Source organism: Schistocerca cancellata, chromosome 1 (assembly GCF_023864275.1).
Source record: "Schistocerca cancellata isolate TAMUIC-IGC-003103 chromosome 1, iqSchCanc2.1, whole genome shotgun sequence".
Classification (NCBI taxonomy): domain Eukaryota; kingdom Metazoa; phylum Arthropoda; class Insecta; order Orthoptera; family Acrididae; genus Schistocerca; species Schistocerca cancellata.
This window is the reverse complement of record NC_064626.1, coordinates 14,591,482-14,879,839: the sequence shown is the minus strand read 5'-3', so window position 1 is coordinate 14,879,839 and position 288,358 is coordinate 14,591,482. Positions and strand designations below refer to the sequence as shown.

The following is a 288,358-nucleotide window of genomic DNA, read 5'->3' as shown; positions in this document are numbered from 1 at the left end:
ATGCCTCCGCACACAGATATGTCCATTATGATGCTCTACCCAGAACTGGGATTTATATGGAATCAGTCCTGCTTTCACTGGCTTCAAATCCATTTCCTGACTCAAGGTACGTGTCTTGGCTCCAAACAAACAACGTATACGTCCTCTCAGGCACTAGTCGCGCAGGGCTGCCGAGATCCTGCGTGTCGTTGAGCTTTGTCTTCCTGAACACATCGATTCGGTATTCGAATGGCAATCGTCGCATCCCAGTCAAAGCGAGCAGCAACATCGGACGATATACCACAATATCGACAGACCACTCTACTGCCATTGTCGGATTTTGACAAGTGTTGGCAGACGTTTCACCACCCAACACGGGTCATAACACGGTCGCCTCACAAACAAGCAGCATTCAAAAGCCCTCTGCGTTACTTTTCCGTAAGTACGGCATGTAAATGGCGTTACTAGTATCTTCTTTGTGCGGTTTCACTGCAATGGTCATCACCTGCATATTCAAGCAAGTAATAAGCGTCGTGCCACTTGGTCGTTTTTTAAATGATGTCATCTTGATTTCAGCTGTTGGTGTTTTATTTTACGATTGAAATGTCGGCAGTAATTCATTTTTTATCATCTACAAAACATGATAGAACGTAATGATAACAATGTAATGTAGGATTAACATTATGTACAACCGGTTCTGTAGTTTGTCGACATTCATATACGTACAAGCTTTCGACATACACATTTACCTTAGACAGAGATAACAACATAATATGCGTATCAAACAACTACTCAGCAACACTGGTCAGTATTCTATTTCATATATTTGAAATGGTTCAAATGGCTCTGAGCACTATGGGACTTAACTTCTGAGGTCATCAGTCCCCTAGAGCTTAGAACTACTTAAACCTAACTAACCTAAGGACATCACACACATCCACGCCCTAGGCACGATTCGAACCTGCGACCGTAGGGGTCGCGTGGTTCCAGACTGTAGCGCCTAGAACCGCTCGGCCGGCTCGGCCGGCTCATATATTTCAGTGGACTGTAAATATATCAGAACGTGTTCACATTACAAGTGCTCATTTGTAATACATTACAGTAAATGTCTACAACAATCAAGAAAATGTTTATTTTTCAAGTCTGCTTGCTCATTAAGTTTTTACTGTGCCTTTTCTTTAAAAGTGCTACAAATTTCAATTTCTTCTAGAGCGTCCTTTAATCTCACTTTCTCCACTTTATGTAGTGCGTTTAAAGATTTATCCTTGTTGCTGGTGTCATACTTGTAGTTTCGTAGATGTACACCAAATGAACATTTACAGTTTGCGTGGTCTCTGAATCTAGTGCAGAACATCTATCCCTACTTGTTCGTGCCGAAGCCCATTCGTACGTTACTTTTACCAAAATTATCAGCTGTTCTGTTTGATATGACACCATAATAAGGTAAAGCAACGTATTTCATTTGGAATATTGACTAGTATCGCCATGGAGGTAAATAAAAAAGAAGGGAGGTGACACTACAGACTTACGCTGTACGTTGTTTTGAAGCTAGAGTGGGCGGGGCCTGCCGCCATTTTAGGTAGCCCAGAACATTAGCAGACTATCGCTTACGACTGCTTCTTGTTCATTAATTCTGTCGTGTGTGCGCAAGAACTGTTTTAAATACTAAAAATTATAGAGATTACGTGAATAACACTGTGTCAGAAAGTCAATTTCGAACATTTTTCTGTTCTTGAATGCGTAATTGCTTTAGTAGTACAACAGATTTGTCCTTTTAATGTGTTTTTTGTTGATATATTGGTCCGCCTCGATAGCTGAGTGGTCAGTGAGACGGACTGTCATGCCAAGGGACCCGGGTTCGATACCCGGCTGGGTAGGACATTTTCTCGGCCCAGTGACTGGGTGTTGTATTGTCTTCATCATCTGACCCCCTTCAACACGCAAGTCGCTGAAGTGGCGTCAACTGAAAAAGACTTGCACCAGGCGACCGGTCTACCCTTCGGGAGGCCTTAGCCACACGACATTACATTTCTTACATATTTCGAATAACCAAGAAGAGAAGGTTATAATGTGAAAAGGATGCTTTCGTAAGCCATGTAATTCCACTTTATCTGCATCGATAGCAAATGAAGCTGGAACTACAAAAACAGTGCTTCTTTACTTACTGATACTGCTTCTTGTTGGTTAAATTTCCATCTTTCAGCTCGTATGCACAACATTTTTAATGTTTACATCTGCAGAAAACGTACCTACGACTTCTTGGTTAGCCTATAAACGTGTACAGTGAGAAAAGAAGCAAGACATGCAATCTTATCTTGTGCATCTCAACAAAGTGAACGATTATTAAAATGTACACCCGTACACGACGCAAGCCGGCCTTTTATTATGAAACAACTACGGCCGCACGCGACAAAATCACCCAACACTGTCGAATCTGGGCAGGGGCTCGTCAGAGTGACGTCACGGGGAGGTATCAAATGTTCAAATGTGTGTGAATTCCTAAGCGACCAAACTGCTGAGGTCATCGGTCCCTAGACTTACACCCTACTCAAACTAACTCATGCTATGAACAACACATAAACACACACACACACACACACACACACACACACACACACACACACACACACACACACATGCCCGAGGGAGGACTCGAACCTCCGTCGAGAGGGCCGGCGCAATCCGTTACATGGCGCCAGAAACCGCACGGCCACCCCGCGCGGCAAGGAGGTATCACCACTGTGAACTATGGAAGTATGAGTGCGGTGAACCTAAAGTTTTGGGGTAGTTAATATGGTGGACATCGGCTTCAAGTTTGTGACATAGTGACACTTCCCTTCTTGTTCTTCCCTAGTTGTTCTCTGATGTGCATATCACGTTGTTATCTGTATGTTAAAAGCTTGTAGGTAGATGAAAGAAAACTACAAAGACGATTGTGCACACAGTTAATCGCACTTTACATTGTTCTCATTATGTTGCGTTATGTTTTGTAGATGCATGAAAATAGATTAATGTCGAAACTGCAATCTTAAAATAAAATACTAACCACTGAAAACAAGATAACATTATTTAAAAATTTATAGAAGAAAGTATTCGTATGTTTGTTACGTGTGGACTTCTTGGTCTCGCAGGTATTATGGTGAGCAATCTATTACCTGTAGAGTAGCAGATTTCTCGAGTACCCTCCACGCTGGAATTAGGGAAATGGCCACTGACAGAGGCAGTATTCGAGGCCCCGTGTGGTTTAGAACACTTTCCGAAAATCACGCTGACTGTTGCGCAATGGCGTGTGGCAGTCGGAGCGCGTGGCCCGGGCGTCGTTTCGTTCGGGGCGCAGTTTCGTCACGGGCGGAAAAAAAAAGAGGAAGATCAAATGAAAAGGGGAAGATGGAGGACGGTTGGGAGAGCCAAAGAAGAAGAGGAGTGAGAAACGCTGAAATGACAGGGAGGCTCTCCTCACTGAATGCAACACTGTAGTTTCAGATTTCTTCTCCACTCCAGAGGACCGTACTACAATGCTGAGAAAGAGGGTCTGAATGCCAATTGCGAAAATGTTGGTAAAATTTACAGCCGTGATGCCAACGGTGAACAAATGTAGAAATTTATGACTGGAGAAAGGTGCCTGTCAATCCGCTATTTCATCACACTATGAAGAAAGAGTAAGTCTTGCCGTTTATTGTTAAATATGGCGACGATAGCATCTTGCGGATTCGTCTACATCGTGCTGACAGTTCCTGTGGCCGCTGCTAGCTGCGAGGGGTCCTGCAGCAAACTTAAGCTCCTACTTTCGTATCTCAGAGCATCTCTGACACAAAGTTCTCTCAGTTAACGTGCTGTGCTCCGTATCGAAAAGTAGGCGACATAAAGATATCATTTTGACGGAGTGGTGGAGTGACGGAGCACTTCACAGCAGCGAAAGCAGCGGGCTTTTGTTTTTAATTAAGTCGCTCATCTACAGGTACAGCGATGGTCAAAGTTTTAATAATTTTATTTTATTTTTGTTATAAAATATGTAGTTCAACCATTCACTGCGACAAAATTGCGCCCGGTGTTTATGTTGTTTTACGTTTTTAATATAATCAAGATGAACCAAACCATCAAAAAAATTTATTGTGAAAAAGACGCAATTTCATGCAACGGAAAAAATATTTAGTGTAAAAATTTGCGTTTTTGATGTATATTGTTTCTGTTAAACTGATATGTGAATTAGCAATAGCTGTGTGCTTTTAGTGCTATTGCTGCTAGCTATTAATTGGCATAATTGTTTCTGACAGTGTGGACTGTAAGGTTTCACTACTTTCCCTTTTGGTCAGTAGCGAGATGCTTGTAAAAGGAGTGGCACATGTGTATGCTCTTTTAACCAATGACTGTGGCGTGTTGTTTCACGTCGCCACCCACACCCACCCACCCACACACACACACACACACACACACACACACATATATATATATATATATATATATATATATATATATCCCCGCTAAATTAAAAACTTACATGCGTCTCGTGTAAAGGGAAAAGTTTCATTGCTTTTTACGGTTTATACATAATCCACTTTTAAATTACTATATAATTGTTGTGACTTGGCAAGACAGCCAAGTCACTATGCGAGGATGCCGAAAGGCACGCGTTAAGCTCACGCAGACTGGCGTGAGCTCTGGAACATTACAATGTAATTAATATAGCAAATAAAGTACGTAGGTGAAGTAATACTTAACTTTATTCCATAATTGGTGAACATCGCTCTTGTTGATACATTATATAATCTCAATATAAACTGGTAATGGCGCCTTGCTAGGTCGTAGCAAATGACGTAGCTGAAGGCTATGCTAACTATCGTCTCGGCAAATGAGAGCGTAGTTGTCAGTGTAGCATCGCTAGCAAAGTCGGCTGTACAACTGGGGCGAGTGCTAGGACGTCTCGCTAGACCTGCCGTGTGGCGGCGCTCGGTCTGCAATCACTGACAGTGGCGACACGCGGGTCCGACGTATACTAGCGGACCGCGGCCGATTTAAAGGCTACCACCTGGCAAGTGTGGTGTCTGGCGGTGACACCACGATAATGTTTCCCATTTTTCATTTTAAATGTAAATCACTAATTCATATTGTGAACAGCAGAGAAGGGCAAGCGGCCCCGCGTTCTTCTCCCCGTCAAAAGATGGCAGTACTTTTCCCGCTCTGGTTTACCACTTTGCTTCCTCGGTCGCGTCCGATACTCCGTGCTGTGCCCTCGCTGGCAGCACACCGCGCCCTGTACTCGTCCACCGCGGCGCTCGGAATCGCAACACCAGGTGTGAGTGTCCTGGTATTCTTTGCGTATTTCCTTACTCACGCAGTCGTATGAAGTACAGTCTGGTGTCACTTTGGCATTGACTTAGGTTTTACAGCACGACCGGTGGTTTTTTAAATTTGAAAAAAATTAAATTTTTTATGCAATCTTTCTTTCGTTTAATCCGCAGTTGCGGATGTTCCTCCGACAGGATTGTCTGTAGTTGATTATACTTACTTAACCTTTTCCTCGTCGCAATTCGAACAAAACTGGCTGGTTTTGACCGTTTTGACTGAGTTGGTTGATTTGGTATTAGAAGTCTGGTGATTTCTTGTCGGGACAGATATAAAAAAATTAGTCTTGTCTAAAATTCTCTTTTGCTTAATTAATGTATTCAAATGCATAATATTAACAGTTGTGGGTGAGAGAAGGGTAAGAAAGAGGGTTAAAGAAAATAATGAGGAAAGACTGCCAGAGAGGGGCAGAGAGTGGTGGTGGGGGGAAGGGGGATGGGGGAATGGGGGGGGAGCATTGCATGTATTGCAGTCCCTGGAGTTTCCCTTGTCTGAACTTGTGATGAGAGTCCCGTTGTTTTTAAGTTTGTTCCTTTTTTCTGAAGTTTTTCTTCTTCAGTTTTTGTTCCACCATAAGAGGAATACTAAAACAAAACCTTAAAATTTCTAGAAGACAACAGCATAACAAAGCTAACCAGTGACCCAACACAAAAATACCAGAAAAATACACAGACATTTATAAAAAAATCTCACACATATTCACAAAACAGAAAGTGAAATGGCTAAAACAAAAGAACCTCAAGACACCTACACCGAACAGCCTACTAAAGTTCCACAAGCAGGACACTCCGATACGTCTGGTGGTAAGCCTCAGAAGTGCACCCAAGTATCACCTAGACAAAGAAATACACACGTACTTGCAGAAATATTGTGTATACACAAACAACAGAAGCATATACAACCCCAAAGAGCTGATACAGAAAATCAAAGATATCAACACAACCACAACAGCCATACTCATATCATTCGACATCACATATATGCACACGAATATCCCCACCACTGAAACCATCAACAATTAGAACAGCAGAATGTCATTCCTAAACCGAACATAAAAAAAATAGTTCTAAAACTAAGCAACAAGTTTTACTTACAATAGGATGGATTTCCTATGGGGTCACCACTCAGTGGACTCCTAGCCAACATCTTCCTCATTGAAAACAATACATTCGAAGCAATAGTAAAACCGAAACAATACAGGACAGTGTATTGATGTCGCTATGTAGATGTCATCGTATGTCTTCTAGATGAAACACCCAGTTGCATCCAGAAATTCCACAATGATATAAACTCAGTTCACCCCAACATAAACTTCACACACAAACAGAAAATGACAAAATGTTAAATTTCCTTGACCTCACTATACACAGAGACAACGACCAACACCAGCTCTCAGGATTCGGGAAAGTCACCACCACCATCACAGCATTACACAAATACTCTAACATCCGACTGTGCACAAACTAGCCAGTTTCCAGTATATCCTACACAGACTGAACAAAACTCCACTCAGTGAAGACAAATAGAAAAATGAAATACGGACAAATAGGTATAGAGAATGTATATGATGCCAACATTATAGAGAAACTGAATAACAATTTTTTTTTAAAAAAAGGAAGGGGTCACTTGCACACAAAAACAAACAATCTGTCACCAGATACACATAACGTAAACATATACGAAGTAAACATAGAGAAAACACGCATAAACAAAGAACACCCATAACAACAAACGAATAGTACACTCTCATTTACAATAACAAAACGGACGGAACAATGCAGAGTGGCGTGACACATACTTTGTCCCACTACTGCCAGTGTCCGCTGGAGTACACGCCAGGAGGGTGGTTACTTGCTCCGCGCCCTGCCATGCTTGTGACTACTGTAGGCAAAATACACTGAAGCACCAAAGAAACTGGTATAGGCAAGCGTATTCAAATACCGAGATATGTAAACAGGCAGAATGCGGCCCTACAGTCGGCAACGCCTATATAAGACAGCAAGTGTGTGACTCAGTTGTCAGATGGGTTACTGCTTCTACAATGACAGGTTATCAAGATTTAAGTAAGTTGGAATTTGATGTTACAGTCGGCAAACGAGCGATGGGACACAGCGTCTTCGAGCTAGTGATGAAGTGAGTATTTTCCCGTATGACCATTTCATGAGTTTACCTTGAATTGCTGCCAGATTTGCTACAAACTGACTTCACGAACACTGTCTGGGTTGACACACTTCCACCGGACACCAAACTCCCCAGACATGAACATTATTGAGCATATCTCGGATGACTTGCAACGCGCTGTTCAGAAGAGATCTCCAGCCCTTCGTATTTTTACGGCTTTTCCCACGAGCACTACTTGTCACGTTATTCGAGTCCATGCCACGTCGTGTTGCGGCACTTCTGCGTGCTCGCGGGGGTCCTACACGACATCAGGCAGGTGTACCAGTTTCTTTGGCTCTTCAGTGTAGTTCTGTGACTGTAGCGCCCCAGGCGCTGGGGTTCGGGATGCTAGTGCTACAAGTTACCGTGGAGCTACCCACAGTTTGTTGTGTCGGCGTGGGAGTCACCTGCTGCTATATTTATTTACAAGCTGTGTAAGCTGGCCATTGTTGTAAGGCAGACATGGACGCCTGTTAGTTCAGTAACCAATCTGTCTTGGCTGTATTTCTGTGTAGCAACCATACTTTGAACCTTTCTTTTATTTCCGTCATTGCTTCTTCGACACTCGAATCGCGGTTGTTGTTCCCTCTTGGTTCTTGTACGTATTGTTTACTATGCGTCTGTCGCTATAGCTTACTCCCGTTGTTGTCGGACCTTCACGCTTTTCACATGTCCACAAAGCCTATGAACATTTCTTTATGTTTCTTACGTTTAGCTTCCATTATCAATTGTATCAGAATACCTCTCTCGTGCCCTTAAGAATCCGAAAACCAAAGTGATCGTCATCTAACAGATCCTCAAGTTTCTTTTCCGTTCTTCCATGTATTATTCATGTCAGGAAATTTGCTGCATGAGACGTTAAGCTGACTGTGCGATAGTTCTCTCACTTATCTCCCCTTACTATCTTCGGGACTGTGTGAATGAAACTTTTCCTGATATTTTTCTGCACTAGTAAACGTTTTAACTTATAACATGGTCATCGAATACATGTAACGCATATTATGTAGAATGCCTCTTAAAATGTAAGAGATGGCCTAATGGTCGTAATCTTCCCAAGTTAAGTAAACCAGTAAAGAAATAAAATTAAATAAATACGTACTCTAAACTTCTTGGCAGGTTAAAACTGTGTGGCGGACCAAGTTCGAGTCTCAATCCAACACAAAGTTTTAATCTGCCAGAAAGTTTCATATCAGCACACACTCTGCTGCAGAGTGGAAATCTGAAGTACGTACTCCTCAAGGCACAGTTCATGGCTGAGGGTCCTGTGTGCCACTCCTAGCCACGCGCTTTCCTGTTCTACTCGCCAGTGCCTCTGTGTCCTTACCATTCTTACGTGAGATAAACTTCTGAATCAGTAGATTTGATCTGCAGTCTGTCGCAAATGCTGGTAATGATTCAATAGCGTTTCATGAAATGGCCTTTCCCCTCTCCCCCCCCCCCACCCCCCACCCCCCCACGCACACACACAGACATACTCTCAGGAACTCGCACCTGACCTCGGAATTTCCCGCACTCCTCTCGTGCTGATATAGCGATACGCTTCTAATGGATTCCAAATACGAGCGAAATTCGGAAGGTAAGTTCCGACTGTTCACGAAAAGGAAACTATTGCGAAAACCAAAAAGTTTTATTTGCAACAGTCAGCTATACCTTACACTTACCTCTCTGCCTAGTCGCCGCTGCGACTTAGACATTTGTCATAGCGTTGTACCAATTTTTCTACACCTTTGTCATAGAAGACACACGCGTTTGCTTTCCATCAATTTTCTACGCTCGTCTACAGCTCATTGTCTGCCCCAGAATGTTGTCTTCATAGCCAGCGATTCATGTGAACAGATGTGGAATTCAGGACGAACCAGTTATGGGCTGTGTTGTGGGTGATTAAACACTTTCTGTCGAAAAGGCTGCTGGAACATCTTCATTGTCCCTCCAGAATTCGATCGAGAGTTGTCATGGAGAACGGAACGCATGACAGCTATGTTATGTGGGCTCCATGACATCAGGCGAAATCTCTCACCAGGCCCTCGTGTTTGGCGAGAGACACTATCTTCTAGGCATCTTTAGGTGCTCACTGTGCGCTGGGAACTGAAAAGAGCGACGTGCCGCGATCGATGGGTATACTAGAGACACTGTTCAACACAGCTGTACAAAACTTCGTCGGATTTTCACAGTTGTTTCCATTTCGCGGCGATCGGAGCTTACTTTCTGAATAGCCCCCCTACATGGACTGCATTCAAGAATGGGTTGCACAAGTGTTCCGCACGCGCTCTCCCTTATAGACACGCTAAACTATTTCAGAAATCTACAATAAACCATAGCTGGTGTTCATTCCATTTCACGTCGTATCCTATGTTACACGTGGATATTTAGTCCACGTGAAGCAACATACCATTAACACTGTACTCTAACATTCCTAGAACATTTATCCTACCGCGTATTTGAGAACCCACTTCCTTGGACCTTTGCTAAAGGTATAGAGTGTTGTACAGTGTAGAACGCTTGAATGAAAGTAGCGAAGATAGGCCAAGGAATCTATGACAAAGGGTTTCTGTCCGGTAGAACAATGTAAGGTACGAGGGTGAGTCAAATGTAAACCTTAAATTTGTAATTACAAATCGAAATTTCGCGCCGTTATCGTGTAAGTTGGTGAGCGTGCTACAAACAGCGTGCAGAATGGCCTGTAGGTGGCAGCATAGTGCAGATGCACACATACCGTCGCATTATCAGTATAAAGATGGCGGCCCACTTGCGACTTGCATCAGGGAGGAACAGCATTCTGTTATTCGATTTTTGCGTAGTGACGGTGTGAAACCTATTGAAATTCATCCACGAATGAAGGTTCAGTACGGTGATGCATGTTTGTCACAGCAGCAAGTCTACGAATGGAGTAGGAAGTTCGCGAATGGTGTGACTTCAGTGGATGCTCCTCGTCCAAGTCAGGCACAACGAGTTGTGACTCCACAGAACATTGCAGCAGTTGAAGCTACAATGATGGAAAACCACCGAGTGACACTGAATGACATTGCAGCATGTTTACAGATTAGTCATGGGTCAGCACACCACATTGTGCATGATGTGCTCCAGTTTCACAAAGTGTCTGCAAGATGGGTGCCACGGCAGCTGACTCCTGAAATGAGAGAACGACGTGTCGATGCTTGTGAAGAACTTCTTCGGCACTTTGAACGGGAAGGCGATGGCTTCCTTGCAAGAATTGTTACTGGGGACGAAACATGGGTTCACTCCCACCAACCAGAAACGAAGAGAGCGAGCGAGGAATGGCGCCATTCCTCATCACCAAAGCCAAAGCAGTTTCGAACAGAACCATCAGCAGGGAAGGTTATGCTGACTCTCTTTTGGGACGAAAAAGGCGTCTTTTGAAGCATTACATGCCTAGAGGGACCACTGTCACCACTGCATCGTACACAGATCTCCTAAATATCATCTGCGGCCTGCAATCAAATCAAAGCGACGTGGATTGCTGTCAGCAGGTTTCCTTTTGCAACATGACAATGCAAGGCCCCACACTGCCCGTACAACAGTTACAACAATCACAGAACTGCATTTTGAGTGTCTTCCTCATCAGCCATACTCACCAGACCTTGCCCCAGGTGATTTCCATATGTTTGGAATACGCAAAGGCGCAATGGGTGGAAAGAAGTTCCGTTCTGATCAAGAGGTACGCCACGCGGTGCATGAGTGGCTGCGTGAACTACCAAAAGAATTTTTTACTAAAGGAATTTATGCACTTTGTAAGTGCTGGAGGACTTGTATTGAGCGTGGGGGAGATTATGTTGAAAAGTGATACAGCTTTGTACCACTTCTGCACTATAAATAATATTTGAAAAAAATATTTAAGATTTTCATTTGACTCACCGTCGTATAATGCGAAGACATAAATACACTGGAACGAAAAACGCTGGTAAGCAACGGTCCTACACAAATGATACAGCAGTGTTTGGGGTCATGATTGCTTCAAAGTGCTTGGTTCGCGTAATAAAGATGTTTTGTGACAACTCTCATCATTGTATCCAAACACCGAATGACAGCTCAAAGTTATCTGAAGCAGATAAATGTCTCAAGCAAATAAATACTGAGTGTCCATTTCTGTTCACTCTCGCAATGTATCAGGTAGTAAAATCTGTGAGGACGATTGTAATGTTTGAAGCCTTTCTATTTGTAGTTGTTTGGCAGTTGTGGCAGAAACAAAGGCCGTTTTAGAGTAACATAATCAGATCGTTTGGCCCAGCCGGGTAGCCGCTCGGTCTTGGGCGTCTTGCCACGGTCCGTGCCGCTTCCTCCGTCGGAGGTTCGAGTCCTCACTCGGGCATGGGTGTGTGTGTCGTCCTTGTCGTAAGTTAGATTCAGTAGTGTGTAAGCTTAGGGACCGATGACCTCAGCAGTTTGGTCCCCTAAGACCTTACCACAAATTTCCAAATTTTCAGATCGTTTGAATTAAAACTAGCAAATCCGAAATATTAGGAAAGGTCATCTACATATAAATAATACGCTATAGTATCTTTTAGTTGATAACTTCGCTTAAGTCGATTTGAAACTTCGAACAGTTTGGAGATACTAGAAGCGTCATATCGCAGAAAAACACCTAAGACTTGAAGCGTTGTAGATCGAGCAGCTGTCACATTTTGCCAAAGGGTCCAACTACGCTGGGGAAAGAGAAAATGAAGATGATGAACATACATTGTATGCCTGTCCTTTCTTGCGATCTAATGATAGGTACCAATTAAATCGGAAAATAAGTTATCGAAATTATAAATCAATAGGCGAGAACGAATAAAATCAGAAACGAAATGAATAAGAAATATCCTGATGCGGATGTAGTAGCTTTTTTAGTTTGCTGCTAAAATTTCCTGTCTGAGAGGACGTGGTTGCATCTTTAACATTATCTTCACCGTCATACTGCAACTGATCTATAAATGAGATACAGCTCAAAGTTCTTACACACAATTAGGGTCATTAGTCAAAGCATTTCCCCAAAAATCATTGAGGTATTTATTATTTTTTGGTACTGACAACAATATTTATAATAGTATACAAAACGGAACACTGTTTCACTGCGGTACCATTTTCTTTCGAACCACTGACTACACATCTTGGAAAAAGAGTCAGAGTGTAGACAACATTCACATAAGTGTTTTATGCCTCCAATTTCCTTCCCTGATGTTGATCTCTGAAAAAGACAAGTAATTTATTTTACTACAACAAAAATATTTAAAAATGTAACTATAATATCACCAACCTCATCACCAAGTTATAAATTTTTCAGGAAGTAGCAGGCAAGAGAGGTAGAGGAGGTCATTCTAAATATCTGTACCAATTTTTGTGAGTTTAATTTCAGTCATTTAGGAGAAAAGTGTACCTGAATGTAGAAAATTCAAGTTTTCGGTAAATCGCGAAAGAAGATGTACAGGTTTATTACCTTACCACTATGCTCGTTTAGAACATTCCAGCTGCATACTCTAATTGTATTCCTGTTTCCCTATCCTCCATACTCTTTCTCTTCATTCTTTTCTTTATCTTTGACTCCTTGGTAGCAGATTCTGCAGCTGTCTCTGCTTCGGTTACCCGCCGCTTATCAATAGCAGTTAGAACTGAAGCCATATTCCTTCCCATCTGGATGTTCAATTTCTTCATAACATTGATCCTTGAAATTGTACCATCATTGAATGTTATTATTACATCCATTACACCAATCTTCAGCACGGTCAGCCCAACAAATACAGTTTTGGGTATTCTCTCCCATATGCAGCTGTTGAAGCTTTCATTTGCATTCTGAGAGACACCATGCGTACATTTCCTAAGTAGACTTTTATTTGCCAGATCCCTATATATAGGCCTAATTGCCTCCCTTACAGCAAGTGGTAAGGAACGCTTGTGGTTATATTGTATGCCTGTAGCATTGCTCAACCAGTACTTGCACCACGAATCTTCCCCTTTTGGACACGAACCATGCTGTAGAGTTTCATCTGTTGACACTCTGAGAACCCGTGTTGCCCAAACAGTTCGTCTCATGTTCTCCAAATCTCCTACGTTTCTCCTTATTGCTAGTCCATAATATTGACTCCAAGGATCAATTTCACTTTTTGTAAGACGACCTGGACCGCCTGTGTGTTTTCCGTCGGACAGTTTTTTCCACTGAAGTCTTTACATAATTTTCACAGACGATCTCCCATTCTTTTTTGTACATGCCCAACACATTTAAGCTTTTCTATCAGAGTGTCCCCATATGGTCTGTCGTTACCAAGAGTAGTGTGTTCTTTACAGTCTCCATCCCCAAGAAGGTAGCCTACATACCTCACATCACGACTGACCTCTGATCATATAAGTGTTTGGAACTCCTTTCGTTTCCATGTTTCCACTTACGCCATCAAAGTTCTTTACACAAACATGGGTGCCAATAAATTTACTTGAACAACCCTGGCAGTGCATTGTTAGACATCCATAATCTAGTATTCAGAGAAGTATGACCTCTCTTATGCCAAGATCTATCAAATGCTGCTACAATGTCTCTATTCTCAGACAACACTTCTGCTTCTTCTGCTGCTCTTTTCATTGAATGTTCACTTACACCACATAAAGCATTATGTATTAATTTATTGTATCTGTCAAACTTCAGAGGAGGTGTAGGCAAATCCATTACTGCACAAAAAGTCTGAGCAGCTCTCCTTCCCCTTCCAATACATCGCATTGCATAAGCTGAATATTGACACTGTCGACGTCATAGTATCACTGTGCATCTTACGCGAGTTACGGGCAATCACTAACCGGCTTGAAAGACCCTTCTTTGCTGAAACGTCCTCAGAAACGTCAATACTACCTTCACAATTCCAGTACTTACATTTCACAGCACTCTTAGAAAGTCTCCACAATATATTTAAGTTCACAATAGCATTTCCGTCGTTACTGCTGCTTGTTCTTATTACATTCAGAAAGCGAAAGTTTGTCTGGAAGCACTGCCTGTAGACACAGTCTCCGTGGGCGTCTTTTGAAGCAACTGATGTGTATTATTCCGTTGTTTGGAATTGGTTGCCGCGAAACTTTCGTTTGGGGCTAAATTTATTTACTCTCGGGATTTGTAGCACAGGAAACACATACACAGAAACAAAACAACACACAATAACTACAAAACCACACATGTATGACAATTCGAAATCATATATTCTCAGATCTTTGTTAACATTCGACTCATAGCCTTTTAGACACGCCTGTACTTCCGTTCTGGGAGTCAGTGCCTTCTAGAATACACCTGTGTTAACGATCCGTAACTAATGACGAAAAAAACGGAAGAAAAAAATAATGCATCACGTATTCTGTCGTACTTGAGACTAATGGATGGGCGTGGCCCCTGTGCAACATTACGTTCAACCAACGAACGGAAAATGTTAATGCCCATAAACTACACATTTTTGAAATCAGCATGAAATGCTCTTTTCTATAGACCAAGAAATTTTTTTTCAAATTTCTTGTCATTTTCACGAGTATGTCCCCTTGACAATATTTCTTCCCATATGCGGAAGGTATCTCCAGAAAAATGGGGTTTATTTCTTAAGACATCTGTTGCAAGTGGCCAGTGGGTAGTTTTTACATAGACCACAGTGTGACAAACGCTTCTGAACAATTTCGGAAATTGTAATGAAAGAGTTTCCACGATAGTTAAAAAGCACAAAAATACTTTCGTCCGTGCTTTGAAATTATCTGCATTTACTCACGTTCTGAATATTTACCTCTTAGGTCACTCTTGGACAAATACGTGTATCTTTTAGGAAAATAAATATAGCATAAAGTTTATCTTGAAAATTTAGTCAATACCTACATTAGAAACAGCCTTTCTGTGGAAAAAATGCGGAATGTATGATCAACTTTTCATTAGTAAACGTTACATTATCTCAGAAGTTTGTGAGATCTTTTCTGTCTCATTGATAGTTTATTTGCAGTTATGGCTATCAGTTGTCATTTAAGAGTGGCCTAAGCAAATGACAATCCATTTGTGATTAAAAAATAATTTCTCTCTTTTGTAATCACTATTACGATCTGATGATCACAAGGATAATTTGGCTTCTTTCGATGATTATTGATCTGACGAAGCTATCCGTTTGTGAACATACGTATCAAAGTGAAAAACTGTGGAAAATGTGACATTTTTGTCGAAGCGAAGATAAAAATGGTGACTGACAGAAAAGTTTCGAAGGTGTTTGTTTGTTGACAGAATCACAAGGTATCTCGCAGGAGAAACCTATCAAGAGCCAGCAATCACTCATACCGCTCATTCTCAGTGTGATCTCAAACTCGCCGCTGTGTGCTAAACCAAGTGATTTGTGTAAAATGTCTTATGATTGTGCCTGTAGATAACACTTTATTTTGGTTCTACTTTAAATTCGAAGTAAAAATATTTTGCTGTTTTTTTTTCAAATAAATCGAGATTTCTGAACGTAGTGAAGTGTATTTTTTTATTTATTTAAGAAACGTAGGATTTTTCTCCTAAGCAGTTAAGTCCTTCCAGAGACTACAATCTTTATTTTTATGTATTTTACTGTAAACATATCTGTATTTTTTTTAATAAAAGTGACAATGTGCTTCTCTAATTCACGATCGAACCAATAAAAATAGCACGTTTCTCTGGCGGCTGACAGTTATCGTGCTATAACCGTACCACCACATCTTTTTTCATGAAATACCGCGATACAAAGATACGTGCTGCTAACTGTGCATAGCCAAAGTATTACTGAAAGCAACACTGCCAGATAAAATGCACTAAAACTCCTAGTGTGATGTAATAGCTACAGACAGTGCTGTTTTTCTCGGGGAACGCTGGGGGATGCGTGCCCCTAAACTTGTTCGTCGACAAAGTAATTTTTTTACGATGATGAGAACTTGGAAGAGTGCTAAAGATTTATTTCACGGACGTAAATTTTTTATTTCATTTTTTCGTGTTGGTAATTGCGATACGATCGATACCAGTGCAGTTTTTCGTGGGAAAAGAGATGTCATTGACTGTTTCCAGCATTTCGAAGTTGTGGCAGCCGTTATCGACAACTGAATCGCTGGTAGCCAGTTCGACAGGCGTGTAGTGCCCTCGCCCGCTAATAGTGGGCGATGGTAGTGCTAAACGGCGGATATGAGTACACGCTCAAAGCCGAGCTACCGACAGGCGTCTCTGCCGTCCCGCTACCATGATCCTTCGCGATTCATTGCCATCTTTGTTTTGTTCATCTACATCTACATCTACATTTATACTCCGCAAGTCACCCAACGGTGTGTGGCGGAGGGCACTTTACGTGCCACTGTCATTACCTCCCTTTCCTGTTCCAGTCGCGTATGGTTCGCGGAAGAACGACTGTCTGAAAGCCTCCGTGCGCGCTCTAATCTCTCTAATTTTACATTCGTGATCTCCTCGGGAGGTATAAGTAGGGGGAAGCAATATATTCGATACCTCATCCAGAAACGCACCCTCTCGAAACCTGGCGAGCAAGCTACACCGCGATGCAGAGCGCCTCTCTTGCAGAGTCTGCCATTTGAGTTTGTTAAACATCTCCGTAACGCTATCACGGTTACCAAATAACCCTGTGACGAAACGCGCCGCTCTTCTTTGGATCTTCTCTATCTCCTCCGTCAACCCGATCTGGTACGGATCCCACACTGATGAGCAATACTCAAGTATAGGTCGAACGAGTGTTTTGTAAGCCACCTCCTTTGTTGATGGACTACATTTTCTAAGGACTCTCCCAATGAATCTCAACCTGGTAACCGCCTTACCAACAATTAATTTTATATGATCATTCCACTTCAAATCGTTCCGCACGCATACTCCCAGATATTTTACAGAAGTTGTTCTTTATTCGTTTGCGTTTCCCGTTCCGTTTGCTGTTTCATTTAAGGTGTATCATAGGTCAGCTGAAGTGTACGGTACCACTTTCTTTTTATTGTTCAGGGGTTGATGGGAATCTCATGCTTCATTTGAGGTGATGTAAACTGAAGTGTTCGATACTACATTCTCTTGTATGTTTGGGTGTTTCTCGGTATTGCCTGCTTCATTTGAGCTGTAAAGTAAACTGAAGAGTTCGATACCATTTTTTTATAGTTCGATTTGTTGATGACGTCATGGCTAAAAGCAGACAGGTGGTATCCCATGCTTCAGTTATAAGTAATTTTCGCTGGATTATATCCAGCCGGCCGGTGTGGTCGAGCAGTTCTGGGCGCTTCAGTATGGAACCGTGTGACCGCTACGGTCGCAGGTTCGAATCCTGCCTCGGGCATGGATGTTTGTGGTGTCCTTAGGTTAGTTCGGTTTAAGTAGTTCTAACTTCTAGGGGACTGATGACCTCAGATGTTAAGTCCCATAGTGCTCAGAACCATATGATGATATCCAAAGTCGGAGTACCCTGAAAGTTTTTTTTTTTAGAAAAAATGTACTGGCTACAGAAAACCAGTGTTGCTTAAGAGAAACATTGTCAGTTAAAGTGATAAAAGGTGAAATCTCTTTTGTTCGCCTCTCTGTTAAAAGAGTAGTTTTCCGTTCGTAGCAGCAGTGTTTTTCGATGTTAAATGCAGCGCCAAACAAATGCTCGTGCGAACATTATTGAAAAGGAACACGGTGAAGCCTTATCTTGAGAACATTCCTCCTGAGTGCTACAATAAGGATTTGTCTGCAGAGCAGTTTGTGCGAGTACGCCCCGTCGCTCTCCTTAAGTGAACTAATTCGGCAACTCGCGGGGGGAGATTAAGAGGCCCTTTGCCCGCCTCCATCAGCGCATCCGCCTCCCGTCTCTGTCGACTCTCTGTCCCGCTCGCACAATCGATAGTCGCGCGTGTCGGCTGCGATCGCTCGCTTTCCCCTCAGCTTGACGGAGGGCGCCCTCCAAGTCGGAAACCCATTCTGGCGACATTACCTGGCGGCGCCGCTACCCCGGCACGCAGAAACGGAAGAACTTAATGGAATAAGAGTGCCAGGGGGCAGGGGCAGGGGCGCGCGTGGCGTGCCGAAGAAGCCAGACATGCGAGCCCCCCACCTCAGGTCGTCCCGGTTTCTGCAGGGGGGAAAACAAACGTCTTGCCGTGTGGGCGGCAGCCACAGGCGACGTATGGGAACAACGCGAGGCAGTAACGTGGCTCAACACGACACAGTAATGTAAGTAACATTGCTGACTTCGTGAAGGGAAATGCTCCAGGCGATCTTCTAAGAAATTATACTCTTGTCGATGGTATGACACTACAACACCGCCAGTCTATTGATCACATCACCCTTTTTAATGTATTACAGGAATACGATGTGGATAGTAAAACAATTTACTTAATTGAACAGCCCTTAACAAATATCACATTCAATACAAAATACATGGATGAAATCTCCGAATAAAAATAGGAATTAGCCAATACATAGTTCCGTGTAGTCAGTGCGTATACAACTTCCCCACTAGAGCGCGCCCCGCTAAGCACAACAGCGCAGACGCAGCACTCGTCCGTCTCCACACTACGAGATGTCTCTGCCTTAGAGACGGACCAAATTTTGCTTCTGCCAATCCACGTATTAATATGTAACACAGCCAATGAGATTACTGCTAACGTAGAACCTTTTCCCCTCGTCGATCCCACTCGTGCAGTGATACCTGAACGCGCGAGGTATTATAATGAGTGTACAGACCTCCAATTACTCAGTCTGCATTTGTCTGCACCAGTCTGTACCATTCTGCATTAGTCTGTACCACTCTATAGTCAAGTTTCAGTCTGCGCCTAATAAGATTACCATATTCCTGTACATAGCCATGAAGAGCAATGTGTAGACACTTTGTCAAGTATCAGAGATATGTGAGAATAAGATTAACGTACCAAGACCAAAGGAACTTCAGATTGTCAATTGTAAATAGCATCCAGAATCAAGTTAAGTAATTTGTATGATTTTTATTATTTTAATAAACGTGTGTGAAAATTAATCAAGTTCTGTTTAAAGTTGGTCACTGTCAATCTGCTACTCTAAGCGTGCAAGTGGCATTTCTATCGTCTGACCTAACGGCAGAAGATAAACACACCATGGTAAGACCACGAGACATATTTCTGACACTCGCCTACTTCGTTAGAGCGACAAGTCAAATAATCTGATGGTATGTCTACCGAAGGTCTTACAGTACGCACACCACAGCCAAAGTGATGGATTTTCTCCACTCCTTTTCAAACTGTTGCTAAATGTTGTCAAAATTTGGGCGAAATAAATAGCTGCAATAAGTACACGAGTGAATATCAAATGACATGCCTCACCTTTGTTTATGAACTAGTATTAATTATCAGGACTGCCACTGACGCCGGACTCACGCTCTAGGAAAGTTTCACGAAATCGTTATCAAAACGGCTTGCAAATCTCTCACGAAACAACCCAGTACATTCACTCCGAGCCGATGTGGGATCGCTGATGAGGAGGTATGGCAACATCGAACAGACTACACTGAGGTGTCAAAAGCCGTGGGATACCGATATGAACACACACAGGTGGCGGTAATACCGCCAACACGAGGTATACAAGACCAGTGCATTGTCGAAGCTGTCACTTGTGCTCAGGTGATTTACGTGAAAAGCTGTCTGACGCACGACGAAAATTAACAGATTTTGAATGCGGCACAGTAGCCCACGATTCCCTAAGTTGTGAATGCTAATAGACAAGCAGGAATGCTTGAAAGACCCGCAGAAGTCAATATGGGAGTACGACGAACGTATGCGTTAGGATAGTGCGGCGACATTTGGCGTTAATGGGCAGTGGACGACCGACGCGAGTTCTAACAGGACGACATCGCCTGCAGCGCCTCTCGTGGGCTCGTGACCGTATCGGTTGGACCCTAGACGGCTGGAAAACCGTGGCCTGGTGGGATGACTGCCGATTTCAGTTGGTAAGAGCAGATGGCAGGGTTGCAGCGTGGTGCGGACCCCTCGAAGCCATTGAACAGGTTTGTAAACGAGGCGCTGTCCAAGCTGGTGGTTGCTCCATAATGGTGTGAACTGTGTTAACGTGGAATGAACTGGATGCTCTTGTCGAACTGAACTGATGACTGACTGGAAATGGTTATGTTCGTCAGCCATTCATGGACTTAATGTTGACAAACAACGATGGGACTTTTATGCGTGACAATGCATCATGTCGCTGGGCCACAGTTGTCCACGATTGCTTTGAACAACATTCTAGACAATTCGAGTGACTGATTTGGCCACCCAGATCGCTCGACATGAGTCTCATCGAACACTTGTCGGACATAATTGAGAGATCATTTCATGCAGAATATCCTGTACCGCCAACACTTTCGCAATTATGGATGGATATTGAGGCAACGTGGCTCAGTATGTCTTCAGAAAACTTGTAACGACTTGTTGAGTCCCTGCCACATCCAGCTGCTGCCCTCCAGAGGGCGAAGGAAGGTCGGACGCGATACCAGCAGCTATCCAGTGACTTTTGTCACCTCAGTTTAAACACTACAGGCGATGTTACCGGCAATTCTGGGAATGATAGGCTGATAAGCACAAACTGCATAAAGTCCAGTCAATCGACTGGAAATTGTCCTTAACAAAATCCCTGTTCACCAAGTCCGAACTTGGGCACTACCAGACTGCCGTTCTCCTTGAACTACTGTACACGGCTGGCGCATCGTCATTAAGCATCAGTCTCAACAACTTCTAGAAAAGGGAACTATAAATATTGAAAGAAATATCGGACTGCAGATCCAACAAGTCATATGGAAGGCCAAAAATTCAGAACTGTTTTATTTCCATTGTACAGAAGAGACGTCTGTAATACTAGACTGGACGACTCACAATTAAACATGGAAATTTTACACATCATTGAACAGGACCTGAGTAACTAAATTTCTTGTTCGTATTCAGTGTTGTTACCAGGCCTGGTAGGGTAATTAAGGATCGTGAATAGCTTCAGATGTTTAGTGTTTACTGCGGAGGACACGGAGATGCGGCGTGCTCGTTGTCAGTGTTCCAGCACCTGACAGACTCTGAAGAGCGGTATTGTAGCCCTCAGTTTGGGCGGCTGGTCGAATCGTGCAATATCCAGATTTGTGGGGCATTCGGATGTGAAGTGGCCAGATGAGAGGGCAGCCAGACACCTCGTCAAAGGTTCTGTTCGACCTCGTCTGACCACTACGTGGGGGAGTCGCGGTATTGTGCACCAAGCAAGTAATGGACTCCCCCCAACATTGTGCACTGAAAGTTTAATTATAAAAAATTATTGTTGTGGCAACAGACATACGGAAATGTGTAAAGCTGACAAAATTATCGTTATCTGTACCTTTTCTCTAAAAATTGCTAGGCTATCTAGTGAAACTTTATTATCGTTGAAACTTCCTGGCAGATTAAAACTGTGTGCCGGAACGAGACTCGAACTCGGGATCTTTGCCTTTCGCGGGCAAGTGCTCTACCAACTGAGCTACCCAAGCACGACTCACGCCCCGTCCTCACGCCTTTACTTCTGCCAGTATCTCGTCTCCTACCTTCCAAACTTTACAGAAGCTCTCCTGCGAAACTTGCAGAACTAGCACTCCTGAAAGAAAGGATATTGCGGAGACATGGCTTAGCCACAGCCTGTGGGGATGTTTCCAGAATGAGATTTTCACTCTGCAGCGGAGTGTGCGCTGATATGAAACTTCCTGGCAGATTAAAACTGTGTGCCGGACCGACACTCTAGCTCGGAACCTTGAATAATGAAAGTTAAACATGGACGATAAACAGTGTAGACAAGAAGAGAATAGAAGCTTTAGAAATGTGGTGCTACAGAAGAATGCTGAAGATTAGAGAGAATCGGGGAGAAGAGGAGTTTGTGGCACAACTTTACTAGGAGGAAGATAGGGCATGTTCTGAGGCATCAAGGGATCACCAATTTAGTACTGGGGGGAAGCGTGAAAGGTAAAAATCGTAGGGGGAGACCAAGAGATGATTACACTAAGCAGATTCAGAAGGATGTAGGCTGCAGTAGTTATTTGGGGATAAAGAGGCTTGCACAGGATAGAGTAGCATGGAGAGCTGCATCAAACCAGTCTCTGCACTGAAGACCACAACTACAAAAATTGTGAAACATTATCAACAATATGTTCGCAAATTGACAAATTGTACTCAGACCTTTCTTTATTAGCAAAAGCTTTAATTGTTCCACAGTGTCTTTAATCTATAATCACGTATCAGGTCACAACAAAGATATGAATATTACTTTCGATGTATGTATACACAAAACAGACAAAATCCCTCCAGTGTGCAAGCAACAACTATGCACAGCTAAAAAGCAAATCCTCGATTATTACGAAAATATCCTCTGGAGCCAGTAGCACAGTCAAGGCAGGCTGCAACCTCTCCTAACGTGTGGCTTCTCTCCACTCCAAGCTACGTCCGACTACTCTCAACAACTGTTCGCTCACAACCACTCGCGATAATATCTCCGACTCAGAGTTAGTGTATGCGCGTGACAGCTAGCAGAATCAATGGAAGATATTAACGACCTACTTTCAACACCACTTGTCAGAAATTGGCAATGTGGCCGTGTGTTACCTCACATGGTACAGTATCCTCATGCCATTTTCTAACAGAACAATGTATGTGCACACATGACACGTGTCTGTATGAACTGTTCGTGTGATGTTGAGCTTGCCCTGTGACCAGAAAGATCCCCAGATGCATCCCCGATAGAACATGATGAGATCAGCTGGGATGTCAACTGTGCCCCAGTGCCAGAGTCCAGGGTATGAAGAAACAGTTACAACAGATATTTAGGACAGGACAGCTTGGATCAGGGCATGATACAACGGCTTGACATCTCCCCCCCCCCCCCCACAGCAGTAGGGCTACAGGGGTACAAGCCCATTTTGTTTCTGTGGGTTGCCTATATCAGGGGCAGGTAAGCACTTGGGGGCAAACCTATTATTCTCCTTTGAATGACAGGTACTTTATCTATTATTCCCCTTTAGTTGACAGGTACTTAACCTATTGTTCTGTTAGGTGCTTTTCATTGTCACCCCCATTTCCTTTTGATTGACAGGCACTTAACCTATTGTCCCCTCCCACACCCTCTCCCCCTCCCCCAACCTCCTGCCCCCTCGCTGCTATAGGTATACTTTCAGGTCTGAATTATGGGAATAGGCCCCACTCTCACTCTTATCAGTTTGATTGACTACTTAATTAAATTGATTAATTAATTAACTTCTCTAGTGGGAAAGTGCCATGCCCCCTGCAATGCCCCTCCTGGTAGGAAGTTCAAATTACATCAGAACAATGCAACCTCTACTAACCTAAGAAAATGACAGGAGCCGGCCGTTGTGGCCGAGCGGTTCTAGGCACTACAGTCTGGAACCGTGCGACTGCTATGGTCGCATGTTCGAATCCTGCTTCGGGCATGGATGTGTGTGATGTCCTTAGGTTAGTTAGGTTTAAGTAGTTGTAAGTTCTAGGGGACTGATCACCTCAGAAGTTAAGTCCCATAGTGCTCAAGCCATTTGAACCATTTTGAAAATGGCAGGAAGATAGGTCACTTGGGCTACCTCCCCTAACCTAAGTCACCCAACTGTCACCTCTTCCTAGGGAGTGGCGGCAAGAGGACTCAGCCTGTGCTGGATATAAGTCTTTATTTTGTATGCACTATTTATTTAATTAGAGGCAGTACAACCATCCAGTGTGTTCGCCATGAGGTCCAGATTCCAACTGACCTAGTACACAGTACTTCTGCCAGGGGGCACTGTTATTTGTTGCGTGACACAATCCAAGATGGCTGGGAAAATGGTGGGAAACAATGTGGTCGGCATGTACTCCAGACTCCAACTGAGCTAGTAGACAGTAACGCCACCAGAGGCCGCTGCCATCCCTTCCATTATGTAATTCAAGATGGCGGTCTGGTGGTGGAGAGGAAGGGTTTCATAACAGGAAATTCGAGGGTGTATTGTTTATTTATAAAAAAATCAGCTTGTGGGGATTGGATTTATCTTGCTCATCATTCTCTGCCATTTGGAAACATGTAGGTCTTGTCAGAAGTAATTACATGCAGCAAACATGTTGCATAACCTAATGTTTCACATTGTACTCTCGGTGTCTTAACCTAATGTTTGGCCTTTGTCAGCATTTAACCTATTGTTCTGTTAAGTGGTTTTCCATGTCACCCCCATTTCCTTAAACTATTCCATCACCTTTCATACCAAATTAAGTAATTAGTTATGTCCTCCCACAATTTTCTGGTACACTTTTCGAATTTCTCATGCTTTTGTACGCCATTTCTCGTGCATTCTTCTTTGTCACCCAGCCCCTTTAAACTTTGGTACAACATTTTACATAAAAATTATGCAAATTAACAAAGTGTTCTGCACTTAAGCTGCTGTTCTGTTCCATGTCACCCATTCACAATCTCGCCCCTTATCTATTGTACCGCTAACACCACGTTGATATAAAAAAATTAATGCAAATTAATTAAATCTATATTTCTCGCACGTAGGGGGTGTTTTTTTTTTAAATCTGCGGCTTCCTATTCGTTGGTGAAATTGACAGAATACAGTTTAAACAAAAGATCATTACTAAAAAACACATCCCACCTTACAATGGCCGACTCTGCCGCCGCCCATGCTGCAGCTGCCGCCGCTGCCACTGCCCTCGGCCCTGACCACATGCCTGCCGCAGCCACCACAGCATCGCTCTGGCGTCCATTGACCCCCTCACTCAGGTTAGAGGGTTTGCGCTGCAGCAACCAGGCTGCTCGCAGTGGCCCGATTCTGCAGTGTCTCCTCCACCGTCACATCCTTGCCGATCACGTGTGGTATAGCACACACCCTGTTCACGTTACCACAGAACTCCAAGTCACACTCACACCGATCCCATACACGAAATGCCTCTGGGCAGCACGTGTGTTTACTGTTGCTGATGTTATACCTATGGATACTGAAATCACAGACTGCGCTATAGAAATCTGTTCCAGAATAGCACAAACTGCTTTCTCCCTAGCGACCCTAACGGGACATACGAGGTGCATCCAGCTGTGCTTACCTGACGCATTGCCGCCGAACATCCCTGTGGCCACTTACCATCTAAAAGGTTCTCAGTGTTATCTGACATCACATGGCTCTGTAAAATAAGAGCCAAGTCGCCCTCTCGGAAATTGTATATGGTCCCAGAAATAGTTAGTTAACACTCGCTTTCTTGATGCCGAATGCATTCTTCCTCGAGGTCCTAATGTGGCAATCCGTCCATCAAGTGTTACCCTTGCTGCTTTCAACATATACAAACATTCACACTGTCTAAAGCCTGTGCACGCTTGCGAAAACACCGTTAATCATGAAAGCATTTTTGTTGTTTGGAAAGAGAGCACTCTCTAAGCACAGATGGGGACGATTCAGAACAATTACGCTAACAGAATGTGAAGCACTGTCATACAGAAGAGAAAAAAAATGCACGGAATTTTCAGTATCGTACAGCTACAGTCTGGAGATGTCCTAATGCCACAGTGACAGATGAGTGATGGCATCCCCACCAGAGATGGATGGTCTGCTTCATCCTATCTTTGTACACTTGCTTCCTCAGAATTTTCCATACATACCTTGCTCCCCCATCTTGTTCAAATCACAAATGATGTATTGTGAAAGAATAGAGCATTATGTTTGTAATTTGTACAGATCACCATATTACACTGGCAATTAAACCATGCCACCTGCCCAGCATGTTGTCAAATACACAAAGACTCTTACCCAATTACACTGCTCTCCTACTGAGGACAGGAGCTTGAATATCAGAGCGTGAAACCAATCTCCAACCCAGCAATATATCACCACATACCATCTCGATGTAGTAAACATACAAAATCGCCCCTTTTATATCATTTGTACATATACGACAAGGACAGATAGCATCGTATACATTCCTCACAGCACTAGAGATCACCCTGTGAGGTCGGCAGTCATTCACTCCCAGCTGGTGTCTAGAGCTCCCTCAGCAGACCAAAGTCACTCTAAGAACTGTTCTACAATTTGAGTCGTATTGTGGTGCATATCCAAACTGGATACAGATACTACAGTCCGAACCAGATCTGCATCCATTCACATCTATCAGCCCAACATGCTATCATCATTATTCTGTTCCATCGAAGAAAGAAAAATTACAAACTATAAAAGCTCCACTAACTTCATGCAATATAGAACTCACCTGGGCACCGTTGTTCATGCAGTGATGCATAAGTGCGCATGGGTCCAACACAGAGAGAGAGAGAGAGAGTTGTTGCGATGCTTCCCAGAATAGCATTCCTCCTAGCAGCCTAGCAGTTCTAATGGGATACCCCATCCATCATTGAATTTACCTGTCAAACTGCTGCTGTTGTCAGTGCAGGACAATCCTATTAAATATACAGCTTTTGATCCAGTGCAGAGGCCAGTTTAAAGTTCCATCACCTGTACTGTAGGAGGATGATCATATTCCATGGACTATACTGTAAATCGTAAGAGACGCTCGCTGTGACCCTGTCTCATTGTTTGAAACATTGTTTTTTTCTGCTGCAACATGCTTTGTACACTGCCACGACTTCGAGGTCTGTGTCAGGTTCTATACTGACATTAAGACGTTCTGAGGGGTTTGCTGCAGCCCTAACCCTCTAGCCTCAGTGAGGGGGTCAATGGACGTCAGAGCGATGCTGTGGTGGCTGCGGCCAGTGTGGGTTGAGGGCCGGGGGCAGCTGCAGCAGGTGCGGTGAAGACAGTGGCGATGTCAGGCATCAAGTGGTGGGATGTGGTTTTTATTAGTGATCTTGTGTTTAAACTGTATTCCATCGATTTCATGACCAACAGTATGCTGCAAATTAAAAAAAAAAACTACCCCATACATATGAAAACATATATTTCATTAACTTGAATAATTTTTTTATATCAATGTGGCGTTAGCGGTACAATAGTTAAGGGGAAGGTGTGTCTGAGAGGGTGACATGAAGCAGAACAGCAGTTTTCGTGCAGAACACCATGTTAATTTGCATAATTTTTATGTAAAACCCAGTACAATAGTTAAAAGGGGCGCGTGACAAAAAAGAATGTGCCAGGAATGGCGTTCAAAAGCATGTGAAAGACAAAGGGTCAAACATTAGGTTAAGACACCAAGAGACATTAGTTTATGCATCATGTTTGCTCCATGTAATTACTTCTTACAAGACCTACATGTTTACAAACAGCAGAGAATGATGGGCAAGAGAAATCCAACTCCCACAAGCTAATTTTTTTTTTAGAAATAAACAATACACACTTGAATTTCCTGTGATGAAACCCTTCCTCTACACCATCAGACTGCCATCTTGGATTATATCATGGAAGGGATGAGAGTGCCCTCTGGTGGTGCTACTGTGTACTAGTTCAGTTGGATTCTCGAGCCCATGGCGACCACACTGTTTCCCACCATTTTGCCAGCTATCTTGGATTAAGTCATGTCACAGATGACAGTATCCTCTGGTGGCAGTACTGTGTACTAGGGCAGTTGGAGTCCATAGTTCATACATCATGGCAAACACACTGGATGATGGTACTGCATCTAATTGTTTAAATAAATAGTGCACACAAAATAAAGACTTATGTCCAGCATAGACCGACTCCTCTTCCCGCCAATCCCTAGGAAGAGGGGGCGGTCATGTGACTTAGGTTAGTGGAGGTAGCCCAAGTAACCTGCCGGCCAGAGTGGCCGAACAGTTCTGGGCACTTCAGTCTGGAACTGCTCAACCGATACTGTCGCAGGTTTGAATACTGCCTCAGGAATGAATGTGTGTGATGTCTTTAGGTTGGTTAGGTTTAAGTAGTTATAAGTTCTAGGGGACTGATGACCTCAGATGTTAAGTCCCATGGTGCTCAGAGCCATTTGAACCAAGTGGCCTATCTTCCCACCATTTTCTTAGGTTAGTAGAGGTTGCATAGACATGATGGAATTTGAACTTGCCACCAGGTGTGGCGTGACAGGGGGTGTGGCACTTTCTCACCAGAGATGTTAATTAATTGATCAGTTAATCAATCAAATTGATCAGTTAATCAATCAAATTGATAAGAGTGAGAGGGAGCCTATCCCAGTAACTCAGTACCTGTAGCAGCGAGGGGGGAGGGGGTTGGGAGAGAAGGAGGGGTGGGGTGTGGGGACAGGTTTAGCGCCTGTCAATCAAAAGTAAATGGTGGTGACATGGAAAAGCACTTAACAGAACAATATGTTAAGTACCTGTCAATCAAAGGAGAACAATGGGTTAAGTACCTGTCAACCAAAGGAGTATAAGTGGTTTGCCCCTGAGTGCATACCTGCTCCTGATGTAGGCATCCTGCACTAACAAAATGGGGTTGCACCTCTGTAGCCCTATTCATCCCTTCCCCCCCTCTCCCCCCCCCCCCCCCCTACAGCCGAATCAGTGGATGCATGGTCGTACTGATGTGTGAGCCATTACTGCCCAGTTCTTTGTAAATTTGGCTCGATTTTGCATGAGGTTTTATTTCGTGTCTCCAGCCCTTCTGGGCGTTTCATATTTCTTGACAAGTAGTACGCATGCAAACAGTACATCCATATAATACATTGGTGTTGTCCAAAGATATTTTTAAGCCATAAGCTCGGATTATTGAGTGAGTCCTATTCATTATATTTAGTGGGCATATTCAGTTTCGACACTGGACTTACAAACAAGAGAAACCTTAAGAACATCTCAATACGAACTGAGTGATTTTCATCCACTTTGTTGTGTGTGTTTATGGATGTGCGTGTGTGTGTGTGTGTGTGTGTGTGTGTGTGTGTGTGTATTTGTGCAGAAAATGGGCATGGAATTTAACGCACACCTCAGAATGTATAGGAACTGATTACTTTGTTTGTCTGTGATACCAATGAAAAAAGAAACTGGAATCTTAAGCTCAAGCCACACAGGTACACAGTGATAACCTCGTTATTACTCACACTGCTTACCGGCGACGTTTAGCAGTTAATCAGAGTGGATGTCGTTGTAACTCTACGTGTTCAAAAATGTGTGTGAAATCTTATGGGACTTAACTGCTAAGGTCATCAGTCCCTAAGCTTACACACTACTTAACCTAAATTATCCTAAGGACAAACACACACGCCCATGCCCGAGGGAGGACTCGAACCTCCGCCGGGACCAGCCGCACAGTCCATGACTGCAGCGCCTAAGACCGCTCGGCTAATCCCGCGCGGCTAACACTACGTGTATTTTTAACGAATTTATGGAGCAGTATTCTTGCAAACCGCCACATTACCAGCGTTTGTATGGTTACGCAATTTTGAATTCTTCTGCCTAACAGGTCCTCCCAACCACTTGCGGTGTGACTTCGAGAGCTAGTAGCCGTGTCACACGTCAGACGAGTAATTTTTTTATAAGGAATCTGTTACACTACCGAATTTCATCGGTACCGTGATCTACGCAAATCTCTTACAGTGTACTCCTCTTTCTTAACTGAGGCAGCACAAAGCGTAACATAAACGCAGAGCATCCTTACAACCTCTAAAATTGAGGTCGTTAGGTAAATTCTTGTGTCAGTAGTTACAAAAACGAAAACGAAAAGGTACGTTATATTGTCCAATTCGTTAAATTGTAAGTAGGCTGATTATATGTTTGTATGTTGGCTGCACTGTAGACTGTACTACTATCGCTGACAGTGCTATGTGCCCTCGGTAAGAGACTCTGTGGTCGGACGGACCAGCAGTTAGCGAGCGATCGGCTGTCGTCCTTCGTGGAGACTCAGTATTGGTTGGACATGCATTGTAAAAGGAGGATGGATGTAGTTCGTAATGTTTGGGTAGTGGAATTATTGACGACAATATAATTTTGGAAATGGATGTCACATGAGTAAGGTAAAATCTGAATACATTGTTTGCTCTTCAACAGATTCTTTCTTTTGCTACCCGTATGTCTCCCATTAGTTAGAGGCTATAGTAGTTAGAATCTTTTTATTTAGCTGACTATAGTTGCTGCTTGCTGTAATTGCTGTAGTTCATGTTACGAATATTTTGTGTAAGGTAAGTGATTTATAAAAAAAATGGTTCAAATGGCTGTGAGCACTATGGGACTTAACTTCTGAGGTCATCAGTCCTCTAGAACTTAGAACTACTTAAACCTAACCAACCTAAGGACACCACACACATACATGCCCGAGGCAGGATTCGAACCTGCGACCGTAGCGGTCGCGCGGTTCTAGACTGTAGACTAGAATCGCTCGGCCACCCCGGCCGGCTGAGTTATAAAAGTATGGGTTGCTGTTAGGATTTCTTCCAATTCAGGACCATTCTTTTGTCTTAATTATTTGAAGTCATGTTGTCATTGTAGAGCAGTCAGATTGCGTTGGGTTTGTATATTGTGGCTAATAAATGAATAGGTTAAGTCTGAGTTGTCTTTGTAAGGGAGCCGGCCACGGTGGCCGTGCGGTTCTGGCGCTGCAGTCCGGAACCGCAGGACTGCTACGGTCGCAGGTTCGAATCCTGCCTCGAGCATGGGTGTGTGTAATGTCCTTAGGTTAGTTAGGTTTAAGTAGTTCTAAGTTCTAGGGGACTTATGACCTAAGATGTTGAGTCCCATACTGCTCAGAGCAATTTTTTTTGTAAGGGAGAATTCTGTAGGACAGTGTTTGAAATGATAGAGATAAGTGAACACGAAGAAGTATCAATACCAACAGGGTCGATTATGACTATCTTATGTGCCAATTTTAAATTTAATTTTTAGGAACAATTTTCATAAGGTATTTGTCTGGGGTGTTGCTTTATACGGAAGTGAAACAAGTGAAGTGGTACAGATAGAAACAAGGAGAAAAGGAATTATGCAACAGCTTGACTAAGAGAATGGATGGACTGATAGGACACATTCTGGGGATCAAGGAATTGTGAACTTGGTTATGCAGGGGAGCGTCGAAAGTGAAACTGTAAGCGTGAATATAATAAGCAGGTTAAGTTGAATGCAGGTTGCTGTATTTATGGACAGAGCTTTGCATAGGATTTACTAGCGTTGTGAGCTGAATCAAATCAGCGTTTGGACTGAAAGACACAACACCACCACCGACAACAATGACAACAACCGTAGGTGAATGCAAGGTATAGGTCGGAAATTAAAGTCTAGAGTGAAAGAACGTCATTCATAAGATTCGGTGTTGATATTTACAGCCGGCCGTTGTGGCCGAGCGATTCTAAGCGCTTCAGTCCGGAACCGCAGGACTGCTACGGTCGCAGGTTCGAATCCTGCCTCGGGCATGGATGTGTGTGCTGTCCTTAGGTTAGTTCGGTTAAAATAGTTCTAAGTCTAGGGGACTGATGACCTCAGATGTTAAGTCCCATAGTGCTCAGCGCCATTTGAACCATTTTTTGATATTTACAACCTTTGTGAAACAAGTCTGGTTGCATGGAATAAACAGTCTGATAAGCAAATGATGTGAACTGAGCCTGAGCCGAATAGAGACGAAAGTACTGAGGGGCAGCAGAAATGAGGCTAATATCAAATTTAGCATTAAAATCTAAGGCAACGTAAGAAATGAAGTGAAGGACACCTGCTACAGTGGAAGCAAAATAACATCGTGACCGTCGATCCAAGGAACATAATTATAAAAGCAGACCAGCACGGTCAAAGGGGGCATTCCTCACTACAAGAAACTTACTAGAGTAGAAAATAGTATTGACTTCCGGAAGAATAAGAGACTGGACACTCTCCAATAACATTAATGCGGATGCCTGTTAGAAGCCTGAATAATAGCGTTTTGCATCGCAGACCGCTGCGAGATGTGCAGGAAGAGGGTCAGTGACCTTAAGGATGTCGCCAACAGGGAGTGGAGCCATCTCGACTCCAGCGCCACTGCCAGCTGCTTCAGGTTTCTCGGTTGGGGATCCGTGGCGCGAACAGCACGACCGAGGTGGTGTCCCACAGATGCTCCAATGGTTTTTAATCTGGGGAGTTTGGTGCCCAGGTAACTGGTGCTCATCCAACCACGGACGCCCACTGCAAGCTCTGTGACACGTTGCGTTGTCCTGCTGGTAGATGCCATCGTGCTGAGGAAAAACAAACTGCATGAACGTGGTCCCCAACAATAAGTGCGTACTTGTGTTGATCCAGTGTGCCTTCCATAACACAATGAGTGTCGTCTGGCCCTCACCCTTCCAGCGATTGTTGAAGCGTGTTTGTTTTGAGACGTTCCAACCGTAAACGCCAATGGTCATTTGTCCGAAGGGGTATCAAACTTTATTCATCTGAAAAGGCGGCGTGTCGCCATTCAGTGTGCGTCCTGTTGCGATATTGGGCAGCAGATTCCAGCCTTCGTCGCCTGTGAACAGCAGTCAGCATGGGTGCCTTAAACCTAGTGTCTGCTGCAGAGGGCCGGCCATACGTAGCAACGTTCGCTGAACGGTAATTGAAGAGACACTGTCGATAGCCCCTTGGTTTATCTGGGCGGTCAGCTGCTCAACAGTTGTAAGTCTGTTCGCCTGCACACATCTCCGCAACCACCGTTCTGCCCTGTGGTATACGGCGCGTGCTACACCACAGCTGCTTCGCGCCAGTTTTGGGTAGTAGCATTTCGCTATGCACGGTATACTTTGATTACGGTGGCATGCGAACAGTTTACAAACTCAGCATTTTCCGAAATGCTTCGACCCTTGACCCCAAAGCGAATGATTATTTCCCTTTGGACGTCAGATAAATCGCTACGACAACGTCCCCCCCTCCCCTCCCCCCCCCCATCCGGACAGGGTTTATATACTCTCCAATGCCGTCCGTGAGTGAGTGATTAGTACTCTCTGACGACAGACAAAGGCAGTGATCCAGGAAGGTGGGAAAGGCAGATAAGAAGGAATGAAACGGCTTTCGATATCATTTTTGGAAAGGATGCCAAAAATTAAGTGAATAATAAGAAACTGGGTAGTTAATAGCACATTTGCGAGGAAATGAATGTTTGATAAACTGACGAGAAGAAGGGAAGTGATGAGAGAATATTCGTTAACAGGGAATGATCTCGATGGTATAAAAGAGACCTGAAGAGGACATAAGTTGTAGCGGAAACAGAGATTAAAACAAACAAACAAATAATAATAATAATTGAGGAGGTTGGACGTCATGGAGAGGAAATCGTGGTGGAACCACAAGACTGATAACAAAATAAAAAATCTATAGTTAAAAGATGGGTCCGGGCATTCCTGATTACTACCACACACAAAGTACTACGCAAACACAGTGAGAAAGTGGGAAGGCAGCATAGTACTTTTGTAACTGGAACTGAAGTTAGAGCGACACAGACCCAATCATACACGGCAGAGAGGAACTGCATTCTTTGTCACGTCCTGATATGCATTGAGACGGACTGCGTTTTCTGGATACAGAAGCATGCTATCGTATATTATTAATCTCATCACAGATGACAGTAACTTATCTCTTATTGGAGAAAGGATAACTATTTGTTTCGAAAAGGAATTAGCACTATCCTTGTTGGAAGTATTTTACATCTTAAGTAACATTTGAATCAGTTTTCCGTTATACTTGAGTACGACAAACGGGTCAGGCGCGGACCTTATTATTTGCGAGTACATAATGGAAACTGTTGTAACGTGTTGACTCGAAAGAGTATCATTTAATACAAGAGTGATCAAGAAACTCTGGTTCCACCGTCAATCTGTAAATTCAACGGAGTAGCAGAGTGAGTTGGAGAGGTTCAGGGACTGGACGCACTTTCGAGAGGAACGTGGTTCAAATCCCCGCCATAAATCGCATAAGGTGAATTGCGCTGGTAGATAAAAGCACACAGCTCTGTGTGTCCCACTATAGCCTTTTATACAGCACCTATCAGAGATACTGGTACAAATTCATCCTCTCCCCAAATAAAGGAAAGGTGTCCATAGGTAAACAGTACGACCCAAGCCCCTTAATTTTTGAGTTGTTAATGAAACTGCATTTTACAAAATTTTCAAGTCGTAAACTTTCTTCTATACCTGAACGCACTCGTTGTATCATGGACACTTGCCATCTTTGGACGACGTCAAACGGTTTCGCAAGTTTCCACGACACGCCGATGGCGGGTCTCTGCATTGGAAATCTCTTTTGTATAGAACGTATTGCTTTCATATAAAAAAACATAAAATTTACTTGTCTATATCGCACATCTATAAAATGACATTACCAGAATCGATTGCTCAAGCTGCTACCTTCAGATAATTAAAATAGCGTTACAGTGAGTAACTCGTCACATGTAGTATTGTAACGATATTTTAATGATCTGAAGATGACTGCTTGAGCAATAGAAACTGATCAAATCGTTTAATAAATCTGCGATGTAGACAAATAAATTTTACACTGCAACCTAGCAGAGTACGCGGCGTTGCCCAGGTGTGCATTTATTCCAGTCTTCTGTTAGTCCATCTTCTCCTTTCTGCTCTGTACAGCTCATTCTCTCCTCGTGTGCTGTCCATCTTCTCTTACCCTTCTCCCTGTACTGCTGCTTCTCCTCTCTCTCTATCTCTCTCTCTCTCTCTCTCTCTCTCTCTCTCTCTCTCTCTCTCTCTCTTGCCATCTGCATCTCGCTCCCTCTCTCTGACCATCTGCTCCTTCCCCTCCCCTCCCCGTCAATCTATCAATCACCTCCTTCCTGCCTCAAAGTCGATCTCCCCTTCCCCCCTCTAAGTTCATCTCTCATTGCCTTCCCTAATTTCATCTCCTCATTCCTCCTAAGTCCTCCTCCCCTTCTTTGCCCATATCTTCTCCCCACTCTCTTTCCTCACCTCCCCTCTCTCTGTCCGTCTCAACCTCTTCCACTTCTCTGTCCAATTTTTCCTCCCCCTGTCTCTGTCCACCTCCTGCCCCCCCCCCCCCCTCTATGTCCATCTTGTCCTTCCTCCAGTCTGTCCATCTCCTCCTCCACATCTTCTCTCACGATCACCGGCCTATCATCCCCACCACATGAGCAGCCTGGTGGTCGCCACCCCCACAGTATTTCTTTCCCGATGTAACATGTGTACCGAATTCGGGCGAAATCGATCCATTGATTTAGGAGAAGCTTTTTTCCGAAACTTTGCCAAAGTACGGGTATGTCACATGTATTTCACATACATTTAACATACGTCACAATTACCTGTATCTGCATCCGTAGCGAATTTCGCCCGGCAGTTTAGTTTTCACGCAACCCATTGTTTACCACGTCATATCTCCTGAATTATCTGTCGCGTATTGATATAATTTTGTAGGTACATTCCGTGGTACATTTCAGTATTGCTTCAAACATTTATTGCGAATAGAGTTTGTAGTAAAGACGTAATAAATTTAAACCCCATACAAGACGCGGCCATTTTTCCGCGTATCTCAGTTTTTATGAATTCATATCTGATGAAGTATGTGTTGGGCACCCATGTAATTTTGCAGGTGCATTAAATGGTATTTATGAATATTGTATGCCCAATGGGTCGTGTATCAATTTATTAGTAAAGAAGTACTGAATTAAAACGTCATACCTGATACGGCAGTTGGCTGCATGAACAGCGAAAATGCAGTAAGCGATAAATTTTTTTCCCCTTAGTAATTTTGTGTGGGTTGTCAGCGAGAAAAAGGTTCGTAAAGATTTGAAATTATTTGTAAAGTTAGTTGCAGTTCACTAAGTACTCTCATTCTCAAATAACGGACGAACCAAGTCTTGAGTATTCGCGCGTGGTGAGCTAAACATGTGTTTCATCTGCACCCCACCACTTTGATAAGTACGTGGTTCTTACGCCCACAGTGATTCTTTCCGGACAGTAAGTCATATGTGTACAAGGTTTGTTGAAATCGGTCATGTGATTTAGGAGCAGTTGTGGAACATATATACATACATTTTTATAATATACAACTGGCCATTAAAATTGCTGCACCACGAAGATGATTTGCTACAGACGCTAAATTTAACCGACAGGAAGAAGATGCTGTGATATGCAAATGATTAGATTTTCAGAGCATTCGCACAAGGTTGGCGCCGGTGGCGACACCTACAACTTGCTGACACGAGGAAAGTTTCCAACCGATTTCTCATACACAAACAGCAGCTGACCAGCGTTGCCTGGTGAAACGTCGTTGCGATGCCTCGTGTAAGGAGGAGAAATGCGTACCGTCACGTTTCCGACTTTGATAAAGGTCGCATTGTAGCCCATCGCGATTGCGGTTTATCGTATCGCGACATTGCTGCTCTCGTTGGTCGAGATCCCATGACTGTTAGCAGAATATGGAATCGGTGGGTTCAGGAGGGTAATACGGAACGCCGTGCTGGATCCCAACGGCCTCGTATCACTAGCAGTCGAGATGACGGGCATCTTATCCGCACGGCTGTAACGGATCGTGCAGCCACGTCTCGATCCCTGAGTCAAAAGATGGGGACGTTTGCAAGACAACAACCATCTGTACGAACAGTTCGACGATGTTTGCAGCAGCATGGACTATCAGCTCGGAGACCATGGCTGCGGTTACCCTTGACGCTGCATCACCGACAGGAGCGCCTGGGATGGTGTACTCAACGAAGAACCTGGGTGCACGAATGGCAGAACGTCATTTTTTCGGATGAATCCAGGTTCTGTTTACAGCATCATGATGGTCGCATCCGTGTTTGGCGACATCGCGGTGTAGGCACAATGGAAGCGTGTTTTCGTCATCGTCATACTGGCGTATCACCCGGCGTGATGGTATGGGGTGCCATTGGCTACACGTCTCGGTCACCTCTTGTTTTCATTGGCGGTACTTTGAACAGTGGACTTTACATTTCAGATGTGTTACGACCCGTGGCTCTACCGTTTATTCGATGCCTGCGAAACCCTACATTTCAGTAGGATAATGCACGACCGCATGTTGCAGGTCCTGTACGGGCATTTATGGATACAGAAAATGTTCGACTGCTGCCCTGGCCATCGTGGTCGTGCGGTAGCATTCTCGCTTCCTACACCAGGGTTCCCGGGTTCGATTCCCGCCGGGGTTAGAGATTTTCCCTGCCTCGTGATGGCTGGGTGTTGTGTGATGTCCTTAGGTTAGTTAGGTTTAAGTAGTTTTAAGTTCTAGGGGACGGATGACCATAGATGTTAAGTCCCATAGTGCTCAGAGCCATTTGAACCATTTTTTTTTCCCTGGCCAGCACATTCTCCAGATCTCTCACCAATTGAAAACGTCTGGTCAATGGTGGCCGAGCAACTGGCTCGTCACAATACACCAGTCACTACTCTTGGTGAACTGTGGTATCGTGTTGAAGCTGCATGGGCAGATGTACCTGTACACGCCATCCAAGCTCTGTTTGAGACAGTGCCCAGGCGTCTCAAGGCCGTTATTACGGCCAGAGATGGTTGTTCTGAGTACTGATTTCTCAGGATCTATGCACCCAAATTGCGTGAAAATGTAATCACATGTCACTTCTAGCATAATATATTTGTCCAATGAATACCCGTTTGTTATTTGCATTTCTACTTGGTGTAGCAATTTTAATGGCCAGTAGTGTACGTGTGGATAAATATCACGTATTCCATACTCCTGATGATGTTAAGTCTTACGTACTGTTTTAGATGGCCCACAGATAATGCCTAAAGTCAGTGAAACGTCCAGATCATGGAACTACTGATACCCTGTTATGGTGCAACATGACATGACTGAAAATTGCCCGGGGCCGATTATGCATAAACTATGTGCTGCCCCCTATTTGTGGGCCGCACCCTCTTCCAAGTGTGAGTAATGTCTTCGTATATAGCATCTACAACGTATGCAGGGCAGCTGGGGACATGTTAGAAAGTAATGTACAATTCTAGTCCACTTATTAACCTTAGACTTCCGCTGGTGACCACTCATGAAAGTTGTGGTAGTAAACTGAGAAAGTTGTAGAATATTCTGTCTCAAAAACGATTTTCGGTTGTATGTTTATGTGAACTTTCTTCCTTTTTTAGTACGGAATTCGCTCCCAAAACGTATACACGGTATCCCTCCTAAGAGTGGCCAGGGGCATTTTCTCTGGTGTTTCGGCAGACACTTGCGTTTTCGTTTTTGCAACGTCGAACTGCACTCCGTCCGAACAAATACAGCCCATCACGTCTTTCATGTGATGCCCAGCATCGACAGTAACCGTAGCTTTTTGTTTTACAAACAAAGTGATTTTTAAACCGGAATTTGACGTGCTCACTCGACAGAGCACTACCAGGTTGGTCTAGTGCGACATTCGTTTACCGATACGTATTAACAGGGACAGTAGAACGCGGAGAATTACCACACTGGGCAGCGCCCTCGCCCACGCCGCAGAAGCGCGTTGCCCAATGTGGTAATTCTCCGCGTTTTACTGTCCCTGTTAATACGTATCGGTAAACGAATGTCGCACTAGACCAACCTGGTAGTGCTCTGTCGAGTGAGCGCGTCAAATTCCGGTTTAAAAATCACTTTGTTTGTAAAACAAAAAGCTACGGTTACTGTCGATGCTGGGCTTCACATGAAAGACGTGATGGGCTGTATTTGTTCGGACGGAGTGCAGTTCCACGTTGCAAAAACGAAAATGCAAATATCTGCCGAAACACCAGAGAAAATGCCCCTGACCACTCTTAGGAGGGATACCGTATATAGACAGTTCCGATACCTTCTTCTGATAACCATTTAGACCATGCGAGCATTTTTGCGTGGTCTCAACAGCACAATCTTCAGTTTAAAAGTCGACATTTTTACGCTAGTTTCATGTTTACGTCACTGTGATGCAGCTGCCGTGAGAGCAGTGTCAGGTCCGTTTTAAACTATTCAAGCGTCAGTAGATTTTGCGATGCTTTGGAATTAGCCTATTAGAACAGCAAAGTGTATACCTTTAGCAAGGAGACGAGGGAGCGTCTTGGAAATCCATGGGAACTGAGCGGAAGAAAAGTATGACCAACAAAACAGCTTCTCAATTTTTCTTCAGATATTGAGCCGTCACTCCACCGACGCCGAGGAACAGAAGGATCACGCAAACTCTTGACGCGAATTTCTTGCCGCAGAACACGCTAGAATGCCGACTGCATTCTTTCGCACGCTCGCTCTACTCAATATACGTAAGACGTAAGGAGGCAACGGCAGATAACTGGAGCAAATTGCAGCGAGGCCTGTAGGAGTCTACCGTCCTCTGTGGAGGACGTTGGCAGTGGACGCTCAGCATAGCTGAATGTAACGTATTGCGCGAAAGCATTAGGGTGGACCTCATGACATATATTAGTCGACCACACTATTATTGTACATGAGAGTAAAGACGCTTCGATTGGTTTATTGTAAGTTTTTATCGTGATATTTAACAGGACACTCTGGGCCACGTGATAGTATATGCACAGCTGCCATTCAGAGTGTGGTGCGTTTTCCTTAGCCGCTAACGTACTTTGCTACTGTAACTACGGCACGCGTTTGCGATAACGCCCACGCGAGGCCGAGTACAATAATATCGTGGTCGACTAATACTAATGTGGAGTACTTCAACTAAACCCGTTATGGTACACAAAAGTAAGTGTTTGGCAACATGCTGAGCATTGTCCGTAACAGTACAGGAATAGGACAAATTCGAAAGAACTTGCAAATTACGACTGTGATTAAGCAGACGTAGGGGACTGCTGTCTGGTCTGAAGTACGGTGGTACTGCCAGCGCCCTGTAATCTTTACGGAAGCCGCGAAGCCTGAGGCAGAATGCAGAACGTGGTAGAGGGTCACACACGGAGGACCGCAGCGAAAAACTCCTGACAGAAATACACGCCGAGACTACAAATATTCTTTCGAGACACTGCACACCGAAAAGTGGTATTCATTTGAGAGCAAGAAAAGCTCGTAAATGTTCCAGTTTTCGAATCGAAATAAGAAAAGCGCCATTTGGCCAATGACTGCTTTTAGCATAAAATCGACTTCTTTTTCTGGTGCCTTTTTCGTGCATCGGGGCAGGGTCGGCGTTTTTGTTTATCTGTCTGACATGGTTACTTCAAGGGGTGACCGGGTGCCCTCCACAATGCCACCCCACTACCCCGGAACGAATATGTATGCCGCCAACTGTCTGCCTGTAGGATTATTCATGTGGAAGCGAGCGAAACTTTCCTAAATGTTTGCAAACCGTGTAAGTTAGGCGGGAGTTGGGTACCGCCTGTTATCCACCTAGTGGGATGTGGGAAACCGCCTAAAAACCGCATCAGGCTGGCCGGCACAACGACCCTCGTCGTTAATGCGCCGGGCGGATTCTATATGGGGCCGGCTCACCTCCCCGTCCCGGAAACGGCGTTTTAACACGCACGGCTATCCTGGCGGCTACTTTTAGTGTAAAATAATAAGGAGGATGTGCAGCAGGGAAAGGTGTTTATTGTTGCTAGGAAATTTGTTTTACAATTTACATTATGCAGCCGCAGAAAGGAAACATCGTCTGTTTTCTTTTTAACTTATGATCTAAAGCAAAGAAGAAAAAAGGCGATTTAGTCTTACTTTCATTCCGTTGTTAACGATGAAATTAAAAATAGTAAACAAACTGAATTTTCGAAGACAGAGATAATGCCATTGGCATACCATTCAATTCACATAAATACTGAATTTTGTTCACTTGTCTTTCAACTCAAATTTTTAAAAAATTAAAGCCAACAAGGTAATAGTAGAACACAAAAAGGGAAGGAGAGCGACGGAGGGCAATGAAAGGATGTGGGAGACCCGCGACTCTATTACACCACTGGCGATCAGTCATTCGAAACACTTGAGACCCACCCATAGTTCAGGTGTTTAGTTTACCATCATCTGAAAATTGTCAAACACACAACTCTCACGCATACACTTATCTTGTGGTCGTTGCTTATCCAGGGTTGCAGGTTCACTGTACCGTTATGCAGTATATTAGACGCTACCTTAAGTTTATAAATAACAAACAAAAATTACGTGCAATATTTGTTTATTATTGTTCGGTACGAGAACAATAACACGAGAACGACGCGATGAATTATCCCGCTGCCTCATTGTTGCAACCTTCGCCATAGACAAAACCAATAGAGTGCCGTCATGGAAACATGAACGTTGTAGCTGCGAAACTGTCTGCTGGCTACACCCGTCCACGTCGTGTCTCGCCCATCACCTCAACTGCTTCCGTTCTGGAGGTTTGTGACGTCATTTCCACGGTGTTAACAAGGCGTACGTGAGAATTACGATGTGTCTTAGGAATCTAATAAAGTTTCATGTAATTTTAAGTTATGTTGATGACGAATTTTACAGTGCATCCAAATAACATTTAGAGCCCCTCGCGAATTCCCAGTCCTTTTCGCATCCAAATCTTGTTTCTAATAATTTGACCCAGTTGAAAGTGGAGTGGACGGGCTAAAATATCACGAAAACACAATTCACTATAATAACACCAAAATAAAAATCAATTAGAATGTTATCTTTCGTTTGACCAGAGCTTTATGAAACTGAAATTTGATTTCATCCAGGTAAAGTATTACGAGAGTTATCGAAGCTTCGTTATCGATGTTTTGATTAATTAATTTGAAAGATATCAGAGTGAGCCGTTCCGTTAGCTGTATTGGACTGTATCTAGCCTTCACGTACTTAGCTACGCCTCCGTTGGTTGGTACGCCGTGCTTTCGATTCTGGGGAGAGGGATGAACACATGAGTGTTTCACGGGACAGCCACAGCGGCAACTTAATAGGCGAATGTTCCCATTTCTCAATTTATGAATTACATTTCTTGCACATACACTGATCAGCCAGAAGATTATAACCACGTGACTAATAGCCGCGGATAACGGCGGCGACGTATCGTGGCGTGAAAACAAGGAGACCTTGGTTGGTCGCTGGAGGGAGTTAGCACAGAATCTGCACACACGAGTCACCTGATTCCCGTAAATTTCGGGGAGTTCGATGTGCTCTGGCGCCACGTTCAGTCACATCCCATGTTAGTCGATCGGGTTCAGATCTGGCGAGCTTGGGGCCAGCAAATCAATTGGCACTCGCCACTGTGTTCCCCGAATAACTCCATCACACTCCTGGCCTCGGGACATGGCGCATTATCTTGCTGAAAAATGCCACTGCTCTCGGGAAACATGATCGTTATGATGGGGTGTACGTGGTCTGCAACCAATGTACGCAACTCCTTGACCGTCATGGTGCCTTGCACGAGCTCCACTGGACCCATCGATGCCACGTGAATGTTCCCCAGAGCGTAATGGAGCCGCCGCCAGCTTGTCGCCGTCCCGCAGTGCAGTTGTCCTGGAGCTGTTGCCCTGGAAGAAGACGGACTCGCGCCCTCCCATCGGCGTGATGAAGAAGGTATCGGGATTCGTCAGACCACGCAACGCTCTGCCACATCGCAACGTCCAGTGCCGATGGTCACGTGCCCATTTCGGTCCTAGTTACCGATGTTGTGGTGTTAACATTGACGCATGCATGAGTCGTCGACTGCGGAGGCCCATCGTTGCGAGTGTTCGGTGCATTGTGTGTTCAGACACAGTTGTACTCTGCCCAGCACTAAAGTCTGATGTTAGTACCGCCACAGTTCGTCGCCTGTCCTGTTTTACCAGTCTGCCCAGCCTGCGATGTCTGACATACGTAATGAGGGGTGACCGCCCAACCCCACGACGTCTGGACTTCGTTTCACCTCGGTTTCGCCACGTGTTGATAACACTCACCACAGCACTCCTCGAATGTCCGACAAATCGTGCAGTTTCCGAAATGCTCGCGCCGAGGCTCCGGGCCATCACAGTCTGCCCTCGGTCAAACTCAGATAGATGCTCGCCTTCCCCATTCCACAAGCGGACAGCACACCTGCTGGTACTATATGCACTGTGCGTATGTCTGACTAGCAGTCATTCCTCGCCAGGTGACGCTGTTATCACCTCGACGGATTTATATCGATAGTAGGTCGGTGCTCATAATGTCCTAGCGGAACAGTGTGTGGTGTCACCGCCAGACACCACACTTGCTAGGTGGTAGCCTTTAAATCGGCCGCGGTCCGTTAGCATACGACGGACCCGCGTGTCGCCACTGTCAGTGATTGCAGACCGAGCGCCGCAACACGGCAGGTCTAGAGAGACGTCTTAGCACTCGCCCCAGTTGTACAGCCGACTTTGCTAGCGAAGCTACACTGACAAATACGCTCTCATTTGCCGAGACGATAGTTAGCATAGCCTTCAGCTACGTCATTTGCTACGACCTAGCAAGGCGCCATTACCTGTTTATATTGAGATTGTTATCAATGTACCGCCTAGAGCGATGTTCTCCAATTATGGATTAAAGTTAAGTATTACATCAACTACGTACTTTTATTTGCTACTATAATTCCCAGACCTCACGCCAGCCTGCGTGAGCTTTAACGCGTGCATTTCGGCCTCCTCTAGCAACACGGTGTTGGCTCATCTGCCAACACATCACAGTGCATACCTATACTATGTGTATATATTGTCCTATGTTTCGTTCTCCAGTTTCTTTATTACCTTTCTGCATTGAATTTATGTGTTTCCATTTTCCATTCCTTGACTCGTCTGTTACAGAGAGAGTGTGGATGCCTGCGTGTGGTGCTCCCATGTAGTTTGGTGCTTGGGCAGTGAGTCTTTTTGAGTGACAGTGCCCGTTTAGTCGACTTATGTGTGGAGACTAAGTAGCATCTGCTGGGCCAAAGAGACGTTATGGGAGACTGGTGAGCGGCTGGTGTACACCTTGCTACAGGTGGCTGGAACGCCTTTTTCGCGTGGAGAAACACTGTTCGCTGGGTCATCGGGAAGTGAAGTTGTCTGCTCATGTCATCTATTGTTACGTAAATTTAGATAGTCGGGATATGTAAGGATTTGGTCGAGGTTGCGATGTTAATACGTTTCTCAGCAGTAAAGCCATGATAAATCGTACTGGAGTATCTATTCCTGTTAGGGAGTGCGATTATGCTTATTAACGTTTTAGTTCTTGTTGATTATAGAGTGCCTTGTGCAGTCTATGTCTCAATTTACTTAGTGTGAATCCTGTATTTGTGAATGCGTTGTGCGTGCGTTCTTCGTACATACTCGTGCGCGTTTGTGTGTGCGTGTGTGTTTGTCGTGTTAGAACATTTTTTCCATGTTTCAATTTTAAATTTATTTCGTGAGTTCGATGTTTGTGTTGGTTAGGTAAATCAGCCCAGCTGCCTTTCCACCACGTGAAGAGGCTTCAGCTCAATGTTGTTATTCATTTAAGTATGCTATCCAACTTGAATACTGAACAGTATGAGGATCTGCTTTCATCTTATATATTTCTGCATTTTCCCCTACCTCGGAAATGCAGAATTTCTACGCGAGCTGATCAGTAAATCTAACGTTTATCTGGGCCATTATGGGTCAATCTGGTGTATAAAATTTATACTTACTTGCTTTTCTTTCTGTGTGTGTATTGTCAGATGAATGTACGTGTGCTTGTAAATGAGACGAATCCTTCTTTATACCAAACCGTGTTTGAGAAACGGTCATTGAAACATTTATTGTCTTCTACAAGGAGAATCAAACATTTCTGTGATGATGATTATTATTGTTAGTAACTGAAGTACTTGTGATTTTATTCGTGAATAAATGTAAATGGTTTTAAAATCGTGTTCTTTACATCCAACTGGCTTCCTCAGAGCTATCTGATTTGACTATTTGGTTTCTTAATGTTTTCGCTTCTGTTAATACGAAAGTTTTATTCCGAGTGTGATCGGATGCTAATCAGAAAGATTATACCCCGGTAATTCAGTGTAATCTAATTGATTTAATTAGTAATCATCTCATAAATTTAACTGATTGAGAGTTACTACGTACAAACCAGCAATAGCCTCCTTTTCAATCTGACCATTACAACCGCTCTTTGAATTAAGAACACTATTATCAGGCTTCGCTTCATATATGGGAGACGTGATCGATAATATCGGTAATGGTTAACAGCATTAAAAAGGTTTCAATTAAAATTATCGATACATAATATCTCATCAGAATGACGCCAGCAGCAAAGTAGCACTTCAGATATATCAAAGAGGGTTCAACGCTGCTACTTTTGTTTCTAAATCCTACTGTATGAACCGTGCGCGGGTGTTGTTAGCTCTTTTGTCTTGTTTTCTGCACTCTAAATAAGTCTACGTAGCTGCGGCGTGTGACTCAGCGGGAATTTCCGTGTTATATTCTACGGAAGGGATCAGGGCACTTTTGTGAAATTGCGAGAAAATTGATTATAGTCAACTCATACGGGACAGATTTTTTCCATACGGTCACGGACTCAGAATATCTGAGGAATTGTGTGCGCAAGAAAAGGTAACGCGCAGTATAAAATTCTATTAACTGATAACAGGATGTGTAGACTATACGAAAAGACGTTAAACTGAATATAAGAACGGAACTAGACACTTAGCTTTATGAAAATAAGTGACTGTATCGACGTATAGTAATGCACCATAGTCCTTGCTATAATATCGTTGAGTGACGGTCTATAAAAATCACGGACATTTTAGTTGCCGTAATTGCTGAGAGTAGTTGTAGGATCCACCCCCTTTTTCCCTCTGTACAAAACGCAATCATTCATGACCATTTAATTTTTAGTGAATGTTAATAATAGAAAAAACTAAAGTGATTTCGATAATTACCTGTAATTAGTAACTAATAAACAACACCCAAAGACATTGTTATCTATCGTGTCTTCGGTAACGCAGCAACAAATGAAGGGTGATCGACTGAGCAAAAAGGTAACATTAATTATCATGAAAACCTGAAATTAAGTCGCCATTATAGTGAAGCATATACACTAGATAACATCATAAACATCATACGTCACAGAAGTCGACGGCAGCAGATCGAAGGAAAGCAGCTACAACTGCCGCCCAACGTGGAACTCGACTTATTAATTAAATGATCATAAATGATTGCGTTTTGTATATTACTCTCAGCAATTACGGCAACTAAAATGTCCGTAATTTTTATAGATAGTCACCCGATGATGATATAGCAAGGACTATGGTCCATTACTATGTCGATACAGTCATCCAGACTTCGTACGCGTTTATTTTCACAAAGCTAAGTGTCCAGTTCCGTTCTTATATTCAATTTAACGTCCTTTCGTATAGTCTACAGATCCTGTTATCAGTTAAAAGAATTTAATACTGAGCGCTACTTTTCCTCGCGCACAAAATTCCTCAGATATTCTGTCCGTGACCTTACGGCAAAAGTTCGTCCCGTATAAATTAACTATAGTCAATTTTCTTGCAATTTAACAAAAGTGCCCTGATCCCTTCCGCAGCATATCACACGGAAATTCCCGCTAAGTCACACGCCGCAGCTACGTAGACTTATTCAGAGTGCAGAAAACAAGACAAGAGAACTAACAATACCCGCGCACAGTTTATACAGTAGGATTTAGAAACAAAAATAGCCGCGTTAAACCCTCTTTGATTTCCCTGAAGTGCTTCTTTGCAGCGGGCGTTACTCGGATTAGAGATTATATATCGATAATGTTAATTGAAACCTTTTTAATGCTGTTAACTATTATCGATATTATCGATCACCTCTCCCCTATATGAAAAGAAGCCTGATAATATTGTTCTTAATTAAAAGAGTGGTTATACCATCGACTGGTATGTACTGTGTAACTGAATCACGAGTAGGTATCTGCCGTTCGCCTAAATAAACCGGCAACCGCCCAGACACTGAAGTATCGCGGGTTTGCATATATACAAGGTGTTGCCTCACCGGACTGCGTCGATTACAAGAAGTACGACAGACGGCAAGACAAGCGCCGGCGGGGGTCCTCCGTGACACGAACTATTTCCTTCGCCGTGTCACGTGTGTGGAACTGGATCGGCACGAATTCCTGCGTGCCCCGGCTATATAGGGCGGCGGAAGCCAACACGTTGGTAGTTCGGTTCACCGTAGCCCTGGGCCAGTTCATGCTCTGACTCTTAGCAGCCCATCAGAGCCCCGTTGGAAGCCAGTGCAGCGGGACTTACGACTTTCCAGCGATATCCCGAGATGTACCTGTCTGCCAACTACACCGAAAGCTCAACCTCTTTCGTTAGGGATTGTCAGTTCACAGTCTTCACGTTCCACCACGTTTATTCACTGTGTGTTCCAGGCGTATGCCTATTACTGTCTGAGAAGTTGTATTATTTTTTACGCAGAAAAGTTTTCCTTTGTTATTAAATCTTTCTACTGTGATCGTAGTAAACGCTTGTTCTTGTTTACCTGTGTCTTATTATTTCTTATCAAGCATCTCCCCGTGGGAGACAAAGCAGGTATCATTCAAGTAAGTATTGAAAAGTCGTCTTTTAAGTGAAACTAATTACCTGAATCGATATATTTTGACCTCGTGCTTCTATTTAAATGCACCAACTGCCCCAAAAGGCTTTTCGGAAAAGGTATCAAAAATAAGACGAGCGGTGTTCGGAACCAAGCTTTAAGCTTTAGTTCATGGGAGCCACACCCCAGCAGAGTCATGGATTGATTTATTCTCGAAATTTCGAAATGGTAAGTTACAAGAAGTCCCGAAGCTTAAAGTGTAACATCCCGATGACATCTAAATCGTTAGAGGCGGAGCATAAGCTCGGAATGTTTCAAGGGTGGGCAAGGAAGTCGGCCGTGCCCTTTCAGAGGAACCATCCTGGCGGCTTCCTGCAGCCGTTTAGGGAAATTAAGCGAAAACTAAATTTCCATGTCCTGACGTATATTTCAACCGTCGACCTACCGAAGGCGCGTCTAGTGTGCTAACTACTGCGCCATCTCGCTCGGTGTTACAAGAAGTGTGAAAATGTACACACGTACGCGTAAATGTCGCAATGTGACCATGGAGGGTAAACTAGAGAAACAGGAGGTCGTCCACAGCTTCACTGGCAGGTGTTCTACATCTACATCTACATCTACATCCATATTCCGCAAGCCACCTGACGGTGTGTGGCGGAGGGTAATGCTCGAATAGAACAGCAGTTAGAGGATGTGCTATCAGACGTACTCCCGCTAACTTACAAAGATGAGTTGCACAGTATAAATATAGATGTATATTTATGTATATACTGAGGTGAAAAAAGCAATGGGATAGCGATATGTACATATGCAGATGGCGGCAACATCACGTACAGAAAGCATAAAAGGGCAGTGCATTGGCGGGGCTGTCATTTTTATTCAAGTGATTCATCTGAAAAGATTAGCGCCGGCCGTCGTGGCCGAGCGGTTCTAGGCGCTACAGTCTGGAACCGCGTGACCGCTACGGTCGCAGGTTCGAATCCCGCCTCGGGCATAGATGTGTGTGATGTCCTTAGGTTAGTTAGGTTTAAGTAGTTCTAAGTTCTAGGGGACTGATGACCTTAAAAGTTATGTCCCATAGTGCTCAGAGCCATTTGAACCATTTTGAAAAGATTTCCGTCTTGACTATGGCCGAAAGATGGGAATTAACAGACTTCGAATGCGGAGTGGTAATTGCACGTAGTCGCATGGGACATTTGCTAAATCATTAGGGAATTCAATATTCCGAGATCCACAGTGTGAGGAGTGCGCCGAGAATACTAAATTTCAGACACTACCTCTCACAACGGAAAAGACAGTGGCCGACAGCTTCGCCTTAAGGACCGAGAGCAGCGGCGTTTGCTAACAGACAGGCGATAATGTTTGAAGTAACCGGAGAAATCAATGTTGGACGTATGACGAACTTATCCGTCAGGACAGTGCGGCGAAATTTGCTGTTAGTCGGCTATGGCAGCAGACGACCGACGCGAATGCCTTTGGTGAAGGGACGACGTCGCCTGCACCGCTCCTCTCGGCATTGTGACCATATCAATTGGACCGTAGACTGCTGGAAAACCGTGGCCTGATCAGACGAGTCCCGATTTCAGTTCCTAAGAGCTGGTGGTAGACTTCGAGTGTGGCGCACGTCCCACGAAGTCATGGAAACAAATTGTCAACAAGGCACTGTTCAAGTTGTTGGTAGCTCCGTAATGGTGTGGGCTGTTTTACATGGAATGGACTGGGTCCTATGGATATTCGCCTACTTGGAGAGCGTTTGCTGCCACTCATGGATGTCATGTTCCCATGCAACGACGCAATGACAATGCGGCATGTCCTCAGGCCGCGAATGATTTGAAGAACATTCTGCACACTTCGGGAGAAAGGTTTGGTCACCCAAATCGTTCGACATGAATACCATTGAACATTTATGGGACGTAATCGAGATGTCAGTTCGTGCACAAAATCTTGTACCGGCAACACTTTCACAATGATGTATAGCTATACAAGCAGCATGATTCTATATTTCTTCAGGGGTCTTCCAACAATTTGTTGAATCTATGCTCCGTCGAGTCGCAGCAATACACCGGGCAAAAAAAGGTCCGATATGATATTAGGAGGTATTCCACGATTTGCGTCAGCTCGGTGTAGATGAACGAGTAAAACATGGTCACAGGATGTCGGTGCATTACATTTACCGTGGCAGGTAAAGAAGGCTAGCAGGCACAAATTTTATGGTGTCTTACTCTCTTCTCGCCCTCGAAAACGACCATTTTCCCTAAAATTTAACTGATATTAATGTAATAATTCTCTTAATTTCTGTAAACTGTGGCGGCATTTCATAGGTTACCACATAAGCAAATTTGTATCTGAGGTTCTAATATTCATATTGTGAAAAGCGTTATGCAGTACTGACACAACAAAGTGTGATTGCCGACTGAAAATCAGATATTTCTACAGAATAGTTTTCTGATACTTCGTGACACAGACCAATAGAGTAATTTTTGTGAAATAATTTTGTTTTCCTTACCGTGATACTGTTATTTATTATGTGAAACACAGACTGTAGTTAATGGTTGTGATATAGAAAGAGCGAAGGCGAGAATGGTAGTGTGAGAGAAAGAGAGGGACTCAGTGTCAGTCGAACATGGTTGACAGTGACAGAACTGTTAGGTAGAGTGAAGGAAGACAGTGGAAATGGGTGAGAGCCAGTGATAATAAGAGACATAGTCTATGTCAACGACAACGAGGAAGAGAGAGGTAGTCAAAGTGAGAAGAGACATCAGCCAAGGCGAGGAACGAATGTGATAGTGGCAGTAAGAGACTAAGACGGAACAGTGGCAGTGAGAGGAGACAGTAGTAGTAGAAACTGTGCTGTGAGACAGGAGACACTGACATTTGGTGTTCATTTCTAAAACCTAATAAATATTGGTAGCAGCCCGTGCACACTATTTTTGGAATTGTTAAGCGCTAAGATTTGACTAATGAGTGGTTGTGCTCGTATTTCAGACAGTATCTACAATGTTTGTGTTTACACCGACTTTCTTGTTTTTCTGCGGTGACTTTTGCATCTGACGTCTTATTTTTTGCCGCAGTCCTGTTCGATGATCGTGCGTCACAATCATTCAACACACACTATTGTCGGCGTCATTTCGCGGACCATGTTTTTCCTCTTTCTCTGTATGCGGTATAAATCTTCGATGCGGTGCCCCTTGAAACACCAAATACTTTGGCTTCCTCGGTTGCGGGATCAACTACCATACGAACACCAACAATTTGCCCACCTTCGAGTTCACTTAGCTCCCACATAATGCACTCACCACTACGCAGAACACAGTTCTGACCACGACTGACGCTTGAGACGTATTGAAGAGGTAGCCTCCGTGGTGACAACAACAGTGCAACCTGCGGCCTCGGCTAGAATCTGCACTTATAATGTTCGACGATGCGCTTCTCGCGGTTTTTCCATAGTTTGGCCCAGGCTCCGTGTATCTCGCGCTTCTGCCGAAGAACTGCTACGGCGCCTGCTGTGTGGTAAGATTCTCTGGGTCCTCCCCCATTATCACCTTGATCTACTCTCTTCGCTTGGTATCTTGTCTCAGTTTCATCGTACCGAGCTATCGTTTCAACGCATGTCCCCCATGTCGTTTATCTTTGTGTGACGTCAGCGAAGGCTGCCCTCGGCCATTTACTTTTGCTTAATTCTAATTTCAGAATACATCAATATTTTTGTTACCGCTTATTAGAAGTACTGCTTGTTAGAATTGCGTTACCTTGACTCCTTTTCCCAGTATCCAAGAGATCAGGGATTCCCTGCAGACAGGAACGTCGCCGACGACTTACATGGTCGAACACTCGACAGGTGACCAAATTACGGTCGTGAAGACCTGTTCACCCGCAAACTGGGGCAAGCTCGTTTCATTACCACCGCCTCGAATTGCAAGAGCTGTGGAAGACAGCGGTGTGAGCTAGCCATAGCTCCGTTAAGAACGTAGTGACCGACCATAGTCTAAAACTGGCCATACTAAGGAACACGAGAACACCAAAATACTTAGGTAATGCTGCTCCTTCTGCAACTGCGTAATTGAAGAGGCCATCTGAACTGGGCTGCAAGATGGTCTAATTAATAAAGATAGCGGCCTACAACTCAGTTACGCGTGCAACCCTGCACTGAACCTGAGAAGAAAGAGGAGTTCCCGGATGGTGGTATGCGCGCGGATAGCGAGCGGAACGGGGTGTTGGTGGGGGAAGCGGCCAGCACACATACGACGCCGGAGAATCATTAATCAGGGAACACCTGAAGATGGCAACAGGTCTGTTTGCCGAAACATCGTGGAGGAACTACAACGTCACCCGGCCTCACACCCGAGAATTTTATGAATTACAAATACGTTGGGAAAACATCAGATCGCACAGTATAAGTAACCGTAATTTTGTAGTTTTCATTTTATTTATTCTTGACAAAAGCATCAAAGTTGAGTATGTGAGATACATACATGTTGTTGTTGTGGTCTTCAGTCCAGAGACTGGTTTGATGCAGCTCTCCATGCTACTCTATGCTGTGCAAGCCTCTTCATCTCCAAGTAACTGCTGCAACCTACATCCTTCTGAATCTGCTTACTGCATTCACCTATTGGTCTCCCTCTTCGATTTTTAACCCCACGCTTCCCTCCAGTACTAAACTGTTGATCCCTTGATGTCCCAGAATGTGTTCTGCCAACCGATCTCTCCTTCTAGTCGGCTTGTGCCACAAATTTCTTTTCTCCTCAGTTCTAGTCAGTACTTCTTCATTAGTTACATGATATACCCATCTAATCTTCAGCATTCTTCTCTAGCACCACATTTCAAAAGCTTCTCTTTTCTTGCCTAAACTGTTCATCGTTCATTTTGCACTTCCTTACATGACTATACACTCCATACAAATACTTTCAGAAAATACTTCCTGACACTTAAATCTATACCCGATGTTAACAAATTCTTCTTCTTCAGACACGCTTCTCTTGGCATCGCCAGTCTACATTTCATATCCTCTCTACTTCGACCATAATCAGCTACTTTGCTGTCCAAATAGCAAAACTCGTCTACTATTTTGTCTCATTTCCTAATCTAATTCCCTCAGTATTGCCTGATTTCATTCGACTACTTTCCATTATCCTCGTTTTGCTTTTGTTGATGTTCATCTTATATTCTCCTTTCAGGATACTCCATTTCGTTCAACTGCTCTTCCAACTCCTATGCTGTCTCTGACAGAATTACAACGTCATCGGCAAACATAAAGCACTTACAAAGTAAATGCTAATTTAAAAATTCAAGACTGCGGTACATCTTGTGGAACATAGCCCACCTTGGTGGAGTTTGCTGAGCTCCACAGTCACGGTCACTTTGTAAGTGATGTTGAGTTTCAATTTGAAGAATATCTTAACGAAAAGTTGTAAAAGGAGAAGTAAAGACAAAGACGACAATGTAAGCAACGTTAGCACAGTATTTGTCAATCACTATGGCTTCAGAGCTTGCAGACAGCAGGTCTTCAACGATGCATCTTGCAAGACATAGTCTACACTGGTGTAAGTGCTCTGTATGTTGTTGAACTTCGCACTAACAAAGAGTTGACGATCTAGAACAACCTCACTTCTGCAAATTGTCGTTAGAAGTTGCAACCGATGTTCTGAGACCGTTCAGAGTTTTCCACACAGGTCATACTTATGTGAAACCGACTGTAGATTTTCCGGTGGTGTTGTCCCATGGTGTTCAGAACTCATCTTCCACATATGTAATCGAGAACAGATTTGTTAACCAGTGCTATGTATTGACTTGAAGAAACTTTTCCAGATGGCATTCTTGTAGGAAGAGAACTGTGACCGTATAATGGGCGTTTATGGGGAACAGACAGCTTATACTTGTCTCTGCATGTACCTACCTCACGCATCATGTGTGGAGGCGCAATCCCAGGTAAATGGTGTCCATCCCACGGAATGGGTTGTACACATGCAGTAACACGTCCCGACAGTTCATTGAGAGGTGTATCTACTCGAATAGCATCGAAGGAATTGTATCCAACCGGGCTAGCGTATTCAGCTGCTACACGACACAAAGTTAGCTGGTTTTACCACGTGTTTATTTCGTCGCTTTCTTGTCCGACCGTTTGGTACAAATTTTACAATTGATTTTCAACTACCTGGTCAGTTAGAGATTTGAAATTTTAAACGTAGCCCAAAAATGGATGATAGTACAATAGGTAGGGGTCACAGTCGGGGTGAAAAAGATTGGTAGCGCAAGTTTGCTTTGCATGACCAAGATGTTATGCAGGTAGTATCAGAATGCAATTGAGGGGGTATATGTGCGATGAGCACAGCTGAGTAGTGAGAGGGTAGGAGGAGGACATGGCTAGAGAGAGGAGGTAGGATAAAATGGACAGGACGAAGGGGGAGCAGGAGATGGACGGATCGACGGAAGGAAGAAGAAGAGAGAGAAAGGGAGGAGAAGAGGCGACAGAGAAGGATATGGATCGAGAGAGAGAGGTGTGGAAGTGGGCACAGAGAGTGGGAGGAGAAAATTAAGAGAGAGAGGGGGAAGGAGCAGATAGACAGAGAGAGAGAGAGGCAGATAGAAGAGGAAGGAGGCGATGGACAAAGAGAGAGGGGGGGGGCGAGGAGGAGATGGGTTAAGTGTGGGAGGAGATAGATGAAGGAACGGTGGAGGAGAAGATGGACATTTGGGGGACGAGGAGATGTGTGCTCTATTTGTGACATATGGGTACAACTTTGAAACTAGCACTGAAATAAATATCTCATATAAATCAAATTAAATTTCGTTTCTCTTGCTTTCAGATTATTTTTTTAGGAAAATAGCAACTAAGCAGACATGTCATTAGTAGGTAAGTGTAACAGTAGTCTACTCCAGAAAATTATAAGGTAAAAAGACTGAACTAAACGTAAAATTTACCACATGTTTCTTATAATTTCATCAAAATGTTTAAAAGAAACCGAAAAATTAGGTATACACCAGACTAAACAGTAGAAAATAGGTATTTAAATAAAAATGAACTTTTAATAAACCACGTTTATAAATCAGAGTAAAAAGTATACAATAATTTCTCCTAGCCACGGACAGATTCCTAACCCGTTACAAATGGTTAAAATGGCTCTAAGCACTATGGGACTTAACATCTGAGATCATCAGTCCGCTAGAACTTAGAACTACTTAAAACCTAACTAACCTGAGGACACCGCTCGAGGCAGGATTCGAACCTGCGACCGTAGCAGCAGCGCGGTTCCGGACTGAAGCGCCTAGAACCTCTCGACGACAGCGGCCGGCAACCCGTTACAGATAGTCCTGAAAATTTGTTATCGTGAGTTTTTAATAACTACGAAACTACTTATCAAATTTAAAACGAAAAACGGGGCTGCGGGGGAGACGAGGGCGGATGTAGTAATACATAACTCAGGCATGGATTTTTCATCTGCTTAGTATTACACTACTTATTAACTGATGCACGACAGTTTACCTCCTTACCGTTATCTATTACGTGTGCCTCGTGTTTTTTGTTTTAAATCGTAGAAGTTATTTCATACCTATTTAAAAATTCGCATTCAGAATTTTTTAGTACTATCTGTGTGGGATTAGGAATCTGTGTGGGACCAGGAGAAATTATTTTGTAGATTATACTTTCATTAGGAAAATGTTGTACTAAAAAATTATTTTTATTTAAATAATTATTTGTAGGTGCTGCATCTCAGGGTGTTCCCGCAGTTCAACACGCCCGGGAGTACGAATGGGTGGTGGGTTGTACATTTACTGACTGTCTTTGTCGTTTCGGACTGTTGCTTTTCTCGACCGTGCGCCTTGTCCGCACCACGTACCTGGTAATCCCGCGGCGGTCGTACTGTTCTGCTCCGTAGTCGCGACTGGCTGTTGGCTTGCCTGAAATCATACATCGAAAAAATGCAAGCGAATAAGGGGAGTCACTCAACGTTAAAACACAACACTGTTCGACGTCTGATATGAACAACTATATTCTGAGACGATTAAAGGAAAATCGCAGGTTGCACTGTTTACATTCTAATTCAGAAGTGTTATCCCAATTAATGGATGGTTAACAGTCCACAAAATATCATTTAGACGAGCGTACGCGTAACCGACACGACGCGGGTGATTATTTTGATGATGCGGAAGCCGAATGATCGAACGGAAGCTCTTACGCTCGTCACACATACAGATATCAGGTAATAGTCCTCCTTGTCACTAGTAATGATATAACACTGTTCGTAAAGTTAATTTTTCAGTTCTCAGTTCTCACTTGTACGAGCGTGCGCGTAACCGTCGCGGCGCGGTTGATTGTTGATAATGCAGAAACGCGAGGATCGAACTCACGTCCTCACACTCGCTACAAGACGCTGTCACTTGACTACACTCTTTTATGGTTACTAATTTTTACTGATTCACATTGGCTCATTGTGGGAGACGGAATACGACGCGGATGGCAGATGCTGTGCGACACGCAACGAGGGGAAACATAAATACGTTATCGACGGCACTGCTAATTTTTTTCATTACTTCTTGACGCACTTTCCTTGAATGACTTCCATATTTCATCACTTTAGTGTGACAGCACTTGTAGCAAACACTTCAACCTGAATACTAAAAAAGCCTCTGACATGCAGAGCTAGACACTACACAACATAACAGTACGGTGTCCCGCGCTCGACTCTCTACAGACGCGGCTCGCCGCGAAGATACGCCAGAACTTAGCCAGCGATATGACAATACGCTTACAGTGTGTTGTTTTTGTTTTACACTGGGAGGGTGCTGCTTGAAAGCACGGTGGAGAGTGACCCATAGATATCTGGTGTGGAACTGTGTTCTGCCGCGCGGGACTAGCCGAGCGGACCAGGGCGCTGTAGCCGTGGACTGTGCGGCTGGTCCCGGCGGAGGTTCGAGTCCTCCCTCGGGCACGGGTGTGTGTGCGTTTGTCCTTAGGCTAATTTAGGTTACGTAGTGTGTAAGCTTAGGGACTGATGACCTTAGCAGTTAAGTCCCGTAAGATTTCACACACATTTGAACTGTGTTCTATCTAGTCTCCTCTCCTGTATTTACTTGCACCCAGGTGTCCTCGGTCAACAGTAAAGAAAGTGCTGCACAATTACCGGGTGGTCTCCTCAGTACAAGAGAAACTTTTTAAGTGAAGGCTGAAGGCTGCTGCTGCGGTGCAGAGGTGTGCGAGGTGTGTTCACGGTGTGTGGGCGTGGTGTGTGCGCAGTGTGCGGCGAGGTGGAGGCGCTGGACATCGTGCTGAGCGCGGGCGCGCCCGCGTCCTCGGCGGACGTGCACGGCGGCTTCCCCGTGCACTACGCGGCGCAGATGTGCGGCCCGCACTCCGAGATGGGCAACGACGTGCGCTTCGGGCTGGCCGTGCTGCGCCGCCTGCTGCAGGCGCCCGGCCTCGACGTCAACGTGCGCGACCGCGACGGCCGCCAGCCCATCTTGTGGGCCGCCAGCGCGGGTGAGCAACCACACTCTGCACTGCACCCTGACTGCCTGCCCGCTGCTGCCGCGACACACGGCACTCCGGCCGACAGGGCGCGGCGCTTAAATCCGAACAAATCAAACTTTCTTTTTTAAAAGCAAATTTGTCAAAAGAAAATACAAACGAAAATGAAAATACTTTTACGTATAAGAAGTGGTATCTATCAAGAGTAACATTACTCGGTGTAACTTCCTTCATCCGCGATGAACGCCTCCAGTTTTCCATCTACCCATCTACATCCATACTCCGCAAGCCACCCAACGGTGTGTGGCGGAGGGCACGTTACGTGCCACTGTCATTACCTCCCTTTCCTGTTCCAGTCGCGTATGGTTCGCGGGAAGAACCACTGCCGGAAAGCCTCCGTGCGCGCTCGAATCTCTCTAGTTTTACATTCGTGATCTCCTCCGGAGCTATAAGTAGGGGGAAGCAATATATTCGATACCTCATCCACAAACGCACCGTCTCGAAACCTGCACAGCAAGCTACACCGGGATGCACAGCGCCTCTCTTGCAGAGTCTGCCACTCGAGTTTGCTAAACATCTCCGTAACGCTATCACGCTTACCAAAAACCCTGTGACGAAACGCGCCGCTCTTCTTTGGATCTTCTCTATCTCCTCCGTCAACCCGATCTGGTACGGATCCCACACTGATGAGCAATACTCAAGTATAGGTGGAACGAGCGTTTTGTAAGCCACCTCCTTTGTTGATGGACTACATTTCCTAAGGACTTTCCCAATGAATCTCAACCTGGTACCCACCTTACCAACAATTAATTTTATATTATCATTCCACTTCAAATCGTTCCACACGCATACACCCAGATATTTTGCAGAAGTAACTGCTACCAGTGTTTGTTCCGCTATCATATAATCATACAATAAATGATCCTTCTTTCTATGTATTCACACACAATACACTACATTTGTCTGTGTTAAGGGTCAGTTGCCACTCCCTGTACCAAGTGCCTATCCCCGGCAGATCTTCCTGCATTTCGCTGAAGCGATCGCACGCACTCTTTACAACAGTGCTGTTCGTATTCACGAATACTGCTTCGATAGCGGTGCGCAGAGGCGCAACATCAGCGTCCCTCGTCTTGCCGGCAACTCTTTCGACTACGCACCACACGCAGTAGTCGAGGCTGTTCAAATCCGGGCTACCCGGGGGCCGGAACTCGTTTGGCCAGAACGTGTCAGCCTTTTCCGAGAGCCAGTTCTGTACTAAATGACTCGCATGAGCCGCACCGTCCTGTTGGAAGACATGTTGTCTCCCCGAGGCCACAGTTACCGTCTACGATTTCACGACATCCGTCAGAACTTGTAGATAAATTTCTTTTGTGACAGTTTGTCCCTTTTCAAAGAAATGTGGTGCCGTGATACCACCCTCTGATCTCGGGTATCCGAAGAATCGAACTGTTTCAGTGATTTCAGTGGACAAACGCCCACTGCGAAGACTTGCGATAATCGCAGCTCTTCGGCTGTACTTCGCACTTCTGCGTTACATCGTGGCCATTTTGAGGTTATGACTGTTTACTAGATCCCTATGGCTTTCAAGAACGCCAATGGCGATCTCCGGCGCAACTACGACATGGCGGGAAATTTAGAGTGAAATTTGTGCTGATTTAAGCTCCGCACCCTGTACAAAAAGGTGTTTCAAAGACCCCTAGCAGTCACTAATTTTTATTGATTTGTGTAAATTTTTTAACGAAGCAACATGTTTCGAGGTATTAAGCTTATCTTCAGCCTAGGATGCCACAACAAAAAACATTTAACAAAAGTACACATGGCTTAAGGAGGGACGTACGTAAAGTTGCAATACTTAAAAAAAAATCCCTTATGAAGTCCAATGTTTTCAAGGCAATGCAACTAAATTAGCCTCAGTTGTTAAGAAATGCTATATAGATACACACATACGTTAAACAACTGAAATATTTTCAACAAGGTGAGTACAAATATTTCGTTTTCGAAAATCTGTTGGAACGAAATTAATTTATTCTTGTACAAAGTTTGATATACTATTATTACAAATATCTGTGGAACCTAATATTGAAATCTTATTTTGGCAGCTTTTTACAGCTCTCCAAATTTCTGTGAAAAAATTTGTAAATCTTAGAGCTTTCCTCTTACGCAAATGTCTTACTACTATAATGAATGAAAATTCCTTCAATAGAGTGTTTCACTGTACTGCTGACTAATTGCATGCCACATTTGACTACTATATAGTGTCATTGGTTTGTGAGGTACAATTCCTTCAATAGAGTGTTTCACTGTACTGCTGACTAATTGCATGCCAAATTTGACTACTATATTGTGCCATTGGTTTGTGAGGAAAAGGTACATAAAGTTGCCAAAATGAAAGTTACGGGAAACGTGAATCGAAGATTTGACAGTGTTTCTATTAGGCCTTACATTGCCGAGTGAACTAGAGTATATGCAGTCACCTCTTCATTCTGAAGCAGTCGTTTCTTTGCTTCTCCTTTTAGGTTAACCTGATTTTCAAACCCAGTAACAGTAACGTCAGCTGCATCAACCCTTCTGTCATCGATTTCCTTCAAAACCGACAGCGTGGATCAAATCCTAGCCTCTGTAGAGTCAGTAGTATGCCGCAATTAGCACACTCAAAAGCTAAACAATTATCATACGCTGCAGCTCCATCGCAGTTGGGAAAACAAATTTTGTCTTGGGGCACAGTTTTCCTTTCACAGAACTGTAACTTTCATTAGGATTTTTAGTTTTCCGTTGACACACTTTTATAGAAGTTCTATATCTGCTAAATACCCCCACATTGTGACTGCATAAAACTGGAAGAAAACACCGCATCAATATGAGAAAATACAGATCAACAAAGATGCGTGGACCCGTGCAAGTTTTTGTTGATTATAATTATTATCAGACTTAAGGTGTGGAATTGGAATGTAATATTCAGGAATTGAAATTTCAATAGCATGTAGTAAATGAAGATCTAATAAAAAAATGTTCACAATTTTGCTCATTTTCGCGTAAGTCGCTCTTAGTTGCTCTATATGGTCATGGTATGTGCTGTGTTCATTCTGAGGAGCAAGAGAAGAATAACACAACATGAGGGAATTTTTACCTCTGTTGTTAGTCTGCTGTTTACGTAAATCTTTCTTTAAATTAATTATCACTCATTTGGTTCATATAAAGCGGCTGTACTGTTTTGTTATGGTTCCAAGGCGACAGCACCAAGTCGTCATAACCAATTTCGTCCAAATTTATGGTACATACAGGGCTTCGACAGAAATGAAAATGACAAATGTGGTAAGAAAAAACAGCATTCTTGGCGTGGTTTGGACGAGGCATGAAACATTGATGTTATCGTAGTTTACAGGCAGCAGTGGGCACAGCGGGATAGCTGCAGAGTAGTAATCTAAGGATCATAGGTTCAAGTACCTATATGGAAACTTTTCCAATTTTTCTTTATTTTCAATTTGAACAAAGTAAACGACCCGCATGCAGTATGCTGTTACTGTTGCTGGGAAACTATTGCCAGTTGCCTACATATTTCTACAAGACAGTAGTGGCTCTTTTGAAATGGGTATTAGTAAAACTGGATGAGTACTTGGTAAAATATACTGTAAGCTTTCTATAAAAGAAATTGTCCATATGTGTGAGAAATCTGAATACATTTATTTCAAAAACTTGCTCCTCATTTAATGCGTACTTTACATATCGTACTCAGTTGCTGGGCAAAACTGACTTGGTTCGCCCTGTACTGTACATGTCAACAGTGTCGCAAAATAAAACTGTAAATACGATAATGTTTGAAGCTGAAAAAACGATTTAAAATTTATACCATAGCTGGGGCTCGAATGTGGATCTCCTACTTACTTGGCAGATTACACCTCCAGACCAGTATAGGTAACAGAGCTGCATGGACTACCCTTGTCCAATACCCTCACTAACACGAACTTCAGGTTAAGGTAACAGCTGCAGCGAAGTATACAGGCGAAACAGGACACAGTCCTGCAACAGACAACGATCTTAAAGTACTGCACAATTTTGAGAACAATTACAAAATGGACGTATTGGAGCAAATTGAAATATTCATCCTTGTTCTAAAGTGTGAAAATTAGATCCTAAACGAAATTATAAATTTCAAGAACTCACATTTCTTCACCAATTTCAGTTCAGTACTGTTAAAATGGAAAATAGGAACGATTAACAATATTTATGATTCTGTGTTCCAGTACCAAGTAGTTTTTATGCTGTCGATATTAACATCAATTTGTCACAGGCTCTCTTATTGTAATATATTTTGCGGCTAACATCACAGGTGTATCAGCAAGACAAGGAGTTATAAGCTGAATCGAAACAACTTTTGTTTTGACCGCCATCTTGTTTACAGCGCACAGGAGAGTTCATTGTGATGGTGGGTTCCAAGTGCCCTTCGCAAATTCATATACAATCGTGAACAATATCCAAGAAGCCTAGTAATGGATGTAACTGAACATACAACAAGAAGACAGGCATTTGATGTTGACAAAGTGAGTGATTACTTAATTTGTTTATACGTACAGCGTACTAACAAACGGAAAAAATATTCCGATATTCTATCATATTAGGATATCCTTCTCTTTCTCCGTAGGATGGCAGTATCTCAGGCCAAGACCGTTTGTAATTTACGACGTCAGTATCTATGTGTACTTGTTTTTGAAATGCAATTGTTGTCTGAAGATGCTGTTTGTGGCTCGAAACTTGTTGCTTTATTAAATAAGTACTGTGACTAGTAACAGTCTCTAAAAACTCTTTTCAAATTTTTGAAACAACCACGGCATAAAAAATCCTGGAGTACTGAATCAACTTAAGTCTATAAGGCAAGTCTTCCGGTCCAGACTGTACACGAATTACATTCTTTTCGGAATATGCTGATGAAATAGCTCCATTTTTAGCGAAGTCGCGGATATCACACCAGTACACAAGAAAGGAAATATTACTAATCCGCTGAACCATAATCCCATAATACTGAGACCGATTTACAAAAGGATTTTGGAACGTAGTGTGCTCGAACATTCTGAAATACCTCGAAGAAGGCGATCGGATGATACATAGCCAGTAGAGGTCGGTAAAACATCGTTTATGTGGAACACAACTGGCTCTTTAGTTACACGAACTAATTACTGCTATCAACAGAGCATCTCTCGTTCATTAATTTTTTCTTGATTTCTAGGAGCCTTCTGACAGTATCAAAAAGTTCACAGTTCGTAGTAATTGACGGAAAGTCATCGAGTGAAACAGAAGCGATATGGTCCCCAACGAAGTGTTATACGCATTTTACAGTTCCTAATATATGTAAACGATATGGGAGCCAACCTGCTCAGGTTGGCTCCAATATCGTTAACATATATAAGGAACTGCAGATTGTTTGCAGATGATGCCCTGTATTAAAGTCATCAGAAAATGATAAACTATTGCAGAATAACTTACACAAGGCATCTGTATGGCGCTAAAAGTGGCAGCTGACACTAAATATGGAAAAGTGTGATGTCCTGCACATGAGTAGTAGAAACAATCAGCTAATTTCTGTTACAACATGAATCACACAAATTTAAAGGTTGCTGACTCAGCTGCACGCATAGGAATCGCGATTACTAACAACTTAAATTGGAAAGAAGACATAGAAAATGTTGTGGGGATGGGAAACTAAAGAGTGCGTTTTATTGGCTGAAGGATTACAAGATGCAACGGATCTACCTAAGAGACTGCTTGCACTATGCTTGTCCGTCCTCTTCTCACGTACTGCTGCGCGGTAACGGATACTTACCAGATAACAATGACGGGGGATATCAAAAATGTTCATAGAAGGGCAGCTCATTTTCTATTACCGTGAAATAGGTGAGAGGGTGTCACAGGTATGACACGCGTTTAGGAATGAATTGAAACAAGGCGTTTTTCGGTATGGCGTGAGCTTTTTTACGAAATTTTATATCAGCAACTTTGTCCTGTGGATGCGAAAATATTTTATTGTAGCCAACCTACATATGGAGAAATAGGCATCATATAAAATGAGAGAATCATAACTGGCACGGAAAGATCTACATGTTACTTTTCCTATGTGCTGCTGGAGAGTGAAAACGGTAGAGAAATTGACTGAAAGTTGTTGTATGTAAGTGTAGCTTCAGAGAACTCAGGTAGACAGTGGCCCACCCACCTGCTGTGACAGTCGGTGTGGTGTCACCGCAAGGCACCACAGTTGCTAGGTTGTAGGCCTCAAATCGGCCGCGGTCCGTCAGTACACACCGGACCCGAGAGTCGCCACTGTCGGCGCTAGCAGGACGAGCGCCGCCACTCGGCTGGTCTGACGAGACGAGCTGGAGCACTGGCCAGTTCCACAGCCGACTTTAATAGCAATGGTTCACTTGTTATGGCTTCAGAGATCTCATGTGCAGAGACGCTAGTTAGCATAGCCTTCAGCTAGGTTAGTAGCTACGACCTAGCCAGGCGCCACATACAGTTTATGCATTGACAATTTATCTATATGTGTGAAGCAATCAGAATTGTAAAGAAGTATTCGCAGTTCAGTCTGTAACTGCACTGGTAAATATTATTGTACATAGGCAGGATCGACGTTCACCGCTGATGCTGAATTAAAGCTAAGTGTTTAATTGTACTCCTAACTTTCTAATCACCTAAGATGTTCCAGATACATCCCGTCAAGTATAGTTCATTCATCCTCACATCAGCCCACGTGATCAACGCGTGCAGTGAATGGCCACAACTCGTGATCAGACTAAGAGTCAAATTGCGTGACTTAGCCGGGTCACCCTTTTTCCATGAGGCCCACAGTTCCGCCTCATACATAACAGTCGGCGAAAACGGTGTCGGGCCAGTGAAGCTATTGATATTGGACATCGGCTTTGTCCTGTGACGTAGTGACGTCGTCACATTTGACGTTTTTACATGCACAAACAGAGATAGAATACAATGGTGGTAATTGTACGTTGTTTTTTGGGATGCAGGTGTGGTGACAGGCCGATCCGTAGCGCAGCCACAGGTCTACGTTAGGTTGTAAGGTGACGTTTTCATTGAGAATTAGAGAAACTAACGAATGAATGTCGTGTTACGAGAATAACCATAGCGTGAACCCGAACCCCACCGATATAATTTCTGATGTTGTTTAGGGATATTGTAGGGGTATTTTGGTGTAACGCACCAATGCTTTAAGGTGGCTCGATGTAGACTAATTATGTTATTTACTGAAAAAGTCTGTAGTATGCAACCGCCAAAATGAAGAGTAATGCAACAGTGATCAGAAAGATGCGAAACTACTGTGACGTGGTTGCTGTCGCTGTGGGAATTGCTCGTCCAACCGCCGCTGTTCCCCTCTTTCATTGCGTCCAGTGCCCCTTCACACGAGACGCACATCGGCCACCTGTCCATCAGTAAGCCTATCCCTACTACTGTGTGTAACTGTGAACGTACAGCTAACGCTGCTGGAAAAAATCGAGACAGAACGCAGCTTTAATGAATGCAAGGTAGAGGGCGAAAAATGAAGTCGCTGTAATACTGTTGTTAGCAGCGGATAGCCTGATTCAATGGAACATTTTTGATTTCGAACATGACACACGACGCGTACCGCCAACAGTGCACTGTAGTATAGATATTTTCAGTACAAGACAAATACCTAACATTAAGGGGACTGACGCAGGAACGGGAGGGAGGGGAATGGAGGGCAATAAAGAAAAAAAATGGTTCAAATGGCTCTGAGCACTATGGGACTCAACTGCTGTGGTCATCAGTCCCCTAGAACTTAGAACTAATTAAACCTAACTAACCTAAGGACATCACACACATGCATTCCCGAGGCAGGATTCGAACCTGTCACAGTAGCAGCAGCGCGGCTCCGGACTGGAGCGCCTAGAACCGCACGACCACCGCGGCCGGCCAATAAATCAAACGAAATGCAATTGGTGTATTACGAGCGTTCCGATATTATTGGTTGCTTATGCCAAAGTATTCAGAAAATGTCCCTGGACAAACTTGGAAATTTTGTCGATGGGAAATCGTGTTGACCCTGCGTAATTCTTTTTAATATTGGTATTTAACGATAATGGATTTACATTAATGGTTTACGTCCGCCTTTTTATTGACGTCAGGAGTCAAAGTAGACGTTTGTATCGAAAGATTTTCAGTACTTCCAAGGGCTCTCAGTCGCAGAAGGTACTGGACACCTGCAGGCGAAGTGTCGGCTTCATGTGCAGCTCGTTCCTTCGTGTGTACGAATCGTCGGAAGTAGCCCATCACTTGCTTATCCCGACACCGCTGTAACAAAGTCTGCTGAGAAGACTCGCCTTTTTCATTCGTAGCTTTTTTTCCGATTTCCGATTTTAATTTCCAGTGATCATCCAACTTTACTGGTACATTAGTGAAAACATTTCTTGCGAGTAAGTCTTCTAATACACTAGAATTAATAACAAAAATGATTTAATTTCAGATCGAAATGGTGGTTTTCATATTCATATTAATGATATAAAGATAGAGGGGTGGACAAAAATATGGGTACGCAGAAAACACAACACATTAGCATGCCTAATGCGGTGTATGAAAACATTCGCATCGAAACAGTTTCCAGTCCAGAATGAGATTTTCACTCTGCGCTGATATTAAAGTTCCTGGCAGATTAAAACTGTCTGCCGGTCCGAGGCTCATTCTGGAAACATCCCCCAGGCTGTGGCTAAGCCGTGTCTCCGCAATATCCTTTATTCCAGGAGTGCTAGTTGTGCAACTTTCGCAGAAGAGCTTCTGTGAATTTTGGAAGGTAGGAGACGAGATACTGGCAGAATTGAAGCTGTGAGTCGTGCTTGGATAGCTCAGTTGGTAGACCACTTGTCCGCGAAAGGCAAAGGTCCCGAGTTCGAGTCTCGGACCGCCACACAGTTTTAATCTGCCAGGAAGTTTCAGCTTCCACTCTTTCCGGATTGGATAAATACAGGTTCCGTATGGTTTTTGAGGGAATGTTTCACCACTCTTCCTGCAAAATAGCGGCAGGTCCGTGAAATGATGATGGAGGTCGATAGTGATCACACGCCCTACTCTTTAAACTAGACCACGAAGGCTGTGGCCAGGGGAGATGCGACAGTACATCCTGGTGCTCACAAAACCAGTCCTGGACGATGCGAGCCGTCTGGGCAGCAGCCTTGTCGCATTGCAACACGGCGCCGGGGAGCAAACGTTGTAGCATTGGATGGACCCCACAGTCAAAAGGGTCACATAATCTTTGGCAGTAATGCGACCCTGAAAAGTAACAATGGGGCCCTTGAAGTACTACGATATGGCTGCTTAGATCATCGCCGAAACCCCGTCACGTATCACTCTCGGGACGTAAACTACGCCAGAAATTGGAAAGAGCGAGAAATAAGACTCATCCGACCAAATGACTGTCTTCCATTGCTCTACAGCCCACGTTGTAAGGCTTCGGCACCACGGTTTCTTGATTCGGGCATTTGCATCACTGATGAGAGGTTTTGGAATTTAAGCTCGCCATTTAATTCCCCAGTTATGTTCCTTCCTTAGTGGGTTTCTTTTTTTGTGCTGATATGGTTCGCGAGTGCGATATTAAGTGCTGCAATGACTTTGGAGCTTTCGTCCTCTTATTTCTCGGCAAGATCCTGTTAAGTGTCCACCTGTTAAGTGTCACGATCATTCAACACACACTTTCGTCCGCGCTGTGACTTCGCGGTCATGTTTTTCCGTTTTCCCAGTAAGCGGTATAAATCTTGGATAAGTGCCCCTCGAAACTCCAAACACTTCGGCTCCCAAGGTTACCCACCGACATCTTCCCCCACGTTCTAGTTCCCCTGGTTCCTACGCAATGTCCTCACAAATACACAGGACACTGTGCTGACCAACACTGACGCTTGCAGTGTATTGAGGACGCTGCGCCGGCCGCTGTGGCCGAGCGGTTCTAGGGGCTTCAGTCCGGAACCGCGATGCCGCTACGCTCGCAGGTTCGAATTCTGCCTCGGGCATGGATGTGTGTGTTGTCCTTAGGTCAGTTATGTCTAAGTAGTTCTAAGTTCTAGGAGACGGATGACCTCAGATTTAAGTCCCATAGTGCTCAGAGCCATTTGAATCATTTTGAGGACGCTGCACAGGCGCCGTTCGTGGCCAAACACAACGACACAATCTCCAAGCTTGGCAGGTATCTGCATTTACACTCAAGCATGCGTTCCTCGCGGTGTTTTCATATTTTTGTCCAACCCCTGTATATATCAACGCCTACTAACAAAATATGCATACCACTCTGCTATCAAATTATTCGGCTTAAAAAATACCCGTTAATCGTCGAAGATAAGGAACAGCACATATCACGTAAGCGCTCTCAAATGAAGTTCTGTATGAATTACATAAAAAGAGCCAGTATTCCCGTCAGTAACATGAAGGATAACTGGCTGTGTTTGCACGAATAAACTCTTATCTTGTGCAGCACATGAAATTAAAGTTTTGTTCTGCAATTTTCATTGAATTTTGAGTCTAAGCATCGTACTAGATAATACTAAGAAAGTAGTTTGCAGCTTTAATACTCCCTGGACAGGACGAAGCTGTGGGGAAGATTGGTAAAACTGGAGCGTCAGTCTTTCCACAGTAAACAGACAAAAAAAAATCGCGGCGCCAACAAATAAATAATGTAATTAATTTTCGGGAATATGTTCGTCTATGTAACATATCTAAGTGGTTAACATTGCAAGGTCACAGGTTAATATAAGCGCGGGATACGCCATTGCAAGTGTGAAATGCTTCAATCACCGGTGTAACCACCAGAATGTTGAATGCAAGCGTGAAGACGTGCATGCACTGTGTTGTACAGGTGCCGGGTGTCAGTTTGTGGGTTGGAGTTCCACGCCTGTTGCTCTCGGTCGGTCAGTACAGGAGCGGTTAATACTGTTTGTGGGTGACGCTAGAATTGTCGTCCATTGATGTCCCAAATGTGCTCGACTGGAAACAGATCTGGTAATCGAGCAGGCCAAGGGAAAATGTCGACACTCTGTAGAGTATGTTGGGTTACAACATCGGTATGTGGGCGAATGTTATCCTGTTGGAAAACACCACCTCGAATGATGTTCATGAATGGCGGCACAGGAGGTCGAATCACCCGACTAACGTACAGATTTCCGGTCAGAGTGCGTCGGATAGCCACGACAGTGCTCCTGTTACCATACGAAGTCGCACCACAGACCGTAACTCAGGTGTAGGTCGCATGTGTCTCAGCTTGCTTGCAGGCCTTCAACTGGCTTCCTTGTAACCAACACATGGCCATCGCTGGCTCCGAGGCAGAACCAGCTTTCACCAGAAACACAACAGACCTCCACCCTGCCCTCCAATGGGATCTCGCTTGACACTGCTGAAGTCGCAGTTGGCGGTGGTCTATGGACAGGCTCGGAGCTCTCCTTGAAGTAACGGATTTGTAACAGTTCGATGCGTCACTGCGGCTCCAAATACTGCTCAAACTGCTGCTGCAGATGCAGTACAAAGCGCTAGGACGACACACAGAAGAGCATGGCCTTCCCTCTCGATAGCGCCACCTGGCTGTCCGGAGCCCGGTCTTCCTGCGGCCGTGCATTGCCGTCACCACCACTGGCAACAATAATGCACAGTGGGTACATTCCTGCCAGGTCTTTCTACAGTGTCACTGGAGGAACATCCAGCTTCTCATGCCTCTATTACATGACCTCGCTCAAGCTCAGCGAGGATTCATAATGGCGTCTTTGTCACCTTAAACGCATTCTTGACTAACATCACCTCACCACTCCCAATCTGAAATATAACCGACGCTCACGACCGCTACCGCGTGTGTATAAAGCAAACCTGTTTTGCATTCTCATGGTGGGGCTACTAGCGCCATTCTTACATGACTGAGTAGACATCATGTTTCAAATGTGGAAACACGCCTACCATTTCGGTTTGTGTCGCACAACTCCTTCCTGGTGTCTCATTTTTTTCCCGTGAGTGAATATGAAGCGCGATATGAGCCGGTGATAGGCTCCCGGGGCTTCCGTGCTACCTGTTGTCGCCACTGCACTGTCAGGGAGTGTTTCTGGAGTGGTCTGCGCCGACAGGTTTGTGCTGCGCGTGGCTGCAGACTTTCTCCGCGCAAGAAAAACGCCGCCTCCCTCCCTGCCTCACCCCCGCCGCGCATTTCTCTCTCTCTCTCTCTCTCTCTCTCTCTCTCTCCTTCCCTCTCCCTCCCCCTCCCAGAGTATCGCTTCTCACGCGGGTTCGCCTGCCCGTCACGCAACCCGCACAACTACCTGCAGACAGTCTCTCCCGGCTCAGCCTTTCTGCGTCGGGAGATTTGATTATACAGTACTGGACATTAAAACTGCGATACCACAATGGCTCGCAAGTAGCTAAACTTTACTTATCGTGTGTTTACAGTACAGTCGTAAGAATACGTGATTGAATTTATATTTTGAGGATATGCAATGTGAAAAATTTACTACACACTGCTGCAACCTCTCGCAGTAGCAGCTTTTTCAACACAATCAAGCTCAGCATGGATCACAGATATGGGTACGTCGTTTGGTGCTGATTCAAATTTACGCCAGAGTTCAACAGTTGCAGAGGACAGCCAGCGGGGTGCAGTCTCGCGGCAGCCCATGACCACACACATTCGAGCGCTATGAATCGTTGAGAACGTGCTCGCTGGGGCAACAGTTGAATACCCACTGTACCGATACAGGTCAGAACAAAATGGAGAAAATGAGGTTTTGCGTTATCTTGTAGAAAGACGGGGCACAGCCGCTGGAGTTGACACGCTAGAAATGCAAACGTCTGCTGTTTAAATTGTTGCTTACAGTGACTGCATTGTGTGCCCAATTGCACCTCCTGCCATCACGGCTGGTGCTGCGACCGTGTGGTGATGACGAATGCAGTCGGGCAAAGTTCGTTCTGCTCGGAGCATCGACATATACAGCCGTCCATCGTGATGGTGTGCACAGGACCTGTGATCGTTTGATAATGCGGCGCGGTGCTGCCCCTCAGCCCTTTGCTGTCGTTGGACCGACCACTGGCAGTGTTCCTCCTCCTGCTGCCAGCGAGTGAAGCGGCGCAGAGCTCAGGACACTGGCCTCCCGTGCGGGAGGACGGCGGTTCACGTCCTCATCCAGCCATTCTGATGTACGTTTTCCGTAATTTGCCTAAATCACTCCAGGAAAGTACACGTCGGTTCCTTTGAAACAGCACTGCCGACTTCCGTCGCCCATCTTGCAACAATCCGAACCTGTGTTCCGTTGCTAGTAGCCTCGATGTCGACGAGACGTTAAATCCTGGTTTTCCTTCCTTCCTTTTTCTGTCTTGTCCCGCATCAGTGGAAGCCGCAACAGTGATCGCCCTGCTGACCGTCCATGGTCGTCCAGATGTCGTCATACTATTCATGAGGATGCTTGCCTTGCTACAAACAAACCTTTCCTGACCCAAGGTATATGACGTGTCCGTAGCACCGCCTAGTGAACAATATGTCTGTCCTCTCGGGCGCTAGTCGCGCGAGGTCGATGAGATCGTGTGTGGCCATATCGATTCCATATTCGTGTGAAAGTCGTGGCTTCTTGGGCAACGCTGGCACCAGTATCGCGGAACGATTAACTCCAGTCTCGACAGACGATGCTGTCTCTATCGAATTGCGACGCGTGTTGCTACAGTACTCTCTTTCTTATACGAAGCATAGCACGATCTAGTCACAAACAACTGCCAGTCAAGTACAGTTTCTGAATGAGAAACGCGCTGCGTCACCTTTGCAATGTACTCGTACAAATGCAGACGGCGCTACTGCTGCCTAATTTGTCAGGTTTCACGTAAACCCTAATCATGCGGACATCCAAACACGTAATACACTTCATACCAGTTCCGCATGTGTTGCATTCCGTCTTCACGCTGCTGAAGTTTTAATGGCAGGCAACAAAAATAACATAAATTTTTATTTGTGGGACGTCCACAACTATTCTCCGATTTGTTCGAGTTAAACAAACCCGCCATAGTTGTAAAATACTGTTATTGACCGAAGTCTTACACGACAGAATTCTCTACACACGGTTTCGAGTCTTAGCCCCTTATCTGAAGTCTGAAGTACACTAAACCAACAGTTGTAACCTACTGCATCAAACAAAAAATTAAAGATTAATAGTTGGAAAATGAAATGTCACACGAAACTTGTTTAAGATTTGAGATCCACCTGATGATGGGGTTAAAATCTCGAAACCGTGGTAGTGTATAGTGACTTTTGTCGTGTAAGACTTCGGTCAATAAAAGTATTTTACAACTGTGGCGGATTTAATTACCATGAACATACTAAAAATAACGTCTGGGTGCGTGCGAAACCGACTGGTTCAACGAGTCTTTGCAGTAGTAGACATTTCAGTCGGCATATTCATCTGGGTGGGCACAACGGCCTCAGTAAGTTTGAGGAAAGGCATCATTCCACCTCGCTGTATTTTGAAATCCTACTATATTTAGCTCTTCTAATTTCGGGCATGGCCCATTTTCCTTGCATCTAAAGCAGACGTGGATACGTCGCTGTCGTCCCTTGATACAAAGATCGCTTCCCACGCGTAATCGTGGATATCACAGTCGTCAAAACGCATCGTCTACGCATGCATAAATATTTCCGCAAGCTACCGAATCATGTGTAGTGGAGGGTAGCATGTAAAACTACAAGTCACTTCCTTTCCTATTTCACTCGCAAATGGGGCGCAGGAAAAACGACTATCTATATGCCCCACATGGCCCTTCCTCTTACTTTGTCTTTGTCATTCTTATGCGAAATGTACGCTGGTGGCAATAGAATCGTTTTGCAATCAGCCGCAAATTTCTGTTCTCTAAATTTTCTCAGTAGTGTTTCGCAACGTCGTCTTCCCTCCAGGGATTCCTATTTGAGTTCAGGAAGAATGTACGTAACACTCGCGTACTGACAGAATCAAGCGGTAAGAAATCTAGCGCACGCCTCTGAATTTCTTCGATATCTTTCTTTACTCCAACCCAGTGAGGATCCCAAACATTCGAGCCGTACTCACGAATTGGTAACACTGGTATTCTATACTCGGTCTCCTTCCGAGATGAGCTGCAGTTTCCTAAATCGCTCCCAATAAACCGAAGTCAACTATTCACCTCCCCCACTGCCGTCCTTACGTACTTGTTCCATTTCATATCGCTTTGCAAGTTTACGCATGGGTATTTAGTCGATGCGACTTTGTCAAACTGCACGCCACTAATACTGCAACTTAAATCGTTATTTTCTCAGCTGTCAATTCCAATATCGAACAGAAAGACCATTCTACACATGTCCACTGTTCTGCTTTATACATTACACGTATTACAGATTGGGGAGGAGGCTGTCTATAAAGTCTGGGTACATAGGGAATTCTAATAAATGATAATTAACCACATTTTAGACACTTTAATGTTAACAAATAATATTTTCATCATGATTTCCGTGCTTTTCAATGAATAACTTGAAACGCTTTGTAAGATTAGGGCGAACTTGATGGAATACGTGTGAATTGCCGTCGATTTTAGCACACGGACTGGTAATGCGTTCTATTAGTTGGTTTAAATTTGTAATCATCATCGAGTAAACTTTTTCTTTCAGCTTACCCCAAGAAAACAAATCAAGTGGACCACATCACATGACCTCTTCTCCCAATCCAGTGAGGAAAGCTGTTAATCAACCAATCTCTAACACAGCTGCAGGAAAATGGGAAGGACCCCACCCTGCTGGCAGACGCTCAACCTGAGGCATCAATTTGTCTCTCAGCATGTTCAGATAAGTCTCATCCGTTACATGTTCATCAAAGAAGAAAGGTCGTAGCACATGAGCTTTCCACAAACCACACCACACCATCACATTTTGGCAACCCTGATGTTTGGATGGACTCATCCAATGTGGACTGCCTTGAGATCAGTATCGAAGATTTTGTCTGTTCATTTGACCATTGACATAAAACACAGCTTCATCACCGAACAACACACACAGTTTTTAGTAAAATTGACATTTTCATCCAATATATCTGTAAACAATTCACACATCTGCATGCACCTACCGCAGTCATGTTCATTTAAGGGGTGTAATATCTGTAACTTGCACGGATGAAACCTCTCCTCTGCCAGAATTTTGTGCGTGGTTGACCTTGAAACACCCAACTCCGTGGATGTCCGCTGAAGCGATTTCTAACACAAACTTTGGCGAAGACAGCCTCTTTCGCTTCGTCTAAAGTCTTTGGTGGTCCGGAAAGGGGTTTTGTCCAACACAATGTCTGTTACTTTAAACTTGGTGATTACTTTCCCGACGGCAGGTAAACAAATAGGTTGATGAAGAGGGAGTCGAAACTTAAATTCTTCCGCAATTTTGCGATACGACCATCCTTCTCATCCATTTAAGTGTATCAACTTCTTTAGACACAGTCATCATTCAATCTGGAGAAAAATTATTAGAATTATTACAGTTTATTTTATTATTACTAATTTATTGATATTTACAGAATATAGGATATTTCTTACAGTTTATTATAATCCCCTATGTGCCCAGCATTTGTGAACACCCTATACTGTATACCATAACACTTCTAATATATCTTTCTTTTATTTGAATCTCTTCTGATTCTGCCACTGCCGCTAGTTTATCTTTAAACATTCTTGAAAAATTATTATTCAGGATTGTTAAGTAATGTACTCCACACCACGGGTCTCTTTGAAACCCACCAATGCATTCACAGTAATGGTAGAAAGACATGAGCATGCCTTTGCTTGCGTTCAGTCTATTCCACGGATACAAGGAAAAGACAGGATACAGTTGCCTCTGCGTATTCTCATTTATTGTGCGACAAATGAAAATGACCCTGCGGCAGAGATGAAAATTGGTAGAGTGAGTACCTGTCAATGACAAAGAAATACTTTACGAGTAAAGACTAAACCGAGCGAGGTGGCGCAGTGGTTAGACACTGGACTCGCATTCGGGAGGACGACGGTTCAATCCCGCGTCCGGCCATCCTGATTTAGGTTTTCCGTGATTTCCCTAAATCGCTCCAGGCAAATGCCGGGATGGTTCCTTTCAAAGTGCACGGCCGACTTCCTTCCCCGTCCTTCCCTAATCCGATGAGACCGATGACCTCGCTGTCTGGTCTCCTTCCCCAAACCAACCAACCAACCAAGGTGTATTTAACTTCAGAAAGCTAAATAGGAAGAGTTATGCCACAGCTATGTGGTATGTACATACACTCCGATGAGCATCTGAAGATGATCAGGGATATATCGATAACTCTCTCCGCTCTCATTCAGGCCCTCTGTCAAATCAGGGTGTTGGACGCGTATCCTCTAGTAAGGCACTGCCATCACTTGCGGGCAAGTCTTACGGCGGTCCGCTTTTCTGTTACACGTTCTCTACTGGCGTCAGAATTAAGGCCTCTAGCTCAGCGTGGTTGGGACGGCATTCCCAGGAGCGTCGCTGTCCTCTCAATTTTCTAATACACTCTTTGTGAGACGGAGATGCTATCATGTCGACCAAGTCCGCAAATACAATGATCTGTTCTGCGTTGTCCATAATTTCCCGTGTATTCCTAATTTGAAGTCATTGCCTCTTCAGGAAGAAAAGTGGCGCTTAACTTGGGCAGTCGAACACTACTGTATCAAGTGTCCCTCGTTTTCTAGACATCCGATATCCGCTTTCGACACGATTTTCTCTATCTGGTTTAAATATGGCCCATGGCCTGTCAAAAAAACCTGTCTTGTTGGTTTTATGTATAAATACTGGACCATACACTAAACCCTGCGGTCATTTCTTGGTCGCCCCTATTGTAACGAATGTGTGTGTGGACATGAGTTACACAATTCTATCTCAGCAGTGGTCCTTCCGATAACCACACAGCAGTTGCGGAAATTCCAGCCCCTTAACGCTGTGGCGTCCCATTTTCACTGCCGTGGACGACTTTTAATGGTCACTTCTCTGGCGAGAGGCACCACACGTTATTAACGAAGGTACCCGCAACGTCGTCCATTATTCCCTACAATCAGACGCTCTTTGATTAGCGTACAAAATGGAGCGATAGGCCTGGTTCATGGCATTTCTGTGGGTTTTCATGTGCTGAAACCACTCATTAATACCAAACTGTATTTTGTATCTCGTCAGTTCCTCGAACACCAGCTTTCCAAAGACGTTACCAACAAGGTCAGTGGGTCTGGAAGACTTAGGATACGTCGGAACGTCTGTAAGTGATTCAGCCTGCTTCCATTCTGAACGGAATCCTCCTAGCTGAACGTATTTGTTACATATCTTTGTCCGACTGCACAACCAGTGTTCCCTTGTTGTTTCGCCTCGTCGTCGTTTTTATTGTCTTTGTCCCGGTAGCATGTGCGGAATGGGTCGCTAACCTTGGCATTTATTCCTTGCCTCATTAGAAGATTTAGTTGTGCATCTCTGAGTTCCACTTAATAACACCAAACGAGATAATAGAATGAGCGCAACCAAAGTAAACAACCATTCGCGTTCCAGTTATGAAGTAACCACATCTGAAAAAAATGGTTCAAATGGCTCTGAGAACTATGGGACTTAACGTCTGAGGTCATCAATCCCCTAGAACTTAGAACTACTTAAACCTAACTAACCTAAGGACATCACACACATCCATGCCCGAGGCAGGATTCGAACCTGCGACCGTAGCGGTCGCGCGGTTCCTGAACCCACATCTGCAACACAACCGTGAGAAAAGAACTGCCTCACATTTAATTCAGCGGCAGGAGAGACTCATTAAAGAACACGAGAGGCCGGATGTCTATAGTGTTGATAACATAAATGATATTAATAATGCGTACGCGAAAGAACTTGCCCCCCTTCTAACAGCCGTGTACCGCAAGTCTCTAGAGGAACGGAAGGTTCCAAATGATTGGAAATGAGCACAGGTAGTCCCAGTCTTCAAGAAGGGTCGTCGAGCAGATGCGCAAAACTATAGACCTATATCTCTGACGTCGATCTGTTGTAGAATTTTAGACCATGTTTTTTGCTCGAGTATCATGTCGTTTTTGGGAACCCAGAATCTACTATGTAGGAATCAACATGGATTCCGGAAACAGCGATCGTGTGAGACCCAACTCGCTTTATTTGTTAATGAGACCCAGAAAATATTAGATGTAGGCTCCCAGGTAGAGGCTATTTTTCTTGACTTCCGGAAGGCATTCTATACAGTTCCGCACTGTCGCCTGATAAACAAAGTAAGAGCCTACGGAATATCAGACCAGCTGTGTGGCTGGATTGAAGAGTTTTTAGCAAACAGAGCACAGCATGTTGTTATCAATGGAGAGACGTCTACAGACGTTAAAGTAACCTCTGGCGTGCCACAGGGGAGTGTTATGGGACCATTGCTTTTCACAATATATATAAATGACCTAGTAGATAGTGTCGGAAGTTCCATGCGGCTTTTCGGGGATGATGCTGTAGTATACAGAGAAGTTGCAGCATTAGAAAATTGTAGCGAAATGCAGGAAGATCTGCAGCGGATAGGCACTTGGTGCAGGGAGTGGCAACTGACCCTTAACATAGACAAATGTAATGTATTGCGAATACATAGAAAGAAGGATCCTTTATTGTATGATTATATGATAGCGGAACAAACACTGGTAGCAGTTACTTCTGTAAAATATCTGGGAGTATGCGTGCGGAACTATTTGAAGTGGAATGATCATATAAAATTATTTGTTGGTAAGGCGGGTACCAGGTTGAGATTCATTGGCAGAGTCCTTAGAAAATGTAGTCCATCAACAAAGGAGGTGGCTTACAAAACACTCGTTCGACCTATACTTGAGTATTGCTCATCAGTGTATGATCCGTACCAGATCGGGTTGACGGAGGAGCTAGAGAAGATCCAAAGAAGAGCGGCGCGTTTCGTCACAGGGTTATTTGGTAATCGTGATAGCGTTACGGAGATGTTTAACAAACTCAAGTGGCAGACTCTGCAAGAGAGGCGCTCTGCATCGCGGTGTAGCTTGCTCGTCAGGTTTCGAGAGGGTGCGTTTCTGGATGAGGTATCGAATATATTGCTTCCCCCTACTTATACCTCCCGAGGAGATCACGAATGTAAAATTGGAGAGATTAGAGCGCGCACAGAGGCTTTCAGACAGTCGTTCTTCCCGCGAACCATACGCGACTGGAACAGGAAAAGGGAGGTAATGACAGTGGCACGTAAAGTGCCCTCCGCCACACACCGTTGGGTGGCTTGCGGAGTATTAATGTAGATGTAGATGTAGATGAATGCTTTCCTCAACACACTTCTTATGCTTTTTTTCAAAACATACTTCCCGTTAGGACGTTGAACATAGGCTACTGTAACAGGCAATCTGGGTGGACTGGCTAATGGGATAAGGATATCATGTTGAAAAAAGTGGGTACTATATCAGATATTCACAACTGAACTAAAGTAGGCCGTTACAAACAGTACTGTAAGGGTCTTACAAATGTCATTAGGAAGAAAAGAAGCAAACACAATAGCTAATCCTCAGTATAAAATTAAAACCTGTGTGTGAAGGAAGTGTCTCGCCATCAATACGAGGTCGAGGAGATAAAATCAGTATGCAGGAGAAATGTTATTGTTACTGGAGAGTCAAATATATGTACAATATTTAACAATAACTTTCCGATTGTTATTGTTGTTGTTCAGTCCGAAGACTGGTTTGATGCAGCTCTCCACGCTCCTCTGTCTTGTGCAAGTTTCTTCGTCTTCGAATAACTGCTGCAACTTACATCCTCCTGAATCTGCCTACTGTACTTCATCTCTTCGTCTCTGTTTACCCCACACACTTCCGTCGAATACTGAACTGATAATTCCTTGATTGTCGCGTGTGTGTCGCGAATGAATAGCGTGCAGTATTGTGAGTGTATAGCTAAGGGTATAACGTTGCACAAGGAGTTCCAGTAAAGGAGTAACCTACCGTGAGGCGGTGATCTTCAAAGCGTTGTAAAAGAATTTAACAAACAGGAGACCTGAAGCGGTATTTAAGAGTCCTACCCATTAGGTAAGGTTGTGTCGACAGTATGTAAGCTGATGCTGTTACTGCAAAGAAATTTAGACTGAAGATGGAATGCTACTTCTCTGAGAAAAGTTTTGAAAGCTGTCTGCTTAATATTTCATATCTTTTCTTTCTGTAATTTGTATTGGATAAAAGTCCTCGTAGATAAACGTATTATCTTTCAAGACTATAACAGTTCAACTAATATTATCATTTAATTGATGTAATTTTCCGTGCAGCAGAACGTGCTGCGTTCTGACTGGTAAAATAGTTTCAGTCCAATCGTAAACCTGGTCAGATATTTTGTTTTATTGAGCAGAGGTCGGTATGGCTTAACAAAAACCTTTTCTAAAGCCTAGAAACACAGTATGAAACCTCCATCCATAGCACTCATGATATCGTGTGATCTGAAAATTATTTGATTTGATGATACGATAAATTTGGTAAATATTTTATGAGTGATATGTAACTGCCCTTCCACGTAAATTTTCGCAAGATTTTAAAAATATTAAAGAGGCAGATATTCCCGCGAGGGCAGTGCGTGCTATGAAACACAACTTAGATAGCTTGAAAAACGAATCTGTCAATTTCTTTACAAATTACAACTGTCAAACAAAGTAAGGCACTTAGAAGAAGGAACAGCGGAGCATATATTCCGAGGAATTAAAAAAATGCATATATGAAGCAGCTTTTGAACCAATGGGGAAGCAAAAAGAAGAAAGCAAGCGGCCCTCACAATGGCAGACTCAAAGCACTGATGAAAAAGTAAACCTAAAACGGACGTTCTATAATAATTGATTGAGAACACGGGACAATCATGATAGAGCCTTGTTTGTTAGAACGAATAGAGAAGTAAAAAAGAACACTTGCAAAAGGAAAAAAGAAATCTAGGAAGTCGATTCATGTACGGGGGAGACAGAAGTGGCGGCAGCATGGAAAATGGTTGCATAGCTGAGGGAAGAAGTAATAGAAAGAGCAAACCTACCGATTATCAGCTGGTAGAGCAGGGGAAGCATTCTAATGACCTGGTGACAGATGAAAGGCTAGAACACAAGGAACTAAAGTGACAGATACGGGAGAACCAGGAGGGTGAAGAGACAGAGATAATAACTACGAAATAGGTACAGAAGGCAGTTAAACAAATGAAAAGTGGAAAATCATCATGATCTGGAAATGTACGAGCAGAATAAGCGAGGTACGGCCCAAGCATTCTATATGAATGTCAAAGCAAGCTGTTTATATGCATGTGGTTTGGGGAGAAAATTCCAGCAGAGCGGAATTTAGCGCATCTAACACACATACGCAAAGAAGGAAGCAATAAAGTGTGCAGCAGTTATACTCGCATTAGTGTCAAAAGTTCAGTTATCAGGCTGTTCAGGTTGTACTTGAAGATTTTAAAATTAAGAATTGAGGAGACTATAAATGAAGTGGAAGGGTAAAGTGACTTTAGAACTGACAGGTCATGTGTAGATAACGTCTTTACCCAAAACAGATCCTAGAGAAGCGATTGGAAAGGAGTCTAAGCAATCATCTGGTCCTCATAGATCTATAAAGAGCACATTAAAGAGTGTTACTAAAGCCATTGTTCGAGGTGCTATAATCAGGGGAACATTTATATGAGAAGAATCGTAACAAGTCGGTAGAATATGTCATTAAAGTGGGGAAAGAAATTTCTAGAGAGGCCTGTAGAGTAACTAAAGGTCTGAAGCAAGGATCCTGTGTGTCTACCTTATTGTTCAAGATATATGTCCAGAAGTCACTGGATATGTGGTGTAGAAACTGCATGGCCATGGAGACTGGAACAGGGAACTGCTGTATGTACATACAGGGTGTTTCAAAAATGACCGGTATATTTGGAACGGCAATAAAAACTAAACGAGCAGCGATAGAAATACACCGTTTGTTGCAATATGCTTGGGACAACAGTACATTTTCAGGCAGATAAACTTTCGAAATGACAGTAGTTACAATTTTCAACAACAGATGGCGCTGCAAGTGATGTGAAAAATATAGAAGACAACGCAGTCTGTGGGTGCGCCATCCTGTACGTCGTCTTTCTGCTGTAAGCGTGTGCTGTTCACAACGTGCAAGTGTGCTGTGGACAACATGGTTTATTCCTTAGAACAGAGGATTTTTCTGGTGTTGGAATTCCACCGCCTAGAACACAGTGTTGTTGCAACAAGACGAAGTTTTCAACGAAGGTTTAATGTAACCAAAGGACCGAAAAGCGATACAATAAAGGATCTGTTTGAAAAATTTCAACGGACTGGGAACGTCACGGATGAACGTGCCGGAAAGGTAGGGCGACCGCGTACGGCAACCACAGAGGGCAACGCGCAGCTAGTGCAGCAGGTGATCCAACAGCGGCCACGGGTTTCCGTTCGCCGTGTTGCAGCTGCGGTCCAAATGACGCCAACGTCCACGTATCGTCTCATGCGCCAGAGTTTACACCTCTATCCATACAAAATTCAAATGCGGCAACCCCTCAGCGCCGCTACCATTGCTGCACGAGAGACATTCGCTAACGATATAGTGCACAGGATTGATGACGGCGATATGCATGTGGGCAGCATTTGGTTTACTGACGAAGCTTATTTTTACCTGGACGTCAATAAACAGAACTGGCGCATATGGGGAACCGAAAAGCCCCATGTTGCAGTCCCATCGTCCCTGCATCCTCAAAAAGTACTGGTCTGGGCCGCCATTTCTTCCAAAGGAATGCTTGGCCCATTTTTCAGATCCGAAACGATTACTGCATCACGCTATCTGGACATTCTTCATGAATTTGTTGCGGTACAAACTGCCTTAGACGACACTGCGAACACCTCGTGGTTTATGCAAGATGGTGCCCGGCCACATCGCACGGCCGACGTCTTTAATTTCCTGAATGAATATTTCGATGATCGTGTGATTGCTTTGGGCTATCCGAAACATACAGGAGGCGGCGTGGATTGGCCTCCCTATTCGCGAGACACAAACCCCTGTGACTTCTTTCTGTGGGGACACTTGAAAGACGAGGTGTACCGCCAGAATCCAGAAACAATTGAACAGCTGAAGCAGTACATCTCATCTGCATGTGAAGCCATTCCGCCAGACACGTTGTCAAAGGTTTCGTGTAATTTCATTCAGAGACTACGCCATATTATTGCTACGCATGGTGGATATGTGGAAAATATCGTACTATAGAGTTTCCCAGACCGCAGCGCCATCTGTTGTTGAAAATTGTAACTACTGTAATTTCGAAAGTTTGTCTGCCTGAAAATGTACTGTTGTCCCAAGCATATTGCAACAAACGGTGTATTTCTATCGCTGCTCGTTTAGTTTGTATTGCTGTTTCAAATATACCGGTCATTTTTGAAACACCCTGTACCTTTCTGTGCTGATGATCAGGTCGTTGCAGCAAACGATGAAGGGGATGTAGCTTACACCTTTAGGAAGTTGTTGGAAGAGTACAAAAAGTGGGGTTTGAAAATTAATTTTGAGAAGACGGAATATCTATGTCGCGAGGAAGAGGGAAATAACGTGGACGTTGGCCAACATCTTGTTAAAGTATGTAAGGAGTTTCCCTAGGTAGTATCCTATTACGTGGTTGAAGATGTGACAGAGGTATCCAACAATCGATAAGGTAGGGAAGGGCGACTATTCAAAAATTAAACTCTATGCCTTTTTCTTCAGAAATAATGCATATATGCAAATCCATCGTGGAACAAATAACAAGCTATGGGAGTAAGTGCTGGCAGCTTACAGAAAGTAATAAAGATAGTGTTAAAGCTTTAGAAATGGACCACTTAAGTAATTCCCACTATAAGTATAAGTAATTCCCACTATAAGTAATTCCCACTATATCTAACTTTAACCTATCCATTTTCCTTTTTAAATTTTCTAACCTACCTGCCCGATTAAGGACTCAGACATTCCACGCTCCGATCCGTAGGACGTCAGTTTTCTTTCTCTTGACCATACGACTTATCTTAGAAGAATGATTAAGGAAAGTCAAACCTACGTTTCTAGCATTTGCAGACTTAGAGAAAGCTTTTGACAATGTTGATTGGAATACTCTTTCAAATTCTGAAGGGGGCAGGGGTAAAATACAGGGAGCGAAAGGCTATTTACAATTTGTACAGAAACCAGATGGCAGTTATAAGAGTCGAGGGGTATGAAAGGGAAGCAGTGGTTGGGAAGGGAGTGAGACAGGGTTGTAGCCTCTCCCCGATGTTATTCAATCTGTATATTGAGCAAGCAATAAAGGAAACAAAAGAAAAGTTCGGAGTAGGTATTAAAATCCATGGGGAAGAAATAAAAACTTTGAGGTTCGCCGATGACATTGTAATTCTGTCAGAGACAGCAAAGGACTTGGAAGAGCAGTTGAACGGAATGGACGGTGTCTTGAAAGGAGGGTATAAGATGAACATCGACAAAAGCAAAACGAGGATAATGGAATGTAGTCGAATTAATTGGGTGATGCTGAGGGAATTAGATTAGGAAATGAGACACTTAAAGTGGTAAAGGAGTTTTGCTATTTGGGGAGCAACATAACTGATGACGGTCGAAGTAGAGAGGCAATGGCAAGGAAAGCGTTTCTAGAGAAGAAGAAAAATTTGTTAACATCGAGTATAGACTTAAATGTCAAGAAGTCGTTTCTGAAAGCATTTGTATGGAATGTAGCCATGTATGGAAGTGAAACGTGGACGATAACTAGTTTGGACAAGGAGAGAATAGAAGCTTTCGAAATGTGGTGCTACAGAAGAATGCTGAAGATTAGATGGGTAGATCACATTACTAATGAGGAGGTATTGAATAGAATTGGGGAGAAGAGAAGCTTGTGGCACAACTTGACTAGAAGAAGGAATCGGTTGGTAGGACGTGTTCTGAGACGTCGAGAGATCACAAATTTAGTATTGGAGGGGAGCGTGAAGGGTAAAAATCGTAGAGGGAGACCAAGAGATTAATACACTAAGCAGATTCAGAAAGATGTAGGCTGCAGTAGGTACTGGGAGATGAAGAAGCTTGCACAGGATAGGGTAGCATGGAGAGCTGCATCAAACCAGTCTCAGTACTGAAGACCACAACAACAACAACAACAAGTAGAACATGTAGAATTTCCAGAGTTGATCACGTAAGAAATGAGGAAATAAGAGAAAGGACGCAGACATATAATGGTGACACGAATGGAACAAAAGAAATACAGCTAGGATGATTTGGGGAAGTCAAAAGAATGGAAGAAGACAGATGTCCCAAGAGAATGCTTTCATAGATACCTCTTGGAAGGAGAAAAGGAGGAATCCCATGGAAAGTGTGGCTAAGTGGTATGGAAGAAGAGAGTACAGTAGAGGCTGAGGAAGAACGGCGAGATCGAAGACTTTGGCGACAGAGATGCAGGCTGCGGCGAGAACTCGTGGTCGTGCGGTAGCGTTCTCGCTTCCCACGCCCGGGTTCCCGGGTTCGTTTCCCGGCGGGGTCAGGGATTTTCTCTGCCTCGTGATGGCTGGGTGTTGTGTGCTGTCCTTAGGTTAGTTAGGTTTAAGTAGTTCTAAGTTCTAGGGGACTGATGACCATAGATGTTAAGTCCCATAGTACTCAGAGCCATTTACACCATTTTTGCGGCGAGAACTACAGGACCCTCGCAACAAGAAGAAAATATTTTTTGGGTTCCAGTGGCGGTTTCCTGATTTCATCGTTGTGTAAGTGATCAGCCAGGAGTAGTGTCTAATCTGTTTTACTCAGAACATGTTTCAGTACGTATTCTTTTAGAAGTATACAAAACGCTATCAGCAACTTTTAAGTTTTGCGGGATCGAGGGCCGATGCGCGAGTAACAATTAAGTGCCGGTGAATGATATCGAGTCTCACTTAAACGAACATATCGAACAACAAATATTACGGGTGTAACATCTGAACAACGTTCGCCTCAAAATGGTTTATTAATTGCGCTAGCAGTTACACTGTGAAGCACCCTTACCTGTGGATAGAAAGTTTACGGTTAACTTTCCGCATCAGATTCAGATAAAACGCCAAGGTTTCGATGAGTATCTCCATCTTTTAAGTCTGAACCCCAGACGATGATTCTGGAGGCAGGCCTTGAAAGCTTGGAAGGATAACCAAGAACTTTGAATCGAATATCTTCGTTGCGAACGTCACTGTAACCACCCTATACTCACAATCGTCGTGTGACAGTGCTGTTACCGCCGCCGAGCAGTCCACGGTGCGGAACCACCCATTAAGAATGTGCGGGCTGGTTGACCTTATCCCTAGAGCGAGGGCGTACACCAGGGCAGTTTGGAAATTTGTGGTAAGGACTATGGGACCAAACTGCTGATGTTATCGCTCCCTAGGCTTACGCACTACTTAATCCAACTTAAACTAACTTAAGCCAAGGACAACGTACACACCCATGCCCGAGGGAGGACTCGAACCCCCGACGGGGGGAGCCGCGCTAATCATGGCAATGCGCCTCAGACCGCACGGTTACCCCGCGCGGCTGTATACCAGGACGCACAAGCCAAATGGCCACATAATTAGGGAAAGCGACAAGATGATGGCGAATGTGACGCACATGTCGAAAGACAGAGAGGGAGACGCACAACCGCAGTTTCCGGACAACTCGTGCATAGTCCTGCAGGTCGAGAAGGTGTATTCCGTCATCTGACACAATTTATAACTTACTTCTGTACTGGGCACTAACATTGGTGTGACGCAACTGTGACAGTCGAGTCACGGACGGGCCCCGGCAGTTAGGGAACATAAGCTAATGCCGTTTGACATGCAGTAAAGCGTTACATCACATGACGTCGCATCTAGGTCGTATCCCTGCCGGGGAGCTTTTACGCCAGTTTACCGAGCGTTACACGACGCGGAAGCAAATGTTTGCTCTGAGAGCGTGCCGGCGCCTTGCTTCTGTATTAACGAGACAAGCGGATCGTTACTTCGCCTCAAACGGGGCGACCCATCTGGCCACGCGCTGTTACCCCGGTCCAGGCGTCCTCAGCAGTCAGATTTAACTTCAGACCAGGCGTTTCCGTCCTTACAGCGCACGGTTTCAGGTCTACTAACTCGAAAGTATTAACCGAAAGTGAGAAAGTTCCAAACTTTCCTTTACTTTGCTGACGATGTTAAAAAATTCAAGAAGGGGTATTTTTTAAATTACTTTTTTTACCCAGCCAACTTTCATTAGGTCAAAAATCGACAACAGTAGTACAACGTGGCGTGCCCCAGCTTCTGCGTAGTTATGACATCGCAGCAGAAACATTTGTCCTACAACTTCGAACAATCTCGAAGTTGAAACTTCCTGGCAGATTAAAACTGTGTGCCGGACCGACACTCAAACTCGGGACCTTTGCCTTTCACGGGCAAGTGCTCTACCGACTGAGCTACCCGAGCACGACTCACGCCCCTTCCTCACAGCTTTACTTCTGCCAGTACCTCGTCTCCTACCTTCCAAACTTCACAGAAGCTCCCCTGCGAACCCAGGAGCACATGCCCGCGAAAGGCAAAGATCCCGAGTTCGAGTCTCGGTCCGGCACACAGTTTTAATCTGCCAGGAAGTTTCGTATCAGCGCACACTACGCTGCAGAGTGAAAATCTCATTCTGGAATCTCAAAGTTGTCAGGTAGAATATTATTCAGAGGAGGCCCCGTTCAGCCGCTACAACTGAGCCATTCGCAAGGCGATTCACATGAGCCCAACAAGAGCGCTACACGACACGGAAGCGATTGGCCGCGGAACAGGACCTCCTCTCCCTGTTCGTCTTCCACGGAACAGCTGTCGCAGATGTTTAGAAACAGATGTGCAAAGTAAGCTGTAGAGTCCTCACATTGGAACCCCACGCTATAAGCCGTCTGCTCCGAGCCCTATACTGCTGTACTTTCCTGTCTGATGGTATTATCTTGTCACACGTTGCACTATAAGATATCCTTGAATTTACAGTTGACCATTATTATCGCTTATACTTCGTGCAGCCAACTGTTATCTGTAGTTACGAACCACTCTTTTCACTGACATTTCTTTCTTTTCGTCGACATACTTAAACAGGAAAACGGCTCACGGAATTTTCAATTTGATACTGTTACAATACTATTAACGTGTTAGTAAATAATTAGTTAGTTAACTATTCCAGATATATAAGACTAAATACATCACACGCAACAGTATATTATGTTCAAGGGTTTTCGATGTCACTAGCCGCATGTGGGCACTGAACTCAGTCAATCGTAACAGGCAGAAATTTGTGCCAGACCGGGACTCGAAGCCGGATATCCCGCTTGACCCGAGCAGTCCCCTCAAACTATTGATTTTTGACACGAAGGCAGGTTAACCAAACAATCTTCATTCCCGGCGACTAGCGACAAGACGTCCACACATCCTTGCAACCCGCCATTGGGCCGGGTACGTCTGCACAAAGGATCCGTATAGTCATGTCACTTGTTCCGGTCCGTAAAACTGACACGCACGTAACAACTCATACCCGGCACATCCTTACTGCGAGAAGGATTCAAGAAGATACTACCCAGATAATTATCGCAGTATTGGCGGTAGCGTGGGTGGCATCAGAGACGAATGAATCCTTCCAATAGGATGGTCCAAAAAGTCGAGTAAGGGCTTGTCATCATCCAGGTAGATATACAATATGGTCAAACCCTTGATCTATGTCACTCCATGCATCTTAGTGCGTGGATGAAACGTAATATCCAGGGAGAAAAGGGAAGTCGGAGTCAGTGCGGAAGGGTTCGTGCGCTGAATGAGGGCCAACATCACTCTCGTCAATCTCCATGCCAGACCCACATTCCAGGAGATGTTCATCAGTATAAGGCAGATGGCATAGGAGTCATAGCGGGGAGTCTGCCATATGTACGGAATGGAGTCTCTGCCGGTTTATACGAGGTGTCTGGAAAGAGTAATGAGACTGACAACACTGCAAGCGATCTGGCAACGCTGTGTTGCTCTGCTTGTGTAGACCAGTCTGTCCATCCTCCTTCCCAGATGCTCAGTCCGAGTTTCCGCTCCGTACAGCCGTCACGTTATTTCTGGGAGCGCCGAGAGTGAAGATGTGTTTTTATTGTGTGGTACGAAGATGGAACAGCGTAATTCAGAGGAACGTTATGCCATCAAGTTTTATGTTAAACTTGAGTAATCTGCGAGTGCAACCTTTCAAAAGTTGAAACAGGCCTGTGTGGATCATTCCTTATCAAGATCTCAAGTTTTTCGGCGGCACCAATAACTTTTGGCACGTTGAGAACAGCTCACGGGGACCTTCAACTTCAAAACGACGAAAACGTCGAGCGTGTATATCCTCTTGTGAATTTGTTCCTCGTGGACAAACTGTCAACCTCGTGATTTACAAAGACGACCTTGAAAGGCTCAGGGAAAGGATGTATAACGAATGATACCGGACATTCCATACAAGTGGTGGTGCATCGTAACAATGCCCCATGTCACACGGCCACGTCCGTCACGAAATGTTTGACCTCAAAAGCGAGTCCTATCCTGCCACAGCTCCCCTTATTCATTTGATCTGAGCCCTTGCGACATTTTTCTATTCCTGAAATTGATAAATGCCTTAAAAGGATGTCATTTTCGGAGGGGTGGAAGTGCGAGACCCAAAGAAGGGCCCGCCGTTGCCCAGTTTTCCGCCGTATGGCTGATCACAGTGCCGTAGGATCCCAATGCCGCAATCGCCATCCCCGCTGGCAAGTCCAACGGCAGCTCGAATACGCATGCCACGCCCTGGCCGAGACCCCCATACCCCACTTTCACTGCCTGAACTGAAGGTCGCTCGCCGGCCGGTGTGATCGAGCGGTTCTAGGCCCTTGTCTGGAACCGCGCGACCGCTACGGTCTCAGGTTCGAATCCTGCCTCAGGCATGGATATGTGTGACTTCCTTAGTTAGGTTTAAGTAGTTCTAAGTTATAGGGGACTGATGGCCTCACATGTTAAGTCCCATAGTGCTCAGAGCCATTTGAACCATTTTGAAGATCGCTCGTCTTATGCAGGATCCATTCACAGGCTGCGTCATCTACAATTTTCACGTAGACCACGCTACTCACGATGGAGACACGAATCCCTACTAGCTCATGCTAAACGATGCAAACGTCACCACGTAAAAATTACTCAATTTCCAACTTTTTTGCTCACGTACACTCGGACTTAAAATTCAACTACAATGTCGATTTTCGTTGTGAAAATGTCATGGTTGTCGATGGAAGTACAAAAACGACCGTAAATCACAACACAGCGCGCGTGCTATCGCAGCAGGGGCCCAAACAGAACGTCCATATATGTATATTCGCCCGATGATCCATCATTTCAACATTATTTCAATGCTGATGCACACCAAGCCTTATCTCTTGCGGGAATCCGAAATGGCGAGTGAGGGATTCATGGGAAGGTGACGCTATGCTAACGGTGTGCAAGAGGCTGTGAATTTGGGTCGTGTGGGAGCGTGCGCGGATGGCCAAGGGTAAGGCGATCCCTGGCGTTAATTAGGAGATCTGAGTTCGAGTCACGATCCGGCACAGGTTTTCATCTGTTGCTAATGATTGGCTCAAATGGCTCTGAGCACTATGGGACTTAACATCTATGGTCATCAGTCCCCTAGAACTTAGAAATACTTAAACCTAACTAACCTAAGGACATCACGCAACACCCAGCCATCACGAGGCAGAGAAAATCCCTGACCCCGCCGGGAATCGAACCCGGGAACTGCTAATGATTCACCTCGTTGCCGGCATGTTGCTAATGTGTTTGAAGACCCTTGAATAGTATATGTATTGCTGCTGTATCACATAAGTTGTCTGTTAGTTTGTTAGACGCCGCGATTACTATTCGAACTTTCACATTGAAAGCGGATATTTCATTTCAGTAAACAGATACATTATCTTCCTGTCTACCCACGTCGTTAAGCTTTTACACGTTCATGTCTCCAAAATGAGCCTCAAAATGCTACTAAGTAGCACCATTCACGAATACTATGGAACGCATAATAGGTCCACGCTCTACGAATGCCGCCTAATGACAACTTAGGGACGCCGACTGATCACTACTTGCAGCTGTAACACCGCACCTAGAGTGTGATTCCGTGACGGTGTCACAAATCTTCGGGCATGATAGAGAAGGGTAAATTTATCAGCCTGAGGTAGGACCGAAAACGATCGAGTCGAAAGTTATAAGTGGAAATTGTCCAGATACCTCTGACAGTGAAATACATGTGCCGGTACAGTAGTTTCTAAGACTCTACGGCAGGCAACTTTCAGAGGGGGCAGTGTGGACCAAAGCAAGAAAAAAGTCGAGTATAGATGGGCTCTAAAACCCGTACCTTAAGAGCTATGAGCGCTTATTCAGTAGAGGAGATTTGTTTCACAATAGCGAAGATGAACAAGGGCATTTTGGAGCCCATATTTACTGGACATGTTTCCTTTTTCTGGTCCACACAACCTCCTCCAAAAATATGGATAACAAAAAGGTTGAAAAAGAAGAAATATTACACAAGATGAAAAAGTGTTCAGAGCTGTTAAAGTACGCACTTTGGAACCTGTGTGTACTAGAGGTTTTTTTGTCTTGTTTTGGTCCATACTACCAGTCCAGAACAGCCGGTCGAGCCATCGGGGGGGGGGGGGGGGGGGCGGGTGGAGGGGGGGGGGGTACTCGAGCGAGGGTCAAAGAAGTCGAGTGAGGTCTATTTATTTTTATTTATTTACTCGTCAAGTTCCGTAGGACCATATTGAGGAGCAAATCTCCAAGGTCATGGAACGTGTCAGTACATGAACTTACAACATAAAAGTAATAACACATAAAAATGTTCATGAACCTGAAAAAAAGTCTGTCCATAAGTTTAAGTAAACGCTATCAGCAATACAATAGGAATCAGCTTAATTTTTCAAGGAACTCCTCGACAGAATAGGAGTGACCCATGAGGAAACTCTTCAGTTTCGATTTGAAAGCGCGTGGATTTGAATTCGAGCGGCAGCTTATTGAAAATGGACGCAGCAGTATACTGCCCAACTTTTTGCACAAGAGTTAAGGACGTCCGATCCAAATGGAGGTTTGATTTCTGCCGAGTATTAACCGTGTGAAAGCTGCTTATTCTTGGCAATAAAGTAATATTGGTAACAAGAAACGACGATAGGGAATATACATATTGAGAGGCCAATGTCAAAATACCCAGACTCGTGAACAGAGGTGAACAAGAGGTTCGTGAACTCACATCACTTATTGCCCGAACCGCCCGTTTCTGAGCCAAAAATATCCTTCTAGAATGGGAAGAGTTACCCCAAAACATAATACCACACGACATAAGCGAATGAAAATAAGCAAAGTAGACTAATTTACTTGTCGAAGTATCACTCACTTTTGATGCCGTTCGAATAGTAAAAATGGCAGTATTAAGTCTTTGAACAAGATCCTGAACGTGGGCTTTCCACGACAGCTTACTGTCTATCTGAACACCTAGAAATTTGAACTGATCAGTTTCACTAATCATATGCCCGTTCTGTGAGATTAAAAAGTCAGGTTTTGTTGAAATGTGTGTTAGAGAACTGTAAAAACTGAGTCTTACTGTGATTTAACGTTAGTTTATTTTCTACAAGCCATGAACTGAGGTCATGTACTGCACTATTTGAAACTGAGTCAATGTTGCACACAACATCCTTTACTACCAAGCTAGTCTCATCAGCAAACAGGAAAATTGTAGAGTTACCCATAATACTAAAGGGCATATCATTTATATAAATAAGGAACAGGAGCGGCCCCAATACTGATCCCTGAGGCAACCCCCACTTGACAGTACCCCACTCAGACTCCACATCACAGCCGTTATCAACATTGTGAATAGAGACCTTTTGCTGTCTGTTGCTAAAGTAAGAGGTGAACCAATTGTGAGCTACTGCCCTTATTCCGTAATGGTCGAACTTCTCGAGCAATATTGTGAGATCAACACACTCATATGCCTTAGTTAAATCAAAAAATACGCCAAGCATTCGAAACTTTTTGTTTAGCCCATCCAGTACCTCAAAGAGAAAAGAGAATATAGCATTTTCAGTTGTTAAACGAATTCTAAAGCCGAACTGTACATTTGATAGCAAATCGTGTGACATAAAACGATCAATTAACCTTACATACACAACCTTTTCGATAACTTTTGCAAACACTGATGGCATAGAAATAGGTCTAAAATTATCTACATTATCCCTTTCTCCCTTTTATAAAGTGGCTTTACTGCTGAGTACTTTAATCGCTCAGGAAACTGACCACTCCTAAAGGACAAATTACAAATATGGCTAAATACAGGGCTAACATGTGCACCACAGTACTTTAATATTCTGCTAGACACTCCATCATAACCATGAGAGTCCTTAGTCTTCAGTGATTTAATTACTGATTCAATATCCCTCTTGTCTGTATCACGGAGGAGTATTTCAGACACCAATCTCGAAAAGGCATTTGCTAAGAAATTTATATGATTTCCTGTAGAAACTAAATTTTTTTTTAATTCACCAGCAAGGCTCATAAAATGATTGTTAAATACTGTACATATATCTGATTTATCAGTAACAGAAATATTATTACTGCAAACTGACTTTATATCATCGACCTTGTGCTGCTGATTAGACACTTCCTTCACAACTGACCATATGGCTTTAATTTTATCCTGTGAATTAGCTATTCTATTTGCATACCACATACTCTTTGCCTTGCTAATAACATTTTTAAGCACCTTACAATACTGTTTGTAATGGGCTACTGTAGCTTGATTGTGACTACTTCTAACATTTTGATATAATTCCCGCTTTGTTCTACATGATATCCTTATCCCACTAGTCAGCCAACCGGGCTGTCCATCACTGCTAGTACCCCGTTAAGAATGTTCTAATGGAAAGCAACTCTCAAAGAGCATGAGAAATGTGTTATGAATAGCATTGTATTTATCATCTATATTATCGGCACATCTTGCCACTCATGTTCCTTGACAAGTTTTAAAAAACTCTCTATTGCTGTTGGATTAACTTTTCTACATAGCTGGTAATTAAATATGACATTGGTTTGAGTATAAAAGCCTTTTAGTGTTAAAATTTGTGCAGCATGGTCTGAAAGGCCATTCACACTTTTACTAACAGAATGCCCATCTAGTAATGAAGAATGAATAAAAATATTGTCTACGACTGTGCTACTGTAGCCCTGCACCCTAGTTGGAAAAAACACATATGAATTTAGGAGATCTACCAACATCCTTTTTCTTGCACAATCATATACAAAATTAATATTGAAGTCACCACATATAACTACTTTCTGGTACTTCCTACAAAGTGAGTCAAGAACCCTCTCTAGCTTAAGCAAAAATGCTCTGCAGTCTGAGTTAGGGGACCTATAAACAACAACAATTAGAAGTTTAGTTTCACTAAATTCAACTAATGCTGCACAACTTTCAAATATCTGTTCAGTGCAGTGTTGTGACACGTCTATGGACTCAAATGAAATACTGTTTTTTACGTACAGAGCCACTCCCCCACCCCGCAAGGAACTCCTTGAGAAACAGCCAGCTAATCAGTAGCCTGGTAAAGAAAGCCTCTTAATTATCAAATTATTTTAGTGGTGCTCTGATATTCCAATAATTTCAGAGTTAACATCTATTAGCAGTTCACTAACTTTATCTCTAATACCTCTTATATTTTGATGAAATATGCTAAATCCTTCTCTACTTGGAAGCATTACATCCTCTGAAAGTGAGCCCTTAGTTAGAGGGACTTCCTTTAAGCAGGTATACCTATCAGCTGACTTCAATCTAAAAAGGGTGCAGCTCTAACATCAACTACTACAGGAATTTTTCCATGAGTGATACCACTACCACCACCACAACCCACTACACTGTCACCTATAAGCCTAGCCAGCCTCCCCTTCCCGTACCTATTGAGGTGCAGGCCATGCCTAGTGAAACCCCATCTACTGATAGACCCAACTGGCACCACTGAGATGTGATCCATGCCCTCCGCCATCAGTGCCCTCCCCAGACCCACATTAACGCGCCTAACAGCCGCATTAAGGTGAGGCCGATCATGACGCTGAAACAGTTGCACGAAATGCTCATTAGTGCCACCACTTTGAGTAGCTATCTTAACCAAGTCACCACTGACATCATATTCCCCCTTCCCTATCGAGACTGTTCCCTGCTCCTCCCACTATCACTACCTGATCCTCCTTCGTAAAATTCTCACGTAACTCCCGCATGCCTTCAGTCACCTGAGCCAACCCTGCACTAGGCTTCACAATGCTGGTAACCTGGTACTTGTGGTGTCACCGCCAGACACCACACTTGCTAGGTGGTAGCCTTTAAATCGGCCGCGGTCCGTTAGTATACGTCGGACCCGCGTGTCGCCACTATCAGTGATTGCAGACCGAGCGCCGCCACACGGCAGGTCTAGAGAGACTTCCTAGCACTCGCCCCAGTTGTACAGCCGACTTTGCTAGCGATGGTTCACTGACAAAATACGCTCTCATTTGCCGAGACGATAGTTAGCATAGCCTTCAGCTACGTCATTTGCTACGACCTAGCAAGGAGCCATTACCAGTTACTATTGATGCTGTAAAACATGTACCGTCAAGAGCGATGTTCACCATTTATGGATTAAAGTTAAGTATTCCACAGCTACGCCCTTTTTTTGCTAGTCTCATTTCCTTGACCTGTTCCAGACCTCACGCCAGCCTGCGTGAGCTAAAACGCGTGCCATTCGGCTTCCTCTCATAGTGGGTTGGCTCTCTTGCCAATCCACAACAGTACTCACTCCCCAACACTTCCTGCAATTGCTGGGCCACACCTCTCCTCAGGTTGCTCCCTGCATTCAAAGCGGACGTATTGACATCTGACTGACTTCCGCAGAACTACTTGCACTGTGTAGCTCGAGTGGGCATAGACGCCACATACGGACCTCTAGTAGTGACGGGCGCGTCCAGAAACGACAGCTCCCATCTGCCGTTCTGCCACGTCAGATCGCCGCACCTTACTGTGCTGATGACATGGGTCAGTGGTGGACGGTCACGTAACTGCACGGTACCTGTTCTGTTCCATCTACAACACTCCAAAGCGACCAGAGGCTCACTGACATTTTGTCCTGTTAGCTTACACTGAAATGCTAGTAACAACTTTTAGTGTTATCCCTTAAATGAAAATTATTTCCGAGGTATTTTCGCTCCATCCACACCCACGGGGACTGTTTCACTTAACATCTGCATGACAGACACTACCATATTTTAGTGGGTATTGATGTATTCCTGCTTTCTGCGACAGTCTACATGCTCACTGTGTATGTGTGAAACAAAAGAACTTAGCACGTAGACAGGCGCTGTTGCGCCGCGTCGCCGACGCGCCCGCTTGGCGAGTATCGCCTGTGGTGGTTGGTTGTTGTGGTCGCAGAATCACGCGCCAGTGCTTCCTGTCCCTCAGGCAGCGCCGACGCCATCCTGGCCCTGGTCAACGCGGGCGCCAACGTCGAAGCCGAGGACAAGGACGGCCTCACAGGTGAGTCTCTCTCTCTCTCTCTCTGTGTGTGTGTGTGTGTGTCTCGTACCTTCGAGCATCACTCTACGTCCAGCTGCCACAAACTAGATGATCTGTACGAGACCGTCCCGTTTTGTTGAACTGTCGTGCTGTAGGCTTATAGACTTATACGAAATTACAGTGCCTGTGTTATTCCTATTTATTATGCAAAGTTTCTTTGGACATCCACGAATTTATCCGCCGACATAAAACAATTACACTGGGCACGTGACATTCAAGTAAACTGTGCCCCCTGCACGGGAATATACATAGGGGATGTACGCGCGGTTGACCACATACAGAGGTTTGTGTCTGGCCGTGAGTCGTGCACGGGTAGCCAGCTGGTGAGGCGACCGCTCGCGGGCTCGAGTCCCGGTCCGACACAGATTTTCACTGTCATCATTCCATTCTACAGCTCCTGGTGGTCCACAAACGCAACTGTGAATACATTTAATGTATTACAGCGTTATGACATGTCGGTGCGTCAGGTAACTCCGCGATCAAAGTACGGCAAGACCTTCGTCGCTACAACTGCAAGACGGGTGGGAGTTGCAACGCACAACCTGTTATTTGGGCAGATCATGTCAAAGAATTGATAAAGTCAGGAAAATTCCTGGTAAAAAGTGCTTATATTCTTAATGCATTTCAGTGCGAAGTAATTATGGTGAAACCCACATAAATCCAATGTGCATGGGAGGAACTGCAATTCATTCACCATGAATGCGGGTGCATGACACGTCTCCTCTATGGTTCCGTTCATCTAAAGTTGTTCCCATATGGCATGTGAATCCTGATATGAATGTGGAGCTGCACGACTTTCGTGACATACGGTCCTGTTACTTCACGCTGAGGAAGTATTGGTGCACGTGGAATACGAAATAAGTTCTGCGATATTTCGACAACGTGCAATGAAACGTTTAACCAGTGAGAGGTTGTAGAGCCGTATTGAATTTCGTCGTTTTCTGTTGATACTTACGACTTACGAATATATGCCGTTTCAAGGGACTAGCACATTTAGAATATCTCCACAACGCCTCGATATTGGTACGATTTGTTTGCGATAACGTTTTAGGAACTGTAATATTGGTAGCTACAGAATTTTCATATTCGGTTATTTTCGCACCCTAACGTGGGTGTATGCCCTTTAAAGGCAACAACACATTTGTTACAATTAAATGTCTGGTAATAACATAGCGGCGGCCAAAGCTTCAGGAGTTCATAACGTAAAAGATGCGGTCGCGTATTACACATGTTCAGCGTGGTGTAATCATAGACATGCAGAGTCCTGTCCCAACAAGCTGTCTTTGTACGGAACACCTCCCAATGCGCGACAAAAGTCCTGACTCGCAAAATCTCCGCCATCCTGTTTCTCTGTCATCTCCCTCACTTCCGTCATCGATAGTTTCAAATATTACACAAGATGTTTAAAAAAAACTATCGCATATTCCCCCAGAAGGTACTACTGGCCAAAACTAGAAGAAAAGTTCCTGCGATTACATGTCCAGGAACCAATAGCAGGTGTGATAAGGCTGAAGAAACACAGTTCACAGCCCTTGTTTTATTTACAGATGGGTCGGGATTCTCAAGGGATGGCGTCATAAATTACCACAGTACGCACGACTGAGCTGAAGCAAATCCTCAAGCAATTGTGGAATTGTCGGTCATAAGCGCATAGGGCCATACACTTAAGCGAACGGTTTAACAGGTCTGTATATCAACGATTTCTTCGCGATGAACTTCCCGCGCCATTGTAAAATATTTCCCTTGCAGAAACACAACAACTGCAATTTATGCACGACAGGGCACCACTCAGTTTTCTACGCATCGTGCGCCAGTACCTCACCGCGACCTTTCATGGACGATGGATTTGTCAAGAAAGTCCGGTAACATGGCCTCCACATTTACCGGATTTCAATCCAGTGGGTACCAGGCCCTTTCTTCCTTCTTGTTCTTGTTCTTGTTCTTCTTCTTCTTCTTCTCTCTCTTTTTCCCCATCAGTCTTCTTACTCATTTGCTGCAGCCCGCCACGAATATCTTCTGTACTCATTAGTTTCTTTTTTCATTCCACTGAAAACATCCTGTAATTCTTCCTCACTTTTGCTGAGGTTATCAATGTCATCAGTGAATCATATCGTTCATATCCCTTCACCTTGAATTTCAATTCCACTCTAAAACCTTTCTATTACTTCCTTCATTATATCTTCAGTGTATAAATTGAACAGTAGGGCCAGAGGGCTGCATCCCTGTTTATATTCTTTTTACTTCGAATACTTCGTTCTTGGTCTTCCAATTTTACTGTGCCCCCTTGATTCTTGTAAACCACTCTTGTATACACTCGTTTTTTCCTATAGTTACTCCTATTTTTCCCAGGTTTTCGAACATCTTGCACCATTTCCCATTGTCGAAATTTTTTTCGAAATGGAAAAATCCTATCAACAAATTTAGATTTTTCTTCAGTCTTGCTTTCATCATCAGCCGCAATGTCAAAAATGCGTCTCTGGTGCCTTTATGTTTGCTAAAGCCAAACTGATTGTCATCTAACAGTTCCTCAATTGTCTTATTTATTCTTCCGTATATTATTATTGTCAGCAACTTGGATCTTGAGTTATTAATCTCCTTGTGCGATATATCTCACACTTACCTGTTGTTCCTCTCTTCGGAGCTGAAAGGGTGATATTTTTCCGAAAGTCTGATGGTATGTCGCCGGTGCCATAGATTCTACACACGAATTTGACTACCGTTTAGTTGCCACTTTCCCGAGTGATTTTGGAAATTCCGATGAAGTTTTATGTCCTTTCTGCCTTATTTAATCGCAATTCTGCCAAAGCTCTCTTAAATTCTGACACTAATATGGAGTCCCCTATCTCTTCCATTTCTGGCTATGACAACATTTAAAGACATTGGTGTACGCCCGATCCACCGATAATGTACTGATGTTACGGTACCGTGTGACGCAGTCCTATTTGAGACAGGTGTATTTGAAAGAGTACGTGATTCACTGCGAAGAAGGGCTGTAGGGTGGCTCAGGAGGTGTGGCAACAGTATGCAGCACTTCCTGTTGCGTCTATTCCTACGTAACATACGGATGGGAATGACAGGAGACATTAACCCGTGTTTCCGGAGATATCGTTACTGGAACTTGACCAGTACTGCCTCCTGTAGGAATATAATCATTGCCTAAGTGCCACACGTCCACCTTTGTGGTGGCGAATCAAAATATATCACTGCAAGGTCACGTGGGCTGACACGTGAGGGGCAGGTAGACAGGCAGACTGGTAGGCAGGGTGTGGGAGTAGGCGTGGGCGTGGGCAGCCAGCAGCGCCCCCAGTCACGCGAGGACACCGCCTCGGCTGCGGCACCGCCATTCTGGGAGTACGGCGCCGCCGTTATTGGGCAGAGTCCGACGGAATGGCGGCTGTTGCAACCTCCACTGCTCTTTCGCCGAGTTCTGTCGGTAAACCTGCGGCTCTCTGTGACCACAAGTCAGTTACGGGCTTGTATCGCCGAGAGAAGACACACTATGCACAATAGCAGCCGAAGCTGAAAGTGCTCCGAAAACACGAGCAAGTCTGCCGGACAGGATGCCATATTATCAGCTCTGTCCTCATATCTACACGTATGTGCCGTCAGATGCCAGTATTTTCCACAGATGAACCTAGCCGCATACCAGTCCTTTTACAGGCGCCTATACAATTTGTACAAAAAAATCAAGCCATGTACAGCTGAACGTTGTAAGGAGTCTGGAAATTATATACCAGTTTTCACTGAAACCTATATGTTCTGATCTATTGCTACTTTTATGTAGCTGACAAACAACAACTTGGGAGTACATAAAACTAATTGACGTCTAAAAGGATGTCATTACAAAGGTTTTGTGTAACCGATTTACCTAAACGAAGCATGTTGCTCGCAAAATACGCAAATAACTTCATTTTCACGTGCATCAAAAAGTTACCCTGCCTGTACCGCCCGTAGCTTATAGGCAAAAACTCCCCCCCCCCCCCCCTCCCCCGCCCACCAGTTATAGCAGCAGTTTACTGTATATCGCTGAAACCATAGCGTTTCAAACTGTTCTAAAACGTGCAGGTCATCCCCGCTTACAACTGGTGATGGAACCACCAACTATTTGTAACAATACATTGGCCAGTCGATTGCTTTTTCGATCAGTCGGTTTTTTCGGTTTTTTTATCTGGTCATATGATTTTATCAATTACCAGACCACTGAGCATTTCAGCATTCTTATCAAGACACAGTGTCCACTATTACAAAAACGCACATTCATAATCATGGAAGAAAAAAATGAACAAAAAGCTCCTTATTGGTACTCAGTAAAAAGCTTATATCGGAACAGCAACAACAATGACGACATGTGACAAAAGAGTGTAGCCAATAATACTGGTTTTACAATGGCAAAGAATCGAATGTTCCCCTTCAGAACTGAATGCGCAGGACTGCGTTGAGAGTTTAGATTCAGTTTACTTCCACAGGCCAGTTCCACTCAATAAATAAATAAATAAATAGTTCAACCGATCTAGTGTTTCATCTGATTACTCTGTAGCTTCGTTTCATCGAAAAGAATGAATGAATGAATGAATAATTAAAATGTTAGGAAAACCACAACCGAATCAGTCCACTGTTTTCAACAGCCTACTGAATCAATTGTGTTTATTCGATTGTTTCCGTGACTGAGATAAAGAGATTAGCTGAAGTTAGAAAGTAGTGGGAATATTTCATACCATTGCATTAAATGAATTCTGTGAAGAGGGCTCTCTAGGATGTGGAAAGAATTAAAGTATGCACATTTTATTTCAGTGCAATAAAATGAAACGTCTGTAGTATTACAGTGCTGATATTAATTACAGTACGATAAAACCTAATACATTATTTTTAATAGTTTCTGTGAAGATGCTCCTCAGTGTAGTGGACACAGTTGTCCAACAACAGCTTTTCAATTCACTACTGGTTAGTGGTTGAATATACTTATGTGTCTTTATATCTTATCCCTTTCGGTACTAATGTTGTTAAATCCTTGACATCTATGCAGAACACGTCACAGCCGCATCCCCAACTGTCGACGTGGACAGCTTTAGCTGGGAGAGTTGTTACTCAGGTCGCATCAAGTCCACGTTCAAACACAATACTCCTGGTGACCTTCTACACTGACGGGTCAGCCTCTCTTCTGCATTGCATAGGAGTGCCCAGATTCTTTTGATCAGATTGTGTGTGTGTTGTACAAGATAAAGGATTCTGGAGAAGTCTGTGGAGGATGTTCTAGGACTAACATCAGCTATAATTCATAGAATAATATAGGATTATTCAAAATGAATATATTTAATGCACAGTCATACGATGATAAAAATTGCAGAGAATGTAAAATAAATTTCAGTATTTCAGTGGGAAGTGGTGTGAATCGGAAGGCGGCGCTTGCTACGGCAACACTGTAGAGCCGCGTGAAGCCCGCACAGGGTGCGGTCGCTGGTGCGCGCTGAGCCAGTGCTCGCCCAAAGCGCTGGCTGGGCGAGATCATTCGCTTGTTTCGCATGTTCGGAAGGGGACGCCCTGCGATGACAGAATCATGGCGCACGCTCTGAAATAGTTCTCAAACGATTCTACAGAAACTATTTGGTAAAAAAAGTTTCGTTTTCGCGTTACTTGTAGGTTTATCACTCGACTTGATGATCACATGTCCGTAATTTCGTTAATGGTCATACTGATTGTGATATTTCCTATAAGTAAGACATTCCGAGAGAGCTGAAAAAGGTTGTAACAAAAAAGAAGGATCTCTATGATTTTGCATTTTGTGCATTTTACGTAATATGTTGCTGCGTATGAAGTTTAGTTACTATGTTGAAGTTTTCTTTAGACTTGGGTGAAGGTCTCCGTCACCAATTTCGAGAAAATTAATCTGATGTAGAACAGTCATTTGCGATCGAGTGCCCCAGCGATAAAGCAAGAATGAAATATTCACAATCCTCATCTTTGATGAACAGTTTGAGATATCGAAATGAGATTGTGGCAAATTACACCCAAAGAGCAGACTATTTTGCCGTTTGGTTATTACGCAAAACTTCATTGCTACCGCGTTATTCCACTAACTACAGCTTTTCTCGACAGAAGAATGTAATTTTTAACGGTCATCGATACCTCGTGAAGTGAGATATGCTGAGGGTTTTCGAACAACATAAGTGAAGATTTTGCACGTTTATTTTTGTACTGGGGATGTGCTTTTTCATAAACTATTGACCCTACTTTTCCTTAGTTCCTCATTTAATAAACCACAGTTCCAAAATTCTCTTGCAATTGTGTCTACAGCTTTTAATGAGGTGACATTGTGTAAACTCCACTCTGTTCTGGCAAAAGAAGCAATATTAACACGGCAACAAGAGAACCTCAAGGTTTTACTCAAAATTCGCCTCTTATGCTGCTTCTCTGAAAGCCACAAATTGTTAACAAGCAAGCAATCGCTGATTGTCTTACATTTTCACCGGAGTTCTTTTTAGATACTATCCAAAGCAAAGCGGTTGGTGGATCAAAACAAAATCTCCATACGCTCTGTGACCAAAATGGTACTGCAACAGAGGATGACAGACTAAAGGCCGAAATACTAAATGTCTTTTTCCAAAGCTGTTTCACAGAGGAAGACTGCACTGTAGTTCCTTCTCTTAGATTGTCGCACAGATGAGAAAATGGTAGATATCGAAGTAGACGACAGAGAGATAGAGAAACAAAATAGCTCAAAAGAGGAAAGGCCGCTGGACCTGATGGGATACCAGTTCGATTTTACACAGAGTACGCGAAGGAACTTGCCCCCCTTCTTGCAGCGGTGTACCGAAGGTCTCTAGAAGAGCGTAGCGTTTCAAAAGATTGGAAAAGGGCACAGGTCATCCCCATTTTCAAAAAGGGACGTCGAACAGATGTGCAGAACTATAGACCTATGCCTCCAACGTCGATCAGTTGTAGAATTTTGGAACACGTGTTAGGTTCCAGTATAATGACTTTTCTGGAAACTAGAAATTTACTCTGTAGGAATAAGCATGGGTTTAGAAAAAGACGATCGTGTGAAACCCAGCTAGCGCTATTCGTCCACGAGACTCAGAGGGCCATAGACACGGGTTCCCAGGTAGATGCCGTGTTTCTTGACTTCCTCAAGGCGTTCGATACAGTTCCCCACAGTAGTTTAATGAACAAAGTAAGAGCATATGGAATATCAGACCAATTGTGTGATTGGATTGAAGAGTTCCTAGATAACAGAACGCAGCATGTCATTCTCAATGGAAAGAAGTCTTCCGAAGTAAGAGTGATTTCAGTTGTGCCGCAGGGGAGTGTCATAGGACCGTTGCTATTCACAATACATATAAATGACCTTGTGGATAACATCGGAAGTTCACTGAGGCCTTTTGTGGATGATGCTGTAGTATATCGAGAGGTTGTAACAATGGAAAATTGTACTGAAATGCAGGAGGATGTGCAACGAATTGACGCATGGTGCAGGGAATGGCAATTGAATCTCAATGTAGACAAGTGTAATGTGCTGCGAATACATAGAAAGAAAGATCCCTTATCATTTAGCTACAAAATAGCAGGTCAGCATCTGGAAGCAGTTAATTCCATAAATTATTTGGGTGTAGGTATTAGCAGTGATTTAAAATGGAGTGATCATATAAAGTTGATCGTCGGTAAAGCAGATGCCAGACTGAGATTCATTGGAAGAATCCTAAGAAAATGCAGTCCGAAAACAAAGGAAGTAGGTTACAGTACACTTGTTCGCCCACTGCTTGAATGCTGCTCACCGATGTGGGATCCGTACCAGATAGGGTTGATAGAAGAGATAGAGATGATCCAACAGAGAGCAGCTCGCTTCGTTACAGGATCATTTAGTAAACGCGAAAGCGTTACGGAGATGATAGATAAACTCCAGTGGAAGACTCTGCAAGAGAGACACTCAGTAGCTCGGTACGGGCTTTTGTTGAAGTTTCAAGAACATACCTTCACCGAGGGGTCAAGCAGTATATTGCTCCCTCCTACGTATATCTCACGAAGAGACAATGAGGATAAAATCAGATAGATTAGAGCCCACACAGAGGTATACCGACAATCCTTCTTTCCACGAACAATACGAGACTGGAACAGAAGGGAGAACCGATAGAGGTACTCAAAGTACCCTCCGCCACACACCGTCAGGTGACTTGCGGAGTATGGATGTAGATGTACATGTAGATAGTAGATCTTTTTCGGTGGTCACCATGCAAGCGTGGGCGTGCAGGGACTCCACTTAATATTTACAAAAAAATTCGAGCATAGGCTTGAGTTTAGAACGGCACTTCCCCTTGGGCGCGTGCCCGCAACCGCCACCACTCCCGCCCTCTCCATGTGTGCCCTGCCAGTTGCACATCTAGAAGCCACGTTATTCTACATTTGCTACGGTCTCATTTATAGCCATGAAGCAACCTTCCACGTAAGTGCCGAAGTTCACCAGCACGACTTTCTAATATGGCATACAGAAAAGCCTTCTTGTGTAATTGAACATTAGCATGACTCACCGAAAGTTAATTTGTTCTTTGCAATGTCAGCACAAAAATTATACTGTGAATTTTTCTTCATTGAGCTGAGTGTTTCAACAAACATTTACCTGGACATGCGACATCTTCCAAAGCTCGGTTGCTCGGTTGCGCTGGACATGGACACGCTGTGTTCTACCCTAGATCACCAATATCTCCGGATCTCACGTTCGTGGATTTATTTCGTGGGGTTATATGAAAGGTCTTGTGTACGTACCTGATTTGCCAAAAACAATCCCAGAACTCGAAAAATGCGCATTTCTAATGCAATAGCGTCTGTTATCCCACATATGTACCAGAATTTAGGACATATTCGTGTGCCCGAGGACAATCATGTTGAGCTCCTATAAAATATGTAATTTTGTTCACTTTCTTTTCACATTCGTTTCAATTCTTATCCATGTAGCGCTATGCATTAAAAATATAGGTTTGTAATCGCTATATTCATTTACAGTTGCCCTGTATATTAATCCTGTAAGTTGATTTTCACTCAAAAATAATTCTACGACCCATGAACGGAAATGTGGCGAGTGAACTAGTTTATTCATTTTTAAAGCGGCTACAGCAGTAGACATACTCGTACGTACTGCAAATGTAACTCATCTAAGCTACTTCATTAATTTCAGGATGGTGGTTTTCCAATTTAGGTGCTGGTCAATCTGTAGCCCAAAAAAGGAAACTTATCTACTTCTCATCTTTCCTTATCTTCTTCTGTTTCTTAATTTCATGGAGTGTACTTGCAGCCCCTTCCATTTTCACCAAGGCCCTGTCTTCCTCGATTGACTTATGTCTCTCTTTCCTATTGGTTCATAATTAATTGCTTAAATAGTATATCTTTCCCTATTCTGTTGATATGTTGTTTTATTTTGACGCATCCTTGCTCTATTTTTTCACTTATACATTATATATTGTTTATTTGCTTATGATATGGTTTTGTATTTGATCTGTGAGCTTGTCTCCTTTAACTTAGTATGAAAATTTCATTACAGTCGATTGTGTTCTTCTTCCGTCTTCACTTCCATATACTAAAATAAGAGTACTTTTTGTTTTGTAATATCTTAGCTTCGTGTCGTTCCTTATCTTGTAACTCACTGCTCTTTGTACTGTGCTACATATCATTTCAAACCTATCTGATTTCTCAGTGACATTGTTTTCATATTCATAGCTCATCCCGCAGTTTAACAGTTGAAAATGTGACACTTGTTCTGTTGATTATTCATCTAGTACTTTTTTGAACGGTGCTGAAGTTTTCGTTTGAAGCCCATTACTTTATTTTTTACCATAATTTTTAGATGATAGTTCTGACAAAGTTGATTCAGGCGATGTATTGTCTTCTGAATAATTATTTGGTCATTGCTAAGTGCACAGTATTTCTCTTGTCCGCTGTCAAACAACGTCCTTTAAGTGTATATCGAATACTATGGGTGAAAGGCTGCGACCTTGTCGCTGTTTTCCGTTCTTCTTTATTAGTCTTGTCTTCTCTTTCCTTGTATTACTTTTATAATTTGTGAGTGGTGATACAAACAATTTACTACTTGTAGTAAATATCTCGGATACCTTCGTTTTTTCCTAATGTTCCAAAGCTTCCTTCTGTTCAGATGATCGACAGCCCTCTCATAGCCTATAAATGTGATGTGAATCTCTGGGTTGTATTCTCTTCGTTTTTCAATTACTTGTAGAAAAGTACCATTGTCAGTACTTGATCGCCCATTGGTAAAGCCATTTAGTTCACCATTTGCATGGTGTCGCCCATTTTTGTCATTCAGTCGTTAATAATTCTTGCATAGAGTTGTAAGAAGCATTTTCTGGGCTTATTTGCCTACAGTTATCACAGATATTTCTTCCTCGTTTTCTGTTGAGCGGTATCACCTCTGCTGACTTCCACGATTCATGTGCCATCTTCATCTTCCAGCGTTCATATGGGTGGAGCAAGAGCCTTACTTGTAACTTTAATCCTCCGTTTTTCCACCTGGAGCGGTATAACAAAGCAACTGACAGCAAGTCGTTTACAGGTCAGCTACCTTAATAACAACCAATCAGATCACGAGGTTTGTGGCGCCTTCTGTGCTGTGCACAGCTATCACGTCACTTCAAATTCAGCTGCCGGTTACGGGTCAGCGTTACATAATTTTCATTATCTGAGTTTGTACAAAATATTATTCAGTGCTGTATTTTTCTTTTATAGAATGTGTGAAGGTAACAATGAAATTCCTTAGGAAAGTGACAAGACTATAATTGTCCTCGAAAGAGAACTAAATATTGGATTTCAAATGGGAACATATGGACGTACTCGTCCACAACTGCACAGTGTTGCAACCACAACCGTATTACATTTGTGCGTAACGGCAAACTGATAACATCCTCACCTTCCGTACTCAACTGTCGACCGTTTTGTTGTCAAGATCCGTCAGGGAATTTTGTTATCTGACTATACTATCTGTACAGTTCGTGAGAGGTTCTGGTAGATACCGGGTGATCAAAAAGTCAGTATAAATTTGAAAACTGAATAAATCACGGAATAATGTAGATAGAGAGGTACAAACTGACACACATGCTTCGAATGACATGGGGTTTTATTAGAACAAAAAAATACAGAAGTTCAAAAAATGTCCGACAGATGGCGCTTCATCTGATCAGAATAGCAATAATTCGCATAACAAAGTAAGACAAAGCAAAGATGATGTTCTTTACAGGAAATGCTCAATATGTCCACCATCATTCCTCAACAATAGCTGCAGTCGAGGAATAATGTGAAGAGCACTGTAAAGCATGTCCGGAGTTATGGTGAGGCATTGGCATCGGATGTTGTCTTTCAGCATCCCTAGAAATGTCGGTCGATCACAATACACTTGCGACTTCAGGTAACCCCAAAGCCAATAATCGCACGGACTGAGGTCTGGAGACCTGGGAGGCCAAGCATGACGAAAGTGGCGACTGAGCACACGATCATCACCAAACGACGCGCGCAAGAGATCTTTCACGCGTCTAGCAATATGAGGTGGAGCACCATCCTGCATAAACATCGTACGTTCCAGCAGGTGTTTATCAGCCAGGCTGGGGATGATGCGATTCTGTAACATATCGGCGCAACTCTCACCCGTCACGGTAGCAGTTACAAAACAAGAATCACGCATTTCCTCGAAGAAAAAACGCCCGGTAACGTTAGATGTGGTAAATCCAACCCATACCGTGACTTTCTCGTCGTGCAATGGAGTTTCCACGACAGTTCTAGGATTGTCGGCAGCCCAAATTCTGCAGTTGTGGGCGTTGACAGACCCTCGGAGCGTGAATGAGCTTCGTCGGTCCGCAACACGTTGCTCAACCAATCGTCATCTTCCACCATCTTTTGAAAGGCCGACACCGCAAATGCCCTCCGCTTCACTAAATCGCCCGGTAACAGTTCATGATGCCGACGGATTTTGTACGGATAGCATCGGAGGGAGCCAACCAAACAGCAGTGTACAGAATGCCAGTGCGACGTGCACGAGTGCTGACTTCCCCGTGCATAGACGAACCCGCTGCAGTCTCCATTACTTCCTGAACTGTCTCAGCAGCATTAAGCCTTGTGCTCGGCCGGCCACTACAGGGTCTATCGTCTAAACAACCCGTGGCGTCGAACTTCGAAATCATTCTCGCCACAGCTGCATTTGTCAACGGATCTTTACCCGTTCGAATCCCCTTCCTATGGCGATAGGATCGTAACGCTGAACTAGCACATTCCCCATTCTGATAATACAGCTTCACTAAAAGCGCCTTTTCAGGTAACGTCAACATGCTGCGACTGCTGGCGCATCTGATTCTCTCTCTCATTACAGCTCCTTTTATACACGATTGTCATGGGCAGTCACTGACGTTTTGCTGTCCAACGTCATCTGTCGGACATTTTGTGAATTTTTTTTTTTTTTTTGTTCTAATAAAACCCCATGTCATTCCAAGCATGTATGTCAATTTGTACCTCTCTATATACATTATTCCGTGGTTTATTCATTTTTCAAATTTATATTGACTTTTTGATCACCCGGTACATTACGTCTTATGAACATTAATGGTAATCCATTTGCCTCGAAAAAGCTGCTGCTGTTTACAAATATTAGCAGTACGCAGAGTGGTACTCTTCGTTATTCCTATACTTGAACCGTCTCATCGAGGACTAAACTTGCACCTACGTGTATGAGAAAACGAGAGCGGACCCAGAACGGAACCGTGTGGTAGTAGTAGCCGAGCGCGGCCCCTGGGAGCGAGGTGCGGAGCGGAGCGGTGAGGCGGGCGCGCTGCGCCGTGCTGCCCACAGCGCTGCACTGCGCGGCGTCGCGCGGCCACACCGACTGCCTGGAGACGCTGCTGACGCTGTGCGGCGCGCAGGTCGACGTCATGGACAGCCACGGCTGCACGGCGCTCTTCTACGCCGCCACGCTGGGACACGCCGACGCCACGCGCCTGCTGCTCGGCCACGGCGCCGACCCCAACCGCCAGGACCGCAAGGGCCGCACGTGAGTCCGCTCGTCTCCTCACCTCACGTGTGCCCTCTCTGTTCCTTCTGTCACACAGCCTCGAGCTGCTCTCCAGGCTGTATGCCATTTTTTCAAATTGTCACGGACATTCGTAATATAAACAGGCTCTCTGAGTATGACAAAGGCAAGCAGAGGAGAATTAAACCAGCAAATATTCATAGTATACATAGGCATGGAAACCAATGGATTCTCCGATACTACAGATTCACAAGTGCACTCGCGACTATGTTACAACACTGACACTAACAACAAGTATACCAAATCTTTTACACCGAGGCGCCAAAGAAACTGGTACAGGTATGCGTATTCAAATACAGAGATATGTAAACAGGCAGAATACGGTGCTGCCGTCGGCAACGACTATATAGTACAACATCAGTGTGGTGCAGCTCTTATATTGGATGCTGCTACTACAATGACAGGTTATAAAGATTTAAGTGAGTTTGAACGTGGTATTATGGTAGGCGCATGAGCGATGGGACATAGCATCTTCGAGGTTGCGATGAAGTTGGGATTATCCTGTACGATCATTTGATGAGTGTACCGTGAATATCAGGAATCCGATAAAACATCAAATCTCCGACACCACTTTGGCCGAAAAAAGATCCTGCAAGATCGGGGCCAAAAAAGACTGAAGAGAATCGTTAAGCGTGACAGATGTGTAACCCTTCCGCAAATTCCTGCAGATTTCAGTGTCGGGCCATCAGCAAGCGCCAGCGTGAGAACCACTCAACGAAACATCATCGATATGGGCTTTCGGAGTCGAAGGTCCATTCGTGTACTCTTGATGGCTGCACGACACGAAGCCTTACCCCTCGCCTAGGCCCGTCAACACCAACGTTCGACTGTTGATGACTGCGAACATGTTGACTGGTTGGACGAGTCTCGTTTCAAATTGTATTGAGCTGATGAACATGTACGCATATGGAAACAACCTTATGAATCCACCGACTCTGCATGTCAGCGCGGGACTGTTCAAGCTGGTGGAGGCTTTTTAATGGTGCGGGACCCCTGATACGTCTAGACAGACTCTTACAGGTGATACACACATAAGCATCCTGTGTGATCACGTGCATACATTCATGTCCATTGTACATTCCGACGGACTTCAGGACAATGCGACACCCTGTACGTCCAGAATTGCTACAGAGTGGCTCCAGGAACACTCTTCTGAGTTTAAACACTTCCGCTGGCCACCAAACTCCCTAGACATGAACACTATTGAGCATATGTGGGATACCTTGCAATGTGCTTTCCAGAAGAGATCTACACCCCTTCGCACTCTTACGGATTTGTGGACAGTCCTTCATGGTGTCAGTTCCGTCCAGCATTACTTCAGACGATAGTCGAGTCCATGCCACGTCGTGTTGCGGCACTTCTGCGAGGCCGCGGGGGCACTACACGATATTAGGCAGGGGTACTAATTTCTTTGGCTCTTCAGTGTAAGTGACCCCATACAAAAATATCCAAGGGGTTCAACCGAGGGACCAGGGAGACCACGATGTTGGCTAGATACGACCCATACAGTTGTTGTCGAAGACTGGTATTATGTGTCACCAAATATCCAGAGAAGAGTGTATTGGCACTCCATCATGCATGTACCACATACGCACTGTTCTACCATAAGTTTCAAATAAAAACGACATTAGACATTAACAGTGACGCAACATTGCAGAAGTCCTATCAGTATTGGTTTCCAGACCTATATTTATTAGGATTATTTGCTTGTTTCATTTTCCTCTACTTGCTACTTTCATTTGCACCTGTATTAATCAGTCCTCAATGCACATGACAATTTGAAGTCATATTAACTTTTAATCGGTATTTGTAAAACCTTTCCATATCGTGTGTATAGTTGTATAATGATTGCAATGTCCAGCTGCATGCTCCCTAATCTCTGATAAGTTCTTTTTTATATTACATTTTTTCTGTAGTCTATATGCCAAGTTTCCACAGCTACAATTAATCTGTCTATGTGTCCACTATACAATGATATTATATCATACTTTAACCTAAATATGTTGGAGAATCTCTGTGCAGGTGATTTTACGTTTATACCTAACTGTTCGCAGTATTGTCCAGTACATCCAAACCAAATAAAAAACTTACGTGGTAGTGTCGTCAAAGTCTTTCGTGGAGGCACACATGAATAAAATCGTGGTTCTAGAGTCGAAATTACATTTGTGCTTTGCACAGCTGTCTCCGCCATCGTCATGATGAGTAAGAAACCACCGACTGGCGGAGCTGTCACAGTGTTTCGCTTACAAAGACGCGATAGCGGTGTCTGGAACCTTCGAGAAAGGGGCACAGTGGCGCATGCGCCGAAAAGCAAGTAGAGAAGCTTATAGGAGCTCTGGCTCACCGCAGGACAGAGTAGCGCCAGGTCGTGCGAGGGACTGGCGTCATTTCTGAAGCCCTAACCTCTGTACAAGCGTCAAGCATCCGTCTTTGCGTTTGGTCCATGTCCAAAGCCGCCACCGTGGCCTATTAAGTGTGTACTCTTGGCCTCGGTAGAATTTTTTGCGGTTTGTTCTAATCTGCGCTACTCCGTTTGTAATGGAATCACCACGTGATGATACAGGAGCTAAGACTCTCGTTTTTTCCAAACAATATTTTGTGCAAGTTCTAGGGACAGTTTTCAGCAATGGCCGACTTCTCTAGCTCTCGTTCAAGGTGTGGCGTGTGCTCGGTGCAATACTCGGCAGCAGTGAGTGCAGCTTGGGTTATACAGATAAAGCTGTCGGGGACACCATGAACACTGTGCACTCGAAGACGTACGTCGTCTTTGATTGGGCATAATGTATGATGTATCTCGGAGGCAGACCGGACCACCTGTCTGAATGCACGTCTCTGGAGCACGCATCCTGTCTTGCTGGTCATTGCCCAAGATGATGGAATGAACACAGAGGACTTAGCCTTGTCAGCTGATTCACGAGGCGTCCTTCGCGGCTTCCCTGGAAAGCGTTTGCAGCCTCTCCTTTGCTGTAATTATAATCTCAGGAAATGCGTCCCAGATGCTGCAGTTCATTTTGTAGATGGTCATTCTCAGAAATTTTTTTGCAGTGTGTTCTGACATATCCAGGAGCAGTTTCTTGTTTACAGTGTCAAGAACGTCATAGCACATACACAAAATTCGGTAGTATCGCATGCATAAGCTCATTACGAGAATGTAATGTAAGTGTGTTATACTTTAAACGCGGAATGCTAGTAGGAGCTAGACGCATCGAACATTCCATTTCGGAATTCTTTAGCGGAGTTAATATTTCTAGATCGACAGTGCCAAGAATGTGCTGAGAAAACCAAATTCCAGGCATTACCTCTCTCCACGGATGACGCAGTAACCGACAATCCTCACTAAACGAACGAGAGTCGTGGCGTTTACACAGAGTTGTCGGGGCTAATAGACAAGCATCCCTGCCTGGAGTAACAACAGAAAATCAATGTGTGACGTACGACGAACGTATCCGTTAGAACAGAGCAACGAAATTTGGCGTTAATGGGCTATGGCAGCAGACGACTGGCGCGAGTGCCTTTGCTAATAGGACGACATCTGCAGTACCCCTCCTGTGCTCGTGACCATATTGGTTGGATCCTGGACGACTGGGAAAGCCTGGCGTGGTCAGATGATGATGATGATGATGGTGTTTGGTTTGTGGGGCGCTCAACTGCGCGGTTATCAGCGCCCGTACAAATTCCCAACCTTTGCTCAGTCCAGTCTCGCGACTCTTATGAATGATGATGAAATGATGAGGACAACACAAGCACCCAGTCATCTCGAGGCAGGTGAAAATCCCTGAGCCCGCCGGGAACCGAACCCGGGACCTCGTTCTCGGGAAGCGAGAACGTGACCGCGAGACCACGACCTGCGGACGTAGTCAGATGAGTCCCTATTTCAGCTGATAAGGGCTGACGATAGGGTTGGAGTGTCGCGCATGTCCCACGAAGATACGGACCTACGTTGTAAATAAGGCACTGTGCAACCTGGCGGTATGCGCTGTCTTGGGTATTCATAACCGCTACAGTTGTATTTAGTCCTTAATTACTGGATCACAACCAGTTTCGTGGCACTGAAATCCACATCTTCGGGTGAACATATGATTAAAACATTAGGGCGGAAAAGCTCGGAGACTTTTTACCCAACATTCCTTGTCTGTCAAAACAAAACAGCGCTAGAAGCCGGTATGTCGTAGATTAAAAAGTGCCTGATTCCGATACAGAGGGTGGGTCCCGCGTGCTCTGTCATACTGACGGCAAGAAAATAAACATTTGTGTTTACATCTCGTCCAACTGAACGGATCACTGACGAGACCATTTGCAATCATGACTTTATGTTCCCAAAGAACGAAGAAATTTTTACGGATGAATGTGCGCCGTGTCAACGGTGCACAGTTGTTGACGATGTGTGCTGGAGAGTTAGAGGGAGTCGTTTGTCCGCGCAGGCCGGCGCACTGCGGCGCGGCCAAGGGCCAGCTGGAGACGCTGCGGCTGCTGGCGGCGCACGGCGCCTCGCTGTGGCTGCGCAACGTGCGGGGGGACCTGCCGGTGCACGAGGCCGTCGCCTCGGGCCGCACGGAGCTGGTGCGCTGGCTGCTGGGCCGCCGCCCCGACGCCGCCGACGCGCCCAACAACGACGGCCGCTGCCCGCTGCACGTCGCCGCCATACACAACAACGTCGAGATGTGCAAGGTACGGCGGGCGGGGGCGTGCGCCCAGCCTAGTGCTGACGTCGCAGAGCGGTGAGCCTCCTAACTTCACACCAGCATACGGACACACACGACGGTCGTTCCGAAAGTAATGCCTCCATTTGACGGAAACTACAGAACATACATAAACCACAACACCGGTGCTAAGTAGAGAAATATTTCAGCTACCGACTGTCATTTTTCCACATAGCACCATTCGTTATGCACTTTGGTCAACAATTACCAGAGCCTGCATACCGCGCTTGTAAAAATCGGAACCAGCTGAGGCTAACCACTTCCTTACAACCTTGAGAACGGCATCGGAGTCTTAAAAATCTTCACCACGTAGTCCATCTTTCAGAGGTCGAAAGAGATGTTGGTCTGAAGGTGCAAAATCGGGACTGTACGGCGGATGCAGTAAGATAGTTTGGACGAATTTTGGACTGAGTTGCGTTGTCGTAAAACTGGTGTGGGGCCTGTCATTACCACGTTGCAGGTGAAAGTTGGTCTTCTTGTCAGGCCTCACCCCCGAAATTGGGGCTTTCAGCTTAGTCAGTGCTGTCTTTTACCGTGCTCAATTGACAGTTGCTGCAGGCTCCAAGACATCTGGCTATCCCAGAAGACTGTGCACATCATTTTCCCTTCAAAGGGCTGTGTCTTAAATTTCTTCTTCGATGGAGAATTCGCATGTCGCCATTCCATGGGCTGTTACTTGGATTCCGGCTCGTAGTGGTGACACCATCTCTGGTGACGATGCTGTTCAAAATGGTTCAAATGGCTCTGAGAATTATGAGGCTTTACATCTGAGGTCATCAGTCTCCTAGAACTTACAACTACTTAAACCTCAACTAACGTAAGGACATCAGACACATCCATGCCCGAGGCAGAATTCGAACCTGCGACCGTAACGGTCGCGCGATTCCAGACTGAAGCGCCTAGAACCGCTCGGCGACACCTGCCGGCAATGCTGTTCAAAATTGTCACATTCAGCTTCATGTCGGTCCAGCAGGTACCGACAAATTTCCATTCCATTAGCTTTTCTTCTCCTTTAAGCATCCACAGGACCATCTCGCACAGACTTCCTGACAACTGAGACGTTCCAACTTTGTTTCTAAGGCATTACAATCGACATTCAGCTTTGCACACGATTGTCTGGTCGTTATACGCCGATCGACAAGGGTGAGTTCATCAAGACGCTCTTCATTGCGGGCCGTGGCTACTTGCGCACACCTTCCACAGCCTTGAAAATGCCGTCTCCATCGCCTCACATTTCTCACGTCTATTGTATCGTCTCCATACACCTTTAACAAGCGTCGATGGGTTTCAATCGGCGCAATTTCTTCAGCAGCCAGGAATCGCACATCGCTGTTTTATACGCGCGTCCCTATCAGACTCCACTTTGGAACGCTCCTCTGCTAGTGCCAACTACCGCAGAACACCGGAACCACCTGCAAATGAAAGAGCAAGGTTCAAGCACTAGCACTACACCAGCGACATCTGGCGCGGACATCCAAAGTCACCGCCAAAAATAGGAGCCATTACTTTCGGAACGACCGTCGTATTAGAGGGGACAATAGCTGCACATCCACTCGAACAGGTGGGAGGACACGGACTACCGAGTGCAGGTGTTAACTGACCCTACTGCAGAGCACGGAACGGGTAGCCGTCCCTGCTGTGCACCCATAATACACTCGATCGCCAGCGACACACAATTTACCACACGTAAGTAGAAGGAAAAGAGTCCTATTATAATTTTATCACAAAGTCTATAAAGGAACACAGTATTCGGTTGCAGCGCTGCCGTGAGTAGAAAGCTGCCTTTGAAGCAGAGCTTCTAGTAAGTGAGAAACACCAAGAGAGCAACCTTCTCAGGTTGCACTATATCTCTGGTGGAGATCGTACAAAACCCAGTCGGGAAGGATTGGAACACCTATGGTTTCGTCAACACTTAAATGGAACGAAGCAAGTGCGACTTAGGTATGAAGACTAATAGCTGCATTTCTGCTAGGCAAGCTCCTCGCCGATGATACACAATTCACAGATGTACCACAAGACCGTAGACTCAGAGCGAAACTGGAAGGAGGATGATTACACTCCAGATGTAAGCGCATCCCCATCCATGTAACAGGAGGGTGTAAAGGCGTCAGTAAAACTTAAGGAGGTCACTGGTGTTGACTGTATTCACGCCAAAGTTTTGTATAAAGCAATATCACATATAGTCGCGTTTCTTAAGAAACTATCCCATTGTGTAGGACTCTTAAGGTTTTCGAGTGTTATACAATCTCAAGAGTACTTGTCACTGACAACTTCGAACCTCCAGTGGATTAAAACTTAAACATTCCCATTTTTCTCGTCAGTGCGCCAGCTGATGTTCAGGAGCGATTCCAGTGTGACTGTCTGCAGGAACACAGGCAGTTTCAGGGCCTTAACTGGCGCCAGTTTGGTTTCAGGGAGGGCCGTTCCACTGCTGACGCCATCACTCAAGCTCTCGGCTTCGTTTGTAACTCGGCCCGCAGATGTGCAGTTGTAATAGTGATAGACATTGCGGACGTGATGGCCGGCAATGTTTGTGTTACTGACGGTCCTCCGGCTGCCCGACATGCTGCACCTCAGTCTCCAAATTATTGTTGGTGATGAGAGGGGAGGGGGGGGGGGGAGGGAAGGGAGATAGTGACCTCCTCTTTTTGGGTCTTATGCATGGAACCCCTTCTCGCGGTTGTGGATGGGAATGAATTAACTGGAGACGTGGTGGGATACACACACAACTTCTTGGTAATGGTTTTAGCTGATTTCAGGGCAACCTCTGAGGAGAAGCCAAGTACGACGGGTCGAATTTGCGACTCGTGCAGAGAGCAAAAAACCGGACTGTACGTTTAGCAGCTAATTATGTCTCTAGTCAGATTGCATGCCGATATCTAGGGGCACATCTAGATGAGGAATTAAATTTTTCACTAGCACATTAGCAATGCAACCTCAAAACCATCTAAAGTGACGCATAAGTTATTGAAAAGGGTAACTGATCTACAGAATATCACTGCTGATGACTAAGACCTTCCACAATTCCATATTTACGTTTATCACAAGCTTCGCGACCAGCAAGTGGATGAACCAGTACTGCTATCCTCGACGTATGAGTATCCTGTGGGATGCGTACAATTGTATGCTAATATGGCTTAGTGGACTGTTTAGAACCACAAAAGTCTCGTAGATTGATTGCTTGTGGGTGGAGGCATATTCCCAACAGAAACTTCCAGGTATTTTTCTCTTACTGGCTCAAGATGGGTGAGCTGGACGAGTCCAGATATTAACCACGATTGGAATCTGTAGTAAAGTCCAGCTACGGTTCTGACAGGTGGATATCTGGAAGAGCGAGTGGGACTCATCTGATAAGGGTCAGCGGGTCTATGAAATCTTCTCAAAATCCGAAAGAGGCTGAAGCTGCACTGTACCTCGCCCAGTCGAGGCACGGTTGACCCGTTGTCTGTGCAGGACCATTAGGCCGCGGCACGTGCCTAGATTCCAACGCCACCAGGGAAGAGTACGTGACTGTAAAATGACGGGTTTCCTAGAACACATTGTATTCTGGTGTCCATTGTACAACGTACACAGACCACAAACTACAAAAAAAACGAATGAACGTAATTGTTAATCAGTCAGTTTTGTAGGCAGTTGTGAAGAGTATGGCAGAGGCCATTTGTCCTCAGACGCGCGGGCTGGGTAAAATAAAACTTGCCTGAAAAATGTTGCATACACCTTGAGATAGGCAACCCAACTTACATCAGCCGCAGCCGCCGCGGGTGATGTAAATTGGGTTGCCTGTAACAACATGCGTGACATATTTTCTGGGCAAGTTTTATTTTGTCCAGCCTGTACAAATGACTGCATCAAGAGGTGTCAGTGAAACCCGCAAAATAGGCTTAGAGCACTCAACACATACAGTGCTAAGTGTCAGTGAAAGTGAAAGGCATAGTGAAAGTATGTGAATCAATTACAAAGCAATTAGCGAAGTAGGACGTGGAGCTCCCTGCCGCCGTTGGATAAGCAGCAGCCAGAAGCAAGTCGTATACTCTTAGCTTACTTTTTTGTTCCGTTGTTTAAGTCTAAATTTCTTTGCGTATTTTTGGGTACTTGCATAGTTTAATTCACAAATTTCGGGCGTATTATAGTATTTGAGAGTTGTAGTATCTCGTTTTAGTACTTGAATAGTGTAAATTCGCGTAGTCGTCAGTCATCTGTTTTTGTTTTGAACGGCCAGTGTCGGTTGGTCACAGCCAGTGTGCTCCCTGTCGCCGTTGGATAAGCAGCAGCCAGAAGCAAGTCGTATACTCTTAGCTCAATTTTTTTGGTTTCGTAGTTTAATTCTTAATTTCTATCAATGTTTTTAGGTACTTGCATAGTTTAATTCACAAATTTCGGGCGTTGTAGCATCGCGTTTTAGTACCCGTATAGTGTAAATTCGCGTAGTAGTCAGTCATGTGTTTGTTTTGAACGGCTTGTAAGATAAAAGAGAGGAAAATATTGTTAGGGATGGATAGGGACTGCGCCTGTTGTGTACGGATTCAGGGGGAATTGGCCACCGTCCGCAAACAGCTGGAAGCTGTGTTGGCCGTGGTCGACAGGCTCCAGGCTGTTGCCTCTGGAACCTGTGCCATCGCCTTGAATCTCTGGTGCCACTGCGCCCTCGGATTCGGACGTCCCTGCCGGTCGACACTTGCCTGACGGTGATTGGCGAACCGTGGCGGGGTCGCGAATTACTGGCCGGAAGGCGAAAGTTGATGCTGGCCGCAAGGCTGTACCCTTACGCCTCCGTAACAGGTTTGAGGTACTGCCCACTGCTGAAAGTACTTCTGAGCCGGCAAGGGCGCAGTGGCCGGTCTTCCTGAGAGATCCGTTCAAGCGCAGAGGGTGGGATTGCTTGTCATTGGGAGCCCCAACGTTAGGCAGGTGATGGAGCCCCTTAAGCTAAGAGCGGGAAGAAAGCCAATGTGCACTCCGTGTGCATACCAGGGGGAGTCATCCAAGATGTGGAAAGGATCCTCCCGGATGCCATGAAGGGTACAGGGTGCAGCCAGCTGCAGGTGGTGGCTCATGTCGGCACTAATGATGTGTGTCGCTATGGATCGGAAGAGATTCTCTCTGGTTTCCGGCGGATATCTGAGTTGGTGAAGACTGCCAGTCTTGCTAGCGAGATGAAGACAGAGCTCACTATCTGCAGCATCGTCGACAGGACCGATTGCGTACCTTTGGTACAGAGCCGAGTGGAGGGTCTGAATCAGAGGCTCAGCGGTTCTGCGACCGTGTAGGCTGCAGATTCCTCGACTTGCGCCATAGGGTGGTGGGGTTTCGGGTTCCGCTGAATAGATCAGGTGTCCACTACACACAGGAGGCGGCTACACGGGTAGCAGGGGCTGTGTGACGTGGACTGGGCGGTTTTTTAGGTTAGGCAGTCTCGGGAAAGATCAAAAAGTACTCCAGTCTCAAAGGGTACAGGGCAAAGAAACGACAAGAAGCGACCAAGCAACAGTCGGTATTGCAGTTGTACATTGTCGTAGCTGTTTTGGAAAAGTACCAGAGCTTCAAGCGCTGATAGAAAGCACTGAAGCTGAAATCGTTATAGGAACAGAAAGCTGGCTGAAACCGGAGATAAATTCGGCCGAAATTTTTAGAGGTGCAAACCGTGTTCAGAAAGGATAGATAAAATAAGGTAGGTAGTGGTGTGTTTGTGTCTGTTGGTAGTAGTTTATCTTGTAGTGAAGTTGAAATAGATAGTTCCTGCGAATTACTATAGGCAGAGGTTATACTCAACAGCCGTACCAAAATGATAATTGGCTCCTTATACCGACCTCCCGACTCAGATGTTATAATAGTTGAACGGTTCAAAGAAAACTTGAATCTCATTACAAATAAGTACCCCACTCATACACTTATAATTGGTGGAGACTTCAATCTACTCTCGATTTGTTGGCGAAAATACATGTTCAAAGCCGGTGGTAGACAGAAAACATCTTCCGAAATTGTACTAAGTGCTTTCTCTGAGAATTACTTTGAACAATTAGTTCATGAGTCCACACAAATTGTAAATGGTTGCGTAAAACACACTTGACCCCATAGCCACAAATAATTCTCATCTAACAGAAAGGATCATGACGGGATTAGTGAACACAAGGTCATTGTAGCGAGGCTCAAAACCATATCAACCGCCGGCCGAAGTGGCCGTGCGGTTAAAGGCGCTGCAGTCTGGAACCGCAAGACCGCTACGGTCGCAGGTTCGAATCCCGCCTCGGGCATGGATGTTTGTGATGTCCTTAGGTTAGTTAGGTTTAACTAGTTCTAAGTTCTAGGGGACTAATGACCTCAGCAGTTGAGTCCCATAGTGCTCAGAGCCATTTGAACCATTTTGAACCATATCAACCAAAACCACTAAAAATAAACGCAAAATATATCTATGTAAAACAGCAGATTAAAATTCACTGCCGGCCGGAGTGGCCGAGTGGTTCTAGGCGCTACAATCTGGAACCGCATGACCGCTACGATCGCAGGTTCGAATCCTGTCTCGGGCATGGATGTGTGTGATGTCCTTAGGTTAGTTAGATTTAAGTAGTTCTGAGTTATAGGGAACTGATGACCTCAGATGTTAAGTCCCATAGTCCTCAGAGCCATTTGAACCAAAATTCACTTGATGCCTTCCTTCCAAGCTAATTATGTAAGTGTAGACCAGATATTGCTCAAATTCAAAGATACAGTATCGACAGCAATAGATAGATTCATACCGCATAAGTTAATAAGAGACGTGACTGATCCACAATGGTACACAAAACACGTCATAACACTGTTACATAAGCAACGAAAAAAGCATTCCAAATTCAGAAGAACGCAAAATCCCCAAGACTGGTTAAGTTTCACGAAAGCTCGAAATTTAGTGCGAACGTCAATGCGGGATGCTTTTAATAGTTTCCACAATGAAACATTGTCTCAAAATATGGTAGAAAACCCAGAGAGATTCTGGTCGTATGTAAAGTACACCAGTGGCAAAAAACAGTCAATACCGTCACTGCGCGATAGCGATGGAAATGTTACCTATGATGGTGACACTAAAGCGGAGTTACTAAAAACAGTTTTCCGTAATTCCTTCACGAAAGAAGACGACGTAAATATTCCAGAATTCGAAAACAGAATAGCTGTTAGCATGAGTGACATAAAAGTAGATATCTTAGGTATTGCGAAACAACTCAAATCACTTAAGAAAGGCAAGTCTTCCGGTCCAGATGGTATACCAATCAGGTTCCTTTCAGAGTATGCAGACACAATAGCGCCTTTCTTAGCAATCCTATACAACCGCACACTTGACAAAAGGTCTGTTCCTACAGATTGGAAAGTAGCACACGTCACACCAATATTCAAGAAAGGAAATAGGAGTAAGCCATTGAATTACAGACCCATATCACTGACCTCAATTTGCAGTAGGATTTTTGAGCATATACTGTACTCGAACATTATGAATCACCTAGAAGAAAATGACTTATTGATACATAACCAACACGGATTCAGGATACATCGTTCTTGTGCAACACAGCTCGCTCTTTATTCCCATGAAGTAATGAGTGCTGTCGACAAGGGATCTCAGATCGATTCCATATTCCTAGATTTCCAGAAGGCGTTTGATACCGTTCCTCACAAGCGACTATTAATGAAATTCCGTACATATGGAGTATCGTCTCAGTTGTGTGACTGGATTCGTGATTTCCTCTCAGAGAGGTCACAGTTCGTAGTGATAGACGGTAAATCATCGAGTAGAACAGAAGTGATATCTGGCGTTCCGCAAGGTAGTGTCATAGGGGCTCTGCTGTTCCTGATTTACACAAATGATCTAGGTGATAATCTTAGCAGCCCCCTTAGATTGTTTGCAGATGATGCTGTAATTTACCGTCTAGTAAAATCATCAGACGATCAATTCCAATTACAAAATTATCTAGAGAGAATTTCTGTATGGTGCGAAAAGTGGCAATTGGCACTAAACAAAGAAAAGTGCGAGGTCATCCACATAGGTACTAAAAGAAATCCGATAAATTTTGGGTATACGATAAATCGCACAAATCTAAGGGCTGTCAATTAGACTAAATACCTAGGAATTACAATTACGAGGAACTTAAATTGGAAAGACCACATAGATAATATTGTGATGAAGGCGAAACAAAGACTGCACTTTGTTGGCAGAACACTTAGAAGATGCGACAAACCCACTAAAGAGACAGACTACATTACACTTGTCCGTCATCTGCCGGAATATTGCTGTGTGGTATGAGATCCTTACCAGGTGGGATTGACGCAGGACATCGAAAAAGTGCAAAGAAGGGCAGCTCGTTTCGTGTTATCGCGCAATAGGGGTGAGAGTGTTACTGATATGATACGCGAGTTGGGGTGACAGTCACTGAAACAAAGGCGGTATTCTTTGCTGCGAGATCTATTTACGAAATTTCAATCATCAACTTTCTCTTTCGAATGCGAAAATATTTTTTGACACCCACCTACGTAGGGAGAAAAGATCATCATAGTAAAATAAGAGAAATCAGAGCTCGAACGGAAAGATTTAGGTGTTCCTTTTTCGCACGCGCCATTCGAGAGTGGAATGAAAATGGTTCGATGAACCCTCTGCCAGGCACTTAAATGTGAATTGCAGAGTAACCATGTAGATGTAGACATTCAGTGCATCAAACTCGACTGCCACCAACTGCTGCGACACTTGCCTCATAGGGCCACTGTTGAACTGAATAGTCGAACATAGTGTAGCAGGAGACTCCTGAATGTTAATGCGGTTAAACGGTAGTTAAAAAATGTTCAAATGTGTGTGAAATCTTAAGGGACTTAACTGCTAAGGTAATCACTCCCTAAGCTTACACATTACTTAACCAAAATTATCCTAAGGACAAACACACACACATCCATGCCCGAGGGAGGACTCGACCTCCGCCGGGATCATAAGCGGTAGTGTTTTTCATGTAATAGTGCTTTTAAGAAATCATAGTCAGCCTTGGAAACCATTCGGGAATTTGGTGGAATGTACTGGTTGCACTAGACTTAGTTTTAGGGACAGCAGATGTTGTCGCCGCTACTGACACTAAGAATTACACGCCCTCTAGCCTGTGTGCAGACAGTAAGCTTTTTTTTAGGACACTCACGTAGCCAGGGGGCTGATGTCGAGAATTTGTAGGTTAGCGATTTTATTTCTTTCTTATGGCAGTTAATTTTTTATCAATTTTGGTTATTAGTATTTGTTTCCACATAATTCTTTGTTGATCCTTGGCCTAAAACTGTCTTTTATTCTTTATTTTAAGTACTTTTAGTTGCGAACTGATTAAAAAATATTAAGAACCGTGTGTAATGTAAATGTTTTAAACAGTGAATAGACTCCAACTAATTTTAGATAATAAGGAATAGGTTTAATAAATAGAGCTATAAATAAATATTACTATCTTAATTTTGTTTCTTACGAAGAGCAAAAGTTCGAACGATAGTAAAAGTTGCAGGTGTTATTTGGCAAGCTGAATCTGATGTCTTCGTCACATAATCAGGATCACTCGTATCGTACCGAAGATCTCACTTAGCATTAAATTTGTCACTTCTTTCAATATCGAGATATCAAAGCAGAATCAGAAATGATGGGCTTAGTTTTCAAATGTTACTTTACAAAATAAAATCCAGGGGTACTGTTTCACTTTAGTTCTCGCACCACTGCAGGGATTATTAATAAAGATGGTAATCCTTTAACTGGCAAAATTTTTTTTCAGATATACCATGAAGCGTGTAGTCTTTGTAAATCACAATGAATAGACAATAGAGTTTATTATGCATTTAAAGTTATCATAAGGTGTGTGGTGGTAAAATCCATACCAATGAATCATGACAAAAACAACTGCACATGGTAACTTCAGTTATTTAGCAGTAGTATATAGATTAATTAGTACAAGGGTTAATATCAGTGGCCTTGAGAACCAGCTAAAATCGCTGAAACTGAGTTAGCCTCGAATTAACTGTAATATATCATAGAGCCTTTCCAGTATCACTAGACGGAGGTGCAACCCAAGAAAGTGCATTCGGTCCCTTGCTGTTCATATTATCTATTAATGATCTCGTGGACAATGTCAATAGCAATCTCAGATTTTGGCAGACGACGCAGTAATCTATAGTGATTTGCTATCCGAAAAATCTTGCACAAATATTCACTCGTATTCTGATCAGATTAATAACTCGTACAAGTACAAGTGCTTCACAAAACAAAAATGCGTGGTATCTTGTGTCTACATTTTCAATTAATCACAGTTTGAATCACTAAACTCATTGATAGACCTGTATGTAACAACTTGTGGGGACGTGGAATGTGTGTAAAGCAGGTGACAGCGTTCGGTTAATTGATGGGATACTAGGAACAAGCAGTCAGTCTTACAACACAGTTGTGTGACCTGTTCTAGACTACTGCTGTAGTATATGGGAGACAATTAAATAGGTGTGTTCTAGACTACTGCTGTAGTGTGTGGGAGCCGTATTAAGTAGGTGTAACAGACTATACTGAATCTCTTTAAGGAATGCCAGCACAGATGACACAAGGTTGTTTGACTCACGCGAGACTGGTGCAGCATACTGAAAATTCTGACCTGATGGATGACTGATGATGGTCATCAAGTGTCAGGTGAAACTTTAGTGTCAAAGTTTCAAGCACCTGAATTAACTGTAGAATTAAGGAATTCACTATAAACGCGATGCGAATCATTCCATGAAACCGACTTATTATAGTGCAAAAATGAAAATTTAAGCAGTCATGTAGTATGTGGTACTGCTGTGCACTTCTCACTGGCTTGCAGATTACGTAAGGAGATATAGAACTGTCTGCAGAGTGGCTCCACTGCACGCAGGGAAGGCAGGGAGTGCTACAGGAGAAACGCGCTGACAGTGCCCGACTGTGCCGGCAGGTGGTGATGGACCACGGGGCGCTGCTGAACCCGGTGATGCGCAGCGGGCGCGGCGCCATGCTGACGCCCCTGGACGCGGCACTGCACCGCGGCAACCGGGGTGTCGCCAAGTACCTGCAGCTGCACGGCGGCGTGCCGGCCGCCAGGCTCACCGACAAGGCGGCCAGGCTGCGCGGCGCCACGCAGCAGCACAGGTAAACAGACACACAGCTAGCAGGGAGCTAACAGACAAAGAGGCACAGCGTGAGCTGCAAATCAGGAAACAACCTGCAGCTGCACGGCAGCATGCCGGCCACCAGGCTCGCTGACAAGGCGGCCAGGCAGCGCGGCGCCACGCAGCAGCACAGGTAAACAGACCGACAGCTAGCAGGGAGCTAACAGACAAAGAGGCACAGTGTGGTCTGCAAATCAGTAAACAACCTGCAGCTGCACAGGCTCACCGACAATGTGGTCAGGCCGCACATTGCCATGCAGCAGCACAGGTATGGTCAGCAGTTCAGTGTCTCTCAGTGCAAAATCGGGCTGCATCCAGTGCTCCCTTGCTTACAGCCACAGATAATCAAGGATGAATTCCCTGGGGCAGTCAGGACAGATCACGGAATGTTCCATAGCCTAATATTCGCCACAATCACATCTGTCATAATATTCATCTACAAGGCCTCGCTTGATCAAGATTCTCTTCACTAGTGCCCTCCCCATTCTGATGCGGTTCAGGGCCCTCCAATTCATCTACTTAAGTTCTCACTGTTGGGTCCCTCCAGGTGTGGAGGGTAGTCACTTGGAGGCTTTGTAAGGATCTCCAGAAATCTTTTGTGGAATTAAAGTCTTTGAGCTCCATAGGAACTACAAATAATACTTGTGGGGCTGTGGTCATTTCACAACAGTTTGCATTCTTGCCACATTTCGATTATGTCATCACACACTGTTGCCAGACTTGTCCCCTCCTTCCACTCCCCTCACTGTGTGAGGTAGCCCCATGGTTCGCACACTGGGCTCGCATTTGGGAGGACGATGGTTCAAACCCACATCCGGCCTTTCTGGTGCAGGTTTTCCGTCATTTCTCGCATTCGCTTCAGGCAAGTGAAGGGATGATTCCTTTGGAAGGAACCGATGGGACTGATGACCTCGCCGTTTTGTCTCCTCCACCGAAATCAACCAACCAACCAACCTGCTCCCTGATATAGGCCAATTGCCCTATGTATGTAAATTAAATAATTCAAGACGGTGGACCAAGCCCAATTGTCCTAAATATAAAATATAAGATGGCAGACATAGGCCACTTCTTGTACTAGGTTTTTGCCATCCTTATATTGTCACAATCCAAGATGGAGGGGTTAAGAATACTGGGTCGTCCAGAATCCTTGTCAGATTTTCCGCAGCCATTGTGTGATGTCATAATCTGAGGTAGTGGCCTTTGTGGATACTGGGACAGCCTGCATGGATACCATGTCACTTGTTTTCTTGGTTTAAAATTCAAGATAGCCACTAGACATTCCCCTGACGTCACAGACTCCTGATTTTAAAACATTAGGAAATTTAAAAAATTCAGTATGGTTACTTGTACTAGGTACACAATCAAATCCTAAATTTAAAATCATGGGACATTCAATATAATTGGATCCCCCTTGACATTACCGTTCACAACTGAATTTAAAGCAGTACAGTGTTCAAACAATTTCCCTCACCCCACTTGTGCTACATCTTAAGCTACGTGATCACTCTCCAGTTGACAATTATGTGCCTTGCAGAGAGTTCATTTAACTACTGTAAAGCTACTTCTCTACCATTCCACGCTCGAGGAGCTCACGGGAAAAACAAACACTCAGATCTTTCCGTGCAAGCTCTGATCTCTCTTATTATATTGTTATCATCATTCCTCCCTATGAGAAGAAAGTTCGCGATTCAAGTCTCATGAGAAAGTGCTGCTGCAGTGAAAAAGTTTTAATGACTGCCACTCCAATCTGTGTATCATATCAATGACACCTTCTCCCCTGCTTCACGATAATCCAAAACGATCTACCCTTCTTTCGGCTTTTTCGATGTCCTCCATCAGTCCTAACTGATGCGCTTCGGACCCTCCACAGCGGTTCTCCGGAAGAGAGTGGACATGCATAGTGTAAGCAGTCTCTTAGGTAGACCCGCTGCATTTTCTAAGTGCTGTGTCAATAATTCGCAGTCTTTGGTTTGCTTTCCCCACAACATTATCTATGTTATCGTTCCAGTTTAAGTTATTAGTTACTGTAACTTTTAATTATATAGATGAAATGGCAGCCTTTAAATATGTGTGATTTATGATGCAACCGAAATTTAGCGAATTCCTTTTAGCTCTCATGTGGATGACTTGACACTTTTCATTATTTAGAGTCAATTGCCACTTTTCACAACAGACAGATATTTTATCGAAATGATTCTATAATTCGTTTTGATCATCTGATGAGTTTAGAGGACAGTAAATGACAGCATCATCATCAAACAATCTAAGTGGGCTGCTCAGATTGTCTCCTAAATCGTTTATGTAGATCAACAACAGAAGAAGGCGTATAACACTTCCATGACAAACGCCACATGTTACATCTGTTTTACTCAATTACTTTGCGTCACATACTACCAACTCTGACCTTTCTCACAGGAAATCACCAATCCAGTCACACAACTAAGACGATATTCCATAGCCAAAGTCGCTTCTGACGAACGGTAAAAGCCTTCTGGAAATCTAAAAATATGGAATCTATTTGATATCCCCTGTCGACAGGACTTACTAATTCGCGAGAATAAAGAGATAGTAGTGTTTCACAAGAACGATATTTTCTGAATCTGTGTTGGCTGTTTGTCAATAAATGGTTTCCTTTGAGATAACTTATAATGTTCGAACACAGTCTGTGTCCCAATATTGTACTGCAAATCGACATTAGCGATATGGATCTGTAATTTAGAGGATTACTCCTATTTCCTTTCTTGGATACTGATGTGACTTGTGCAACTTTCCAGTCTTTAGGCATGGATCTTTCAACAAGCTAGCGGTATTATATGATTGCTAAGTTTGGAGCTATTTTATCAGCACACTCTGAAAGTAAAGTGATTCTTAGACAATCTTGCTTAATTGATTTAAGCTGCTTCACTACACCAAGGACATATTCTTTTAACTTTCTCATGTTTGCAGTTGTTTTTGATGTTAGTTTTGGAATATTTGTTTCGCCTTCTTTGGTGAAGGAATTTTTGAAAACTGTGTTTAGTAACTCTGCTTTAGTGGCAATGTCATCATTAATATCATTATTGTTATCGCAAAGTGAAGGTATTGATTGCGTCTTACCACTGGTGTACTTTACATTCAACCACAATCTCTTTTGGTTTTCTGCCATTTTCGTCGCGGAAACTATTAAAAGCATCCAGCATTGAAGTGTCCGCTAAATTTCGAACTTCTGTAAAACTTTGCCAATGTGGAGTTTTGTATTACTTCAAATTTGGCGTGTTTTTTCGCTGCTTCTGCAACAGTGTTCTGACCTGTTTTTTGTACCATGGGGATCAGGACCATCTCTTCTTAATTTGTTTTGTATATTTCTCTCAATTGCCGTCGATACTATTTCTTTGAATTTAAACCACATCTGGTGCAGGCTTACATAATCAGGTTGAAAGGTGTGAAGACTGTCTATTAGGAAGGTGTCAAGTGAACTTTTATCTGATTTTTTTATATTTTACGTTTATTTTTGGTAGTTTTGGATGTTACAACCTTTTGGTGGCTAATCCCTGTATCCATCATGATGCTCCTCATTTGCTCAGGACTATTTGTCGCTAAGTGTTCAAATGTGTTCCCATAACCATTTACCCTTAGAGTGGGTCCGTGAGAGCGCATTCAGTAAGATTTCAAACGACCTTTTATGCCCGCCTCCAACTTTAAACATGTATTTTCACCAACATTTAGAAAAAAATGGATCTGAGCACTTTGGGACTTAACGGCTGAGGTCATCAGTCCCCTAGAACTTAGAACTACTTAAACCTAACTAACCTAAGGACATCACACACATCCATGCCCGAGGCAGGATTCGAACCTGGACCGTAGTGGTCGCGCGGTTCCAGACTGTAGTGCCTATAACCGCCACTGCGGCCGGCACCATATAGAGGGTACACCGAAGTCACCACCAACTAAAATTGTTATTTGCAATAACACTTGAGTTTTCTGTGAACTGTTCAACAACAATTGGCATCCAAAGTTTGGAGCTGACCTGTCTTAAGCATAAGTCCACTTATTTTCATATTTAAATGCTTAAGCAATTTCCACCACTGCTGGGATATGGTAGGAAGTTTTATTATCTTTGTTTAAACGAATGTGGCATGGACTCTTCTGGGCCACGTGCCAAGTCCGTTCCAGCGATGTGCTCCCAAGCGCGAGTACTGCCCGCTCGCACCGTGCCGGAGTCGGGGGATTGGGCCGTCAGCCACCGCTCTCGGACGCTGAGGTGCCAGCTGTGTTGACGGCGCACCTCGCGCCACGTCGGACAGACGGCTACAGTCGGCAGCCAGTGGTGGAAGCCGCTGATTCGAAGCCACACTGCCGCGTGCTGCAGAGCTGGTGCTAAGTCCACCTGACGGTGTGACGTTAAGTGTGGGTGATCACATTTCAAAGCATTTAGTCAAACGTAAATGCATCTCTTCTCGTAGAAAGGATATATTTTCGTAACCTAACGTGGATAGCAACATACTTACATTGAATATCATAATCACATTGCAGGTGACGTAGGATTATAAGTCATCCGTCTTAAGTACACGAGTGAGGGGGGATGGTAATGGGGGTCAAGATGAGATTTTTCAGGTCTCTTTGGTTGGAGTCAGTAAAAAATTACTTGGATGCCGTGCTAAGGAGGTATACATCGTATCATTAAGGAAATGAAACTCCGGGTTGGGTTTTGTTCTGCTTTTAGTGCTTCTCCACGTGGTCACATGAACATGCCGAAGACCACAGGCACTATTTTATTACCTGACTCCTAAGACCCACCTGACGGATGTGTAAAACGTGTAAGAAGCTTCTAACCTCACTCTACTATTCGATGCTTTTACTTATTGCTAGAATAAGCGGCCACGCTGGCCTAACATGCTATCAGGAATAGGGCGCACACACTAACGTCTAACGATCGTTTTTCAGTCCATGTATCGTGAAAGGAACCCGTTACTAGTGCTTTAGACGTACCCTTATTTTCAGTTGCACGCCATAATGGAAATGACGAACATATGCAGTTACATATAGGCAAATGTACAGAGAAAACCACTAGCAACAGCCCAGAGATACATACGGGCAAATATTACAACTCCTTTATAGTGTGCAAACTTAACTCAGCATAATTATCACTTACAAATGGCTCTGAGCACTATGGGACTTAACATCTATGGCCATCAGTCCCCTAGAACTTAGACCTACTTAAACCTAACTAACCTAAGGACAGCACACAACCCCCAGTCATCACGTATCACTTACATGATTCCTGCTGTCAGCTGGTGATCATCCAAGGTGCTGATTTCGATGGACGTCAGGATCGAACTCTGCTGCTGGCTAGGTCTCTACCCTGTTCGTCGTTTACTGGCCCCTGTATGCTGCATTTGCTTTCAGATATCGCGTGACTGCATCACCATTTGCATCCAATTCACAATCAGTCAGCATGAAATCTGCAGTTTCTTAAAGTGTATGACCTCACACTGAACGGCGGAAGCAGTGTATGTCTCCCTCTAAGTTAGCAGACTTACTACTAACGTTCTCACATAGATAACATTTTTTATTTTAACCACAACCCTTCATATTTAGGTCATTATAGTACCAAATGCACATATTTCTGGGTACTGTAAAATAGGGCACTTTTAATTAGTTTTAAGTTCATCTCTTATTAGACGCCTTATGAACCTAAAGTATGTATGATATACACTCCTGGAAATTGAAATAAGAACACCGTGAATTCATTATCCCAGGAAGGGGAAACTTTATTGACACATTCCTGGGGTCAGATACATCACATGATCACACTGACAGAACCACAGGCACATAGACACAGGCAACAGAGCATGCACAATGTCGGCACTAGTACAGTGTATATCCACCTTTCACAGCAATGCAGGCTGCTATTCTCCCATGGAGACGATCGTAGAGATGCTGGATGTAGTCCTGTGGAACGGCTTGCCATGCCATTTCCACCTGGCGCCTCAGTTGGACCAGCGTTCGTGCTGGACGTGCAGACCGCGTGAGACGACGCTTCATCCAGTCCCAAACATGCTCAATGGGGGACAGATCCGGAGATCTTGCTGGCCAGGGTAGTTGACTTACACCTTCTAGAGCACGTTGGGTGGCACGGGATACATGCGGACGTGCATTGTCCTGTTGGAACAGCAAGTTCCCTTGCCGGTCTAGGAATGGTAGAACGATGGGTTCGATGACGGTTTGGATGTACCGTGCACTATTCAGTGTCCCCTCGACGATCACCAGTGGTGTACGGCCAGTGTAGGAGATCGCTCCCCACACCATGATGCCGGGTGTTGGCCCTGTGTGCCTCGGTCGTATGCAGTCCTGATTGTGGCGCTCACCTGCACGGCGCCAAACACGCATACGACCATCATTGGCACCAAGGCAGAAGCGACTCTCATCGCTGAAGACGACACGTCTCCATTCGTCCCTCCATTCACGCCTGTCGCGACACCACTGGAGGCGGGCTGCACGATGTTGGGGCGTGAGCGGAAGACGGCCTAACGGTGTGCGGGACCGTAGCCCAGCTTCATGGAGACGGTTGCGAATGGTCCTCGCCGATACCCCAGGAGCAACAGTGTCCCTAATTTGCTGGGAAGTGGCGGTGCGGTTCCCTACGGCACTGCGTAGGATCCTACGGTCTTGGCGTGCATCCGTGCGTCGCTGCGGTCCGGTCCCAGGTCGACGGGCACGTGCACCTTCCGCCGACCACTGGCGACAACATCGATGTACTGTGGAGACCTCACGCCCCACGTGTTGAGCAATTCGGCGGTACGTCCACCCGGCCTCCCGCATGCCCACTATACGCCCTCGCTCAAAGTCCGCCAACTGCACATACGGTTCACGTCCACGCTGTCGCGGCATGCTACCAGTGTTAAAGACTGCGATGGAGCTCCGTATGCCACGGCAAACTGGCTGACACTGACGGCGGCGGTGCACAAATGCTGCGCAGCTAGCGCCATTCGACGGCCAACACCGCGGTCCCTGGTGTGTCCGCTGTGCCGTGCGTGTGATCATTGCTTGTACAGCCCTCTCGCAGTGTCCGGAGCAAGTATGGTGGGTCTGACACACCGGTGTCAATGTGTTCTTTTTTCCATTTCCAGGAGTGTATATAGAAAACATCAACCCCTGTATGTCAGCTGAAACAAAAGTACCTTGGTATTTGATCTTTATTTTCCAAACGAAATCGTCAAATATGAACACGGTATTCGGTTTTACATCTTCAGTTGATGGAATATTATCACTTTCACTGGAAGTGTTGTAGACAATATTGTCAATACCTGTAATTATCATCTATAGCAGTTGGTGTTTGGCCTGGAATAGTGTTTTTGAAAATATATACGTAATCTTGAAATGAACAATGCCTGTTTGCATTAGCAGAGGAATGATAATATTGGTCTTCCGGCCGGCCGAGGTGGCCGAGCGGTTCTAGGCGCTTCAGTCTGGAACCGCGCGACCGCTACGATCGCAGGTTCGAATCCTGCCTCGGGCATGGATGTGTGTGACGTCCTTAGGTTAGTTAGGTTTAAGTAGTTCTAAGTTCTAGGGGACTGATGACCTCAGATGTTGAGTCCTATAGTGCTCAGAGCCATTTGAACCATTTGAACCATTGGTCTTCCCACAATCGGACGGGACAACAATTATTGATATGATGCTGTGTAGCAGTAGCGATCCATTCTTATTCTGTTTTCCCCTGCAGTTTTCCCAGACCAGCCAATTACTACGAGGTCTTTGTGAAAAGGATGTTTCGTCCATCAGCATGTGGTGAAGACTATATGAGTACACTAGTATACAAGTGAGGTGAGAAATGTAGCTAGGCATGTACACCTTCCAGTACTCAAATAAATATGCAGTTCCATAGACACATCAAGTGTTACAAACTAATATATGCCATGTAACATTATGTGCGAAATACTGGACTACATGTTCGTCCGTGCTACTGGGGGTTTGTCGAAAAAAGGACCCAGGAGTAGATAACATTCCATCAGAAATACAGACAGCCTTGGGAGAACCAGCCATGACAAAAGTCTACCATCTGGTGAGCAAGATGTTTGATACAGGCGAGATACCCTCAGACTTCAACAACAATATAATAATTCCAATGCCAATGATGGCAGGAGTCGACAGGTGTTGACAGGTGTGAAAATTACCGAACTATCAGTTTAATAAGTCACGGCTGCAAAATGCTAACACGAATTCTTTACAGAACAATGTAAAAACCGACCTCGGCGAAGATCAGTTTTGATTCGATAGAAATGTTTGAACACGCGAGGCAATATCTATCTTAGAAGATAGATTAAGGAAAGGCAAACCTACATTTCTAGCATTTGTAGACTTAGAGGAAGCTTTTGACAATGTTGACTGCAATACTCTCTTTCAAATTCTGAAGGTGGCAGGGGTCAAATACAGGGAGCGAAAGGCTATTTACAATTTGTACAGAAACCAGATGACTATTATATGAGTCGATGGGCATGAAAGGGAACAGTGGTTGGGAAGGGAGTGAGACAGCGCTGTAGCCTGCCCCGGATGTTATTGATCTGTATATTGAGCAAGCAGTAAAGGAAACAAAAGAAACATTTGGAGTAGAAATTAAAAACATGGAGAAGAAATAAAAACTTTGAGGTTTGCCTATGACATTGTAAGTCTGTCAGAGACTGCGGACCTGGAAGGGCAGTTGAAGGGAATGCACAGTGTCTTGAAAGGAGGATATAAAATGAACATCAAAAAAGAATAACGAGGATAACGGAATCTACTCGAATTAAATCAGGTGATGCTGATTGAATTAGATTAGGAAATGAAACACTTAAAGAAGTAGGTGGTTTTGCTATTTGGGCAGCAAAATAACTGATGATGGTCGAAGTAGAGAGGATATAAAATGTAGGCTGGCGATGGCAAGGAAAGCATTTCTGAACAGAAATTTGTTAACATCGAGTATAGATTTAAGTTTCTGAAAGTATTTGTATGGAGTGTAGCCATGTATGGAAGTGAAACATGGACGATAAATAGTTTGGACAAGAAGAGAATAGAAGGTTTCGAAATGTGGTGCTACAGAAGAATGCTGAAGATTAGATGGGTAGATCACATAACTAATGAGGAGGTATTGAATAGAATTGGAGAGAAGAGAAATTTGTGGCACAACTTGACTAGAACAAGAGATCGGTTGGTAGGACATGTTCTGAGGCATCAAGGGATCACCAATTTAGTATTGGAGGAAAGCATGGAGGGTAAAACTCGTAGAGGGAGATCAAGAGATGAATACACTAAGCAGATTCAGAAGGATGTAGGTTGCTGTAGTTACTAGATGATGAAGAAGCTTACACAGGATAGATTAGCATGGATAGCTGCATCAAACCAGTCTCTGGACTGAAGACCACAACAACCATAACAACAGTTACTGTGCAGTCACGAAGGGGTGTATCTACAACATCTGGTAGTTTGACATCTGAGCCAAGTTTCCAAATTATTGCCCTTCAGTTTAATCTAGTGCTGTCTGTCATCCAAATGCGCTGTTTGTGATTTCTGTTCGGTATTGCAGGGCGGCGGTGTCGGAGACGCCGGCGTCTGAGGTTCGGTTCTCGGGGACCCCGGAGTGCTTGGTGCAGCCGCGGCTGGGAGCCTCCCTGGCCGCCAGCCCCCTGGGGACGCTGCACCCGGACCTGCCCCGGGCCGACAGCCGCGCCCTGCAGGTACATCACTCACCGCACACCGCCTGCGGCGCAGCGGGCAGCTGTCCTGGCAGAATGACGTCAACTTTTGCGAGTTGTGGCCCATTCCTGTATATCTGTTCACGGTTTTTCACGGTAACCCTGTGTAAACGCCAATGGCTGTTAGAATGTATCTCGGTAAGAGGCAAGCCACTGTCTGTCGCCAACTCCAGTTCTCCCAGCCTTTGCACTTGTAGAATTGGGATGGCCTAATACGGGTAGATACCTGTTACTGGTCTAATGCGTTCATTTAGACACGCCATTACTGATCTATAAATAGTGTTGCCATAGTCATTTCAGTACCTCTGTAGAAAAGCGTATTTCTCATCTATGAACGTAAAACGAATATTTTCTCCCCACTCTTACAGCCATTTGATGGTCAGCTGAACCAACTGTATTATTCAGTGAGGTGACAAAAGTCGTGAGATAGCGATATTCACATATACAGATGGCGGTAGTATCGCTTACACTATGCATCAAACGGCATTGCTGTCATTTGTACTCAGGTGATTCATGTGAAAAGGTTTCTGATGTGATTACGGCCGCACGACGGGAATTAACAGACTTTGAACGCGGTACGGTAGTTGGAACTAGACGCAGGGGACGTTGCATTTTGGAAATCGTTAGGGAATTCCATATTCTGAGGTCCACAGCGTCAAGAGTGTGCCGAGAAGAACAAATTTCAGGTGTCAGCTCTCACCAAGGACGATGCAGTGGGCGACGGTCTTCGTTTAACGACCAGGAGCAGCGGCATGTGCGTAGAGTTTTCAGTGCTAACAGATAAGCAACACGGTATGAAGTAACCACAGAAATCAATGTGGAACGTACGACGGACGTATCCTTTAGGCCAATGTGGCAAAATGTGGCGTTATGGGCTATGGCAGCAGACGACAGACAGTAGTACCTTTGCTAACAGCATGACATCGCCTGCAGTGCCTCTCCTGGGCTCGTGACCATATGGGCTCGTGACCATATCAGTTGGACCCTAGACGACTGGAAAACCATGAGCTGGTTAGATGTGTCCTGATTTCACTTGGTGTGAGCTGTTGATAGGGATCCCAAAAACCGTGGGCCCAAGTTGTCAACAAGCCATTATGCAAGCTGGCGGTAGATCCATAATGGTGTGGGCTGTGTTTACATGGAATGGATTGGGTTCTCTGGTTAGGTTTGGCTTGTTGGGGACCACCTGCAGCAATTCATGGACATCATGTTTCCAAACAACGATGGCATTTTTGTGGATGACAATGCACCATGTCACCGGACTGCAACTGTTCCCGATTGGTTTGAAGAACATTCTCGACAATTCGAGCGTGTGATTTGTTCACCCAGATCGTCCTACACGAATCCCAACGAACATTTATGGGACGTAATAGAGAGGCGAGTCCGTGCACAGAACCCTGCACCGGCAACGCTGCCGCAGTTACGGACGGCTACAGAGGCAGCACGGCTGAATATCTCTGGAGATGACTTCCAACGAGTTGTTGAGTCCATCCCATGTCGAGTTGCTGCACTACGCCCGGCGAAGAGAGATCTGACACAATGTTAGGAGGTATCTCGTGACTTTTGTCACCTCAATGTAGATTTAAGCTGGCCTAAGGGCGGCATTCTTCCGATTAAAACAATCTCATTGGGCATCACGGAGATGATAACAGCAGGAATTCTTCTTAGGGAAGATCGTATGGTCTCAGCTTCATTTCCATTAAGTTGGTGAAAGGTATTACATAACCGGAAGGAAAGACTCTTCTATAGCCACTTCCAGTAGAATTAGGCTGTCAAGGACAGATGAATCAGTTTCAGGATGTTCCAGAAGACGACAATGCACACCATCATGAATCTTTGCGTACAAATATGTACGCTGACACTCAATTACCTATTTCGTCTGGTACGATCTCTGCGAAGTAACATTATTGCCTCTATCCACTTGTCAGGATGTTTTCTGTCCCCGATGTTCGTGAAAACAGTCAGGGAGTTAATCTTCAGTGTCCGAACACAGATGACACAACAACGTCATAATTAATTTGTTCTGTCCCTACGGCTGCTTCTCGAGACACGCACAGATTAAATTCTAGCTCCCATGTGCCGAATAGGTTTCCTTGTTTCCTTGTGATTATAGAAGTAGTTCCAGATTCTTACGTCAATGGTTAGTGAGATTATGGAATTCTTCCAACTATCTCTTGTGGTTTTTTCTCTTGCCATTCGAAAAGTTGTCACTTTTTCCACTGATGGGCTACATACAAACTACAGTAGAGCTCCACGCATGTCACTGATTGACTAGCGTTCTTTCACATACCATTACGGAACAGGCAGACTTTCAAGTTGGTCGGATAGCCTCGGGCTGGATTTTTCTTAGCGTGGTTAATGACAGTGTCAGTGTGATCCACCATGTCCTGAGTGCTGTCTGAGTTTTCAGTGGCCGTAATGTGTCCAGTTTGCCGTCGTTTGTGTCCAAATAGATGGCTTCCTTTCAAGTGCTGCTGATTCAGGAAGGCAAATCCGTAGTGGGAAGGGTGCAAAGCATTGATAACCTCTTTCCACTGAACTGTTCACCAGAAGGACAAATCAGTGCAACCCTACCTCTGTTCAGTGGCACATCACAGCGGCAGATGTTTACAGAGTCCAACAGCACGTTGTGTGCGTTGAAATCTTCAAGCGGAAGGAATCAAGGGCATTGGGGACACGATGCTTCGGGAAAATCTACATCTACAGAGTCAATGGGTGGCAGGTATAAAGAGCAGGCCGTTTTTCTGATTGATGCACACCTTCTCACAGCAGTTGCATATAATTTAGTGGTAACTGGGACAGGTGTACCTGTTATTAGGTGACATAGCTCTCCGACTTTTGACCTCCATACTCTGAAGCAATTTTTCCATACAAATGAAATTCTTCTTCTTAAACTCATTTTGCATGTATCACGTTTTCCCTATTGCGCCTACTTGCGTGGTCTAAAGCTTTCCACGTGGATTTTGGGCTTATTACGCTTCTTCAGCTTGTTTCTTTGTATTTATATAGAAATTTTGATAATCTGTCGTTCTCCAACCTATTGATATGCTCTTTTCAGTATCGTTTCTAGACTTTTCATTGAGAGACATTACTCAATAGTTTGCTTATGCCTTGTCTTGTGTATCTTGACAAACATAATTTCTGCACACAAGATTATTATTTCACCGTTTTTGTTGTTAATTAATTTTCGCTTCCATGCGTTGCTGCTGGGACTGAAAATGTTTTTTTTTCTTAAATTTTAGCAGTGTTTCTTCCCACACTTTTCTTTGTAAGGTTCGAAGTCTTTCAGAAAACTGGCTCTGTTAGTTGTAGTTGACACGCTAGGTGCAACATTGATCCTAATTTGTGCTGTTCGCTGGGCGCACAGCAATGGCTTCTCGTCTATCGTGGTTAACCAGTAATTAGGCTGTATGCTGCTGGCGTCAGGAACACGGAAGACCAGCATAAGCACGTTTCTCGGACCACCAGTAACAACAGTGATTCACGACTGATACATCAGGTTCGACATGTTGGACTATTTGTCAAAAGGATCATGTTGCTTTCCATACAAAAGCAATATGACGCCACTGAAATGAAGCTAAGTACATGAGTTGAGCAGTTTGAATGTATGATTGCCATACAGAGGCCACAGTGTAACCTCCCCTTCACTTATCGACCTTAATGACAGTAAAAATTAAACCGCGTGTACCTAATGGAAATTTGGGAAAAGCAATCGTCACCGAAGTTAATCTGTCGGTAAACAGGGAGGAAAGGGTTACATCTAAATGAAAGGAAAAATGCAAATGAAACTGGTGGAAATTAATTTTGAAAAAGGGTAAAGTTAATAAAGAAAGTAAATGTGAGGTCGTTATGTTAACAATTAGCTGGCGTTAATTAGATATTTGAGATTTGGGGAAAATTACGGTCGCCAGTCCTATGGACAACTACTATAATAACTGAAAAAGAAAGGTTATTGCACATATAATTAGCACTAAAAGTGTGGCAACTGAAGGCTGACACGTGTTGTGCGAAAGCTGAATGTTTGTCAGGAGTAATAAATTTCGCTACACTCTGACTTAATTTAGCAAAAGAATTAATAAAACCGGAAAATTGAGAGTTAATTTAGTGACTGAAATTAATAGTGAACTTTGTTTCTGAAGCACTACGAAATTCAATAAAATAAGGTTAGTCGTGGGCTACCTCAACAATCATTTCAAAAGCTACTTGAATCTACGCAATTTAGAAATAAGAGATTGAACTTTGAACTTGAATTAAATGATTCTGAACAATTAACAATAGTAAAATTTAGTACGTACCAAGCTGAGCTGCAGTCACAGGTAAGCTAAAATACAGTAACAAAACTCGCACTCTTAATTTGTGCTTGTGTAATCTAAATATTGTAGCGAGCTATGAATACCTTAACTGAACTTTGAAATTAAAGCAGTGAAATCGAATGATATTACTTTAATGCTGGCGTTTGAATTTCAACGACACTCGAGTTCGTTCCGGAAAAGGAAGGGACCCTGCTTGGTAATGCAATTGGGACAATGAGCAACAAAGGTTCATGCTAAGTTGCTGTATTTTAGTGATGCTAATGGAATAGTTTGAAAAGCTGAGGTCTGCCATACAGTTCTAGAACTTTACGTGCTTTCAGTCTTCCTTGTTGGTTGATTGAAGGTTTGAAGTCATCGATCGAGGACGTAGCTGTTGCAGAAACTGGATGTTGGTGCACCTTCTTCTCGACACAGTCACCAGGCGAAATGGGCTCTTGATGTGTGCCAGCTACTGTTTCCCGTCCCCGACACCGTGCCAGAAACTATCATAGCAAGTCGAGAGCAGTTACATGCTGCCAAACCCCGAAAGCGCGGCAACTAGCGGGAGCGTCACACAACACACCTGCTCCACCGCCCTACTCCAGCCAGACTGCGCTCTGCCCGCGCTCCACGCGGCAGAATTAACACTACCCAAGATCCTGAACACTTTGGTTCTCCACACAATCTATCGATGTAATCGTTCGATAGCATAGTTTTCCCTAAGCAAGACGCAGCGTAAAAATACAAATAATATTTACAAAACAAACAAATTATACATCGACATAAATGAATATATATATATACAAATAGCAAAACAATTACAATATATAAAGACACAGAAATGTCATATCTTCAGGTAACAAAATAAGGAAAAAATTTATAGTACAATAGATGGAAATAGGAGGATATGCATTTCCGGCGTTACAACAGGTCCTATTTCGGGTGCTGCCAGGTGTTTTTCCTTGATGGAGGGTCTGGAACAGGGTGAACTCAGCCTCGTGAGGCCAGTCGAATAGCTACATGAGTGATAAGTAGAGGCTCCAAATTCCAGGAAGATGACAATGGCTGGAAAAGGCAACATACCATTCCAGACCATATCGGTCACCATCGAGTGGTCTTCGGCTCTGATCACGAGGTTCCCGTTTCCTTCCACGAGTTGCGATTGCCAGAAGCGTCTTACAACGTTCATTAATCCAAATCGAATCCTGAAACCCATAGACAACGTTTTTAGACAGTCGAATACAGTTGTCCCTGTAACTATGTTGCAGTACTAGCTATTGGTTCCTAATTTGCCCGAAGACTGACGCTTTGATTTGTTGTTACCTTTACCGCCCTCCATCAATCATGGAAATGTAATTTTTCTATTTCGTGTCTTTAGAGATATTGAATTTCAAGTTACGTTTAGTACACAAAGGATGCTAGAACAGCTCTGCACTGCAGACTACCTTATATTACTGTTTTATGTCAGCAAAATAGCCAAGCGAGTTGGCTTAGTGATAAAGCCTGCATTCTTGGGAAGTGGGTTTCAGATTCCCGTGTAGCTATCCTAAATTTGGTATTGCGCAAGTTCTTATAGTAACTCAAGGATGACACCAGAACAACTCCCTAGAAAATATCTTTGCCTATTTCTTGGCCTTGTTTTCCGTCCCTAACGAACCCAAGCTTAATACTCCTCCTCCTTACTTCACTGCAGTGATATCTATCCTTCGAAACTATTTGTCAGCTGCTTTGGACAGCTCCATTCATTGGTCGTCACTATCTGCAACAGTTTCTGATGCGCAGAAAATCACCAACGTATCTATCCACTGTTCACTTTTAGGGAGAAGGCAAAGTTGTCTTTAACGTACCCTGACTGTTTCCAGCAAAGACCACGTCCCGTGCGGTCGCACTAGTTCATGCTATGAATATGCGCTTAGCTGATCTGTGCCACTAGACTTGTTTGCTTGGTAGATCTGCCTCTGGACCCAGCCTTAAGCAAGTGAGATGCACAATGTTGGCTCAAAGTGGGGTAGTATGATTAGATTAAGTAGATAATGGCCACAATAACCACTCGAATGAGCTAATTAGAACATGCATTGATAGAGTATGGCAAAAAATCTAGTACAGGGCAGAAACAAGAGTAGCAGGTCCTCCCTAACGTAAAAGAATGATCCAAAATGTCATACTTTCTTCCGACCAAAGGAGCTATACAGTTCCTGACAGGACATGGTCAGTCTGCCAACTGCTTGCTGAAAATACGACATCACGCCAAAGACTGAACTCGCTTACAGCTTATGAACTGCATGCCTACGGGTGTGAGAGACAGTCAAGAAGAGGCCATACATCAGACAACGAGACGCACCACTGGAGAACGTCCACCAGCAACAACCTTCCGGAAGCAGTGAGGAGATGGACCTCGGGGAAAACCAGGAAGAATTTTCTGAGACCCTACCAACCATCTCCCAATCTCTAACCTTGGGAGGCGCAACAGCAGCCCGTGTGAATCCTGAGTTGTGCCTCAGTGCTCCAGGACTAACAATCTAGCTTGATCTGATATCAAGTACACAAGTGTAGTGTTATGCCTACTGTTGTAGCCCACAGTTATAAATTACAAAATTTGTGTTAGAGCAAAGTAGCGTAGACCAGTAACATGTGCCATCTGGATCTCAATGAACATATATCCGCGCACCAGATCGGCAAAGATTAATATGTAGAACTTCTTTAAAATTTTTAATTTTTATGTAGATATTTTATGTAGAGGCCCCCCCCCCCAGCTTAAACACCATAACGTTACTCTAACACATTTTAAATTATATTAAAATATTATGTATTATATTCACGCGAACACATGTGTAACATTTGGTCTGTTCTTATATCTAGATAACAGACTGAAAGAAAATATCAAATAAATAAAAATAATTACAGCTTTTCGATCAAAACTGTCTAACGAACTGGTTATATAGGAGTCCCAGTAGTGTAGCTGACTGCTGTCGAATGCCTCTTGCATTACCGTCAGGTATTTGCACTGGTCAGCCGAAACATTACGACCATCTGTTCAACAGGGTGTTGCTCCGCCTTTGAATGGCACACCCACCTGTGATTGTTAGTGGCATAAGTTAGACAAGTTATAGCTGGGCTCTGGGGGTATGTGGCATCAGGTGTCTACGCGTGGGTCAAGCATAAACTGTGAGCCGGTGGTTTGTGGGCGTGCAGATGGCGCCCCATAGCGTCCCACGTGTGTTGCACCAGGTTCAGATCACGCCAATTTGTCCTCCTCTTACCACGGCAGCACAACTCTGACCTTGTGACATCTACAGTTATCATACATCTACATCTACAGCTACATTTATATACCGCAACCCACCCAACGGTGTGTGGCGGAGGGCACTTTTCTGTTCCAGTCGCGTATGGTTCGCGGGAAGAACGACTGCCGGAAAGCCTCCGTGCGCGCTCGAATCTCTCTAATTTTACATTCGTGATCTCCTCGGGAGGTATAAGTAGGGGGAAGCAATATATTCGGTACCTCATCCAGAAACGCACCCTCTCGAATTCTGGACAGCAAGCTACACCGCGATGCAGAGCGCCTCTCTTGCAGAGTCTGCCACTTGAGTTTGCTAAACATCTCCGTAACACTATCATGCTTACCAAAAACCCTGTGACGGAACGCGCCGCTCTTCTTTGGATCTTCTCTATCTCCTCCGTCAACCCGACCTGGTACGGATCCCACACTGATGAGCAACACTGAAGTATAGGTCGAACGAGTGGTTTGTAAGCCACCTCCTTTGTTGATGGACTACATTTTCTAAGGACTCTCCCAATGAATCTCAACCTGGTACCCGCCTTACCAACAATTAATTTTATATGATCATTCCACTTCAAATCGTTCCGCACGCATACTCCCAGATATTTTACAGAAGTAACTGCTACCAGTGTTTGTTCCGCTATCATATAATCATACAATAAAGGATCCTTCTTTCTATGTATTCGCAATACATTACATTTGTCTATGTTGAGGGTCAGTTGCCACTCCCTGCACCAAGTGCCTATTCGCTGCATATCTTCCTGCATTTCGTTGCAATTTTCTAATGCTGTAACTTCTCTGTATACTACAGCATCATCCGCGAAAAGCCGCATGGAACTTCCGACACTATCTACTAGGTCAATTATATATATCGTGAAAAGCAATGGTCCCATAACACTCCCCTGTGACACGCCAGAGGTTACTTTAACGTCTGTAGATGCCTCTCCATTGACACCAACATGCTGTGTTCTGTTTGCTAAAAACTCTTCAATCCAGCCACACAGCTGGTCTGATATTCCGTAGGCTCTTACTTTGTTTATCAGGCGACAGTACGGAACTGTATCGAATACCTTCCGGAAGTCAAGGAAAATGGCATCTACCTGGGAGCCTGTATCTAATATTTTCTGGGTCTCATGAACAAATAAAGCGAGTTGGGTCTCACACGATCGCTGTTTCCGGAATCCATATTGATTCCTACCGAGTAGATTCTGGGTTCCAGAAATGATATGATATGCGAGCAAAAAATATGTTCTAAAATTCTACAACAGATCGATGTCAGAGATGTAGGCCTATAGTTTTGTGCATCTGCTCGACGACCCTTCTTGAAGACTGGAACTACACGCGCTCTTTTCCAATCATTTGGAACCTTCCGTTCCTCTAGAGACTTGCGGTACACGGCTGTTAGAAGGGGGGCAAGTTCTTTCGCGTACCCTGTGTAGAATCGAATTGGTATCCGTGAGGTCCAGTGGACTTTCCTCTGTTGAGTGATTCCAGTTGCTTTTCTATTCCTCGGACACTTATTTCGATGTCAGCCATTTTTTCGTTTGTGCGAGGATTTAGAGAAGGAATTGCAGTGCGGTCTTTCTCTGTGAAACATCTTTGGAAAAAGGTGTTTAGTATTTCAGCTTTACGCGTGTCATCCTCTGTTTCAATGCCATCATCATCCCGGAGTGTCTGGATATGCTGTTTCGAGCCACTTACTGATTTAACGTAAGACCAGAACTTCCTAGGACTTTCTGTCAAGTCGGTACGTAGAATTTTACTCTCGAATTCACTGAACGCTTCACGCATAGCCCTCCTTACGCTAACTTTGACATCGTTTAGCTTCTGTTTGTCTGAGAGGTTTTGGCTGCGTTTAAACTTGCAGTGAAGCTCTCTTTGCTTTCGCAGTAGTTTCCTAACTTTGTTGTTGTACCACAGTGGGTTTTTCCCGTCCCTCACAGTTTTACTCGGCACGTACCTGTCGAAAACGCATTTTACGATTGCCTTGAACTTTTTCCATAAACACTCAACATTGTCAGTGTCGGAACAGAAATTTTCGTTTTGATCTGTTAGGTAGTCTGAAATCTGCCTTTTATTACTCTTGCTAAACAGATAAACCTTCCTCCCTTTTTTTATTCCTACTTACTTCCATATTCAGGGATGCTGCAACGGCCTTATGATCACTGATTCCCTGTTCTGCGCTTACAGAGTCGAAAAGTTCGGGTCTGTTTGTTATCAGTAGGTCCAAGATGTTATCTCCACGAGTCGGTTCTCTGTTTAATTGCTCGAGGTAATTTTCGGATAGTACACTCAGTATGTCACTCGATGCTCTGTCCCTACCAACCGTGCTAAACATCTGAGTGTCCCAGTCTATATCTGCAACTTGCCGTAGCCGTCAGGAAAGGTATGACGTATGAAAGGATGCGAGTTTTCCACAACGTTCACATAGTCCAGAGCTGTCATGGTGCCTTCGATTACAATCGCAGATTCCACGGAAGCTCACTGGAACGTCTGCCATGGGATAATAATGTCCCCACCGCTCTTGTTCTACGCTGCGCATGCGTCGAGCAGTCGTTCGCTTGGATAACGGCGTATCTGGTCACGATGATCCGCCCACTGCAACAAGAAAGGTTATTCCTCTGATCAGGCGACATCTTTGCATAGGAATATACGGACAGTTTTCTTCAGCGGGCGAATACCCGTCTTGGGAGAAGCTATGCACTGTCAGTCATCTAAAAACATCGTTTCACAAATGTGCTCCTTACCTTTCCTGCTTTCACTGCGTTTTCTAGTGCTTATGGATCGACAGTTACTGCAGAAGTGTTATGAGAACCTTGAATCATGGGCTACAGCGCACACACTGTAACAACTTGTGATGTGTACCTGGAGCCTGACACTGCGCAGAGATTTCGAAGAAGCCGCGGTACGGTCTTCTGTGTACTCAGTCCCGTGTGTCGACCTAGCCACACCCACACCCACTGCGCGGAGGCTCCAGCAGGTGTGGCAGTTTTGGCGCCCGTGCATGCAGTGGCCCCACAAATCACGACGGCGCGCGCCTGGCGCCTCTAAATTTACGCGCTAGTTGGCTGAATTACAGTGCGCCAGTACCGCAGTTGCAGTTGCCCTCGCTTACTCTGCAGCCGAGCCGCAGCCCAAGTTGTACCTCATTTGTATTTACATCGGCCTGTGTTAGCTATCATCGCTGACACTGTCTTCGGCCATGCTCAGCTGTGAAAAGTACTTTGTACATGTCAGATTGCACTTCAAACTATACTGACGGGAAAAAAAAATCTCAACTCAAAGAAGGAGTTGTGGTAGACGTGTTTCTACATCTTAAAGATTACATCCGTTCAAATTTCGCGTCAGTCGCACAAAAGTGGCGCTAGTAACGCCGCTATGAAGAAGCACAACAGGCTGTAACGGTCGTAAGCTCTGGTTATCTTTGAGATTGGACGTAGTGAGTAAATGGTAGTCAAGGATATCTTTAAGAGAGCGAAGGCGCTATGATTACCAACTCGCCGAGTTTGAACGAGGTCGTGTAATAGGGCTACGAGAAGCTGGATGATCCTTCTGCGACATTGGAGAAAGACTTGACAGCAATGTAGCCACTGTACACGATTGCCGGCAGCGGTGGTCACAGGAATGTACGGCGGCAAAAGGACGGTCACCTGGCTCCACCGGAAGAGCGTATGGCTCTGGCGCATTGCACAGTGTGTGCAGCAGCAGTCCGAGCAGCAGTTGGCACCACAGCGACACAACGAACTGTTACAAATCGGTTACTTCAAGGACAGCTCAGAGCCAGACGCACTGTAGCGTGTACTGCCCCAAACCATCGCCGTTTGCGACTTTAGTGGTGTCAAAGTAGAGCTCATTGGAGACCAGGGTGGAACAGTGCTGTGTTTTCTGACGAATGTCAGTTCTGTCTCGGTGCCAGTGATGGCCTAGGAGGAGGACAGTTGAGGTTTTGCAACCAACCAGTCTGCGTACTGGACACACTGCACCTACACTTGGAGTTATCGCCTGGGGTGTGATTTCGTACGTTAGCAGGAGCCCTCGCCTACTTGCCCCATGCAGCCTGACTGCAAATTCGTTAGTCATCTGGTAATTCGACCTGTTGTACTGCCACTCATGAACAGCATTCCAGGGGGTGTTTTCCAACAGGATAACGCTCGTCCACACACCGCTGCTTTAGCCCTACATGTGGCCTTGGACTGCTCGACCACAAGGTCTGTCCCCAATCGAGTACGTATGGGACATCATCGGACGACAACTCTAGTGTTGTGTCGGCAGATTAACCAACACAACGTACACTAATTTATAGAGGAGGCCGAAATGCACACGTCAACTCACGCAGGTGGGCGGTAGGTCTGAAACAGGATAAGTAATGAATGCTATAAAGAAAAGTACGTAGCTGCTGGAATACTTAACTTTAATCCATCATTTGTATACAGCATTCTTGATGATACAAGTGAGGCTCTCTCTAGAAATGGTTAATGGCGCCTTGCTAGGTCGTAGCCATGGACTTGGCTAAAGGCTATTCTAACTATCTCTCGGCAAATGAGAGAAAAGCTTCGTCAGTGTAGTCGCTAGCAAAGTCGTCCGTACAACTGGTGCGAGTGCTAGTACGTCTCTCAAGACCTGCCGTGTGGCGGCGCTCGGTCTGCAATTACTGACAGTGGCGACACGCGGGTCCGACATGTACTAATGGACCGCGGCCGATTTAAAGCTACCACCTAGCAAGTGTGGTGTCTGGCGGTGACACCACATCTAGCGTCATCCACAATCAGCATTAACCGTTGCTGTACTGTCCGACCGGGTGCAACAGCCATGCAACTCCATACCGCAAACTGACATCCGGCACCTGTACGACACAGTGAGCTTGCAATGTTAACCACTTAGATACGTTACCTAGACAAATGTATTCCACAATGTCATTACTCAACATTAATTATCTCTCGTGTTGGAATTTTTTCCGTCAGTGTATTTCGGATAGTAACAAACCCACCGAGCGAGACGGCGCAGTGGTAAGACGCTAGTCTCTCAATCCCGACGACTGCGGATTATATCTTCGTCAGAATTTAGAGATTTTCCCTGGTTTCCCTTAATCAGATAGGGTAAATACCTGAATGTCTCCTTCGAAAAGGATAGCGCCAGTTTCCTTCTCCACTCCGAGATTGAGTTGCGCCTCTAATGACCACATCGTTGACGGGACGTTAACCCCACTCTTCGTTTCTTCAACATCATAAACAATGGAACCAGAGAAAGAAACGAATGTAGACACATCACTGATGACAGTGTGACTAATGACACCGTTGACTCTTTAGCTGTGGACGCTAACACATGTTATTGCGATGGCAGTCAACAGTTCGAATCCTAAAGGTGGAAAAAAGTTTCATTTGACCGGAAAGGGCAGAAAAGATAATTTGTTTATTGGTCCAGATCGGCCGCGCGGGATTTGCCGAGCGGTATAAGGCGCTGCAGTCGTGGACTGAGCGGCTGGTCCCGGCGGAGGTTCGAGTCCTCCCTCGGGCATTGGTGTATGTGTTTGTCCTTAGGATAATTTACGTTAAGTAGTGAGTAAGGTTAGGGACTGATGACCTTAGCAGTTAAGTCCCATAAGATTTCACACACATTTGAACATTTCTTTGGTCCACTACATAACCACTACATAGCGAAGAATCGTTCCAGATCACTAGACAAAACCATTATGTGATGGATGAAATATCGAACGTTTCATAAGTGTGCTGTGAACTGCGCCGTGTGGCATTGTTGATGGTTAGTCGTGTGTCGGACGAGTATCTGCAACGAATTGACTCATGGTGCAGGGAATGGCAGTTGAATCTCAATATAGACAAGTGTAATGTGCTGCGAATATATAGAAAAAAAGATCCTTTATCATTTAGTTACAATATAGCAGGTCAGCAACTGGAAGCAGTTAATTCCATAAATTATGTGAGAGTAGGCATTAGGAGTGATTTAAAATGGAATGACCATATAAAATTAATCGTCGGTAAAGCAGATGCCAGACTGAGAATCATTGGAAGAATCCTAAGGAAATGCAATCCGAAAACAAAGGAAGTAGGTTACAGTACACTTGTTCGCCCACTGCTTGAATACTGCTCACCAGTGTGGGATCCGTACCAGATAGGGTTGGTAGAAGAGATAGAGAAGATCCAACGGAGAGCAGCGCGCTTCGTTACAGGATCATTTAGTAATCGTGAAAGCGTTACGGAGATGATACATAAACTCCAGTGGAAGACTCTGCAGGAGAGACGCTCAGTAGCTCGGTACAAGCTTTTGTTGATGTTTCGTGAACATATCTTCACCGAGGAGTCAAGCAGTATATTGCTCCCTCCTACGTATTCCTCGCGAAGAGACCATGAGGATAAAATCAGAGAGATGAGAACCCACACAGAGGCATACCGACAGTCTTTCATTCCACGAACAATAGGAGACTGGAATAGAAGGAAGAACCGATAGAGGTACTCAAAGTACCCTCCGCCACACACCGTCAGGCGGCTTGCGGAGTATGGATGTAGATGTAGATGTAGATGTAAAATTCGGAGGTACCCTTGACTCTATCTGTGGCGAGAGTTCTGCTTCTTTCTCCCCACCCACAGCACAGAAACATTACTCTAGCGCACGCCACTTGAACTTCGTTTTATTTTTAAAGTGGGTATCAGGCCTCGAGTGTCAAACACTTCTTTTATTGATAGAACAATAGTTTAAGAAGTCGGAACACCCAGTATGAGCGGCCCTGCCAGGCAGCGTTCCTGCGACTCCAGAGGTGCCTGGTGACTTTTTTGGCGTTGTTGCCTGCCAAATACGAGACTGAAAGTGTTAAAGCCAAATCCGAGCCACCATTCAGTTGCGCGTTTCGTGGAATGCAATACTCGGGAAGCTGAACGTGCATGCGGTGTAGGCATGGAACAGCGGTCCAGCAAGGAAGCATCTGCAACTCGAATTCATATTTCCTTCTTAAAGGAAAAGACATCCTTGCAAGACGTCAGCCACAGAAATTGATCGTCATGAAAATTTTGGCTTTAATTCTGATAGCGCTCAGTTACGACCTTCTGAACTCACAGCACCTAACCTTTCGCACCCACCGTTTGTATGTCACTCGCTAGGCCCCACTGCCGCAGCGTAATGCGCCAACGCCAGATACTGCTCAGTGGAACTACAACCAGACCCTTCCTATTTGAGGGATGTTGACAGCAAGGAAAGAGGAGGGGGAAAGTGGACGCATCTGCCAAATATGTTCTGAAATCTTGTTCGGCAGTACGTATTATTTTATGCGAAAAATAGGTGAGTAATGTGAGAACGGTAAATAATAGGTCAACTTCACGAACGTATACGTTCAATTTCAACAGTACCCTCGTATTCATATTCTGATCTGTATATAAGCTTCATACTCCATATGAATAAGCCTTAGCAAGCGACGAACTATTATGAAATGACGTTAACGGTTTTCAGTTAGCAATTTCATCACGCCAATCACGTTGATGAATGGCACGTCTCGAAATATACTTCACTTAAACAGCGCCAGCTTTAAAATCGAAAGAAATTATCTTACAACTTCGATGGTAATAATTAAACAGCGCTACGCTACTTCTTTCTGATCCACTCATTCGTTTCATTCATTTACACTACATCTGGAATCACAACATAAAAGTGTTGGTAGCAAAGACGTCTCTGGGACAGGCTACAGGTTAGAAACCGCACACTTTCATACAACGAACGGGGCACGGTATCAACGTCAGTTTGTACTCCGGTGTACAGTACTTCGCTCTCGGGCATTAGGCTGCTGAACTGACGCGGAGACAGTGACAAACAAACAGTGCGAGTGAAATTTTAAAGGCTGTACTTTCAGCAAATCATAATTGCTTGCTGTCAGAATTATGGCCCTAGTTTTCTCGCGAGATTGATTGCTGGAGCAGATGTCTTGCAAATACGAGGCGTGTTTTTTTAAGTAAGTACCGTTTTGAAATTATAAAAAGATGTGCTAAGATATCTCAATTTTATTTTTACATGAAAGCCTGTACCTTAATCTACGCACTGGCGCCATTAAAGTCTGATTCTTTTCTGTTAACGTTGCGTACTAAGTGTTTAAGATGCCTCCGAAAATCGTGAGTCCCGCCGACTGTGAAGTACGGGCTTTATAAGATTTCTTAGTGCTAAAAGCCTAAAAGCGATCGATATTCATCGTTAGATCTGTGCAGTTTACTTAGAAAACATTATGAGTGATGGAATGATAAGAAAGTGGGTGAGAGCATTTAAAGATGGCCGCACAAGTGTACATGATGAACAACGGATAGGGCGTCCTTCGGTCGTTAATGAAAGTTTGGTGCAGGAAGTGGACAATAAGTTGAGAGGAAACAGACGCTTTACGATTTCCTCCTTGCGGGATGACTTTCCTAATGTTTCTCGTAGTGTTTTGTATGGCATTGTGACCGAGCACTTGAACTGCCGAAAATTGTGCACACGTTGCGTAACGAAAATGTTGACGGATGTGCACAAAACCAAACGTGCATTGAATTTCCTTGAGCTGTACCACAACGACGGTGATGATTTCTTAAGCCAAATTGTTGCGGGCGATGAAATATGGGTGGCCTACGACACACCTGAATCAAAGCAACAGTCCATGGAAGTTGAGCAAGGGCATCGTTTTGCTGCAAGACAAATCACATCTTTTCGATGGGAAACTCTAGATCATCCTCCGTACAGCCCCGGTCTTACGCCCAGTGACTACCATCTGTTCGTGCACTTGAAGAAACACCTGGGCGGTCAGCGTCTTCAAGACATAGACGAACTCAAAACAGTGGTGATGCAGTGGTTAACAAGTCAGGCGGTAGACTTCTATGAGGAGGGTATTCAAAAACTGGTACAACGTTATGACAAGTGCCTCAATATTGACGGAAATTATGTAGAAAAGTAGATTAAGGTACAGGCTTTCATATAAAAATAAAATTATTGAGATATCTTGGCACGTCTGTTTTTAATTTCAAAACGGCACTTACTTAAAAAACACGCCTCGTATGATATTTTCTCCTTAACGTATGAGGTCAAGTTGGTGATATATCCTTGTAAAACCGCGTTCACAATATCGCAACAAAGGCAAACGAACGACAGGCAGTGGGTTTAGCCTAGCGTTAGGCGCCAAGGCTTTGGCGTCCGGCCTGTCATGCTCGTCCTCAACAAACCAAGGGGCTAGGACAAAGATATTCGGCCCCGTGGAATCGCAGTAGGCTCTGATAACTTGCCGAGTTGCTCCATTTTGTTACTGTTATAAAGTAGCGTTTTAATTACACTATTACTGGCCGATATTGTGAGGGAAGAAGAGAATTTCGTCGCCTGGCAGCATTTATTTCAGTGCAATAAGCTGATCACCAGAAGAAGAAACGACGCTCGTGGACAACCTGTCTTTTAAAAATAAGGGAGCAAAGTTAATGTCTGACTTTAAAGTAGACTTGGGATATGTGCCATTTCATGATTTTTTGCGGGTGAGAGCTGTTTGCAAATTGTTTTTTTTAATTGTCTAGGCCTTAAAATTTCCAAAGATGACATCTCTTTGAGGAGAGCTGTATCTGCAGTAAAAAGATATCCGTAAAGATTCCATTTTCTCTTTCACCTTGTGCTCATTGTTTTATAACAGATCACTTATTTCCTCCAAGTGCCTTATCTTACCAATTTGTTTTTACAATCGCAGTTCGTAGGGTCCCATATAATTTTCGTTCAGTCTAAAACTATCAGACTTGATGTTCTCTCTATTCCAGTCAACACACTTATATTTTCGACACAAAAAATACATACCCGTTCGACAGACACAACAAATCGCTACTTAAAACGAACATTCGACCCTGCGTCCACACTAGGAGATGGGTCCCAAGCCCATCTCACTGCCATGCTTTGGTGCTACCGCCGGCAGTGCGAACCAAAACCAAGCCGACCGCTTCATGGTGTCCGATTCACTACACACTAACAAGGGAAACTCGCTATCGCATCCCACAAAGATTTTGTGGTAAGATGGCCAGTGGACAGCCCGTGAAAAACTGAACACAGATCAAGCACGAAAACGGGGACAAGCTGTACTGAACTGTGAAAAAAGAAGCAAAAGAGAAACAGTGAACGACCCAAGCTCAAGAAATGCAACATAGAGCGCTCTATAATAATCATGCTGTTGTGTTTAAATGGTCGCGGTATTAGACGACAAAGGGAACACTCTTTTTTTTATATATATATATAAAATTATGAACTGTCCGTCCAGTCAGTGACGTGTCTGGGTCGCGGTGTAAAGTCCGTTCGCAAAGGCAGCATGTAAGGATAGACCTCCAGACGTACGTACCTACTGTTTGTTCTGCACAAGCACCACGTGTTACGACCCTTGTGTTCCGTTTTTGGCTCTTGAATTCCTTTGTTGTAACATCGTTCACACCCGTTTATTTGTAGTTTTGATTTCTGTGAGAAGTCTGTGAGACATTTCGCCTGCTCTCACCAATCATCACATTTACTTGCGGCGGTAATATATTCTTACTAAATGACTGGTATTATCTAACCAATATATATAGTATGACAACTGCCAAGATTGCGGAAGGAGAACAGATACGTCAAGGACCGGCCGGACAGTTCACAAATGTGTGAAAAAGAACTGCGCACGAGGAAAAGTTGAACACGGATCTCCCGTTTTGTGGTCGAGCACGTCAACCACACAACCTCGACGTCTTCATTCTTGCGGTTCGCCCGATGTCAAAGATCTTGAGCTTGGACCGTTTTCTGTTTCTATTTTGCTTCTTTTTTCGCAGTTCAGTACACATTCTTCTTGTATTCTTGATAGACGGGCTACCCACTGCGCCATTTTATCACCAAATCTGAGAGGGGTGCGATGGGGGGTTTCCCTTGTAATTAAATTTCGGCCAACGAAGCGGTTGGCCTGCCCTTCGTAGGCCTTCGTTGGTTTAGTGTGTACCCGCCTTAAGAGGAATGGCATCAACAATTAACCTTTGTTTTTTCAAGAACCAAGACAAATATGGCACTGTAATAAAGTCAGCGTTTGTGCATTGTATTCCTTCTGGACTGATCGGTTTATGACTGCCCAATTGTTGCTACAAAAATGATTAACATGTTTTGAAGACTGCCAAGAAGTTATAAAACGGTCCTAACTTCTTCTTCTTTACTTTGACTGATACCAATTTACTACTACTGTTCGATTAAGACAGTTCATGAAAAAGTTGGAGGGGCTGTCATTCGCCTACGCGTTCTATAGCGATTTGCACAGTATTCTACAAGTAAACAAGTAGCTGATGCCTTTCTCTCCCGCCCCCTTAGTTAGCTCGTAAAATTTGAAAGTGCCTTAGTGCACGTGACACACACAGGTTCTGTAGCAAAACATTCACCTAAACACATCATTAACTTTTGGGATTAAAGCGCCATACCTGTCCATTCAACGAAACCCCTCGACAGTTTGTTTCCATCCTGAACTAATGTGTCTCTGATATTATCTGGTAGATTGCTTCCACGTCTAAGAAACACTCACGGACATCGCATGTACAGGACACAAGCACACTTGAAAGACAGACAGAATAAATACGTATAAGTCAGACATATAACAGAAAAAAATATCTATGAATATTATTTAGCGAGAGTTGCCCTAACAACAAATAACTGGGTTGTTTTTTGCTGATGAGGATGGATTTGTGGGTAGGAAAACGTCTTTCACAAAACTAGTAAATTAAGTGCATATTGGCTTCTTATTGATAGCAATCAAGATGTGTTAGAACTCAAAATGTCCTTGATGGGAAATTAATTATTAAGCAGTGCAGTCAATAAACAAGAAATTGATACGTGATTGGAATAAGGTTAATCTCAGAACTGAAGATAGACCGATGACCTGGCCTGAAACGACGCAGTTGTTAGCAGCTTCAACTCCCAAGTCGTTGTTAACTGATTATAAATGCCTCTGTTGTTTTACGAGCACTATCTTTAATAATGTGAGTTCACAGCATCAATAGAGCAAACTTGTTCAGTCTTTATCCCTAGTGACTTCAAAATACCGATAATTAAATTTATAACCATTAGGCTAATAAGACTTTGTTATATAACAAATATGTAAATTTCAGACATTGAAATTGCCCCTAACAGCACAAAAGTAGTTTTAATTTGAGGTGTTATTGAAGGAAAACTGTTAAGAGTTAAGTTGAAAACTGACTTGAGCCTATATAACACACCTTGCTAATATTTGTATATAGGAGATTATTTGTACTGATGTTTCGCAGCAAAGAAATGTCGCTTGATAGCCGACAGTGTGACTGCAGTGACGTCATCCTACCTGAGACGCCTGCTGCAAGATCTCTGGTGCCGACGTTCCGCTGTCTCGCCGATTGACGCTCCGTCAGAATACACAAGTCAGCCCTCACTGGTCCAAAAGCAGAACGGGACAAGGCCAATCGAGTTAATTTAATGCAAAAAAACGCAGTTTTCCAAAAACAACAGCATTGGACGGCCGGCCGATCACCAAACCAGAAGCGCAGTCCACCCGTTTATTTTTCACTTCATCGAAATTAAACCGTTCAGGAACTGAGCCCTCTCACAGATTCCAACACAGTTTTGAGCATATTAAACTAGACCGTAGATAGCTCACTGCTCCAAACGAAGACAGTTCGTTTCACTCGTAATATATAGCTTAACTCGTGGTTGCGATGCACCATAGCTGCCCGTCGCTCCTCAACTGTCTCGCCGTAACATTATTCACAGATGTTAATTTTCGTAACGAGCCGAAGCTCCTAAAATTACAACGATATTACATACATACGTGGAATTAACATTGCACAATAAATAACACTTTTGAGTCTACGTAATATATTACATTGCATATGTACACGTAAAATCATTACATTCTAAGATGACCAACGTTATCAGAGAAAATAGAAACAAAACAGAAAAAAGAAAAAATACGTACTGACTTCATTAAAGTTTTACAGAACTGTAAACCATCAGCAGTAGTAAAGGTACGATACAATAACATTCGCCAAATAAGCTCGTTACAGTTAGTTCTTCGAGGTGCAGTGCCCGTTAAGTTATTGAAGAATACATTGTATTTTAAATGAGTGAATGAAGATGTATTTGGCAAATTAACTAATGTATAAGCGATTATTTAATTGCAGAGGAAATGCTCAGTTCTTAAATCGGTGCTGGCGATTAAGACCAACATTTATTCTTAGGATTAACATTTTCTGTGAAGATGTTTTGATAGCGCCGCCCATAACGGCGGAACACTTTTTTAATGCAATCTGGAGCACAAGTCATGGCTTTTATACTGGTATCTTAAATCTAACTGGGGATTTTTGTTTAGGGCCCTTACTATTGTGGTTCATCCGAGACAAATTATGAGAATTGTATTATTACTGAATGATAGCGCTTGGGTTTGGAGACAATTTCAAATAACATTTTAATATATTCAAGCCTTCACTTTAAAAAAAATGAGCCGCCACAGTCCTGATCTTCCTTCCTTCCTTCCTTCCTTCCTTCCTTCCTAGGTGCCATTCGTTACGTAGTTGCCGAAAACGAGTACAACGGGCGCAGTTAGTCGGTAATGTTTCCCTTTTGTCAGTCAATACGAAAATGTTTGCATTCGCGTCACGAGATAAGCCCACGCGACCGACTTCCACGTTACACTGTGCCATCTTTGGGCGACTGCAGTGTTAAATGTAACTAGAAAGCTATAGAGCGCCCTACGCTTTTTAAGGTCGTGCGTTTGCAAATTGTTGTGCTACGCTGTGTCTGTATAAGAACCAATAACCCACTGTTACAACTGTAGCAGTGGGCGTCCCGTAACACCGCCGTTAGGCATCGGTTAACAAAATTTCTAACGGGGGTCAATATTTGGGGCTAGATACGTTGATATTAAATAATTAGTGCTTTAGTCAGAGCATTCTCCTCTCACTTTTGGCGCTCACTCTGTCAACCGTTATTCGTGCCCAGTCTCAAACATTTCAGACGTCGCTACGGAGCAGTGACGTGCCTCGGAGTTCTCCCACGTGGCCTGGTAGGCGCTCCCCTTATCTCGACCCCGTCAGACGTGCAGAAAGCGGACACAACAACTCAGTCTGGACACTAGAGCCTTCTGAAGGTGACTTGGCACAGCTGACTGAACGCAAACCGTTCAGAAGTTAAGACGATTTCATTTCGTATAGTTCAGTAACTGTCACCCTGTACAAAGCGTTTCCGAGCAGACATTTCGTGGAGTCTGAATGGCCTCACTAACACAAAGGGACATGGGAAGGCGAATCCTGCAGTCAGTTCCTACGTCGTCGTTAAAATTTACTGAATTTTGACGGAGTAATTGTGCTGAGGAGTAGTTAGTAAAGTTCAGTTGGAACATGAAAAGATTAATATTAGTTTTAAGACCTCTTATTACTGTCTTACTAACAGCAGTATAATGAATGATATATATAACTTTTAATGACACTACAAATTATAGTCTTCATGCATCATTTCGTGTACACACTGCCGACTGCCTCCGCTGGTACGGCGAACGGCTGCTCCTCTTATGCAGTATGCGGCGACTGTGACAGGAGCAATTAGTCGGTTCTCCGATATCACCAATAGCTAAATACCACTGTCCACGTTATATTTACGTTATTACGGCAACTATACTGTCCCTACTTTAACGAACTCTTCTCGTTCCATAATCAACGATCAGGACTTGCTTATTCTGCATATCTGAAGTGCTCAAACATTGGGTTGGTTTGCACGTCTTTGGCGTCCTTCGTAGGATCGGTATCACAGTACTGTGAAGCCTTCGCTTTTTGTTATTTAGTTTTTTCTTCAGTTTTGACGGAGTTTTAATGTAGCTAACAACTCGTTTTTGCCATTTTGAAAGCTAATCAATATGGAGTGTCAAGCAGAGAAAAATCAACGCTTCAGTCATTTTTTTACTCTTCGTCTTTAATCGAGGATCTAGTGCAGCAGAAACATCGAGGAGAATTTGCGGTTTGTTCGAGAAGGAATCATTTGCTGAGAGAGCTATGACATGGAAATGGTTTTCTCGTTCCCGAGAAGGAAATTTAGACTTGTATGATGAACCGCGTCCTACGGTGAAAACTGCCTAAATTCAAAATAATCCTCGCCAAACAACTCGCACAAAATTATGGAGTACGATAACGCAACCATTGTGCGCCCTTTGCCATCATTGTGTGAAGTGCAAAAACTGAGTACATGGGTAACACATGTGTTAAGCGACTGTAGCAAAGCCGACCGCTGTGGCCGAGCGGTTCTAGGCGCTTCAGTGCGGAAACGCGCGACTGCTACGGTCGCAGGTTCGAATCCTGCCTCGGGCATGGATGTGTGTGATGTCCTCATTAGTTAGGTTTAAGTAGTTCTAAGTCTAGGGGACTGATGACCTCAGATGTTAAGTCCCATAGTGCTTAGTCATTTGAACCATTTTGACTGTAGCAAAAACCATAGAATAACCAGTTTAACTTTGTTGATGCGTTACCGTTTGGCTTGATGTAAGCACAAGTCACTACTTCGGAATATTGTTACAGCTGATGAGAAATGGTATCCACATGTAAACTTAAAAAAAAAAAAAAAAAAAAAAAAAATTTCTCGGGCCATCGAAAAATGCTACATCCCGTGCGGTGGCTGATGCACACACCAAAAAAACTCATGTTGCGCGTATGGTGAAAACAAGCTGATGCTCTTCACCACTGCGGCCAAGGCATGAAACGTCAACACGTTCTGCGTATACTGAACAGCTAAGACGACTCGCCGTTGCTGCTGGAAACAAAGGACCTGGTGAACATCTGCTGCTATTCCTCGACAGCGCCAGCTCGCTGAACCATCACAGATGCGATTTCTGAACTTGGTTGAGAACTACTTCATCCTCCCTACTCAGCAGATGTAGCCCCTACTGGCCATCATTTTTCCGGTCTCTCTCTGACAACATTCTAAGACAGGTGTGGCATCATGGAGCTTCTCTTTGCAACTGGCTGACATGTTTCTTCAACTCTAAACCACAGCAGTCCTATAGGACAGGCACAAAACTCATAGCTGAACACTGACAGGCGGTCACTGACAAACATGGTGATAATATCACTGAGTAGTGTATCAGTCTTGTATTTGTGTATTGTATTTTAATGTAATGTAGTATATTTTAAACTAAGAAAATAAAATTATGTCATTGTAAAAATGGGACGAACTTATCCACTGACCTACAATTAAAAGAAATTTTTAAAAAAATGATAAATTTGGAATTTTTCAATACTTAGTAGTTTCAAAACTTTGGCTAATTAAAAATAGGGAGGATGCAGACAAACAAACATTAGTGGAGATGAGAGAAATTCAATCACATGACAACATCGTTCCGTTTTAATCAGAGACGAAAGTGCAGGTAGATGAGATTGCTTACGTTATCTAGTTCTTTATAAAATAAAATACGACACATAAAAGATGTGACGAACCATCTTCCCCGGCGGCGACCCGCTATAGAATGGACTAAAGCTTGCTTAGTACAGGACTCGCTGCCAGCAATAAACCAGCCAACTAACTCCTTGTTTACGTTAGGCATGGCTTCCACATCGGAACTGATTGGTCAGTACACGTAGGCTGCAAAATAACAAATACTGCTCTCAATTCTCCTTTTGCGGTCCAAGTGATGACCATGACAAAGATTCTTACTCAGGTAATAACGGTTCCAATAGTAGATGAAACGAACAAGTGTTTTTTTCTTCATGATTTTTGCAACTTGTTTATGATTATATGAGTCTAAGCTCGTAAGTTACGGAAATTATGGTTGCTTTAAATCAGTTTATCTCTGAGGAATCGTGCTAATTATCTTTGGGTAATGAATTTAATGTCAATATCTGTGCTTTACACGGGTGGGGGGGAGGGGGGCAGATGGGGGACGGATGAACATCATATTTCCTCTTTCGGCAACTGTAACTTACTAAAGCGCGTAATCTGGAAGTGGGTCATAGTGCTCTATTAAGCATTGTCGCATGGTAGTCGTCATGCCCTTGTTCTCTCCCAGTCTCTCAACTGTCATACCCAGTTAGAGGACGAGCTGCAGTTTAAAGTGAACTGTGAACTGCAGTGCGACGCGGTATTTTCGAATAAACACATCAGTTTCCGATGTTAACTGTAAGTATTATTTCTAGAGTTGAAGGAAGCGATGAGTATGAGAAACAACCGTAGGGCTGACGTGGGACTGTATCCCTGACTCATAAATTTATAATGTGTCACTTACCTGCCCACCGAAAAGACCGGTCAAGAACTCTAAATGTCTTGGTGTCTAAGATGCCAAGAATGTTATGAAGAGTATCAATGATGAGATGCATACAGAGCTCCGAGAATGTATTACAGCAGGGATCATATGCCTCAAGTCACAGCCTTGGATATCCAGTTCTCTGAGATGTTATAAGTAGTGAACGGTCCAGAGATACACGGTGGAGTGTATGAACACCGCATAGGTTCGACGTCAACGTACAATAACCGCTCACACTCGGCAAGTGGCAGCACCAGCAGCGGAGGGTATACACAACACCTCGGCGGGAGGCGGAAAACAGTGTCATGCAGAAACGGAGCGATTTATCTGACGTCCAGAAGAGTATGGTCATTGGCTCACGGGAGAAGGCTGGGACTATTTCAGAAACGGCTGAGCTTGCAAGCTGTTCGCGTCCCACTACGACTCAAGTATACCGTGCATGGCAAAACGGTACTCTCCAAAACAGGCGCCGAGGAAACTGCGGTGAACGTCGGCTACGGAGGTGTGTACGGGCGAACAGACGCGTAACCGTTGAGCAGCTCACAGCCCAGGTGAACCAAGGGCCCACCAAAAGCGTCTGCTGCTGACTGTCGACGAAGGCTGGAATTTGCGCGTCAGAACTGCACCGAGTCGCGACGGCTGGCATTTTCGGATGAATCACGTTTTGCGTTCCACCGGACAGATGGCTGCTAGCATGCATTGCGTCAGATATCTAACAGCAAATATCGTGCAACAATCGTCGGAAGGACCCAGTCCAGAGGAGGGAGCCCTATGTTCTGAGTAATGTCTCCGTGGAATTCGCTTGGTGACCTCGTCCTTCTGGAACACACAATGGATCAATACAATTATGCATCTATCCTTGGGGACGATGTCCACCCCTCCATGCTGTTTGTTTTTCCTCGGCGCGATGGCGCCTACCAGCAGGGCAATGTAACGCGGCGCACAGCTCGCAGTGAACGCGCGTCACTCGAAGAGCATCAGGATGTGTGCACCGTGCTCCTTTGGCCACCAAACTCCCCGGATTGAAACCCAATCTACAATCTGGGCGACCATCTCGATCGGGCTGTACAGGCCGTGGACGCTCAACCGGGAAACCTGCTGCAGCTGTCGGTACCTTCCACAGCCTCAGTGACTCTACTCCTGCACGGCTCGTAGTGATCAGCGCTGGAAAACAAGCTTTTGGCAGGTGTTCGCACTAACGTGACTGGACAGTGTACACTCTAGTACGTAAAGGCCGGGCAACCAGTGGAACTTCCGGTAATGCAGAATGTGAGTGAGGGGCACTGTATTCATTCTACAACCTCGTGTTAACTGCTGCAAAGTCATTTTGGTTCCAGTCGCAATTTCCCTGTTTACTTAGCGGAAAAGTTTAGGTCAACGAGTGTGTACAGCACAAGTAAGAGGAAAAGACGTACGAGGTACAATAGGTGACATTATTTGCAGCGACGGTGAAGCAGTCGTTGTCGAGAATTAGTTCCGGAATTTAGACGCAGGAAATCCACGCAGATGCTGTATTTGTATTTGTGTAATATTTTATATGCTTTTCATCTCCCATCGTCAGAAGGAATTGCACTCGTAAAGTTTTTAATTACGTGACAAAGTAATAATTCAGCATTCAACCTCGGCGTGAGATAATAGTGAACATACGATACTTGTATAAGGCCATGGAGGTAAGAATAAGAGGAACTGTCATGACGTCAAAAACTTGAAGCCGGCGTCCGCCATCTTATTTGCCCCAAAACGCTACCTTCGGATGTTTTGATTGCTTGGAGTCATGAGAATTGTGTGATTAAAAATGCCAGTTTGCGTCGTTTATGGATATACTACTCGTTCTGATCGATATCTAAAGTGTTTCGTCAAATGTGTAATAAAACAGGTCTACAAGAAAGCTAATGAATACTGAATGAATAAAATGATAGCTGCCTGCGGTAATATGATTTATTGGCTGAAATATCAGGGAACGGTAATCCATACAGATTGCTTCCTTAATAATAGATTTTCTGGACTTCAAGCGTTCGAAACGTTTAAACTCGTAATAGTTTTCTGTTTTCCTCCTATGCAATTCATTTTAAGTCGTCAGATGTTGTTTTTGCTTATTCAAAGTTTGTATCTAAGTCGCATTTTTCTCCTTGTTTACCCGCGAATTAAGTTTATAACAGTCGACTCCAGATTTACCACCCACTGAGCACATGTCAGTTGTGGGGTAGCTAAAACTTATGCTGTAGTTAGTCACAAAAATCAGTAGACATTGTCCGCATGACACAGGGTTTTTCTCTGAATATAACAGACGTAACTATATTAAGTTCTTTTGGTGAATGTAACCGTTTGCTGTCGTGAATGCTATAATGTGCTTTGCGGCGTCTCACAGACTCTAGATGTTCGTGCACTTCAGATACAGTTTCTCCTTTACATTTCGATGGTCCTGTGTTATGTTTATCTCTGATGTCCGCGTGTGATTTCCCTGCAATAGTCGGTAATCTGTTCCTCTTTATAAATGAAACTTTCTGTAAACATTTCAGTCGTAAGCAGTTAACAGTCACCACCTGCAACGTGACTCATATGGCCCGTGATCTTTTTGAAGAATCAGAAATACGACGTAACATTTGCCTCTTCCTCGTACTTATATTCTACACAGGACTGGAATGTTGATCTTCATTCTCTGATATTTCTGCTACCTTCATTTCACTTAACAAATAACTTTATGTAGATACCCGGTAACAGTAACATATGAGTATTTCTGATCAACTTACCAAGAGAAACTCCTATTTCACCCTACTTCGGATGCACAATGTGGTGCAATTTTATGTCGGTTTTTGGTTTATTACTAGACAATCCAACATTTCTAACTTCGTGTAGAATGTGTGAGAGACTAGCAACTATTCTTGGAAAGCCAGTAACACAAAGCTACAGCATTATCAGATGAAACATAAAAGGAGAAGAAAAAAGCTCTAAGCAGAAAATGGCTCTTGACCAATCTTCCTCGGCACCGAATGGACCTTGCAACATTATTGTATTTCCGTGCCTCTGTAAGACGCCATTGTGAATTAAATTTTGAATTTTGGTGTGCCTCGATCGTTATTCCCGTGTATATTTACATAATATTTCTTACTTTTACACTTATGTTCATCGTGTCTGACAAGTACATTGTACCAAATTTGATGTGCTGTAGGACAGATGAATGAGTACATAAAATCGATAGTTTCAAGACATCCTAGCATTATTCTTGGCTTATCAGAAACTCTGCTGTACACGCTTCCGGGGCCACAGTCTGCATTAGGCAGTGGCGCAGCACAGACCTGTTGACCTGGCCTGCGTGTGGTGCTGTCTGACTAGATCGCCACGGCACACAATTTTAGAAAGACTACGCTCCAATTTACGTTCAACAACGAATATGCCAGACCCAAGGCTTTCGAAATAGACCGTTTTTTGAGGGAAGAAGTTCGTTTCTCTGCTACAGATCTAATTGGGATCCACCTATCCACTGTAAGCTGTACAGTGTACGCCAAGATGTGCGATTAAGCTGCATGTGGAAGAACTCTAACGGCTGCTCAAAGAGGATTTAAATTTCGACACTCTGATGGCCGTATCAGCGATGTAACAGCAGCTCCTTGAGGCTTGGGACTGAGGGTCATTCGGATCTTTGAATTGCCGTTTGAGGTACCAAATCGATGGTTATTGAATCTCTGCGACCATATGGAACGGTACTCAGTCATACCCCTGAACGCTGGGCCAGTTTTAACACATATCCCGCGCTAAACGGCGTCCTACGTGTGCTGATCGTCCTTAAAAAGCATATCCCTTCATATTTATACATTGGAGGATGTCGAGCTATTGTGATTTACGATGGCCAGCCACACACCTGTTCTGGCTGTGGTGGAGAAGGACATACCCGCTCGGAGTGCATACAACGCCGCGTCGTGCAACTGCCACATGGAGAAGCGTCATAGCGAGAAGTTCCCGTGCAGCTGCCGATGATGTACATGTCGCTGGCCCGCCGGCAGGTGTTGCCGACTTCGGAGCGTGACACGGCCGTGTTGATGCAAGAGCAGACCGAGTTGGGGGAGCATGGAGGTGACACAGAGAATGCCCCAACAGCCATCTCACGGCAGATGCGGGAGGAACCTTCCGCCCCCTCACATCTAGCACGCGGCGTGGAAGTGGACGTCGAGACTGTGGCGGCAGCAACGGAACAACGAACGCTGGACGAACACTGCGAGGTGTCGTCTACGGAGGCAGAAAGAAACGTCTGACGGGGAACACCTGCCTTTAGAGGACGTTTGAAGGATTGCTTCGGATGGTGACCGGATGTCACTCTTCATTGACACCGAATGTCCCGACACTGCCGACGGAGGAATCAGTGACAATGTCCCAGCAGCAACATCGAAATGCAGCAGAGGACGTTTCTGGGATTGATGACCATGACGACTGGGCAGAGCCAGTCGAAGGGATACAGCAATTGGCACCCCCACTTGATGACGACTCACTTACAGGATGCACGCCACAGGACGAAAACAACGGAGGGCAGCCCGTTGGCGGAGAGCCCTCTGAGCACGAATGGTGGACTAAAGCCCTTGGAGTTTACAGTGACATCACACGAGTATGACAACGACAACGGACCAAGCATATAAGGTGAGAGCAGTAAACATTAACAGCACACGATCGCTTACGAAGATGCAACTTTTCCAGGACATGATTTACGCCACAGGTGTGGATATTCTGCTGGTGCAGGATATCTGTTAAGCTGCCCTTCCCGTCGTGCGTGCTCACAACATTTATCTAGCGCCGACTCCAGACGTAGGATGCGGCAAAGCGATATTAGTCCGTGAAGGGATTCCTGTGTGTGACCTTCAATATCTCCCTTCGGCTCGGGGCTCCTTCTACGCATTGCACACTATCTGCCGAGACATGGAACTAATGGATACGGGGGGCATATCTGTGGTGTCACCGCCAGACACCACACTTGCTAGGTGGTAGCTTTTAAATCGGCCGCGGTCCGCTAGTATACGACGGACCCGCGTGTCGCCACTGTCAGTGATGGCGGACCGAGCGCCGCCACACGGCAGGTCTAGTGAGACGTACTAGCACTCGCCCCAGTTGTACAGCCGACGTCGATAGCCATGGTTCACTGAGAATTACGCTCTCATTTGCCGAGGCGATAGTTAGCATAGCCTTCAGCTACGTCAATTGCTACGACCTAGCAAGGCGCCATAGCATTTGATAATTATTATTGTGAAGCCAGTTGTACAATGTCACGCCCGCCTGCGTGAGCTTTAACGCGTGCCTTTCGGCCTCCTCTAGCTACAAGGTGTTGGCTCTTCTGCCAACACTTCAATATCCATGAGCAGCTTGAGGGCTACACGTTTTTTACTAGCCACTTGGCGAGCAGGCTGAATCGGATTTATGTTTCTGACGGGTTAAGAGATCACGTGTTGGCCGCTGAACGTTGGCCCACAGCTCTTTCGGATCACCCTGCACATTTATGCACGTTAACCCTCCCACGGCAGCGGGTCTGGCGGAGCCGTAGTTCGTGGAAACTTAATTCATCCTTGTTGCTCGATCCCAAATGTTGCCAGCGTGTCGAAGAAACGTGGCAGAGACGCACCCGCCGATGCACTGTACGGTTGTTTCATGGTGGCTGCAACTTGCAAAACCGGCGATACGAAGAGCTCTCATAACTTATGGCAAGGAAAAAGCGAAATGGCTCCGGGATACACTTGATTATTACTAAACGGTGCTCTGTGACCTGTCCTCCGTGGCCACATCGCCCGAGCGTCCATCGCATTCAGGCGTGCATTTTATCGATCACGAGCCGTCGATTTGAGGGACTTTCGATCCGTGTTCGGCGCTTGGACAGTGTCGATGGAGAATGTATTTGCATGAATCATGTGTTCAGGGGACATGCGCATAATCGCCTATCCGTGATCACAGTGCTCCAGGATGGTGACGATCGGCCCTTGGCGTCACACCGCTGGTGGCGGTAGGCACAGTATCGCCTTCTTTTTCTGACGTCGGGAGATTCTTTGTTGATTTTAGTTATACAGATACCTTCTACAAGGATTCGCACTACCCGTCAGATATATCGATACTTGAGGCGTCGTCATGGCAGCAATATTGTCGAACTTCAATACGCAACGAGGGATGGGTGACAGATTTGGCAAGCTGTCCATACGCCTCTCGTCGCCACGGCAGCGAGATCGTCTTGGCATACATTAATCAACCGCAAGACAGTCACCCGCCGACGACTGCACGACATTCACACGGTGCATTCCCCACTCTGCCTTCCATGCCGCACGCAGGACACCGGCGAACTTCGTCTGCGGTGCGGTGAAGCGGAGGAAGTTTGGCGCACCGACGACTCCACGATCACGACGTACGCTTTATTTTTCCCGGCCGCTGTCTTTTTCCTCGCGGAAAACGTCGGCAATCCGTTAGACTGGAGGACACGCATCGCACTATGTGCTCTTGTTGACCGTGATATCGGGCATGGACCAATCGCTTTATCTACTAGAACAACACGAAATCAATCTACGTCACTCTAAATAGGAAGTGCACTTTGCGAACTTTCTAGGCAGCATGTGTCATGAATCCCCGAAGCGGTGGGCAGTCCCAGGTGTACGTGGTTTCGCGGGCTAGGATATTACTCTCAGTGAAGCGAAGAGGATGTCACTTCGGCCCTATATTTCTTTCCTTTCTTTTTCATATGCGATAATTTTTTATATTGTAACAAATAAGCCCTCGGTCACAAATATTAAGTCAAAAATTGACCTGGTTTCGACGCTACTGTGAGCGTCGTCTTCAGAATTAGACAAACTGTACTAAAACAGTAGGTATATAGTACATTAATAAAATTAAAGTTTGTATTGAATCGAAAAGATGCAGTACTTGCAAGTCACATATTAAAAAAGATCTCAGCTGGAAAGGCGACGTCATGAACACTTGTCACATGGCGAGCCGCTAAGGGCTGCTCGTACTGTGGACAAGGGTTGCAATAAGTCTGATAAATAAAAAATAACGAAAAGGATTAAATAAATGTACAGTGTTCCTTCCCGCTGCCTCTCCCTTATCCTGTTGGGAGACAGGGACACTATGGCCAGGTCACCAAGCACGACCCCTTCCCACTCTGCCCCCTCATGTATATATATACAAGGTGAGTCACCTATCGTTACCGCTGGATATATTTCGTAAACCACATCAAATACTGACGAATCGATTCCACAGACCGAACGTGAGGAGAGGGGCTAGTGTAATTGGTTAATACAAACCATAAAAAAATGCATGGAAGTATGTTTTTCAACACAAACCTACGTTTTTTTAAATGGAACCCCGTTAGTTTTGTTAGCACATCTGAACATGTAACAAATACGTAATCAGTGCCGTTTGTTGCATTGTAAAATGTTAATTACATCCGGAGATATTGTAACCTAAAGTTGACGCTTGAGTACCACTCCTCCGCTGTTCTATCGTGTGTATCGGAGAGCACCGAATTACGTAGGGATCCAAAGGGAACCTTAGGTACAGAAGAGACTGGCACAGCACATCACGTCCACATGCTAACACTTTTTTATTGGTCTTTTTCCCTGACGAACATGTACATTACCATGAGGGGTGAGGTACACGTACACACGTGGTTTCCGTTTTCAATTACGGAGTGGAATAGAGTGTGTCCCGACATGTCAGGCCAATAGATGTTCAATGTGGTGGCCATCATTTGCTGCACACAATTGCAGTCTCTGGCGTAATGAATGTCGTACACGCCGCAGTACATCTGGTGTAACGTCGCCGCAGGCTGCCACAATACGTTGTTTCATATCCTCTGGGGTTGTAGGCACATCACGGTACATATTCTCCTTTAACGTACACCACAGAAAGAAGTCCAGAGGTGTAAGATCAGGAGAACGGGCTGGCCAATTTATGCGTCCTCCACGTCCTATGAAACGCCCGTCGAACGTGTACCTCACCCCTCATGGTAATGTACATGTGCGTCAGTGAAAAAGACCAATAAAAAGGTGTTAGCATGTGGACGTAATGTGCTGTTCCAGTCTCTTCTGCGCCTAAGGTCCATCACCGTTCCCTTTGGATCCCTACGTAATTCGGTGCTCTCCGATACACACGATCGAACAGCGGAGGAGTGGTACTCAAGCGTCAACTTTAGGTTACAATATCTCCGGATGTAATTAACTTTTTACAATGCAACAAACGGCACTGATTACGTATTTGTTACATGTTCAGATGTGCTAACAAAACTAACGGGGTTCCATTTTAAAAAAACGTAGGTTTGTGTTAAAAAACATACTTCCGTGCATTTTTTTATGGTTTGTATTAACCGATTACACTAGCCCCTCTCCTCACGTTCGGTCTGTGGAATCGATTCGTCAGTAATTGATGTGGTTTACGAAATATATCCAGCAGTAATGTTAGGTGACTCACCCTATATATATATATATATATATATATATATATATATATATATATATATATATATATATAAAAGAAAAAAGTGGTTATAGGAGAAAAGTGGTTATAGCGTTTGAGCATGCTAAGACGAACATGAAAGAGCGAAGAAAAGAAAGGTCGATAACGGACGCTTGTGCGGTGGCGCTCGACCTTGGGCGCTTGGGCGTCAGCCGGTTAGAAGCCTGGTAGTGGAAAAAATTTCCACTGCCAGTATTTGGCTGGCAAGGAGAGGAGAAGTGGAGGCGCCAAATTCCTGACCTCCAGACTTTTCCGGACGGGTTCATGAAGCTCGGCGGCCCCCTCGGTGCTGCTGGCGAGCAGCAGGCCGAGTGCCGGCGCCGGGTTGCACCCCCTATCAGACAACACCAACATTACTCTACACACACACAGTACATACATGTGGTATTACGAATAGTTTGTAATGGAACATGTTGTAAGTAAACAAACAAAAACTTTGGCGTAGGCTTATGTAGTCTGAAAACCTCAAAGTGAAATTAAGAAGTAAAATTAAGCAGGTCTTTCCTGGAAAACTGACACAGAGAGGTCCTGGCAAAAACTGTTCTGGGAAATGAAGCAAATAGCATACTTTTAAAAAGATGCAACGATTTAATGTGCGAACCAAGTGTGAGTCGGCTCTGAGCCTCGGTGGTGCGTGGAACTGCCCCGTGCGCAGGTCAGCGCTCTGCTGGCGGCGTTGTTTACTTCTGCGTCGCGGTACTCGTGTGTATAAGAGTCCACCGCTACCGCACCTCGTGGAGCCTCCTACCGCCGTAATCAAAGCGACGTTTCAGACCGAACGTCCACGACCAAGAGCTTTAGAATTTGAACAGTTCATACGAGAGGATCTGCGTTTGAATCCCGTGGACGTGATCGGAATACATTTTTTCTATCACAGGAGGTGTTGCACACATCAAGATATCGACGGAGGCGCTATGCGCTGAAGTTGTCCAGCGACACGCCGCTGTACTAATAGTTAAACACTCTGACTGACACGTAGGTGCAGTGACAGTGGACCGAGCGGGATTCGGTCTCCGAACTTTGCGGGTGTTTGAGCTCCCTTTCGAGGTGCCTCGAGAAGTGGCCATTGCCGCTTTCCAGCAATATGGGAACGGCGGGGATCGCCTCGCGGAGAAGTGGCAAACATTTAAGACCTGCCCAGTATTAAATGACGTCCGACAGATCAAAACTGAGCTGACGGAACACGTTCCATCGTACGATGGCTAGCCACGAACGTGTTCCACACGTTTCCAGGAAGGACATGTCCGGTCCGAATGCTTGCGCCGACGTATGGTACAGACACCGCTGGGTGAAGTGACAGCGGCATCGACTTCCACGTCCCTACATGTCACCTAAGCGACAGTCGTACGGAACCCTGCCCTGTATCTTCAGGATACGCCTGAAGCTTCGTCAGCGCCACCCACCGCCCACAACACGACGCCGATACCACTATGGCGTCACCTCCCAGTGATCGGAACCGTGGACGTCGAACTAGATGTCGTGTTGACTGCTGCCTTTCTCCAGAGAGCAACCAGATTCTCATTCGGAGCAACACATTTGGAAACAGCGGTCGCCCAAGAAACGCAAGAAACACCGACAGCGGCCTCCTTCAGATGGCCTCGCGAGATGACGACTGGATGTCTGATGGTGACCTTCCACGGTGCGACCACGTCTGACGCCCCTCCTGTGACAGAACATGAACTCAATCTTGTCAGTACACGAGGACGACAGATCCCTTGCAGCACATGTCTGGGCCGATGATGTCGAAGAAGGAGTGGGTCAGACAACCAGTGTGTCCGAGTGAGGGCATCCCAAGGAGGCGCTTGAGCTGGCGCCCTACCAGTAAACAAGACGGCTGTAGCAGGCCCAGTGGGTCTACCCCTGCAAGATGCTGCCATCACGCATTCCGCCGCGACTGCCAGGAGCTGTACGCAGCAATATCTTGTCGTCACAACGAATCTTGCCACCATCTGAGCCCCTCACAAGCTGGTCATGTTCCACCATCTACTGTCTGGATGTTGACATTGCACTCCTGCAGGAGGTGTTCGTTGCTGACTTCCAAGTGCCCATCGGGTACACCAGCTACGTTTCTCACGTCTCCGACACTGGCACGGGCGTCGCCATCCTCCGATGCGATCTGCTCCGTGCAGAGGACGGCACATATCTCCGCACTGCAGGGGGTATGGCCTTCACGCTATCGTTAACATCTACACACCGTCTGGCTCTAGCCGCCGTCATCACCGACATACATTCTTCGCAAATCAGGTCACACCACTCTTCACAGGCTCACAAGACGATTTGGTGCTCGGTGAGAACACAAGGACCCGCTGACCATCTCCCACAGCATTCACCTCGTGCGGCTCTCTCGATGCTGATTAATCGCCTGCGACTCATTGACACCTGGACAAAGCTCCACCGAACCCAACGGTGTTACACATTTTACACCACTCACTCATCAAGCCGCATAGACCGCACTGCCTCACCTGCCCGCTTGCTGATGGCTCTCACCAAGCAGAAGTCTGGCCCAAGGTCTTTTTAGACCGTGAAGCATATATCTGTGGCATCACTCTCGCCCACCTGCTTGTGTGACGTGGTATATGGAAATTCAACGTCACCCACCAGAATTCCCTAGACTGCTCCTGTATGGTCAAGGAAGCATGGCCACGATGCTGACGTCTTCGTGATGCCTATGACTGACTCCACCTTGTCTTGGTGGCTCTCTTGTGCGAAGCCGACTCTCTGTAAAACATTGATCAGCTATGGTAAGGAAGCAAAGGCATGGTGTACTAATACCTTGCATTTTTATTATTCAGTTCTTCATGACTGTGCGACGGTGCCTTTTTCGCCACCCAGGCATATGGTGGTGCACTGAACAAAGGCGAAGATCTCCCTGATCGTGTGCCGTCACCTGGATGGCACTGTAGTCCTATCTCCGACCTCTAATCGTATACCTAAAGAACATCCATCGATGCACCACCTCCTCCAGGATACACAACGAAGACGCAGTGCACCGATCCACATTCTCGATGATGCAGAGAGCCACCGGCATGACACCCAACAAACCATCAGCCATGCTCCCCACAATCATTTTGCCAGATTGTATGCAATTCTACCACATTCCGTGGAACTGATCACACAGGTTGCACAATACACTACGAGCACTCTCCTGGTGGAGGTAGCGCATGAACTCCGAGAAGACATGACCAGAAATGAAGTACGCGATGCTATCAAGGTGGGATCTGATAACAGATCCCCAGGGCCTGATGTTATCCCCATTGAATTTTACAAAAGTTTTAACTCTTTCTTGGCTTCCACATGAACGACCATCACGCAAGAGCTGATGTCCTCAATGCCAGTGGTCCCTAACACCTTCCTTGACGACATCATTATAACCGTTCACAAACTGCACAGGCGATCACGCGTCTGTGATTGCCGATCAGTCACGTTGCTGAACAGCAATATGAAAATTTTTACACAACTGCTGGCATCGCGACTCAAGAAGTTCGCACGTTATCTTCAGCGACCAGACTTCCCTAAGAGGTGACAACAGTATCCGTACATTCCTTAGCCATTACCAAGACATGATAGGATTTGCTCGCCACCAACGTCTACCTGGTGCCTTGGCATCGCTGGACTTCAGCCAAGCCTTCGACCGTGTAGGCCACTCGTATTTTCAGGTAGTCCTTCAACATATGGGTTTCCCCAGCGGTTTTATCACGGTAATTTTGCGCCTTTTGAGCGGCGCCATCTCCACAATCTTGTACAACGGCCGCCTCATGCCACCCTTTGTCATTCCACGATCTGTCCAGCAAGGTTGCCCCCTTCCCACGGTTTTATATGTTTTCGTTTTGGAACTCCTGCTCCAGGGACTCACCAACGTTTAGAGGGTATGACGCTGCAAGAGCACCGTTTCTTCTGCATGGCCTACGAAGACCACCTCGTTCTTTATCTGTGCAGTGACGATGGAGTTCGAGCATCCCTGACATTGGTGGCGACTTACGGCTAAGCATCGGGCAGCTCTCTCAGCGTGTCTAAATCCAAGGTCTTGCTCACTGGTGAGGGCCTACCGGAGAGAAGCGTCGCCCCCTTTAGCGTTTCCGCCATGGTTCGATGTCTTGTCATTGAATTGACAGCCCATCTCCATCGATCAGGGCTATTAACGTTAACCGTGCGATGCTACAGACCATCAGATCACCGTCTACGAGATCTCGACATTATGCAACATGCCCAATATGTAAACGTCTGTGATTCAAATGGCTGTAAGCACTATGGGACTTAACATGTGAGGTCATCAGTTCCCTAAACTTACAACCTAACTAACCTAAGGTCATCACACACATCCATGCCCGAGGCAGGATTCGAACCTGCGACCGTAACAGAAGCGCGGTTCGGAACTGAAGCGCCTAGAACCGCTCGGCCACAGCGGCCGGCTGTGAACATCTATCGTGCCTTCTGTATACCACATATGTCTCAGTACTACTGGTCCCAACTCTCCTGGCCCGACATCTGTTGACGCCATTAGGCTCGTTTGTCAGGTCAGGGATGTTGTTGACAAAGCAGTATGACTCGCTTGTACTCCCACGGGACTGTGATGGGGTGGGACTAATACAGGGCTATTACAAATGATTGAAGCGATTTCATAAATTCACTGTAGCTCCATTCATTGGCATATGGTCACGACACACTACAGATACGTAGAAAAACTCATAAAGTTTTGTTCGGCTGAAGCCGCACTTCAGGTTTCTGCCGCCAGAGCGCTCGAGAGCGCAGTGAGACAAAATGGCGACAGGAGCCGAGAAAGCGTATGTCGTGCTGGAAATGCACTCACATCAGTCAGTCATAACAGAGCAACGACACTTCAGGACGAAGTTCAACAAAGATCCACCAACTGCTAACTCCATTCGGCGATGGTATGCGCAGTTTAAAGCTTCTGGATGCCTCTGTAAGGGGAAATCAACGGGTCAGCCTAAGTGCGGGCAAGTTTCACGCGTGTATCTGGACATGCTGGAAAATTGGCTCATGCCACAACTGGAGACCGACAGCGCCGACTTCATCTTTCAACAGGCTGGTGCTCCACCGCACTTCCATCATGATGTTCAGCATTTCTTAAACAAGAGATTGGAAAACCGATGGATCGGTCGTGGTGGAGATCATGACCAGCAATTCATGTCCTGGCCTCCACGCTCCCCCGACTTAGCCCCATGTGATTTCTTTCTGTGGGGTTATGTGAAAGATTCAGTGTTTAAACCTCCTCTACCAAGAAACGTGCCAGAACTGCGAGCTCGCATCAACGATGCTTTCGAACTCATTGATGGGGACATGCTGCGCCGAGTGTGGGAGGAACTTGATTATCGGCTTGATGTCTGCCGAATCACTAAAGGGGCACATATCGAACATTTATGAATGCCTAAAAAAACTTTTTGAGTTTTTGTATGTGTATGCAAAGCATTGTGAAAATATCTAAAATAATAAAGTTATTTTAGGGCTGTGAAATCGCTTCAATCATTTGTAATAACCCTGTAGATGCGGCGGCCAGAGTCACGGCACTGTACATCAGCTTCCAAGACAAACGCTGGCATCGTTGCCCACAGAGCCTCACTGGAATACCATTTCAAAACTTTGCACTGGTCTCTTTGTCCGCCCCAGTTTTTGTCCCGACCATCCCATCCCTCTTTTATCACATCCGGCAATTTTTTTCTGGACTTCAGTTATGTCTACCGGTATTTATCACTTACACGCTAGTTTCAGATGAAAACAGTTTACGAAGTGATACAACAGTGCTGCCGCCAAACCCCATCGAAATTAGGTATCCCCAATATGTATGGTGGCACATATGGAAAGCAGTGCACGCCCGCTTTTTCGAATCCGACGTCGAACCAGCGTGATATATCACGTTGAATGGCAAACAAGTTAACCGATATCGACTGCATCGCATCCATCTAGCCGATTCGCCCCTCTGCACCCACTGTGGAGTGGGCGACAGAGACGACCAATGGTTCCACTGTGGCCCAGCGTACGATGTCTGGACACTTGCGAGGCATATTTTGGCGTTTCCTACATGCTGAACACCCACTCAGATCGACATCCACACATTTTTATTCCTGGAGTGGAGACTTTTTACCCCACCGCCAAAACTCACTCTGCCAACCAACGATCCATTATCTATATAATTCTGGCCATAAGTCAGTACTGGAATGCTGGAATTATCTCAAGGAACGACACTGCAACCCACACTATCAGCAATACTTCTCCAATTTTTTAGGGAGCGCCTTTAACGGTCCGCCTCGCAGCTGGAACATTGACGCCATGGGAAGCTGAAAACTGATCTCAACTGATCCGAACATACCTGAACCAAACAGAACGGATAACGGAATCTAATCCCACTCAACGAGAAGACACGTATGAATGTGCTGGCCGACGCAGGATCCGCTTCTCGAGGCGCTGACATATAATAAAAAAGTAAAAAAATTAAATAAATAAATAAAGACAAAAACAATAAAACTGATTATGTTAAATTTTCATGGCTCCTTTTCGGTTTCCTTTCCTTTATTCTTTCTCGCCACCTCGTAGCTCTAGATTAGTCCTACTGGGAGTAGGATCAGATAAGGACCAACGCTTGAAGTCATAGTTGTTTTTTATTTAGGGAAAAAGTGGCGGTGGCAACTTTCCTTACTTATTTTTGAACCCCTTTTATTCTCCCCAGGGGAATTATTCTGAAAAAAAAAAGAAAAGAAAAAGTCGATAACGGACGCTCGTGCGGTGGCGCTCGACCTTGGGCGCTTGGGCGTCAGCCGGTTAGAAGCCTGGTAATTTCCACTGCCAGTATTTGGCTGGCAAGGAGAGGAGAAGTGGAGGTGTCAAATTCCTGATCTCCAGACTTTGCGCCAACGTCCTGGATCAAATACCAGACATCTCACGGTCTCGTGAAGTGAGGGCATGCGACACTGTAGCATGTACATATTACTGAGGTTCGTTTATCATTACTAAGAAGGGAAACTTCCCATCACAGCCTCCTCAGATGGCCAGAGGATAGTCCGTCAAAAACTGAACACAGATCAAGCTCGAAGACACGAACAAAAAAGAAGCCAAATATAAACAGTGAACGGTCCCAGCTCAAGATTTGCAACATCGAGCCAATCTGAATAGCCATGGCGTACTGGTTATGTGATCCCGGTGTTGGACTACGAAAGGGGAGATCCGTGTTCGAGTCTCCCTCCTGCCCCACATGTTTTCACAAAATTGTAAACCGTCCGTTCGGTCATTCACGTATCTGTTCGCTCTATTCAAATCTGTGATGCAACGTTCGATTGCAACATCGAGGTTGTAGTATCGTTGCCACAGATACTACTGCAACGCCGCGCTAACGCAAGGTTGGCGGCCCGTCGTCCGCCGAGCACAGAGCACTCTGGCGGGCTGTGCAGCTCGACGGAACTGGAGTGTGCCTCGTCCACTTGTTACGTTAGCTAGATTTCAACCTAGGCAGACGCACTTTCATAATCGGCCCTCAGCCACTTCTGTCTGCATTGATTCTCTGAGGAGGGCCCATCACGCTTAGTCCCTGAGAATGTGTTGTATTAGTTCATGGTATTCCATGTTACGAGATTGTCAGTTCATAGCCGCAGCTGCAGTCCTACAAACTACTGAAGATAAGTAATTTCATTGTACTATGTGTTTCTTGAATAATAATCCTTATCCCTAACAGTGTGCCGTGCCACATATTATTGCAACCTGGACTCTCCAGCTCCTATCAACTCGGCCTCCTACTTATTTGCGTTTAGTAACGAGCTGAAAACACACACGCATTTTGTGCCTCTAAACAGTGAGACACAATAGAGGTGTAACGAAGGGACCTCCTATTCGTTCTACACAAGTATTACACGATATGACTCTTGCGTTCCTTTTTGGAAGTGTTGACTCTTGAATTCCTTTGTTGTAACATGGTTCTCATCCGTTTATTTGTAGTTTTCCGCGAGACGCCTGTGAGGCATCTCGCCTGCTCTCACTGCCACTTACATTTACTCGCGACGGTAATATATTCTTACCACACGATTCACATTCTGTAACCAATGTATACTTTGACAACTGCCAACACTACAGAAGGAGAACAGACACGTCAGTGACCGAACGGTCAGTTCCTAACGTTGTGGAAAGAAATGGAGAGCGAGAGTGACCTGAACACGGACCTCGCGCTTGGCGGTCCAACGCCGTGGTCACACAGCCACGACGCCACCTTTCAGTACCCCTTCTTCCTCTGTTCATGGTTGATCTGTGTCCAGTTTTGGACGGACTTTCAACTGGGCCATTTTACCACTAAACCTGAGGGGGAGCGATGGGGAGTTTCCCTTGCAAGACAATGAGTTACATTTGACGGGGTCTACCGCAGGCGTTCCGGCCAGTGGGCGAGCGGGCAGCGGGCAGCGCAGTCGCGTCCCGTTGTCAGCCTTCGCAGCGCAAACAGAAGTAGTGGCTCGCCTGCGGCGACAACTGGTGCTGTGAGTATGGATTCAGCTGACAAGGGAACCTGCCCATCGCAACCCCCTCAGATTTAGTTATAAGTTGGCACAGTGGACAGGCCTTGAAAAACTAAACACAGATCAATCGAGAAAACAGGAACAAGTTGTGTGGAACTATGAAAAAATAAGAAAAATATACAAACTGAGTAGTCCATGTGCAAGTTAAGCAACATCAAGGAGAGTGTGAGCTCAGGTGCGCCGTGGTCCCGTGGTTAGCGTGTGCAGCTGCGAAATGAGAGGTCGATGGTTCAAGTCTTCCTTCCAGTGAAAAGTTTACTTTCTCTATTTTCGCAAAGTTATGATCTGTCCGTTCGTTCATTGACGTCTCTGTTCACTGTAATAAGTTTAGTGTCTGTGTTTTGCGACCGCACCGCAAAACCGTGCGATTAGTAGACGAAAGGACGTGCCTATCCAAGGGGAACCGAAAACATTTGATCGGAACGTCATAGGTCAACCGATTCCTCCACAGGAAAACACGTCTGATATATTCTATACGACACTGGTGACGGCATGTGCGTCACATGACAGGAATATGTTGTCGACCCACCTAACTTGTACACTTGGCGAATGGGTAAAAAGATTCTTCTACCTTGCCCGATTTAGGTTTTCTTGTGGATGTGACAATCACTCCCAAAAAAGTGATGAAAACATAAGCGTTTGTCACATAAACTGAAAAAAAAGTTAAAACTTTTCACCCGATGGAAGGCTTGAAGCAAGGACCTCTCATTTCGGAGCTGCTCGCGCTAACCACAGGACCACGGCAGTCCTTGGCTTGCGTATTCCTTATTGATGCGTATCTAGCACATAGACTACTCAGTTTGTATATTTTGCTTATTTTTTCATAGTTCCACACAACTTCTTCCTGTTTTCTCGATTGATCTGTGTTCAGTATTACAAGGCCTATAAAGGCCTATCCACTGCGCCAACTTATAACTAAATCTGAGGGGGGTGCGATGGGGAGGTTCCCTTGTGAGAAGAGACCAAGTTCTAGTGCAAATTTCGTGCAACAAGAATCCCAGTGGGAACTGCAGTGGAGAACGCGCTGCATGTTTAGTTTGTCGACATTCCGTTATATCAAAAAGTATATAACGTTGAGTGACCCTACAATTCCAAACATTCTGACGTGAATAACAGCGTTCAGGGAGACGATTGTCTGCAATTAATTGCACAGTTGACGTAAGTTCAGTTATCTCAATTAATCTTACATCAACCATTAATATTACTCAAGATATATTACAACTGCATTTACGCGACAACTTTATTTCTAGGAATTTGAAGCTACAAATGAAGGTGTAGTGACGACGAGCTTTAGAATTGCCCATTTAATCGCCCAACGACTTCAGTCATTCTCCACTGGGCCTTTTATGAAAGAATACCTCGACATGTCTACGCACACAACTCCACGCCTTACAGAAGACCCTAGTGCAGATGTTGAGCGACAGCTAGCGGTGAGAAGCCAACAATTATTTGCGTATTCCCTGTGGCTTGGTACCGACGTTACTGACCCAGCACAATTGGCTACATTCGTCCGAGAGGTGGATACGGATTTCAATATCACAGAAGAGCTTCCTGATTTACTACTCACGAGAGACACATATACTGACGAAGACACATTTAGTGCTGTTCATGCTGTTAGCAAGTTGAATCTGACCTCGAATAAGCCCGTTTCCGTCGCCATTGATGGTGCTCTAAATATGGCTGCCTGTAACGTGGGATTTATGGGACGCCTAAAAACTAAGCTAAGCCCAGGGCACCAGTTTCACTCAGTACATTGTGTAACTGATCAAGAGGCATTTTGTGCGAAAACTGTGCAATTTAACAGGGTTATGAATGTCGCTGTTAGGACTGTAAATTTCATACGGTCCGCAGGATTGAACCACAGGCAATTTCGACAGTTAACGGTTTCACTGGTATCAGACTTCAATGATATACCCAATTTTTGTAAGATGGTTGAGTAGGGGTAAAACCCTTGAACGTTTCCTTCCTTTGCTTCGAAAGGTAAATCTTTTGCTGGATATGAAAAGAGGTCGGTTAGTGAGCTTTCTGACACTCAACGAATTCTTAACCCAACATTTGTTACCGGCATAAGGAGTCATTTGAATAGTCTCATTTGCAGCGCAGAGGCCAGTTAAATTTATCCCTATTTTCTTAAATTCGCGCAATTCAAATAAAATTGGAGATATGGAGAGGTCACTTCCAGAACCGTAATTTTATGCATTTTCTGAATGTGACGCAATTCGCAGCTAATATTAATAATTACCATTTTGCGTCATTTGCTCAGTCTCTGCATTATTCGGATGCAGCATTTGCAAAACGATTCGATGATTTGACGTTCCTTGAGCCAGATTTTGATATCTTTGACATCCACGATGGACGTCAGAACTGTGTCCGCCGAGATGCAATTAGAACTAATAGATCTACAATGTGACCGCTTCATTAAGGAGAAGTTTAGAATCGCGAATGGCATTCAGTTCTATTCACGTCTTCCATGGAATAGATTTCCTCAACAGCGTGCAAAAGCAGGACCTATAAGATGCATGTTTGCTTCTACTTACACAAAAGCACCAAAGAAACTGGTATATGCATGAGTATTCAAATATGTAAACAGGCACAATAAGACACTGCGATCGGCAACGCCTTCATAAAACAAGTGCCTGGCGCAGTTGTTAGATCGGTTACAGCTGCTAAAATGGCGGGTTATCAAGATTTAAACGTGTTTGAACGTGGTGTTATGATCGGTGCAAAACCGACGGGACACAGCACCTCCGAGGTAGCAATGAAGTGGTGATTTTCCCGTACGACCATTTCACGAGTTTACCGTTAATATAACCAGTACGGTAAAAGATCAAATCTCCGACATCGCTGCGGCCCGGAAAAGATCTTGCAAGAATGGGACCAACTGCGACTGAAGAGAATCGTTCAACGTGGCAGAAGTGCAACCCTTCCGCAAATTCCTGCGGATTTGGATGCTTGGCCATCACCAACTATCAGCGTGCCGACCATTCAACGAAACATCGTCGATATGGGCTTTCGGAGCAGAAGGCCCATTCGTGTATCCTTGATGACTGCACGATAGGAAGCTTTACGCCTCGCCTGGGCCCGTCAACGCCGACACTGGACTGTTGATGACTGGAAACAAGTTGCCTCGTCGGACGAGTCTCGTTTCAAATTGTATCAAGCGGATGGGCGTGTACGGGTATGTAGACAACCTCATGAATCCGTGGACCCTGTATGTCAGCGGGGACTGTTCAAGCTGGCGGAGGCTCTTTAGTGGTGTGGGGCGTGTGCAGCTGGAGTGATATGGGACCCCTGATACGTCTACGCACCAATCTGACAGGCGACACGTACGTAAGCATCCTGTCTGATCACCTGCTGCCCACACGTCCAGAATTGGTACAGAGTTGTTCCAGAAACACTGTTCGGAGTTTAAACACTTCCACTGGCCACAAAACTCCCCAGACATGAACATGATTGAGCATATCTGGCATGCCTTGCAACGTACTTCTCAGAAGAGATCTCCACCCCCTCGTACTCTTACGCATTAATGGTCAGCCCTGCAAGATTCATGGTGTCAGTTCCCTCCAGCACTACTTCAGACATTAGTCGAGTCCACGTTACGTCGTGTTGCGGCACTTCCGCGTTCTCACGGGGACGCTCCACGACATTAGGCAAGTGTGTGAGTTTCATTTGATTTTCAGTGTATTTGAGCCGTAGTAAAGTTAGCTTTGAAAAGCGCCCCGCAGCGGGTAGCGTGAAGCAGTCGTCCTCCGTTTTCTGGCGGTGGCGCCGTTGTCTCAATTGAAGGCTTCGGTGTCTCCCTCTAGCGGGAAAGGGGAAAAGTGGGCTCTTCGCGTGGGTTTAAGAAGTGGCTGTATAGGATCTGGTAGAGAGTTGGCAGTCGGGGCATCGAGAAGCGACTTCTCTGCCGGTGCTGGAGGGACAGCACGCAGACCGCGGCATCAGCGTAAGCAACACGAGCAGCGGCTCCGTGGTATGGGGCGTCAACTGCTCGTCGCGAAAGGAGTCTTCCTGAGCGGGGGTCCGCGAGGGGCCTAATTTGCAGTTCGGCCGTATGCTGTCGACCGGCGAGGAGGTTCTGAAAATTGTCGCGCCTTCCTGCGTCCGTTGAAACGGCTGGCAGCGGGCGGCTAGGCACAGCATTTGGAGGCGCTGCGTTGGTTCAGTCCTGGGAGTCGTAACGCACCACAAGTTGAGTATTGATTGTTGACAGATTTTATGAAGTTTAACTGAATTCAATTTACTTATTCTTGTTAATTATACCAGCCGTATATTTTGGGAGTTTCCCGCCATTCATTCTCGTCTGCCCACCCGCGGGAAGGTGGTAATATTAGAAATGGTGGTCCGTTTGTCCCCTTTTGAGGACGAATTGGGGGGAGGGTCAGAGTAAATCTGTGGTTCGGATTGCTGTTAGCCTCTGCCATGTCTGTGAAACTGTAAGGCACCAGTGGCTGTACTGTTTAAAATGCAAGGCACTAAGACCTGATCCATTCTCTCGCCTGCCATCACTAGTATTACTAGACTCATATGTAAAAGGTACTCTAAGAAAGAAGAAAAATTCCTTTTGCCTCGTGGTAAGAACTAGTCAATTGCATAACGAATTCCTGCTCATCTGGAAGGTGTAACTTACGTAAATTTGTGTTTACGTATATTTGGCTGTAATCAACAAGGTTGTTAATGTAAGCCGTAGTGGATTTTTTTATATTGTTTCTAGTCAGCAAAAACTGTTGTGTGTTTTTCCAATTCAGTACCTTTTAAGGCTTTTACTCAACGTGCTTATGTGTTTTATACAGGTAGTTGGTTATTAGTGTTTTCTTGTCATGCAAAAGTTTGCCATTTCATTACGGGTAGAAATTGTTACCTCGAAAGGAGAATGTTGTAAAAGTTCGCAAGTCCTACCTTGCGAGCGTGTGTGTTTGCCGTAAGTTAACTGGCAGAAATTTGTAAAATTTGTTATTTTTATATATTTTGAAAATGTTAATGTTATTAACTCTGAGTGTCTATCCCCCCCCCCCCCCCCCCCCCCGCCCCTCGTGTGCATGATTCAGGCGTTTTGGTTTTTGTATTTTGAGAACTTTTGTAAACAGGATTGTCTTTCTATGTTGCAGAAAAGTTAGATTCTGCGTCATTTATATAGCCTGAGTGAGGCTGTTGTGGGCGGCCGTAGCTACGGCTGTTGTAACCAAATGGGAAATTTGTCTGCCCAAAAGTGAAGTCATATATTCAAATTGTATTCATTTATTAATGGAGTGAAATTCACCTGTAATTTAGCTGAGTTTGAAATATTATACAGCTTCGCGTTATTTACGTTAAATTGCTTGCCTGTACTTGCCTTTACAGGCGTGAAATTTTTTATAATAATTTAATATTTTAAAAGTCCTTTCCTATCGTAAATTGTGACTTATTCGTTAAATGATTGTTGGTTTTTTTTTAAATATCGTAAAGTCTTGCACCAAATTTGAATAAAGAATGTTACTGAAAACTGTGCGTAATTTCACCAGTTATTCCTTGGCACCTACTTCCAATTTACATATTGTGTATTAATTGTGATTAATAACCTTTGGTGAACCAGTAGTAATTTTACGGTTCAGTATTTATGCGAACAACTTTTCTCAGCCTTAAAGTTTTGCAAATCGAAATATAGATCACAGATGGCAGATAGCCATCTGAGGGCCGTTCTTCGATTGCACATAACAAGTATATTTGTCCGGACATTCCCTCGCTTGCAGCAGAAAATGGGAAATATGGATCGTAATATATATAAAGGTAATATAACAATGACTGCATTTTTGTATGTGATGTGATTATACAGTCTACAAACTCTTCGGATAACACTTCAGCTATCAATGTACCAGTGGTTTGACATAAACAACACAGAAGCAATATTAAACGTTTTAGCAACGTCTGTCTCTCGATAACACTTATTATCTCTACAATAGAGTACGAAAGGTGGTGTTCATTACATGCAAAGGATTAATGCTGATGGATAAGTATTAATGAGGAAATGAGGTTCTTTATCAGCTTAGTTATTCGGAAATACTGTCGTTGAAATTGTTTTCAGATCGTAATATTCTTTCTTCTGGTTACTATTTGTTTTCTCAAAGGGCATTCACTTCACTATACTAGCTAAAGAACAAACCAAACCTCTGGTTCCTGAAATCTAGTTTGAATAGTTGTAGCCAATTGTTTATTGTATCACACAATTGCATAAGATTCATAGCCGCAGGTCAGGGTTACTGTTACAGTAATATGAAATGCAAAACTGGCTCAACAACTAGCGTGGGATGCGAGAAACTATCCTATCAGTGTCTAAATGACACTTTTGTTTCAATACAATATGAAAAATAGTTTCAACTTAGTGACGCATGAAAATATGTGTCATTATTTCTTATGCTGGCCCGTCAAGTTTACTAGCCAGAATTACTGTGACTGATCGCAGTTTTATGCAGGTAACTTTGCTACTGTGTTGGTATTTAATTGAGAATGACATTCAAGCAAATCACTTTAGTTCTTGGCACCTGCACTTTAGTGGAACTTTGTCTGTGCTTGTGTGAAAAACACGTAAATGGCAATGAAATCTACTGCTCCACAAGAGCTATTATAGGTTGTTACAGAAATCGATTACTTTTCAGTTCAGTTAAATCGGATACTTGGCAACATCGGAGCACCTGGAATAGGACACTGTGTAGGTAAATAACTAAGGGTAAAACATACGGGCTCAACACAAAATCTAAAAGAAAGCAAACTTATCATTGGATAAGAAACTACATAACTGCCCATGCAGTTATGCAATACTTAACTGAATATTTGAGACGGAGATGGTGGTACACCCATGTGGCGATTTCATGTGGATACTCAAAAAGGAGACGAAATTATCCACGGCTCTTGCTGCTTAACACGGTCCGAAAATTCTCTTCTTAGCGTCGGATATTAATAGTACAAGGCTAACCAATGCATGCCATGAATAACGAGCCAAATTTCTTCCACATCCAAGGTAGTACTAAGTAACCTTGCAGCTCTTCTTGCTTCGTTCCGCACACAAGATGCGATGGCTTTGCATGCTGGCCATAAACTGCCCCCTGCCACAAAGTAGCCTTCCAGTTCGACCACCAAATCCGCCTTTTCTGTTCCCGCCAAGCCTGTTACGTAGCAATGGGACTTCCTTCCAGGTTTTACACGATTACAAATTTACTGTGAACCAGTACTACAAGTATAGTTTTAACATTCCAATATTTCCGCAGAATATTACTTATGAAATTACATATTATTGTTGTGACATAAAAGGACACAATGATGAATAAAACATTTATACAGATATTATATCAGAGAGCTTTGTAACACAGAGATCACATTAAACATAACCCGACAATGAAGTTATATGAGGTATATATAAGTAATATTTGTTTAATAGTGTTGCTCATGGTCCATGTGCAATCGTGTGGGGAGGCATAATATTGCATGGGTGTACTGACCTCCAAATCTTTGAACTTGGCCCACTCACCGGTTACCGCCATTGTGACACGTACTCCTCCCATTGTGCCGCTTTCTATGGACGAAAGCGCGCGACCGCATCAAACTGCGCAGGCAGAGCAGGTCCTGTAACGACAGGAGAGAACCGACTGACCTCCCCGTCCCGCGACTTCCTTCCCGTACACCACTCGTGGGATGCATTGGAGAGACGTAGACTGCTGCGGCGCGTTCCCCCACTCCAACGACCTTCCACCAGTGGTGAACCGTGCTGTTGGGGGGGATGGAGATCCCCAGCACAGGAACCCATTACCAACCCTGCGGCCGGCATGGGAGCGGCTTGCAGAGCAACCATTGCGCCCGTGCCGGTCACACACCCTGTTAAGAACCACGTCCCGTCTTTTGTAATGTCCAGGGGACCACCATGACTCACAGTGACTTCAGTGTAGTTATTTCATTTCAATAAAAGTTTATGTCTGTTCGTCTCATTGCGCATTTCTTTCAGTTTCGTCACGTACTACTTCTTTCGTTTCACTCTCTTTTGGGTACGTTGCATCAATCATTTTTTGTGTACTGTTCTTTCATCCGTGCCCAGTATTTATTCCATCTTTCTGATCTCCTTTGCCTATCTTCTTCCGAGGTGATGCGTTTGGCTTTTGTGTACATTTGTCTTGAAATCTTCAATCTCCATACTAAGTAGTTAATTTAGCTGCCCGATCGACTAGTGATTTTCTGAAATCTCTAATTCTACTAGGTTTTCCTCGATTTCTTTAAATCAGCAGGATTTTATTTGCCCTTACACAAAAAGTCAACGATATATTTGGTCAATCTGTTAGAGTTCATTCTGAGAAGATGCCCATAAAAATTTATCATCCTTTTCCGCATTGTATTTGAAAGTTTATTCGATTCTCTTGTATAGTCTTTCATTTCTGATGTATACTGTCTTATTACCTTGGAATTTTGCCGCTATGATTTTCCTTAAAATTTTTCCTTCCTTTATCTCAAAACTCTCCGTTTGGCCTTTGAAGTTCATGTTTAGTGTTTCTGTTGCATAAAGTGCTTCTGGCTTAATCACTGTCTTACAATAGCTAATTTTGGACCCCCACAAAAGGAACTTTTTGTTGTATGTGTCTTTTGTTAGTTGGAAGGCCAGTTCAAGTTTATTTTTTCTGGATTCCACTGCATTGCCTCCCGTATTATACTGTATCAATTCATTCCATATATAGTCCATGTTTCGTGAACCTATGTCACCTGGCGGTTGACACCATGCGAAACTTACTTTCACCTTTGTTTTGTAAATAAAACCGCCTTTTCTTCCTGCAACTGTAATTTATTTCTTGCAGACGCGTTTTGCCTTTTTTCTGTAAGGCAGCTTCAATGAGACGTAGAACTATACAGTTTTGTATTGATATGTGTTATTTTTAGATTTTTAAACAGTTCACGTCGCGTTTTTTTACGTAAATAAGTAATTGCTTACAGTCTGTTGCCACCTAAGTTTCCTTTCATCTGGTCTGGAGTCGCACTGCCACTTCATCTCCGAAACATAAGTACATTTTTATACTCCGAACTTTTTCTTTCACATTTTGACCATATTTTGTGGTGCACTATTACTCTTTTGCCACTAGTTATAGCTATTTGTTCGAATACCATGCTTCTAAAGACCGTTGTGTGTTCAGTATGTTTCCCAAAATTTGGTTTTTTGTTTACCTATATGTTGCCAAAGTGGTGAGTTAGTGGTTTTAGTTGTATATGGTTGAATATAAATAGAATAGCTGCTAGAGAGTGGTTGAAAGCTTTGCTGATGAAATGAATTGGTAGTGCGACCTCCAGACCAGATGAGAAGAAACGCAGATGCTAACAAACTGTAAGTGATTACTCATTTACATAAAAAAACACAACACGGATTGTTTGATAATCTAAAAATAACACACAGCAAAACAAAACTATATCGTTCTAGATCCCACTGAAGATGCCTCAGAGTAAAAAAAAGGGGAACGTGTCTGGGTGTGTAAGATGGCATGAACTATGCCCCTTACATGAAGTCATTAAAGATCACCTAACTCTCGTTGAGCAAACAGTAGGGCTGAACAGAAATGACTGACAAGGCACAATGCATCTTGTAGAGGGTATAGTATGGACGTATTGGAATAATTAATGTCGCGTGATGGTTTTAAAGTACACTCCTGGAAATTGAAATAGGAACACCGTGAATTCATTGTCCCAGGAAGGGGAAACTTTATTGACACATTCCTGGGGTCAGATACATCACATGATCACACTGACAGAACCACAGGCACATAGACACAGGCAACAGAGCATGCACAATGTCGGCACTAGTACAATGTATATCCACCTTTTGCAGCAATGCAGGCTGCTATTCTCCCATGGAGACGATCGTAGAGATGCTGGATGTAGTCCTGTGGAACGGCTTGCCATGCCATTTCCACCTGGCGCCTCAGTTGGACCAGCGTTCGTGCTGGACGTGCAGACCGCGTGAGACGACGCTTCATCCAGTCCCAAACATGCTCAATGGGGGACAGATCCGGAGATCTTGCTGGCCAGGGTAGTTGACTTACACCTTCTAGAGCACGTTGGGTGGCACGGGATACATGCGGACGTGCATTGTCCTGTTGGAACAGCAAGTTCCCTTGCCGGTCTAGGAATGGTAGAACGATGGGTTCGATGACGGTTTGGATGTACCGTGCACTATTCAGTGTCCCCTCGACGATCACCAGTGGTGTACGGCCAGTGTAGGAGATCGCTCCCCACACCATGATGCCGGGTGTTGGCCCTGTGTGCCTCGGTCGTATGCAGTCCTGATTGTGGCGCTCACCTGCACGGCGCCAAACACGCATACGACCATCATTGGCACCAAGGCAGAAGCGACTCTCATCGCTGAAGACGACACGTCTCCATTCGTCCCTCCATTCACGCCTGTCGCGACACCACTGGAGGCGGGCTGCACGATGTTGGGGCGTGAGCGGAAGACGGCCTAACGGTGTGCGGGACCGCTTCATGGAGACGGTTGCGAATGGTCCTCGCCGATACCCCAGGAGCAACAGTGTCCCTAATTTGCTGTGAAGTGGCGGTGCGGTCCCCTACGGCACTGCGTAGGATCCTACGGTCTTGGCGTGCATCCGTGCGTCGCTGCGGTCCGGTCCCAGGTCGACGGGCATGTGCACCTTCCGCCGACCACTGGCGACAACATCGATGTACGCCCCACGTGTTGAGCAATTCGGTGGTACGTCCACCCGGCCTCCCGCATGCCCACTATAATACGCCCTCGCTCAAAGTCCGTCAACTGCACATACGGTGCACGTCCACGCTGTCGCGGCATGCTACCAGTGTTAAAGACTGCGATGGAGCTCCGTATGCCACGGCAAACTGGCTGACACTGGCGGCGGCGGTGCACAAATGCTGCGCAGCTAGCGCCATTCGACGGCCAACACCGCGGTTCCTGGTGTGTCCGCTGTGCCGTGCGTGTGATCATTGCTTGTACAGCCCTCTCGCAGTGTCCGGAGCAAGTATGGTGGGTCTGACACACCGGTGTCAATGTGTTCTTTTTGCCATTTCCAGGAGTGTAATTCACGCGACATGAAAACTTTGTGGAAACGCATCGATTTACTGGAGGCTAGTTTATCCCAGGGAAGTATTCGAGTTGACCACTGTGGCCGGCGGGGGAGCGGCGAAGGGAAGTGACAATAGGCAGCTTAGGGCGGCTCAAGCTCTGAGAAAGCGGTAACGGGGCGCGGCCTCCAGCTGCCTTAAGATGAGTGACAGTGAGTCGGTGGTTGACCCCATGCTGGTGTACCGGGAAGCAGACGGAGAACTTGTACACTTGTTGATAAATGTCCGTCGTCCCGTTTTCAGTGAAACATGCGAGTAAGCCGTGCAAAGCTACGGTGGAGCAGTCAACAGAGGCCAAAATATGCGTGTCGTGACTATAGCAACTTCATGCTGAATTCACGGTCCACAGAGTCTGAAGTAAATCAGGTGAAGAGTGACAGAATGAAATACGCCGGTCTCCAATGGGAACACAGGACCAAGGAATTTGGACCTGGGAGTCAGAATTCCTGAAAAACTGGTGTTTTGTGCAGACGCTAACCTTGATGGGTGGCCTGGGAGGAGCTAAACAGCAGAAGTTGAGAGGAAGGGAAATTTTGTGGGAATTTGTTCACTTCCCAGAGCAGGCATTGGTTGGCGCTGGGAAGCGACGCATAATTAATGCGACTTGCGTTGCAATTGGCGTAAGTGATTTTGCTGGAGGGGAAACCGAGGCGAAGAGCGGGGTGGGAGAAGTCCCTGTAGAGGTCTTCCATTCCCAGCTTGCCTAGAGTGCAGACGTGGCGTTCTTTACTCAGCTTGCCTGAGAAAGAGTGAGCATCTCTGCAGTTTAGGACTTAGCAAATGGAACGATTGAGCTTGGAGATAGGAAGTTTTGCTTCAGCTATGTACTGAGCAAGATAGCTAGGAGTGAATAGCCGAGCGCAGCCTTGCAGCAACACGAGGCCGGCCGACGTCCACACAATGACGCCGCTCCGCCACGCTGTATTCGGTGATATTGCGCCCGCTCCGGCCACTGATTAATTTGTTGGATGGCGTCGGCTAAGCTTCCACGAGGGTTTCATGGGCCGTGTATTGTAGAATTCTTCTCGCACTTCGCATTACGCCTGGGTCAGTCGATAGGAATTACTTTTGATTTATCGCGCTTTACTCCACTCAAACGCAATTTATTACCACTACCTGTTAGAAGAGTCACGTAATTTGATGATTGAAGGTCGTGAGTTAAAATAAATCTGTGCTAATCGACTGCATCTGTTTTCAATCAAGTAGTTGAAATCCCAAGTCACTTTCTTAATTAATTTTACGTTCAACATTTGCATCTGGTGTTTAATAGCTGAATATAACATCAAAGTGCACCCCTTTTTAATTAAAAGGGATCAATTCTGAACCAATTAATGTCAACACTGCCACCGCAGTTCAATCAGGAGTCACAGGGCATTATTACTTTCTTTGCATTATCCGACATTGTGGCAGTTTTGCACTCTCTGTTGATCTGTTAGTCAATTACCTGGGGTGAACACACACCAAAACCAGATAAGTGACACGTGGGGTGTTACAGGTTAAATAAATTACTGTTGCAGCAAGAAAAGGTGGTTTTCCACTGAAGAGCCAACGAAACTGCTACACCTGCGTACTATCGCATAGGGCTCCCGCGAGTGCGCAGAAGCGCCGCAACATGACGCGGTATGTACTCGACTAATGTCTGAAGTAATTCTGGAGGGAACTGACACCATGAATTCTGCAGGGCTGTCCATCAATCGGTAAGAGAATGAGGGCATGATGCAAGGCATCCCAGATATGCTCAACAACGTTCACGTCTGGGGAGTCTGGTGGCCAGCGAAAGTATTTAAATGCAGAAGAGTGTTGCTGGAGCCGCTCTGTAGCAATTCTGAACGTGCGGCCTGTCGCATTGTCCTGCTGCAATTGCCCAAGTCCGTCGGAATGCACGATGGACATGAATGGATGCAGGTGATCGGACAGGATGCTTTCGTACGTGTCACCTGTCAGAATCGTATCTACCATAGACGTGTCAGGGGTCCCATATCACTCCAACTGCGCAGGTCCCACACCATCACAGAGTCTCCACCAGCTAACAGCCCCTGCTGATATGCAGGGTTCATGGATTCATGAAGCTGTCTCCATACCCGTACACGTCCATCCACTTGATACAATTTGAAACAATACTCGTGCAATCGGTCAACATGTTTCCAGTCATCAGCAGTCCTATGTCGATGTTGACGGGCCCAGGTGAGGCATAGTAAAGCTTTGTGTCGTGCAGTCATCAAGGGTATACGAGTGGGCCTTCGGCTCCGAAAGCCCATATCGAAAATGTTTTGTTGAATGATTCGCATGCTGACGGCGGGGTCAGGGATTTTCTCTGCCTCGTGATGGCTGGGTTTGTGTGCTGTCCTTAGGTTAGTTAGGTTTAAGTAGTTCTAAGTTCTAGGGGACTGATGACCATAGATGTTAAGTCCCATAGTGCTCAGAGCCATTTGAACCATTTGATTCGCACGCTGACACTTGTTTATGGCCCAGCATTGAAATCTGCAGGAATGTGCATAAGGGCTGCACTTTTGTCACGCTGAACGATTCTCTTCAGTTGTCGTTCGTCCCTTTCTTGCAGGACCTTTTTCCGGCCACAGCGATGTGAGAGATTTGATGTTTTACCGGATTTCTGATATTCACGGTACACTCGTGAAATGGTCGTACGAGAAAGTCCCCACTACATCGCTACCTCTGAGATGCTGTGTCTGATCGCTCGTGCGCCGACTATAACGCCACGTTCAAACTCACTTAAATCTTGATAACCTGCCACTGTAGCAGCAGTAACCTATCTAACAACTGTGTCAGACACTTGTTGTCTTATGTAGGCGTTGCCGACCGCAGTGAGGTATTCTGTCTGTTTACGTATCTCTGTGTTTGAATACGCGTACCTATACCAGTTTCTTTGGCGGTTCAATGTATTTACAAAACAAATATTTTCGTGTTTTCTGCGGAGGATGACCACACAACCGAACTTGCTTCTTTTGTCTCTACTTTCTGCCAGTGGCGCCTCGTGACCAAAGAAGATGGTGGTGCACTTTACTCACGAAGGAAAACATCAACAAAAGAGGGAAAATCAGTACACTGCTAATGTTTTTGTGATGCCTGATATAAACAGGCCGCTCGCTCGTGTCACTCTTGCTTCTGCTCATAATAAAAAAGTATTACTTTTTCAGAATAAAAGGAATAAAAATCAACTGCAGTTCTATGTACTCAAAAAGTGGTAGGCATGCCATACTAACCTTTTTCAGCAGGACTGATGTTAACGCCGTTCGATTATATCCCTGAATTTGGATGTGGTGGTGGTCACTTGTACAAGAACTCTATTCTTCTTTCCTTCATATTTGCAAATCTTTCAATTACTCTTTGACTGAAGTCTACAGTTCCTAAAACGAGGTCTCGTTCAATAGAGAGCATAGCGAGTGCTCATGGTCTTTCTTGGTCCATAGTATTCCGCAAGAAGGTTTTGATGCGTTTCAGCGAAGAAAAACAACGTTCTGCTTCTGATGTGGTCATTGTAAATGTAACTATCGCTTTCAGGAGCTTCGCAGACTCGCTCAGTGTATCACAAAGATTATTGTCTGTTATGCAATCCAGAAAGCTCAAAGCTCTACACATGCTTTTGAACTCCTCTCTTCCATAAATAACAGAGAGTTCTGTTCGAAGTTTCTTTGCTTCCAAAAAAGAGTGGCATTCAATAGCATCTCTGAAAGAAGTTTCTGGAAAACTGGAAGAGTAAGTAGCGAATTTCTCTGGTAGAAAGAGAGAGGCTGCAACTAGCTGTCCAGTGAAACCGAATCTTTCTTTTGCCTCGTAACTTACATCAGATACTTCTTTTGCCTCCCGCAGTAGATTACACATCGCTGCGCCGTATTCAGTACTCCCTCTTTTATGGTACTCGTGTAAACCTGTTGAACTTTCACTCACTCGTTCCCTAACGTTCGCAATTTCACGATCAAAAGCTGTCAGCTGATTTTGTGCGTAAGTTTGGTCAATATCCCTTTTTTTTGTAGCTGGTTATACAAAATATCCACATCGATCACGATTTTATGAAAAAAGGAAAGCCAAAAAATGAACTTTTCATCATTCAAAACTGTTACTAAGCCACAGGTTTGCACGATCGTGTTCTAGTTACACAGTTTTCCCCCTGTCTCATATTATTCATGCTCGAGATTATATCTTCCCTTTATTCGAAAACGGTATTGACGCTACTTGACTGAAAATTCCAGCGAGTAGGCACTGAACGTGGCAGCCGTTTTCGTACCATTTCGTCGAGAACTGCTGCTCTTTGAGGAGATGCTGAAAAGAAGCTGCAAAGTCACTGAAGTTTGGCCGTGTGATGTCCTTAGGTTAGTTAGGTTTAAGTGGTTCTAAGTTCTAGGGGACTTATGACCTAAGATGTTGAGTCCCATAGTGCTCAGAGCCATTTGAACCATTTGAACCACTGAAGTTTAGTGAAGAATATTCGCACATTTTTATTAATTGAAGCGGCTTGAAGCATAATGAGATTCAACTGGTGGGCATAACAATGAATGTATGAAGCACTGGGAAACTGTTCCTTAACAAGAGCCGGCACCGCACGTGACGAACCACTCATGACTGCTGCACCATGTGGACAATTCCCCAAATGATTATTTATCTGTTCGATGATGGACGTTGGCAAAGACTGGGCATCATGCTTTTCTGGTGCTATGAAGTCCCAAAATCTATCAACTGGTTTTCCATTAATGATGTGCCTATATACTATAACCATCTGGAAAACACAGGCTACGTCACTGCTTTCGTCAGCTATTACGGCCAAAAACTCAGCACCCTTAATTTGCTTTCTAATTTCCCCTTGGCAGACTTGAAGCAAACACTGGAGGCTATGGTCGCGGGTTCGAATCCTGCCTCGGGCAAGGATGTATGTGATGTCCTTAGGTTACTTAGGTTTAAGTAGTTCTAAGTTCTAGGGGACTGATGACCTCAGAAGTTAAGTCCCATAGTGCTCAGAGCCATTTGGACAATTTTTTTTTCTTGCACTGGAGGAGCTCATCCTGGATTGTTTTCGAGGTTCCCTTGGAAACTGTAGCTTTCTCTAAATGCGATTTTAATACAGAGTCTAATGCTGCGCTAAAATTAATCAAGGAACGAAAAATACCAGGATTGGAAGATGATTCAGTCCCATCATGTCCTCTAAGGGCAAGTTCCAACGCACTACAGAAACGAATACAGTTAATAATTAGATTCAATATGTACTTATTATCGGTAACTTTTTGGTTGTGTAATGCCACGGACCTTCTGTACCCACTGTATAATTGGTTAGCTATATTTACATTGCCTAGACCTGCCATATTCAAAACGTTATTTACATGGACTGAAGAAATTTCGTGTTTTCTAATTTTGTCCTGGAGGTGTTGCATGTCACAGAGTCCGTGTTTAGACCACGAAAGATCTCCTCCAAATAATAAACAAGGAAAACAAAATAAGGCATTTTTCATGTCACAACCACACAGCCATTCATGCTTGTTGTACAATTCAGAGTTAAATTTCCTTTTGAATTGGCGACTTTTTGTTTTAACAGCCTGCGAAATTGTTAAAAGCAGGGGTCGGCCTGCCTAGCCTTTTGATTTCTAATTTTTCTTCAAACTTCCGAAAACTGAAGGGTTCAGAGAGCAATGATATTACCTGATTCATTATTTCACATATTCACTAGTCACTTGATCCTCAAGATTCACTGTAGCACACGCTAAAATAACTAACACAACGCGCAGGAAATAGTTAGTTCGCTCGCAGCTACGCCTGAACTGGTAAGGTGGCGCGAGAATCCCGTTTTGTTCGAAGATCCGACGGTTCCATTTCCCTTCGGCCGGTTGAGGTGTTTGTACACACGAGGCCCGCACACGAGTACATTGATGCAAAGCGTTGCCCCCGCACCCCATCTGAGACACCCAAGTCCGCGTTTGCAGCCACAGTGCAACCTGCTGTCGCCGTCCAACTCCGCTGCGTTTGGCGTTTGGAGCCCGGGCATTTCAAAAGAGATATACGGCGCGCTACTTCTCCACTAGTATAGAAAGTTCAGAAGGCAAACACACTTGAACAGAATTATTCCTTGGGGGTAGCGCAAACCTGCAAACCTATGCAGGAGCCGCCCCTGCTTTCTGCACACCAATGCAATATGAGCCAGCGAGAATTTGTACACTGGACGGTAGCGGTGCGGTGTGCTTGCTTTGTCCCAGCTGTACGTGCGGCACGCCCACTCCGCAGATTTCTCTACAACGCGCACACACACACACACTCACACACTCACGCCCGCAGGTGCGGCTGAGCGACGACGTGGCGGTGCGGCACGTGGAGCGGCTGGTGCCGGTGTGCGCGCACGACCACGACCACGACCACGACCACGGCCACGGCCACGACCACCACTGCCGCTGCCGCGGGCACTCGCGGCGCGCCTCCAGCAGCGACGACGAGCAGCGGTCGCGCCGCCGCCGCCGCCACCACCGCCACCCCCACCAGCACCAGCACCAGCGGAGGCGGCGCCGCCCCCACTCCCCGGGCGCCGAGCCCGCCTCCGCCTCCGCCGCCGCCCCCGGCGCCGCCTCCGGCACGGCGCCCACTTCCGACGACGGCGGTTCGCCCCCGGCGCACCGCCGCCACGACGCCAGCGGCCAGCGCCGCAAGCACAGCACGCGGCCGCGCAGGGACGGCGAGGACCTGTCGGACGCCGGTGAGTGGCGGCCGGCTGCCTCTGTGTGCGGCCCACCTCTTAGCAGTACGGATGAGCTCACTCCTACACTTTAACGAAAAGGAAAACATAGACGTTAGTTGGTTCATTTGGGGGAGGGGAACAGCATCGACTTCATCGGCCCTAACGCGTGAGTGAGGAAATCGGTCGTGCCCTTTGAAAGGAACCACCCGAAAGGGATGAAAATCGGCACATGTCACGTACATCTACACACAAACAGATGATAACAATTTAAAAAAAAAAATGTGGATGATTTATTGGAAAGAAAGAGCTCCACAAACGCAGCAACTCAGTAACTCGTTGATGCTCTTCTGATTCTTATGCAAGCAGTTCTCATCGACTGATAGAGTCGTCGGGTGTCCTCATGAGGGATACCGCGCCAAGTTCTGTCCAGTTGTCAGACCGGACTGTCAGAGTCCCGGGATGGTTGAAGGGTCGTACCGACAGTCTCCAAACGCTCTCAGTTGGGGAGAGATCCGGCAACGTTGCTGGCCAAGGAAAAGAAACAACAGGCCAGGCCACCACTCCTGGTTGTCTCGCTGTCTGGCGGTCGGCAGTGGGGTTGATATCTCACTGGTCTCCAGAGTGTGTCTGGACACGTCTTCGGCTTGGAATCTCACTGACTAGAGTAGAATTGTATTCAGTGATGAGTCGCGGTTCCAAATATGTCCCGATGACCAGTCAGCAGTATTGCTTGGCAGCCAGGAGTGATGGTCTAGGGTGCAGTTTCATTTCATAGCAAGACACCTCTGATTGTCATACGCGGCTGTTGGTCGACGATGTTCTATGCGCCGTTTTCTTGCCCTTCATGGCAAGCCTTCCTGGGCTTATATTTCAGCAGTATAACGCCTGCCACCTTACAGCGAGAGTTTCTAGGGTTTTGTGTCGACGCTTGCCAAGCCCTGCCTTGGCCAACGAGGTCGTCGGATCTCTCTCCACCCGCACCCTCCCACCAGCTGGGAGGAATCCCTCAGGAAGACATCCAGCAACTATATCAATCATTGCAAAGCCGAATAAATGCTTGCATAAAGGCCAGAGATGCACCAAGCCCTCTCTCTTGAACGAATCATCCACTTTTCTGAAATTGTAATCATTTGTTTGTTGTACATGTACATCACATCTACCGACTTTCGTCGCATTCCGATAATTCCTTCGTGGTGCGCCATCTTCTTCCTACGAGTGCATGTCGTGGTGCTAGATTTGGGCTTTGACATAGGAAGTGGTTAGCGTCGTCTGTAGGAAGAACAGTACTCCATCAGCATCTGCAAATTCTATTTAAATTTCGTGTCGTTCCCCAGTTCAGTCTAATGCAAGGGCAGTTCATTCGGCGCCACAATTGCTTTCTTCCCCATCTACATCATTAAACGCCCAAAACAGACACACAGTGACCAAATCCCAGTTGTAAGTTGCCTATGTAGGGGCATACAGTGACAACAAAAATTTGATTTTTAATATTTCGTGTAATTTCTTATCGAATTTAAGAATTTAAAATGCTATCATCAAGAAGTGAAGTATAATATTACGCTAATATTTTAACGTGATAAGTCAAATATTAAAGTAAAAAACTGTGCACATGTCTTGGGGCATCGTAAGTCACGATACACAAATTGCCTAGACCAGTGATTACCAAACTGTGGATCTACTCGGGTGGGTCACCAGACGACTTTTAAAATACTGTGTCAACTATCGGAAACAAAATGTAAACGTGTATTTCCAGAGGAAATTTTTATAGTCTGAAAAAGTTATGTAGGAAATCTGTGCCAAACAAGAAACCAATGTGGCTAATAATGTGCTCAGGGCAATATGAAACAGCACGGCTGTAGGATACGCTGGTGATTGTGATATGGCAACGCTGCGTCCACTTTCATTTGCGACAAGTGTCAGATGACTAATCCTGAGTTCATTCAGACTTTCTCTGACAGTGGTATCGTACGTTATTTGCTTATTGTTTAGTGTGGGCATGCATGTTTATACTGGCGGTCCGTTTTACTTTATACTGCGTTTCTGTTTTCTATTTATTTGACTGTGGATGCGTGGATTTAGACCTGGTCGTGCCGCAAAAAGACAGACTCCACCTAATTATGACGAACCTTCCACATCCCATTACAGTGCCTCATTTAATACACCTAAAGGTGACAGTGGTAGTGAAGTTAGGGAACTGAACTCCTTCCAAAAAGTAGCAAAAACATGCTTTCCTAAATACAGCGCTGACTTGTGGAAATATGCGATTGCGTTTTGTGTCACAGAAGACGAGCCGCTTCCTCAGCGTGCTGCGTGTTTTGAAGTACTTGCCAATGAAAGTATCACACACTCGAAACTGGAAAGACATTTATCAAGAAAACGTGCAGAATATGTAAGTAAATCAATAGACTTTTTTCCAGAACAAAAAAGGAGAATTTTTGAATCAAAATCAATGATGCCAAAAGCGTCTTCTGCTGAAGAAAATAAGCTTGACAGAGATCATCGTTATTGATAGCCCAAAAGGGATCAGTTCACACCGTAGCGGAGGATGATATTTCACCAGCGGCCAAAATAATATCTGATGCTTTATTTAGGGAAAAGGAAACAAAAGTAATTGGTGAAATACCCATATGAAACACAACGGTAAAGAGAAATGTAAAATTCTGTGAAACAGTCCATGATGACAGTTTTAAAGCAAAGTGAGTACTTTTCACCTCAGCTTGAATAAAACACAGATGTACACTCCTGGAAACTGAAATAAGAACACCGTGAATTCATTGTCCCAGGAAGGGGAAACTTTATTGACACATTCCTGGGGTCAGATACATCACATGATCACACTGACAGAACCACAGGCACATAGACACAGGCAACAGAGCATGCACAATGTCGGCACTAGTACAGTGTATATCCACCTTTCGCAGCAATGCAGGCTGCTATTCTCCCATGGAGACGATCGTAGAGATGCTGGATGTAGTCCTGTGGAACGGCTTGCCATGCCATTTCCACCTGGCGCCTCAGTTGGACCAGCGTTCGTGCTGGACGTGCAGACCGCGTGAGACGACGCTTCATCCAGTCCCAAACATGCTCAATGGGGGACAGATCCGGAGATGTTGCTGGCCAGGGTAGTTGACTTACACCTTCTAGAGCACGTTGGGTGGCACGGGATACATGCGGACGTGCATTGTCCTGTTGGAACAGCAAGTTCCCTTGCCGGTCTAGGAATGGTAGAACGATGGGTTCGATGACGGTTTGGATGTACCGTGCACTATTCAGTGTCCCCTCGACGATCACCAGTGGTGTACGGCCAGTGTAGGAGATCGCTCCCCACACCATGATGCCGGGTGTTGGCCCTGTGTGCCTCGGTCGTATGCAGTCCTGATTGTGGCGCTCACCTGCACGGCGCCAAACACGCATACGACCATCATTGGCACCAAGGCAGAAGCGACTCTCATCGCTGAAGACGACACGTCTCCATTCGTCCCTCCATTCACGCCTGTCGCGACACCACTGCAGGCGGGCTGCACGATGTTGGGGCGTGAGCGGAAGACGGCCTAACGGTGTGCGGGACCGTAGCCCAGCTTCATGGAGACGGTTGCGAATGGTCCTCGCCGATACCCCAGGAGCAACAGTGTCCCTAATTTGCTGGGAAGTGGCGGTGCGGTCCCCTACGGCACTGCGTAGGATCCTACGGTCTTGGCGTGCATCCGTGCGTCGCTGCGGTCCGGTCCCAGGTCGACGGGCACGTGCACCTTCCGCCGACCACTGGCGACAACATCGATGTACTGTGGAGACCTCACGCCCCACGTGTTGAGCAATTCGGCGGTACGTCCACCCGGCCTCCCGCATGCCCACTATACGCCCTCGCTCAAAGTCCGTCAACTGCACATACGGTTCACGTCCACGCTGTCGCGGCATGCTACCAGTGTTAAAGACTGCGATGGAGCTCCGTATGCCACGGCAAACTGGCTGACACTGACGGCGGCGGTGCACAAATGCTGCGCAGTTAGCGCCATTCGACGGCCAACACCGCGGTTGCTGGTGTGTCCGCTGTGCCGTGCGTGTGATCATTGCTTGTACAGCCCTCTCGCAGTGTCCGGAGCAAGTATGGTGGGTCTGACACGCCGGTGTCAATGTGTTCTTTTTTCCATTTCCAGGAGTGTAACTGAGGCCCGATGACAAGGGAAGACGTGTCTGCAGGTCCCCCCACAGGAGTGGGGTACCACTTATCTGTAACCCGCCATACCGCCCGACAACGAACTGTCGTTCTGCTTCCTTTCATATCAGGACTCCTTCGGTTGTCATACAGCACAGCGATACATCGACGATATTCTACGCCCAGTTCTGTTGCCCTTAATTGTAAGCCGTAGTGGGTTTACGTTTCAGTAAGTACTGCTCGCCTTTGTACTTGGCAGACCCCACCTTGGCCAGCTAGGTCACCACATCTCTCCCCAGTGGGAATATTTGGAACATTATGTGCAGGGCTCACCGACCACCTCGGGATTTTGACGATCCTAAGCCAGTGTTCATCGGCGACGAAAGCTGCAATTTGCAGGCCAGTACCCTCAGCTGGGCGTGCACTTGGGGTCCAGTTGGGGTACTGGCCTTTTCAAATGAGTCACGTTTTATGCACCATTGGGCAGATGGCTCTTGGTGTGTATGGCGTAAAACAGCTAAAAGCAAACACCCTGTAACAATCGCCGGAAGGGTCTGTGCCGCAGAATGGAGCGTTATGGTCTGGGGTGATCTCGTCGTTCTGGAAAGCACATTGGATCAACACAAGTCTGCATCGACACTGCCTCTACATACAGTCTGTTTTCTTCTCTGCACGATGGTATCTAACAGTAGGACAATGTGAAGTTATTAACCCACCTTACACCTCCACGAACCTCTGAACTCCGGCCTTTCTTCACGTGTTTCGACATATTTCTGTCTGAAGCGTCGCTGGGCCCGAGAATAACGTCGCACAGCGCCACACTTTTGGATAATTACAGAGAAAGGTTGTAGGCACCTCTGAGCTGAATTTCAAACCTAGAAATCGCAATGAGAGACAATTATAGGATTTCAAAGAACTGATTCTTTTTGCACAGTGTATAATTTTCTCTCGTTCGGCTGTAGAACGGCAAATTGTAACCGATGACACCCCTACCACTCCCTCGAAAGAGATGAAATAACAATAATTTTTTGCCAGATAGGAGGGGCATGGGCGAGGAGCGAGGAGGGTAGAACAATATAAGAGTTTGGAAGGTAGTAGATTAAGTACTGGCGGAAGTAAAGCTGTGATGAAGGCTCGCGAGTCCTGCTCCAGTAGCTCAGTTCGCTAAACACTTGCCCAAAAAGGCAGAGCTCCTAGGTTCGAATCCCGGTCCATCACACAGTTTTAATCTGCCAGTAAGTTTCAGTGTGGGAGTAAGCTGGGTAGTGGTACGAGTCCTGTTCCAGTGGTCGGTTTCCTGCGAGCCTCTGCACAGACCCCACCGCTCGTGTCCAGGGCGGAGGCGGCAGAAGCGGCGGGCGAGCGGCGACAGCCAGGGCAGGCGGAGGCAGCAGGGCCGGTCTTCCAGCGCCAGCAGCGGGGGCGGCGACGAGGAGCGCGACCGGCGGCGGCGCCAGCGGCAGGGGCAGCCGCGCGGCCCCCGGGGGCGGCGGTCCGCCTCCACCTCCGCGTCCGCCTCGCCCTCTGCCTCGGACTCCGGTGACAGTGCGCGGCGGGGCAGGCGGCGACGGCGGCGGCACGGCGAGCGACGCGAGCGCGCAGGCTCCGCCTCCGAAGAGGCCGACCGGGGCGAGGAGGAGGCCGAGGAGGAAGAGGAGAGAGTGGGGGGGAAGGAGGGAGGGCGGGGGACGGCGAAGGAGCCTCGTGACGGCAGGGGCGGCGGCGGCGGCGTCGACGACGACGACGACGACGACGACAACGACGTCCAGGTGTGTGTAGGCAAGCGAGCGGCGCCGCGGCGTCGTGGCGAGAGGCGCCACGGCACGGCCACATCCGAGAAGGTGCCGGCCCCCGCCTCCAGGAAGACCAAGGACGAGAAGAAGAGCAGGACCAAAGACAAGGACCTCGCCGTGGTCAAGGAGGAGGAGGTCAAGAAGAGAACTGCCGTTCAGTCGTCTGTGGAGGCGGGGAGCGGCAAGAAAAAGAACAACAGTGTAAAATCTGCGTCAAATGGCGACGCTAGCAAGTCTGAAGCCAAGAAGACGAATGCCAAGGTGAGACTAGCAGATGAGGAAGCGAAACCCCTGTCTAAAGGAATCAGTGAGGATGCAGAGAGAGCAGAGGATACACAGACTAGTTCTTCCACGACGGTCGCCCGCGAGCTCCTGAAAGCTATATCGACCGAGAAATCTGTGACGAGCATCGACGATGAAGTTGCTGCGGAAGAGCCGCCAAAAGGACACCTTTCTCGAGAGCCTTCACGTAACGAGTTCCCCAGTGAGGATCAGCCCTCAGCAGAGGCTCCAGACGAAGGAGCCGGCCTCGGGGAAGAGGCCTCTCGGGACGCGGAGGCTGGGGAGCCCTTCGCAGGTCTCCCGAAGGAAAGGACGGACAGCGTCTACACCACCTCGTTGGATGAGGGGGCTACGCAACAAGTGGTGACAGCGATAGTGCACCACGAGCCCGCAGACGACAGTGAGCGGACGTCCCTCCAGCCCAGCGAACTGGAGGCCGACAACGGACCTGCAGATCGAGACGAACAGGCCCCAGCCGAAAACCGGCAGCACCCGAGTGAGGTCCCCGAAGATGGCCGACCTGCTGACGTCGACACTTCTACGATAGATAAGGAGCCGTCGATTGTCGAGCAGGACAAAATTGATGACAGCAGTGATGCTATGGAAGAAGGCACTGGTGGTGGTGAAGAAGTGGACACTGAAGCTGATAACACGAAAGGGTGCGAAAGTGCGGATCAGGATGAACAGTCCACTGGGGAAAAGAACCCTGAAGAGGAACCAGCAGAGAAAGAGTCACTTAAAGGTGAAGCAGACGACGACGCAGGGAAATCTGACAGCGAGAATAACGGAGCGGACGAGAAGCGGCACGACGTCTCAGAAGCCGGGAGTGGTGTGGCCGGAGAGAGCAGGAAGGACGTGTCACGGGCGGATGACGAGGTGAGCGCTGCAGACGCCGTGGACGAGGAGGGCGTCGTGGCCGACGCCTCAGAGGCGACGGCAGCCTCCAGCAGCCGGATGGCTCCGTCTGAGGTGGTGGACAGCGAGGAACGCGTCTCCACGACTGAGCAGGACCCGGCCAGTAGAAGGCGCCGCCAGTCCACCATGTCAGGGGCTGCAGAGATCCCCAGCGACGAAGAGGCTCCAGCCAGGCGAGAGTCGGCTACCAGGACGTCCTCCACGTCAACTCTCCCTGCCAAGGTAAGGCGGAACTCAAGACAACTGTCCACTTCAATCGAGACAGGGCTGCTTCCTAACTGCATACTATTTCACTATTTTACCTTTGTATTTTTCTTAATCATTGAGGTTTCTCCATTGATCTCTGTTTTCTCATTCAACCTTTATATTGATCAACAGGAAGCATCTGACATTTTTATTACCTCATCTTCTTTCCTTGTTTCTTACTTAATCAAGCACTCCACCTTATGCTAACCATCTTTTCCTTTCCTCTGTCCGTGTTATTCCCGAGTGATTATTTACTTAGGCTTAACACCTCTATAAATTTAGCCTTTTATGCTTAGCAGGTGTATTCCTACTTAAACCATGTGATCAAAAGTATCCGGACACCTGACTGAATGGCACCTACAAGTTCGTGGCGCCCTCCATCGATAATGCTGGAATTCAGTATGGTATTGGCCCACGCCTAACCTAGATGACAGCTTCCTCTCTCGCAGATATACGTTCAATCAGGTGCTGGAAGGTTCTTGGGGAATGACAGCCCATTCTTCACGAGTGCTGCACTGAGGAGAGGTATCGATGTCGTCCACTGAGGCCTGGCACGCAGTCGGCGTTCCAAAACATCCCAAAGGTATTTTATAGGATTTACATTAGGACTCTTTGCAGGCCAGTCCATATTACAGGAATGGTATTGTCGTGTAACCACTCCGCCACAGGCCGTGTATCATGAACTAGTGCTCGATCCTGTTGAAAGACGCAATCGCCATCCCTGTATTGCTCTTCAACAGTGGGAAGCAAGAACAGTGGGAACATCAGTGTAGGTCTCTGCTGTGATAGTACCACGCAAAACAATAACGGGTGCAAGTCCCCTCATGAAAAACACGACCACCTCCGAATTTTACTGTTGGCACTACACACGCTGGCAGATGACGTTCACCAGGCATTCACCATACCCACACCCTTCCATCTGATCGCCACATTGTGTACCGTGATTCGTCACTCCACACAACGTCTTTCCACTGTTCAATCGTCCAATGTTTACGCTCCTTACACCAAGCGAAGCGTCGTTTGGCATTTACCGGCGTGATGTGTGGCTTATGGGCAGCCGCTCAACCGTGAAATCCAAATTTTCTCACCTCCCGCCTAACACTCATAATACTTGCAGTGGATCCAGATGCTGTTTGGAATTCCAGTGTGATGGCCTGGATAAATGTATGCCAATTACACATTACGACCCTCTTCAACTGTCGGCGGTTTCTGTCAGTCAACAGACGAGGTTGGCCTGTATGCTTTTGTGCCGTAACTGTCCCTTCACGTTTCCACTTCACACAGTGGACCTAGGGATAGGAGTGTGTAAATGTCCCGTACAGATAATATGACACAAGTCACACCCAATCACCTGACCACTTTCGAAGTCCGTTAGTTCCGCAGAGTGCCCCATGCTGCTCTCTCACGATGTCTAATGACTCCTGGGGTCGCTGATATGGAGTATCTTGGGTGGTAACAAAATGCACCTAATAGGAAAAATTTTGGGGATGTCCGGATACTTTTGATCACATAATGTAGTTTCTCAGATCTGTGATGCAAATTTCTGTTTTGTCATCTTTTCCAGGATTACCGATTCTTATTAAGTCGGTAGGTCAACGACTTTGCTACAGTGGTAACACCGGTTCCCGTCAGATCACCGAACTTAAGCGCTATCAGTGTGGGCTAACACTTGGGTGGGTGGCCATCCAGTCTGCCCAGCGATGTTGGCAAGCGGGGTGCACTGAGCCCTTGTGAGGCAAATTGAGGAGCTGTGTCATTGAGAAGTAGCGACTCTGGTCTCGTAAACTGACATACGGTCTGGAGAGCGGTGTGCTGACCACATGCCTCTCCATATCCGCATCCAGTGACGCCTGTAGTCTGAGAATGACACGGCGGTCGGTCAGTCCTGTAAGGTCTTCATGGCCTGTTCGGGCGAAGTTTAGTTTTTTATCAATTCGGTTTTCCGGAATGTCTTTCCCATTGTTCCTCATATTTTCTGTATATTTTGGTACATTTTTTAAAATTTAATGAGAACCTTTAGTTTGTGCTATACCCTACTTTTTTCATGTTCGTTTTTGAGTATATCCGCATTCTCTATCACTAATACGTGTACAATGTTCTTGCTTTAGTGTGGTAATACAATACTTTAGATTTATGTTTCTGGAGATGTATTTCTTGCTGTGGATGTTTTGCATCTTGTTATATGTTCTTTCCATTTTACTAATACGTGCAGTTATTGCAGATCTTTCTAATCCCATTTTTGTATGGATTTTCACTAATTCTTTCCATATTCTTTATGTAAATCCATGTGTTTTAATGCATTTTAGTTGTTCGGTTGTAATTCTAAGACCAATTTCATTCTCGACTCTCTCTAAAGGTAACTTCTGTTATATTTTCCAAGGAATTGAAAAATCGTCTGCAGAAGTTAAGAGAGTTTACAGTCACTTAATTTCCTTCCTAGTACCACTGACTCATTTTTTATTTTAACTGTTGATCCGAAATCTTTATTATTTTTTTTTCCAGTTCACTTTAATATTAAAGGCTATAACCGTCTTCCTCTCTGACAACAGCCTTTCATTAAAATGGCTCTAATATTTAGCGCATAAATTTCAATTTATATGTTATATTTGTTACAGTGTCAGTACTTGTCTTTGTTAGTTTTGCATTAACATCAAATTATTTTTATTGTTTCCTCGTGCACCAGTTCAGATCAGGCAGCTATTTCCTATTATTGACAACTTTCATTTAATATGAATTTGTCAAAGATATGAGTGGAGCAGCGTTCAATTACGATATTAATATTATAGGTTTAGGAATTTCTCGCTCATTTTGTTTCATAAACAAATAAAGATTCTTAGAAATGTATTTCTCTGTCTCTTACAATCTGAGTATTGAGCAGGCCGGCACATGTGTATGTGCTAGGCGACACATTAACTTTGTGGGAAAAAAAAGTTATCATTCTTCATACAACAGTTTCTACTTTTTAACTACATATACGTCGAGTCACGACCTAAATGAACTTCTGTATCCTTAAGTTTTAGCATCATCAGAGGGCAGAGCCTGACCGGATGTTTCGTGCCAAGAATAAAGCGACAGCTAAAAGTTTGATTAATATCCACCGAAGTCCGATTTCCTTCACGCAGAACCGGATTCCGGAGCTGCCAGCAACTAGGAACATGAGATACTTTTGTTTTATCTGCTACAAGTATTGATATGGCAACTATCGTAAATTTTTTCGAACTAAGTAACATTATGATCATAAAAGGGATATGTAGAGAAGTCACAACATCTCTGTGTCCTACGCCTGTAGACAGCTACAAATGTAGTGTAAATATAGAAAATGTAGGGTGTCACGTACTGCATGTTTTCCCACGAGCCAATGTCGATCAAAGCTAATATCTCATTGTCTCATCATCGTTTTAGTCAGATCAGCTGCCACCAACCATTGGGGCATCCGGAAAGTAGACTTCGGTTCGCTACTTTAAGGGCTTGACTCAACCAACAGAAAACATTACATATATGGCTTTATTTTACCTAAATTTCGTCCCTGAAGTTACATAAGCTGCTAACAATTTTTATTTTCAGCACGAGGCCATCAATCTATTAGATAATTTCGAAACAACTATAAATCGAGATAGCAGAATTCAAATCACCCAGAGTTAGGTTTCGAGTGGTTTTCCAAAAGTGTTAGAATGGTTCCTTTGAAAAGGACATAGCTGATTTTGTTTCTAGTACTTAACGAATCTCATGGCCTTTTCATAGACGTGACGTTACATCTCAGGAAGTATTATAAGCTGATTTGAAAACTGGGCGAAGGTCCGGCTGAGTTACCTAACAATAAGACCAATTCAGTTTCTGGCGATTCTATTGTGAGTGACCTGCTGAAAGTCTCTAAACTGCGCAGAGGCAATCCACGGCTTAGGAAAGGAGACCGAATCAATCTCTTTTGAATAAAGTGAGAGAACTTATCGTGAAGCTGGTAACTTTTTTCACTGTCGCTGCAATATAGGGCACTCCAAATACTACCAAAACTCAAATGAAAGCGAGACATATGCAAAACAGTAAGTAAACTGTTTATTATTTCAGAAGTAATCGTCATAACTGTTAATAAGTTATCCTACTTCGAGACAAGCCGGTGAATGCCTCCATGGAAAACTGTTTGCCGTTGGCTGAGAAACCGTGATCGTACCCAAGCGCGCACCTCTTCCTCTGAAGCAAATCAAAGCCCACCGATGTCTTTCTTCAGGGCCCACATGCTGCTGAGGTTATTTAGATTACGCTGCCGAAGCTTCGCTGGGAAGCCCTTACACATCCTCCATACAGCCCCGATCTCTCCATTGCGATTTCCTTATTTTTGGAGCCTTGGAGACATTCGTGGGCGTCGACTTGCTTTGGTAGAAGAGATGAACGCGTGGGTATAGTTATGGTCCCGTAGGTAACCGAAAACATTTTTCGTTGATGGCTTGACCGTCTTGTCTCGCAGTGGGCTGAATATATTAAGAGTTATGGCGCTAACGTTTGGAATAGTAAACAGTTTATTTACTTTTTTTCGTCTGTCTTGTTTTCATTTAACTGCCCCTTACAGCAGTGTTGCGGAATTCTGTGAACTCTCCTTTGAACTAATTGTACCAGATCGAGTTACTATGTGATTTTGGGCAGCCCATATCACGTAGATTATTCCGTGCTCTAGGGTTGTACGCGGCGGCCCAGAGACGCGGACACAGTGGCTTATGTACGGAAGATTAGAGCGGGCGTCGTTCTGACTACTGGTGGCCATTGTCACTGCAGAGAACAGCGTGAAAACTCCTTGACAGAGCCATCCTGGTGGCAGTACAGGGCTTCACAAATAACAGCTTATTTATAACGCTGCGTTTCAACCTGGCGGAAGATGTTGTGAGAGGGTACTGTGCTTAGCAACCGATTCGTCTCCGTGGATTTTCGTCATCGACAGGTCATTAAACCCAACGTTTGTTTTATTTTAGAAAATTACTCCAAAAAGGTATCGATCTGTCAGATACGCGTGGAACTGTCTGATATGAATGACAACTTCTCAAGTCGTAAAAGGAGTCCCTTGCAAGAACTTTTGTAACCTTCTCAACTCTGTACTTACCAACCCGATACACATCGTACCCTGCGGAGAAAGCAAACGCAGGCGGTGTTTTCTTAAGAACTGCCAATCACAAATTTGTGCATGAGTACAGTCTTGCAGCACAACATCGGAATACCAGTTACGATGGATATAAAAATGAATTCACAAAGAAAAGTAACAAATTGTGTCAACCACTCAGACAAAGGCAACTTTTGCACCGACTAGGAGAATTAAGCTCACACTCTAGACTCCCTGGATGACTTTTTTCGGAAGAGTATCAGTCAACCTTTAATCCCCACTCCATAACTCTGCACGATCATTATAGTCAGGCGTTTACCGTGTCTAGCACTTCTCAGGGAGCCCTTGGAGGATAGACTGGTTTGTGCTCAGAGTTTTCCGACACCGTTGTTCATTCATTTATTTTCATTCACTCATCATGTTCCGTAGATCCCAATCCTTTCGAATCTGGTACGCACAAATGTGTGGGTGTGGTTTATTTCTGTTGTAGCAGCGTCATATTATTTCCCCATGTCGTTGACTCCTGTGCTGGTATCATTTGGAGAATGGACGTGCATGTGGACGACGAATGTTGCAACCACAGAATTTTAAAACTAAAATGATCCTGGTTTACGGAGAATGTAGGAGAAATGTTGAGGCTGCTGTTGCCTTGCATCCTGGGAGTTTTTCAGAGAAAGCTCGCTGTCGTTCGCTCAAAAACAAGGTTGTGGACGCCTTTATGTCTGATGGCGACTTATGGACTGGCAAAAGGAAACGAAGAAAACGTATTGCAGGAGAAGCTAATGAAATAGCTGTACTAGCAGCAATGCACCGCAACCCGCCGATAAGCGGCCAGAAATTACACCACAATTCCGATATGTCCGTAAGTAGTAGTGCCACAGCACTACATCGTCATAAGTATTGTCCATACCACGTGTCACTGCATCAAGAACTTCATAGCGCCGAGTTCCATAACTGCGTAGTGTTTTGTGAATAGGCATGTCAACAAATGCAAACGACCCCCACGTTCTTTGCCGAGGTACTATTTTCCGATGAGTCAACATTTACCAAACGTGGTAGCGTTAGCTGGCATAACATGCATTGCTGCAATGCAGAAATTCCCTCTAGTTACAGCAAGTTGACCATCGACATCCTTGGTCAGTTAACGTATGGTGTGGCATCATGGGGAACAAACTCATTTGTTCATATTTTATCCACTGGACTCGCATTCGGGAGGACGACGGTTCAGTCCCGCGTCCGGCCATCCTGATTTAGGTTTTCTGTGATTTCCCTAAATCGCTCTCTGGTCTCCTTCCCCTAACAACCCAACCCAAACCCCTCATATTTCATCGACAGCACGTTGTATGGACGCAACAGGAACTACTAGTACTATTGCAGGACGTTGCCCTAGATGTTCGATAATGTGTGTGCTTTCAGCATGACGGTTGCCCAGCGCATTACGCAAGTGAACCATGGGATATTGATTGACCTGCTAGGTCACCGGATTTGATGTCACCGGATTTCTTTCCGTGGGGATATTTAAAAGATAAGGTGTACCAGCAAGAGCGGAGAGACCGCAAAGACATGATCAACCGCATCGGAAATCATTGTGCTGACATTCCCGCAGATATGCTTCTGTCCTGTGTACACTCATTTGAAAAGCGGATCACTAAGTATTAAAGATGGCTGTTCTACGTTTGAACACTTTCTCAAATTGGAAAAATAGTGTTCGCATCGAGCCACGGCCATGTAGCGTGTAGAGTAGTCCACCGTTCGATATGTCAGAGGAATACAATGTTACGAATGGGGTTTCCAGTTAGAAGTTATGAAATACTGACCTATCCTGCCCTCACAGCATGGATATGACATCCCACATGCCATTGGATATTCAAGGATCACTGAGTAGTAGCATGTCGTAAATTACGATTGTGTACCCTTTTCTGTTCCTCTGATGAGAGCACCACCTGTGGCGAAACGAAGAAATCTTTCAGACAAAACAGATATAGATTTTGCCATAGAATTGTAATCTTCAAAAAAAAAAAAAAAACAGGGTTCCCATTGATGATTTCAAAGTTTCCCCCGCAACCCACGCATGGGGTGGGGGTGGGGGGGGGGGCGGGCTCGAGTATATGCCCGTCTCTGACAAAAACTGGAATGATAACTTTTTTTTATCCGATGTGTACTTTTGGAGATGTTTCAGTGTCTTCAGTTAAAATGACACCCTGTGGTTGGTGTCTTTTCTTTCGAACATGTCCCCAAAGAATGAGGATAATGGCTAAGGAGCACTGCATTAGTGGTGTGTGGATAAGTTGAGAATTTGGGTCTGATACATGGCGTGCTAGGCTAGCCCACAGTGTTGCAATGACCAGCTGCTGGCTTAGTGATCAGAGCTTTGGCCTCCTAAGCAGGAGACCTGGGTTGCAATCTCAGAGTAGCACAACTTTTTAACTTTTCCTGTTGATTTTACATCAATGCCCAACTGTAGCCAATGTCTGTTGTAATTTCTTTGTGTTTACCTGAGCAAGCTATCCAGTTATTCTTCGAGGGGAGAGAAAAAAAAAGTCTTTAGTACTTTTTCACTAAGTGAAGTAAAGTTGTGGTACACATAACATACCCCAGAGGGGAGCCCGACTTTCAGGCGCACGCAGAGATATTTCAGTGGGTACACCGGAGTTGACATAAGAAATATACATATTCATTTAATTATGTAATGAAAGACTAATTATTCTCTTCACCATTTAAAACTGACAAATAGATTGCTGCTGTGCTTTTAAATTCTGCAATGTGTAACTAATAAGTTGAGCAAGCAACTAGAGATTCTCTTAGGGCTACGTGAAGAAGAAGAAAGGTACATTGTCCAGCTTTTGCGACAGTTTGCATTCTGTTTTACTGCAAAAACTAAAGAAAAAAAGCTTGTGCGTCGGCCCGCTGAGAGGGACAGGGTAGCAGCCGGCGCGAGGAGGTGGCTGGCGCTGCGCTCGCGCCGGCTATCACGCCACCTCCTCGCGCCGGCTGCTGCCCTGGCTCTGGAAACAGCAGGAGGAGGCTACGTGCTGCGTCGGCCCGTACGCCCCACGTCAGCGTCTCGGTGCTGAGAGGGACAGGGCAGCAGCCGGCGCGAGGAGGTAGCTGGCGCTGCGCTCGCGCCGGTTATCACGCCACCTCCTCGCGCCGGCTGCTGCCCTGGCCTTGGCAACACCAGGCGGCGGCGCCACGCCACATTGTACGTAAAGCACCCACGAAGAATTACGGAAAAAGTATGTAAATGAAACACATCAAACCCACAGACTGAGTGAAAACTTTCATATAGCCGAAGTAACCGACAGAAGTATAAGCTGGAGCTCTCGCATTAAGTGAAACCAAACTACTCGGATTCGCAGCAGATTATGGAATAGGTTGTCATATTTATTTATTTTACTGTCAAAGTGCGTTAGTTTGTTTTTTATTTTTAGTGCTACTAATGAGCAAATTTTAGTATTAGAGGAATCCAAAGTTGACGTGATTAAGTGTATCTGATGAAGACACACCAAACAATCTATTCAAACCAATAAATACCCCGTGTGATCATAAGAACCTACACAGTACGAGCGAGCACTGGCCTACTGTTGATGGTATGTACTCCGCTCATTGCCGTAAGCAATTTCATTGCTAGAAGAGGACAAGAACTAGATGTGTGAAGCTTGATACCCAAAAACAAAACCAAAAAAAACAAAAACAAAAAATTGCTTTTACGAGTATCGCTGTAAGACTCAGACAATCATGTGGGTCTTAAATTTTCGTGAAAATGAAATAAAAATTTCTTGCTCATTAATATACCATTCTATGAATATTATTGTCGTACAGAAACACTCATTCGAAATATCCATTCCAAGTTTAACGCAGGAGAATCAAAGAGCTAAATACTCTGAAATGAGTCAAGGTATTCATCAACAAAAAACAGACAAATCGTAGTAACATAATATGTATACTGTATTAGCAATAATAAACTATCACTGCAGTGCTTAATGCTATCCATGGTTGTACTAGCTACATTTAATCAACTAAATTAGGAGAAAAGTGCTAGTTTGAACAAGCTGCAGCCTCCTCAGTAATACTGAGCAGTTTCTGTTTGCCTTCTATTGATTCCTAAATATGCTCATCACACTGGTGTGAAAACAGTCATCTACATCTATAAAGTGAGCCCTATTTACAGACGCCAATACTTGTCACGCTGCTTTACAACAAATGCTGCTACTTCCAATACAATTCAGAGAAAGTTTCAATCTATGAATCTGCATAATTGGTGATTTGTAGAAACAGTAGCTCACGAGGTATGTTTTTACTTTACTTATAAACCAAGTGGGATTTCCTGTTTCCTTCCTTTATGTTAGATGGGAGCTTGTTGGATATTTTTGGACCAGAGTACCTAACTCCAATCTGAAGTGTAGACAAGGAGGCAAAGTCTACATGAAAATTATTCTTTTGTCGTTTATTGTAACTGTTTAGATCACAGTAGAGCTGAAACCGATATACCTCAGGTGCGAAAACAATTAATGAGTAAATGTATTGGGAAATAATTGTAAGGATTTCAATCTCATTAAGAGGTTTCTCAACATATACAGTTGCGTATTTCAGACAACATATTTTTACTGGTCGTATATTTACTTCAGGTACACTCCTCTGGAATATAATTACATAAGACAACAAGGAGTGACAATATACAAAATAATCGAGCATTCTTGTCTTTAGGGAAACACAATGAGATATAATGTAAACTGAAGGTGCAGGGGATTGAAAGGAAAGGAACTGTTGATGTCAGCTGCATCGGGACTTTATGTGACTCAGTGGCGACGCGCGAAAATGTGTGCCACACTGAGGTTCGAACCCACTATCCACCGCTTATTAGACAGTTACGCACACCACTGCGCCACCGGAACACAATATTTATGGCGGCTGCGCGAAGTATATCTGTACGCCTCCCGGAGACCAGCATGTCCATGTCCCAATGCACGCTACTTTGTGATTCACTCAGGAGGCCAAACGTAACTGTAAATCCGTCTCTGAAGGTGGTTGGATCATTGCCCATCGAGGTGAATCAGTTGTACAAATCTGCGGTGTCTGTTTTCATCCTGCACGTATTATCGGCAGTAACCAGACTTGGCAATCTGACAACACGGTAATCACACCTCTGCTAACTTCCCTCTCAGCGTACCTTAGCAGTCCTGTGCAGGTGGTGCAGTGGATAGCGTTTTGGGTTCACGTGCAGGAGGTCAAGGGTTCGATTCTGGGTCGAGGCGTATTTGTTTTTATTTGCTAAATGTAGTCTCTTTGGTACGGTGTGTGGCGTGTTGATCGTCATACAGCTATTAGAGTGGGTCTTCTGCAAAACATTTGCACTTACATAATACGAAGACAGAAGGAGGATGTACAACCATTTTCATTGGTCAGCCTCTAGCATGTCTTTGTTCACGAATTGTTTCACACCACTGCATCTACTAGATTCCGAGCCTGTTTTCTGTGTATCCTACCACTATGGTCGCATCGATTAGCACCAACTACTTATTCTTGCCACGTTCAAGTGCATCACATTTTGATAAGGCCTTACGTGACCAACAGGGCTAGCAACATGCTTTACAAATAATTTCCAAACATGTGCTATGTAAATATCAGATACATGTGGCTTAAGAAACGGTCTACACTAACAGTATTATATGGCAGAATGAAACTGGCAAATAAAATCAAGTATGCCTCGACCCAGTGTCGAACCCTTGACCTGGTGCATGCCCACCTATACGTTCTTTTGATCAAGTACTGCTTTAAAGCTCTCTTCTCGCCCATTCGATTGGTTATCATTCTTTTGGAACACTGCATTTCAAAAGCTTCTATTCTCTTGACGACTGCACTGTTTACCGTTCACGTTTACTCGCAAACAAGGCTACAGTCCCGACAAATACTTTCAGAAGATACTTCCCAACGTTTAAGTTTAATTTCGATGTTAGCATACTTCTCTTTTTAAGAAAAACTTCTCTTTCTATTGCAAGTCCGCATTTTACACATAGATAGCAAAACTCGCCTACTGCTCTCAGCGTCTTATTTGCTAAGCTAATTCGTTAAATATCACCAGCTTCATTTCAACTACACTCCATTAACTTTGTTTTACATTTCTTGATATTCGTCTTATAACTTGTTTTCATGATACTTTTCGCTCAACAGATCTTCTAAGTCGTCTTATGAGCAAATGTCACCAACTTGACGTCATATTTTAATGACAAAAAGGGACACTTGTATGATATCGACCCCAGCAATCGACACCGCGTGAATATTTGGGGCGTAACTATTAGAGTGCGCAGTTACGATCTTCCGAAAGGACTGGTCTGAAGCTTTCGCGCGTACAGGTAGTTTGTCACTGGCTCCGCCCCACAGCAGCCGCCTAATGCCCGGCCGCGATGTGCGGTACTTCGTGGTGACAACCAGAGCATTCGTATTCGCATGATGCTGAAGACGAGGGAAGTGGAGGAGGGAGCTGGACTCATCTGCCCAGCGTGTTGTAAAATCTTGCCACTCTGTCCGAAACATAGCTAATAATATGTCACCCTCATGCACGTTCAGCATTAACAATATTTTAGTACTGAAATGCTGCAGTTACATATACGCCCCAAAATCAAAATGATTAATCTGGAGCGAGTGAAGATTATAAAATGAAGCTAGTGATCTTCGATTTATAATTTAATCACAGTTGAAGAAAGCGCATCTGCTACAAATATACTTCACTTTAACAGTGCTAGCTTCAAAATCCAAAGATAATAACGTACGACAGCGATTTCAATAATTAAACAGCGCTACACTATTCCCTGATGATACACTCAGTCGTTTCATTACATTACACTGCATTTGTGAATCGCAACGTAAAAATGCTCGAAGCAAAGACATCTGTGGCACCAGACACACAAGCAAGCTCATCCAAGAATTGCTCCCGGCGGTCACGCCCGCACTCCGCGGGCGTAAAGCAGTGTAGCTCGGCGCCCCGTACGCAACCGTGTGTCGCTGGTGTCGGCAAAGGAGCGAGAGAGATACCTGCGGAGCGAGTGGGACCGCACACCGCTGCTCTGCCCTGGACTGCCCCGCGGTCAGGTCCAACGTAAACAAAATAACAGAGGAAGCGCGCCTCTGTAAAAGTGGTGGATGAGCGGTTAAACAAGCAAACCATTTACTGTTTAGGTAACAATTAGCGTTCGTGTGGCAGAAATACTACGCAGAGCTTTAGAAAACAATATCCAAAACAAGAATCGAAGAACAGCTTAGTAGTTTTCTGACCCACAGGTTGATTCTATTAGTATTGTACATCAACACTCGTCATATGTACAGTGTGCGTCTTCTGAAAGATATATCAATTTCTTAAATGAACTAGTGTCACAAATATTCTGTTTTAGATATGATTTTACGTAAGGGATATAGAGTCTGATTCTTCCTATTAGCAGTTACAAGAAAATAATTTTTTGTGTACTTCGTGCTACAGCTTTTTGTATCCCTTTTCAGAGTTTGGACATAGGATTCTCAGTTTGCTGTTTTTTACGAAATAATTTTAACTGATCGAGTTTGAAAACCTACTAAAAATAGAATTAAGGTTGTAAAGACCTTTAATCCTTACAGTCAACATTGTTAAAGAAGACCATTAGCATTTTACACATTTTTCTTTTTCGAGGAATTAATTTTGTCTAGGTTTGGTACAATAATCAGGCAGACTGCTAACCTGAAAGAATTAAGTCAAATTTTTATCGCTAGGTAGTGAACGGTTCTTAGTCTTAGCAAACTTTAAAAGGGAGAAAAAGCGCTCACAAACATACGTGAAACCAAACATCGAGAGAAGTTTGGCGGCGTGCTTGTGCAAAAGAGGATACTTCTTTCATAGAAAACAGATGCAAAAGTCATCCAAAGTTTTACCCATAACAAAGCGGCCCTTCAGGTGGATATCGCACTGCAGGTCAATCAACTGTAGTTGAAATATTTGTGAAGGGAAAACGGGCCAACGAGTACGAGTACATCTAAGGCCGGTCGAATCTCACTTATGTCCAAAAATCTGTATTCAAACTCTTCTTGTAATTCGCAAATGATTTGAACATAATCTGAAAAATCCACATCTTCTTTAACGCTGTCTAATTCAGGGAAGTGTCCACAATTCTCCTCGCGCATCTATTTTTCCCAAAAAATAATTTTTTGTTTGAAATGCTTGAATCGTCTGCACTAAATCAACAAGAGAGTGATTTTCACCTTGGAGTGAAATGTTCAAACCGACCAGTTCGGTCACTCAAAGAAGCCAAATTCGCTACCAACTTAGGATCATGAAGTAATTCTTCTATGCGTCCTTTCATTTCCAAAAAAAAGTATTCATTTCGACCTCAAGGAGAAAAACCGATGAAGCACCTTCTCTCTGCTCAGCCATCTTCCTTCGGCGTGGTAGGGGATATCAGCCAGAAATACTTTAAATTGGCAATGTGTGAGTATTTTAAACATAGCTGCGCAACAGCAACGGTTCCACGTAATAAGACTAAAAACAGCCGACCAGTTGCAATGGATAAAGAAATCTTTACCTAGCTTTCGACAGATTTAAAACTGTATTCTTCAGAAGGCGACAATTTTACATTAATATGGAATGATATATCATCGTCGTTTTTACAAATATCTGCATAGATCCATTAGTCCAAATTAAAATATAGCCCTGAAAATAGGGTTTGTCATGTAAATAAAAATTAGTACATGGATGTTGAAGAGCTTTGCAACATCCATGTACTAATGACGATGATATATCATTCCATATTAATGTAAAATTGCCGCCTTCTGAAGAAGACAGATTTAAATCTGTCGAAACCTAGGTAAAGATTTCTTTATCCATTGCAACTGGTCGGCTGTTTTTAGTCTTATCAATGTGTGAGTTAATGGGGGGCGAAGATAATTAACCGTTGGAACAACTGTGTCTTTTGTATCCCGCCTGGAAGGCGGCCCGTGGGTCTGCTCGATAAAGAGGCAGAATGAAAGGAAGCGAGTAGGAGCAGGTGAGGTAAAGCTTTCGGTACTGCAAGTAAAATAAAAGTGGTTTTACAATAGTATAAACATATGCAAACATATTACACAACTTTAGGTGATGAGCACGTAGGTGTGCAGCCAAAGTTCAGATAAGAAAGTCTCGATAGCAAGCTAAGCTGCAGCGATGGTTCTCGGCCGCCTGCTCTTCGTGAACTGGGCGAAAGTGGAGCGGCGCGAGTGGAGCTGCGCAGCGTCGGCTGGAGGCCGCTGTCGCCGGTGTAGATGGTCCGCTCTCGTAGTGCCAACCTACACTGTGGCACCACAACTGTCGATACCACAGTGTCAATATTTTTCATGTTGACAATCTTCGCACCTAGTGCCTCCTTGTGTATCAGACAGTAGACTGCCGCGAATAAGGAACAGACGACTTCAGCCACTTTTGACCTGACGTAACCCAGGAATCCAGTGCGTATCCCTCGTAGCGCAGGGGCTCCATCCGTTGTTACCCTGGTCAGGCGTTCCCATTTTAAACCCATTGACTCGAACACGTTTTCCACGGCTAGAAAAATATCCAAACGCATGGTTGTGTCTTTCAATGGTACAAGGTCGAGAAATTCTTCTGTGACACGCAGATTGTCGTCGACGCCCCGAATGAACATGACGAGCTGAGATAAGCCCGCAACGTCCGTGGACTCTTCAAGAGCGACAGAAAATGAAACGAAGTTTTCCGCTCTCTCCGGTAATTGCTGCTCCATACCTGAGGCCATATCTTCGACCCGGCGAGCAACAGTTTGAGGCGGAAGAGCCGTTTTTCAAATTTTTCCGGGAGGTCTGCAGGACAAATACAAGCCTGCTGTCACAATTCTCAGCGAGCATTTGTAACTTGCGCGCAAACTTTGCCCATCTGTTTCCTGCTCCTACCACGCCAACAAAGAAAAAAAATGCTTTTGCAATTATTTTTCTACAATCCTGTTCTTAAAACATTTTTATAATCGTAACAATGAATTGTTCCATTCATTGAAACCGAAATAAAAAACTAACAAAAAAGACTGGTTTTAGCTGCGTTTTTCCCCAGTTCCTCTGAAAAGCGGTCATAGACGCTAGAAAGGACAGTGAAATGTGGTCGCAAAATAAATTTTTTATCTGTTCGAATCTTTGCATTTTAATTAATTATAAACATAGATCAAACTACAACATATGTCTTCCCATACATCAAAATGCAAATACACAAAAACAAAGAATGAGTATTAATGACACTTTGCTGTCCGAGAAAGCGTTTGTGACGGCTTTTCAGAAAGCGGAAAAAAGTAACGCACCTGAAACTTTTTCTTATGTCTGTGCGACGCGATTTAATGCAACCCAAATATAAAATTAACCGGAAAGAAATATTCCTTGTTGCTGACAATCTGATATTCGAAAACTGGCACATTGCTACGTGACATATCAGATTATAAAATATATAGTTTTACTTATCATTTTTATAGATAATAGAGAGTCATACGATAAGAAACACTTTCTTCACTGTAGTGCTGCTTGAAATTTTCTATTAGTTCTTCAAGCTTTGATTGGCGTTCCTCTTGCGACAAATTTTCGAACTGATCATTGTGACACCGCCTCTCCGCATTTTGTCTGCTTCTGTTGACCATTCATCTCGACCCACTGTAGCCTTACGTCCGTTGACTAATGTCTTTGTGTCATATCAGCGCTTTTGGCCGCTGCTGGCGCGGCGCGGCGGTCTGTCTTCCGTATAAAGCGCCCGTACCGCGGGCTGGCAAGGCGCGGCGGGCGGTCAGCTAAGCGGCACGGCCCGGCCACTGCGACAACACACAAGTTCGCCCGGGGCGCTGGCCTCGGGCGCTCGCGGGCGCTAGCGCCCCAGGGGCACAGTTTGTCTGTGCCTAGAGGCTACAAATCGAGCTCTCTGGTACAGCAAAAAGCGGCTGCAGTGGGGCGGGAAACGAATGACAAAAAACTTGTGCGAGCACAGGTGTAAAACTGTACTTCCAGAAGTTCATAACTTCTTACAGTCTACATCTACATAGATATTCCGCAAGCCACCGTACGGTACGTGGAGCTGGGTAACCTGTACGACTACCTGTTATTTCCTTTCCTGTACCACACGCAAACAGAGCGACGAAAAAACGACTCTTTACACTGAAGAGTCAAAGAAACTGGTACACCTGCCTAATATCGTGCAGTGCCGGAACACGACGTGGCACGGAGTCGACTAATGTCTGAAGTAGTGCTGGAGATGGAACTGACACCACGAATCTTCCACTGCTGTCCATAAATACGTGAGAGTACCGGGGGGGGGGGGGGGGGGAGGGGGAGACCTGTTCTGAATAGCACGTTGCAAGGCAACCCAGATATTCTCAATAACGTTCATGTCTCGCGAGTTTGGTAGACAGCGGAAGTGTTTGAGCTGAGAAGAGTGTTCCTGGAGCCACTCTGTAGTAATTCTGGTCGTGTGGGGTATCGCATTGTACTGCTGGATTTGCCCAAGTCCGTCGGAATCCACAGTGGACATGAATGGATGCAGGTGACCAGAGACAGGATGTTTGCGTACGTGTGACCCGTCAGAGACGTATCATTGGTCGCACATCACTCCAACTGCACACGTCCCACACCATTACAGACCCTCCACCAACTTGAACAGTCGCCTGCTGATATGCAGGGCCCATAGTTTCATGAGGTTGTCTCCATGCCCGTACACGTCCATACGCCCGATACAATTTGAAACGAGACTCTTCCGACCAGGCAACGTCCTGTGTCAATGTTGACGGGCCCAGGCGACACGTAAAGCTTTGTGTCGTTCACTCTTCAAGGATGCACGAGTGGCCCTTCGGCTCCGAAAGCCCATATCGATGATGTTTCGTTGAATGGTTGGCACGCTGACACTTCTTGATGGCCCAGCATTGAAATCTGCAGCAGTTTGCGGCAGGGTTGCACTTCTGTCACGTTGAACGATTCTCTTCTGTAGTCGTTGATTCCGTTCTTCCAGAATCTTTATCCGGCCGCAGCGATGTCGGAGATTAGATGTTTAACCGAATTCCTGATATTCACGGTACACTCGTGAAATGGTTGTACGGGGAAATCCCCACTTCATCGCTACCTCGGAGATGCTGTGTCCCATTGCTTATTCACCGATTATAGCACCACGTTGAAATTCACTTAATTCTTGATAAGCTGCCATTGTAGCAGCAGTACTCGATCTAACAACTATGCCAGACACATTGCAGCGCCGTTTTCTGCCTGTTTTCATATCTCTGTACTTGAATACGCATGCCTATGCCAGTTTCTTTCGCGCTGCAGTGTACGTACCTCCGTATGAGCCCTAATTTCTCGTATTTTATCTTCGTTGTCCTTACGCGCAATGTATATTGGCGGCAATAATATCGTTCGGCAGTCAACTTCAAATGTCGATTCTCTAAAGTTTCCCAATACTTTTTCTCGAAAAGAACATCGCCTTCCCTCCGGGGATTCCCATTTGAGTTCCCGAAGCATCTCCGTAAGAGTTACGCGTTGTTCAGACCTACCGGTAACAAATCTAGCAGCCCGCCGCTGAACTGCTTCGACGCCTTCCTTCATTCCGACTTGGTACGGATCCGAGGCACGCGAGCAGTACCAGCGTCCTGTATGCCGTTTCCTTTACAGGTGAACCACTCTTTCCTAAAATTCTCCCAGTAAGCCGAAATCGACAATTTGCCTTCCCTAACACAGTTCTCACGTGCTCGCTCCATGTCACGTCGCTCTGCAACGTTACACCCAGATATTTAAAGGACGTGACCGTATCAGGCAGGAAACTAGTACTACTGTATCCGAATATTACAGATTTGATCTTCCTACTCATCCGCATTGACTTGCATTTTTCCACATTTAGGACTAGCTGCCATTTATCACACAAACTTGAAACATCCCCGATTAAATTCCTATATTGGGTTTTTTGTAATTTATCGAAGCCACCAAACAGTTAATTATTATGATTATATGACCGTGTGCTTAATGGATGAAAGGCTATCGGTTTTTCTGCTGTGGTTTCGGGGGTATTTCAACCGAGTGCGGCTGTTCTGAGACTGAATAGTGGAATGATTGAAAGTTTGTCTATTATTAAGGACGACAAAGGTTGTGATGTACAAACTGTATTGTATTTTCTACGAACACACGAATTCTGAGGCAGTTGTTACCTTCGCCTTACACGTCTAATTACGGTTATATATTTTTATTGATTGTTGATTTTTAGTACTTCGTCACACGCAATGCTGATGGTTAACATTCACAACAATCCTCACTGCAATCCATGGTTGTTGCTGGCCGACGCGGTTGGCGCGAAACACGTAATCCGGCACTTGTCACTTTCCGTTTCATATCACTCGCGAATCGGTATTGGTGAGGGTCAACCCCACGACGATCAGGGGGACGTGCTCACTCGTCATACTCCGGTGAATTTTTCCGTTTGCAACTCACTCGACCACCATTCTTGCCCGTCTCTCCAGCAGTACTGCTCGCTCGACACTCTCCAGTACTACTCCTCACACAACACTAGTCTCACTGCCTCCTGCAGCGCTCGACAATCGACCCCTGTCTACTATCGACCTTGGCGTCGGATACTAGCATCTATGATTGTGGGATCACAGATCCCTTACATCCCCGCCCTAAAAACCTTCTTTGTAGCCACAGGCGAAAAAGAATAATAGGAAAAAATTATCACATAGCATATAAATGAAAATGAGGAACATAAGTTCTGGTTCACATACTGAAAAGATACATAATATCACAAATTATACCCTATTGGCTCCGGTAGCAAACTGCCCCTACAGAAACATTATACAACATCAATGTATCTTAATTAACATTGCATGGTAAATATTTTTATAAAACTTTGTCTTACATTCAATTACCAAAAAATCTTCACATTCAAAGGTTTGTACGAGCCATCGACTACATATTTGTTATAACTTGCTACAACAAAGACAAAAAAACAAATTAGTTGAATGCCAGCTACCCCTTTGGTATGCCGTCCTTTCAGCAGGGTTTGTGCCGTCCAAACTACTATCACTCTAACATATAACTCACTTGGTCAACACACATTAAAGTTAAGGAAGAAATTCACAACTTATTAATTTGAGTCCTTAACACAAGCGAAATTGAATATCGAAACAAAATATAGCATTTACACCTTCAGTTATGCAATTACTTTACAATTCCTCATAGCTCTACAGATTCAATAATATTAAATGCTCCATTATCGCACTAAGTATGTCTTACCTAACTATTTTCACAGCTACAATTAATGTGGACATCCACTGAAAAAATTTAAATTACTGATCATTTCATTTTGCCAAACATTTATTGCCATGTGTGAATTTTTATCACTAATGCTCAGATGACAGGTACAATATTTTGTGTGATATTGACATTAATCCAAATCTGCTATATGGGTATTTATTAATCATTACACAGTGCCAGAATTCTGCTTCTAAAGCTCAACCCAAGTATAACCTTAATTGACTCTGATGGCTAATTGAATATATGAATTACTCTTTACTCATTAGTTACGCTTTCTGTTTTATCCAGCATACTTCAAATGAACATGTATACCTACAAATAACTTGCAAACAGATGTGCTAAATGACATACTTCAATCATTTCATACTCAATACACCCTCAATTTAACAGCAACTTCAACTGCAAATATATATATATATGTTCAACCTACATCAATCCTCCATATTCGCTGTAATAGCTACATGAAAAAATACTACTCCAGGCTCCTTGCCCTCTCTGTATATCATATTTCACATCATTTATTCGAACAAGTATCTCATCATGTATTTGTTTCTCTATATGCCTTCCTATTTGCAAACTGATACATTACTTCAATTCTCTTACAATTGCTTGACCTTTTCATGCTTCATAAAACAACTCTGTAAGATTACACAAACTCTTGTTTGACCAATTAGCTTCCTACCACATTTTATAAACATTAGCTTTCTGATCTGGCTCTCATTTTATTTCTTCTGGCACTAATAATTTTGTAATGTACTCACACTAAACTGATTTTTACCTTATTGATTCTTTGACCTCTCACATTCTACATCAACAGTAACTACTTATCCTTATTTTAAGTCAGTTCTAAATTTGCTACATGGTTCCTGACTGAATTTTTTGAACGACCACTATCTATTCTAACTACTATACACTAACTTCTTAACCTAAGGGTAGAGAAAGATGGTAGAGGAGTGAAACTTGAAACAAGAAATAAAGTTTCACCCAGCTGGGAGTGTACCAGTCGCCATTTGGTATACCAGCAAAAGAGTTACTGGCTCCCTACACCTCCTCTGACTCTATTCCGTTATCTTCTCCCCTCTCATAATTCCTGTCATCATCATCTCTTCCATGATTGTGGTGAAACTGTCGACCACTGCCATGGTTCCTACGTCCATTACCCCCACCTCCACCTCTGTAATTCGGTGGGCCATTAAACGGACTTTGATGGTAATTACTTTCACCTTGGTTCTGATCACGCATCTGGTTGTTTTCCTGTGCACGAATAGTTTCTAATTGCTCCAATACTTCCATTAAAGTATCTTTATCTTTAATCAGGCTTCCAGATAAGTTTTCTTGCATCCTACGACTTAACCTCCTTTTAATTGCTGATATCATTATGTCGTCATTCAATAGCTGCTCCAATGTTTCATTCGACTCCCATAGATGCTCAGCAAATTCTCTCAAGGTACCTCTCCAGGTATTAAGGGACTTGCGATGCAGTAAATCTTCAAGTGTTGCACATTGGTGACTTTTGGACCAGTATTTCTTTAAAAACTCTTCCTCAAATTGACTGTAGCTGGTAACTTCTTCTTTCTTCCTAACTCCCCAAGTGAAAGCTTCACCTTCCATTCTGTCTATTGTGAGCTGAATTTTATCTGCATCTCGTAAGTGTACTGTGAAAACTCCTCGTAACCACTTAGTAAATATCATTGGATGCAATGCCCCTTTGGGTTTATATTTTTGCCCCATGTTGGTCTGGGTATACCTATTATCAGCATTTACTAATGTAAAGAACTTGCCCTCCCCTACTGTTAAGGTGGCACTATTTATCTTCCTATCAATCACTTCGGTTTTAGTTTCTAGCTGTTGGACTCTCTCCTGCAGCTGTTTGATCTAATTTGTGATTATATGTTCCACAGCCTCCTCCAATTTCACTTGCCTATTTCCCAGTTTACCAATATTGACTTGGCACTGCTGTTGTATTTGTACCATGTCCTTAACCTGTTGGTTTTGGTGTGTTTCAATATCTTACATTCTCCCTTCCAATTCAGTTTTGACGTCCTTGACATCTCCCTCAGCTTTTCCAATTATCTCTACTCTCATATCGTTCAACTCTTCTCGGAGTCGATCTACCTTCACCTGAAGCTTGTCATCTCTCTCCTGAAGAGTTATTCTCATCTGTTCCTGGAATTCTTGCAGTCCTTTTCTTAAGCTTTCTTGGTTTTCTTGGAACATCTCTGCTACACTTTTCTTGATTTCTTTGTTCTTTTTCTTGATTTCTTCATTTCCTTTCTTGATTTCGTCATTCCGTTTGAACATCTCTTCCAAACGCTTGTTGGTTTCTTCACTTCCTTTGGACATCCCTTCTATTCGCTTGTTGATTTCTTGGAGCATCTTAAATATTATTGACTGCGATTCTCCATCCTCTAGACTCAATTCCTTTCTAATTGGTTTTACCGGTGTCTCAGGGTAACTGGTTGAATAACCCAATGGGGCAACTGACCCTTAACACAGACAAATGTAATGTATTGCGAATACATAGAAAGAAGGATCCTTTATTGATTATATGATAGCGGAACAAACACTGGTAGCAGTTACTTCTGTAAAATATCTGGAAGTATGCGTGCGGAACGATTTGAAGTGGAATGATCATATAAAATTAATTGCTGGTAAGGCGGGTACCAGGTTGAGATTCATTGGGAGAGTCCTTAGAAAATGTAGTCCATCAACAAAGGAGGTGGCTTACAAAACACTCGTTCGACCTATACTTGAGTATTGCTCATCAGTGTGGGATCCGTATCAGATCGGGTTGACGGAGGAGATAGAGAAGATCCAAAGAAGAGCGGCGCGATTCGTCACAGGGTTATTTGGTAACCGTGATAGCGTTACGGAGATGTTTAGCAAACTCAAGTGGCAGACTCTGCAAGAGAGGCGCCCTGCATCGCGGTGTAGCTTGTTGTCCAGAATTCGAGAGGGTGCGTTTCTGGATGAGGTATCGAATATATTGCTTCCCCCTACTTATACCTCCCGAGGAGATGACGAATGTAAAATTAGAGAGATTCGAGCACGCACGGAGGCTTTCAGACAGTCGTTCTTCCCGCGAACCGTACGCGACTGGAACAGAAAAGGGAGGTAATGACAGTGGCACGTAAAGTGCCCTCCGCCACACACCTTTGGGTGGCTTGCGGAGTATAAAAGTAGATGTAGATGTAGATGTAGGAGTCACGCAAATAAAATGTCCCAGTACGACGCACAACGAAAAACAAACGTAAATAACAGTAACGAATCTTGCGCTAGCTTCTTACGTAACACCTTCCTTTATCGACCGTAGCGAGGTTATGAGTTTTTGTGTATCTCAAAGTAGAAATTTGTAGCCAGTGATGATGACTCTTTCATGCATTAACTCCCTCTAGTAACATGGAAGTCATTCCTTGGTGTCAAATGTCCTACCATCCTGTCTCTTCTCCTTGTCAGTGTTTTCCACAGTATCTTTCCTCTCCGATTCTGCGCATAACTCCTCATTCCTTACCTTATCAGACCACCTAATTTTCAACATTCGTCTGTAGCACCACATCTCAAATGCTTCCTTTCCGTTCTTTACGGTATTCCCACAATCCATGTTTCACTGTCATACACTGCTGTGCCCCAGGACAGCTGATGAAATCTGACGTGGCAGTGGAACGTCTGTTGTCTCCAATCACCACACCAACTCACTCCATCAATGTTGACTCACTTCCCGTTGTCGCCCGAGTCACAAGCCCTGAAATTAACGTTCTCATTCACCTACAAGCAGCAACTGACTCTTTCTGACTCTTTTTTAGAATGCATAGGTAGTAAATACACCTTCTTTAGGATCTGCCCTCAATGAACGTGCAGCCACTGTATTCACGGGTCTTGGAAATTTGAGAAAATTTCACTTTTGCGCTTCTAGGTAAGGCATTTCCGCAGCAGTGGGTGGGGGGCGGGGCGAGGAGTGAGATACAGCCATCGTCACGTGCTTCGAGAACAACGCTTCTAGAACTGCACTAGAAGCTAAACTTAAAGGATGGTGTGATAATTAGTTTATATTTCATAGTTCCTCTAATTGTATCAGTAAGCAGTTGGTTAACAGTAATTTAGTTCTGCGGATCTTCTGTATATTTGATATCTGATTCGCTGTGAAAAATCAGTTTTTTAATATATGGCTAGACATTTCGTATCCGTTTCGTCATCGTCTTTCTCACACAGGAGAGCCAGGAGGAAAGCGGAGAGGAGTCGGAAGGAGACGAGGGTCGAGAACAAGAGGAACTGGAGGTCGAGGACGCCGTGCAGAAGCGGGAGGAGGGTGAGGAAGAGGTCGAGGAGGAAGACGAGGAGGAGGAGGAGGAGGAGGAGGAGGCGTCCACGACGACCACGCGCAGCCGCTCCAGCGCGCAGCCCGACTCTGGGTTCGAGCCGTCGCCGCGGCGGGAGCACGAGCAGCCGGGCGAGGCCGGGGGCAGCGACGGGGGCGGCGGGGGCGGCGGAGGCGGCAGGGTGCCACGGCCCTGCAGGCAGGACGGCCGACCGCCGCTCAGCACCGTCTCCGTCACGCAGGCCGTGCAGAACAGCATGCGCAAGTGAGTGCACGCCACGCTTTATAGAACCCAGTTCGCTAATGATAATAATAGTGTAGTATTACTAATAGCCTTCGCCCACATATGCTCTCGACACATATACCGAACACACCTCTTCCTCCTTCTGTTTGTCTGTTCACCTCTATCTATCTATCCCTTCCTCCCTGTCTCTTTGTGCATTTCCTCTACCCCTCTCTCTGACCATATCTTCATCCCTCTCACGCTGAGCATATGCTCCTGCACCTCCCTTTTCCATCTCCACCTCTCCCTTTTCCTTTGCTACTTGCCCACTATTCCTCTACACATTCCACCTGTCTCATGCATCTCCCCCTCCTCCCCTGTCCATTTGCTCTCCCCCTCAGTCTGTTCATCTGCTCCTCTCCCATCTCAAACTATCCCCTGCCATGCTCATTGTCACATGTAGCCACTGCAATACAGATCAATAAAGGAGGCAGGTACTACTCCCACAATCTACCTACCATGAGGGTACACAACATATCAGGTGCTTCAAAATCATTTATTTGACCCTGACATACAGGTGTAAAGCCGGTCGATAAATCAGGCTGACACTACTCCAGCAAAACATGCCTGTTCTGCAGGGCAGCCTATAAATCAGGGCCCAGAAAGCCATTTCTTGACCCTGACACGTAGGTTGCCCTGCAAAGCAAGTTGGTTGCACAGGCTGATACTGTTCCCACACAACATACCTGTTGCATAGGGCAGCCTATACACCAGGGGTGAAGAAAACATGTTTTGCCCATATCTCCGCTCCTGTTGGAGCAACGATGTTATAAACCCCACAGTGCTGATACTCTGATACTCATGAAGCCTGCTGTTCCTGAGCCAAATTTGGTTGTAGTAGTCTCTTTGGAAATTGATTATCGACATACTGGAAAACTATCCATGTATTGGGAGGTGGAGCACTGTTGTGTGTAAATCACATTCCTTGGCTGACTTCTAGAGATACATAATCATCTAAATGAAACGAGTCATCTCTGAGAAACAGCAGATTCGTTTATCCAGTAAGAAGTTGACGAAAGACATAGAGGCCAGTTAGATGATCATTAACGATTTCACACCACACTTTGAGGCTGAACCTCTGTTGATATCTGTCTTGTCGCAATTCACGAAGGTTTTCATGAGCCGAGTCGCGATTGCTATGATAATTGAAGATCCCTACCCATGATGTTAAAAGTCAGCATCTTCAGTGAATCAGGTACATGCTAAGAAACGCAGCACGCTGCCTTAAGGTGCGTCGTCTCATTTAATGCTTGCACCTGTTGAAAGCGATAGGAGTACATAAGTTTTCACACTAACTGTTTCACATCGACATGTCACTGAGGCCTTCCCTTCTCGTATTCTCCTAGTACTAGCATCCACAGGAAGAAGAACATATGCTTCAAGCCCACGCATTCGTACATTGCGTGCGCTTCATCTGAAATTTCCTTCTCAAATGAGCCTGTTTCTCACAAGAATTGATGGTGTCGTACAAACGTTCCTGCACAGGTAACTGCTTACTGGAGTTACGTTCAGCCATAAAGCTGACGTGCTGAATCCGCATTCCCATCTGCCAGGCCGTAAAAGAATACACAGTTATGATATGTTGGGATGGTAGTTGCACAGAAACAGAACAAATGCAAATCAGACAAAAAAATGCCATGACCAACTGTAAACAATAATGTCAGTAAAAATGCACGTTGAGGTAAATTACATAACCAAGAGACACAACAGGGAATTCATTTCATGCCTTTTTAACGAAACATTTTCCTGTTCAACTTCTGTTTCTCCTCTATGAGGTATATCAATTTGTGTCATTTTTATGGCTATTTTAGTTGATATCCAACAGCCTTTTCTCGATCAGTCTGATTTTTTCTGGTGTATCAATAAAAACTTCTGTAGTGAATACTGTCTAGTTTCATTTGGCAACCTGCTGGATTTAACCATATGAAGATGCCATTTTAGATCGCAAAATAAAAATGGTAGCATCCATTTTCGTATTAAAAGTATAACAACGTCTACTTTGCATATGCTAATGTAATGTGCATATCTTTTAGGTGTCAAATCAATCTACCTTTGACAAATGTGACGTGGCAATAACAATCAATCCTCGACTATACAATTAAATTTACGTACATTCTGTCACATACTATTCTTGAGGCATGACAAATTCTTAAACTCACCCAACGGATTATACCAAAACAGGCAATTTTAAAAATCTTGGTCCGTTTCGGATAGATTTCGGCGGAGCCTGTGCTCACGACCGACCATGTGGTTCACCACCTTGCACAGGAAAAACTTGAGAGTACAGCTATTTTGAGACAGTATGCGGTGCTGCTGAGACGCTGCTTGTAGAGCCGGGTCGCCGACTAACGCTGCCGCAGGTACCACATGGAGCGGCGCATCTTCCAGCAGCTGCTGGAGCTCAAGAGGCTCCAGATCCGCGCGGGCCGCGCCAACGAGCAGGTGCTCGTCAAGAGGCTCGTCGACGACTACCGCCGCGCCGGCCTCATCGTCGGCCTCAAGGGCTTCCACGGACCCTTCACCTTCCGCGCCTTCGAGAAGTACCTCTACGGTAAGGAGGAGCCTCGTTTGTGCGAAGCGCCGTAGCCGAGAGAAGAAAAAGAGTTGCCGCGCGGTTCATATAATCCACACTACTGCAAGCTACCCTTTCCACCAGATCTTTGTATCCATTTAGTTACGAGGGCTGTTCACAAAGAAAGGTCCGATCGGTTGCGAAATGGAAACCACTGAGAGACAAAAAAATTTTATTCGCAACTGTTAGCCACACCTTCCACGTACCTCTCTACATAGTCGCCGCTCAGACTTAAAAAAAACTTTCCACTGTCCTCGTCACAGAAAGCAGCCGCCTGTGCTTTCCGCCAATTCTCTACGCTGGTCTGCCTGTCGTTGTTTGTGCCAAAATGTTGTCTTCGTAGCCAGCGGGTGATGTGAGCAGAGATGAACACCAGAGAGAGCCAATTAAGGGCTGTACTGTGGGTGATCAAACACTTGCCAACGAAAACGCTGCAGGAGCGTCTTCATTGCCCCTGCAGAACGCGGCTGAGAATTGTCTTCAACAAAGAAATGCGTAACATTTATGTCACGTGGGCTGCATAGCTTCAGGCGAATCTCTCACCAGGAATTTCTAAGTGATCACTTTGCGCTCTGAACTGAAAAGAGAGACGCGAAGCGATCGACAGGCACACTAAAGACAACTGCCCAACACATCTGACCGAAGTTACATCGGATTTTCACAGTAGTTCCCATTTCGCGCCCAATCGGACATTATTTTCCGAATGCGCTTCGTATTTAGTCGTTTCGCCCCCTTAGAGTCACCGGTGACTCATTCAGTCAAGACCTTTTCGTTCTCTCGCTCCTCCTAGTACTCCTTCCGTGATCATAATTTCGATTCTGATAGCAGTCCTCCTGTGCCCTTACACTGCACACACTACAGCTGGACTAATCCTGCACCGTTATGTACGAAGTTTTTCTCTTATTCCATTTGCTTTGCAGTCCTCCCTGATTTCTTTCGCCCAGTTGTTCCCTGGTAACTGTACTGTGTTCCATATCTCCTTTGTCAACGTGTTGTTCCCCATTCTCATGATGCCTCTGGCAAAATGTCAGCCTTGTATTTCGTATCATGCTTCAAATTGGTTCAACACTCTCACACAGCTCCTGCGTTTGTCTGTGTATCCAGGCTTCAGCGTGTTCTTTCGTGCCCCACATGTCTTTCGAGATCTTTCGTTTCTCTTTCTCCAGCCGGATACAAGCTCTCTTGTCCAGGGTGGTCCCCTCCGTTGCATACATGCGGTGTTTTTAATTGAAGACATATACTCATGTTTAGGAAAGACAGATCACCTTGAACGACTAGAGATAGGACGTTCATATGATTAGCATTTCAGTCGCCTCAATTGAGCATGTGTCCTGTGATAGCCGACTGGTCTGGTGATCTGGCATGCCAGGGCTAAAGGCTGACAACCTGTGAGACAACGAAGGCACATGTTCGTGCAGCGACGTGTGGTCTTGCATTCTCTTGCTGAAAAATGGCGTCTGAGGCGCAGTGGAGCAAGGGTGTGGCTACGGGTCACAGGATGTCATCCATGTAGCTCTCACTGGTCACAGTGGTCTGGACACGCACCAGCTGTGATCTGTGGCTGTGCCCAGTAACACCCAACATCATAAGGCCTCGAGATGGCGCTGTGTGCGTTGTGTGAATGCAGTCACTGTGACGCCGCTCCCCCTTTCTGTGGCGAACCAAAGTGCGGCCATCATCTTCAAACAAACAGACCTCGGATTGGTCTTAAAACACTGTCTGAGGCAATTCCTGTCCCCTGTAAGGTCGTTCCAAACACAATTGCCGTCTAGCATGTTTCTGCACATTCCTCAAAGATAGGCGGAGAAGCGGACTACGCTCGTAACCCATGCCGTAATGAACGGTGACGGTCAGTCACCCTTGATAGTGCAGGATGTGTTCCACTGTTCCGCTGTTGGGCCACAGCCGAGGAGGACGCAGGTCCGTCCTCTCTTCTGTCCTGGAGTGCCATTCAGATGAGGTGTCGATCTTGTCGGGGGGAAGGGGGGGGGGGGGCTGGGTGGTGCGACGTCAGCGCTGATACCGTGGCTAGCGGGGTCGCTGAACCCTCCCCCCTTCCTCCCTCCCCTCTCTCTCATTCGACGGCGCCCTTATCTGCGTGCACAAAGATACGAACCGGTGGTCGTACACTAGACACTCCACACAGACTAATTGCTCTCCACGACTCACTAAAATCCTCCTCTGTGTACGCCCGCGTGATGAAATATTAAAATATACTACCTTTCCGTTCCACTGCTAGTTGCGATGGATTATTTATGACAAATTTCATTTGCGAATCTATGTATTGTGACGGCGCAAGTAAAATGCCTAGCATCTTGAAGAGTTGCCTATATGACGTCCGTGGGTGAACACCATGTATTATTCATATTGGTCGCTTTTGTCCAATAACTACTTTCTTTCTAAGTCATCAATTATCGCAGAAAATTACTCCGTAAGACATTATTGAGTGGAAATATGGAAAATATATCAGGAGGTTAATTCGAAACTTCCTGGCAGATTAAAACTGTGTGCCGGACCGAGACTCGAACTCGGGACCTTTGCCTTTCGCGGGCAAGTGGAAGGTAGGAGACGAGGTACTGGCAGCAGTAAAGCTGTGAGGACGGGGCGTGAGTCGTGCTTGGGTAGCTCAGTTGGTAGAGCACTTGCCCGCGAAAGGCAAAGGTCCCGAGTTCGAGTCTCGGTCCGGCACACAGTTTTAATCTGGCAGGAAGTTTCATATCAGCGCACACTCAGCTGCAGAGTGAAAATCTCATTCTGGAAACACCCCCAGGCTGTGGCTAAGGCATGTCTCCGCAATATCCTTTCTTTCAGGAGTGCTAGTTCTGCAAGGTTCGCAGGAGAGTTTTTGTTGAGGTTTATAATTTATAAAAAACAGCTACCAGCCACATGTATGGTTTAAAAGGTTTATTATCTTCAGATCATGACCGGTTTCGGATTTTTCTTTACAAATCCATCTTCAGATGGCAGTTACAAGCATTCTAAGTTGGACCTAGTTTTGTTTTTGTTATTCGTTTGCTGCACTGGGAAAGAAAAGAAATATTTGTTTTCATATCGGTAATGGTATTTTTAAAAAAGATTTACATCTTTTACAAAATCTAATTGCTCATGAGATAGTTTTCTGTTTCAAACTAAGTAAACGTGCAGGTTCTTGTACTTACGAGCTGTGTAGTTCTGCCTGACGAAATATTCGTGCGTTTATGTTTTCGAGCGCAAGCTTAATACACTTTTCAATATGCACTATGTGAGTGCTATTCCAGCCAATGGACGTCACTTTCAACCTCATCATCTTAATTACACACGCAGCACATACGAATAACGTTTACAAACCGTGGCCCAGCTTCATATTACAAACGAGAACAATATTTGCAAAGAGCTTACAGTCATAACAATGTTAACTTACAGTAGCTGTATAGTCGATATGGGTACAGTAAAATATCTCTTTGCTATTGTATGAGATTAACCTAAAACGGAATAAATAAAATTTCATACAAATAAGATTACAAACATTATATGTAGTACAGAAATACTGTGTGTTACTAATTAGTTGTTACAATTTTAAGAGATAAATTCTAATATATGACATGATAAGCAATGCACATGTTTTCATTAATCAATGTTTCAATGACATATAAGCAGTTTTGGGGGCCTGTGTACTGAATGTTTTTAATGGAATATTAGGCTTAAGTTATTTTAAAAAAGTGAAAGCTTCTTCAGAGTTATTTAGGAAGGGGGTGTTAACTGACTCTGTCTCTTCATTCAGAATGAGATCAGGGAACCTGTTTTTATGTGTATGAACCTCAATCTCCTCTAAGAGATTCAATGTGAAACCCTTGTCTTTGAGGTGTAATATCTGCAGGTTGTTTTCTTTATTCTCAACTGTATGATTGTTTTCTGCAAGATGGGTGGCAAAAGCAGATTTGCTTAGGTGTTTCAGACGTAGGGCATCAAGGTGTTCCTTGAATCTTGTTTCAAAAGCTCTACCTGTTTGGCCAATGTAGAATTTAGGACAGTTGTTACACTTAAGTTTATAAATTCCAGATCTTTTATGGGGTGTGCTATTGTGTGGGAGTGAGTGTATGACTCTTTGTTGGAGTTTGTTATTGGTAGAGAAACTGATTTTGACATTCTTCTTCTTGAATAGGTTGGAAATTTTGTATGAAAGTGGGCCTATATATGGTAGGGCTACATATTTTACTGATTTTTTGTCTTTCATAGTTATTGTGGCTGTTGCTTGTTGCAAACACTTATTGCTAGCAATTTTTTCTTTTGTTTTTTTGAGAGAGTGTGTCTATGATTGAAGCATCATAGCCATTATTTTGAGCAATTGATTTGATTATGTTGATTTCTTTGTGCTGTTCAGTGGGGGTGAGGGGGACTTTATGCATACGATGTAGCACTGACCGGAAATTAGGCATCTTATGTTGGTCCGGGTGGCAGGATGTGTTATTGATGGTAACATCTGTGATTGTTGGTTTTCGAAAGATACCAAAATGGTGTTTGTTATTTATGTTTGATATTTTGAGATCTAGAAAACTGATGCTATTATTTATTTCATGCTCCACTGTGAATTTGATGTTATTGTGTAATTTGCTCAGATCTTCAGCTAAGGTATCAATTTCGCTGCTGTTACCATCAAAAAGTAATAGAGTGTCATCTACGTATCTCTTGTAGTAAATTATTTTACTGTTCATTTGGTTATTGGATGAGAAGAACTTTTGCTCAAGATGGTTAATGTAAATATCAGCTAATAATCCAGCAAGACTGCTACCCATTGCAAGGCCATCATTTTGTTTATAAACTTTATTATTGAAGGTGAAGTAATTATTAGACAAGACGAGTGTAAGGATCTCAATTAACTCATATATTTCTGGTAGATTGATCTTTTTGTGTTTTAATAGGTTAATTTTTATTATGTTAAGTTTGGAAGGTGGGAGACGAGGTACTGGCAGAAGTAAAGCTGTGAGGACGGGGCGTGAGTCGTGCTTGGGTAGCTCAGTTGGTAGAGCACTTGCCCGCGAAAGGCAAAGCTGCCGAGTTCGAGTCTCGGTCCGGCACACAGTTTTGATCTGCCAGGAAATTTCATAACAGCGCACACTCCGCTGCAGAGTGAAAATCTCATTGAGGAGGTTAATTCGTTTGTTTTCAAGATTAGGAACTGCATGATGACCAAAAGTAAATGAACTTACCTGTTTGAGAAGCTCAGTAACATTCTTCTTCCAGTTCAAGTTCTCTAGCGGCTCTCCCCAGAAGAAAGACTGAGACACCCGGTCCTTCACTTAACTAAAGTGGCAAAAATCGTTGGATACCTCCTAATACCACGTCGGACGTCCCCCTGCCCAGTACGGTGCAGCAGGTCGACGTGGTATGGAATCAACAAGTCGTTGGGAGTCCCTTCCAGCAGCTGCCACTGTAGCGAAATTGTTGACAGTGCAGGGTTTTGTGAAGGAACTGGCCTCTCGAGTGTGTCCCATAAATGTTCAATGCGATTCGTGTCGGCTCTCTGGGTAGCCAAATCATTCGCTCGAATTATCCAAAATGTTCTTCAAACCAACCGCAAAGAACTGTGGTCTGATGACATGATCATCACTGATGGGATCATAAAGTCCATGAATGGCTGTAAATGGAACTTAGTTCCAGTACAGCACTCGTGGCTGCCGCATCGCGGTCGCGAAGTGGGGCCGAGGCAGTTCCACGTAAGTTTTATAGTCTGACGATAATTTATGGATTTGTAGTTTTTTCTTGACGATGTCCACTATGGACAAACGGTAGTTACTGTTATTCTGAAGAAGGTTGGGTTATCCCGACTGAAACCTAGGTAAATTCTAGGTAAACGGTGCAACTGAGGCTGTTGATTATTAAAATTAAAATTTTAATAAATCAAACGCAGAAATAATCCTCAGAATGTGATCTATAATTACCAATATTCATTTTACCACATGATCCCCAGCTAATTGTATACATTCCTGCCAACGATGAACAAGTTTTCTGCAGCCGTCACGGAAGAAGATGACACTCTGTTTCCGCAACCACATCCTCACAGTTCTCTCAACGTCTTCATCAGAAGCATGATGATGTCCCATGATTGAATGGAGAAAGGCGTCATCTTCATTCTCGTAACCGAGACGAGTTCCTGGCAAATTTCAAGTCTGTGCGCTTTCATTTCAGGAGCCAGCATCCGGGGTACCCATCGCGCACAGATCTTCCGATAGCCGAGCAAAGTAATGATGTGAAATGCCGATTGTGCCTGCAGTTTCTCTCTGAGTGATACGGCGATCATCCTGAACAATTTGTCAATATTTTGCTTATGAAAGTCAGTGCTTGCTGTCACAGGACGTCCAACTCTTTGTTTGTCATGCAGGTCAGATGTTCCCGCCTCAACATCTTTAAACTTACTCGCCCAAGACGCACAGTACACACATCAACACAATCACCATAAACTGCTTTCATCCTCTGACGAATCTCTTTTGGGGTGTCACCTTCTGCTGTCAAGAATTGTTTGCTGCACGTTGATTAAATTGCATTAACCGTCCGTCTGCGCAGGGTTCCATACTTTACACTGTACCAACACAACCGTTCAATGCTAAGGCTTCCCGCCAACTGGAGCTGTAGAGAAGAGGCCACAGAACAAGCCAGTACCTGCCGCACACCAAAGCTGCCAACTGTTGAAGAGTTACGAAGGCGGAGACGTTACTTTTCAGTCAACCCTCGTAGAATGAGCCATAGTAGTGTTCCATATGCTTTCTCCTCTACGGATGAGCTACTTTTTCCTGAAGTTCCCCCAATAAACCACCGAAGTTGACCATTCGCCTCCTCTACTGTCGTCCTTACGTGCTGTTTTCATTCCATATCGCTCTGCAGCGCTACGTCCAGATACTGACCCGACGTGACTGTCAAGCAGCACACCAGTGACACTGTACATGGACATCATAGGATTGCCTTTCCTACTCGCCTGCATTAGCTTACATTTTTCTACATTCAGAGGAACCTCCCTTTCATCACACATACTAGAAATTACCTCTGAGTCACTTCGGATCCTCCTACAGTCCTACAACGGCGGCTCCTTCCCGCACCCCACAGCGTCACCAGCAAACTGCCGCAGGTTGCCGAGAATGAGAGCAGGCCTGGCACACTTCATGGGACACTCCCGACGGTAGCCTTGCCTACAACCATACAGAACAACGTACCGGTTTCTGTTACTTGAGGAGTCTTCGATCCACTCACATATTTTTCGAATCTATTCCGTACGTTTGTACTTTCCTTTGCGCACGCTTATCCCAAGTAGAGCGTGGAATCCTACATATTTATACTCCCCGTGTGTCATGTTATCTTCTTTGGCAGGTTCTGGTAAAAAAGTTGACGAAAACAGCATGCATTAAGAAAGCTGCATTCACTTAAGCAACGTCGTCCTAAAGGCGAGCCAGTGACCGAGGCTGTTTCTCCTTCAAAGCATCTCCTGCCAGTTCTACGAATGTGAGAGCTTCTTTCAATCAATAAGTGACCACAAGACAGCAAAGTCATCTTTAAACAAAGACTTTCGCCGGGGTATAAGATGTAGGAGAAGCTACTATCAGCCCTCTGTCTTTTATTTAGTGGAAAATATCCTCGGACCACTGAAATGTGAGACAATTTCTTCCTCTTAGAAATGTGAGGCATGGTACAACTGTGAGTTACGAAGCTGTTGACGCTGGCATGGTTTAGACATGTTTACGCCGAGTAGATAACAGATGGAACAAATTTTCGTGCTACAGTGGTTAATACAATTAGGAAAATTAACTTGTCTAATGCAGTTCGCAGAAATGCTAGGTCACTCTGCACAACATGTGTGCGTGATTTTCTTTACGATGTCCAGAAAAACTTTTGGAAAGGATGGACATTAGATGCGTAATCACAGACTGACTTATTGCCCATACCTGTATGTGGTGATATATGGATCCAGAAGAAAGCCACTTGGAGGAAAGGTGATGGTGTCGGTGAATCTGCTCAAAATATCGCTCTCAACCAGGAATTGATGTCGATTTGGAAGAATCAATGGATATACTATTCACTCACTCACTCACAGGTCATACCGGACTCGAGAGTCCATTACCGCAGCAACGTATTTTCGCCATCTGTCCCTGTCTTGGGATATTTCCTTCCATTCACCTTCAGTACCTAGGCTCCTCAAATCAGCCTTCACATCGTCCTCCCACCTACGCCTCGGTCTCCCCACAGGAGACGTTTTCCCTCGAGGTGCCCTACCAGTACTCTGCGCGCTGCCCTGCCCTCATCCATTCGAGCTACATGACCCGCTCATCGCAGCCTACGTGATTTAATAATACTGGTTATGTCAGGGCTTGAATAGAGTTTTCGCCACTCTCCGCTAATGTCATCCCTTTTTGCTCCGAACATTTTCCTCAAAATTTTCTTTTCAAATACTCGAAACGGCTTTTCATTTTGCACAGTGAGAGACCAAGTCTCACACCCATACAGCATAACTGGTAGAATAATAATTTTGTATATTCTAATCTTTAAATTCCTAGACAATATTCGTGATGAAAGTAATCTATTCAGTGAGAAGTAGCACGCATTTCCCGCCCGTAATCTCTTCTTCAGTTCGGATTCAATCTCATTTCTCGAAGTGATGTCCACGCCTAGATACTTAAATGTGTTCACTTTTTCAAACTGCATGTCTTCAACTCTTAACATTTCCTGATCTACTGCTGTTGGCATTCTAGTAGTAACCAGGTATTTAGTTTTGTCTCCACTTATCCTTAGACCTACATCTTCACTAGCCTTGATTAACGCATTCGCATTTGCTGTTACAGATTCTTTCCTATCGCTAATGATGTTTAGATCATCTGCATATCTTAATATTTCCATTGCACTCCACACCGTCTGAATTATCTGCTGCCATTCGTACAAAATATTCTAGGACTAAATTAAAAAGTAGCGGAGACAGGGCATCTCTCTGCTTAAGTCCGTTCTTTATTACAAATTCTTCTGACTCCAATTTCCCCACGAGTACTCTACCTTTTGTGGTTTTCAAACTCGCTTCTATAAGTCTAACAAACGTCCTTGGTATTCCAAGTTCCAAAAAAATTCTGTACAGTTTTGATTGCAATACTAAATCATATGCTTTTGTAAAATCTATGAAAAGATTATGAACTGGTTTATTGTATTCCCATTCCTTTTCCAAAATTTGACGCAGGGTGAATATTTGATCTATAGTTGATCTGTTCCTCCGAAAGTCAGTTTGGTAATACCGCACAACTTCATCTGCATATGGTGTAAGCCTGCTTAGCAGAATATTCGAGAAAATTTTGGAACACACTGGTAATAGCGATATCCCTCTATAATTACTACATTTTGTCACCCTGGGAGGCAGAATTTAGCAAAGCTTTGACAGAACTGCGCACAAACGAGGCAGACCGGATACATAACATACCTGCGGAAATTCTTAAGTCTTTGAGGTAAGTGGCAGCCAACAGATTTTCATACAACGGGGTACAATCCATCAGACTGGAGATGTACCATCCAACTTTTGAAAGTCTATCATTCAGACAATCCCGAAGATACCAAACTCGATATGCGACGTTATAAGCATAATCTGTTTAATAACTAATACATTCAGGTTTATGACAAACATAAAATACAGAATAATGGAAAACAAAAATGAGGATCTGCCAGATGAGGATCGATTTGGCCTTAAGAAACATAAAACCAATTCTGGCGTTGTGCTTCATAAAATAAGTAAGACTTAAGAAAAACCAAGACACATTAGTGGATTTGTCGACCAACGAAAAACCTTTCAACATAAAACGATGCAAGATGTTGGAAATTCTCAGAAAACTAGGCATAAGCCTAAGCAGTAGGGATAGAGGGGTAACACACAATATGTACAAAAATAAAGAGGGAGCAATAAGAATGAAGACCAAGAGAAGAGTGTTTGGATAGAAAAGAGCATAAGGCAGGAATACAGTCTTTGAACCTATACATCGAGAATGCAATTACAGAAATAAGGAGTGAAAGCAATAAATTTGAGAGAAAAGGATATCAACGTATGAATCGCTGATAATATTGGTATACTTAGTGAAAATGAGGGAAAATTACAACAGCTTTTGAATGAAACGAACAATGTAATGAGTAGAGTACATGGGCTGACAATGAGAGTAAATCGAAGAAAGGCGAAAGTAATGAGTAAGTAAGAAAAAGAGATTAGCGACAAACTTACCATCAAAATTAGGAACCACGAAGTGGACAAAGTAAATGAATTCTGCTACCTCGGAAGCGAAATAGCACAAGACGGACGCAAGAAGGGTATAAAAATCAGACTAACATAGAACAGACAAAGTCGGTTGTTGTTGTTGCTGTTGTGGTCTTCAGTCCACAGACTGGTTTGATGCCACTCTCCATGCTACTCTATTCTGTGCAAGCTTATTCATCTCCCAGTACCTACTGCAACCTACGTCCTTCTGAATCCGTTACAAAGGCGGTATTCCTCTCTAAAGAAGCTTGATAGATCACACATTGGACTTAATATGAGAAAGAAGTTTCTGAGAGTGCCCTGCTTGCGACAGTATTGTATGGAAGTGAATTGCGGATGCGGGAAAACCGAAAATGAAAAAAAAAAAACGAAGTGTTTAACTTGTCGTATTGCTGAAAATTAAGTAGACTGATAAGTAAGAAATAAAGTGGTCCACCAGAGAGTGAAAAAACAGTTGTGGAAAACAGAAACTAGAAGGTGAGACGGTGTGATAGGACCACCAGGGAATAATATCCACGGTACCAGTGGGAAGCTGTGGTCAAATGCAGACGCCAGGACAGTCATAGTGGCCCACGTGAGACCAGCCTGAAGACTGAGGAAACGGAAACAAAGCAATAATAATAATCCAAGACTACAGTATAGGAAACAAGAAATTCAGTTCAAAGGCTACAGATGTTAAATGAATCTCATGTTTTTTGCCACATGATGGAGAATGGCAAAAGAATGAACTGCGTGGAAAGACCACAGCTCACTACACAGCCTCGACAAAGTTGCTACGTTATTGGAGTGGACGTAACTATACACGAAGCAGACGAGCGAAGACGTTCCATACATGGATTGACCGAGAGACTATGGCTAAACAGCTAAGTTGACCATTCCTCCTCACTGCTGCACACCTGAATTAGAAGAACCATTGCGCACAGTGGTTTTCTTAATTTTCTGCTATCGTATTAAAACACGATTATCGGTTACGATGACGTTTCATTTGTGCATCAGTTTCCAAATCCTGTCTCTGTATATGGAACTGCAGAATAAAAGCCATTTCATAAAACACAAATATATAGAGAGAAAACAGACTCCCGAGGCCGAGGTTGTCAGCGGCACGCGATCCAGAATAAGCCATTTCGAACCTAGGTGGTGCGAAAAATTTTTATTACCGGTATTTGGCCAGCAAGGGCAGTGAAGGTGGAGGCGTAAAGTTCCTGGTCATCACGCTTTATTTATTTATTTACTTATTTATTGCTCTTAGAGACTAGATATACAATTTTTATGCCTAATGGAGCTTGTTAATGCAACTGTACTCGTTGCAACTGAAATAACGTGTTCAAAAAATTATATACAGGTGTTGAATTTCTTGTTTACACTTAAAACAATATATTCAAAGGCCGAACAATCTAACCCTTTAAAACCAAATATCAGATCTGGATCATTTAAGTAGATATGCCTTGCTACACAGAAATTATGACGTGGTATTTCTGGAAATATGCTGCTCCAGCGCTCAGATTCTGTACTAACCGTTTCAAAGGTGACCAAGTAGAGCTACTCACCACAACTACAGACTACATTACAGCAAAGAGACTACTGTGGAATTTCGCTCATCGATTTTATATCAATGAATCCGCTGGACATTATTTTTTCTTTGCTTGAGTGTGAGATGACTACCATCTCAAGAGGAAAACTGTTCTCCTATCACGTCGGTGACACGACTCCATCAAAGTGCCTCCCGAGTCTATCAGAGAGGTGTGGTGTGAGAATCCTCACCGCAGCCACCAGCAGACATCTCATTTCTCTTGGAATGCCAGAGGAGATCACAGTATTGGACGTTAGGCTAACGCCCTCTCAGTAAGTCTAAAAGATTCGTTTTCTGTCATTGCCTCTGCTCTTCCGTTTGCACTTCGCTGCTAGTATCGTCTGAAAGGCCACGTCTTCATCTTGGCATACCTCCTATTGACGTTTCTCCATCTTGCTGATCTTTCATCTCTAGTGAACTGTTCTGACAGCTCCGACTTCACTTGGCTGCTCGACATTACTTATGTATTTTGATACTCGTTTAATTTAGCTTTGGATACATTGTTCGCTGGAGTATCCAGCTGCTGCCTCTTTTCCTCATTCTAAATCATGACATACACCCTGCCATATAGTGTCCACTCCCTGTGTAAATTCACTATATATGTCGCATTTAAACAATGTATGTCCACCAGAGGTTGAAAATACCGCTTCAGTTGTAAAGTTCTTTTATTACCACACGACCGGTTTCAGGCTATTATAAGCCCATCTTCAGGTGTCGTAACTTTCGTAAGTTGGTGCTGTGGCCCCCGAGCGTTCGGGGGCTACAGCACCAAGTAACTACACCTGAAGATGGGCTTATAAGAGTCCGAAACCGGTCGTGCGATAATAAAAGAACTTTACAACTGAAGCGGTATTTTCAACCTCTGGTATAATGCTCAGCTGCGGATCTTCCTCCGACAGGATTGTTTGTAATATATGTTCAGGTGTGCCTACCAATCCACAGTTGCATTCAATTGTGCTAATATTATGTATTACACATACACATGCGTAATGTTGACGGCGTACACTACCTAATCAAAAGCATCCAGTCACCTATTAGTGGAGTTTATTATGGGGCGTGTGCACACTTTGCCTTTATGCTTGAACTCTGCTGGATACACTTTCAATGAGGTGTCTGAACATCTGTAGAGGGATGACAGCCCATTCTTTCACTGGAACCGAAACCAGAGGAGGTAATGACGTTGGACGCTAGTGTGTGAAGCAAAGTCAGTATTCTAACTCATTCCAAAGGTGTTCCATTGCGTTCGAGTCACGGCTCTGGGCAGGTCAGTCCATTTGAGGGATGTTATTGTCCACAAACAACTGCCCTGCAGATGTTGCTTTATGACAGGGTGCATTATAATGCTGATACAAACACCCATCGTATCTGAACTGTTCCTCTACTGCATGCTGGACACTATGCTGTAAATTTGTCCATATTCTTCAACATTTAGCGCTTTCTTAAGCGGAGTAGTGGGACCACACTCTGACCATGAAGAACACCACAACATTGCAACACTACCTCCTCTGTGCTTCAGTGTTGGCACTACACAGGCCCTTCCATCGGATTGCCACATTGTATAGCGTATTTCGTAACTCCAAATGGATCGTTTCCAGTTGTAACACGTCCGATTATTTTTTACGTTCCCGCTCGATCGGGATCTAATAGCAGCCCAGATAATAATTAATTAATGTGACCGTGTACCTAATGGGGCTGGCAATCGGAATGGACTGCTACGGAGTTGTTACATTCCATTTTGTCCTTCTCAATGCCGTAATAATGAAATGTCTGGTGACAAGAATAACGCCAACACAGCTTCACTAATCAAGATCTATATTCGTCTCAAAAAACACAAGAAGAAGGAGACAGCCACTGCCTTCTAATTACGGCTAATCTCAGCGCAGGCTTCTTCCTTATTCATTATCGTCACACGCTAAATACAATCACTGCAATCCAACACTGCAATCCAAATGATGCCGTCGCGGTAGACGCGGAATCTCAATAACGGCACATAAATATCACTGAATCACTCTGTTAAGTATACTTTCTCACTTTCCCGTATAATACTAACACAAAGGGGTTGAACCGCGGCGATGGCCACTCCCTTTGTCGGTAATTTCTATCAAGTGCTGGCTTCTGCTCAGCTCTGCCCGCCTCGCGGGAACCTACAACACGCACTGACTTGACTCAACTCTCGCTCTCGCGACCCGACACACTAATCGATAGTTGCCCTGTCGACCTGTGTGAGCGCAAACCTAGTAGTAGGGGCCTGCGGACCCCTTACACAGTCATCCACTGTCCAGTGCTGTACCACCTCAAACGTTGCCTAACACTGACTATAGAAAACTGTGGAATGCGTACTGTAAGACCTTCGGTACACACACCATCAGATTATTTGAGTTGTCGCTCTAACGAAGTAGGCGAGTGTCAGCAATATGTCTCGTGGTCTTATCGTGGCGTGTTCATCTTCTGCCATTAGATCAGACGATAGAAATGCCACTTGCATGCTTAGAGTAGCAGATTTACGGCGACCAACTCTAAACAGAACTTGATTAATTTTCACACACATTTATTAAAATAATAAAAATCATAGAAATTACTTAACTTGATTCTGGATGCCGTTTACAATTGACAATCTGAAGTTCCTTTGGTCTTGGTACGTTAATCTTATTCTCACATATCTCTGATACTTGACAAAGTGTCTATTCATTTATCTTGATGGCTATGTACAGGAATATGATAATCTTATTAGGCGCAGACTGAAACTTGACTATAGACTAATGCAGACTAATGCAGACTAATGCAGACTAATCGGAGGTCTGTACACTCGTTATAATACCTCGAGCGTTCAGGTATCACTGCACGAATGTGATCCGTGGGGAGAAAAGGTTCTATGTTAGCAGCAATGTCATTGGCTGCGTGACATATTAACACGCAGATCGGCGGAAGCAGAATTTGGTCCGTCTCTAAGACAGCGCCATCTCATAGTGCGGAGACGGACGAGCGCGGCACCTGCGCTGTTGTGCTTAGCGGGGCGCGCTCTAGTGGGAAAGTTGTGTACGCGCTGACTACGCGGAACTATGTACACAACAAAAACTGTGGCTTATGTAACTCTCCACGCATAGTCATTGTGCTAGTTGGACTGCTGATAATATTTCTTTCACCGATTTTACGCGATTTTTACAATCGCCCTTTGCAATGCTACCATCCCCTGTCTGTCAGTACATTAGATGTGTCTGGTCTTCGTTTAGCTGAAGTTGTTCCATCGCGTTTCCACTTAACAATGACACCAGCGACAGTCAGGCAGCTTTATAAGGGTTAGGATCTCCCTCATGGATTTGTCACCCAGGTGACATCCAATGAGTAGTCCATGATCAAAGTTACTAATCTCTCTTCACCACCACGTTCCGTTGCCACAGATTCTGTACTGACAACATAATACTGCCTGCCTCGTTTCTGGATACCTTTGATCAGATAATGTACCATCAAAAATACGCATTTTCCGTTTGGAATGATTTATATAATTGAATTGCAATACTTCACTGACATTTGGAAAAAAATTGTCTACTCGCTGTGGTGTGTTTCTAGCGTCTCAGTCACATCGTCATTCAGCAAACATTAATTCGAATTTCTTGTCAGTAATGCTCTTGGCAGTAAAGTCTTGTATGATCCCGAATGTATCTAATGTTACTCTCGTTTTCATTATGCATTGTGTGAGGTCTTTCTTGTTACATTGGCTTGAAATGTGAATTGTGAATGTTGTAACATCATAGATGTCACATTTATTGCAGCGTGTTCCTTTGAAATGTTCTAATTGTATCATAATGTATTTGGACGAGGAAGGTATCTAGAGTGAGTATTACATGAAATTGATATGCGATGTAAGAATTAGGAGATGTGTAGGGGTTGACTTAGGCAGTAAATGGATGGATTGGGGCCTCCAATGAGGGTGGGACAGGCAGGGTGCAGTACAGTTGGTAGGAATGATAGATATTAGGGATCATGTTGGTTGGTTGGTTGATTTGGGGGAGGAGACCAAACAGCGAGGTCATCAGTGCTGCCATTTGCCTGAAACAATATAAGGAAATCACCAGGTGCCAGTTTGAACCATCTTCCCCCCAAATGTGGGTCTAGTGTGCCACCTCACTCGGTAGGGACCATGTCATGGCCTGGGAGAGAGAGAAAGGATGCGAAGTGTTTAGAGTGAAATGTGCCAATATACTAGCACAGCACCCCAGGTTTTCGTGCATAGGGCTGCAGTGGGGTGTTGGGATTCAAGACTTCGAAAGGCATAGGCGAAGTTGTTCTAGGTCTGCGACGAGATCTCGAACTCTTATGAGCTAGTATATGGGAAGAAGGAAGTAGTCAGGTATGGGAAGGAGTGTGGAGTTTGGGAGGATGATGGTGATGATGATGTTTGGTTTGTGGGGCGATCAACTGCACAGTATCAGCACCCATGCAAAGTCCCAATGATTTTTTTCACAATCCAATGTAGCCACCATCATAAATGATGATGATGATGATGATGATGAAATGACAAGGACAACACAAACACCCAGTCCCCGGGTAGAGAAAAAATCCTTCAACCCGGCTGGGAATTGGACCCAGGACACTGTGATCTGGAGGAGTTTGGGAGGAGCAGAGGTCCATATGGGGATAGATGAGGTTGTGGTGTAGTAACCTTGCATGGGTAGATGGATGGAAGCATCTTCAGCCTGTTTTTAGTTTCAGAATATTGTGGGCTCTCTTTTGGAAGATTTCTGGTTAGCTTTGAACGAGCGGTTTTCCTAGGTAGTTATCTTTTTATTTCGGTGTATTGGTAGGCTTTTTTTTGTTTGGCAAAGGTATCCGAGGTGGAAGTATCACCTGGGTTTTTGCATTAATCACTGAAATGTACCATCAGTTATATTAGGATATAAACAGTTGAGATGGAGGTACCATTTGAATGAATTAAGGATGAGACTAGGTGGCAAGAAAGGCGGTATTGTCAGTATTCTGAATTATGTGGTACACGGGTGGGGAGGGTTTGTGAATGTCAGCTGTGTGTAGGGGATAGGATAGAGCCTCAAGCACACCGGCAGTTGGTCGGGAAATGCGAGAGAGTGTGTGTGTCGTTTGCATTGTAATTTGTCCTGTTAGTGTAGCCTTGCTGGTCGACTGCTAGTCCTGTGTGCCCGCAGACCAGCTGCGCACGCTGCAGTCGGCAGAGCGGCGGCTGGTGCCGCGGCTCAAGAGCAGCGACGACCTGGAGAAGCTGAGCGCCGCGCTGCGCCGCGCCAAGCTGAACAACCTGCTGCCACCGGGAGACCCGGCACTCTGCACGCACGGCACCCACCGCTGCCACCACGCCGCCCACGCCTACACCGGGGTGCCCTGCGCCGCCTACAGTGAGTCTGTCCTCTCTCCGTCACAGCCGGCGTGATCTCGTCCACCGTGTGCGAACTCTGGGGGCTGGTTGATGAGAGGATATGGAATAAAGAAGGTCAAATGCGTCGTGTCCATGCTAGAGACAATTTATTCAATCCTGCTTTGCTGCATGCTACAGTAGCACGTACTGCAAGTAATAGGGCAACCTACGTGTCATCTCACTCTGCATTGTTGCCAAATTTATTCAAGATGGCGGCGAGGACGTCATCCAAGATGGGGCATGTAGACTTGGCTACAGTGTATGACGTCATCCAAGATGGCGGATTCCGCGGGAAAATAGGCCAATTGGACTACGTCCACTAACATAACCCTCGAGAAAAAATGGCGGGGGTTTTGAATTTTGGCCGGAAAATAGACCAGTTGGGCTACATCCACTAACCTAAGCATCCAGAAAAAATAGGCGCGAAATTCAAATTCCAACAGGATAATGAATGCAAAACTGTACTTGTCGTAATTATTATTCATTATTATTGATTATCATTTATTAACATTCATCATCATTCATTATCATTTATTATCATTTATTATCGTTTATTATTATTTATTATTATTATTGACCTGCCTACACTAGAAAATTCCCTCCAAATTCAAATTCCAGCACGATAATGGCTGCAAAACCTTACTTTTCTTTATTATTATTCATTATTAATCATTATCATTTATTAACATTCATTATCATTCATTGTTATTTATTATCGTTTCTTATCATTACGGTAATTATTATTATAGGCCTACCTCCACTAGAAAATTGCGCCAAATTCAAATTCCAACACGATAATGTCTCGAAAACTGTACTTCTATTTATTATTATCATTTCTTATTTATTCAAGATGTCCGATTTTCTCGGCGAGAAAGCCATTTTCCTTACATCCATAACAAAAATCTATCACAAGTTCAAATCCCATCAATCGATCACACGTACGAACTTTCTACGTCACTTATCTTTTTTCAGTGGTAACCTATCAGAATCGCGTCAAATAATAAAGTGCACTTATACTAACCTAAGTCACATCCTTTGATTTTGCAGGGGGCAAAGGACTGAAGTCTTTATTCCAAACAGTACCGTCATCACTTGTTCTCCAACAGAGTTAGTACACATTCTAGAGATCGCAGTCCAGCCGCCACGAGGTCCCCAGTCCAACTGAATTAGTTCATATGGTCGCCGCCGACCCGCGCGCCACCGGCAGGTGAGCGGTCGCCTCACGTGACGGCCGTCGGGTGCGTCGGCGCCCGCTGCCGGTCCAGCGGCCGCTCACGTCACAGCCCGCTGCCGCCGCCTCGCTTCGCAGGCCCGCGTTGGTCCAGTTATGTAAACACGTTTTTGTGGACAGTGGAGGCCGCCCCCACCGACCAGTTGGCGCCAATGCTGTACGCTGGACAGGTTGGAACCTGCCGATGCAGACTTCATAACGGTCGGTCGGTTGATCCAGTACCTGGTTGACAAAGTATGCCCTGCCGCACGTTTGGCGGCAAAGTTTGCTCGAAAGTGTAATCCGACATGACGCCACAACAGGTGGTCCAGCACATGTGCTCGCCACGACGTCCCTCGCTAAGTTAATTGATCAATCGATTCCACATTCTGCACTTACCTAATCGAAGATCGTCACGAAAACACACACCTGTACACGTGAGCCTTCGCGCTCGCCGAGATAAGTACCTCCGCAAGTGAATGTAACAAAGTTCCCACGACTACTTAATTAAACTGATCAATTAATTAATCTCTCTGATGCGGAAAACTGCGACGTCCACCTAGACTGGGAATCAATTTTCCACCAGTGCCACGCCCACCTGGACTCGGAATGAAATAGTTAACGTCCCTACCGACCACCACGGCCCCTTACAGACTAATGTTCGTCGGCTAACATGTACTGATGTGTACTGCCGTTTACTAACGTGCACCAACCTACATTAACGCATAACACATTTTTTCTATACAAATAAGCCAAGTTTGAATTCTGATGGCCAGTTCGTGTTTCGCTACCAACACAAGAAAATTGTGGCAAACGAAGCCACTAGCCTAAGTCACCTGTGGTGATTCAAAATCGTCGGCTTTGCCTGTTGTTCAATCCACACGGTCTAGGACATGGCCAGAGCACACACGCAGTACCTAAGCCGAGAACATCGCTCGCCCCACCTGTAGTTAACCACTGAGAGACAGAGGTATGCTGCAATCACATCCATCGTGCTCTCGTAGCTTGCCTCAGCAATTCGATCTAACAAAACCTCCAAGCAGAAAAAATAATAACCAACTCGCACTATCTCATATTCTATATCGTCCCGCAAATACTTTACGTACATTTTATTTAGGCATCAAGTATATCTATCACTCTCAAACAAAATACACTCGCCCTGACGTATCTGGTGTCATGTTGCACAGTCGGCAGACACGCAAACAGCTCCTAATTTCAGTGGACAATATCAAACTGCTCCTAAATAATGCAGTACACATAACAGTAAACATCATTAGTACTCGTAATCTGCCCAAATTACGCATAGCAAAATAACTCAACAGACGCATGCATTGAACCTGTCCCACGCTAAGTCACACGTCCGACAGCTCTCAAATCACTCAAAGGTCTCTGTTAGACCCCTCAAACATGACTTGATGACAGCCGCATTCACACCTAACACCTGAGAAACTCATATCACCTAGACGCCGAACCTGACTATACAAGCCAGGCCGCGCACGTCGTCTGTCACCGTCCTAACTCAGTGCAGTCCAACACACATGTTAAGTAAGCCTGCATTCCACTGCTTGCCGGCCTACTTGCGACACATCTCCACCTTAACGTCTGTTGTCAGAATAGCCGAGAGCGAGTTCACACACACACACCGTCCACACACATCCCAGTGCTGCCCTCCCCTCACAATCTAAAACGATCATCATACGATGTAAAAAAAAAAAAAAAAAAAGTAAGAGCCTAGTCAACCTCACGTAAATTGTATATTGCCCCCCAGAAATAATAAACGCTCGCTTTCGAGTTTTCTCAGCTTATTTGTAAATTCAAATTCTTACCCTAACAGAACTTGTTCACGAAAATAATACTGAATGCGCTGCTAACATCCTACCCTTCCAGCTCTCAACACACGCAAATGTTCTCAACCCACCTATATCCCAGAACAACCGATTAATCATTCTTATTCCTTCTTATCGAATTTACAGGTCTAATTTCCCAAGGACCCGTTATCGAAGTACCATACTGCTTTTCTTTCTGAGGTTTTTCTGTGCTTATTTTTACAGAGATCGCTAAATTACCTCCACAGCCCCCTCAATCTACACACACACACACACACACACACACACACACACACACACACACATACAGTCATCGTCTCTACTCATCCCATAACATAACCAATACTAACTTTACAATTCCATTATATACAAACCCTACACAATGCCAGCCACTGTAAATTTACAATACCGACTATATGCCCCAATGCGCTCCATTCCTAAGGAAGCGGTGTGAACCTATTCTTTGTTTCTACACACGTGACACTCAGCGGTAATCAGCCCTTCTACATCAACGAACAGAAGTCCCTCTCACAATTGTTCCACAATTTCGGCGATCGCTTCCCCTCAACACAAATGTTTTACATTCTCTTCTTCCTTGCCTTCTCTCCTTCTTTATGCAAACACCTCCTGACTCGTAGACTACAAGAACACACCGAAATTTTTCGAAGTACAGCATCCTGTAAACCACTGAGTAACTAGAAACAAACAGACCAAAAAATGATATTCGCACTCTCGAATACCGAAGTCGTTGATGTCATTATACTTACAGTTAAATGTCACGATCGCGGTCTCAATTGATCGTCATTCGACAATGAGCTAAGTATCGGAAATACACTCTCTTGACCCCTGTTACTCTGGAAATATCTCTACCGTCCTTACCACTTCCTCTCTACTCATCTCATAACATAAGCAATATTAACTGTACAATGCAATATATACAAACGCTACACAATGTAAACCACATTAACTTTACAATACAGTATATACACATTGACATAAAACAGTGAACTTAACGAGTATATCTCTACAGAGAGCGAAAAAAAATGTCCTATTCCTACAGCGTCTATATACCCCAATGCTCTCCAATCCTAGCAAAGCACCGTCAACCTGCTCTTTCTCTCTACACACCGAACACTCAGAGCTAATCTTCCCTCTTACGCCAGCAGACCTAAGTCACGCTCAGAACTCTTTTTACAAATTCAGTATCGTCCCCCATCAGCACAAACGCTTTGCTGTCTCTCCTCCCTTGTCTGTTCGCTTTTCTACAAACAACCTGATTCATAGGCTGCAAGAACACATGTACTTTCTCCATAATATTACACGATTTTATCTGTACTTCTCAATATCATGCACTAAGCTACACCCTACCGTTCACTAGTTCATCATAACTCCCAAGATATAGACTTCAAATTAATTCTATGCAAACGCCGAACTTCATCTATGTGCAGCATGCTGTAAACCACTGACTAACTAGAAACAAACGTATGCAAAATGATATTTCCACTCTCGAATACCGGTCTCAGTCATGTAACATATCCGAGATCTTGGCTATAATTTACACGTCAAGTAAGGTCTGTCCCAGGTCTAGAGAACAGACAAGTGTGTATCCAACACACCACAATCGATCTTCACTCAACTAAATAAAGGAAGCAAATGTGCAGAAGTAGTCAACCGAACAATGTACATCCAGTCGAATAACACTCCAACCCAAATCAATCATCATCTCAAATTCTGACTTGATCACCAAAGCCGCCCGACACATGCTATTACTTCGCTATTCAGTCATCTAGAGAACATCAAAGTTAACTCTTATAGATCGATACACTCCAACAGGTCTCTGCATTCGGACAGCTGCTCCAGTTATTTGTTATTATTTATTATCATTTATGATCATTTATTATTATTTATTATAATTTATTATTTATTATTATTTATATTATGCGCGTGTGTTCGCCACGAGGTCCGGAGCCCACTGGGTTAGTACACATCGCCACCAGCAGAGGGCCTCATTCAAGATGTCCGATTTTGGTAGGGAGTTTGAATTTTGGCGGAAGATCATACAATTCGTTTACCTAACAAAATTGGCTCCAAGTTCAACTGTGTTTAGCTCCTATCACAATCTCCAGAGCACTCTGTCATCACGTCAGTTGATTACGCCATTTTACATCAATGTAGCCTCAGTCGACTCAAGTCGCTCTCAGAACAGTTCAGCTAATTCGAGAGCCTTTTCCCATTGGCAAAAACGCGTCAGTCTTTCTGATCAGAGTCTGCTCCCTTTTATACAGACATCTCCAGATTCGAGCATTAGAAGACCAAAAATATTTTTAATATAATATTATAAAAATTGGGTAGCGATGTTGCGGGGTAGGCTGGTCAATGCCGAGGTGAGGACGGTCTTTTAATGTAGGAGGGCGAGATTGCTCTGTGACCGCCATACGCAGAGAGATTGATCGAGTACTAACGCGCGAGGTCTCAGAAATGTGTACAGAGTTGTCTGGTATACTTGGATCGTTTTTATGTGTTCGAGAATTAAGTGTGAATGACCGTACTGAGCAGTCACCTATCAATGCTCGCAATGATACTTGCAAAATAGACGAGGTATGGTTTAGCTATGATACTGAAATTAGGAAAACATGCTGTCACATGATTGGCCAGTGTTGGACTTGCTGTAAAATTTTTCGCAATATCGGTTGTGATGGATAATTTTACAGTACCTCCATGGTGTCTTATCCATACCATCCGTGCATTGGGTACCACATAATGATTGAGTGACAATGCTTGTATGGGTTGGGGAACAAATTTTGGTTGATGGACCGCAACGTCTGGGGTTGCTAGCACCGAAAACGGTGAGCCTGAACTTCTGCGCAAAATGAAAAACCACTAGGGATAGAAGGCAGAGTTATCAACTGTTGCGTCATTGCGACATATGAGTTTAAATGTAGAGGCCGTCAATCACTTTTGGGGGGTAGTTTGGAAAGTCGCCACAACGCCACGAGGCTCTTCTAGTTTCCTTGTTTTGTGGCTGTCCTTTATTTAAAATCATTCAATGTTATGCTATCGACTATAAGAACATGATTTACAAGGTGTAAGGTATAGTTTCCTCTGAGAGGCCGTGCATCAGTCCGTGTTAATGTCTGTGCAGGGCAGGAATTCTAACTTGTCAGAGGTCTATGGCGCGCTAAAGTACTAGGACTGTGCTTAATATCGACGAGTACAAGGTTAATTTTATAATATTATACTAAAGATATTTTTGGTCTTCTAATACTCGAGTCTGGAGATATCTGTATAAAAGGGAGCAGGCTCTGATCAGAAAGACTGACGCGTTTTTGCCAACAGGAAAAGGATCTCGAATTAGCTGAACTGTTCTGAGAGCGACTTAGGTCGACTGAGGGTGCATTGATGTAAAATGGCTATTTTGTACCCTATAGGAAAATGAATTTTATCTTTATTACAAGGACATGGTGCGAGTAGGAATATTGTATCATTGGTCTGTGTTTAAGTATATAATATTAAATGCCCTATCCTTGGTGAGAGGGGTGTGTATGTAGGTAAAAGTATTTGCTTATTTGACTACATGTATGCGTAATTTAGTACGTTTAATTCTTCACCGATTATGACTATCTGTGGAAAAAGGAATTATTATGTTCTATTGAGCTGGGTTGTATGTGGGGGGCGTAAATGCTTGTACAAAATTATTATAATGGGGTGGGTGGCATATAAGTAGAACAAGTTCTGTGAAAGTGTGTGTTGAAGGACTGAGCGAGTGGATGACGCAACTCATCTACGACTGTATCATTAGGACATGTAAATAAATGTCGGATAACCTAAATTGAGGTATTTTTTTTCCTTTTTAATCATATGTATGACTTCTGCTTGGAATTATGTCTGTCTATTTGTTCTAAATGCATACTAATATATGCTTAGAAAGGGACAATGTTTTTTTATTATTAAGTGAGTTTTGGCAGGAGTGAATAGACTTTTATATATGAGAGTGTATAAGATTTGTGAGTCGAAATTGTCGGCGCAGCGCGAATGACGTCGGATTCACTGGCTGGGGGAGAGACACTGTTTACATGTCGAGTTGGAGATGCAGGAGAGGATACAGGTCTGCGCTATTCAGGAATCCATTTGTGCAGTGTATGTGGTTAGACAATAGCTGGAGAGCAGGTATAGAGAGAGCCCACCTCGGCATGCTGGTCCTGGGGCTGAGTGGACGGCTTTTTAGATGGACAGATATGTGGCTTTGAAATTCGCCGACGGCGCTCGCATTTCCGGCGAATGGTCGAGACAAGGTCCTGTTGCAGTAAATGAGGTCGTTCTGTCTCTAAACAGGCTGCAGAAGGTAATGGATATGTCTTTCTCGGACTTAAGTTGCAGATATCAGATGCGCAAAGATATGGAAATGGGATCAGCTGAACGATGTGTAGGGTGTGACTAAAGCCAAGTTGGAATTTTACTGTAGCATGCAGGTTCAGGAAAGGTGAGACGTTTCGCACTGGGTGCAGCCATCTTGAATAATGGTAATTGCGTAATCAACTGACGTGATGACAGAGTGCTCTAGAGATTGTGATAGGAGCTAAACACAGTTGAACTTGGAGCCAATTTTGTTAGGTAAACGAATTATATGATCTTCCGCCCAAATTCAAACTCCCTACCAAAATCGGACATCTTTAATGAAGCCCTCTGCTGGTGGCGATGTGTACTAACCCAGTTGGACTCCGGACCTCGTGGCGAACACACGCGCATGATATAAATAATAATAAATAATAAATTATAATAAATAATAATAAATGATCATAAATGATAATAAATAATAACAAATAACTGGAGCAGCTGTCCGAATGCAGAGACCTGTTGGAGTGTATCGATCTATAAGAGTTAACTTTGATGTCCTCTAGATGACTGATTAGGGAAGTAATAGTATGTGTCGGGCGGCTTTGGTGATCAAGTCAGAATTTGAGATGATTGATTTGGGTTGGAGTGTTATTCGATTGGATGTAAATTGTTCGGTTGACTACTTCTGCACATTTGCTTCCTTTATTTAGTTGAGTGAAAATCGATTGTGGTGTGTTGGATACACGCTTGTCTGTTCTCTAGACCTGGGACAGACCTTACTTGACGTGTAAATTATAGCCACGATCTTGAATATGATACATGACTGAGACCAGTATTCGAGAGTGGAAATATCATTTTGCGTATGTTTGTTTCTAGTTAGTCAGTGGTTTACAGCATGCTGCACATAGATGAAGTTCGGCGTTTGTATAGAATTAATTTGAAGTCTATATCTTGGGAGTTATGATGAACTAGTGATCGGTAGGGTGTAGCCTAGTGCATGATATTGAGAAGTACAGATAAAATCGTGTAATATTATGGAGAAAGTACATGTGTTCTTGCAGTCTATGAGTCAGGTTGTTTGTAGAAAAGCGAACAGACGAGGAAGGAGAGACAGTAAAGCGTTTGTGCTGATGGGGGACGATACTGAATTTGTAAAAAGAGTTCTGAGCGTGACTTAGGTCTGCTGGCGTAAGAGGGAAGATTAGCTCTGAGTGTTCGGTGTGTGGAGAGAAAGAGCAGGTTGACGGTGCTTTCCTAGGATTGGAGAGCATTGGGGTATATAGAGGCTGTAGGAATAGGAAATTTTTTTCGCTCTCTGTAGAGATATACTGGTTAAGTGCACTGTTTTGTGTCAATGTGTAAAGTTAATGTGGTTTACATTGTGTAGCGTTTCTATAGATATTGCATTGTACAGTTAATATTGCTTATGTCATGTGATGAGTAGAGAGGAAGTGGTAAGGCGGTAGAGATATTTCCAGAGTAACAGGGGTCAAGAGAGTGTATTTCCGATACGTAGCTCATTGTCAAATGAGAATCAATTGAGACCGCGATCGTAACATTTAATTGTAAGTATAATGACACCAACGACTTCGGTATTCGAGAGTGCGAATATCATTTTTTGGTCTGTTTGTTTCTAGTTACTCAGTGGTTTACAGGATGCTGTACTTCGAAAAATTTCGGTGTGTTCTTGTAGTCTACGAGTCAGGAGGTGTTTGCATAAAGAAGGAGAGAAGGCAAGGAAGAAGAGAATGTAAAACATTTGTGTTGAGGGGAAGCGATCGCCGAAATTGTGGTACAATTGTGAGAGGGACTTCTGTTCGTTGATGTAGAAGGGCTGATTACCGCTGAGTGTCACGTGTGTAGAAACAAAGAATAGGTTCACACCGCTTCCTTAGGAATGGAGCGCATTGGGGCATATAGTCGGTATTCTAAAGTTACAGTGGTTTGCATTGTGTAGGGTTCGTATATAATGTATTGTAAAGTTAGTATTGCTTAGGTTATGGGATGAGTAGAGAGGATGACCGTATGTGTGTGTGTGTGTGTGTGTGTGTGTGTTTTTTTTTGTTTTTTTTTTTTTTGTGGTTTTAGGGCGCACAACTTCAATGGTCATTAGCGCCCTGACTACTCTAAGAATGCACCGCGAGGCACAAGTGGACAACAACAACTAAAAGGGAAAACACGATAAAAGACAGACTGACAGGCATAGGATTAAAAAACAGCATCATCAAATGTCCTGAGAGAGGTTTGTCAAATTGATAAAACGAAGAACACGAGCAACTGCTCGTGGGTCATCCGCTAAAATGGCATCGAAAGTACTTGGCAGGTTAAGATCTAGACGCAGTGTGTTAAAATATGGACAGGACATTAAAATGTGTCGAACCGTCAGCAAGTGCCCACATGGGCAGAACGGCGCTGGCGCAGCCGTCAGCAGATGGCGATGGCTGAACCGGCAGTGTCCAATTCTTAACCGGGCCAAAACTACCTCCTCCCGCCGAGAAGGGCGTGAGGACGACGTCCAAGCCACGGGAAGAGGTTTTAAGGCCCGAAGCTTGTTGTCTGTAAGTGCAGCCCAATCGGCATGCCACAGCGACACAATGCGCCGACAAATGACCCTGCTAAAATCGGACGAAGGGACACAACAAGAAGCTGTCCGAGGCTGGAGGACCGCAGCCTTGGCCGCGGCATCTGCAGCTTCGTTCCCAGGGATACCGACATGGCCAGGAACCCACATAAAGCTAACCGGAGAACCGACGTCCACCAGCTGCTGAAGAGAGCGTTGGATCCGGTGTACGAAAGGGTGAACCGGGTACGGATCACTGAGGCTCTGGATGGCGCTCAGGGAGTCGGAGCAGATGACATAAGCAGAATGTCGGTGGCGGCAGATGTAAAGAACAGCCTGGTAGAGGGCAAAGAGCTCAGCTGTGAAGACCGAACAATGGCCATGGAGCCGGTATTTGAAACTTTGTGCCCCGACAATAAAGGAACACCCGACCCCGTCATTGGTCTTAGAGCCATCTGTATAAATGAAAGTCATGTTGATGAACTTCGAACGAAGTTCCAAAAAACGGGAGTGGTAGACCGAACCGGGGGTAACCTCTTTTGGGAGCGAGCTGAGGTCAAGGTGAACGCGGACCTGAGCCTGGAGCCAAGGTGGCGTGTGGCTCTCGCCCACTCGAAAGGTTGCAGGGAGTGAAAAATTAAGGTGTTGAAGGAGGCGACGAAAGCGAACTCCAGAGGGGTGGCAGGGCAGAGACATACAACCCGTATTGACGGTCGAGAGAGTCGTCAAAAAAGGAACGATAAGACGGATGGTCGGGCATTGACAGTAGCCGACAGGCATACCGACAAAGCAGTATATCGCGCCGGTAGGTGAGTGGCAATTCGCCAGCGTCAGCATGAAGAGTCTCTACGGGACTAGTATAAAATGCTCCGATCGCAAGTCGTAAACCCCGATGTTGTATGGAGTTGAGGCGGCGTAAGATGGATGGCCGTGCAGAGGAGTATACGAAGCTCCCATAATCCAGCTTGGAGCGGACGATCGACCGATATAGACGAAGTAGGACAGTTCGATCCGCTCCCCACGACATACCACTGAGAACACGGAGGACATTTAAAGAACGGGTACAACGGGCGGCCAAATATGACACATGTGGAGACCAGCTAAGTTTCCTGTCAAATGTAAGGCCTAAAAATTTGGTTGTCTCCACGAGTGGGAGAGCAACGGGACCGAGTCTTAAGGAAGGTGGGAGAAACTCTTTGTAGCGCCAGAAGTTAATACAGACCGTCTTCTCGGCAGAAAAACGGAAGCCATTGGCGACACTCCAGGAGTAAAGACGGTCAAGAGAACGCTGAAGACAGCGCTCCAGGACACGTGTACACTGCGCGCTGCAATAGATGGTAAAATCGTCCACAAAAAGGGAGCCTGATACATCAGCTGGGAGGCAATCCATTATTGGATTGATCGCGATGGCGAAGAGAGCGACGCTCAAAACTGAGCCCTGTGGCACCCCATTCTCCTGGCGAAAGGTGTCGGACAGGACAGAACCCACACGTACCCTGAACTGTCGATCCATTAAAAAGGAACGAATAAAAAGAGGGAGGCGACCGCGAAGGCCCCATGTATGCATGGTGCGGAGAATGCCCGCCCTCCAACAGGTGTCGTAAGCCTTCTCCAAATCAAAGAACACAGCCGCGGTCGGGCGCTTCCGCAAGAAGTTATTCATAATGAAGGTCGACAAGGTAACCAGATGGTCAACAGCAGAGCGGCGCCTACGAAATCCACATTGTACATTGGTAAGTAGGCGTCGAGACTCGAGCAGCCAAACCAATCGAGAGTTAACCATTCGCTCCATCACTTTACAGACACAGCTGGTAAGCGAGATAGGTCGATAACTGGAAGGCAAGTGCTTGTCCTTCCCCGGCTTAGGAATCGGGACAACAATAGACTCGCGCCAGCATGCGGGAACATGTCCCTCAATCCAGATGCGATTGTATGTACGAAGAAGAAAACCTTTACCCGCAGGAGAAAGGTTGTTCAGCATCTGAATATGAATAGAATCAGGCCCTGGAGCGGAGGACCGTGATCGGCCAAGTGCGTTTTCGAGTTCCCGCATGGTGAATGGGGCATTATAACTTTCACAATTCGAGGAGCGGAAGTCAGGTGGCCTAGCCTCCTCTGCCTGTTTGCGGGGGAGGAAGGCAGGGTGGTAATGAGCGGAGCTCGAAACCTCTGCGAAAAAGCGGCCGAAGGCATTGGAGACAGCCTCAGGGGCCACAAGGCCGTCATTCGCGACCTTCAAGCCAGAAACTGGGGAGTGGACCTTAGTGCCAGATAGCCGGCGCAGGCTACCCCAGACAACAGAAGAAGGAGTAAAACTGTTGAAGGTGCTTGTGAAAGCAGCCCAGCTGGCTTTCTTGCTTTCTTTAATAATACGACGACACTGAGCACGTAATCGTTTATAATTAATACAATTCGCCACTGTAGGGTGGCGTTTAAAGGTGCGTAAAGCACGTCGACGAGCACGTAAAGCGTCTCTACATGCTGCGGTCCACCAGGGGACCGGTACGCGACGTGGAGAAGAAGTAGGGTGAGGGATGGAATATTCAGCAGCAGCGAGAATGACTTCCGTGAGGTGTGCGACCTGACGATCGCAGCTTGTGAAGGTTTGATCCTGAAAGGTCGCCCTGGAAGAGAAGAGCCCCCAGTCTGCCTTGGAGATGGTCCAACTAGAGGAGCACGGAGAGGGAGTATGCTGCAGGAGATGGATAAGTGGTCGCTCGAATATGTATCAGCAAGTGCATACCACTCAAACCGGCGTGCAAGTTGGGGAGTACATATAGAGAGGTCTAAATGGGAATAGGTGTGAGATGTGTCCGAAAGAAAAGTAGGGGCGCCAGTATTGAGGCAGACAAGATTGAGCTGGTTGAAAAGGTCTGCTAACAAGGAGCCCCTTGGGCAGGATGCTGGAGAGCCCCAAAGGGGATGGTGGGCATAGAAGTCTCCAGTTAACAAAAATGGTGCAGGTAGCTGAGCAATAAGTTGCATCATGTCTGCCCTGGTAACGGCAGATGACGATGGAGTGTAAACGGTACAAAAGGAAAACGTAAAGGTGGGGAGAGTAATGCGGATGGCAGCTGCCTGCAGGCCGGTGTGCAACGTGATGGGATCGTAGTAAATATCATCCCGGACCAGCAACATAACCCCTCCATGAGCTGGGACACCTACCACAGGGGGTAGGTCAAAACGCACAGAGGTGTAGTGTGCCAAGGCAATTTGATCGCAAGGGCGTAGCTTCGTTTCCTGGAGGGCTACGACGAGCGGACGGTGCAAGCGGAGCAGCAACTTCAAGTCCTCTCGGTTGGAGCGAATGCTGCGAATATTCCAGTGAATAAGTGCCAACGTAAGAAAAGGAAGATGAAAAAAGGGGTCACCTCGAAGGCCGCTGAGGGCATGGCTTCGAGCGAGCACCGCCGCCGCTATCAGTAGGCGGACAGTCATCGTCCATTGGGTCCATAGGTTCATCGGCCATCTCGGGAGGATGGCCGGGAGGGGGAGCTTCCTCCGCCGGTGAACGGCCAGATGTACGGCTACCAGCGGTGCGGCCAGGCGAAACGGATGACGGCCTGGGGCGGCAACCGCTGGGTGGCGCAGGAGAAGAAATGCGCCGTGGCGGAGAAGGAGAACTGTGCTTCCTATGAGCCTTTTTGGAAGGACGTTTGGTGGAAGTACCGGTCGAAGGCTGGGAGGTCGAGGAACGTAGGAAGTCTGCACGGGATGGTTCCTTCTTGAAGGCCCGTGCATCTGACTTCGGGGTCTTCGTCTTAGCACAAGCTGATGAAGGGGCTGGTGTCTGTGGGGTGATGGGAGGAAGAGGAGACGTCGACCGCGCGATCTTAGCACTGGCCGAACGGACGACCGTGGTGCTGAAGGTCAGATCGCATGTCTGGGTTGCTACCTCCCTGGTAGTCCGAGGAGAGGCGAGGACAGTACTGTATTTCCCCGCTGGGAGCAGCGCGGGCTTCCTACTAGCCAATAGCTTGCGAGCAGCCGAGGTGGACACTTTCTCTTTGACCCGAATTTCTTGGATACAGCGTTCTTCCTTATAGACAGGACAGTCGCGGGAGGATGCGGCATGGTCACCCTGACAGTTCACACAACGAGGAGACGGAGGTGGACAGTCACCCTCATGGGCATCCCTGCCACAAGTGACACATTTAGCCGCATTGGAACAAGACTGTCGAGTGTGATTGAAACGCTGACACTGGTAGCAGCGCGTAGGTGTCGGGACATAGGGGCGAACAGAAATAACCTCGTAGCCCGCCTTGATGCGCGATGGCAGCTTAACACTATCGAAAGTCAAGAAAAGTGTCCGGGTCGGTACAAGGTCATTGTTGACCTTTTTCATGACCCTATGGACAGCCGTCACGCCCTGCTCAGCGAGGAAAGATTGAATCTCCTCGTCAGTCAATCCGTCGAGGGAGCTAGTATAGACTACACCACGAGACGAATTCAAAGTTCGGTGGGCCTCCACCCGGACAGGGAACGTGTACAGGAGTGTGGCCCGAAGCAGTTTTTGTGCCTGAAAGGCACTCTCAGTTTCTAGTAATAAGGTACCGTTACGCAACCTGGTACAAGATTTGACAGATCCGGCTATGGCATCTACGCCCTTCTGGATAACGAAAGGGTTGACAGAGGAAAAATCCTTTCCGTCCTCAGATCGAGAAACGACGAGGAACTGTGGGGCAGGCGGTAGTACTTTTGTCACTGGTGGCTGGTCACGTTTCCGTTTTTGGGCAGAAGTCGAAAGCGATGGAGTACAATCCATTGCGGAGGAATCCCCCATGATTGCCAGCGTCTCCGATGGCGCGCTCCTTCCTTGTGGGGACCCTCTCAGAGGGCACTCCCGCCTTAGGTGAATGTTTACACCTCAGGTCACACCTCCCGAGAAACAGACGGAGGGACCAATCGGCATGGTCAGAAGGTATCAGCTCAGGCAATCACCCCTCCCCGGGCCTGGCCTTTACCAGGGGGTACGCGCGTGCCTTACATGTCTACCCAGGGCGGGGACTTACGCGTTACCCCGTCACCGGCTACGCGTGCGAACGCGTGGGTCGGCCTTCAGGCACGCACAGGGAGGAAGGAAGAAGAGGAAAAAGAAGAGAGAGAGGGAGAAAGAGGACAGACTGTCTCAAACGCCGAGGCGGAGACCACAGAAGGCAAGGAGAAGAAGGCAATGAGAAAGCAAGGAGAAGAATGCAATGAGAAGGCAAGGAGAAAAAGGCAATGAGAAGGCAAGGAGAAAAAGGCAATGAGAATGCAAGGAGAAGTCAAGGGAAAGAGTAAGGAAGACAGTGAGGTGGAGAAGAGCAAAGAAAGGAACCAACAAAAGGAAGGAAGAAACGAGAAGTGAAAAACCAGAAAGACCACAATTATAGGTCGTGGAACCGTCCGTCTCCGGACGCAGGCGCTAACTACCCCCGTGAGGGGGATGGACTCCTTTTAGTCGCCTCATACGACAGGCAGGAATACCTCGGGCCTATTCTAATCCCCGGACCCGCAGGGGGGGGGGGGGGGGGGGGGGGGTGTCAGTATGTATAGATTGAGGGGGCTGTGGAGGTAATTTAGCGATCTCTGTAAAAGTAAGCACAGAAAACCTCAGAAAGAAAAGCAGTATGGTGCTTCGATAACGGGTCCTTGGGAGATTAGACCTGTAAATTCGATAAGAAGGAATAAGAATGATTCATCGGTTGTTCTGGGATATAGGAGGGTTGAGCACGTTTGCGTATGTTGAGAGCTGGAACGGTAGAAGGTTAGGAGCGCATTTAGTATTATTTTCGAGAACAAGTTCTGTTAGGGTAAGAATTTGAATTTACAAATAAGCTGAGAAAATTTACGTGAGATTGACTGGGCTCTTATTTTTCCTTTTTTTTTTTTTTTTACATAGTATGATGATCGTTTTAGATTGTGAGGGGAGGGCAGCACTGGGATGTGTGTGGACGGTGTGTGTGTGTGAACTCGCTCTAGGCTGTTCTGACAACAGACGTGAAGGTGGAGATGTGTCGCAAATAGGCCGGCAAGCAGTGGAATGCAGGCTTAACATGTGTGTTGGACTGCACTGAGTTAGGACGGTGACAGACGACGTGCGCGGCCTGGCTTGTATAGTCAGGTTCGGCGTCTAGGTGATATGAGTTTCTCAGGTGTTAGGTGTGAATGCGGCTGTCATCAAGTCATGTTTGAGGGGTCTAACAGAGACCTTTGAGTGATTTGAGAGCTGTCGGACGTGTGACTTAGCGTGGGACAGGTTCAATGCATGCGTCTGTTGAGTTATTTTGCTATGCGTAATTTGGGCAGATTACGAGTACTAATGATGTTTACTGTTATGTGTACTGCATTATTTAGGAGCAGTTTGATATTGTCCACTGAAATTAGGAGCTGTTTGCGTGTCTGCCGACTGTGCAACATGACACCAGATACGTCAGGGCGAGTGTATTTTGTTTGAGAGTGATAGATATACTTGATGCCTAAATAAAATGTACGTAAAGTATTTGCGGGACGATATAGAATATGAGATAGTGCGAGTTGGTTATTATTTTTTCTGCTTGGAGGTTTTGTTAGATCGAATTGCTGAGGCAAGTAGCTATGAGAGCACGAGGGATGTGATTGCAGCATACCTCTGTCTCTCAGCGATTAACTACAGGTGGGGCGAGCGATGTTCTCGGCTTGGGGTGTGCTCTGGCCATGTCCTAGACCGTGTGGATTGAACAACAGTATCTGGGTCATTGTTTAGCTAGAATATTTACAAAGGAATATGACCGACGCGAGTGTAAAGGTCCAGTCTGTGACGTGGGCGGTCTGGCGCTGGAGGTGTGTGAGAGAGGCAAAGCCGACGATTTTGAATCATCACAGGTGACTTAGGATAGTGACTTCGTTGCCACAATTTTCTTGTGTTGGTAGCGAAACGCAACTGACCATCAGAATTCAAACTTGGCTTATTTGTATAGAAAAATGTGATATACGTTAATGTAGGTTGGTGCCCGAGTCCAGGTGGGCGTGGCAGTGGTGGAAAATTGATTCCCGGTCTAGGTGAACGTGGCAGTTTTCCGCAACAGAGAGATTAATTAATTGATCAATTTAATTAAGTAGTCGTGGGAACTTTGTCACATTCACTTGCGTAGGTACTAAGCTCGGAGCGCGCGAAGGCTCACGTGTACTCTAACATTCTGCGTGGTGTCTGTTGTTCTATATCGTGTCTCCCTACCACTTTCGCGCAGCGACGCTCTGAGCGTGTTTTTTAGGGAATTGACTAGTTTCAACCTGGGACCTGTTGCTGGTAAGGAGTCGTCAGACCACACATGACATGTAGAATTCAGAAGAATTCAGTGAGACTAGCGATGATATAACCAAATACTTAATGATTTCAGCGTCAGCTCCACTGCACTCCCTGTAAAAGAATCTTAATACTAACTAAATGTAGTGGAAGGGTTTCAAGGCTCCCTTTTTTAGTTAGCTGGTAAAATAACGTCGAAAAAACAGTTACGTTTACCATTGGAAATTTTATTCTACTCACAAAACATTGTTTATAAATTGCACTACTGATAAAAGGAAATGTTTTAATACAGGATGGTAAAAACCAACTGCGTTCAACAAAAATGTGAACGAATATTCCCTGAATGGCTTTCCAAGTTCTACAATAGATCGAAGGATGACCTATGCCATATCACATCTATAATCTAGGTTTAAATTAAGTTTCACAAAAGAGAAAACTATCAAAATGGTCTACAGTGACCCTCAATTATCTTTAATTACTTATCTAACTTACTTGTCGTAAATTACAGTGGCTGATGTGGCTTCTCAATAATTATATAACAGGAAAAATCATCCCGTTTCAGATTTTTACTTCAAGTGGCAAATGTGAACACCATGAGCTTTAATTGACGATCGACACTAGTATTACGCAAAAAGGGGGTGTAACAGATGAGACTTCTGCAGTTCTGAGTGAAGCTTTATGCGCTGTTATGCGGCATCGCGTGCGTTCATTACCTTGTCGGTGTTCGTCAGGGGGCTGCGGGCAGCACAGCTCCGCTCACCTCGCCGTCTCGGAAGCAACTCCCTTATAACTTCTCCTTACTACAATTTACCGAAGTTAGTATAAAAAAACTATATGGCTGTGTTTTCAACTGACCAATCAGGGTCTCAATGTTAACCTTAAGCTCCGCCTACAAAAATTCTGTCTATTCAATGAGAAACGTTATACTTTTCGTGGTGGGGCAATGTTTTTAAAGTTTGCAACGTAACAGAGACACGAAAAAGTCTCACGCTAAAACTTGCAGCTGGTGTGGTCCTTTTAGTGTTATCATAAGATCTATACTGTTCTTCTGGAGGGCTCTATCGTTTAACATGGGCTGGGGGGTGGTCCTGACGTAACAGAGACGCGAAAAAGTCTCACGCTAAAACTTGCGGTTGGGGTGTGGCCCATTTTGTGTTATCGTAAGATCTCTACTGTTCTTCTGGAGGGCTCTAGCTTTTAACATGGGCTGGGGGGGTGGTCCTAGCGGTTAGCTGGCGACGTGGGTGTCCGTCCCTTATCGTAGAGCCTTCCAGCTTAACACGGTTCTGCTCTCGGCTTCTGTTTTCGTTTCTCCCCTCGGAACTGCGTTTGTCTCACGGTGGGAAGGTATGACATGCATTTAGGCATTCTTGTGTTAGTCTGTGGTATTCCATTTGCTCACTCGTTACTCGTATTACTTTGCTTAATTTAATGTCACGATTTATTCGGAGCTATGTGACATACTACTGGATTTGCTTATCATGTCGGGGTTTCCATGGAAGGTGTGGGATTTGCCTGACACCTTACAGTACAGGTGTGTGTTTTCGTGACGATCTTCGATTAGGTAAGTGCAGAATGTGGAATCGGTTGATCAATTAACTCAGCGAGGGACGTCGTGGCGAGCACATGTGCTGGACCACCTGTTGTGGCGTCATGTCGGATTACACTTTCGAGCAAACTTTGGCGCCAAACGTGCGGCAGGGCATTCTTTGTCAACCAGGTGCTGGATCAACCGACCGACCGTTATGAAGTCTGCATCGGCAGGTTCCAACCTGTCCAGCGAACAGCATTGGCGCCAAGTGGTCGGTGGGGGCGGCCTCCACTGTCCACAAAAACGTGTTTACATAACTGGACCAACGCGGGCCTGCGAAGCGAGGCGGCGGCAGCGGGCTGTGACGTGAGCGGCCGCTGGACCGGCAGCGGGCGCCGACGCATCCGACGGCCGTCACGTGAGGCGACCGCTCACCTGCCGGTGGCGCGCGGGTCGGCGGCGACCATATGAACTAATTCAGTTGGACTGGGGACCTCGTGGCGGCTGGACTGCGATCTCTAGAATGTGTACTAACTCTGTTGGAGAACAAGTGATGACGGTACTGTTTGAAATAAAGACTTCAGTCCTTTGCCCCCTGCAAAATCAAAGGATGTGACTTAGGTTAGTATAAGTGCACTTTATTATTTGACGCGATTCTGATAGGTTACCAGTGAAAAAAGATAAGTGACGTAGAAAGTTCGTACGTGTGATCGATTGTTGGGATTTTAACTTGTGATAGATTTTTGCATGCGTTATCCTGTTGGAATTTGAATTTCGCGCCTATTTTTTCTGGAGGCTTAGGTTAGTGGACGTAGCGCAATTGGTCTATTTACCCGCCAAAATTCAAAATCCTCTGCCATTTTTTCTCAAGGGTTAGGTTAGTGGATGTAGCCCAATTGCCTTATTTTCCCACCAAAAGCCGCCATCTCTGATGACGTCATGCGCTGTTGCCAAGTCTACATGCCCCATCTTGGATGACGTCATCGCCGCCATCTTGAATAAATTTGGCAACAATGCAGAGTGAGCTGACACACAGGTTGCCCTACTACTACCGCAGTAGTACAAGTTAATATGCCAACTGGCTCTGTAGATGATAAAGGGATTGAAGAAATGTATGATGCGATAAGAGAAATTATTCAGATAGTGAAAGGAGATGAAAATTTAATAGTCATGGGGGACTAGAATTCGATAGTAGGGAAAGGAAGAGAAGGAAAAGTAGTAGATGAATATGGACTGAGAGTAAGGAATGAAAGAGAAAGCCGCCTGATAGAATTTTGCACAGAACGTAACTTAATCATAGCTAACACTTGGTTTAGGAATCATGGAAAGAGGTCTGTATGCGCGGAAGACCCCTGGGGACTTCGCGAAGTTTAGACAGATTATATAATGGTATGACGGAGATTGGGAAGCAGATTTTAAATTGTAGGATATTTTCAGGGGCAGATGTGGACTCTGACCACAATTTATTGGTTATGAACTGTAGATTAAAACTGAAGAAACTGCAAAGAGGTGGGCGTTTAAGGAGATGAGACTCGAAAGAAGCAGCGGTTGTAGAAAGCTTCAAGGAGAGCAATAGGGAACGATTAAACAAGGGCGGGGGAAAGATATACAGTAGAAGAAGAATTGGTAGCTTTGAGAGATGAAATAGTGAAGACAGCAGAAGATCAAGTAGGTGAAAAAACGAGGGCTAGCAGAAATCGTTGGGTAACACAAGAGATATTGAATTCAGTTGATGCAAGGAGAAAATATAAAAATGCAGTAAATGAAGCAGGCGAATAGAAATACAAGCGTCTCAAAAATGAGATCGACAGGAAGCGCAAAATGGCTAAGCAGACAAATGTAAGTATGTAGAAGCACATATCAATAGGTGTAAGATACATACTGCCTACAGGAAAATCAAAGAGACCTTTGGAGAAAAAGGGAACCACCTGTAGGAATATAAAGAACTAATATGGAAAACCAGTCCTAAGCAAAGAAGGGAAAGCAGAAAGATGGAAGGAAATATAGAGGGTCTGTAAAAGGGCGATGTACTTGAGGGTAATATTATGGAAATGGAAGAGGACCGAAATGAAGATGAAATAGTGATGTGATAGTGCGTGAAGAATTTGACAGAGCACTGAAAGACCTAAGTCAAAACAAGGCTCCATGAGTAGACAACATTCCGTTATAACTACTGATAGCCTTGGGAGAGACAGTCCTGACAAAACTCTACCATCTGGTGAGCAAGATGCATGAGACAGGAGAAACACCCTCAGACTTCGAGAAGAACATAATTCCAATCCCAAAGAATTCAGGTGTTGACAAGTGTGAAAATTACCGAACTATCAGTTTAATAAGTCACGGCTGCAAATTACTAACACGAATTCTTTACAGACGAATGGAAAAACTGGTAGCAACCGACCTCGGGAAAGATCAGTTTGGACTGCGTAGAAATGTTGGAACACGCGAGGCAATACTGACCCTACGACTTATCTTAGAAGATAGGTTAAGGGCAGGCAAACCTACGTTTCTAGCATTTGTAGACTTCGAGAAAGCTTTTGATAATGTTGACTGGAATACTCTCTTGCAAATACTGAAGCTGGCAAGGGTAAAACACAGGGACCGAAAGGCTATTTACAGTTTGTACAGAAACCAGATGGCAGTTATAAGAATCGAGAGGCATGAAATGGAAGCAGTGGTCGAGAAGGGAGTGAGACAGGGTTGTAGCCTATCCCCGACGTTATTTAGTCTGTATATTGATCAAACAATAAAGGGGTCAAAAGAATAATTTGAAGTAGGAATTAAAACCCAGGAAGAAGAAATACAGACTTTGAGGTTTGCCGATTACGTTGTAATTCTGTCAGAGACAGCAAAGGACCTGGAAGGGAAGTTCAACGAAATGGACAGTGTCTTGAAAGGAGGATATAAGGTGAACATCAACAAAAGCAAAACGAGGATAATGGAATGTAGTCGAATTAAGTCGGGTGATGTCGAGGGAATTAGATTAGGAAATGAGACACTTAAAGTAGTAAAGGAGTTTTGCTATTTGGGGAGCAAAATAACTGATGATGGTCGGAGTGGAGAAGATATAGAATGTAGACTGGCAATGGCAAGGAAAGCGTTTCTGAGGAAGAGAAATTTGTTAACAGCGAGTATAGATTTAAGTGTCAGGAAGTCGTTTCTGAAAGTATTTGTATGGAGTGTAGCCATGTATGGAAGTGAAACGTGGACGATAAATAGTTTGGACAATAAGAGAATAGAAGCCTTCGAAATGTGGTGCTACAGAAGAATGCTGAAGATTAGATGGGTAGATCACGTAACTAAAGAGGAGGTATTGCATAGAATTGGAGAGAAGAGAAATTTGTGGCACAGCTTGACTAGAAGAAGGAATCGGTTGGTAGGACACGGTCTAAAGCTTCAAGGGAGCACCAATTTAGTATTGGAGGGCAGCGTAGAGGGTAAAAATCGTAGAGGGAGTTCAAGAGATGAATGCACTAAGCAGATTCAGAATGATGTAGGTTGCAGTAGTTACTCGGGGACGAAGAAGCTTGCACGGGATAGAGTATCATGGAGAGGTGCATCAAACCAGTCTCTGGACTGAAGACCACAACAACAACAACAACTTTGCTACAGAGACTGCCGTCTAATACGTTCACATCAGCCAGGGTGCATCCGGACAGTGTCAAAGGCAGTGTGAATACGTTGCTCAAATGTCGCCTCATCTGGAATGTGCTCTGCGTACACGATACTTTTGAAATGGCCCCATAACGAAGAATCACACGGGTTGAGATCCATCGAACGAACAGGCCTTGCAACTAGGTCCCCTTGTCCGATTCACCAAGAAGGAAAGACACAACTGCGATGCATCCAGACGCTAACGGTGAAGAGGGCTGGAGCTCCGTCAAGTAGCATCCACATAACCTTTCGAATCATCACTGCCACTTCTTCCAGCGGGTGAGGTGAAGTCATCCGCAAGAAACGGTGATAGTTCCAGCCTGTTAGGCGACATGGAAGAACGACTGGTCCCAAAATATAGTCGCCAGTTATCCCGGCCCACACATTCCGGTTTCACCGATGCTGGTGATTCGCTCGCTGTCACCAAACCGTGGGGGTTCTGCATACTATCCCACAGATGACTGTTGTGAAAGTTCAAAATACCACTCCGTGTAAAGGTGGCCTCCGGATATATAAATGTTCTAGTAGAAAGCGTCGGATGCCCTTTAAGGCTATTCACAGGTGATGCAGTTGCCTACACCAAACGAGCAACGCCAGAAGATAGTAAGAACTTGCAGAACAACGTGCGAAGAATTGATGACTGGTGCAGGCTCTGGCAGTTGGCCCTGAACGTAAATACATGTAACATATTGCGCATACATAGGAAAAGAAATCCACTACTGTATATCTACACTATTGATGACAATCAGCTGGAGACAGCGTCTGCCGTAAAATATCTAGGCGTAGCTATCCAGAGCGACCTTAAGTGGAACGACCGTATAAAACAGATAGAATCTTAAGGAAATGTAACTCATCCACGAAAGAAGTGGCTTATAAGACGCTTGTTCGCCCGATTGTTGAGTATTGTTGATCTAACTGGGATCCCTATCAGGTAGGACTGATAGAGGATATAGAGAAGATTCAATGAAGAGCAGTGCGTTTCGTCACGGTATCGTTTAGCTGGCGAGAGAGCGTTACGGAGATACTAAACAAACTCCACTGACAGACGTTAAAAGAGAGGCGTTGTGCATCACGGAGAGATTCACTATTGAAATTTCGGGACAGTATTTTTCAGCAGGAGTCGGACAACATATTAATTCCCACCATATACATCTCGCGTATTGACCACGAGGAGAAAATTCGAGAAATTAGAGCCAATACAGAGACTAACCGACAATCATTCTTCCCACGGACTATTCGCGATTAGAACAGGTTTGGAGGGATCAGATAGTTGTACCGAAAGTACCCTCCGCCACACACCATTAGATGGCTTGTGTAATATGATGTCGATGTAGCTGACACAGAGCCGGGAACCGCTGTTGCCTGGTGTAGAAACCAGTGACAAAACTGCTCCCAACGGGAAAAGTCTGTCGCTAGCAAGCGCTGCGCACGCTATAGGTGATAAGAGTAGTAACAATTGTCATGAAGAATATTCTACACGGATGTCTATCCTACCCCGTACGGCCTGGTACTGACACAGCGGTCGCCTTCCACGGTGTTAATCACATTATCCTCCAAGTCTGGTGTCCGAACGTTTCGGGTACGTCCTTCATGATTTCCTGATTCCTGGAACGACCCTGTCTCCGACAAACGGCGAAACACTGTTGCAAACATTGAATGCTGTGCTTGCTGTCGGCGGGGATAGGGCTCGTGATACAGCCGTGTTGCCCGCCGCCCGTTGCCGTTTGCCTTTCCGTAAGTAAACACCGTGTCGGCAAGCTCTCAGTTCGAATACGGAACCACAGTGTACTGTGTACACGGTGAGTCAGCAGGAGAGGTGAATCAGAGACAGCATTACGAATTACTATGGCAAGACAGGGCGCTAGGGCATGACGTATGAGGAACAGTACCACCCTCTAGGAGGAAATGATGCATACCGCTGCATGGTACAGCGCGTGTTACACCGCTGTCTCTGTAACACAGTATAATTGAATAAATGGTCTCTAGCATGGAAACCATCGTTTCCGGACGTAAGTTTATTACACCTTTTTTTGTTCCGTATCCTCACATCGATCACAACTTAGTACACGGTTGAAAAAAATCACACTGCATAAACACCACAGGCGCCGCCATATTAGACGCCAATTGCATACTTAGCCGCCATGTTTTGCAAGGTCATGTCGAGTGGTACTGATCGTCTACTAGCACAGAGCTGTATGGCTTTGTTTGTTAGACAAAGGGTCCCACATAAAGGCGGTACCCCACACGTACTTTTTAATCGTTTCTGGTCGAACTGCTTGTGAAGCGGGTACAGTGTCTCGGAAGTTGGCTACACTGCATTTTATCGGAAAGTTGAGGGCATTTGTACGTTCGTCTAGTAATTATTCTGAGAAGCTAGTACTGTTGAGTTACAGGAATGGGGCAGTTTGCATTAGAACAGTGAACTGATATAGTAGAATGTTACATAAAGAAAGGCTCCATCGAGGAATGTTAAGAAATGTTCTAATCGAAGTACCCCGGTAGCAAACTCCTCGCGACCAGCACAATTCAAGATCAGTACAGGAAGTGGATGGCTGCAGGATCCGTTTGGAATATGCAGAGGAGGCGAACGACAGTGAGGGCCCTTGAAACTACAGGCAGAAGTCCCGTGGGCATTACGAGAAGTCCCTGCAAGTCAGTAACGAGTTTGTGGCAGTAGGTTGGTGTACCTTGTACATCGTGTACTGAAGCACCTATCGTGTGAGTGTGGTGCAAAATTGAAATTTGGGGACCAGGAAAAAAAAGAGTTCATTATTGTAACTGGCTGTTAATTTCAATTACTAACAGCTACTTGAACCCCTCGCTTTACTTCATATCAGATGAGCGTGGTTTCATTTGTAGTTCCAGTCGCAGGACAACCTACGTATCTTGCACGAAGAACCTCTCCACTCAGAGAAGACAGGCGTTTAGTGTGCGTTGATCGGCATGCACATTAGTGGTTCCATATTTTTCCATTACACCTTAAACAGTACCAGATATCTAGAGATCTTTGACTCTTTCCATGCATAGTTAACAGCTGCAGAAAAGCTGCATGTAGTATTCCAACAAGATGGAGCGACCGTTCATACATCGACCAAAGTACGGCCCACATCAGCAACGTGTTCCCTGAAGACAGCCTTGTCAGTAGACACCTCTGGCCCCCTCGGTCCCCGGACTTAACATCGCGTGATTTTTGTTTATGGGTCACACTAAAAAGCAAAGTGTATTTTGACAATCCTCGCACAACAAAAATCTTCAACGGAGCATTACTACAGAAATTAACAATATCACGCCCGCAGAATTACAGCATATTGTTGGTAACATCGTCACACGAAATCAGCGATGCCTGGATGCCCATGGCTACAACTTCCAGAATCTCTTATAAACAGGCAACTACATATTTCTTTAGTATCTCTATTATTTATTCGTTTTTAGTTCGTTCAATGTTACTTGAATTTCCGGCGTGAGGGGTACCTATTTTATGTGGGACGCCCCGTAGAACAGCATTTGCTGCTGCTAATGGCGATTTTTCTTTCTTTCTTGCCCGCACAACGTGTTTCACGAAATAATTCCCAATAAGAAGTGCGTTTTTCCTGTATTATGGCTTATCGAGCGTGATGTTTGCAGTGCGCGAGCTACTACGGCATTCTGATGACTTTAATGTAAGTTCGCCCATTTGTGTGGCTATTGGCGACTTTCCTTATAGTTTTACTTACAGTTATTTCACGTTTCACTTGAATGACATTTTGCGTATTTCATGCTGGAGAAGTTCTGTCTTACGTATTTGTCAAAGAGACTTTTTTTGTAGATTGTATTTTTAAAGAGAGCAAACAATAGTAGACATAGATATAAATAAACAATTTAATACGTGATTCGAAGGCTTAATTATCTTTGCGTTTGAGAGAATTCCAGATATGTGGGCTAAGAGTTTTTCGTTCTTGTGTAGCTTTCGGCAGTTCTAATCAAGGACGGCACTATCATGTCTCGTGTCACATTGAGTTGGGATTTTTATTTCTCGAAAAAGAGCAATTACCAGAACATCGAAGATAAGAAGAGCATGTATCACCACGTGTTCACAGCTTATACAGGTTACTCACCTTTGTGTCGGCTAGTAATTTTTCAGAGGAATTCAGCAGTAAAAATTAGGAGTAGCTTGAAGAGTTTATAGGCATACATAGCCCTTATGCCTATTGTAGTTGTTATTTAACAAGTTATTTTACTCTGGACAAACGACACACTGAGCTGCATCAAATGCAGTCGAGAGATGTACTTTAATAAAGTCGTCTGCTTGAGATCCAACATGCCTGTCAAAATCTGGAAAATACGATGAGAAATTTGGCATACACGACAGTAACGTACAAGAAATTTTAAAAGTGAAAACATGCTAATACTTACGTAAGTACAGTATTCCAACTACCTCATTACTATGATTAATACAATACAATTGTACACTGAACATACACTAGATGTGATGTATGACCAACAAAATAATTTTTAAATTATATTTCAATTGTAAACACATGTGATTTTCCAGCATCTATTACATCTGTCCAACTTCAGTACTTCGTATGCCTGGCGCTACAAAATATGGCGACCAGTGTTGTTTGTAACTGCCACCCAGAGCGCTGTAATGCATAGATACTCTCAATGAGGTTAGAATAAGTCCTAGAAGTCTGTTTCCCCGTTAAAACCCTGTGTTATACATATCTTTTTGGCGTTAATGCACTTAATTGACAGTCAGTTCTGAGTATTTACTTTGAAACAATACACTTTGTGGATGAATACTCATCATCAGAGAGTTGAAAACAATTTGTAATGCCAATTCTCAATCGTCGAGCAAGGCGCACATCGCAGCAAAACAACCAAACGTTTTGTTTACTCGCAAATGAATGCAAGAGCAGCACAGCAATACCAGCACTCTAAAGACTCACCAAAATATGGCGGAGACAGGTTTCACTTTTCCGGTGTAAGGGCGTCTCCGTTTCTCCTCTTTGGTCACAACCATTCCAGTCCTCATCCAGTTTACTCTTTGTACAGGGTGTCCCAAAAGTAACGATTCATTTTCATGAAACTCATGTTAAATATAAAAAACGTATATCTCTACAACATACGTGCATATGAAGTATCAAAAAATTTTAATGTTCAATGTGGCCACACTGCATGTCAACGCAAAGAGACCGCCTTTCCACCGTATTCCAGAACACGTTCCGTATTTGATTATACCCGATTCAGAATAATAAAGTGACTGCTCTCTAGCTGCTCACAGGGCTGCAATCATAGAACGCTGTTGGTTCCGTTCGGCGTTGTCAAATCTCTCTGCTAGTGCTGGAGATGGGTCGTTCGCGAACTAACGGGTCCAAAGGAACGGTTCATCAACGGAACGAGCGAGGAATGATTTCAAAGGAACGGTCTTTCATAGTTCACATCGGTCGCGGCTTTCTACTTATAGTTCCCGGGAACGGGAAACGGCCGGTCTCGTTCCCGCAACTGCGCGTCGGCCGGTCTCGTTCCACCCTCGATTCCGTTCTCGACTCTGTCTCGGTTTCGGTCTCGGTCTCGCTCGGCCGGACTACTCCTTCTTCACGTGGCCACTCGTCGCAATTCCACTGCCGACTGCTCATAGTTAGTTCAGTATCGAGTTGTTCGTTTCGTACGCTGCGCACGCCCATTCTAGATCTGTTTCAAACCTTTTTTGAACTCTCAACTTCTGGTTCTGGTCGTGGTATTCTATTCAGCGTCAACGACTGGTAATTAAAATGCATTTTATAATTACGTTAATTACATAAAATTACATGGTGTGTAATACATACACCTTTTAAGGTAACAAAACGACATATCAGCTTACTTCACTATTTCGATAAATAGCAGAAAAAATATTTGTAAAAAGGCAAAATTTTTTTGTTATTAAACGTGCAAAGGAAGTCGGCACGGCACACACCAGTGGCCATTTTCCGTCTTTTTTTTTATCCAAGGTAAAAGAGCATGTTCATTGTTATGGAAGGCAGACCGACTTGCAACCGAATGAAGTCCGCGCTCCATAATCGAGTGCCTGGTGTCACGTTTTCTAAAGAGAATATGATAACTTCTTCAATATTATTTCAGTTATTTGTTATTTCTTCACTGCCTAATTATTACACGTTTATCTATTCTGTTCGTAGCGGTCAACAAATCCTGCGTAACTGGCGAGCTGTCTGTACCCGGGACCGGTTTCTCGCGCGCCACCTTATATTATTCCACTGCGATCAGGCACACAACGCTACATTTGGCTGAACGAGAGGTTTTGCAAAATCACGAAAGTCACAACTTTGTGATAGTTCTGTTATGAATAAAAAACTCTGTACTCCAGGGCGGAGGCAAGTGACCCCTCTTGGCGCCTTCCATCTTCAGTCACCTGTGCTACTAATTTTCAGTTTTTCATAAGAACCGTATACCAAGCACAAATGAACGGTGAACGAGTAAATATGAACGGTTCCCAAAAAAGAGCGATCACCAGTGAACTAGTTCCCAAGGATGAACGAGTTCGCCCATCTCTAGTAGCGTCTACTGTAGGCAGTTGTAGACGACGCCCGCGGCCGGCAACGTAAACAGTTGTGGTCCGTTTAGGGGAAGAGCTTGGTTGATCCAAACTGCGGGCACCCGGAAAGAAGAGAAGGACAGACCCACGTGTAACAAACTTTGGCTGTTTTCAACAAGGTTAAAACTGTGTGCGGACGGAGACTCCTGTAAGGTTCGCAGGAGAGCTTTCTCTGTGCGACGAATTTATTTTGCGCAACTGCTGCAACTCTATTGCCTTTAACGAAGGTTGTCGAGAGAACGGCAGACGCCTTGAAGATGCACAAAAATACTGTATTCAAAATTTGTAAGGAGAAATACTGTGCAGAAGGGGAAGAGCTTGGTTGATCCAAACTGCGGGCACCCGGAAAGAAGAGAAGGACAGACCCACGTGTAACAAACTTTGACTCTTTTCAACAAGATGCTGTTCGTCGCCACATATATGGATATTACGAGAGAAAAGAACATCCAGCTACCAAGAAACTCTTCGCGAGGCAGAGTTATTCTGTGGCAACAAAACGCCTTTGTTTACGGTTGTCTGAGTCCTCGGTTCTCGCTATAAAAAATTAACGACGGAGTATTATAATGGACAGAGGCGACATCGTAGAGTGGCGTTATCGGTTTTTTAAGAACTATAGTTAAAGTGCCGTTCGAAAGCAAGAAACCTGGATAAACGCCGGTCATTCTGTCAGGAAAGACAGGCCAGATGGCAGCATATGTGGAAGTTCTGCTGGTCCAGTGCGAAAGGGTGCGAGAATTATTGCCTTGCCTGCTGGAAATGCATATGGTTTCGTACCTGCCTCCTGGTTTGCAAATCGGGAAAACCAAACACTACCACGAGGAAATGAAGCACGATAGTTTTCTGAAATGGTTCAAGGGGGCAACAACTCGAAAACTTAAATGAGCCGTCTGTCACTGTAATGGATAATCCCCCATACCATTCAGTTATTAAAGATAAAGCTCCAACGATGGCAACGTAAAAAGCCGACATTCCAGAATGAGATTTTCACTCTGCAGCGGAGTGTGCACTGATATGAAACTTCCTGGCAGGTTAAAACTGTGTGCGGACGGAGACTCCTGTAAGGTTCGCAGGAGAGCTTCTGTGCAGTTTGGGAAGTAGGAGACGAGGTACTGGCGGAGTAGAGTTGTGAGGACGGGGAGTGAGTCGTGCTTCAGACGGTAGAGCACTTGCCCACGAAAGGCAAAGGCAAGTCTCTGTCCGGCACACAGTTTTAATCTGCCAGGAAGTTTCAAAGACGGCATTGTCGAATGGTTGAAACGCAACAGTGTGAAAATTCAGGACGATTTATTTAAGGCGGAGCTCGTGGAAATGGTAAAGACAAAATAAGCCACAGTTTCAGCAGTGTGTTGTGGACGAGGCAGGTAAAGAACATGGCCACATGGTTCTTAGGCTTCCATCATACCACTGCCACTTTAACGCCACTGAAATTATTTGAGCGCAAATTAAAAATTACGTGGCAACAAATAGCAAAAGCATGACTGTGGCAGAAATTCAAAGACTGTTACAGGAAGCTGTGGCACAAATAACGCCAGAGAGGTGGAGAAATGATGTACGCCACATAGAAACGGCTGTTAAAGAAGCATGGAAAAGTGAAGTGTGTGTCGATAGTAATATACAAAATATAATTATATCCTTGGGCAATTCCTGTGGCTCGTTCACGGACCAGAGTTCAGAAAACGACGGTGTCGAGGAAGATGATGATTCTGAACTAAGTGGCATTTACCCTTTGCCTTAATTCACCTGTAGTTTTGTGTTTGTATTTGTTTTATTGACTGAATGGAGTGTACTGCAGTTGCACGATAAATCTCATTTCATTATTAAGGAATACTCCTCCGCACAAATATGACATTCTGCATACACTCCACAGTGTAAGAACTCAAGGATTTTATATTATTTTGATGTTGTTAGTTACTGTATTTACATGAATTATTCAGATCTATTTTAACACACCTTACGCATCGAATACAACTACTGAACGTGATTCATTCTGATTATTGTAAAAACAATGCTCTTCCTGCCGCTTTTGTTGAGGTAGACAAATAATACGAACACGGTATCATTTCATACACGGGAGTGCGTTTATTAAGCCACGAGGATATAACAGTCCTGTAAAGCGAACTCAATACCGAACAGTAAAGGCGGCGAGAGAAGGTAGACCAGTGAGAAAACTGCACTGCTGTCGCTGCTACAGCCATGATGCGCGCGCACGCATCGGCGAACAGACAACATCGCCCCCTTCCACGCACAACCGTGGTTCGCTGTAAATCGCTTTGTTATTCTGATCCTGGTATAGGTGTGATTCTGTTAATCTCCTTCACAGCTAATGCAGGATACTGATTTTAACGCTGTGCACGCAAGACTTGATGTAGCCCCAAGCGAAGAAGTCAGGCGACTTCGAAGCTCACCGTCAACAGAACATGTGGTTGAGGTAATCTCGAACAATGGGAGCAAAATGTGGAGGAGCCTGGAGCCTTATCCTGCTGACACACAACGGATTTCAGAATGCCGTCAAATTCCGACTGCAGTTCCAGGAGAAGTTTAAGCATTTCAAGATATCTGGTACCTGTTACTATTTTCTCTGTAAGAGAGAATGGTCCACACATGTTTCTCCTAGTCTCCCCTAGCCATACGTTCATTTTCTGGGTGTTTCTTTCCCATTATTGCACCTCATGAGGATCGCTGTCGGTCCGTATCCAGCATTCACAAAACACATGTGTGAAATGTGGCCTCGCATGATGAGAAGAGGTTATCTAACAGGTTTTCATTTTTCATGGACTCCAAAAGGTCAGCACACATTTCCATACGGGCAGCACAATATTCCTCCTGCATGTGGTACATTGCCTGGATGCGATACGTCGTCTTCTTCAGCGGAAAACGAAGAGTGCAGCAGACAGTGGATAGTGCAGTGTTGCTCGCGGCTCAGCCGACGAATGGAAGCGCGTGTTCTCCTTTCAGTGGCCTCCCCAACGTCCAGACTGCACAGTCGGCTGTTGATTGCCGTCCAGGACGTTCGCCATTAAGCACACTTCCTCTTCGGCTGAATTTACTGACAGAAGCTTGATAGTATTCCTTGTTGGTGGCTCCTTCCCATATCTTATATGTTGCAGCCCACGCACCTTCTCAAATGTTTTACTACCAAATTTCGAAGGAACGATGACTATTCTTTCTTCTACAGGGAGCATCTCAAACAACTTGTAAAGAAGAATTGAATACATTAATCTATTCACAAAAATGAATCGTTAGTTTTGGAACACAATGTTTTAAGAACCCTTGTCTCTTGTCGTAAGGAATGGTGTCTAGAATTCAGGTCTCCTCTTCGAGCCCAGAAAAATGGATTTCAAGTTAACTCTGTTCGCCTTATTGTATCCTTCCCATGGTTTGTTACTATTAACAGTAACAATTCCCGTATCTTCCGTCCCACTGCAGATGTGCCCCATGGCTCTGTTCTCTTCTCTTCTCTTATATGTTCTCTGCGCTGCCAAAAAGTCTGAATCACCTCCATCTATTAACCTCCTACGGTACGCTAACGACACTGCCTTTCTCGCCCTGTACCCTACCCTCTAGAATATTCTTTCGTCTTGACCACAATCACTTTACCTGCTGGTGTAATCAACGCGCTATCGAGATAAATCATTTATAATGTCTGTCAATAATTATTGGATGAGCTACCCGCAGTTTCAGTCCAACCATGTATCACCATTTAGTCCTATTAAATAAAAAACTAAAATACCTCAAACTAACCCCTTACAGTAAAGTAACACTATAGCCCCACCTAACCGCCTGCAATACACTGTAACTAATCAGTTTGCCGAACACGGGCACAGGTGTCCGTCCATCATTCTGCACATCTGCGAAGACCTAATTCGTCCCACCCGCTCCTGCAGATATCTTAATCAAAAGCCACTCCAGATGCTGATTAGAACTTCATAAAGTCCACGATCTGTTTCGGCCATTTTCAAGTGGCTCTTAATCTGCCATTGTTAACGCATAGCGTGATGGATAATAAACGTTTTACATAATAGGAGATAGGTTCAGTATAAGTACAGAAAGAATATACGACTTAAATTGTGCTGTACAGAAGCAACGTTAAGTGAAAGAAAGTCACGTGGATATAAAAAAGTTATATAGCCATTCTCATGGTGAGAAAAATGGGCGTGCCAAGATATAAAAACTATGCAGTTCGATACATTAAAAATATTGGCGTACCTGAGCTCCGAGGAGAATTACATTCGGACGCGTTCGAAATTTAAGTAGCATTTTACCAGCTTGTTGACAGTGCGTGGGAAGGGGGGGGGGGGGGGGGAGTACACACTCCGTCTACCCAGTTACGTCAGAAGGACCACCTGAATCCAGGCAGTTCCACAAGGCTACACCAGTCGACGTCTTTTAAATCGGTAGCGACGCAGTAGGCAGAAACGCTCTGGGAATGTTTATTCTCCGCTAAAAGTGTAAATTCTGTATGGAATACAGAAATTAGTACCTAATGTAGCTAACATACATGAACAGAATCTTCGTAAGTACAGCACGCTGAACTGCTCTGCTAGATGGAAAACTGATTACTATATAGTCATCCTTTTTTGGCAGTTATAGTTCAGTGCACTTCCTCTACCATATGCTCTACTCGCTCTCCGGTTGACAGTCTGACTTTATTTTATTGATCTAGTCGAGTATTTAACATGTGGCCCTTATACAATCTATACCAAGCAGGGCTCGTAGTTAAGGGCTCTGAGGGGAGCTGCCCCAAAAATATATTGAAATATATTTGTCAATAATGGATTATAGAATTTAAATTATCAGGACGCATTTCGAATATTTCCCACGGGGATTTAAACAATGACAGTGAATATTTTTGGGTCTGTTGATAACCACTGACGTTTTTAAAATGATAGCAGATAGTCTTGAGATTGCACCTTGTCTAGTGTCGTTCAGCTCTATGAAGTAGAGGTTTGGAGCCGTACTTCTGCGTAGTGCACTTCTTACGGACCTCCCAAAGGCTCAGCTCGTTCAGGCTAAAGGTGTTCCTTTAACATCCATATGATTATCAAGATTTTCTGTTTTTCTATTTTTCTTAATCACTGTCTCTGTATATTTATATTATGCTATGATCCCCCATTAATTGACGGTTAATATTAATGCTCTGAAGTGCTGAAAATAATTTTTTGTTTCTGGCATTGACAGTTGTATATACTGTAGAAAAGGCATGTTAAGTTTGTAAATGTCCCACCAGAGACCACTTGGACATGGTAACTAAGTGCCACCACATAGAGAGAGTTTCACGAATGTGTAGAGGAAAAAAGCACGCAAAGCATTTCTCATTACTAAGAATCTCCTTGCCTGTTGACGTTCGTGAGATGAAATTTCTTTTTGTTAAATGTGTCGTGCGTGGATTATCGTGAGTTTTATTTTCTTGCAAATAACTACTGTATATCATCAGTCTGAAAACAGTACACTTGTAGTTCAGTGTGTACTTTATTAGTAGAGCTTAGGATGAAAGTGGAGGAACTTTTTGCGCCTAAACCTGATCTCAACATAAATCAAGACAGTGGCGGCGGGTGCAAAATTTTGTCAGTGTGCTACAATGAAACTTTTGACTTAACAATGGTAGTAAACGTAACTTAACTCAGTATATTAATTTTCTGTATATAAATTGAATTGTTTGAATATATTTAGAGCTTATAATTAATAGATAAACTTTGTGGGGAGTAAAATAAAAAGGAAATGTTGGTAACAGCAGGGACCGAACCCGAGTTAGCTAAATGCCAGTCAGAGCACTAGACCACTCAGGCAAAACGCTATTACAAAACAGCCCCTAATGAATCCATCGTACTGTACGCTTCCGCAATATGCTACACGCAATTTTTTACTGACCTGCTACTATGAGCAACATAGTACTCGTTGTGGCGGAAGGGATGACGTCAGTTCAGAGCATGCCCAGGTCCACGAGAAAGACAGGCCGCGACGCGTACGTCACGAAGATAGGGCTGAGCTCGCACGCTCGCTTAACTCGAGCGGGAAAAATGCGTTTCTAAACCTGTTAACTCGCGACTGGGTGTGTACGTACTAACGATAATTGCGTCTTCTGATGGAATCTGGAAATGATTTTGGCATGATTTTAATTGTGTTGTACTCCAGTACAGTCGTAACAAATTACTAGTAGGCCTATGGGCTTCCTACCATGGCAGGACTAGTAACAGTAAGATACCATAATAGTGGATACCAACCAGTAGAAGATGCAATTCTCGTTTGTACGTACACGCCTAGTTACGAGTTAACAGGTGCAGAAAAGCAGTTTGTCTGCTGAGATGAGCGAGCGTGGCCTACCTTCGTGACGTACGCGCCGCGGTCTGTCTTTCTCGTACGTCTTTCTCGTAGGCCTCGAGGGGCATGTTCAGTGAAAAACAGCTGCGTTCCTTGTTTGGGTTATCGTACCGTGACTGCCCATGGTTCCAACACTCGTCACTGGTTTCTAGTTAGTGCGGACAGAGTTCTACAAAATATGTTTTTGTACGTTTCATGTACAGGTACTTGCGGACACTACATAACAGACATGCCTATAGGCAACTAACAACAATCTCCAGAGGATGGATGGCGACACCCTCAGTGACAGCGAAAACAGTGACACTGAAGAGTAACAGGAGGAGGAAGACGAGATGTGTCAGAAAATAAGCATAAGGTGCTGGTGATCTAGCCAGTCATCATCATTCAACAGTTCCAGTTTCCAGGTACTGGTAATGACCCTCACCCACTTCGTCCTGTCCAGATAGGCCTGTTCACGGAGAACGTCATCCACTGTCCATCCTCTGCTCAGTAGATCAGCCTTGATAAAGTCCATCCATCGAGTTCGAGGTCCTCCTTGAGGTCTTTTCCCATCCACCTGTCTTTCCAAATTTATTTTGGCTGTTCTAGTTGACGCCATTCTCATCACACGCCCGTACCATCAAAGTCTAGATGCGCCAATTCGATCTAATAGGGATGAGTTTATTCCGGCGCCGGCTGGGGTGGCCGAGTGGTTCTAGGCGCTACAGTCTGGAGCCGACCGCTAAGGTCGCAGGTTCGAATCCTGCCTCGGGCATGGATGTGTGTGATGTCCTTAGGTTAGTTAGATTTAAGCATTTATGAGTACTAGGGGACTGATGATCTCAGACGTCAAGTCCCATAGTGCTCAGAGCCATTTGAACCACTATTTTTATTCCGGCTTCTTTCCTCGCCTCCTCATTCCTTAACTTGTCCACCCTGGTCTTCTGGTTGGTGGATCTAAGAAATTTCATCTCTGCTGCTTGCAGCCTTGATGATTCTCTTTTTATGAGGGTACATGTTTCAGTACCACAGGTCAAAATTGGTATGAAATAGCTATTAAAGATCATCAGTTTGGCCGGTTTTGGGATCAAGTCATCTCATAAAAGTCATCTTACTTGTTGGTAGAATTCAGATCCTTTTTTCACTCTGTTGGTGATTTAATTTCTGACCAAGTTATCACCGGAAATTACCCTTCCAAGGTAAGGAAAACTGTCCACACACTCTAGATGGTGGTCTCCTAGTTTTAAACTTGCTGGTTGCCCATCTCTGTTGACTGCCATCACCATGGCCTCGGTCTTGCTGATGAACTGACATTGCCATTCATCGAGTCTGATCTGTACTTCCTCTTCAGTTTCACCCCAAATCATGATTCATCACCAAAGGCAAATGCAGTCAGTTCACCTGACTTCTCCTTGAAGTTCTTCATTATAGTATTCATAATAGTGATGAACAGTAGTGGGGACAGTGCACTTCCATGCTGAACTCCACTCTTGGTCTCAAACCATGACGATCGTCCTTCCCCAATTTGTACACAGCTATACAGTCTTTGAACAATATCTGAATTTTTTTTATTAGTCCTTCAGGCACATTGTTTTTCCTCAAGCATTCCCAGATCTTATCTCTTATAACGCTATCACACGCTTTTTCTAAATCCAGAAATACAATGATCGGGTTCTTGCCTTTCTCTCAGCACTTTTCCATCAACATGCAGGTGCTAAAAATTATATTTAGTGTTGACCTGTTACTTCTGAAGCCATATTTTTCCTTCTCCAGCTGTGGTTCTATGATAGATCTCAGTCTCTTTTCTATGATCTTCTCAAGTATTTTCAGCCTATGAGACAATAGCGTTATTCCTCTATAATTGGTGGGTTTCCGCCTGCTGCCTTTCTTAAACAGGGGAATTATTACACCCTTTCTCCAATCCGCAGGTATTATGTTACCTGGCCCATATGGCATTGAGTACTCGGTGCAGCCATTGTATGCCTTGGATACCTGCTGCCTTTATCTTGTCTGCGTTCACTTCATCTACACCTGAAGATTTTCCTTTTGGCATAGATTTGAAGGCTGCCTCTGTTTGTGTTGAGGTGGTGGGAGGTTCCTCATTGTAAGTGTGTATTTCTAGTTCTGTATTTGGTTCTTCACCTGATCTATTTAATAGGTGGTCAAAATGCTATTTCAAGACTTCTCTCATGTCACTTTCTGTCCTAACCAGATTTCCATTTTCATCTTCAAGTGCTTTTATGGTATTCATTGGTTTCCTTTTACCTCTGATAACCTTATAAAACAGTTTCTTATTTTCTCTAACGTCCTCCGCCAATTTCTTAATGAATATCTTCCAAGCATTGGTCTTTTCTTCTGCGACCGTTCTTTTAACTTCCTGTTTCTTGATTCGGTACATTTGTTCGAGGTTTCTGATCTTTGTCTCATATTTGCGATCTAGCCAAGAAATCACCAAATTCTGTACACAGATGAGCAGGGTTAGCAATACATAGGATTAGGAATAAATAGGATTAGGAATACTTTTCTATACTACTAACCAAACTTTTTTTGCGACTGGTGGTCAACACCTCAAAGAAATCATTGCGAGGAATTCACTGGCACTCACAATCGGAGATGGCGTTAACAAATCTCTCCACTATCCTATCATGTTTCTATATTCTTCTTAAAAACAACAACGTCTTATTTATATTTCAACCTTAAATTACTGTTTCTTTAAAAAGTGTTATTCTTCGTAAAATGTTGTAGATAAAAACGAGACAAAACAAAACTGCAAAAAAGATGAAAACCGAAAACTGTAAGATCTGTTTTAAAACATCAGGTAACAGGTCTATAATTTGGCAATAAATAAGTAAATAATAATAATAAATGCCAGCATGCATTCGAAGAGAAATAGCGTAATTTTAGTCCAGTTTCAGGCTCGAAGAGAAATGGCATAATTTCGAAATTTTAGTGCAACATCTAAATTGTTCTCCAGCACATTATCACGTTATAAATGACCACCACTGAATCAAAAGCAAAAACAGTGCAAATACACGCACAGATATATAGATAATTTCTACGGAGGAAAGAACATTAATATGTTTAACCACCGCTGTCTATTTTCCAGACACTTTAGCACAACGAAATGTACTGAAAATTATACGTTTTGCAAAGTTCTTTAATTTGGTAAATCACTTAAATTGGATACTTTCGCAATATGCAAGTGTAAATATGAATCCCAACAAATACAGCTTCACAAGTACTTAAATAAACTTGGGAACTGCCTGTTTACTTCCGTCAGCCAATCACTGAGCCGTGACGTCGCGGGATGGTGCCTAAAGAGTTTCGTCGCGTTTAGTGGTAAACATGAAGCCAACACACACCGCATTAAAATTCTCTCAAAAACGCGTCGTTTCTAGTACGGTTTGTTGTGGTTGTGCCAAAGAAAGATAACGTCGGCGGCTAAATATGCCAACTATAGATCCAGTTTTGATGTTATTTAGTAGATGATTAAGAAAAGCAAAGGAGAGACTGTTTGCTCACTTTTTATAGAGCCCTGGCACCACATTTACGATCCGCAGTCACCAGCCACGCCTGTATGGCTGGATACTGTACTGTAGCGCTGATGCGAGCTGGAGGTGGGTACTGCAGCGAGCGGTCGAGGCGTGCGGCGACTGGAGTGACGCGTGTAGCCGCGTGTTGCAGTCGCACCGCGCCTCAACCACCACCAGCTGCCCAAGACGGCGGCGACGCCCTTCCTGCCGCGCATCCACACGGGGGCGGCGCCCGGGGGCGGCGGCAGGCCAGCGGGGGCGGCCAAGGGGGCGGCGACGGCGGCGGCGGCGGCGGCGGGGCGCGCGGTGACGCTGGAGCTGGGAGCGGGCGGGCGGCACGTGATCGCGCTGCCGGCGGAGCGAGGCCGCGACAAGCGCTACTACGTGTCATTCACCATCAAGGGCGGCGGGGGCGGCGCCCCGGGGGCGGTGGCGGCGGCAGCGGGGGCGGCGCCGGACCGGGAGGACGGCCGGCACCGGCACGCCAAGAGTCTCTAGCGGCGGCGGCGCGCGTCGTGCGCTCGCTGGCCAACTCCGTCTACATGTTCCGCCAGCGCGGCACTTGGCAGACACGTGGCGCCGCCACGCGCCGGCCGGCCTCCCCGCGAACTAACGCGCAGGACGCGGAAAACGTTCTCCACAGGTCGCAGGCGACACTGAAGCAGAGCTCTTAGTAACAAACTCTACCCTCTAAAGCCTATCCAGGATCTGAGCTGGTTGTGCTATATGTACAGATTTTGTGTTAAGAATGATACGCTACTAGTCACTGTATCCATTATATGTTCCGACTTTCTTCAAAATGAAAATTGAAATATCTGAGTTTCGGAACATAATTCGACTTTGGCTTGTGACGATCATTCTTTCCGGCAGAGCACACCTCTGCACAAGCCGACAACATTGAAATAATGATTACAGAATCTGCGTTAGATTTGTTTTTCTAAATTTTGTAGGGGGATAGAAAAATATGCTGTTCCCAGTATACGTTTTAATTGCAGTTTCTAAAATTAAAAATCGGGAAAAACTTGTATTGTTTCTGCACTAAACATTATGTTTGCAGAAATTAGATGGATCAAAGCATCAGCCAGTCTGTATTTTCTGGATGAAAAATAAACACGGAAACATTATAAAATATGGTTCATTTTCAACACTTCTATGAAAACACTTGACAAAAATAACATCTCATACAAAGCATCTCTGTACTGAGCCACTGGCAGAGAAATTTGTAACAATACCAGAGAAGGAAAGTTGCTACTCACCGTACAGCCGAGATGCTGAGTCACGGTAAGCATAACAAAAAGATTCACACAATCTTGTGTGTGACTCAACATCTCCACTATATGGTGAGTAGCAACTTTCCTTCTCTGGTATTGTTACATTCCATCCTGGATTTTCCATTGTTTGATTTTGGCAGAGATGTTTGTAATATCAGAGGAAATTCTGTACAATATCTTCAACAATTGTCTTCAATTGCCTCAATGTTTTTTTCTCATTACTCTTACTAAGTCAACAACTTTCACTGGCCATGGATGGGCAGATTATGTCACATCTTATATATCAAAACAACTACTAAAACTAAGATAACAGACAAGAAGCAATACATATTGATGTTGTATATCGTCATAAACACCACTTTACAACTCTGAATTGTTTCCAGTTTGTAGCTTCACATGTGATAGTATCATGTTGACCCATCTACAGTTCCACTTCTAGAGAAAAATTCTCTTACAGAGTGTAGTGGCTGTTGCTTGAGCACACACATGAGTGGCAATATTTGAACATCCAGTGGTAGGTGGTTGAATATCTTCAGACCTGCCTTGAGAAAACTGTCCGGTGTCTTACTTAGGTGGCAGCTTGGAATATCAATGTTGGCCTCCTTTCGTGTCATAGTTGTGAATCTTTTGTCGCTTGCAGAAGAATCCTCGATTTCTTTTATGTAGACGAGAGAGAGTTGAAAACATACTGGCTAAATATTGTCATTATTCCCAACTGCTTGAAAACAGATCTACAGTGGACAAATTTCTTGCTGGAAGATGTTTTCTTACAGCCTTCTTTTGTCAGATCAATATGTTTTTATTTCCAGTAGTGTCCCCTCCAGGAGCCTTCCATATGAAACAGTGCATAATACATTATAATTAAGTACTGGTATGTTATCACACATTTGAGCTTCCTGTGTTCGTCGACATCAGCTTATGGCCAGTTGCGATTCCCATGAGTTTGACACTATTGACATTTGCTGTGGGTCCACTGTCACCAAGGCTGCATAATATTTTCTGGGTTTTATCTTCATTTAATTTCATTTTGTTTGCTTTGACCCACTTTTTATGTACTTAAAACAAAGTTTCGGTAACCTTTGTGACTCAGCGCAGTTTCTACCCTTAGTCATTAATGTATCACCTACAAAGAACAGTTTACGACCATCACAACTTAACTCATTGGCAAACATTAAAAAAGAAGAGAAGGCCAAATACAGAGCCCTGGGTTACACCATGTTCAAGTGGCATTTCATGAGATGTCACTCCCTGGATACAATCTGCCACCTGTCTCTTAGGTAAGATTACAGGTTCTCAAAAATGACGCTCTTTACACTTAGATCACAAAGAATTAAAGCCATGCAGTTCTGTCTTCAGATGCTTCCATTACATTGGTTATTATGTCAAGCATTGCAATAAATGTAGATTTCACACTTCTAAATCCATCTTGGTTATCCAGGAAGAAGTTGTTGCCTTCAAAATAATGGAATAGTTACTTCGTCATTATAGTTCCAATCACTTTTACTAGTGTAACTATTACAGAAATTGGTCTATAGCTGGATGGACTGTTAGGATAATTTTTTTATACATTGACACTGGCTTTCTAAATTTTAATAAGTCAGTAATAGTACCAACCTGAAGGCATTCGTTAATGACAGCAGTGAAAGGTTCGGCAATATCAGATACAGCATCCTTAGCCCCAGAAGGGCACCAACGATGGTTAGGAAGCCTGATGTTTTGTGGTGGTGGTTGTTTGATACAGAACTACCAGTATTATTTGAGAGTGATAAATCAAAGAATATCATCTGCTGTATCATTGTCTTTCTCAGTGCTGGGCCAGTGGAACAGATTTTCATATATTCATAAAATCAGCAGAAGTTTTGTCATATATATTCAACCACTTTGTTCAAACCCTTCAGTGTTTGTTATCCACTTGGGCAGACACAGAAGGGTAACACAGATAACTAGGATTGGGGATTCAAATTACATCTTTTGAAACCCATTGAATTGTTGATTCATTATGGTTTCTCTTCTAGATCATAAGCACAGACATATTTCCTTAGTTTTCTTTCCTTTTTGTTCCAGAATCTCAGTAATAAATAAATGGCCTTCAGTGACAACCTAATGGATTATCTTGTTGAATACCCACAGTCATATAAATACAGGACTGAATCATTGCGTAGTTATAGTTTTGTCAGGACAATCATTGCAAAAAAAAGGTAAGATTTGTTACTGCAGAATGTACATACTCATTTATATATGTGAACAACAAGCTGCAAACTTCATTGACTCCTTTCTTGGTCTCCCCCTTCATGAGTGATGCAAAAAGAACTCAGATTTTCTGATTCCATCTACCAACTGGAGCAGAAACCACATGAGCTGCTGGCTTGTTTCTACAGTCATCCCAGATTCCTATGGCCCTACATCTTCTATATAAGACACCAGACTAGTGTACGATCTACACTCATTGTATGCTGACCCTGGACAAGTCAGTTACTGCCATAAAATAAGAAAAGAACAATTCTAGACTTAAGTGATTCCTGCAATCATCAATTCAAATGTTTAACTGACATGCATAGTCATCAGTATTTTCTATACTGCCTGTACATAGAAACAATAACTGCTACAATATGATTAATGATGAGTGCACACAAAATCTGTTATTGGGCACTGCTGACCACTCATTTAACTGTTATTGCAGAGGGTAAGCATGCATTCTGCTAAGGATGGCAATTATTTCCTGTTGTCGGAGCTTTAGTTCAGGCATAGCAGACTGTCAATATGTTAATGCAGTAGCACTAAGTGACACACATGAAGTAGCAAATAGTTTGAATCAGAATGTAATTACATGATGGTATGTTTGCCTTCACTTGCATATTTAGTATTCTAGTAATGCCCACTCTAAGCTGCTTAGTGCAGTAGTCCCAAACAGATCTTATTTTGCAATCTGCAGGATGTACCCTCTCAGGGAACATTGTATCATCCCATACATCCCATCTCAACATCTTCCACTTCCTGATGACTCCAAAATCTCTTCAGGAAACTTGCCACTAAGCAGGGCTCAGCTTGCCTTATGATTGTATATTTTGGAGAGAAATTATACAAATGTAGAATCATGTTAATTGTAGTTTCCAGAAGTGTAAATGGTTTGAAAATAGAGAGGGAATGACACAAATAACCCATAGTCCTGATTAATCAATTTCAAGTTCCAGTCCTGTTGCAACAATTACAGTAAACATATCAATAGTGCCATTTGATCAATGGTATGTTCAGAATTTTATGATTTGAATTCACAAAACATTGAAATTATAAATATGTGTACCATAACTGTTTGAAACTTACCTTCGTATGTAATGTATTTTGAAAGCCAGCAATTTGTGACAGAAAAATGAATAAGTTAAGGTTTGAAGCAGTATCACACTCAAACTGCAGTTAACCTAGACAAGGTTCAGATACAAGGGAAATTTAAGATTTCATAAAAGTGTTTCATTTATGACAGGTTAGCTTGCATTTGAACATTGCCATCATGACAATACTTCCCTGTGCAGCTTCAGGTAAGAAGGACTTTGCAATTTACCATGATTAATCAGAGACAGAACTGAATTGTGTAAAGATGCTTGAAGAGTGATCATGAATTTACTCCAAGGCTCTTGACTGTCACTTGGATATGGAGGGAAAAACATTTTGCAGTAAAGAAGTAACCATCTCTGTGAAAAGAATTCCTTTCAGTTTGTAATGTAAATAGAACACCTTCATTCTTTCGTCTTATCAACTGTGAATCATTGTGTTGTAATATCTCTCTTTTCAGTAGCTCATAAGTATCATTCCATTTCTCTGCACATTATAATTCTCTTATCTCAATTTTCAAAATGTTCTTTTATTAAAAAAAATCATTTACTAAACAGTGGGAACATTAATTCGAGATTTTTCTGCAGTTTATTCACTTTTGGATGACTGACTACAACTTATTTTCAAAGTGCACTACTTTTACTCTGTTCATTGGGATGTTATTGTTCAGCACTGATCCATTTGGTAAGATATTATTCTAAAGGATATGAAGGAGTGTAATAATAGTTAGGAATATAATTAAAAAGAAGATACTTCAAAATTGATAAATGTTCACTATTGTACCACTCTGCAAACTCTCTTATTCTAGACTTTGATATACAATTATTTTATTGTTTTCTGGCAGTTATTTGATGTGATAAATGAACAACAAAAACGTATATTCAACCTCTGTTGATCCATCATGGCCAGGGGACATTGGCTGGTTAATACTATTTGTATGATGTTCCTAACCAAATTCGAGACAGTTAACTCGACATGTTCACTGTATTTATAACGTGAGGAAAATCAAGAAATGTA

General features: G+C 44.5%; 3 protein-coding genes across 3 annotated transcripts; all 3 read left to right on the top strand.

Annotated features, from left to right (window-relative positions):
* The first annotated feature begins 54,477 nt into the window (after positions 1-54,477).
* On the top strand, positions 54,478-123,567 carry LOC126163859 (serine/threonine-protein phosphatase 6 regulatory ankyrin repeat subunit A-like). The gene is made up of 7 exons (XM_049920192.1): positions 54,478-54,490; positions 56,873-57,115; positions 94,562-94,636; positions 97,951-98,108; positions 107,575-107,702; positions 112,163-112,340; positions 123,370-123,567. Exons 1-7 carry the CDS (start codon positions 54,478-54,480, stop codon positions 123,565-123,567), a joined length of 993 nt encoding a protein of 330 aa, XP_049776149.1.
* Positions 123,568-162,467: 38,900 nt separating this feature from the next.
* Positions 162,468-226,519, top strand: LOC126163843 (uncharacterized). The gene is made up of 6 exons (XM_049920191.1): positions 162,468-162,701; positions 176,337-176,516; positions 192,457-192,868; positions 198,339-200,215; positions 223,800-223,907; positions 226,403-226,519. Exons 1-6 carry the CDS (start codon positions 162,468-162,470, stop codon positions 226,517-226,519), a joined length of 2,928 nt encoding a protein of 975 aa, XP_049776148.1.
* Positions 226,520-226,555: 36 nt separating this feature from the next.
* LOC126163827 (merozoite surface antigen 2-like) lies at positions 226,556-283,417 on the top strand. The gene is made up of 4 exons (XM_049920190.1): positions 226,556-226,739; positions 243,733-243,939; positions 282,882-283,082; positions 283,242-283,417. Exons 1-4 carry the CDS (start codon positions 226,556-226,558, stop codon positions 283,415-283,417), a joined length of 768 nt encoding a protein of 255 aa, XP_049776147.1.
* Positions 283,418-288,358: the final 4,941 nt, after the last annotated feature.

What these genes read in the sequence shown, in the direction of transcription:
- LOC126163859 (XM_049920192.1), top strand. An exon ending in CAGGACCGCAAGGGCCGCAC is followed by an intron (nt 107,703 to 112,162) that starts GTGAGTCCGCTC and finishes TTGTCCGCGCAG; the next exon opens with GCCGGCGCACTGCGGCGCGG. An exon ending in GCCGCCCCGACGCCGCCGAC is followed by an intron (nt 112,341 to 123,369) that starts GCGCCCAACAAC and finishes CTGTGCCGGCAG; the next exon opens with GTGGTGATGGACCACGGGGC.
- LOC126163843 (XM_049920191.1), top strand. Translation starts at nt 162,468, where the DNA reads ATGTCCCAGCAGCAACATCGAAATGCAGCAGAGGACGTTTCTGGGATT. An exon ending in ATGTTGAGCGACAGCTAGCG is followed by an intron (nt 176,517 to 192,456) that starts GTGAGAAGCCAA and finishes TCACGCCCGCAG; the next exon opens with GTGCGGCTGAGCGACGACGT. An exon ending in CGAGGACCTGTCGGACGCCG is followed by an intron (nt 192,869 to 198,338) that starts GTGAGTGGCGGC and finishes GCTCGTGTCCAG; the next exon opens with GGCGGAGGCGGCAGAAGCGG.
- LOC126163827 (XM_049920190.1), top strand. Translation starts at nt 226,556, where the DNA reads ATGGAGCGGCGCATCTTCCAGCAGCTGCTGGAGCTCAAGAGGCTCCAG. An exon ending in CTTCGAGAAGTACCTCTACG is followed by an intron (nt 226,740 to 243,732) that starts GTAAGGAGGAGC and finishes GTGTGCCCGCAG; the next exon opens with ACCAGCTGCGCACGCTGCAG. An exon ending in TGGGAGCGGGCGGGCGGCAC is followed by an intron (nt 283,083 to 283,241) that starts GTGATCGCGCTG and finishes AAGAGTCTCTAG; the next exon opens with CGGCGGCGGCGCGCGTCGTG.